Source organism: Enhydra lutris, unplaced genomic scaffold (genome assembly GCF_002288905.1).
Source record: "Enhydra lutris kenyoni isolate GAN:26980312 unplaced genomic scaffold, ASM228890v2 scaffoldscaffold13, whole genome shotgun sequence".
In the NCBI taxonomy this organism is placed as follows: domain Eukaryota; kingdom Metazoa; phylum Chordata; class Mammalia; order Carnivora; family Mustelidae; genus Enhydra; species Enhydra lutris.
Genome location: NW_019154097.1, coordinates 53,802,569 through 54,014,416, shown reverse-complemented (window position 1 = coordinate 54,014,416; position 211,848 = coordinate 53,802,569). Strand labels below are relative to the sequence as shown.

Here is a 211,848-nt window from a genome sequence, read left to right as displayed (position 1 = left end):
ATCAACGAAGACAAAAGAATGTGAGGAACGAAGGAGAGAGAAACACAGAAATAAAGGCAGGACAAATGGGGCAGAATGAGGTGTAAATATATGGTTCATCAAAATAAGTGTGAGCAGACTAAAATAGTTCAAAGACAAAATCTGTCAGACTGGATGAAATAAAAACAAGGTCCAGCTGCTTGCTCCTAAAGGACATACCTGATGACCCTGAAAAGATCAAAGTAAAAGAGTAAAGGAAGATTTGCCAGGCAAATACCCAACCAAAGAAGTCTGGCCTATCTATAGTAATAGGAGACCAAGTAGATTTTAAGTCTGGAAGCACGGCTGGAGACGAAGAGTCATTTTATATGATAAAAGTTTTATGGCACTGGTAAGACAGAACAATTCTAAATTTGTATGCGCCTAATAACATCCTCAAACACTGAAAGGAAAGAATGGACACAGCCTCACAGAGGAATCCACCAGCACCGCTGGGGTGAGGGTGTGGGTTAAACATACCTCTGCCAGTAATTAATAGTTGAAGAAATCAAAAGGTGCCGTTATGGGAGTCTGTTACTATAGCCCCCAGAAGAGTCACTTCCAGTATGAATCTGGATTGGATATGGAGCGTGCATTGACAAATAGAGTGTGGCTTTCTTTCTTTTTTCTTTCTTTATTTTTTTTTTAAAGATTTTATTTATTCATTTGACAGAGATCACATGTAGGCAGAGAGGCAGGCAGAGAGAGAGGGAGAAGCAAGCTCCCCGCTGAGCAGAGATCCCAACATGGGGCTCGATCCCAGGACCCTGAGATCACGACCCGAGCTGAAGGCAGAGGCTTAACGCACTGAGCCACCCAGGTGCCCCTAGAGTGTGGCTTTCTTAAGGAAGCCTGCTAGCTTCTGTTTTTGTGCACTCAGAGCCCTGTGCTGCCTTGACAAGTCCAGGTGCTGAGCTGGAGACACTGGGAAAAGGTGAAGACCCAGGACTACCTGCAAAGAGAGACTGCTCCAGCCACCCCAGTGTCCCAGCTGAGCTGTGCCCTCAGGCTCAGCCAAACCACACCGAGGGAAGGACCAGCACAGCTGCCTGGCTTGAGTCCAGGTTGCAGAGTTATGACCACATGAAATGCTAAGTCACTAAGATTTGGACCGACTTGTTATGCACCAATAAAGAAGTGACAATGAACAAGTCTGACCTACTACAGATAGGTTGAATCATGATCCCAACAATTACAGAATATATATTCTGTCCAAATGCAAGGAACATTTTCAAAATTGACCACCAAGGGGGTTCGAAGGCAAGTTTCAACACATTTTCAGGGACTGGTGTCATCCAGACCTCGTTCTCTGACCATGTTGCAGTTAAATTTGATATTGCTACCTAAAAAAAAAAAAAGGTGTCAAGTTAAATTTGATGTCATTAACGTTAGTAGTTCTTCTGAAAGCCGCAAAGTTTTATAAGTTAGAAATAGACTTTCTAAGCAAATAGCCCAGCTTGTTAAACTTGTTTGTTACAGTATCAAGTAAAAAAGGTCATGGGCTTGTTTGTTTTTGCCTCCTAACCTAGTGCATCCTTACTGCTGCAACAGCAATGTGGCGGTATAGTCCACAGCTTGGCTCTCTATTCTGATCTTGGCTCCGTCCTCTACTCACTGTGTGGCCTTGAGCAAATTACTTAATCTCGCCGTGCCCTGCTTCTCTTCATCCATAAAGTGCGAACAATAATGGCATGAGTTGAAATTATTGAAGATTAGATGAGATCTGTAAAGTCCTAAGAAGAAAGATGTGCGAAAAGTAAGACCTCTGTAAATGTTGATTATTATTATGATTATTACCTTCATATTCTATACACTGACACTGATACTTGGCAGTGAAAAGTCTCTCACCCAAAATCACACACCAAGGAGGTGGCAAAGCCAGAATTTCACCCCTGTCTTTCTACTTTCCTTGGCAACTTTTGCTCCCTTTACAGCATCATGTGTCTCCCCCTTTGTGGGATGAGGAAGGGAGTCACCATTCCTTCCTTCCCCTGCTCCCCTCATGCCCGTCCACTCTGAAGAATTTAGTGATTCTGGCTCATATTCTGAGGAAAGATTGTTCCTGCCTTAGGACCTTCCTCTCGTTAGTCCGTCAGCTCCCAAAACTGTCCTGCCCTCAATTGTCTCCCAGGCATTCACCCTTTTGGGCTAAGCGCAAACCATACTTTCTCAGGAAGCCTTTCCTGACCCCAAACATTCCCGCCTGCCCACCAAACTAGGACCAGTTTCCACTGTCTGCTCTCCTAGTACCCCATGCTTTCCACTTCCAGCATTTATCACACTTAAAATTATTTGTGTCCTTGTATGTCGAATGTCTCACCAATGGCATCGATGAGGCAGTCCGTCTATGTAAGGGTGGAGCCCTGCACCTGCACATAGTAGGAACTCAATCACTACTTGTTGGGTAGGTGGGTAGGAAGAAAGAAGAAGGGGATAAAAGATGGATGGATGGATGGATGGTTAGATGATGAATGGATGGATGGATGGATGAATAGATGGATAGATAGATGGGTGGATGGCTGGCTGGCTGGGTGGGTAGACAGATGGATGGGTATGGGTGGTTAGATAGATGGATGAGTGGATGGATATATGAGTGGGTGGATGGGTGGGTGGGTGGGTGGATGAGTAGATGGCTGGTTGAATGGCAGGCATAGTCTCCAGGGGCCTTGAAGGCATCACAAAGGAACCTCTCTTTAGGATAGGCCTTGTCATTTCTCTTGGAAGGGGAGAAGGGAATTCTTCAGGGTGGTGCCTGCCATGGTTTAGAATAGAGTTGTCTTGCTGGTTGACTATTTCAACCAGAGTCAGCATGTTTTTAAGGAACATTAGTCATGGGACCCGGGACTCATGTGCTCTGGCATGTCTCTATTTGAACCTAGGTTCTACTTAACCTAACCCCATGTGCCAGAAGGAGAACATTTATGGGATCTAAGAGTCAGCAGTTTTGAGAACCAAGTAGCCATCTGGACAGTGGGGTGAGTTTCTGTTTCAGGTGCTGGTCCGGGTTCAAACATCACAGGTTGGTGTCTGTTATCATTTCGTCCTTGGTAGCAACACACGTGATACTTCCCTATCACCTCTGAGGAGCAGGTTAGGATCTGGGGATGCCTTTGGGGGATGCTCAAGAAACAGCCAGTTCACAAGGGCTGCACAAATGCAAGGTGAAGGAGAAGGTCACACGTTCTTTGGACTTAGTTTAGCCTCACGAAATTTTCCTAAACCCAAGATTTATTCATTTCTGGCTCCCACCTCAAGTCCATTGAAGGTTCTGGGGGCGGGGATTGCCTTTTGAGATTTTATTTATCTGAGAGAGAGAGAGAGAGAGAAGGGGCAGAGGGAGAGAGAGAATCCCCAAGCAGACTTCCCACTGAGTGTGGAGCCCAGTACGGGGCTTGATCCCAGGACCCTGAGATCAAGAGTAGGATGCTCAACCCACCGGGCCACCCAGGCAACCCTGAGATCTCCTTTATTTCAACTCATCCCAGGACCCAGGCTGACTCAGCAGCCACCACCTTGAAGACTGCTGATCCCAGGAGAGGGAAAGAAGGAGCTCTGGAGGGTTTTGGACCCGCAGTGAAATGAACGACTGGGAAATGACAATTTCTTCCCACTCAGCTTGTTGGCCAGAACTTGGGATGGTTAGCTGGAGGCATCTGTTTGGGGAGGCCATTGTACTCAGTGATTTAATCAAACACTAACCCGGAGGTTGCTGGGACAGCACTCTGTAGACGTGGGGGACACCTACAATCAGTGGGTTCGAAGTAAAGGAGATTACTCCGTGAATGCAGGCACGCCTCATCCAATCAGTTGAAAGGCACAAAGAATAAAAACTGAGGTTTCTCTGAGCAGAGGAATCCTGCATGGGTCTCCGGCCTGCTGACCTATCCTACAGTGTTTACACCTGTCAGCCTTACAATCCTGTGAGCCAGTTTTAAAAAATAAGTCTCTTGCTGTACATAAATATAAGCCTCCTGATAAATAAATATATATATATACCACATTATATCCACAATTATTATATATATGTACTATATATATAGTATTATGTGTATATAATGGCTTGTTGGTTCCAGTCCTCTGGGGAAGCCCCACACTGGTCCACAGCTGCTTGTGTCTGTTTCAACAAAGGGACCAGGAAGTACTGTCTTAACCACATATCATGAAGACACCCCAAATCTTTGGTTACTAGTAATAACTACTGTGGCGTTCCTGCAAAGGTTGAGATAATCCACGGAAAATACTTAGGGTGCAGAATATATCCTGGGTATACTAGGCTCTGTCTGCCGCTTGCTGGCTGTGCCAACTCCTGGACCAGTTATTTATCTCTCTGTGCCTCAGTTTCTGCTTCTGTAGAACGGAGATGAACTAAGCAAGCCTGAACAGGTTGTAAAGATGAAACGGATTAACAGCCAGGAGGAATTCAGTCGGGCATGTGGGCGGTTACCTTATTCCTGTTACAGCCTGGCTCCCTCCTTGCCCTTGGCCTTCTCATCCCATGGCACCTGTCTGGAACTGCTGTCTACCTTACTGTGGGTTTCTAAGTCCTCCAGGACCTGGAGAAGGAGGTGTCCTAGGACTGGCTACAAAATTTGCAGGCCCCGGTACAAAATGAAAATATGGGTCCTGGTTAAAAAGGTGTTAGGAATTTCAAGGCAGAAGAACAACAGAGTAGGTGTGGGGCTCTGTGTGTGCTGAGAGCATGGGCACTAGGGTGGGGGGAATGGGGACAGGGGTGTAGGAGTGTGTGGGGGCATCCAGGGCCAAGACTCTCATGGGAGCATGTCTGGGGCACGGAATTCCTGGGTGGAGAGATTACCCCGTCCTCCTGCAAAGTTGGGTTTGGACACCCGCTCGCACCAGGCACTGGGGACATGCGTAGCTGTTTATGGTCGCTCTGGCCTACCTCGGGAATGCACAGGAAATGGTTTGGTTTTCCCCGCCGCTAGTGATTCACTCCCCTCAGCCTTGCTCTTTCCACTCTCTGCTTCCTGTCCCTTCGCTAGAGCTTGGACAGATTCTGTCATTTCCTGGGCACTTTGGGGGCAATAAAAAGGCCTGTTGGTTGAATCTAAAACTTCCATCTCAAATCCAATTTCACGGTCATCTTGTCCCTCCTGCAGAACAGCCAGGCCTTGCCCTGAGGGCCCCGGGAGGGAGGCAGGGAGGAGGAACCAGCTGCCCCCTCCCTCCTATTCCTCCCTCTCTGCTTAGCCTGAGTGGTGTAGAGGAGGGAGAGGAGGTGGAGGGGCAAAAGGGGAGGTGTCTCTTTCTTAACCTGACTGTGACACACCCCCTGCCTCAGGACTCCCGATTTGTCCCCCTGCCTCCTTGCTGTCTCCTGCTTCTATGGCTGGCAGTGGAGAGATGGGGAGACGATGGGCTGGCATTTTGGTCACTTCTTCAGCCCTGAGAAGACATCTTACCCCTTTCACTGCCAGCTGGGGGGACCTGATACTCCTCTACCTCTAGCTTGGGGGCCTGGATCACAGTTCTGGGACAGCGGGAAATGGCCCTCTTCCTAAGATAAGACCTAGAGACACTCAGAGCTCTGCGGGGAAAGCCAGAAAGCAAACAGCTGCTCGTCTGGCTTTGATACAATAATAATATTGAATGATTGCGGCTTGTTTTTACCTGACACGTCTTCTATGTGCCCCGAGATGCGCGGAGCTCTTCAATGACATTAAAGCCTTACGTTTTCTCAACCAGGAGGTAGGTGCTATTTTAAGTCCCGTTTTTCACTGATGAGAAAATTGAGGCTAAGAACGGTTAGGAACCATGCCCACGGCCACAAACCCCTGCAGTGGCCAAGTCAGGGCAGGACACAAGGTCCTCCCAGCTCCATACCCTGCGCTCATACTCCACTCTCTGACCTTGTGGAAGCGTCCATACAAGGTGCACAAGTACTACGACAATGGTGGTAGGGGCTGATTCTGCCTGTGGAGTATCAGGGAAGGCTTCATGTAAGAGGAAATCTTTGAGTTTTGTTGTAAAAGGCAAGCAGCTGGAGGGAATGGCCTGTGCAGATGTGGCTCTCCGGCCTGGACAGCATAGCAGATAAGGACTTGTGGGGAGCTCCGGGAGGATGGGGCTCAGGGTCTGTGTCAAGGTGAGTGCTGGAGGATGAAGCTAAAGCGAGGTCCACTGAAGACCCTGAGAAGCATTTTGGACTCTGTTCCTGAGCTCGAGAATTCTCACAGCACCGAACACATTATGAAATTATCTCACTATTTACACGCTCATTCTCTGCCTCCCCCATTAAGGTGGACATTCTGTGAAGCCAGGCATGCGACCGTTTCGTTCATCTCTAGATCCCCGAGAGCTGGCAGGCAGTGGGCACTCAATGCATGCTTGGGGGAAAGAATGCATGAAGTCCTCCTGACTGGGAGGTGTGGCCCCTGTAGCTAGACCTTGCTGCCACCGTGTCCAAGTCCTCAGGCTCCCGCTGAGCGGCTGCTGGCTGGGTGGGTGGTCTCACCTTGGCCCTGATCTGGTCTGGCCTCTTGGAGAACATGGCTCGAAATACTCACTGACACCCACCAGGTGGCGCTCACGCCACACAAGGAAACCCAGAGCGGGTTTTGTTGAACTGCGGGTGAGGAGGGGTAGGTGGGGGTGAAAATCTCATCTGGGAGCCACAAATGAGTTCTCCAGGTTGCCATTTGTTCTCATTAGTGCCTGGATTCCCTTCTCCAGAACCAGATGGGGTGACCAGTGTCTTGGGACCCCGGGCCTTGTCCCCCTCCCTGGCCAGGGGCAGCTGTAGGTGAGAAAGCAGGATGGCACGGGGAGGGGGTTGCTGGGGTCGGGACCAGGGGTGCCTGTGGCTGTCACTCCCATCCAGCCAGCAGCTCTACCGCTGCCCGCTACGCCTGTCCACCAGGCTTGGTCTTGACTGCTTGGGAGAGCAAGGCCATTCATCAGCCCACTGCATGCCACCACCCCTACCCCCCGCACAGACCGCCCCAGCCTCCAGAGGCTCAGCAAGCCCAGGGCTGCAAGGTCAGCCTCCTGACACAGCTCCAAGGGAATTCTCCCTGCTTGTAGCTCGAGGTGGGTGCTTCCAGCCCCAGGAGTCTGGCCACGCCTGCCTTCTCCCACACAGCTGAGTTCTGGAAGCTTCTGAGGCCACCCTGGGAAGGAACCTGTCTCATGACCTGGGTGGTGGGGATGCATTTCTTCCATCAGGGACTCAGGCGAAGCAAAACCAGGGCTGTGTTTCTCGGTAACTCAGCCTGAGGGCTACTTTGAGCCCGTATTCGAACCCATGGCAGAAAACGCTATCTTGGCCAGTTCTGGGTAAACTGGGTCATTTAAACTCAAGAGTTTAGAGGGTCCCTTTGCCCTTCTTTTGGCCCTGAGGTGGCAGTTATGTTCTAGGGGGTTATATAGAATTATGGTGCTGAGCAGGTGCCTGGTCATTGGTTGCTCCTGATGCCAGTGTCCCCTAAAAGGACAGGGGCATGTCTCATCCCCCTGCTCTACTTGTCCCGAGGTGTCCAGGCCTCAGAAAGTTTCCTCCTCGGTAGCCTGTTCGCTGTCCCTTACTTACTTCCGTGCCCTTTGTCCCCTCTGCCCTCCCACCCCCACCAGCTCCTCCCGTATCGGCACCCCCCAGCTTACCAGATTTCCCTGGGTTCCGTCTGTCCCCAGCTGGCCAAGTCCTGGGGACTTCTCATTCCTCTCCCACCGGAGGGGGCAGGCTGCAGAACCCTTTGTCCGACCCCCAGTGACATCCAAACCCCGTGCTTTCCCCTCTGTCTCTCCACTTTCCTTCCCCAGCTAGAAGGGGCTCCGGCTAGTTTAGGAGCAGGGAGAATGCGTTCTCCGGATCTTAGTTTCTTTCCAGGGATTTTGGAGCCACATGTTTTGTTCTGCCACAATGGTCAAGATTTGGCTTTCTAAGCTCTCTCCCCCGAGGGGATGGCTGCTTGCCCTGCCAGGGAGGGACGTGGGGTCGAAAGGGGGTGTGCGCATGCGCGCACCCTGCGTGTTTCCGGTGGGTTGACGCTCCCAGGACCACGTGGTCTCGGTAAAACAAACACACCTGTTCCACGTGGCAGGGGCGTGGCCTCGTTCCTCGGATCTAGACGTGAGAACGCTTAGCCCTGCCGTGGCTGCCTGCGTGTGCTGGGGCAGGTGCGTGCCAGGCAGTGCGCGGGCGGTAATGGCGTCCTGGGCTTCTGCTCCCGCGGTTAGAGCAGAGCTGCTCACCTTGCAAACAGCATGCATGCGGCACACACAAGCCGCGGAGGTATCCTGAAATTTTCTGGTAGCCTCATTCAAAAAGGAGGAAGGAACCGCGAGAATAAATTTTAAGAACATATTTTACTTAATGTGTGAGCAGTAGCAACATATAATCAATATACAAGTTATTGATGATGCAGGTTTAAGTCTCCAAAGTCTGGTGTGTATTTTCCGCGTGTAAGGCATCTCAGCTCTGGTGCTACATTTTAATGAGAAAGAGTTGACCTGCCTTTAGATGTCACAAAACCTACAGCCGGAAGAGAGATTCGCATACCCCAGGTGCACCGAACGTACTTAAAAGTTTCCCAATAACTGAACAGTGTCAGTTTTCAAATTAAAAGAAAATAAAAAACTTGGTTGCTCAGTTTCACGACCCACGTGTCCAATGCTCAATAGCCACGTGTGGCCAGGGGCTACCCTGTTGGACAGAGCGGTCTAGAATGTTCTCTCCTTCTCTTCCTCTCAACACACGTTCTCTTCTTCCTTTACCTGGCTAACCCCTCCCGGCTGGTGAGCGCTTGCTCCCCCCAGCTTCCCAGGATGCCCTGGCCCCTCGCCGCTGGGTGGGCGCTGCTGCAGGTTTGTTTTCCAAATTAATGGCTGACTTTGAGGAGCACAGAGATCCACCCTTGAGGCCGGGCCTCGGTGTTAAAATGAGGCTGCCGTAAAACCCACATCTGACAAAGACATGTATCCAGCATATATAAAGAACTCTCTAAACTCAAGGGCAAAGAAACAAACAACCTAATAAAAAATGCACAAATGATTTGAATGGACACTTCGCCAAAAATAGTGTTTGGGTAGCAGACCAGCCCATGAGGAGACACTCCGCTTGAGAGCATGATGTGATGCCTGGAAAGGAGGAGGGTGGGTAGAGAGAGCCTCGGCTGAGGGGGCAGCTCCTGACAATCTTGGCCAGGCCAGCTGGGGGGGTTACAAGGAGTCGTGGGAAGGGCAGAAATGGCAGCCTCTCCACGCCCAGGGCTGCCTCCAGCTGGGCCCAGCAGCTCAGGGCACTCCCTTGGCAGTTGCCTCCTGAAGAGAGAGCGAGGGCCGTCCCTCTGCTAGCAGACGGACAGGCGATGCAGCAGGGTCCTGAGGTCAAGGAGGCTTCTCCAGGGGGGACCCCCAGCTGAGATGTTAGCCAGGAGAAAAGGGTGTCAGAGAGCAGGGGATCGGAACATCATGGAGGGACTTCACCAAGGACAGCTTTGTGGGAGCCCAAGGTGGGGGGCGGGTGGCAGGAATCCTATTTGAGGCGAGGCTGTGAAGGTGGCAAGGGCTGGTCTTGCAGGGCCTAAGGGCCACATACAGGATTTTGATCCTGACTACTGACTCCCTTTGAGTCCAATGGCCAGTGCAGCTCAGACCAAACCTCCCCACTGGTCTGGCCCAGGGCCCACCAACCAGCGTCAGACTACTGTCAAGCTCGTGCTGGCATTCTGGGCTCTTCCGCTGATATATGGCCTGATCCCCTCAGACAAGGTTTGAGAACTCTCTCTTGGGCACAGGGAGCTCACTCCTGGGAGCTCATGAGAAATGTTGAGTCTCAGGCCCCGCCCAGAGCAATAGGACTGGAGTCCTGGGGGGTGCCGTCAAGGCATTGGCCTTTCCCAAGCTCAGCTGATGATCTTGTGCCCATTCCAGTTTGGGAAAGCCACCGTCTAGGGCCAGCTCTGTGTTACACAGGTGTGTGGACTCCTGCCCCCAGGCTTGCTCTGGGTCCTGCACGGAGACGGGGGCCGCGTGGGGCCAGACAGCACGCCCGCCCTTTAGTGTCCGAAGAACCTACCTGACATTGTCGGTAAAAAATGCATCAAGACCCACCTTGTGCTTTGTGGGAAAATGCCTGGGTGGTTGGCATGAAATAGAATTCTTGAAAAAGAATTCATGAAAAAGAATAGGCTCATTCTTCTGGAAAAGAAATCCATCCATTTGCAGGCAGTGAAGGGTATATGTGCAATGCCGGGGACGGTTTTGGGAGCCACGGTATGGCTTTGGCCAAGACCCACCTGCTCTGCATACGGTTTCTCAAGCAGCCAAACAGGCAGCCTCGAAAGTTGCCCATGGTTCTGTCCACGTTCCTTGCTCTGCTGAGAGCTTGGGTGCCTCTGTCCCCCTCCTCTCCAGCCGGGGAGCGGGGTGCCCACTCACCCTTGGGCACCTAGCCTCAGTGTCCCCTCCTTCCTGCTTGAGCTTGTGTGGGACTTGCCTAGGAACTACCCCCTGAGGGTAAGCAGCTGGGGTTGAAACCAGCCCCTCCCCTCCAGGGTGTGCGGAGCGGGCTCAGACCAGTGTAGAAGACCCAGGATCCCCATCTTGCCTGAACTTTGCATTTAGCAGCTGCGACAGCAGCAGCACCTGGCTGGCTTGACATGGGCCGTGGAGGAGTACTGACACCACAGACCCGGTGAACAAAACCCATCGGGGCTTGCTTTCCTTTCTAGTTACCAGCTCTCCATACCGCTCCTGCCCCTCCATGGATGGGGATGGCTCTTGGCGTGCTAACTCCTGGCACCCCAGTCTGCCCTGCAGTGGGCAGAGCAAGCTCCCCTGACCGGGCATCCCCCAGAGAGGCGCATGTGGGAACTGCCCAACGGCGACCTCTGGGCTTTGGTGGAGCTCGGAGAGAACCGGCCACAGGGGGCCGGGCTGGGGAATACCGGGATCCAGCTTCCGGCTTGCTGGGTTTGCCAATGGGACTGAGCCACTGACTGTCTCTTGGCAGAGTCCAAGCCGTGCAGGGGAGGCCAAAGGGCAGAGGGTGTTATTATAGAGGAGAGACCATGATTTACAGCAGCAGTGGTCCGGGACGGCCGGGCTTGCGGACAGCAGGGAGATGGAAGAGAGCTGGCAGGCTCCTAACAGGATGAGGGATGTACATTTCATTGAGACGGTGTGCCCGAGTCCACGCGGCAGAGATTAAATAGCCCGTCCCCTGCATGCAGAGAGGCAGAGATAAATCAGGCTTTACTGCAAGGAGGGTGGCAGGGAGTTAATTAGGAACGGGGGGAAAAAATACATTTCAACTCACAAGAAAGCCGAGGGAGCAGCGATGCCCAGCGTGGCCCCACCCGGGGATGTTTCTCTTGGGGAGAAGCCGCGGTCCACCCTCTCACCAAAGGACGCACGGAGGGGCTCTGGGAGTGTCACCTGGGGAGAGTCGGCACCCGGGTGGGAGAGGGTGAGACTGCTGGTGGTCCTCGGAGCTGAGCCCACTTGCATCAGTGGGCCTTGGCCGGTGCCCTGCCTGTGGGATTCGTGGGGTCTGGAACTTCCAGGCTGAGGTCAAGCCCCCACACCGGCCCACTGTCTTTCAGAGCCCCGTTCGCTGGGCTGTTTTGGCTTCTGCACCACGGTTGTGCCGTACCCCCACCTGGGACGCGCACCGTTCAGAGCCCAGCTCATTTCCAATTGGTCATCAGCTCATTAATCATGTACTGAGCCCCTCCTCTGTGCTGGGCTCTTGTGGCAGGATCTAGAGTCTTTTCAGCCGTGTAGCCGTCAGGCGCAGAGCCCTGAGCAGGCAGGGCTAACCCAGCGTATGGAGGTGTACTGGGGGCACTCAGGGGCTGTGGGCACCAGAGTCAGGGCTGCTGGCCTCACTCTGTGGTGGGAACAGAGGGATTGGTGATCAGGAAATTCTAGAGGGAAGCTTGGCTTGATGTATATGACAGTCTATTGGGGCTATGGTTATAGCCCAAACGTCATCACTTAGAATGACAAAGCTTTGTGTGCTGGTAACGCACCTGGCTGTGAGTCCCTGCGTCTCTCAGGTAGTTGTCCTTTGGGTAGTGATCAGGCGACTTTGGTCTTTGACATCCCCATTCCCCGCACTCCCAACATGTGCTGGTCTGTGAAGGGAAAGGATCACGAGAGTCTCTCCCTTGGTTAATTCAATGCTTCATCTAGGAAACAGCACAGCCCACTGGCCACGACTGGTCACGTGGTGCAGCCTGACCCGAGGGGGCGGGAAGCGGAAACTAGTGGTAGATCCAGAAGGAGAGGGAACCCACTGACAGTGTAGATGTCTGGGAGCCTGCACCCTGAGCTGAGTCCCAAGAGTAGAAACTAGCCAGACAGGAGAGGGCCAGCAAGGGGAAGGAAGGGGCAGAGCACAGCTGGAGTGTGCATGCGTGTGTTTGTGTGTGTGTGTGTGTACAGGGTAAGATGCTAGAGTCGGCACAGGGTGCAGAGACCAGACCCTGCAGACTGGGCAGGGTTTTGGAAACCAATCAGCAGAGATGCTGTCCTGAGAGCAGTTGGTTGGGGTAGCTGGGGGGTCCCTGGAGGGCTCTGAGCTGTGGCGGGACCAGACCATATTTGCATCTAGAAAGATTCCTCTGGCTGCAGAGAGGTGAACAGGCAGAGGGAGCCTGAGCAGAATGGCGGGAGACCCTTTCTCTGTCCAACGGAGGGAAGGGGTCTTGCCCTTGGGGTGGAGCTGATGATGGAGAGAGAGACCCCGTTCTGAGTGTGTCTGTCTTGCGGGCTCTAGTGCAGGACCACCGCACAGGCTGACACTTTGGACACGTTGTTCTGCTTGGCTTCTAAGCCTGTGAGTCCATGGGGGGCACAGATCTGGAAGTTGTAGCCTTGGGATGTGAAAGAAGCTTTAACGACTATTGGTTCTCCAAAAAGAACAATATGAAATGGGGAGGGGACCACCGTTTCTGGCACCCCACAGCGGGGCAAGCACTGCTCCATGAGCTGGGAGCTCCCTAACACGGTAGGAATGATCCCTGTTTTTTTCTGGGCCTCACCCTCTTTCCTCCCTGTCTTCTGCTTCCAGCTCAGGCCAGTCCCCATGTCCTGCAGCTCTGCAGCCCTGAGCCATCATCCCCCCTTCCCCGGGGCCACCCCCCAAAGGTCAGAGGTGCCCCAGTCCTTGTAGGAGGTGCCCAGGGTTCCAGCAAGGTGTGCATGGGGCGGGGTAAGGGTGGGGGAGGGCACAGAGGGCTGAACTCTCCTCTATGCACTGGTGTGAACATCTGACGCCCAGACGGCATTATGGAAACTTCTAGAAGCAGCCAGATGCTCTGCGGGGAAGCATATGGGTCTTGAAAAAAGCTTTATGGTTTTTATCATTACAGAAGTATTATGGGCTGGCTGCAACGTTCAGATCTTTGCAGGGCGGGAAGCGGACCCCCTCCTCCCTCCAGTTCTGCAACCCAGAGGTGAGCCTCGCTGACACTGTGGTATCTACAGGCACATTTTCTGTGCATGCACAGGCCTGCATACATGCGTACACACATTGGTACGTGTGCATACGCTCACATATAGTATGTGCTTTATGCATCATACATGTATTACACAGAAGGGTAATTTTCTCCTTTTCTCCCTCCACGGGCTGGGACACCTTTGGATGTCAGGACACACGAAGCAGCCTCCCTCTTTTTCACAAGCCCAGAATCCCATGGGTCCGTGATGGCCGTGCTCTGTGGACTGCTGAATATGTTCTTTTGCTCTGATTTTCGGCTATGACAAGCAGCAGGCACGCATGAACATAGCTGGTGTGCCCTTGGAAGTGAATTTCACTGGTACAGAGGCTCAGTGGTGGGCTCTGCTGTTAGCTGGCCTGGGGCTGAGGCTTGGCTCTCCCCCAGCGGGTCACAGAACTCTGTACCTCAGTTTGCCTATCTGTGAAATGGGATTCCAGCAACCCCCTCCCCCTTTACAGAATTGCATGGGTCCGTGTTCAGTGGGGCATCAATGCCACTGTGGGTCGAGCTCTCTGATGATGGGTCTCCGCCTGGGGTTGGGTGGTTTGGGGCCCAGGACCCAGGATCCCAGGCTCCAAGTGGGGCCCGGCCAGCAGGGGAACAATGCCCAGCTCTGGGAGAACAACGGGCCCTTCCCCGCCTGTCAGGGCATGAGGATTACATGCAGAATAATGCAGTCCCCGATCAAACCTGCAGCTGTAACTCAGGCCCCAGACGCTGCCAGCGCCATAAATTTGGGTGGGAAGTGCTGCTCTAGCAGTTTGCGAACAAGAGCGGGGGAGGTTGGGTGAATTACAGCCACGGAGGAAGCCGAGGCCCCCTGCCCGGCATTGTTAGCCAGAGCCTGGGATTGATTGCTCACTGGCTTAATGAAATTGAATTTTAATTTATATCTCAGCCCACGACGGGGGGTGGGGGCCTGGGGCGTGCCTGGGCAGAGGTGGGCTCAGCCCCAGGATGGGGGCTTCTCCGGCAGGGTTGGGGACCCAGCAGTGCCACAGCCAATTCCTGGAGGAGGGACGCATGGGCTGGCCAGGGTGGCAGGTGCTCCCCAAAGTTTCAAGGGCATTATCCCCATGGGCACGTTTGGCTTTTCCCTTCCCGCCAGCGTGCACAGGTCACCATGTGCTCTGGCGGGTAGGGTGGGGAGGGCACATCACAGAGTCAGCATTTATGGGTGACACTGACCTGGCCATCATTCCCATGTCTCCAGGCCTCGGAAAGCCACTTGCCCTCCTCCGGGCCGGTTTCCTCCTCCAAAGCTGGAGATTGTGGGAGCACCTATCTTCTAGGAGGTTTCGAGGTTTCAAGAGGTTTCAGGAGCTGGTGTTTCTGTGTCCTGCCCATGGAGGAGACGAGACTTGCAGGAACCACAGTCCCCAGTGGAGCTTCCCCAGGCGTGGCCCAGATCTCATGGGCAGCGTGGGACCCGCCCCTGTGGCCAAGGGAGAATGAGGGTCTCCTTCGGGTCCAGTGAGGAGGGGGCTTCACAGAGGCTCCGGGTGGGGAGATGCGGGGGTCCCGGGAGCAGGCGTCCTGCCTGGATGGGAAGCAGGGACAGGCTGAGGGGCCAGGAGGGCTGAGCCTGACCTGAACTGCCTGGGAGGCTGGGAGCAACACCAGAATTTTTCTCTGCCTTTTCCCGCTCAGTGACCTCCATCATCTGGGCCCTACCTGGGGCTTCCTGTGTGATGCCCGGCAGGTGGCTTCAGTTGCAGTCCCCCCATGAGTGAGGCAGGGGGAATGGCCCAGTTCCTGAGGGTCTGGACCCCTCCCCACGTCAGGCCCTGTCCATATCCCACCGTGGCACCTGTAGGGTCTCCGGGCTCAGACAAGCTGTGATGAGGCCCACGGGCCCCCCTGGAATGAGGGATGCAGAGACATGGGTCGTTCCTGGGTCCTCAGATAGAAAGGAGGCCACGTGTGGTACCAAGCCTTTGTGTATAAACGTAGCTGCCCATCGCCTGATGAGCAGGCAGAGGCAGGACCCCTGGCTGGCCCAGAGGGTCCTGACCGGCACCGATGTGCCCACCCTGTTCTTCAATGTAAACACACTGATTACAGAAGAAAAGTCTAGGGGAAGCCAGCGTTGCTCGCCAAAACCAGAGAGATCAAAAATAAGTATCTCCATTGTCTCCTGTCTCCTCCTCATACTATAGTGTATATTATCTGTATATGCATGTATATGTATTTTAATATATCACGTATATATTATTTGTATATATCACATACATATCATTATACATGATATTATTTTTCAAAAGTCTGCGGAGTTCCTAACGTCACTTGCGTGTCACATACCGGGAAACGCTTCCTCACTCTGAGCCTGTGACTTCGTTCTCTTGGGTTGAGGTCTGTTGCTAATCCGTGCACCCCGCAAGCAAAAGCAAATTCAGGCCCAAGGAGGAGCTGATCAGCTGGAGGTCCCAGGGCTGGGGAGGGGCAGAGGACAGCAGAGGGGGACAGTGAGGCCCCGGGTCAGGACTGGTGGGGCTGGGCAGCAGGTGGTGGGCGCGGTGGGATGGACGGTGGGGGGAGCCCAGGGTTCTGGCCCGGGTGCTTTGCACACACCCTCCTAGCTGTCCTCTGAGGAATGTTAACATTCTTGCTTCATTTACTATTTTTTCATGAAATAATTCAAACACAGAGAAAACTAGAGAGTAGAATAGACCTGTCCCATACCTGTCTTCCTGCTCCCCTGAATTCTATGACTTGTCCTACAGGTGTTTTTTCGGATCTGATGGAAGAAAGAGACCATGACAGGTGTACCCTACCCCAGGCCTTTTCCCTTCTCTCTCCTACCCGGGAAGGAGCCACGTTTGCAATGACTATTCGTCATCCCATCTCATGAATTCGTGGCACGTACGTCAGCATAAACAGTCCGCGTGACCGTCTTCTGATTTTATATAGACCCACGCCCATTTTACAGCTGGAAACACCCATGCAAGTTCCCACAGTTGTGAGCGGCACAGCCAGACTCACACCCTGCTGATGGGGGCTCCAGTAAAACCACAGAGGGAAGTTTCTCCCCTGAACGGGCCACCCGGGGCCTGCGGGAGAATGCTGGATTTATCGATGTGACTTTGGGGTCTGGAACCTCCAAGGAAGTGCCAGGCCTCGGAAGGCCCCGGGTGACTTGGGGGGATGGCAGGAGCCAAGAGGAACCTGCCCTTTTGGCCCCGTGTTATTTTACAGAGGGAAATCAATAGCTCTTTGCTCCAGCAGCTGGTGCGGGGAAAGTCTGTGGCTCTGGAGGGGACAGGGGAGGCCGAGTCTCTGCAGAACCAGGGTGGGCGTAATCCTGGGAGACTAATGTCAGCAAGCCTTGCGGAACTCTGGGCTGGGGGAACAGGGTCCCGGTCCCCCACCCCCATCTCTGACTAGAAAGTGGGTCAGTGGGCCTGAGGGTGAGGATCTGCGGGGCACCGGATGTGACAAGCTGGCCGCAGCCTGCCTGGGGGGATTTGAAGAGTGAGGGTGCACTGAGGGCAGATGGTAGTCAGCCTGCAGGGAACAAGGCCAGCAGTGGGGCTGGGGGTGGTGGAGGAAATTGGGGCAGCGAGATGGGGAGGGGGTTGCCCCATGAATATGCATGTGGATGAGGGCCCTGGACTCCTGCGTGCCCTACCATGGACCTGACACCCTCCACACACATGCACACCTACCCAAAACACACACCCATGTGTGCACACACCCAAATACACAGACGGGCACGGAAACTGTGAAACCTTTCCCACCACTAGAGGGTGCTAGAAGTCTTCCCAGCCTCTGCATCCACTGGCTGAAGCTGGTGTGCATGGACACACACACACACACACACACACACACACACACACACACGCACACACAGCCTGTGTGGAAAAGAAAAGGAAAGCAAGAGCGAAGAAAATCCCTAGAAAAACCAGCGGCTGATGGTAATTCGAATGGACGAGGGCCGCAGATCCCAGAGGAGGCTCTCAGTAATCAAGTATGAAAGGAATGGGGCCAGATGAACCCATGTTTCTTGCCTTCCCTCCCATATCGAGAGGCTGCACAGACACTGCTGCGCCAGCCCCAAACTCGGGGTGTCGGGCATCCGGCGGGCCTCCTTCCTGGTGCTCCCATATAACTCCTCTCCACACCATCCCTAAGAGCTGAATGGGGGTGCAGGGTAAGAAATCACATTTCCCGGGCTGAGCTGGCCACCCTGCTCCCCAGCCGTGACCTGGAATGCAGCAGGAATGGGGCGTTGCAAATGTTGCCGGGCGCCCGGCCACCACCCTTCCTGCCGGGCCTGGAGCCCTCCTGGATGGCAGCAGCCCTTGGCCGCCTGGGCTTCCTACCCAGCCCCAGCAGGGGTGTGTAGCACAGGGCATCCCTCCCAGGCCCCTTGCCCTTGGGTGCAGAGAGCCAGGATGAGCCCAGCGGCTCTCCCTTGAGGCAACACAGCCTTCCTCCCTCTCGTCTGGTGCATGGGGAGGGTAGCTGAGAGTGTCTGGGGTTCCTTTCTAGGTGAGTTTCTGGCCAGGCCTCCCCAGCTCAAGCTTTAGTTGAAGGTCTGCATTCCTTCCTGCTTAGGGTGTCCCTGACAGCGCACCCCCAGCCATGATCAAGGTCAGACCTACCCTTAGCCCTCGCCAGGAAATTGTAGGGGGGTGGTGCCTGGTTCCACTCTCAGTATTCGGGACACCAGACCTCCTGGTCTGTCCATACTGTACCGTGGAGGTGGGGCTGGGCTCCCTTGCCCTGTGTCGGGAACACCTGCTGCCCGCTCCAGGCTTTGCTAAGTTTGGAAACAGAAGGATGAACTAGACCCAATTTGTGTTCTAGACAGGCTCCTTCCCTTGGGCCTGTGAACAGAATCCAGGGGCATCTGTGTGCTTCAACTGGATGGAATGACCACCTCACTTTCTCTAACTCTGAATCAAGATTGGTGTTTCCTTCCATTACACGCGGGGGCAACGAGCGAGCCCCCCGAGGGGTGCACACGTCCCTGGGGCTTGCTCGCCGACAGATATGCAGGCACCTCATGGCAGCTCCACTGGTGACTGGAGACACCATCACACCTGTCCCAACGTCCCCGCCCTAGGTCTTGCCGTTGAATCTTGTTACTTGAAACATTTGCAAGAAGGCACATAGGTGACCAGATTACAGATTTGCTCTTAAATACTTTGAGAACTGTATTTCAACAAAGACAGTTTCCCTTACAATCCTGTGAGCCTTATTTGATGCATGGGCAAATGCTGCTTTGAGAGGAGGGGGTGTCTGAGGGGTTTCAGATGCTGGAGGGATCATGGGGCACATGCTGGTGAAAACCACTCCCGGCCAGAGACACACCGGTGGCATGGGGGCCGGTTGGGGTGAGGTCTGGCCAGCACGCTCCCTGGGCGGTGGTTGGGGGGCTGGGAGTGGGGGAGAGGATTTGAAGGGCACAGCAGGTTAGACTGGGCATAAGGCTGAGTGTTGGCGGCTGGTGGGGGATGAGGAATCTGTTTTTAGGCCACCCCTGTTTGGTTTTGAACATTTGGGGCAAACCCAACCTGAGAAGCCTAGGGATCCTGGCCTCGCCAGACAGTCCCGTTTGGGGGCTCCCTTGTGTGAGGTCACTTGGCCCTCACAGCCACCCCCCGCTGGGCATATCAGGTTTTATGGCCTCACTCTACAGAAAGATGACCTTCAAGGAATTACAGAAAGTTCCCTTAGAACTCAGATGTCCCTCCTTCTATCCCTGGGTTCCTGCATCTGCCAGCCCACAGACGCCTGGGGACCCCTCCCTGTGCAGGCACGCTGTCACCAAAGAGTCTGGTGTCCACCCCGTGCTGGGCTTTGGGCTGGGGACACGAAGGGTAAGGACCAGTCTTTTCTGGAAGAACTAAAGGTCTCTGAGCCTTGGTCTGTGTCTCCGTCTCTCGCACACACATCCCACAGCCTTGTACCCACATTTGTGCCCAGTCAGCCCAGCTGAGGAGCCTTGCAGCCTCGGTCAAAACAAGGTCAGAGCCAAACACGACATGTGATAGAAAAGGAGGAAATTCCAGTTATTAGACATTCATTTCCAGTCAGCCATACCGGCTCGGAAACTTTCGAGACAATTTTTAGATGAGCACCTGGGGTTTCGACTCAGCCAGTGCTGAGAGCAGAGCGTGAGCCCGTGGCCCCCTCACTCACAAGCTGCTAAATTTAGCACCCAAACAAACCAGCAAGCCAAGCGTCTCCTCTTCTGGTACACGCCCCCCCCCCCCCCCCCCCCCCCTTGTGCCCCCCCCCCCCCCCCCCCCCCCCCCGGCCCCCCCCCCCCCAAAGACCTGGGTGCTCTGGTGTGACCCTGACCCCCGCCCCGACAGTGGAGCCTACCCCAGGGATGCCCCAGCTGGCTGTGAGGGGTACCCTGAGGCCCTCCCTTCAAATCTCAGCTCTGCCCCTTCCCAGCAACTGTACCTCAGTTCCCCCATCTGTTAACTGGGGGTGATGTTCGCCACTGGGACGTGTTGGTGCCAGGACTGGTTTGAGGGTCTTGTTCAAGGCCAGAGGTCCAGGAGCCTCAAAGCCAAGGGAGCAGGCAATCCTGGCCAGCTCGCCTGAGGTGGTGGTCAGAGCCCCAGGTGAGCAGATGACCAAGAGAATGAGGGGGAAAATCAATGTGGGTGAGGACAGGCTGACAGCGCCTGGTGGTCCCCCAGCCCCATGGAGGCAGCTCGATTCATCCACAGAGTTTGGATGACAAGAGGGCAGGGCGAGAGGCGGGAAGGGAAGCCGCCAGGTGAGGGCAGGCTGCCCGGATGGGCCACCGTGTCCTTGACCCAGGTCTGTGTGGAGGGGGTGCTTGGCCCCTGTAGGAGGAGCCTGGCTGGCCCAGACCCCGGGGACCCCATGAACCCTGCAAGTGAAAGTGACAGCTACCTTTGATTTGTGACTGTTTCTCTAACGAATAGAAATTCAGTGAAACAACAGGATGGGGAGAAATTAGGTGCGAGCCGGGTAAAGGTCACGGGGAAAGGAGTGACCGTGGGCTGCCCTTTCTGCTCAGAGCGACACCTCCAGCTGCCAACATGCAGTGTCCCTCTGGTGTCCCTCTTGGATTTCTCTTCTTTGAAGGCGAGGGCCTGGGGACAGCCAGGCTTGTGGGAGCGCAGGTACCCGGGCTGCTTCCCCCGTACCCCTTTCTCTGCCAATGGCTGGTCCCCTAACCCTGACCTGCCTGTGCTCACAGCTGGGCATGCCAGGGGAGCCCCCTGCCTGCTGTCAGGGGAGAGTGAGTCCTGACCTGGAGTTTTCGCTGATCAACACTGGCCCCACGCCGAGGCTCTCCCTGGTACCGCCTGGCTCAGCCACCCCCAGGGATGCCTTGTTTGTTGGCCCCTTCCCACCCCCATGGGGCCTGACTGCTCTGGAACTTTCTGGCTGCAGATATTCTCAGCTCCTCTGGTGATGTGACCTGAGAGTGGCCTCTTGAAAGTGGCCGAAGCCAAGAAACACAGTCCGGCAACCAAAAAAGGCATCCCAAGACTTGAGTTCCTTAAATGTCGTGAAGCAAACACATTGTGTGCACTATAACCCTGGAAAACATGCTCTCTCTTTCTCCCATCGACTTCTCTCACTGCGGCTGCTTCCTCCTCTCAGAGGATTTCCCCCAAGCCCCTATTCTCATTCTTGGCCTCCTCCTGACATAAAAGGTCCAAGGGTGGGAGTGGTAGAGCCCTCCCTAGGGGAACAGCGTATCCCATCACACAACAACCTGTCCTTCTTTTCCACTTGAGCTAGCTGGGGCAGGCTTCTGTATCTGCCCCAGGACTTTTGCACCTGCTGTGCTCACTGCTTGAACACTCTTGCTCCACATTGTTTTTCCATGGCTTGTTGCCATTCCCTTTGGGTCCTTGCTCAAAATTTCAGCTCCTCCAAGAGACTTTACCATCTAAATAAGCTCTCCTGTGGCAAATGTTGTTTCTTCCCATAAGGACCAGTCCTGTTTCCTATGTTTGAGTGACAATGTGCATAGCGCCAGAGTGGGTATAGGATTCAATACTCGCCAAATGCGAGTAATATTCCTCCACAATAAAGGAGAGATCTTCCCTTTCTTGTTTTGGGCACCAGAAGTGAGGATGTCATGTCTGGAGCTGTGGCAATCATCTTGTAACAATGAGGTAATTGGCCTGAAGAGGAAAGCCAACTGTTCTCTGGAACAATGAGAAGGTCTGGTAAGATAGGGTTTGCTTCCTACATGACGTTAAGTGATTGGGGCTGAGTTCCAACTACCTCCTTTAGATGAACTACATGCTGGCCAATATGCCACAGTCCCCACCTATCCCTATGGCCTTACCATGGCCCACTTCACTCACTCACATCCTTGCTGGACTCTGGGCAGCTCCGATGGTGATGCAATGACTTGCACTTAATTTTATGTCCAACCCAGCAGCTGCCTGTGCCCAGCTACTGGGCATGAGGGGTAAATCAGACAGACCTGCTCTCCACCCTTGTGAAGCTCACAGTGAAGACAGTCACCCCAACACGGTCTGACAAGAATTGTGGCGGGTGTGCCCCTCAGGTCAGGTCAGGTCAGGCCGTCCTCCCTCAGAGGACACCTGATGCATGAGTAGGAGGGAGGCAGAGTGAAGGGAACAGCATATCAGAAGAGGAAGAGCCTGTGCGGAGCCCTAGAAGCCAGAGAAAAACCAAGAGGGCTGATGTGGTTGGGGGTGCTATGTGTGGTTTGGGGGTGTCCTAGCTGACAGCGAGAGGCAAGGGGAGGCCCAGCCCAGAGGCCTGGGCCAGTGGGCAGTGGTGGGATGGGGAGAGGTGAATGACTTCAGGAGGGAGTTAAGAGTTCCAGGATGAGTGAGAGTATAAGAGAGACAGAGACACAGTGAGAGAAAGCGGGTGTCACCCAGCATTTTTGGCTGCAGGATCGAGCAGGGGTGGGTGGGGAGAGGCAGGTTTGGGGTCTGAGGGCGTGAATTTGGCTTTAGGCCTGTGTGGACTGGTATTCCTTAGTGGAGGGCAGGAGGTGGTGTGGGGCCCTGTACAAAGCTCCCCCCACCAAACCCTGCTTACACTTTTCAGCAGAGAGCAGCCCCAGGGGCGGGGGTCTTAGAACTTCCAAGTTTCCCCAAGGCCAGAGAGGATTGGCTGGCCACACGCTGACAGCCCCTGTGGGTCTCTGCGACAGGCTCATGGAGAAAGCCCCAGACCAGAGTGCCAGGCCTGTTCTGGTCCTCACCCACAGAAGTGGGTACCACTGCGATGGAGGGCACTGGGGGCCGTGCAGTGGGGTGACCCGGGCAGAGCCCCTCTCAGAGACGCAGGGCCACAGCTAGTCCCTGCCAATGACCTACATATCTGATGAGGAAATGATGGGGTGGCCCGCCGGGGACACTGGACAGCTGTGGGAACGGATAGGGAGAGAGCCCCTAGGTATAAAGTATGGGACAGCGTGAGTAGTGTCCTCTGTCATGCACCAAAGCGAGCAGTGGGCACACCATAGCTTGTCTGTGCAGGAAGAGCCTGGACGGGTGCAGGCGGCTCTGGGGGATGGGGAAGGGGATGTGGACAGGGCAGGGGATGGGATCTACGTGGATGGCGTCTTCTAACACATGCTTCTGAAGCCTGTGAATGTTTTATCTGTTAGAAATGGGTACAGAATTCCAGATTAAAAACCAAGGAGCCTCTGCCCCCACTGAGGTTCCTGGGTCCTTTCTGCTGGCTTCAAGGGCGATGGTCTGAATTATTCTCAGGGTCTGTTTTTTTTTTTTTCCCCCAGAGCCCCACAGCCTGGGTGGGGGAGGGGGCCAGGACAGTGGGGGTAGGACACTTCCTGTTGCTTTTAGTTTGGGTTCCTGGGGTTTGAAATGGAAACAAAAAAACCAAGGTTCAGCCTCAGTTGGAACCCTCCACCCCGGCCCCTGGAGATTTCTCTGGCCCCAGGTCATCAGAGCACAGGCCGAGGCTTCCTGGAAGTTGCTGGAACACCTGCAGAACATTCTGGATAACACAGGGGCTGGAGTAGGCGCTAGGAGGTGCATCTCCCCATCCAGCAGCCAGAACATCCTGGTTGACCTTGGCAGGACTGCCAAAGACAAATCCAGGACAGGGAGCAAAGCAGGGCTGGAGGGAGAGGCCAACCTAGATAGATGCACTCGCAGGGAACGTGACCCTAGATGCCGTGGGTTTTGAGGCCATTGTGATGGCACGACGCCAGGGCTCAGAGATGAGCTCCTCCCCCACTCCCCTCCTCACCCCCAAAATGTGGCCTGGTTAGGTAGAAACCCAAGCAGGCTGCTTCGGGGGAAGAGAGGAAACCCACATCCTCTCCCATCTGATCCTGAGACTTGGCCCCAAGCCAGCCACTGCCTGGGACCCCGGAGCCTGTCCCCAATCACTGTGAGAGCAGAGAGACCCGGCAGTTGCCACCAGGGCCCTGCCTTCTGAACTGGAAGATCCAGCAGAGCCTGCAGTTGGCAAGTCAGCTGGGGCTGGCTGGAGTTGCAGCTTTCCAGCTGTGTGACCTTCGTCTAGCTACTTGGCCTCTCTGGGCTTTTCTTCTCCTGTATAAAATGGAGGAGAGTTGTGGGGTCAGTAAGTCAAAGAACACTTACAAAGTGCTTGGCACAGAGTAGGAGCTCAAAAAATAGCTGCTAATATTTTCCCAACGCCAGAGCACAGGTCATTAATCTGGGGATGCAGGGACCCCAGGAATCTGAGAAAGCCTGCCGTTTCTCCCCCGGGAAAGTGTAGATCTACAAATGTGACACCATTTCTGGGGCTCCGAGCTGTGTGGTTGGTGTCCTTAGAGGAAGACCACGCATCTGTCCCTGGTGTTACCCCCTGGCACAGGCTCCCTTCTCGAGCCTGGGGCCCTGGTTTCTCCATGTGGGCAGCAAGCTCTATCGTGCATCTCGGGCGCCTCCCTGAGCCCCGGGCTGGCTCCCAGGGGAAAACATGGCTTGCAGACTCTGGTGCAGTAATTTGAGCTGCAGTCTCCCCATCGCCCAGCCTCACGCATGCCCCACTTTCCTTCCCAGGCAGCCTGGAGCTAGAGCAGATGATGTCAGAGGTCTTCTTTGAAACCCCCCCGGGGTGCCAAACCCCAGCCTCCTGCTGACTTCCCTGTTCCATCGGGGACTGACCCAGAACACAGCAACTCATTCCTGACCTTCTCTCCTCCTGCCCCATCTTATTAGCACACACACAGGCCCGCAGCCCTGCCTTCTGGAACCTGATGAAAATGGCTCAGGGGTGCAGGGGAGAGGAGGAAGAACCCACCACCAATATTTTCCAGGCGTTTTTCCCCACGTGTGTCGTCTCTTCAACCCTCGTCGTCTCCTCCCACCTCCCAAATTACATGCAAGCCACGAGTTTGGTTATTCTGTACACGCCGGAGCATCTGAAGTTAAATAAATAAATGGAAATAAATCAGCAGACCTTTTATTCCGGGTCCCTCTTCTGGTCACGTCTGTCCCCTTGGCTCTAAGTACTTTATGAGGAAGCACCGGGTATGAGTGGAAACACGACTGCCTCGGCTTGGGTAGAATTTACTGTTCAACGTACAGCTCTAGCAAGACGGAAGCCGACACCTTCCAGCTCCTGCGGCTCCTCGAGAGGTGGACGGCTTATCTGGGGACAATTAACACAGTTGGGCCTCCAGAAGCATGGCCTCTCCGGGCCCAGTGCATCCAGCTTGATTCTGGGGGCTGTTTAAAGGAAGAAAAAAAAAAGCCTCACTAACTGGCTCTTGGGGGAATATATTTTTGTTTGTAAAGGCGTTGCTCTGTCTGGCAAACTTGGGTCTCAGGGGTGTGGGGACGAATCATCATCACAGAGGGACAAGGGGACCAGACCCCCTGCCTTGGACACCCCTCACCCCCACCCCCACTTGTACCTCCCCAGGCTTTGTGGTGCTCATTTGACTTCTAAGGGTCAAAATGCTAAAAAATAAAAATTAAAAAAATCCTGCAGGATGCACAGTGTTGTTTTTTTAGACCAAGATATTCATCAAAAGCTCTTTTATTTGTAATTCATATCTTGACTATGTGGCAAAAACCTAAACCACTCGTGCCCATGGTATTTAAGACCAAGAGATGCTCCTGTATCTGTTAGGAATCGCTTTAAGCTGTTAAGTAACCAAGGACTGAAATAACAGTCATTGAACACAAGATAAAAATTTATTTCTGTCCCACGTAAACAAAACCCAAGCAATAGTCCTGGGCTCCAAAGTGCCATCAGTGACTCAGACTCCTTTTCTCTTTCTTCTCCACCACCCTCTTGCACAGAGTTTCCATTCTCAAGGTCACCTCAAGGTCCAAGATGACTGCTGGAGCTCCAGCCATCACATCTGTAGTCCAGGCAGGAAACTAGAGGAAGGGCTGTTTGTCTGCTTTGTCTTTCCTCCTTGTTGCCTTACATTTTCTTGATTCCTCCCTAGCTGCAAGGGAGGCTGTGGTATATGGTCTCTTAGCTGTACACCATTTCCCAGAATAAAAACAGGATCTTGTTAGTAAGTGGGCTGTCAACCAGCAGTTTCTCCCCCGGTTCCCATGAACACGCAGACCTGGGATGGAAGCCCATCCTGCCACCTACCCGTTTGATAAATACTCAGCGAGGTGGCAAGCTGGACTGGCCTGGTTTTGGCCACGCCCAGTCAGGTCCATACTTGGAAAGTCTGCATGAAGGGGTCCAGGAGGAGAATGGCTCTAGAACCCACAGGGCCTCTGCTATCTGCTGTGGGGGAAAGCACGGCTGTCCTGCACACACACCCGCCAGCCTAGCCCTCAGCCAGTGGGAGCAAACCCAATCCAGACCCTCACCCCGCATGCTGAATGGAAAGCAGCAGCAAGGCTGCGTGTATGAACGTGACATGTAGAGAAGCAGAGAGCACGTGTGGGGAGAGCAGAGTAAGGGGCCCTGGCCTCTGGGCCTGGAGTCTGGGACGGGGGTGGGGGAGACCTCCCAAGCAGCCTATGGAAGGACAGTCCCGTTCCAGAGTGATTTGATAGCTTGTCACCACAATCAGGATGTAGCTTAGTCAAAGACCAGGGGTGACTCAGATGTGTCCTGGGTGAACTGGGATGAACTGGGATGTCCAGTCTCCCTGCCTGCTCCGGACATGGGGCTTGACCTAAGTGATCCCAGAGTGCTCTGCAGGTGACTGAGGGGTCAAAAGTTGAACACCTCTGCCAACGATGAAATAATTGTAATTTTATAAATGCTGAAATCAAGGAAATGGAGAGATTTTAATGCAAGAAAAATAATAGCATGGCATGTTTCCCCCTCCGCCCCAACTGTCCTGCCCGGGAAGGCGTATCTGGCATGTTCCGAGGGCTGGCGGGTGCCCTGGTGCTCAGGGTCCCTGCCTACAAGGAGGACACCTGTTCCATGCGTTACATTCATCTCCTGTTCCGGCTTCCATGGGGCTGCTGGCCTCCGGCCTGGCATCAGGTCCTTTGGGGGACCCTGCTTCCCTGCTGGTGCCATGGGGACAGGTCAGCCCCGGGAGGCATAAACCTGTCCCGTCCCCACTGGAGAGTGTCTGTCCCCTCAGCTGCTTCTGTCCCGGGGCTCCCTGGTGGGAGGTGGCCCATGACCAGGAGGACGGAACCCCCTCACCCCCCGGCACTGCCTGCTGGGGTCCGGACACCCTGGGAGCTGCGCTCGGACTCTGGGGACCCCCTCATAACTGGTCCTCATCCACCCAGACGGTCTTGCGCTGCTCCTCGCTGATCTTGTCTTTGAGGACCCGGAGCAGCTCCTCCACGCTGCCCCACATGTCGGCCTCCACCGTGGCGTACAGGCAGGGCAGGGCCTCCAGCTCCTTCTCCTTCAGCCGGCACAGCCGCAGGAACTCCTCCTCTGTCTCGGGCCGCGGCAGCATCTTTCTGTGGGCAGAGAGCAGGGGCGGGGGGGGGACACACACACAGGGCGCTGTGGGAGCTGTGCGGGAGCCCAGGCCAGGGGACCATCTGTGCCACTTGACCTCCCCTGCCACCCCCTGCCACCTTCCAGCACTCCACCGTGCCACGGGCCCTGTTATTCTGGTCCCTGCGGAAATCCCAAGAGGTGGGGCTTAAAAAAATCTTTTAATTTTTTTCCTTTAGTTTACTTAAAAAAAAAAAATTCTTCCATTTTTCAGAGCTAGTTGATGGACCGCGCAGGGGAGCTACGCTGCTTAGTCTTATATAATCATGGTTGCACAGATGTGAAAGTTCCCGTCCTGACCGCTGTTACAGAGCACAGTCCGGTAGTGTTACGTCTCTTCACATCATCATGCCACCGAGCTCCAGAACTTTCTCATCCTGCGAAACTGAGCCGCACATCCGCGAACACGCTAACCCCCCGTCACCCTCCCCGGCCCCTGAGGCCACCATCGACTCGTCTGTGACTCGTCCAGGGGCCTAGAGTAAGTGGAATCGTGCAGTATTTGCCCCTTGTGCCAGGCTTGTTTCACGGAGCCTCATGTCGTCGAGGTTCATCCCTGTTGTCGCTGGTGCCAGCGCGTTCTTCCTTCCTAAGGCTGCATCACAGCTGTGAGCTGTTCTGGAGATGATGCTTTGGGTTCCTCCGGGCAGGGTGCCCTGGTGTGGAACCACTGGGTCATGCAGCCATCCTTCGAGGACCCTCCGGGCCGCCGTCTTCGGCAGTGGCCGCGCGCTCCCACGTCCCCGCCTGCAGGTCAGGCTTCCCCCCAGCCTTGCCATCACATGGCCACCTCGGGTTTCCAGACAGCACCCGTCACAATGTGTGTGCGGTGGCGAGGTGGGGATTTTTGTCTTGTGTGCTCATTCGTGGGTTCCCTGGGGCCAGGCACTTAGCAGGTGCACTGGAAGGATCCGGTAGAAGAGACTAGTGGCCTCACCACCTCCTCTCACTTGCAGCCGTGTATGTGTGGGAGAATTGGGGTCAGGGATAGCGCCGCCTAATGGCCAGGCCCCAAACCCCATAGCCAACCCTGCCACAAATACCACTGGCGTGACCTTGAACATGGATTCAGACCTTTCCTCACCGCCCGCGAAAGAGGATCGGGTCCCAGTTCTCGCCCGGGTGGTCCTAACCCCTGTCTCTACACAGCACGGGAGGGAGCCTTTTACTTCCTGTTAGATCATGTCACATGGCGTGGTCTGGACCCCTCGGCTGCGAGGTGGCTCTCCCTGTCACAGTCCAGCACATGGTCTCTTGCTGCTGTCCCCGCCTCGAGGTCTGGGCTCTTCTCCCTCAGCACCTGCCCTGCCTGCCCTCGCAGCCCTCGGGCTGCTCCAATGTCAGCTTCCCTTCCCCAGCCACCTGGGGCCTGCATCCATTCCCCCTAGTCCTCGTCCCTCTGGATGTGCTCTGGGTGTTATTGTCTCCGCTGCTAGAGGCTGGGGGTCGCATCTGCCCTGGATGGCAGCCGGGCACAGCCAGGCACCCTAAACAGAGAACAGGGGGACCAAGTGCCCAGTGGTTCTCAGTGGCAACCCCAGAGGTGTGGCAAGGAGGGAGGGGCTGCAGGAAGCCCGGCAGGAGGGGTCTCCGAGCCCTACCTGAACCTCTTGATGTTCTTCTCCGACACCCGAATGAAGAGCACGATGGGGTAGATCCTGGACTTGATCAAGTCCCTGGTACAGCTGATCCCGGCCTCCAGCAGACAGTGTTTGTCCTGCAAGCACAGCGGCCAGTGGGCAGTAGCTTCTCCAGCCCCTCTGGGTAGCTGGGGCGGGGCCCATGGTGTAGGGTCAGGCTCCGCGGGACAGGGACAGGGGCGAGAGAGCCCTGAGCGCCCCCAGCGGCACCAGGGAACCAGGTGAAGCCTGACCCCTGCTTGTTGGCACACTTGGTCCCACAAGGCTAAGCACAGCAGTGAGGGCTGCCAGAACCCAGGCATCGAGCCCAAGGGGAAGCAGGCGGCATGAGTAAGTTTTAATGAAAAGCAAAATCAGCTTCAGGAACACCTGCTATCCTTTTCTGCTTACGAAGGCGTTCGTGGTTCTATCAAGGGTAGAAAACCCCCGAAAAGTGAGGTGGGGTTGGCAGTCCCGGGAGCATCTGCAAGGCGTGATTCCCTGGCACCCAGGAGCTCACTGCTTCTGAAGAAGGACAATCTCTGTGTGACCCCACAGTCACCACCCACTGCAGAGCTGACACCCTACATGCTAGGGCAGCACTCAACAGTTAGCTTTGCTTTGGAAAGGTCCCGGAAGGAGAAAGAACTCAATGCTTGGGGCCAATAAGGACCATGTTGTCTGGCTGCAGAAGATTCTAGAATGTATGCAGATACCTCTCCTGCATTGCTACCAACTTCCCTCTAGGGGAATAGGACTCCTCGTGCCCACATGTTCTGTCTCTCTGACCCACGCCCCCTCTGTCTCTGGCCCTTGTTCTCACAAACAGGCACGCGACCCTGGGCGAAGTGAATTGGGAAGACCAGTGCCAGGGAGCCACCAGAAATAGAAGGTGGCTTCAAACTGTCAACGTGCATGTCAGACCCCAGAGAATGAGGGTGTGTGGAGAGGGAACACGGAGCAGGAAAGAAAAGGAAAAGGAGGAGGTTCGCCCACAGGGAGATCAGAGCAACTCTGTACCCCACCCTTGTCCACGGCTGAGGCCGCCTCACAAATATCACTGGTGTTCTCACCCCATCCAACCCCCAACCCCACCTCACCTTGGCGGCCACAGCTTCGATGTTGGCGGGAACAATACATTCAAAAGTGTTGGGGTTCTTCTCCCGGGAGTAGATGATGGTCTCCGTCTTCTGCTTCCTGAGGAACTCATCTCTGGTGACAACGTCTGAGGACAGAGGGCCAGTCCTGAGGGCAGCACAAACCTCCCCTTTCTGGGCTCAACAGAACTCTACCTTGATCCCCTTCGGGCCACGTTTAAATGAACCCTAGCTCCTGTCCTAGACTGTGAGGCTTCTCAAGGGCAAGGTCAAGGGCTTCTTTACACTTCCCACAGCAGCCCACAGAAGAGCTGGCTGGTAAATTCTCAGCATTAAGCTTCATTGGACAAAGTAGCTCAGACACTGAAGTGCAATACTGGTGAGTTGTCTATCGTGAAGGATGGACAACTACCCACCCACCCACCCAACCACCCAACCATTCATCCAGCCATCCATCAAACCAACCATCCATCCAAGCGTCCTTCCATCCATCCAACCATCCACCCATCCATCCACCCATCCAACCATCCATCCACCCACCCATTCAACCAACCATCCATCCATCCACTCACCCATCCATCTATTCATCTACTCGTCTACCCATCCACCAACCATCCATTCACCCATGCAACCAGTCATCCATCCATCCATCCATCCATCCATCCATCCATCCATCCATCCACACATCCATCCATCCATCCACACATCCATCCATCCATCCACCCATCCATTCATCCACTCACCCATCCATGCATTCATCTACACATCCACACATGCAACCATCTATCCATCCACTTACTATCTATCCATTCATCCATCCATCTACTCATCCACCCACCTGTTCAACCATTCATCCAACCACCTACTCACTCACCCATCCAACCGGCCATCTGTCCATCTAACCATCCCTCCATGAATCTATCCATCCATCTATCCATCCATCCATTTATCCATCCACCCAGCTACCCATCCACCTACCTATCTAACCATCCATCCCCCCTCCAGCTATCCATCTATCTATCTCTCTACCCATCCACCAATACACCCGTTCATCTATGTACTCATCCAACTACCCACCCACTCATCTATCCTCCCACCTTCCCTCCGTCCATCCGCCCATCCCTTAAGATAATTTTTGTTGAAATGTATCATTTACTGAAAATCTAAGAATCAGTCATTAGAATAAAAATATGCTAAAAACATAGTTGTTATCGTACTTGAGAACCTATGACACAGGCTGGGGAGAAGAATGCGGGATACAGAAAACTACGAAACAATTTAGTAGGCGCAGTGATGGGCTATTTACTGTGGCAGCAGTGAGGAGGTCTGGAGGGAATAGAGGAAGAGGCAGGCTTCCTGGAAGAGGAGGTATATACTGGAGGCCCAACTCACTTGCTGGGTGACAATGAACACATCTTTAATCTCTCAACCTCAGGTTCTCCATTTATGAAAGGAGGAGGGTAGAGTCAGTCCAGGACTGGAATTCCCTGCTCAGACCCAGGCTGGCCAGGGCAGCCCACACTAGCCCGCAGATTTGGCGTGTACGCTACATTGTGCACTGGAAGTGAGTGGGAAGGGATATGGGGGAGAGCCAGCATGGGAGAAGCCAAAGGTGATTTTGGGGGAGGGAGGCAGCCTAGAATGCCCACCCTATAGTGCCCACAGTTCCCTGGCTGTGAATGCACCAAAGGGAAGACAGAGCACATTTGTAGGATTCAGAGCGCTAAGTGGGATTTTTAAATTGGCTTTCTACCTAATCTCGTATTGCCAGAGAAGAAGCCTCAGGCAGGAGTGAGGGAGGTCCTCTTCCCAGAGCCTCCCTGCAGAGTGTGTGAGGTTCCCAGATAGGCAGGCAGAGCCTGGGGTTGCACTCCCTTGAAAGGTTCCTACACCTGAAGCTGGGCTTGGGAGGGCCTTGGAGACAAGCAGACCCTGTCGAGAAAGGCGGGGGTTGTCGAGGCAGATGCAGGACTCAATGAGCTGTTTGCACCCGCCTGCTCCATGTGGGGGGGCTAAGAACCTGGAACCCATGCTGTCCTTGGTCCCAGGGTAGCCTCTGGCCATCCATGAGCTTCTAACTTCTAGGAGAAGTGGCCACTATTATCCCAGTTCTGCAGCAGAAGGAACAGAGAGCTTGATACCCTGCCCCAAATAAACAGCTGGGGAGAGATGGGAAGGGCAGAACCTAACCCAGAGACCACTCGCCTCAAGGAACATGCTCATTCCCACCAACCACACTGTCTGCCGAAGCCCTCCCGGCTGTGGACCATAGAAGGTCTAAACCATGGGGAGGGCAATGGGGGTGCAGCCTCTCACTTCCCACTGAGCCGGGCATCCAGGGAGATCTCAGGTCGTCAGTGCCAGCATGCAGGAGAAGGCTGCGTGTGGCATTGTGTCCCGGGAATCGGCAGGGGGGTCTGCCCCCACTCAGGCCATCCCCCCAGTGTTAGGGCTTACTGATGAATGCAGGTGGCAATATCTGCACCCCACCCTGTGATGGTTCTGAACATTCCCGGACCCAGACCCCCACGAGAAACCCACACGAGGTTTGCAGAAAGGACCCCTGATGGATGGATACGGCCGCCTGGGTCTCAGGGATGGGACTCTACAAGCAGCAGGAGCACGGATGGGTCTCAAAAACATTATGTGGGGTGAAGGGAGCCAGTTACAAGGGATTCTACACTGCATGGTCCTGTTTGTAGAAGAGTCTAGAAAACGCAAACCAATGTGTGATGGCAAACAGATCAGCAGCACCTGGGGCAGGGGGTGGAGGGGAACCTGAGGGGATGCAATGTCCTGTCTGCTGCTCATGGTTGGGTTGTGGGGTGCAGACACCCGCCCAGACTCATTCAAGGGCACGCTGAAAATGGGGGCGTGTTGCTGTCTGTAAACTGCACCTCTGAGGGCGAACCCAAAACCTTGAGGTCTGCACGTCACATCTACTAGCACGACTGCTGTTAAGGCACAGGACCAGTGTTGGTGAGGTAGACGCAGAGGGGACTGTCCCTCGGCCTTAACGAGGAAGGACATGCTGCCACCGGCTACCAAGGGGTTGGACCTTGAGGACACAATGCTGAATGACAAAAGCCAGAGGCCAAGGGACAGACACCGGATGACTTCCCTCACACTGGCCTGCAGAGAAGTCAGATCTACACAGACAGAGAGTAACATGGGCACCTGGGGCTCAGGGTGGGCACTGAGGGTTTAGTGGGGACAGAGTTTCATTTTGGAAAGATGAAAAAGTTCTGCAAATACAGGTATACTTAACAGCCCTGCACTGAACACTCTGAAGCGGCTGAAGTGGTAAATTTTATGTTACGTGTATTTTATTATAACAAACGCCCTGCTGGGCACCTAACTTTCAGTTGATACGGGCGGTCCCGGATGGCCATGAATTAAATACAGATGATGCTAAGGACGACTGTAGTTCGTGGTCAGGATTGGGGCTCAGCCCTCTGTTATCGGGTGTCTGACCATGGTCCCCTAGCCACATCAAGGACACGGGCACCCTAGTGATGAGAGATGGCTCGGCTCTTACCTAAGGGCCTGGAGTGGACACCCCAAGTCCCGTCTCCTAACTGACCCTGTGCCCTTCATCCCGGACACTTGGTGTGAATGGTGAAGGGGAGGTTCCCCACTCTGGGGCCATGGGGAGCTCCAAGGGGGCTGCCACAGCGATGGGGACCGTGACTCTACCTCCCCGTGCACACCAGGCCAGGAGGGAGCGTGGCCCTTCCATCCGCTCTCCTGCCCATCCCTGCACCTGACCTGGTGGAGGAGGCAGCCCTGGGATGTGCTCCTGGCCAGTGGGGTGCACTCACCTGGCTTGCACATGGTGAACTCCATCGCACCCCCTGAGTTGAGCAGCTTCTGCACCAGAGCCTTGGCCAGCATGGTGGGCGTGAAGAGGACGGGCCGGCGGCGCTCACAGTAGAAGGCACGCACCAGGCTATAGGGGATCAGGCTGAGGTTCTTGCTGAGCTCACTCTCGGGGTCCATCTCTGGGAGGGGACAGGGGAAGGGCCAGCGGTGAGACCCCAGTCTGCCCGCTGGGGTGCAGGGCACAGAGGGCCTGGGAGCCTCCTTGACCCCATGGGGTCTGCAGGAACCAAGATGTCCCTTGGCCATCCAGGAGTGTTTACGAAGTACCCCAGGGCCCGGGCCCTGCTCTGGACATCTGGGGCCATGGCGCCGCCTCCTGGTGCCTGCTTTCAGGGAGGTGGTGGTGGCTGGAGGCAGGTCAGAGGCCTGTAATGAGCCCCACCACTCTGGGCGGCAGTGCCGAGCTCTCAAGGAGGGAGTGGGAGCAGGATGGGCAAGGCTGGCTTTTCTGAGGACAGTCAGCGACTGGGGCCAGTGCTTAGCGAAGGAGCCAGGTGTGAAGAGCTGGAGCAAGAGCTGTCCCTGGAGGGGAGAGCGGGTTGGGGTGCAGAAGGAGAGTGAGGGGCTGGCAGGAGCGGACGAGGGGGCTTGGGTGGGAAGGGCCAGGCTTATTTCAGAAGCTCTGGGAAGCCACCAGGGCCAAAGGCAGGGAACGATGTGGCCTCCCTTCTGCCTTTTCCAGCCTCTCTGGCTGGCGTGTGGGGAGTGGCACAGAGATGGCCCTGGGCAGCTCCAGGAACCACAGCCCCAGAAACCGGCGGCTTGTCCTTTCCTTGGTCCCCTGACCTGGCTGTCAGAGGGCCAGTCTGGAGGGGAGCCCAGGCCCTCCTGCCGTCTGTGCCTGGGCCACCTGGCCCCATGAGGGCAGCTGGGAAGGCTGGCTCGCCATCAGTCCCCTCCCACAGGGGCCCGTGCAGCCGGTGACCCCGGGCCGGCTTGATAAATGGCAAGAAGCACGCAGTGGGGAGAGAAATCAATAAGTGAACACTTCACGGCAAACAGCTCCAATTAACATGGGCATCTGGGCTCCAACCAACGCTAGTGAGTGTTTGGGAGGGGTAAGCCTGGCGGGATGCCCTCCTCCCCTACCCCTGCTGGCAGGCTGTGTGCGCCACGCGGCCGAAGCCAGGCAGGTCCTCTGGCAGCTCCTCCCAGGGTGGAACCCCTTTTGAGGGAGTGTGTGTCCCAGCCCCCCTGGTGAGGAGCCACAGGACCCACCCGGACCCCCAGAAGCCCCCATGCCAGCAAGAAGTGGGGAGGGGCCAGGCTCCCTCCTGCTTCTTGGTCAAGAGCTAGGTGGCATCCAGGAACATCATACCTTCCTGCTTCTCGGTCAAGAGCTTGGTGGCATCCAGGGACGTCCGGGTCAGGCTCCCCAGGGGGCTCCCCGAGACGATACGGACTCGCTCATTGCTGTTCATTCTCTTGTACTTGTTCTCGGACCTGCTGACGAACTGGAGGACAGGGGCGGGGCTGGTGGGCCTTGCTTCTAACCAGACTGAGCTGCCGCCACCAGGCTTGGGGAGACCTCTGGTAGGACCCCAGCTCTTCCCAGGGACCGGGGTCAGTCACATTCTCCCATGAAGATAGGAGACACTTAGCAGGCTGGAAGGGTCCTTGAGCGATTTTGGACATCACTGCTAAGTAAGTAAGCAAACAAAGGCTGACTCTCCTCCCTAACCTGGCTTGAAGCCTGCCGAGGGGTGTGGTGCAGGTGGGTGCATGGGGAGTCCCTCTGGCAATCCCATGTGCCTTCCTGGGGAGCCATGGGTGGAAGGTCCCTGGCTGGGACCCCCCATTTGGTGGGCGTGGGCAGGACAGCTCCATCTCCCATGACACTGTTCTCCACAGCCCCTGCCTCAGTTTCCCTAAGTGCTCTGGGCATACCTGCCTTGTACAATTCAGAGTTGAGCCCTGGAGGGTAGAGAGGGATTCCTCCATGGTGGACACAGACTCTAAATTCCCACCGACTCTCTGAGATGTTTTGATCTCTCCATACCCTCCTGAGGCAGGAAGAAAAATCTGGGGAGCTGAGAGCTCAGTCAGGCTCTGTTGTTCACTGGCCCTTGGGTGAGGCACCCAGGGGTGCCCAAAGTTTATGACTTTTGCATGACATGTGGGCAGTGACATGGGCAGGACTGTGTGGTCTCACGTGGTCCTGCCTTTAGGAGTAGCTCAGACTCACCAGGGCTCCTTCTACCTCCCTAAGTATCTCTCTGGTACCTGTCTGCATCTACCTGGTTTCGGGGTCATAACGCTCACCATTTCCCTGGGCTTCCTATGTTCTCGCATTAGGATGGAGCAAGTGGAGTGATATACTAGCTCCGCTGGGGTCTGACTAGCATGGTACCAACACAGGGACATCCTTGTGGGACCACACCTTAACCTTCCTCCCTTAACTCTTGTCAGCAGGCAACAGAATAAATGGCTGCAGAGGATGCTTCTGCATTTATGTGAAATCCCTTCTGAAGCCATCACCTACGGTGCTAGTCAATGTCCTTGTAAAAGGATTCATGCAAAATAAAATCCATTTTAGAATCAAACATAGGGGCGCCTGGATGGCTCAGTGGGTTGAGCCTCTGCCTTCGGCTCAGGTCATGATCTCAGGCTCCTGGGATCAAGCCCCGCATCGGGCTCTCTGCTCAGCGGGGAGCCTGCTTCCCTCTCTCTCTGCCTGCCTCTCTGCCTACTTGTGATCTCTCTCTCTGTCAAATAAATAAATAAAAATCTTTAAAAAAAAAAAAGAAAATAGAATTAAAACATAAGGGAAACATTTTTCTTGTCCCAGAGAACTAAAATGTTTCTATGATCAGATAAGATTTAAAGAATCTGCAGCCTTTCCCTTTTTCCCTTGGCTGCCAGGATGCTCAGAGATAAATTTCATGCATGATCAGAGGGATGAAACTGACCTAGACACCTGCGATGTCTATTTTTTTTTCCTGATACACTGTTTCTGATCTATTAATACTTGAATAGCTAAGTTATTTAAAATCTTCTAGCCTTAACTTCCTCCCATCTTTTATGCAAGTGACATTGTTTCCAACAGGTGCAGAGACTGTCTACTGACCTGTCACTGTGAGGGTATGATGGGATGGGAAACGTGAGGCACTGGGGAAAGTTTCGAGTGGTGTACAAACGCAAAGTGCAGTTATTTTGATCAGGTCTTCTCTTCTCGGGAGCAAGAGGGCACAGACACAGCCAAACACGATTGCAAAGTCAGTAGGCGCTCTGGGGCATTTTACCTGAAGGAGCTGGCCGAAAAGGAAACTTGCTCGAGAGAGGCGGGGACTGACCCGGGGGTCACTGGTGGAAAGTGGCTCTTCGGGCTGAAGGGTGTTCTGAAATCAGTTATCAGTCGGTCAGACTTGCTGGGCTCGGCAGGATGCAAGAGCCCATGGAGGCCACTGAGAACCAGGGACGTGTCCTCAAGCCCCCTTGGTGTGAAGGGGAGAAGTATTAGTAGTGGAATCAAGGCATTTCAGATGGGGAGCAAGCTTGGAGGGTAAGGGGAGCCTTGTTCTAGCAGAGACTAGAAATGCAGGGGAAAGGCTGCGTCCCTGCTGGGGAAGGTCCCCGAGGGCAGGGCTCCTCCTGGAGGGGCTGTCCCATTCCCAAGGAACCAAAGTCCCTAGAGCCCATCACCCTTGAGATCAGTGGCTCCCGTGTCAGCCCTCTCCAAACTGCCCCTGAGTGGGAGGTGTCCGCTGGCGGGGCACAGGGGTACCTACCCGGAGAGCCCTCAGGGTGTGGTGGGTGTTGTCTGTCTCTTCTCGGCTTCCCCTGTGCATCAGACGCTGTAGCTTGACCAGGAGGAGTTGCTGGGCTCTGGGGGAGAGGGGAGAGGAGGGCAGAACCTCAGAGCCAGGCCTGCCCCTAGGCAGGGGGAGCTCTCCACCCCAGGGAGGACATGACGCCAGGCAGCTCGGTTTGAGCCCCGCAGCCAGGGCTGACCACGGCAAATCTCTTCCTCCGAGCCCTGGGAGCGGGTGTCTGCAGATGCTGACCTTACAGGGCTGGCCTGAGTGACCGCTGGAGTCCGCAGGTGCTTAACAGACACCTGCAGTATCTAACTGATGCGCTATGGCTGTCTAATTATGCGAGGATGTCAGGGAGGTGGCCTGCGGCAACGCTCGCCATGAGTAGCCAAAGAGCATAAAACCAAGAGCCCACAGCATTCCCTGGCATGGCTGAAGGACGGTTTCCCGGGCGTGAATGAAGCAACAGGACTCAACAGGACTCCCCTGGGTGGCAGGGGAGCTTCAGGAGGAGGAGGGAATGGGGGGGGCCTCACTGGTCAGCAGGCGCCAGTCCCCCGGTGAACCCCTCTGCTGGGTGGCAGCCCCTCCTTCCCCTCCCCCTGCCCCAGCACCAGCTCTGTCCTCACCGGCTATAGCTGGGTATGGTGCCCACGTCCAGGTCGTGGTCCGTGAAAGGGTCGACCCGCGCGCACAGCCACTCGTGCCTGTCCTGGTACATGGTGTCACGGACATGCACGACGTCATCGCACTTCAGGGACAGGGAGCAGGCGTCCAGCTGGCTGGAGATGTTCAGGTTCAGCCGGATGTAGAAGGAGTCCCCCGAGGTGATGAGGCCCTCCTCCATGTCTTTCAGCAGCTTCCGGTACCCTGTGCAAGGAGAGAAGGTCAAGGACGCATGGGCTGTCCGCCGGCGAAGGGCTTCCCGCTGCCAAGATTCTCCAGGTACAAATTCCCTCCTCGCTGCCCCTGGGGACGCACCCAAGTGGCGTGTGCCTCTTAGAGCTTGCAGGGACTCCCCCGTGTCCTTTGCGGGTTTCCCTCTTTGTCTTGGCTGCCAAGGAACTCACAGCTAAGTTGTGTGCCAAGTTGCAACAAGTCTGGGACCTCCGCTGTGACGCCCTCCACGCTCATTTAGCCCTTCTGCTGTGTGCACAGCGGCACTGTTCCCGGGATTTGGCTGTGACAGGTCTCTCTGCTGGGAGCAGTTTCATATGTGTCTTTTGTGGACATGCGCTCTCGTTTCTCCCGGCTGTACTCATGGAAGTGCAATCACTAGGTCCTTGATTATCTACACATGTAGCTGTCCAGACACCACCCAAAGGTCTTCCCAAGTGGTAGGACCACACTGTGTGCTGTTTTAACCTTATTTAATGCCACTGTCCTCTACAGTATGAGTTTATACAAATCCCTCTGGACAAAAGCAGGGCATAAACCTCGAATACAATAAATCCAGCAACCTGAATGTCTATAACATAAATCCATAATGCAAATCCCCAAATCAGCTCCCCCCCCCCCCCACAGAGCTGCCTAACCCAGTAGAAGCTATAACCGTTCTAAGAGTCAGGCTCAGTTGTGTCATCACCACACACACTGGGGGAGGCCTGAACCCGCCAGGGGTTCAAGGGCTGGTCAATGTTTCTGGAGAAGCCGGGGATGGCTGGTTGGGTCCTTCCCACTCCCCAGGTCGCTCCCCTGGGCGGGGTTAACGCCCGTCACTATCTGAGCTCTCTGCTGACTCAGAGAAAGGCCCTATAGACATGACCCTGCTAGGCGGGACCATTCTGACCCTGAATTCTGGACCACAGAGCTTCAACTCAGGGGACTGCTGGCCAGTGGGCAGGGCGCTGCCCAGAGACTTTCTGCTGGGCTGGAAAGCCGGGCTGGGAAGAGGGGAGGAGCCTGCCCCCGTGAGGAGGAGGAGGCTTGAGCGGCTGGTCCCTGTGTGTGGGGACAGAGCCGTCAGTCATCTTCCCCAGCAACCAGCCACTGCCGGGAAGGAGTGCACGTTAGCAGGGGGCAGTGGGGAGCGGCTAGAGAGAAAGTGGCTATTTATTCTCTGTTGAAAGATTCATGAGCCCTAGTGGTTAAAAATAAGATCCAGCTGCAGAGACAATCACGCAGGAAAAATAACCCAGAGGTGAGAATGGGCGCTTAGTCTTTGGGAACTGCAAGGCGGAGCCTGGCGCTCACTGCCCCGGACTCGTGGCCCAGGAAGAGGAGCTGCGATCGCAGCCTTGCTGGGGCTGGATGGACAAGGGCAGAGGCCTTCTGGAGATGGTCCTGGAGCCCCGACCACGGAGCAGAAGGCGTGGCTCAGGCTGTGGCTTGGTGGCCCTGCTGGTGCCCGGGCGGCCAGCCTGGAGTCCCCGCCTCCGTTGGGGCTAGGAAGTAAGCTTCCACCGGGCAGGCAGGGGTGAGGCAGGCCAGGCAGGGAGGGGTGAGGCAGGCCGGGCAGGGAGCAGGCCGTCAGCCAGGGGCCCCTGCCTCCTCCTGCCTGGTCCAGCCGTCTGCGTGCGGCCAAGCAGGCTGTCTACACCGAGACATCCCAGGGCCAGGGTGTGCTCCCCGGGGCTCCCATTCGCCCGCCCTCCCCTGCCTGCCAGGCCCGTCAGACCCTCCCGATGGGGCTGTGACCAGCTTGTTCCTCCCACTGAACGTGGAGGCCGCTTATCCAGGGCCCCACCCACACGGGCTGTCCTGCTGGCGGTGGCCGTGCACAGGCGGGTGTGGTGGCCTTACCCTCCTGGTTGAGCTTGTAGTGCAGGGTGACGGGGCCGCTGCATCTCTGGATGGTCCAGTGTACCTCCTCCTTCGTGCATGTGTCCAGGGGGACACTCTGCCGCTCGCCTTTGATGCAGCCTTCCAGCTGGGTATCAGAGACACACTGTTCTTCTGGGCTCCGAGGGCGGGAGGGGCTGCAGGGGTGAGGCCGCCCAGCCGGGGAAACCAAAGCCCCTCCCCCCAAACTGTGACCAGCTCAAGGTCGCTGAGAGCCAAGGAAGCGGCCCACTTAAACTCATCTGCCTCCCCGTGGGCTGATGTGTGTGCACAGGTGTGCATGCATACGAGCTCCAGACACACGCACATGCATGGGGGCCTTTGGAGAGAATTGGGCTGACGGGGTGCAGGCCTGCCCCCCTCCTGCTCCCTCCTGCGGGTGCATGTGCCCTCTGTGAGCACAGGTGTGGAAGGAGTGAGGAAAGCCCTGGGCCCAACTCTGGCTGTGCTGCCACCTCCCCCGGTCCCCGGCCCCTCACCAGCAGCAGCTGGTGGCCCTCACGGAGGCCCGCCTTCTCGGCCAGGGAGCCTGGCTTGACCGCGTGGACAAAACTCCCTCTTGCGTTGCCCCCGAGCAGGGTGAGCTGAGAGGTGAGACTGTCGCCGTTCAGCGTGGTGTGCTGCACCGACGGCCCGGGACCCCGCACGTGACCCACGGACGTGACAGATGGCCGGAAGGGTCTGGGTCAGGGAAGGGAGCGGCGGTTAGGACACGCCCCACAGCAGGCCTCCAGGGCCAGGGCCGCCTGGGCTGGGAGAAGTAACTGGCTCCCGTGGGATGGGGGGAACCCAGAGGTGAGAATGGGAGCTTAGATTTCGGGAACTGGAAGACAGAGCTTGGTGCTCACTGCCCAGGAGTCACAGCCAAGGAGGAGGAGGAGCAGGGTCCCATCGCTGTCCCCCCAGCCCATGGCAGTGGCCACACTGAGCTCTCCCACTGGACATCTGTGCCAATGGGCTGCTCAGCTCCTCCTCGAACACCGGGGAGTGGGTGGCTGCCGTCGGCACCGGCCACCAGGCTTCCCGCCTCTCAGGTGGGGCAGGGGCCCGTTGGACATCAAGGGCTGCCCCCTTGCCTCTCTGGGTGGCCCTGGACAGGCCCCTTTCTCTCTGGGCCTGATTGGGGGTCCGGGGAAATGCTTTCCGGCTCTGAGACCCTCTGAGCCTAGAATCCGGGGGAGCTGGATGGTCCCTTTTTGGGAGATCTAGGGGTTGGTGGGCCTTTACCCCGCCGTCCCCTCCGCCATCCCCTCCCCCAGCTCTGGCTCCCCTTCCCCGCCACCAGGTACCTTTCTAGAGAGAACTTCCTAAACATGAGGTTGACTTGCTCCAGGTCGTAGGCATCCAGGCCCTCGGACTGGTGGGAGGAGGAGGAGGAGTGGATGGACGGGGGTCCAAAGGAGCAGCGCTCGTGACTGTCATCTGCAAAGGGGCCAGTGTGCTCGCGAGAACCCGCAGAACAGGGAGGGCGGCTCCTGCTGCTGCCCGCCTGCCTCCCAGGAAATTCTCCCACTGGGCCCTGGGCCAGGAGGCTGGCCGTAGATGCTGCCCTGAAACTTCTTCCAGAAAACCATGCCCCTGCCTCTGAGGCCCTCCTAACGGGGAGCCCTGCCAGCTACCTGCTTTTTAGGACTCCTGTGTCTGTGCGTGGGAAAGGAGTCTGCCCTAGCAGAATTGAATTGGGGTCCATATTTTCATCTCGGGACCACCTTGGGTCTTACATCTGCTGCTTCTAGGCCCGCGGGCTGGGGTGGGACCTGCAGGGCAGACTCTAGATGGAGAACTGACCCCTCTTCCCAACTCAGTGGGACCCCAAGGCCTCAGGGGTCAGACACCCGTTCCCTGCAGCCCAGGCGCCAGAATAGAGGACGTGCAAACCAGCTCTGAGCTGGTAACAAAGGCCTCCGAGCATCGGGAATTTGTCCTGACGCTGCAGAATGCCTTGGATGGCTGCCCAGAATTCTCTTTGGAGCTCTCCCCTTTCCAAAACTCCTTCAATTCTTCTCATTACCCAGCCTCTATTAGGTGCTAACCTCTCTTTAACACTTGATAGCTTCTGATGGTCCCCAATTAGGGAGAGCTGCTAATCCTTCATCGTATCTGCTGGCAGCCTGAGCCACTGAGGGTGCGGGCAGGGTTGGGGGAAGCCCGGGAACGAGAGAGCGTGGCAGGCCCACCTGGGGCCGTGGGGGCCAGCCCCTGTGCTTCCCAGCCAAGGAGGGGCCGTTGGAGACACGGGGGCATGTCCAGGAGGCTTCTGGACCCTTCCCACCCCTCTGTCTTCTGCCCGCCCAGGCAGGTGCTCGGGGTGGGTACATCACAGCCCTACCCCCAGGGGTCAGCCAACACAAGGACTCGGGGATGAGTCTTTGCGTCCTGTCCCCCAAGTGTAGTGGGCTGTGGGGGCTCCACGTGTGCTGGGCTGAACCCCCCCCACCCCAACTGTAAGGGGCCGTGGCTCCCTGGAAACTGAGCTCTCGTTCCCTGCTCTCGCAGGGCTTCTTGTAGGCCCAGGGAACATCCCCTCTGTCACAATGGCTTTGCTGTGGGGCCGGTTTAGGACTGCAGCCCACCCTCGGTCTCCTCAGGGCTTGTGTGCCCCACATCTCTAGTCTCAGGCAGGAAGGGTAGGAAAACACTGTCCTCTTGACGTCCACACCACATGTGTTTCCTGAGGACCTAGGAGGCACAGGGCTCTGCCCTGAGCTGGAGGGCCCTGAGTGTGGGTGACACGGTCGTGCTCCCACCAGACGGCAGGCAGCCGCCACACAGGTGTGCCTCTGAGATCCGCCCAGTGCCTACCGTCAAAGTCCAAGACGTCGAACCCACCACTGTCATTGTCTTCTTCGACTGCGCTGCAAGACACAAGGGGGGGCACAGGGAAGGGCGGATGACCAAGGGAGCTTCCCAGGCTGTGTGCCGTGGCTGAGGGCGGGGGAAGATTCTGGAATGTTCTGGCTCTCCGAGAGGCCTTGGCTTGGAGAGGGCAGCACGGGCAGGAGGAGAAGGTGGCCAGAGAGCTGGACAGGGCTGGACGGACCACTGGAAGCAGGGTGTCCCAGGTGGCCGGTGTGAGGAGGTTCACGAAGGGCCGGTCAGCAGCGTCCCGACAGCCCCACTGGCTGGTTCCCACTCACTCCCTTCCCGACACGGAGCCCTGAGCACCCACTCGAGCTCAGGCCACTGTGTGGGATGGGCCTACATGGCTGAGGGTGCCCTTTACACAAGACAGGACAGATGCTCTGAGTTCTAAGCTCCCCACGGCCACGAGGCCCACACCAGGCCGTGGACAGTTCAGGGACGTGGATTCCACCCTGCAGGGTGCTGGGTGCTGCCAGACCTTCTAGAAACCACCCAGGGATCTCTAATGCCGAGCCGAGCACGAGATGCCTAACGTCCCGCTGACCCGCAGCATCTGAGTGCCCGGGAAACACCCCCACTGCGGTCTCCCCAGCTGGGGATGGATGGTTTCCCAGAGGTGAGGAAGGGAGAGGGGAAGCAGGAGTGGGGAGACTCTTGCTGGGGTCTATGGCTCTTGGCAGGAGAAGCCTGATTTCTGCGCGAGCGGGGCAAACCGACGTAGGCTGCAGTGTTTGGCCGTTCGCGGAGCGACCCTGGGAAAACCAAGCGCCTTCTCTGAGCCTTGCTTCACCGCTGAAGTGGGCAGCACGAGGCTGGCTCAAGGGCTGAGTGAGTGGGTGTGGAGACTGTGGGGCGCCCTCTGGCCGCCCCTGCCACCCACCTGCGGTGAGGTGCGTCTTCCTTGTAGCGCCGGAGGATGGAGTCGTTTCCGGGGGGCTCGGCGGTGATGGACATGATGCTGGAGCGGCTCCGGTGGGGCTGCTTTGAAACACAGATGCGCGATGGGGAGCCCGGTGCCTCCGCGGGCACAAATATTACAGATACAGGGACTCAAATGCACGCGGATGCGTCCCCGCCCCCGACAGGGGCAAGCGAATTGGTTCTCAGCAGCGACCTTGGCCAGAGAAGGCTTGCGCTCAGCTGGGGGCCTCTTAGGGCAGCTGTAGCCAGAGTGGGGTGCACAACTGCTCGCACATCTGCTAGCCCTGGGCGGGGGCAGGGAGGGCGCAGGCAGGAGGCCCCTGGGGCTGGGGCTGGGGCTGGGGCTTGCAGGGTGTGGGTGCAGGGCTGTGCCTTGAACCCTGTTCAGCTGGGTTCCACGGGCCGCGCGGCGCCGGGCTTGTACCCCGACTCTGGAGAAGAAGACCCTGGGGCCTGGTGGTGGCGGCAGCGACAGACGCCCCAAATGGCACGGCTGCTAGAGGACAGCCCTTTGAAGGAAGGCCTGCTGGTTCCTGGCAAGGTCTGCCTTAAATAAGAGCCGAGGCTTTTGACCCCAGAGCCGCACACAGAAGCCATTTCTTATCAAACCTCTGCATCCCCCAGGGCCTGGTTTTGGAAGCTGAGCTGACAAGCTTCCCAGGGCTTCGCCTCTGGGGTTAGAATTTCTAATCCCATGCCTTCTGCTGCCTGCCTGGTGGGGGTAGGCTGGGACCCCCAGATTGGGGGGGTAAGGGGGTGAGGAGGGTGGGCTGGGACTGGGGGAGGTGCAGGGAGCCTGGGCTGTGTGGTCTGTGGCTCCAGCTGCTCCAGCATCCCCCTCTCCGGGGCTAGCCCCCACCGCCAGGGGCTGCCAGAGGGGCCTCGGACCTGAAGTCCTGGCAGAATTTTTAATGCCTGCCTGTGCGGTTCCCTACGGCTCCTCGGAGGCCCCTCTCTTCCTCCCACCAAGTGTTAAATTGGGAAAGAAGGCAGCGAGAAGGTGTAAATACATCCTGAGCCGGTGGAAACATCTTTAAATAAACATAAGGAGGGTCTGGGCTGCAGCCCCGGAGTGAGGCTGTTCGCAGGCCCAGGGCAGAGCACAGAGCGCAAAGCAAGGGGGTGGGCCTGCTGCGGCCCACGGAGAGGTGGGGCTGGGGACGGGCTCTGAGCCAGAAGGGGGTGTGCTGGGGACCCGGCTGGCTTACCATCTTGGAGAAGGAGTTGGTGATGGGCAGGGATCTGGAGGAGCTGGGGCTGGCGTCTGTGCCTTCTTCTTCATGCCCTCGCCCTGTCCTCGCGGAGGCAGGAGGCAAAGGGGAAAGGCAGGGGGGAGGGGATTGAGAGCCCCCCGTGAGCACCGAGAACCTGGGGGCTGTCCTGTCTGGGTGGCCTGTTCTCCTAGGGAGGGTGGGGGGTGGCCTCCTCCCTCCTCTCGTTTCCCCAGCTGTTGGCTCCCGGGAGGGAGTCTCTGGTCTTGCCCACTAGTATGTCTTGCCGCCGCCAGGTCCTGGGCAGCCTGGGACGATGTCCCTTGTCTCAGGACTCAGGTGGGGGCCCCACCTGGCGCTCTGTGAAACAGCATGAATGGAAGCATGGGTCTGGTAGACTGGAAACCTCCCTGCCCAGGGACCCTATCCTCAAGACGGATTCCACCGTCTCTACCAAACAGGCCGACGGGCGACAGGAGCCAGAGTCCACGGCCTCCTCCGTAAAGCCCTGGGCGCCCCTCCTGCTCCTCTGGGGGCTGTCTGGGGTTTTGTGCACACTTCTCTCAGCCCTTGCCTTGCTGCACGGGAAAGCCGGCTTTCCCACCCGCCCCCCCAAAGCTTGTGCGTGAATGGTCGGACACATTGCCCTAGACAGCGGCAAAGGCTCGGGGAGGATCCAGAAGTTCCGTCATCCTGCTGCCTCTTTTCCCTCTTTGTGGGGCAAACACTCCTTCCACAGGCCTTAGGCCATTTACACCCCCTTCTGATGAAGATGATTCTAGAGATACCTGATCTGGCAAAGAAAGGGGTGGAGGGACCCCTACCTCTGGGCTCCATCAGGTCCAAGGAGAACAGCCTGTGGCCCACTCTGGGCTCTTCCTTCCCCGGCCCCCCAGACCCGTGAGGGGTGCACATCCTCAGTGTGGGGCTCTTACCCTCTGACCTTCTGTAGCCCCACTCCCAGAATTCCCTGCTCTGAGCACTGGAAGGGCAGTGCACCAGACTCCTCCAGTTTGCCCCTGCTCCCCGCTGTGTCCTGAGTGGCCTTCGTGACGGCTCTTTCTCCAGCCCTTCTCTGTCCCCTCTTTCTTGGGCGTCCAGAGCCACGTTCTCCCTCCTCACTGATGGCCCCGTCTCAGAACACAGGCTCCCACCTATGGGCACCTGGCACACAGCAGATGTCTGACTTCCCCGGGCACACTCTCACTAGCTACCTGTCCCCCAAGAGTCACAGTGAGAATGAGGGACAGGGATCCCGAAGATGCTGTGTCTTGGAGAACCAGGGGCTCACAGCTGGACCCAGACTGCCTGGCCAAAAGCCAGGAAGGACAGTCGAGCCCGTGTCCTGCTGACAAGCCGTGAGCAGAAGCGCCAACCCTGGCTAAGGGATCACGGGCTCCGGGCTGACCTCAGTGTGTGTGTGAGCATACGTGTGTGTGTGAGCACGTGTGTGCATGTGTGCGCGTGTGTGCCAGGCGGGACATTTCTACATCGCAGCTCTATCCCTGTCCCATGACGATGAACATTAATTACTATCGATGCCCCACCACCCTGGGCTGCCAGGCCTGTCTGTGCGGGACAGATCGCCACAATGGGCAAAAAGGAGCGGGAGAGGCAGACGGACAGACAGAGAGGAGAGGAGTCTGGGTGCATACCAACCTTGGAAATCTGTGGCTCGTTTCATGCTGATGGGGGACCTGGCTCTCTGTAGCTGTGAGAGGGAGGGGAAGACAACAGACGGAGGGAACAAATCAGACAAGGCCTGAGACACCTGTCAGCGGAGTGAGGGAACAGACAGAGGAAGCTTGTGTAGCCTCAGGACGCCTGATGGCATGTGATGCCCGCACCCCAGGCTGTGTGGCAGAGGCTTGCACAGAGGGCACCCCCGATCCTAGGAGGTGACAACACAAGGCTCAGTGGGTATCAGCTGACAGTGGAGGCCAGGGAAGGAGTGCATGCGGGTGTGAGGCCCAGCAGAACCAGGTACATGACGCAGACATGGGGAATTTTCCAGAAAGCACGAAGCTTTTGGCTATCCTCGCCCGGCACAAGGTGCTGGTGCTTCCCGGGGGGTGGGAGGTGTTCCACCCTGCACTGCCCGGCCCCTCTCATGTGAGATGATCTCATGCGCTCATTCCTCCTGTAGAGGGAGCCTCGGACACTGGACACTGAGCGGAGCGGACAGGAACCCCGGCGGGCCTCTCACAAGCCATTAACGTCAATAAACACAGCATAGACACTCAATACCTATTTGCTGAATAAACGAATGAATTTCGAAATAATGCTTACTTCATTCCATCTCTAACTTCAGTTACACGGACAAGAAATGGGAGGTGTGTGAAAGCAAATGGGGGAGAAGCTGGGGCTGGCAGGATTCCCACTGATGGGGCTGGAACAGGGGGAATCGCATCCAGCCACGACCCCAGGGGCTCCGTGGCCGCCCCTCCCCCCCGTACCTGGATGCCCTTCAGATTCATCCTGCGTTTGGGGGGGTGGTAGGGCAGAAAGTATCTGCTATCTTCCGGAGACTCCTCTGAGGTAGACGAGTCGTCAGCTTCCTGCCCGTTGGTCCTGGGGCTGGCGTCCCCAAAGTTCTGAGAGATGATGGCCACTGGCAGGTTCCTGGGCAGACTCTGGGGCGGAGAGAGGTCAACACCAGCAATGCGGCAGGATGAGTGGCCACCGTCGGCGTCTGACCTTCCCAGGGGCCCCAGCTTGAAATTCAGGACGGCCTGTGCATCGCCCTGACCCCTGTGTCCCCTCTCCCCCTCTCTGATGCCCAGGCTTGTGGTTCTGGCTCTATCCACTCGTCAGCAGCCTCCTGCCCTTGTCTCCCCCTGCTTTATGGTGTTTGCAGCATCAACAGAATGGCCCCTGGGGCCTGACAAGCCACCTTCACACCCCAAGGGGCAACCCTGGGCCTGAGCTCCAAACACAGAACCTGGCAGCTCGGGCCTTGTCCGTCCGGGTGCTTTCTAGCTACTGCCTCGGGCCCAGCTGCACTGGCAGTCGGTAACTTCCAGCTGCCCTCCCCAAACCACACAACCTTCCTGCTGCTTCCTCCAAACCCAAAGCTCTCTGCCTTACTTCCTGGCACAAAACGCGTCAAGGTCCCCAAAGAACAATGAAGGGCCCCAGTCCTCAAGCTGACTTGGCCACCTCCTACCACCCGTCTTGGCATGTCTCCTGCCTGTCCCTGCCCACCACCGTACAGGTGGCAGAACCACCCAGAGGGACAGTTGTGATTTACAATATGGTGTTGAAATGCCAAGTTCCTAGACCGGTGTCCTCTGAGGGTCTCGCCCCAGGTTCCCCAGGCCACGGACCAGGGGTGCCCCAGCTGCTAGGGTCCGGGCTCCTTCCCTAGTACATGAGAACCGTCATGGTACCTTCCTGGCAGGAGGGCTTGGTGGGCTGGAGCTCACACACAGAAGGCACTCAGCCCTGGACCTGTGTGCGACCACACTCGATCGCACAGCTATGACGATGGTAATGTCGTCTGCTCCGATGGCAGCGTCCAGCGCCATACGTCCATAAAGGACGGTACCCTCATAGGTACCAGGGGCTGCAGTGGGCAGCAGGCACCTGACGCCCAGTGACCCTCCACGTGGTGGTGGCGACTTCGACGGGCGGCTGGCAGCCAGCCGTGGTCCATGGAGAAGAAGCTGAGGCCACCTGGTGAAGTCACTTGCCTAAGCAAGTGGCCAAGATAGGATTTCACCCTGCATTTTCCAAGTTCAAAATTCACCGTCTGTGCAGAGTGTGTGCATGTGCAGGAGGGTCAAGGACATGGTGGGGTGGAGGTGTGGGGAGGCACCCCCGGGGGCTGCAGGTGTGCAAGGCCACGCCCAGCCCGGCCCCACCTGCTCCAAGCTGCTGCTGTCCTTGGAGAGCCGCCGGAGCTTGCTCTCCAGGTTGACAATGCAAGCTTCCCGCCGGACCATCTCAATCCTCATCTCGTCGTTCTTCTCCTCCAGCTCCCGGATCTGCTTCCTGTACTTGTCCTTCTCGATTAAGCACTGGGAGTACTGGGTCTGGGCTTCATCCCGAGAATGGAAGGCCTGCGGGGTGGGGGTGGGGGGTGGGGGGTGGGAAGGACAAGGCCACTTTGGTTCTTCACCCCAACCGATCCAAATCAGACCCGGGACGTGCTCTGTCTGGACGCCTGCTTCCCAGCCCGGGGGGTCAGGCTGCTCTTCTCCTGACCCCAACTCTTCCCCAACAGTCCACATCACAGCTGCCAAGTGTCCGGCTCTCGCCAGGCCCTTGCCAGGAGGCAGCACCATGTTGAGAGCCCTGGGGCAGTATCTCTCGCTCGCACCCTTCCCCTAGCGCGTGGGGCTGTCTTACTCCTCCCATTTTCCAGATGTGGACACTGAGGCCTCCGTGGGGCGTAGCTAGCCTGCACATCTGATGAGTGACGGAGGCTGAACGTGGCTGTCTGACTCTGGGGATCGCGCGCGAGCGCGCGCGCGCTGGCGTAGGATCCCCTGGAGCCCGGCGTAGGCCCCCGCCGTCTGGACGCCAGCCCGCACCTGGTCCCGCTCGCGCTCCACCTCCTCCAACTGTAGCATGACCGTGTTCATTCGGTGCTTGTACATCTCACAGTCCTTGCCCAGCGTCGAGCACTTCAACTCCAGGTCCTCCTTCTCCTCCAGGTACTGTGAGCGACGGGGAGAGCTCAGTGCCGGCACCCAGCGGGCAGCAGGCGGGGCGGGGGGTCTCCCAGCCCAGCCTCCCCGCTGGGCTGTCCCTCCCGGAGAGCCAGCTCTCTGAAGAGCAGGGGCCACATCGGGGGGCATTTAGCTGGGATGTGTTTCCTACCTACTGCGCGCAAGGGAATGCGGAGGGGGGACAGGGAAGACACTGCGTGCCCTCACAGGGCCTGCGTCCAGGAGGGGGAAGGCGGGGTCTAGGGTGTGCAGCAGTTCACCAATCACAGCGAGGGCTCAGGCCAGCACGCCTGGGAAATCTGGACCGGGCTGAAACCTTAGTCCCCAGAAGAGAGTGGGGGTCGGTGTACTGGCCGGGCCGGGGCCGGGGATGGGGGTGGGGTGCTGTCCCTCCGCCTGGGGGCTCCCACCTTGTCCCGCAGCTCCTCTGCCTGGCGGACCTCCTCCTGCAGGTTGTAGATCTTGTTGACCAGGTCCTGCCGGTCCTCCAGAGCCTCCTTACGGTCGTGCTCCAGGATGTCCAAGATGGCCTTGTCGGAGTCCGGCAGGCTGCGCTTCCCTGCCTGGGCGGGCAGGCAGGAAGGTGTGACCATGCTGGGAGTGGGGCAGGGCCAGGAACCAGGTGGACCCAGAGGGAGGGGCGAGGGAAGGGAAGGGGGGAACCATAGAGCCAGCGACAGACGCTGGGAGAGCAGAAGTTTTTGTGCCAGGGAAGCAGAGAAGGAGTTGGTGCCTCCTGGGGTCCTTAAGCAGCTTATTATTTAAGAGTTTTATCTCCTGGAAAGAAGCATAAAACCCACTTCTGCTCAGGAACATCCCAATGCCTATTGTTCTGCCCTAGCTCTTATCAGAGCCAAGAAGAGCAGTCGGCGCTCCCCCAAACACTTCACAGGTGACAGCAAAGAGGGGGCAGCTCTCCTGTCCAGATGCATCCCCCCCAAATATCAATTAATCTGCTTTGGTTAACCCGGGATTCATTCTTGGCTCCAGATCCACGCTTTAAACCCTGGGCGGCCAGGGAGCCATTCTGGAGGAAGGGGGAGGGGAAGCCTTTTTCTTTCCCTGTCCATGTATTTCTCGGCTGTCTCCTCCTCCACACCCGAAAACAAGTCTGTGATGAGAAACATGGGGAGCCACTGGACATTTTAACAAATCACGCGGAGCTGAGAGGTGGATTTCTTGGGATCTTTAAGGGGGAAATCGGTTTCCTGGTTGTCCCTGCCTCACAGAGCCTGGGACAAGTGTCATCTCACATAATGTCATGTCTTTGACAAGTGGGGAGGGCGGTGACCCCACCTGGCAGGGCGGGGACATAAAGGACCCCAGGGACACCGGGGACTGCCTGCGGTCCTGCGGTCAGCAAGGGGGATGCACACCCAGGCCGGGGTCTGCCCCTCTTGTCCCCTGCCCTGCCCCAGCCCACACCTGGATGATAGACTGCAGCTCCTGGATTTTGGTCTTCAGCATCTCATTCTCCCGCTCCAGTTCCAGAACCTGCTCCCTCTTGGGCCGGTTCTCAATGTCGTTCTTCAGTTTCAGAGACTGGTTTCTCTCGAGCTTGCATTCTTCCTCCATCTTATTCAACCGGTGCTTGAGCTGGTCAATCTGAAACATTCAACAGTGCGGTTGGCAGGCAATACAGCGGAAAGGCAACTGTCCCCCAGATGCCCAGCGGACTTCCCGCATAAGCTGTGTGATGCCCACCCCCCTTGTTCCGGTTAGTGATAAAGAAGGGCTCAAAGAAACCCGCTGCGGTAAAACAAAGTGCCATCTTCTTGATGAAGAGCTCTTGATTTGTTAATTTAGGATAATTATGAAAGGGGCTACATGTCCCTTAGAGAACCTGGGGGGGCTCCATTCAAAAACCCATGTCATCGCAGGAAGTGAGATGACCATGAGCTCAGGGTTCTGGGCCCCACACCCTGACTTTGCCCCCAGGGTGACTGGTATAGGCTTGTCCTTGTGGGTTTCCCACAAACTTCTATTCGGACAAACAGCACTGCTGTGAAAAGGACAGTGTGAGACCCTCTGGGTTCACAGCATCTCTGGCCTAGAGGACCCACACTCAGGGCCAGGAGAGAGGCATCCGGAAATGCAACAAGACAAGCAAAGATGTGCTGAGCTCTGCCCTGGAGAGGCGACTGACAGGAAGGTGGCCCAGGAGAAGACTTCTTAGACCTTTGTGACTAAGTGTGTCTGTCTCCCCAAACTGATCGACCTTACAGAACACCCACAGCAGGCCTGTCTTCAAGGGCCACAGGAAAGGGAGGCGCCAAAGGGGCGAGCTCCCTCTTACAAATCTAGGCTTACGGGGGGAACCCTGCAAGGCTCCTGGCAGGCAGAGGGTGGTAACTTTAGCAAGGAAAACAGTGCTTGGGCCCCCATGGAAGGGAAAGAAGGAAGAGGCACACAGGGAAGCAGCCTGGGGCTGGGAAATGACCTAGGGACTCAGCTGGCCAGATGTTCTTTCAAGTTCTGGACACGCTTCCATCTGTTCCTATATCACCAGGGAAATATAATATAGGACAAAGTTCTAGGAGAGAAACTTTTAAGTCGCTGTCATGGGCTAATGTCTCCAAATCCTAGCTACAACAAAACTCCTTCCTGGCATCTTGGAAGGTCAGCCCGAGTGCCCAGTGCTAGGTCCAGATCCCGTGTCCCATCCAAGTGGGCATGGAGTGCCAGCACTGTGGGGTGCTTACTGGGTCAGCCATTTTGCCGAAGACAAGGGGCTGTGTCTCTGCAACCCTAGGACACAGGAATTATTTTCCATGATTGCCATTTACAAACGAGGAAACGGGCTAGAAGCCAAGTAAAGCGGTAAAGCCAGAAACCGAAGGCAGATTCGAACTCAAATGTATAGGCTTTCGAAGTCCCGTGTTCTTGGCAGAAATGCTCTACTGCCCGCCATGCCACTGACTCCAGTCACCTGAATTCCAGCGAATTGTTTACTGATCTGTCTGCTTCAACTAAATTGTAAGTGACCCGAGCAGAAATCAGGTTATTTATCCCCGCGTCCCCCACCGTGCTTAGCACTGCGCCTTACACATGGCAAGCGCTTAATAAATATTCCGAGTCTATTTTCCACCCAGCAGCCAGAGTAATCCTTCTAGATATAAATCAGTTGTCACTCTCCAGCTCTCAATCCTTCAGTGGCTTCCCATCGCAACCAGAATAAATTCCAGAGTTCTTACCCTGCCCTGATGATCTGGACCGTGGCCACCTCTCTGGGCCACTTCCTAAGTTGGCTCCTGGCCACTGGCTCTCTTGATGGTCAAAAACACCAAGCATGTTCCCTACTTAGGACCTTTCATGTGCTCTTTGCTCCTCCCCATGAGCCCTGCATGGCTGGCTCCCTCCCTGTCCTCAGACCTCTGCTCCCATGTCCCCTGCTCAGAGACCCTGACCATCCTCTTCAAAGTCATATCTCTCACTCACTATCCTCATCCTCCTTCCTTCCCTCTTCTTAGTAGCACTTATGATTAGCAGGTGCTTGTGTATTTGTTTGCTGATTAGCATGTGAGCTCTGTGACAGCAGAGCCTGGGTCTTGAGTTATGTATCCCTGGAAAAGAGCCTGGTGCACGGTGGCCCTCAATAAATAAAAAGGATAAATGAGTTAAGCAAATTCCCTTCCCCGTCACCATTTTGGAGGTAAACTCATTCATGACATTAATCACTTGGGTGGCAGATTGTTCATTGATAAGTACATTGACCGTCCCCAGTGCCATGCGGAGATTTGTGGATCCAGCTGTGAACGGCGGGGTCCCGGCCTCAGACACCTCAAGTCTCCAAGTATCCGCCTCCTTGCTGATTTTCCTGAGGGTCACTCACGGTCAGGGCCCCTGGGTTCTCCATCGACCCCCTCTCCTGGCTTTGTAGAGGGGCCGTGTGGGCATGTGTGCACACGCACGTGGTACCTGGGGTGGGATGGGGGGGGCGGGCGGAGCAGGTTGCGGGAAGCCCCACCGCGTCCGTGTGCGCATGTCCGGACATGCGCATGGAGGATCTGAGGCCGGAACCAGGGGTGGGAATCCCCACCCGGTCTTGATGCGCACGTCTGCACACGTGCACGGTGGCCCCGGCCCTCGGCTGTCACCCCTCACTGGGTTGGTGTGTTCACGCGCATGGTGGATCCAGGCGCCCCCAAGAACACAGTGTCCCCCGCTGCCCCTCTCCTAGCTGAGTGAGAAGCTCTGGCGGCCCGTGCGCGCCTGTGTGCACCTGCCCGCGCGGGGGTCCCGAGCCCCAGCAGCCCCCGCCCCCGCACATGCCGCTCACCTCGAGTTGCAGGTCCCGGCTTCTCATGACCGCCATGTTCTTCTCCTCGCTGAGCTGGGCATAGCGCATGGCCAGGTTGTAGTTGTCGTCCTTCACCTTGACCAGCTCGTCGTTGTAGCTGTCGCGCTCCTCCTTCATCTTGTAGTACCGCTCCTGGAACGTCAGCAGCTCCACCCGAGTCAGCGTCAGCTGCTTCTTCTCGTCCTCCAGCTGCCGCGACTTGGCCAGCAGCTCGCACCGCTGCAGGTCCTTGGCCTTCATCTGCTGCTGTAGCTTGATGACCTCGTTCATGAGGAAGTGCGTGAGACCCTCGTGGCCCTCCTCCACTGCGGAAAGGGGGCGCCCGTCAGGTCCGAGGATGCGGAGAGTGCACGGGGCCCAGGGGTGGGGTCCGGGTCCGTCCTTCACTCGCTCACTCACTCACTCACTCACTCATTCACACCAACACTGCTCTGAGGCTTCAGGTCCTGGACGCTCAGAGTGAGCAAGAAAGCATCGAGGAGGGAAAACATCCTAGGAAGGTGGAAAAACATTGCCAAAGCCCTCCAGGGAGCCCTGCGAGGAGGATCTTGGCACATTTCAGAAACTGAAGGAAGACCGAAGTGGCTGGAGTCCAGAGAGGTGGAGAGGCAGAAGCGGGAGCATCAGCGGGGAGGGGCTGACCGCGTAGGGTTCTTGTGGGCTCCACTAAAGCCATGGGTGTTAGCTGGTTGCCGTGGAGGACCACCAAAGGTTTTCAGTGAGGAGGGTGACTTGAAGGCTGGAGATAGCACTGGAGAGAGCAGGAATGGCTGTAGAGTGGATGGGATTGGAGGAGCCTGGAACTGGGGTAGCGGTGGAGGCGGAGAGAAGGCTGATTGAGGACTATTTATGGAGGAAAGTTGAGATGAGGTTACCGAGGGCTCTGGCTCACGGTTGCTGCTGATGCAGTAGGCAAGGCAAGGACAGGATCCAGAGGGCAGTAGGGATTTCTGCCCTACCTGCACCAACACTCATGGAGGTTGCTCCACGAACACCCACTTCTCTTGGCTCCTCCTTTGGTCTGTCTCCATCACCTGCCTTTGATCATCAGGCAGAAATGAGGGGTTGACAGCGCACAAGGGCCACATGAACACTGTCCTAATGTCATGGCACTGTTCCCTCACTGGACTCATACATACACACAGATGCACACACACAGTCCTACCAGAGTTCCAAGGCTCCTGATGGCAAAGCCACGTACCCACAATCGTGGAGAATCTCCGGGTGGGCTCCTTTCCGGTCACCAGTTTGTACAGTTCTGGGTAGTAAAATTCCAGACTCTCCAAGAAGACCACGTAGCCCCTTTGGCCCTTGGTATGTAGGATGTCCAACAGTCGGCCTGGCGGAATGGAAATCACCCAGTGAGAAGAGTGCACTTCTGATTGGATGCCGGTCTCAGCGTCCAGCCTCACCCTGGACTCCTAACCCTCAATAAACTTTAAGAAGACAGTCTCACCACATCCTGTCACTTGACAGTGGTCTCTGGGAGTCCAGATACTATAAATCAAAGTGCCAGATCCTCAACAGGGATTTAGTTACTGTTAGTTTTCCTTTCTCTGAGAAATTGGTAGAACCAGGATAAATGGAATTGCAGCTATGGGAAACCAACAGTTTCAAAGAGCTTCCCAATTGACCCGGCGCTGAAATTAACCACACAGGCACCAGCTCTTCTGTGATTGAAGGGGGCTGGAAGTACAAAGCAATTACAGAGTCATGCATGGTTTTCTGATACTCAGAGCAGGAAGACAAATCTTCAGGGGCAGAGCTAGGAAAAGTCACGGGAAGCAAGAACAGCTCCACGATCTTTGGGATTATTTCCTAGTCTGGAAACATCTTTAACCTAAATGTAACCTACCAGGCACTTTCAGTTTCTTTGCTACTGGGTCCATGTAATATTTACACTTCTTGACCCATCCTTAAATATTTTATTTTCAGATATTTCTTCCCTTGAGGTCCCAGGACAGATATAATAAATACGTTTCATCATACGGTGGGGAAGTGATTTCCAAACCCTTTCAATGGTGAGCCACTGAAAGAAAGATATTTTACATTGTGACCATACGCACCTGCACAAACACAGGTGTATATATACGCTTATGTATGTAAAACCAAGTTTTACAAACCAGACTTAGTACCTTTGAAGAATGGGATAAAGGGTCGTGGACCCCTTCTCAGAATAATATTTTTATTTTTTAATTTTTATTTATTTTTTTTAAAGATTTTGTTTATTTATTTATTTGACAGACAGAGATCACAAGTAGGCAGAGAGGCAGGCAGAGAGAGAGAGGAGGAAGCAGGCTCCCTGCTGAGCAGAGAGCCTGATGCGGGGCTTGATCCCAGGACCCTGGGATCACGACCTGAGCCGAAGGCAGAGGCTTTAACCCACTGAGCCACCCAGGCGCCCCCAGAATAATATTTTTAAACAGATAAAAAGGAATTGGACTATAAAGGGAATCAATTCTAATAAGATATGTTATCAAATACTAAATTTGAGATTCAGTAATAAAAGTGCTTCTTCACTAATGCAGTAATAACACGATCTGTTGGCAGCTCTAATAACTACTCTAATTTTGAGGGGGAGATGAGTGTAAATGCTATTTTGGAAGATCTGTAACAGCTGTAACGTGGTATGAAGATATCTGTAATTTTATTGTTGACAAAGTCACAGGTATTGCTAAGCCCCACTGCGATTCGTCGCCTACATACATTTGCAATTGATGGAAACGCTAAATCTCGGTTAAAGTTAGTAAAATAAAGATGTAATTTCCCCCCCATCCAAGTTCACAGACGCTTGCAGTTCTAGAGGTAGAGAGCTCGGTGGGGGAACAGGGGTGGGCAGAAGTCTGCGCACCCCAGTTTGAAAATTCCTGACTGGGAGAAACATCGTTCGGGTAGTCATCTACAGGGTAATTCCTGGAGCTGCCACAAGAGGGCGCCCACCCTTTCCTCCTGGGCGGCTCTTTGGGTTACCTGCCCGGTTGATCTTGGATGGCAGCATGGGCGCGTTGAGGACCTCGTCTTCATCCTGCTCATCAATGACCTTACACTGGCGCAGGTAGGGGGTGAGCTTGGCCGGGTTGATGTAGCGACTGAGCATGTGCCGGTTGCACTCCACATTCTCCCACAAGGCATCCTCCTCATCCTTCAGTGTCTCCATGTAGTCGTCCATCTCTGGCCCTCCTCCTTTTGGACAAAAGCCCCAACAAGGTTAATAAAGGAGCCTCACCGGAATGGCTCCTTAAACTCTTTTAGGGTGATCTCTAGAATATACTGTTGAGTGTTAAAAAAAAAAACAGGTAATAAAGTACATAAGGTATTTTACCTCTTATTTAAGAAAGGAAAAGGATACGGACATAGAGATATATATTTCTTTATATACTACACATAAACAGTGGACAAGTAAGCCATAAAATTTGAAAAAAAATTATTTATAGAGAGGGAAAATTTTGCAGTTGGAGTATATCCTTTCCATCCAAGTTTTTATCTTACTAAGAATTTATCTTCCCCCAAACAATACATACTATTGCTTTCTGTTTTAAATTTTCACGTAAAAGACATCATATTGTATGCTTGTTTCCTTTTTCAACTTGTTTTTTCTCTCTACCTTTTCTGAGTTTTATCCGCATTGATACACACACGCACGCGCACACATGCACGCGTTCATTTTTTCAAAAACGGCCTTATTGGGATATAATTCATGTACCATACAATTCACCTTTTAAAATTCAATGTGTACATTTCAGTGGTTTTTAGCATATTCACAGAGTTGTATGACCATCACAATGGATTTTAGAACATTTCCATCATCAACCCCAAAAGAAACTCTATCCCTCTTAACTAGCATCTCCCCATTCCCCCCATTCCTGCTCCTCCAGCAGTAGGTGCCCCCAATCTACTTTCTGTTTCTGTAGACTTAATATTCTGGACCTTTCATGTAAGTAGAATCTTGCAACATGTGGTCTTTTGTGACGGGCTTCTTTCATGGAGCGTAATGTTTTTACTTTTCATCCATATTGCTTCAGTACTTCATTTCTTTTTACTGATGAATAATTTTTCATTATATGCCTATATCCTATCTTATTTACCTATCCATTGGTGAACATTTGGGTGGGTGGCTTCTATTTCTTGGTGATTATAAGTTATGTTGCTATGAATGTATGTGTATATGTATGGGTTTTTGTGTAGACATATGGGTTTTTTTTTTTTTTAAAGATTTGTTTTTATTTGAGAGAGCATGAGAGAGAGCAGAGAGCACATGCAGGGAGGGGAGAGAGCCAGAGGACGAGGGAGAAGCAGGCTCCCTCTGAGCAGGGAGCCCAATGTGGGGCTCAATCCAAGGACCCCAAGATTATGACCTGAACTGAAGGCAGATGCTTAACCGACAGAGCCACCAGGGAGCCCCTAGGCCTATGTTCTTATATCCCTTGGACAGACACAGAAGGTGGAATTGCTGAGCCCCATGGAAAGCCCATCTTTAACATTTTGAGGAACTGCCAAACGGCTTCCCAAAGTGCCTGACACAATTTACATTCCTGCTAGTGATGTATGAGAAGTCTAACATATCCATATCCTTGCCAACACTTGTGGTTGTCTCTCTGTTTTCTTAGTCATCCGAGTGGGTAGGAAGTGGTATCTCAGTGTGGTTTTGATTTGTATTTCTCTAATGGCTAACAATGTTAGCATCCTTTCATGTGCGTATCAGCCATTGTATATGGAGAGATGTCTATTCAAAACCCCCCGCCCAATTTTAAACTGGGTTGTCTTTACTATGGAGTAGTAGGAATTCTTTATGTGACCTGCATATAATTCCCTTATCAGATATATGATGTGTAAGTATATCCTCCCATTCTCCCAGTTACATTTTCACGTTCCTAAGGGTATTATTTGTAGCACAAAAGTTTTTAGCTTTGATGGGAGTCCCATTGATTTATTTTTTTCTTTTTTCACTTGGGCTTTTGGTGTGTACCTAAAAACCATTGCCTAGTTCAAGGCCGTGAAGATTTGCTTCTATTTTTCCCAAGAGTTTTATCCTTTTAGCATTTACATTTAAGGCCCATGATGCATTTTGAATTCGTATTTGCATATGGTGTGAGGTAGAGGTTCAACTGGTTCTTTCACATGCGGGTATTTAGTTGTCCCAGCAAAATTTGTTGAAAAGATTATTCTTTCTCCATGGATTGGCCTTGGCATCTTCGTCAAAAATCAACTTACTGTGTTTGCTTCTGGACTCTCGATTCTATTGGTCTATAAGTCTATATTTACGCCAGCACTGTACTGTCTTCATTACCATAGATGTGTAGTAAGTTTTGAAATTGGGAAGCATGCATGAGTCCTCTGAACTTTTTCCTTCTTTTTAACATTGTTTTGGTTAGTTACAGCAATTCCATAGGTTTTAAGGATCAGTCTGTCAATATCTGAAGAAAGAGGAAGTGGGGATTTCAATACTGAATCCACTGGCTGTGTAGACCGATTTGGAGGCTGTAAAACAATGACCCATGAATACGGGGTATCTTTTCATTCGTTTGGGTCTTTACTTTCTTTCAGCAATGTTTTATAGTTTTCAGTGTATGTCTTTTTTTTTTTTAATTTTATTTATTTATTTGACAGAGGGAGAGAGAGATCACAAGTAGGCAGAGAGACAGGTGGAGAGGTGGGGGGAAGCAGGCTCCCTGCTAAGCAGAGAGCCCGATGCGGAACTTGATCCCAGGACCCTGGGATCATGACCTGAGCTGAAGGCAGAGGCTTAACCCACTGAGCCACCCAGGTGCCCCTTCAGTGTACAAGTCTTGCACCTCTTTTGCTTAATGTGTTCCTAGGTATTTTATTCTTTTTGATGACATCGTAAATATGTACCATTTTCTTAATTTCATTTGTGGAATGTTCACTGCTACTGTATAGATATACAACTGATTTTTCTCTGTTGATCTCCCATTCTGCATCCTTACCAAAATAATTTCTTAGTTCTAATTGTTTGTTGGCGGGTTTCTTGTGATCCTCTCTATGCAAGATAGTGTCACCAGCAGTTAGATAGTTTAATTCTGGCTTTTCAATCTGGACGGCTTTTATTTCTTTTTCTTGCCTAACTGCCCTGGCTAGAACCTCCAGCACAACATTGAATAGGATTGGCAAGAACGTCTTTTCTTGTTCTTGATCATAGGGGTAAAGTGTCCTTTTTTTTTTTTTCTTCATTAAGTGTGATGTTAGCTGGTTATTTGTGTGTGTGTGTGTGTGTGTGTGTGTGTGTGTGTGTGTTTAGATATCTTTTATCAGGTTGGGGGAGATCCCTTACATTCCTGGTCTGTTGAGTAATTTTGTCATGAAATTAATCAATGTAGATGACCATGTGATTTTTAATTTTGATTCTGTTAAAGTGGTGTATTATATACTTGATTTTCAGGTATTAGAAAAACCATGCATTCTTGATATAAATCCCACTTCATCGTGGTATGTAATTATTCTTATATACTACTGGATTCAATTTGGTGGCGTACTTTTGAGGACTTGTACATCTATATTCATAAGAGATATTGGTCAGTAGTTTTCTCACTTGTGAATGTCTTGGAGTGGTTTTGTTACTGGAGTAATATTGGCCTCACAGAATTAGTTGGGAAATATTCCTTTCTTTTCTATCCTTTGGAAGAGTCTGTGAAGAATTTTTTCTTTTGTTTGGCAGAAGCTAACAGGGAAAACATCTGGGCCTGGGCATTTCTTTGTGAGTATATTTTTGGTTACTCATTCTTTACTTGTTATATGTTTGCTCAGATTTCCTGTTTTTCTTGAGTCAGTTTCAGTAGTTTGTATCTTTCTAAGAATTGTCCATTTCATCTAAGTCATATAATTTATTGGAGACAATTATTCATATTATTCCTTTATAACACTTTTATTTACGGAAGGTTTCTAGTAATGTCCTCTCTTTTATTTATGATTATACTAATCAGAATCACGTTCTTCTGGATCTAGGGTGCCCTCAAAACTCTACCAAGGGATACCTTGCCTTAATTAGGGGGAACAAAATGAATACCTATTTTAACTTCTTACTGCCCCAGCCATCATACTTTCAAACCATGGTTTCTCTCTTCTTAGTTTCCTGTAAGGGGAAGAGAGGAGTGGAGAGAGAGAAGGGGAAGTAGAAAGGGGAGAAGGGGAGAGTGAGAGAGAAAGGAGGGGGAGGGGAAGGGAGAGGAGGAGGAAGGAGGTAGGCAGGGAGAGAGAATAGGGAAGGGGAAGGGGGAGGAAGAAGGGGAGAGAAGGGTGGGTAGACTTCTCTCTTTTTTCCTTAGTCACTCTAGCTAAAGGTTTATCAATTTTGCTGTTATTTCAAAGAACCAACTTTATCTGAAACTAATGTAGCATTACATGTCAAATATTCTTAAAAAAATTAAAAACAACAAAGAACTTTTGGTTTCACTGATTTCCATTGCCTTTCTATTGTCTAACTCACTGAATTCTGTACTAATCTCTATTATCTCCTTCTGTCTGCTTCCTTTGGGTTTAATTTGCTCTTCTTTTTCTAGTTGCATAAGATGAAACGCTAGGTTATTAAGATCTTTCTAAGTGAAAACATTAGAGCTATAAATTTCCCTCCAAGCGCTGCTTCAGCTGCACCCATTTCAGTAGTCTGCAATCTTCACCTTCACTCATCTCGAAGTAAGTTTCCTAATTTCTTTCTGATGCCTTCTTTGACCCACTGGTGATGTAGAAGTGTGGTCTTCAGCTTCCCCCATATTTGTGAATTCCCCAAATTTCAGTATTATTTATTTCCAATTTAATGCCATTGTGGCTGGAAAACATGCTCCCTATTATTTCAATCCTTCTAAGCTGCTGAAGCTAGCTATACGGACCCGCGTACCACCAAGCTTGGAGAATGTTCCAGATGTGTGCTTAAGAAGAGTGTGTCTTGCTGCCGTTGGGAGGAGTGTGCTAAGGACATCTGCTAGATTTAGCTCATTTATAGGGTCGTTCAAGTCCTCTGTCTCCTTGTTGATCTTCCGGCTAGTGGTTCCATCCATTATTAAAAGTAGGCATTAAAGTCTGCGACTATTCAGTTAATTGTTCAATTTGACTGTTTTATGTATTATTCCACTGCAAGAATATACCGTAATTTATTTACCCATGTCTCTCCTGATGAATATTTAATTTCCCCCAGTGTTTTGCATGGATCCTGTTTGCAGCAGGAATCCACGGAAGCAAGCGAGATGCCGGTCAGCTGGTCAGTCCCTACTCCACAATCCTTTTGTACTAGGGAGTAACCTTTGAAAGGAATGTGGTAGCGTAAACACATCCCAAGACACATTGTTTTAAAAAAAGTCAAATTTCAGAATACATATATGAAATATACCATCAAAAAAAAAATTTTGGTCTTGGTCCTGGTTCCTGACACAGAGCTCTTAGGACTCTTGGAATCCTGAATGATGAATGTCTTTTGTATGATAATGAGATGACACTCGGCTTAAGGGCTTGGAGATAGCTTGGGGTGGGGGTGGGGTGGATGCCGGAAAGACCAAGTGGTTAGAGGGTTATGACATTCAGCTCCACACCCCTACCTCTGGGGAGGAGAGAGAGGCTGGAAATTGAGTTCAGCCATCAAGAATGAATGATCTAATCAATCATGGCTATGTAATGAAACCTTGATAAAAATCCTTCAACAGTGGGCTTCAAGGAGCTTCTGGGCAGGGGAATACATGTCCCCGCTGGACGGGTGGCTTACGTCAACTCCACGGAGACAGAGGCTCCCTCACTCCAGACCCCTCTAGATTCCACCCTCCAGCTGCCCATTTGCATCCCTTAAGCTGTAATTAGTATCGTGTCTTCTTGGGGTGTATGAGTCATTTTGGCAAATTACTGAACCTGACAAGGGGTTGTGGGAACCCCGGATTTGTGGCTGCTCGGGGAGAGTATGGGTGGCCCCTGGGACTTGAAGCTGGTATCGGAAGTGGGGACAGGCCTGTGGGGGGTCTTTGGTGACTCTGGAGAGTTAGTGTTGGGATTGAGTCGAGTTGTGGCACTCCTAGCCGGTGTTGGAGAATTGGCTGGTGTGTGGAAAATGACACGTTATTTGGGGTTCGGGAAGAAGATGTCACAGCGCAGCGTGAAACCACAAATGTAACATACCGCTAAGCAAGACTGGTCAGGTGTGTGTGCAGAGAGAGAGGAAGGAAGGGAGAGAGAAAGGTCAGGGAAAGGTTCCAGAAAACTGGACTCAATGGTCACATCTGGGAAAAGGAATAAGTTCAGAGGCTAGTGACCAAGGCGGACATGGACACGACACTGTTTTAGTATTTACAACAAGCATAAGGCAGTGCACAACTTGTACGGTTTGGAAGGGAAAAAAAAAGACGAATGAAGGGAGAAGCCAAGTACGGCACACTAGACAAGCCAATATCCAATCTTTTCCCCCCGACACACATCTTCCGGGAAGACCACAGCCCCAGTGGCATGTTTGCACCAAGGAAACCCTCTGGCTGGTCCCCTGACCTGCCTCACGGAGGTCTGGTCCACAGGCTGGGGGTTTCAGGTGGGGCTGAAGAGACGGCGGGACAGTGAGTGTGCTGTGGGGAATCGAGCCAGAGGCGGCATCGGGGTCATCAGAGCTGAGTCACAGAGAAGCTGCAGCACAGGCAGGGGAGACTGGAACCAGAGAAGGTGGAGGAAGGCAGAAGCCGGTCTGCTGAGCAAAGCCTCAATGAGAAGCCAGGTGGGTCCTGAAGAAGAGGCAGGAGGCGTCTCTCTCTAGTCCTGGCCCCATAAGCCTTGGCAACTTGTGCTGCCTGGTGCTTGCTGTGGGATCTCCGAGTCTCCACACCGATCTGAGCTACGTAGGTGAGTGTTTGCTTCATACAACTTGAAGGATAGTGTGACCACACCTGTTTGCTGTCACGAGCAACAACTGATTTGGGCGGGGAATGGTATGCAGACAGCCCTGCCTCCCAGACACAAGTCCTGACCCCCACCAGCCCTCTGGCTGACACAGAGGATGGCTACCGGGGCCCCGCGGTGAGCCTGTGGTTTGGGGCGACACGAACATGCCCACGGCAGCCACTCCTCCCTGACGTTGGGTTAGTATGGCCATTTCTACCCAAGAAGCAAAATGTACTTTCCTAGACTATTCTCAAAGACTCTAACTAAATCCTAAGCACTTGATTCAACCCATTTGTGGAGCATGTGGCAGCCACTGCTGTGTCTGTCCTTGTCACCCCCCAACTCCTCCTGCATACAGAATCCTCCGGGTTCTCAGGAACTGAGTAGCCCGGGGCTTCAGGGAGGCTGGGCATCTTCTGAGCTGGGAGGAACAAGGTCTATTGCGGTCTCTACCAGTGGCTTCAAAAAAGGCACGTAGAGTGCTTCATGACACACACAACCTGTGGGAAAGCCTGCTGTGGGGGCACTTGGGTGCTTTTCCTTGATCTTTGACAGGGACACAGGAAGGAACACTGTCCTCCAGTTTTGGGATGTTAGCAGGTGGAGGTGTGTGTGTGATGCTGGGAGTTGTGCAGCCATTCTGTGACCTGAGGACTCACCTGAGGACAAAAGCTAACACCCTCAAGATGGCAGAGCAGAAAGATGGAGAGAACCTGGGTCCCTGATGTCCCCTCCTGGGCACTGAATTTACTAATACCAGACGTTCCCACCCCCCGCCCCCCCACCACTGGACTCCTTCATAGGCAAGATAATAAATGCCCTTTGCCCTGAGCCATTTTAAATTGGATCAACAATTACATCCACCCCAAACCCTCCTGCCTAGTGAACATATCTACCTGATATAAAGACTAGCTAAGGACAGTGAGCTGAGAACCAGGTGCTCACACAGGCTGATGCTGGTTACTGGGGGTCAAGGCCTGTGCCCAGAAATTAGTTAAATTTCAAGCCAGGGAGACATGCAGGGTGGAGCAGAGAAACATTTCTGACTGCCCTTCACGGGCTGAGGAGGCAGTGCCAGGCATACCCAGTGCAACAGAAATGCCTCCTCCAGGGACTGGGGTGCCCTTTCCGTGGCCTCTGCTGGGAAAAAGGAAAATAAAAATGAAGCAGGACATGATTAGAGCCAAGCCTTCCCCCGCAAATGAAATGAAGGGGACCCTCCTACCTTACATGCAAGGGAATGACTGAGCCTCGATCTTGTGTCCACCACTGCCACCCCGGTGCCCTGCAGCCACTTTGCGAACACGGGTCAAGTCAAACTCGTGAGAACTGCCTAGTTTTATGAGTGTCCTGAGCCACGGGGCCGCTCAGAGGATGCCATGGCCTCCCCCACTGGTTGACAGTGGCGAGCACCTGTGAGTGCTGGCCCTAAGAGCAGGGACGCAAAGGTGGTTCCCACGCGGTCCCCGCCCTTGGAAGGCAGCCACAGTTTGCTGGTGAGAGCCAGCTGCTGGCACAGATAGCTTCAGGGGTGTGTGAGGAGGGCTGCAGAAGAGAAGGGACAGAAGTGCCCCCCAGGCTGGGCTCCTACCCTGTACCCGGTGTGCACCTGTTCCCTACTGTCATGGTCCTGCATCCTAGAGCCGGAGGCAAGATCATTCATGTTCTATAGACACATCATCTGGGCTGAATGGTGTTCCCTTGGATTAGGAACCATGACCCAGCCCACCTGTTCCCACTGGAGGGCCAAAGACCAAGGTGAGCAGGGACTCACCTCCGGGCATTCCGGAGTGGCTAGAATAAACTTCGGGATTGGAAAACAGGCTGACTTGACCTGGTAGGCTTGGATGTGCAGGGCACATTCCCTGGCTTCCTCCTCGGTGTGATCCCTCAAGAAAACACCCTGTAGGGCAGGGAGCTTGTGCAAGGATAGCCCGGCAGGGACGGCGTGCATCCAAGCCCGAGGAAGCATGCCAATGTCCTGAGGCAGGAGCGGGGATAAGCACCGTGTGTCTTCAGTGATGTCGCGTGCTGGAGTAGCCAAGCAAGAAGCAGCAGCCTACCCCCGTCCTCACTGATGAACCTCGGGGTGTGACGTGGGGACAGCAGCGGGTCACGGGAGCCCCCACAATATGACACTGTTCATGTCTCTAAAGAGGGCCACTGAGCTACAGTGTTAAGGATATACAGCGAAACCATACTGAGGAGCAAGAAACGGATAAAAACCAGAACGATGGCTCCCATGCGGGGGGCAGCACCATCTCATTGTCCCTGGGAGACACCAGTGATACTGGGGCTTGGGGTGACGCTCAGCTGGGGCCATGGTATCCCCTCTATTATCATCTCACACACACACACAGACACACACAGACACATAGACACAGACACACACACACACACACACATAACTGCATGAAGTATTTCATGGGTAAAACTACAGATAGTGTAGCTAACCTTGAAGAAAAAAACATTTTGGACACAATTTCAGATCATTTCCTTCCCGTACACTTGGCCGTGACCCAGCCTGACTCTGTCTGGTCTTCAGAGATGGATCCACCGGCAGCTGGTATCTAGTTCTGGGCAGTTTCCTTGGAAAGAGTTTGCCCAGAATCGTGCCCTCAGACGCTGAGGCCCTGATAGCCTATGGTGCTGGGTGGTCCTCCCTGCTCTATGTCACGGTCCTCATTGGGGGTCGTGGGGGCTGGTGTTCAATCCCGAGTCAGAGCCTAGATCCCATGGGCCTTTTTACAAACAGCAGGAAAAGCAAGTTCAAGGGTCCTGGGGCAGGTTCTATGGAAAGGATCATTTGCTCAGCTTTGCTCCTACTGGCTCCTGGACTCTCCTCTTGACTGTGTCCCAGGCTCTTCACTAAACCTGCTCACACACCTCTCTCTGCGTAGGACCTCCCCCACTGCTCCCCTGTCAAGTCTTAGGTAAGCCTCACTCAGAGGTTTTGTTTTGTTTTGTTTTGTCTTCCAATAGAGGAGGTAATACAAGCCAAGTACCTGGCATACAGTCGGTGCTCAGTAGACAGCAGCCGCCGTCCCGATACGGAGGTCCGACTTCTGAGCCTCCAGGCTGGCGCCTGGCCCTCCCCGAGCCAGTCTTCCTCGGGATCTAGAGCTGCGACGGCCAGAATCTATAAAAGGAAAGATAATCTGACTTGGCACAAGGGTGGAGGCTGGAAAGAGAGAGAGAGAGAACCACTCAAGCATCAGAGCGATGCCCTGCTTTGGAAGAAAAGGCCAGAAAATCCCGGGGTGCCCATCTCTTCCAGTAGCAGCGACGCAGCAGACCATGGCCAGGAGCTGCTGGGGAGATGGGTTTTTGTCGCAGCCCAGGGCCAGCCTGGAAGGCCAGGGGCCACAGGTCCTGAGCCCTCTGAGACTGGGGAGGAGGGCAGATGGTAGCTCTGAGGTTAGTCCTGGCCAGGGTGGAAGGTCTTTACAAAGTCCTTGGCAGGAGTGTTTGCAGAGTGGAGACGTTCTGATCAGCCACAAATTCATTAGGTCAAAAGTGGCAAACCACAGTCCTGAGCCCAGAAGACTTCCCTTCCCTGTGAATGATGTCTTCAGCCCCCAGCACGCCATGGCTTTGGGCAGGAACACACCATGGCATGCACCTTAATTTCCCCAAGGTGGTGTTCCTTACGGTGACTGACGACGCCATCGTCAATGCCCAGCTCGGCTGCTCCGGGAGCCCAGGAAAGGAAAGCCAGGAGGTGGAAAGGTGAGGCACAACCCCTGAGAAGGTGAGGTGGGACCTGACACCTGTCCCGACAGCAGCTGGGATGCCGGTGGTGGGGGCTTTAAGCAGCTGCTCATGACCAACCGCTCTTATTCGGCAGTGACAGGGACCCTGGGACATCGCTGTTTAATCAGGAACTTGTTTGGTTTCAGCTTTGACGATTAATCACAGGTGACACCAGATCTCCCAGGGCTGATGGAAGCTTCTCTTGTCGGGCGTCCACTTGGATCAGAGTGAGCTGTCACAGGCCCTCTGCCCTGGGGAGGTGGCAGTGACATGCTTCTCTGGAGGACACCATCTCCTTCGTTTCCTCGTGGCCTCCCTGCTCTGTGGCTGGTAACAGGGGCACCACTGCCTGGCTCTGCAGGCGACGGCCCAGGGGAGCAGGGGATCTGCAGTGCGAGAGGCCCCAGCAGAGACCAGCAGGCCGATAAGCAAAGGCAAAGGGAAATTGTACTTTCCTTGCATTTGCATTTACAAGCAGGAGGACATGCATTTTTTTTTCATAATCAGAAGAAAAGGCTTGTACAAAATTAATTGTAAGAAAGATTTTAGTTACAAGAAAGGAAAACCGGACTTCCATAGGGTTGTACAGCTACCCAACATGTCAACGCAGGTTGGAAAAACTGAGACACAAGACAACCAGTAATGAGGCGGAACTTTCTATTTCTGCTGTTAGAGTTTGGACGACACCCTCAAGAACTTGGTCACAAGGTCGGGAAAACATACAGGACGTGTTTCTTGAGAGATTAGCTTATTGGTATAAGATTCAAATGGTTGAAACACCATCCCTGAGGCTTATAGATTATTTACTATGTGCCAAGCCCTTGCTAAAAACAACTAAGCAACCTTAAAAACTCTCCAAGTTAGGCAGTATTATCCATATTATTATTGCTATCATCATCCCCATTTTATAACCAAGCAAACCAAAACTGGGAGAGGTTCAAGGTCATATAATTAGCATGGAGGTCAAGATTTGGACCCAAGTTTCTCTGACTTACCACACACAGCCCCTAGAATCACCTTTTAAAAGAGACAAGTTTGCTTTCAGAAGGACTGGGATCCAGAAAGGGTATGTACGTAGATTCCCCAAAATAGCACTTTTACATGCAAACTTAAGAGAGAACTCCAAACATGTTCTAAGGGGAGCTATAGGCTCAGGGTTAAAAAGAACAATGATTGCTTCTGGAAGTCGACTGCTTAGTGAGTTATTAGTGTGTTACTCAAACACAGTCTGTGCCCATTCACCCTACGGTGAAGCTGTTTCATCAACAAGCAGAACTTGTACACACTGCTTCTGTCAACTCCTACTTAAGGATAAACAGAGAGCCAAGGATCACTTGATGTTGGAGGAGAGTCTTCATGTGAAAGGAAGAGATCAAAAGCGACAAGTTGCTACCAAGAACTTACACAAAGCAGACGATGCAGATTAAGAGAACATTAAAAACAAAACCCAAAAAACGAGAACCCTACATCCTGATAATTAATATCCACTGAAATTAAATAAGATATTGCATCTATAAAATAATAGTAGGATGCTATGAAAAAGGAACAAATAACGAAAGGGAGTTCTTGACAATTAAAATAAAATACCAGAAATTTGTCAATAGAGCGTTTGGAAGACAAATTTGAGGAAATCTTCTGGAAAAGTTAATAAAAAGTTAAATAGAAGAAAGATAAGAAATTGTGGGGGAAATGAGGTTAATTTAGGTCTAATATCCAATTAATAGAAATCCTACAAAGAGAGTGCAGAGGTTATGTTTCCTTTCTTGTCTAGCTTTTGGGGCTAGAATGTAAAGTTAGGGATGAAATTATCAGAGAAATAATATTAGAGGAGTTTCCCGATGCAAGACCACAAGTCTTCAGATTTAAATGGCCCTTTGGGTGCTCATTGCCATCAGTGGAAAAAGAACCTTCTCAGAACCTCTTTGTGAAATCTCAGGTCATCAGGAAATAAGAGAAGACCCTAAAAGCTTCCAGAGAGGACACATCAGATCATAGGCAAAGGACTAGGAGTAAGTTTAGCATCAGACATTTTGATAGCAATACTGGAAGCTAGGAGACAATGAAGTGACGCCTTCACATTTTCAATGGAAAATATTTTTTAACCTAGAATTCTATCAAACTCCCCCCCGCCAAACTATAGGCAGGAAAATAGAATGATACTATTTTCCAAAAGGCAAAGACTCTAAATACTTATTTATTTATTTAAAAAGATTTGGTTTACTTATTTGTCAGAGAGAGAAAAAGAGAGAAAGAGAGAGAGAGAGAGAGAGAAAATGAACAGGCAGGGGGAGTGGCAGGCAGAGGGAGAAGCCATAGAGCCTGATACAGGACTCCATCCCAGGACCCTCGGATCATGACCTGAGTCTAAGACAGAAGCTTAACCAACTGAGCCAACAAGGCTTCCCGACTCTAAACATTTATTTCCCGTGTACCGTTCCTTAGGAAGCTACTAGAGGATATGTTCCAGTAAAACGAGGGGGAGAAAAGCAGTAAAGAGGAAGGTATGGAGCTCAGAAAACAGAAAAATTGGACAAAGCAGCAAGGAAAGTTCCAGGATGAGAGAGAGGTGACAAGAAGGAGCTAGCCAAAATTATGGCAGGATCACAGAGGGCCCACTAGCAGGAGGTGGCCAGGGGGAAAACGGATATATTTCACAATTTAGGAAATAATATTGTCAGGTAAATGACAGGCCTGTGAGTCAGATGGAAAAATAGTGAAGGATAGGCACATTAAAAAAACAAAAACAAAAACAAAAAAAAACAAACTCTCATCAAATGAAAAAAAAAAAGGCAGTATTAACTCCAGGAGAAAACAAAAAGGTGAGAAAGGACATCATCACAGCATACAACTTGCCCCCAACATAAACAATGTTTACCTAAGTGATAATAATGTAACACATAAAACTGTGATCTAAATGCATGGAGAGAATGGAGGAAGGGGAGAGGCGTGGAGTGGGGTACTCAGAAAAGAGGGCTAAATGCTCCTCTACCTAAGAGTATGTCAATAAAGAACTCCTTGAAGAGGCTATATCTGTAAATAGCCATGCAAACCTGTTACTTAGAAATGAGGTAAGTAACAGAAGAAAACAACGATGAAGAGACAGAAGTGCTTGCCTCTGGGGGTCAGGACTGAGAACAGATGTTTTTGTTACAAGCCTACTTCACATTGCGACTCTGCATGACATGTCTTATCCTGGCAAATAAATGAGCAAAAATTAACATATGTCAGTAGCTGGAAATACGGATGATACATTTAAGTATAAGGAATCAAAGAGTTATCTCCATTCTCTGTGCACTTAACACAGTCTACCTTTCGCAGCGTTTGTCGGACAGCTCCCCTGTCCATATACCAGAAGTGCCGCCTGTGTGTTTCATAGACATCGCCTCGCTTCCCAGGAGCTCCGTTAGGTAGGTTTTATTATTCTAGGTTTTATTATTCCCACTCTGTGAGGACAAGGTAGGATCAGAGAGTTAAATAATGGGGTGAGATCCCACCCGCCACTAAGCAGCCAAACAAAGATTCCAACTCAGCCCTCATTGATTCGACTCATCTGATGTTAATTAAACTAGCGATGGTCGCAACTAACATTTATTAAGCATAACATCTATGCTTCATATGCATCTATGCTAATCCAGCAATTGATTCCTGGCTCCCTGGGCTCTCTATCTTTCTCTTTATGGCTTTATTCCCTCATTCTCTGGGAGCACATCCTCTAACAGCTGTCTATGAAAATGTCCATGGTGTAGCTCTAGGCAGACACTGTGCTAAATGCTCCATGTGGATTATCTCTTTTCCTACAACACACTAGAAGGCACGTACCACTGTCACCATTTTATAGAAGAGAGGCTCAGGGAGGCTCAGCGACCTGCCACACGTCTGTCTCACTTCCCGTAGAACTTAGCATGACGACTTACTCTTAGGAGCTGTTCAATATATACTGGCTAATAAATAAAAATCACATCCTGGGGGTGCCTGGGTGGCTCAGTGGGTTAAGCCTCTGCCTTCAGCTCAGGTCATGATCTCAGGGTCCTGGGATCGAGCCCCACATCGGGCTCTCTGCTCAGCGGGGAGCCTGCTTCCTCCTCGCTCTCAGCCTGCCTCTCTGCCTACTTGTAATCTCTGCCTGTCAAATAAGTAAATAAAAATCTTAAAAAAAAATCAATCCTGAATAAGATAAACAAGAGGCTATTACTATTTTAAATCCAGGGAGTGCCCAGCCCTTTGGAAAAGAGCCGTTTGTGGGACAGACACCTCCTCTCTCTAAGAGCTGCCCCGGGGCAAAAGCTCTGGAACCAGAAGGGGGTCATCAGTCAGTCAAATAGATGTATCTCGGCTTAATTGATTTGCAGGGATGATAGGAGTGAGAGGCTTGAGATGGAGGGTTTCATTTTTCCAAAGAAACCTCCATTTAATTGAAAGGATTTCTGGCAAAAAAAAAAAAAAAAAGAAAAGAAAAAGATTATTTAAAAGGATAGTCTACAGCTTGTTAGAAAGGACCAGGGAGCTGGTCCAGCTGTCTATGTGTTAACAGCCCTGGAAATGAAGCTTTATAGAAAAGGACCAGAACGACCCCCCTCCTGTGGCCCTTACCCCCTGCAGCCCCCACTCCTATAAAAAGGACATGTAGAGAAACAGGAAGAAAAATCCCCCCCTACAGGATTCTTCCCTGGGATCCCAGGTAACTTTCTAACCTATCTCCTTCAGCTCATTCAACAGAAATATTGAGAAGATAGTATTCCCCATCAATTAACGTGTGTACAGCAATCAACAGAGCTTCCCTGATACGTATTTTGAAAGCAGCAATTATCATTTTAAATTTGCAGTGGAGTGGCAGACCCCACCGGCTGCCTACCTAACATCCATTCTCTCTCAACACAGTCCCGATTTCGTGGGAAGCCTCGAACAACTATGTTTACAGCCTCTCTGGCAGCTAGGTGGGACACAGTTCTGGCCAATGAGATGGAAACAGAAGTTTCTGGAGATGTTTAAAGGGCTCTGTAGAGGGGTGGGGCAGAATTGGGGCAGAATCAGGGCAGAAGAGCCTTTGATTTGTTCCCGTCTTCCTACCTGGAATGTGGATGCAATGTTCAGCTGCACAACAGCTATATTGTGAGCATGAAGACAAAGGTCACACTCTAAGTATGGCTGTGGAGGATTTCACAGTAGGATGCCACAAGCACTTTGGGTCCAAGTTTAACCTCCGAATTCTTGGTTCATGAGAAGAATAAAATCCCTACTATGCACAAAACTGATTTTGTTTCAAACAAAGGCGATCCAAGCCTCCTAAGAAAGTCCTATGAGCCCTAGCCACAGACTTCTGAGGCCCACAATCTGAGTGACCGCTTCTTCCGTTTGTGCTGATTCCTTTTTTTCTAGATCCAAAACCAGAGTAAGCAAGAAATCAGTAAGGATCAAGGACGGCCCACGAGCACAGTGCCCTCCAAGGGGTCGGCAGCCCGTGAGGAGATAAGGCACAGTCCAGGACATGTGACGAACAGATCCTGCCTCAGACCCTGAGCCACACTTTTCAGCCTTTTCAGCCTCGAGTCATGTCTCCAGCCTCCACCACATCCACTGGAATCTCTCTGTTCTCTCATTCAGCCCTCGTTCTTCCACAGAAGCCCACCGTCCCCCAGGTTCCCACCAGCCCCAGCTCACATGACAGCCAAGCTCCTCGCCGTCATCCCAGAGCACCGCCAACCTCCCCTGACCATCTCCTGGGGGACCAGGCCACCCGTAATCACACCTGGAGCTCCTCTAGGGGCTTCATTCATCTACTTTCAGGTAACCTGGGCAAAGGGCCCATGGTTTCTGTGAATAAAATTATGTCGACCTGGTATCTTTTAGGAAGGAAGAAGGGAGGCATCAGTAGATATCAGGGTTCGGGGTTGGTGGGGAGCACAAGGCATTGACTGAAGCCAGAGACCGAAGGCGCGGCGAACACCACCCCTTCCCCGTCCCCAGGCCTGCCACACCCTCCACCTTCTCCTGCAGCTTCTGGCATGCACCGCGGCAAAGAACTTGGGAAGGGCACACACCTCTTGCATTAGCAAAGGATACTGCCCCCACCCCCAGCTCCCATTTTCCCACCAGCGCTGCACAGCAGCTTTTGAAAAAAAGCACTTCCAGGAAAAACAGGTTTAAATTGTTCTGAAATGAGTATCAGTTCATTGCATTGGCTTTTCAGAAGTACCTGGATTCCGGAGCCCGGCACACAGCGCTCCCGTGGCGCTGACGGTCTCCAGGAGCCGGGGCTCGGCCACTTGGCCAAACCTGGGAAGCGTGGTCTTGCTCCGGGGCTGGCCAAGGAGAGCCCTGGCCTCAGCGATCCTGCAATGCCGTTCTCTCAGAAGCCTGGTTAGCAGATGGCCTTTGCCACGGGCACGGTGACGTCATGGCACCCACCAGCCAAGTCCATCCCCGGATCCCTCTGTGCTTTCAAAGACAGACCTTCTGCTTTATCCGGGTGCCCAGTCTTCACTGTTCAGCTGCCGTTTTGTTCTCTGGGTTGGGAGAAACTTGGGAGCATCCATGGGCCCCCTCTGAAGGCTTCAGGCTGAGACCTGGTTTGCAGTCATGCTAACATGGGGCGGATTTTCAAAGAACATTTGCTAAAGTAACAGCTCTAATGGCCCAAGGTATTATGATAAGAACATTCCGTTGTCGCAGAACTGTGTTCAGTCGTCAGTTAGCCAAGACGCCCTGGATGACAGCTGGGGATATGGTCAGCCCAGGGGGCTGCCCTGCCCTGACCTCTCCCAGTGGAACCCAAGTCCCTGCTGTGGAATGGACCCACATTCCTGTGCTCTCCACCCAGGTTCGCCATCACCCATTTGCACACCCTCTATGATTCCTTGAGAGGGCTTGTGTGATGCTCATGGGGAGTGTCAGGCACACGCCGCCGGCCTGTGGTGAGCTCTCCACACATCTGCCTGATGAGCGAACAAACGGGGCTCCTTCCAGAGTCCGGCCTGCATGCCTGGGGTTTCTACCGTGCAGAAATGGGACACAGAGTGCATTTTGGTGCATGAATCATAAGGAGATGTGATTCCAGCCCGGGAGAAGCGGAAGGAAACCCCGAGTTCCTTTTTGATTTGGGGAATGGGGAGGCGGGTGGGAAGGGAAGGAATCAGACATGGGGCAGGCACAGCCCTAGACCGGATCCTGCATGAATGGAGTCCTGCCCCTCGGGCTGGCGGGTGAGTGTGTGCGGTGAGAGTCTTCTGAGTGAAAAGGCTGGGCCCTTGCATTTCACAGAAAAGGTCACCAGCATCATCAAGTAAGAGCCCCACTCGGACAGCGGCCAGGAACGAGGCTGGAGGGTTCTGTGCAAGCCACATCTGGACCTTAAATCTGCCCCCGTTTACCTCCTCCTGATGTCGACTGGTTGGTTCTGCGAGCCCAGGTCAGAATGGCAGAGCCCGCCGGTCCTAGGGGGTGATGGTAAGGAAGCCTGCAGGTTCGCGGGAAGAGGTAGGAAGGGAGCAGGGCTGGGGAGAAAGAGGAAGAAGGAAGCCCTGGGTGGCAGGTGAGCCTCTGCTTGGAGAAGGCAGTTCTGAGGTACAGTGCGGTGATTGGCCAGGGGAACGAGGAGCGGGCCACGCGGGCCACACTGCCGCTCAGATGGACTTATCTCCGGGGCACAGGGCTGGTCTGCAGCCTCACCAGCATGCTTTGAGGCCCCAGCAACAAGGTGGTCCGGGCTCTCTCTCTTTTGCCTTTCGAAGGGGCACAGAACACAGACTCCGAAGCCATGCGGTAAATAGCCAAAAATGCATTTGTATTTTCGTGGGGCTGTGCCTTCCGTGAAATATCACGAGGACGGGCAACTCAGTGACACTTCTGAGCACGTTTCCACACGTTTGACTGGGACTCTGCCGACGACTTCAATCAGGGAGCGGGCTGGTGTCTAGAAGCATGCAGATTCCAGGTTTCCTCCTGCGGGAACAGAGAGGTGGCTTTGGGGGCAGGGTGTCCCTGCCTCCGGCTTTTTCCGATGCTTCTGCCACAGTCTGAGTGGACCGCCAACAAGTGAAACCAGGGGGCCGCCTCTGCTGCGGGAGGGCAGCCCCTCAGAGGCCTGAGGCTCCTGCTTTCCCATTGCTGCAGGGGCTCCCACAGACGTCTTCTTGAAAGGCCTCTGGGGCTGGTGGGAACACTGAGGCAGGAAGCAGCGTGGTATGTGGACCTCAGACTTTCTTATTTTTACCTCGCGGTGTTCGAGGCTTGAGGTCAGAGCTGTACTTTCTCCGACGTCAGTCCCCTGGACAGGTCTGCGGGCAACGGCAGCAGAAGAGCCAGAGAGAGGAGGGCCTTTGCTAGATGCGTGGTCTCTGCAGATGTCGTTGGGGTACACCTACAGAGCTGGGGCGCTGAGGTTCCATTTGCAAGGAGGGTGTAGAGCCTGTCCTTGAGAGGTCAAAGTTCACTGTGCTTGTCGATGTCAAGTGACATCCCCCCTTCCTGGAGAAGATGGGATCTGCACATAAAGGATCAAGGAATTCTACTCTGAATAAACTGAAAGTCTAGGCAAAAAAAAAAAATTTGCATAAGGAACTAACACTGTGTGTCCTAGTGGAAAGCATCTAATCTTTTTTCTTTTTTTAAAAGATTTTATTTATTTATTTGATAGACAGAGATCACAAGCAGGCAGAGAGGCAGGCTCCCCGCTGAGCAGAGAGCCAGATGCAGGGATTGATCCCAGGACCCTGAGCCACCCAGGCACCCCAGAAAGCATCTAATCTTGAAGTGGGGATCCTGGGTGTGAATTCCAGCTCTGCCGTTTGCTGCTGTACGGCCTTAGGCATGTTGCTTAACCTCTCTGAGCCCCTCCCCCAACCACCACCACCATTTCTCGGTCTGTAGAATTGGACAAGCAGCGCTAACATCTTAGGATTGCCGCTGTGCACACGGTAGGCACTTAATCAATATCACTTAATCTGGCCCTTTGGAAGCCAACGGCAAACTCTGGCTAGAAACAGGGTCTCTGCCGGATGTCCCATGTAATCACCTCCATGCCAAACAGAACTTAGACAAAAACGCCAAAGATCTGTCTTCAACCGTTTTGTCGGGGCCGCCGGTTTGCCTCTCACCCGCTCAGTGTTGTTGGCATCTCCTTATGTCCACTGTGCTGCTTATGGCCTCCGGGAAGGGATCCCTCTCTTTTCTTCCCTGGTCCACCCTGCGGTCCAGACAGGAGCTTGCACAGATGGGCGTTTAATATTTATAAAGGGATTGATTTCCAATGCATAAGCACACTCTCTCTTTTCCTCGTTTTAGCTTCCTCCCTTCGGCGGGGGAAGACTTTTGTGTCTGCAGACGTGGTGCGGGTCTTCACGACAGCCTGTGGACTGGCTCATACGCCCTTCTTTGGCACTGGCTTGCTTTGCTGTGTCTGCAATTTGGATCTCAGCGTCGATCTCTCTTGGCCTCTCAATCAGTCATGGATCAGAAGTCTAGAATCCACACTCTGTCCAATTTCTGACCCGCAGGGACAGAGCTATCTTGTCACAACCCACCCCGACTGGGTGAGCTGCGGCAAAGCCAACTGGCCCCACGTTCTGTCGGGAAGAACACGACCTTAGTCACTTTCTGCAGGCTTCTCCTTCCCCGGGGCACCGCCCGAGTCTGCAGGCCGTCTGCATCACCGCGGACAGCCCGTGCTAGCTACTGGCATGCTGCAAATCCATTCAGTGTGGAATCCTCCTTCTTGGAAAATTGCTAACCCCGTACCAGCCAGCACTCTCTGGAGCACACTGAGGGCCTCTCTCGGTCCCGTGGGAGGTCACTAGCTGACCTTCAGGGGACACGTTCCTGGACGAAACTGTGGGTGTCTGACATGCAGTGGGCACTCATGCAGTATCAGAGGAGGGGAAAGAATGGAGCAGTGACAAAACCCACAACAGACGGCGGGAGTGGAGGTGGGCAGAGTGTCAGAAAAGATGGCTACGGTGCAGAAGGGCTGGAAAAACCATCCTCTGCAAATTCAGCGTGTCCCGCGGAGGGCGTCAGTCACCTAATCTAGGATCACGCTAGATCGGGCTCGCGCTTCCCAGGAGAAAAGGGACAATCAAGACTCCGGTGATGGAAAGCTGCGGGACGCGTCCGTGGTTGTTAGTTTCAACTGGGTGGCAAAATGAGAGTGGTGTCTCGCCGCTCAGCACAGTTGTTCGCTCACAAAGGACTCCGGGACAAACCGCGGCCTCCGGAGACTTCTGGGACCAATGACCCAGTTTGTGGGGGTTCCAGATGCCTGATTTGTTCCATTTCCCTCCTTCTGAGCGTCTCGAAATGTCACCACGTATTGCAGACATGTTGGGGATAATACGTTCGGCGCCTACCTCCGGCACTCTTGTTCCCTTCCCCAGATTATTGTAACAGATTATTGTAACGACAAGCGTGTCCATGCGAGATTCCAGCGGCACAGAGGTGAAATTCAAACCAGTCAGATTTCCTGTGCTGGGGGGTCTGCCCAGAGATGGCAAGTTTGGGGCGGTTGGTAAGTCAGCTACAATGTATTAATTGAGGAACCACTATGTTGGGAGCAAAATAAGTTTGTGCCTCCAATGAAACATCAGGCTTCTGGGAGGGAGAGAGAAGCAGGAAAGGACCCAGAAAGGGTCCCTTTACTTACAATTAACTGCAAAATAAACAGCTCCCCCATGCATCAGGGCCCCTCCTTTCCACAGCCCCTGCAGCCCCACATTTCAATTAGCCCTGTTTTCTGGCACCCTATCACCTCGGATAATCAAGGGCTGGCAGTAATTAATTGTGATAATGTGCTCTGGGGCAGAGCCAACCGTAGCTCAGGAAGGAAGGCCAGAGACGTTCCTGTCCCCAACATGCCCGCGGACGGGGGCTGCTCAGGGTTCCAGCTGCACAGGTCTTGGGGGGCAAGGGTGGTGGGTAGAGAGCCTCGCAGGCCGGCAGGTGGCTTTTGGTATCTGCGACATCGTGGCGCCGGGCAGGGATCCCCCCGCTTCCACCTCCCTTCCTGGTCCTCACCGCCCCGAGCCTTCCAAGCCACTGACTCCAGAAATGAAGACATTTATACGTACAGGGGGATATGATTCAGCCACGAAACGGAACAGGGTGCTGATCCGTGCTATACCACGGGCAAACCTTGAAAAACTCACACAGAGGGAAAGAACCACACCTGAAAGAACCACGTGTTGTGTGATCCCGTTTATGTGCCATGTCCAGGAGAGGGAAATCCACAGACACAGAAACGAGGTGGATGACAGGCTACCAGGAGATGGGGGCTGGCGGAGATGGAGGGATGACTGCTAGCAGAGAAGGGGTTTTATTCTGCGGGTGCTGGAAAATGCTTCGAAGCTAGGTGGAGGGTGTGATTGTGCAACACGGGGAGAGTGCGGAATGCCACCGAATAGTTCACCTTCAAACAGGGGTGCGCCTAGTGGCTCAGTCAGTTAAGTGTCTGCCTTCTGCTCAGATCATGATCTTGGGGTCCTGGGATTGAGCCCTGCATGGGATTCGCCGCTTAGCAGAAAGCCTGCTTCTCCTTCTCCCTCTGGGCTTTCTCTCTCTCTCAAGTCAATAAGGTCTTTAAAAACAAAATAAAAAGGGGTGTGGAGGTTATGTGAACTTCACCTCAATCCATCAAATCAGATCAAATAAATGAAAACAGCTACAGTTCCTGGAGGAAGGTACTATCGACTCTGATGAAGAAGTAAGAGACCTGGGCCTGGTGGCGGGGTGGGGGGGACCTGAGGGTGGGTGAGGGACGGGGTCAACCTTGCGAGGCCCGCACACATCCCTCTCCCTGCGGCGCCCAGGGAAGCCGTGGGAATCAGGAGTGACGTCTGCTGGAGGGACGCTGCCTGCAGGAAATGCAGGACAAGGCCCAAGGGAGGCAGAGGCAGCAGAAGCAGCTGGGGTGCGTGCGGGTTTGTAGAGAGGACGAGGGTGGAGGAAAGGGAAGAGGAACTCAGGGTTTTTAGCCCCCACAGGGGGTTAAATAACCCACAGGTGCACGGCCCAGGGATAAGACAGACGTGGGTGGGGGCGGGCTCCGGCCGGGGCGGGGGGGGGGGGGGGCGGGAATGGGAAAGTGGGGTCCGGCCAGGAAGGGCTGCTTCCGTGGAAGCGTCCGTGGGACCATCATGTCCCTCCTCCTGGGATCGACCGCCGGCGACCGGCATATGAACTTGAGCGATTTCCCATAGGCCAGCTCACCTGTGTTAAAGCCACCAGGCAGCTTGAAACTTAAAAGACACGGAGGGAAACTCACATTTTCCACTCTTCTGTGAGGGATAAAGGGGTAGATGGGACGAGAATGTTGCAAAGCATCTTAACACACCCGGCTTTTCCTTGTAAGGAGAGTTCTGTCTTGTGTGCGTCTCTCCTTTTTAACGATCTATTATGTAAGAGTGTCTTTAAATGAATCTGTCGGGGCTGGAGGCTGGTGGGTGTCTCTTTTCACTTTCTCCCCTCCTGGGCCGCTGGCAAACACCACCCGTGTTTTTCTGATGTTCTCTATGCTTCCTACACAGTGGGATGGAAACATTTCCCCAGCCTCTGAGAGCAAAGGGGCAGGAATGTGGGGATCTCCACACTCTGAGATCATCACTAGCTTCTGTCCATGAAAGCGAAAGCTAGTAAATCAGATGCAACCAGAAAGCCCCCCCCCTTTTTTTTTGGGCTTGTGTCAAATGACTTGATCACCTATAATTAAATAAGGCGCCTGTCAAAACTGCACCCAGACGCGGGAAATCAGGACGGACTGGAGGGCTGTTAGGAGCAAGTGTGGATTGCTGGGGACAGGGGAACCAGCTGATTTTATGACCCTCTCTGGGCCTGTGCGGGGAGCTGGGAACAAGTCCATCTGCAAAGCCAGGCTTGAAGGCCAGCAGCCTGGCACTCTCTGCGATTGTCACTGGCCAGGCGGGTCTTTGTCCCCAGGCCAGGAGACTTCTCCATGGAGGAATGGCACCCGCTGCGAGACTTTGAGACACCCCTGCGCTTACACCGTCTCTCGTTTTCTAGGATGCCTCCTAGACCTCCCTGCCTTCTTTCTAACCTGTGATGTCAGTTTGACCCCCTCAAGGAACGACTGTCTGATAAGCACAAGAGCCCAAGGGCTGCAGAAGTTTCAGCCCTGCAGGACCTAAGGGATTCTTGAAGCCTTTTAGTAGGAAATGAGGAACCTTCTCTGAGGCCCTGGGGAGATGCTGGGGCGGGGGCAAGGGGTGGGGGGACTTCCCCTTGGGCCCTGGTCCTTCTGCCTCCTAGAAAAGTCATTCATTCCCCACTGTGCTTTTCCGCCCTGGGTTCTGGATCAAAGTTGTCTCGCTTGGCTTAGGCTCCAGCTTCTCTCTCTCTCTCCCTCTGTGTTGGCTACGGGCAGGGGTCCGTGCGCTGATGGACCCTCAGCAACAGGTTCTTTCTTTGCACATGTTATCTTACTAAAGCTCGGAAGAGGCTGCGAGGAGCTCCTTCGGAGGGGAAGGATCCGGGAGGGCAAGACTGTGGGGCTTCTCTGGCTGCCGACCCCTCCAGCGGGGAGCCTGGGCACCAATCTGTGCACTCACGCCCACTCCTCTGCCCTCAGCCCCCGCCCCGTCAGAAGAAAGTTAAACAACAACAACAACAACAACAAAACCCAGCACACAATAACGGGAGTGTTCTGGTCCAAATGGACCAGGCATTTATCGAGGGCCCTTCTCCGAGCTCCGTTCCACGCTCTGTGCAGTCAACATGACAGCATCAAAGAGTCGTCCCCAGCACCAGGGGCCGGGAACCACACCGTGTTGTTTAAGAAGTTCAGAAATGGAAAGGAATATGCGTGAAGCCGTGAGACACACGCTGTGGATGAGAGCAAGAGGGAGGAGGTGCGGGACGCGGGGGCTGCCCAGCAGCCCCCAGTCTGCTGCAGAAGCCCTCCCTGACAAGGACGCGGCTTCCAGCTCCACACCCACATGGCTCCGAGCAAAAGGTCCGGCCAGTCGGAAAATATACTCACGTGCTTACAAACTAGCTCGGTCCTGGGTCTGCCTAGCGGGGGACTCTGTATGGTCCCCTCCAACTCCCTCTCCTCCGGTGCGTGGCCTACAGGGCCCCCAGAAAGTGCTGATGCTGCAGGGAGCCAGCGTCCTCCCCGGAAGCCCACACAACACCCCCTCAGAGGCCGCCTCTAATTTTAGCAAGGGCAGAGGTGGGGGCTGGGGGGCTGCCATACTTCCCTTTTTATTTTTGTTCTGAGCAGAGTCTGTGGGTGACTTTCCACCGAGGGGGAGGCTGGGAGACGCGGAGGGGACGCTGCTCTCTCTGGCAGGTGGGGCTGCGTCTGCCACTGGGGCAGAGAGGATGGGGGTGCCGGAGTGGAGGGAGGAGGGGCCAGGAGTCTGGTATCACTTGTGCTCTCCCCTCCTGCTGGCCCCTGCCACTGTCCCAGACCTCACCAGGGACACTGCAGTCTCCTGCCTGTGACCTGCACCAAGGAGGAAGCCTGGCTGGCCTAGAACATTCCAGGGAAGATGCTTCTGCAAGTCTCATATCAAACTGCCCAGAGCCAAACAGCCCATCCTACTCTTTTCTTCTCCAGACATCCCGGTGTCCACGGCAGGCGACTGACCTGGCTCCCCTCTGCCTCTCTGACCACCCGTGTCTCTACCTTCTTACCCTGCGGGCTGCCTGGCGCGGTGTGGGGGGAGGGCTCTGATCGCCCCGTTCCCCTGGGGGAACACAGGGCCATGTCCTCTCAGGGAAATTGGGGCAACGGAAGCTGTGGGTGGACGGGTCCAGGTGACGCTCGCACACGCCGGTGACCCAGCAAGGCCGGCCTGCCCCCTTCCTAGAAGCTCCCCTCCCCGCCTCCACACCTGGATGAGCATCCCCGCCCAGGCGCACCGGCCCCACACGGCAGAGCCCCACACCGCTTCAGCTTCCCTCCTGTGTCCCAGCCTATGTGGATCGCCACAGAACTTTCTGGACCCTCTCCGCTTTCCTAAAATACTGCGGTGAGATCAGGAAGCCCCACGCATTCTAAGTACCCAGTGCAGTGAGTTCTGAAAAGAAGACCCCCTTGTGACCAGTTAAGAAGTGGAACGTGGCCAACACCCTAGAAAGTTCCTTCACAGACCTTTCCATCCTGTGTTCCCACCCTCAGGGGTCACCAGTCCTGGGATTTCTGTCACCAAAAGATGGAAAAGCATGCAACGCACTGTTTAGGACCTGGCTTTCTGTGCTTAGCATGTCGAGGGGCATGCGTTTGTGGCACGGGTCACGGGCTTGTGCACCCCACAGCTTATCTGTTCGCCTTTCAGTGGACATTTGGGTGGTGTCCCAAGCTCTCTTGTTGGGGACATTTTCGCACAAATCTTCATATGGACATGTGTTGTCATTTCTTTGGAACAAATACCTGGGATTAGAAATGCTGGGTCATGGCGTCGGTGTACCATCAGCTCCGTAAGAAACGCCCATTTTCCAAGGTGGCCGCGGGGTCCTGCCCTCCAGCCTGAGCGGGTGAGCGGTCACACACAGAAGCCACCGGTCAGGGAGCTCGTGCACAGAGCTCACTCAGGTCAGCCTCTGGGCACGGCGGGTGGGCTGGGTCTGCAGGGCACCCTCTGAGCCCTCGGTGTCTCCACTGTCACATGGGGACAATGACCATGCAGTGTCACGGGCGGTGTGAGGATGAAAAGATGGAGTTTGGAGAACACGAGCTCCGTGCCTACATGTGGTCAGCACTCAGGGCTGGACACAGCTGATCTCCTGTCAGGGATGGCCCAGCCTCCCTCCTGAGGACAGAAAAGGGTTTCCAGCATCTCCTGGTCATGCTCCCATGTTCAAGGTGCTGACGGCATCACTGCAAGGTGAGCGGGAAGGAGGAGGAAGGAGGTGAGCACGTCCCCCTCTCTGGGCAGGGGAGGACCTTCAGAAGAACCTCCTAGGGACAGCTGGGTCCATCTTCTTCCCGGTTCTCGTCCTCCAATTCTGAAAGCCGAGCCCTACTCCAACGCCACAGGAGGGAAGTCCTGCTTAACTGCAAATCCTTCCACTGGCCAGCAGTCCCGTGTGGCAGCTGACATTACCGCCCGAAGCCAAGCCTCGGGGGAGTCATAGGATTGGCCCGAGGCCACACGGTGTCTTCGTCAGCTTCTGCTGCTATGGCAACACCCCTCAGACTTGGGGGGCTTAAATAAGAGGGACTCAGCTCTCACAGTTCTTCAGCCTGGGCAGTGCAAGGTCAAGGTGCTGGTGGGTTCCGTGTCTGGTGAGAGACCTCTTCCTGGTTCACGGATGGCCACCCTCCCATGCTGTCCTCACCTGGCCTTTCCTTGGTGTGAGCTCATGAAGAGAGAGCTCCCCTACCTCTTCCACTTCCTGTAAGACCCTCAACCCCATCACAAGGGCCCCACCCTCATGACTGCATCTAAACCTAATTACCTCCCAAAGGCCCCACCTCCAAATACCACCCCGTAGGGGCTTAGGGCTTCCCCACATGAATTCTGAGGAGGGTTTAGGGCTGGCTCTGCATGGGATAGAAGGCTCCTGTGTGTTTCCCACAGGAGCAGGGCCTCCCTCTACCTGCTGTGCTGTGAACATCACCAGGACACTGTCAACTGAGTGACGACTCCCGGACTCGCCAGCAAATCGATGGAAAGAGCCATGGCGAAGCCTCCGTCCTAGATGGTCAGAGCGCAAGATAATGGGATTTCAGACCCAGGAGCGGTCTTTGGTGCCATTTCAGACCCCTGCACCGTGAATTCCCAGTTAGCGAACGTGAGTACCGACAGGTGGAAGGGAGCACTTGCTGAATGAACACTACCCACGAACGGCGGGCCCAGTGCCTGCTGGGCCCTTCGTGGGCATTCCCGCAGGTGGCTTTCTCCATGCCTGCCCTGTGGGATAGGTCGCTTTACCCTCCACGCTGCAGAAGAGGGTCCGGACACCAGGGCCCGGACCCCATGAGGTGGTGGGGGAGGCAAAGGGACCGATTCCGGTCTTCTCTACCTCTGCACCCTGGACTTTCCATCATGCCCCATTTTTCTTTGTCCTGCACAGAAAGCGGATCTTTCTAAGGAGAGATAAACCCGCCAAGACCAGGATGAGGATAGGGGAAAGGGGGTCCAACTGTGTTGCAGGGTAGGGCCAGGTGCCTTCATGTCCTTCTGTCCCTGGGAGTCTAAGACACTCCCCACCAGAGAGACCAGCACGTGGTTGGTAGAATTCTTTCTTGGACTCAATGGGGAGATGCCCACTGGGCTCATCAGGGGTGCAGCACAGGGGGTGGAGGGTGCCCGCGTGGAAGGGCGGAGGGAGCTGTATTGTCACGGGCAGCCACTGAGAAGAGGTGCCCAGAGCCGCTCCAGGGGAGGTGGCAGGAGCTAAGTGACACGTGAGAGGAAGTGGCTTCCGGCAGCTTCCCACACGCACACCCAAGGAGGTTCAAGTCTGAGCTGTAGGTGAAGAATGATTTCTCTACTATGGCAAGAAGGGAAAAAAAAAAAACAAACCAACAACAACAACGCAAAACATCCGGCTCTGTAATAACAGCCTTGCGTGGTGTGGGGGGCGGGGGACCCGGACACAAAACATGCCCAACGTGGAGTGGCACTTTGGGGCGTCAGCCGCACCCCGGAGGCCCCGGTCTGTCCTGCTATGGCCCCAAAATGCGTTCGTTTGGGCCCGCCCAAGGACGCAGGATTCAACCTCTCCCCTCTGTGTTATTTGTTTTATTTATCTCCGCCTTGAAACCATAGTTCGAAACACTGTAGGCCCTTGACTGCTGACTCAGCTGCCAGAGCCAAAACTCATAAAATCCTGTTTCAAAAAGGTCCAATGATTTTATTTTCTGACCATAAATATGAAATTTATTTAGCAGCTTGCTGCTAATGAAGTCGCCATGGAAGCCAGCCTGGAGACCGCAGAGCAGGAGTAGAGCAGGAAAAGACCGACCCACATTAAACAGAACCTGTGGACCTGTTAACCCTTGCTTCTCCCTCTACCCTTCACCACGACCCCTGAAGCCTGGAGAGCAGGGAGTAGCCTCCGAGCTGGAAGGACAAGGCTGGGCGGGGGGTGCTCACTTAGAGAACGCAATGCGGGTCAGATGTCTGCTCTGGTTGGCGGGAAGTTCCTAGGCACTCTGGCCTGGCGGTGTCTCCACGGCAGGGTGGGGGTGACTGGAAAGAGGCTGAACGAAAAAAGTACTAAAGCTAAGGAAGAGCCCCATTACTCTGTTTCGTTGGACACTTGGGGCTATTCACACTTGACCAAACACATGAATTCCAACACCCACCCTGCTCCTCCAACTACCCCTGATCTTGGTTTAACTTTTATAAAATGGGAATCTGTAAATAATCTATAAATAGTTTATCTATAAAATAGGCATAATGCTCACAGCTGGTGGAATTTTAGTGATGATGGAACATATTTCTAAAGCCCGTGCCTGGAATATAGAAGGTGCTCAATAAATGGGAGCCATCATTATTACCCTTGTATGGATTCATTCATTAAATCCAAAGTCCAGAACTCAATAAGATCTGAAGTCATATTGAGAAGAAACAGACTATTTCAAGCATCATTCAAGAAGCTGAAGGTGAAACATGGAAACCCAATCCACACAGTTGGTGCTAAAATAATGCTGTCATCAACCAAATGTGTCCTGCGCCAGTGTCTAAGACCCAGGTGTGTGTGGATGGTGTGAGCGTATGTCCATCAAGCGTGCAGAGGTCATGGTGCACACACAGATTCCCCAAACACAAACATCTGTTAGATGTGAGGGTCTCCTTCCCTCCTGATGGGATCTCCAGCACAAAACTTCAGACTGAGTTTGCAGTCAAGGCACACTTGCGTGACAGTACAATACTCTAGAAAAAAGTTTATGGCAGAAGGTAATAGAGTTTTGAGGGTTGTTTTCATGCTTGCCTTTCTTTTATTTTTTTAATTGAAGGATGCTGCCGTTCTGCTGGCATATGAGAACTTGAACCAGTAGGAATAGCACATGTTTCAGCTCCTGTGGCCCTGGGGCGAATTCTCCTAGGGTCACCGCTGAGATTTCTGGGATGCTAGAGGCTGAACCCCCTCAGGTATAACTGTCAGCCCCAGCAGGTGCAGCTGGCTTTAAGGATTAAATGTCATGGGTAAACGATGCTGTGTAAATCCAACCCTATTGTCTCCATTTACTGGGTTTAGCACCATGGTCTCCTCTACACCACAAGCATCAGTTGATTGCCCATGTGAGGAACTGAAATCCCTCCCTAATCAGTGCTGTCCCACGGCCTCGGCGCCATCTGGAGCCTGTGGGACCTGCAGCTCTTTAGGCCTCATCTCAGACCTTCTGAGTCAGAGCTTGCATTTTAACAAGCTCTCTGGGTGACTCACACAGACACGGATAAGTGCTGTCCTAGCTCAGTCCTCACTGTTGGCAGAGATGTGGGTTGCTGACTTGCCTGTTCACTCCCCATCCAAGTCTTCTAGAACGTTTCTTTGACACCTGTGCTGGTCTCTCACGGCTCACACCTTGCCTGGCCTTTGATGGAGCTTCTGACTTCCCATTTTGGCTTAATACATTCATTCAAGATCTTAGAGGTGACTGAGCCCCATGTGGGACCAGGTCTTTATACTTCATCCCTCAGTGGCCCTCACTTTGTCCTGGCCTTGCTGTGGGCCCTAGATGCTTATGTATGCAATGCAACAGCTCAGTGGTTCACTGACTTCATTTCTAATCAACAACCTGGAAACAACTTCTAAAACTTAGGGACCTGGGCTCTGCTGTCCATTACCTATCTCTTCCAACAATCACCTTCCAATGGGTCACGGAAGAACACTGTTTACTTGTAGCTAGTTCTTCTGTAAAGTGAAGTAAGGATTTTTCTGCAAAGTAGGATTAAGCTCCTCAGGTATTTCTTATAAAATTCCAGTTTTTAAAAATTTTATTTTATTTTTTATGATTTTATTCTTTGATTTGTCAGAGAGAGGGAGGGTACAAGCAGGGGGAGCGGCAGGCAGAGGGAGAAGGAGGCTCCCCATCGAGCAGGGAGCCCAATGCGGGGCTTGATCCCAGGACCCTGGGATCATGACCTGAGCTGAAGGCAGACTCTTTACCAAGTGAGCCACCCAGGCATCCCTAAAATTCCAATATTTTATACAACAAGATTTTTGGGTATACTTGAAGTCTTTTTTGTGGACAGGGTGCCCCATGATTTCTACTTACAATAAATCCTAAATCATTGCTCATCTTTTACAATACCTTCTTATCTGGCTTGCTGAATTCAGATTAGTCATGAAGTATGCAGAAAGTAACACACTATGAATAACAGCAAACATATTAAACAATTATAAAGTGACAAGATATCTGAAATAACTATTTGTAGACACTAGAACAGGTGGCTCAGGATGACCATAACAGAAGAGAAATTCAGGAGGTAGGCCTCATGACTGCTCTGGCTTTTTGCCTGGATGCATTTTACATAGTATGGGCAAAAAGGTGGAGCCCAGAGGATGGCAGGTTCACCAAACCGTGGAGACAGAGATCAGCATTCAGGACTGTTGATGTCTAAAGTTTGGGAGGAGAGATACCAAGAGCGACTATACAGACACAGACACAGACACAGACACAAGCTAAATACTAAACTATACTTACACATGGAAAACTCCATGAGCGCAGCAGACAGCAACTATCACAGGGCTGTGAACTGATAAATTTCAGATGACACACAGGACTGAGAGATGTCAGACTTCCAACTAGCCAGACCGGAGAAACTTCACTGAGTTCAGAGATCCAGAAAATCTATACCTTAGCAGTAGATCTGCTCTAACTCCAGAATAAAGACTGCTCTATACCTAACAAAGCTTAACAATAAGTTTCAAAAGGATTAGGCCCATTCATAGATAAAGTAATAAAAACTAATCATGATTCATAATCAAATCCAGAAACTTGGTATCCACAATGACCAGAATTCAAGAAAAAAATTTATTAGACATGTGTATAAGCTGGCAAATTTGACTCATAACCAGAAGGGGGAAAAAGTCAATAGAAACAGATCCGGAAAATACAGAAATGTAATTTTTTATTTCTGGATCTGGAATGTGCATGCTAAGACTTTGAAACAGCTATTATAAATATGTCAAAATTTAAAGAAAACATGAGCACAAGAGTAAAACAGGTATGAAACAAGAAATAGCTACATGGAAATTCTAGATGTAAAAATTAGAATATATGAGTTATAAATTCAAATAGATGGGTTTAACAACCACTTGGACATTTAGAATCATCAGTGAACTTGAAAACAGAGCAAGAAAAAATATCCACCTGAGGCAGAGAGGAAAAGAAAAGGCTGAAAAGACTGAACAGAGAATTAGTGAATTGTGGGATAATATCACATAGTCTAACACTCATGTAATTAGAGTCCCAGAAGGAGAAGAGAAAGAGAAGTTGGGGGAGAGAAATTATTTTTAAAATGTTTCCATTTTTGACAAAAAATATCAACTCACAGATTCAAGAAACTCAGTGAGCTTGAAGCAAAATAAATAAAAAACTATAATAGGAATATCTCAAATTGCTAGAAATTGAGTATAAAGAGAAAAAAGTTAAAAGCCAACTGAAAAAAGATATATTCTATACAATGGAATAGTGATACAAATTACCGTTCATTCCTCATGGGAAACAATGTGAGGGGGAAGAAAATAGAACTACATCTTTAAAGTGCTAAAACAAAAAGTCAACTTGGAATTCTTTATCTGGGGAGACATCTTTCAAAAGTAGGATGAAATAAAAGCTCTTTCTTTGATATAAACCTGGAAAGATATATTACAGCAGACCTGTAGTATGAGGAATGTAAAGGATAGTCTTCAGAATGAAAACAAATGATACCAGACAGAAACTTGAAGTTGCATGAGGAACTGAAGAGTGTCAAAAATGGTAAATATGTAAGTAAATACATTTTTCATTTTTAATTTCTTTAAAAGATAACTGATGATTTAAAGCAAAAATAACAACTTATTCTGTACTTTATAACATATGTAGAAAACACATGTCAACAATAACACAAGAATGAGGGGGGTTAAATGAAAGCATACTATCGTAAGTCTTTACGCTAGATGCATAAAGCGATATAAGTGCAGGGTAGATAGTGGTAAGTTAAAAGATGTGTTATATGAACCATAGAGCAACTGTGCATACCCACAAATAAAGCAAAGAGGTTGTCTAACAAGTCGACAGAAGAGATAAAAATGGAACATCAAAAAAGACCTTGATTAATCCAAAGAAAGGCAGGAAAGAAGGAAAAATGAAACCAAGAATGGATACATCATAAAGAGAAGACTCAGACAGTAAATGTAAATGGACTAAACAAGTCAATTAAAAGACAGAGACTGTCAGGGTGAATTAAAAAAAAAAAAACCACTCAACTATATGCTGTGTGTAATAGACACACATTAAATATAAAGACATAAGTAAGATAAAAGTAAAAACATGGAAACATTATTCATAAAACCTGGAATGGCTATACCAGTATCCCAAAAATAGGCTTCAGAAAAGGAGTATTACCAGAGATAAAGAGGAACATTTTGTAAAGATAATGGAGTCCATTCAACCAGAAGCTTTAACAGTTCTAAATATGTATGCATCTAACTATAGAGCTTCAAAACATGTGAAGCAAAAAATGGACAAAACTGAAAGGAAGATTGGACAAACTGACAATTATAGTTGTAGATTTCAACATCCCACTCAGTTATTGTTAGGACAAGTAGATAAAAATCAAGGACACAGAAGATTTGAACACCACTACCAAACAACCTGACCCAACTGACATTTACAAAACACAATAGCTAACAACAGTGGGATCCCTGCAGAATACAGGTGCTTCTTAGGTGTGTGTGAAACATTCACTAAGATTTTATGTTGGATCATAAAACAAATCTCAATAACTTTATAGAAATTAGAATTATATAAAATATAATAAAGGGAATAAATTAGAATAAATTTATAAATTTAAGGCAAAAAGGAAGGGAAAAATTAGAAAAAGGGAAATAAATTAGGGAAAAAGGGAATAAATTAGAAATTGATAATTAAAAATCCCTAGATATTTGAAAATTAAATGATACAGTCCTAAATGATACAGTCCTGAGTAAAGAAGAAGCAAAAGGGAAATTTTGAAAATATTTTGAACTGAATAGAAATAAAAACGCAATGTCAAAAATTTGGGACACACAGCTAAAGCAATGGTTAGAGGGAAATTTATTATTATTTTTTAAAAGATTTTATTTATTTATTTGACAGAAAGAGAGAGAGAAGCACAAATAGGCAGAGCAGCTGGCAGAAGAAGAGTGAGAAGTAGGTTCCCCGTTGAGCAGTGAGGCCGATGTGAGGCTCGATCCCAGGACCCTGAGATCATGACCTGAGCTGAAGGCAGATGCCCAACCAACTGAGCCACCCAGATGCCCCAGAAATTTATAATTTTAAAAGTATATATCAGGAATGAAGAATGATGTGAAATTAATGATCTAAATTTCTACATTAAGAAGCCAGAAAAGTCAAAGTAAGTAGAGGAAAGGAGACAATAAAGCTAAGAGTGGGAAACAATAAGATAGAAACTGTAAGAGCAATATGGAAAAAATCAACAAAATAGCTTCTTTGAAAAGATTAACAAAACTGATAAACCTCTAGCTAGACTGATTAAGAAAAAAAAGAAAAAACAAAATAATTCAAGTAACAGAGATGAGATATTAACTATAGATTCACCAGGTGCTGAGAATATATTATGGGAATATTTTGAAAAACTTTATGCCCACAAATTCTATGCATAAAAGGACAAAAATTATTCAAAAGATGCAATTTCCAAAGTTGGCCTAGGAAGAAATAGACAATTTGAGTCAGCCTATCTAATAAAGAATCTGAAGTCATTATCAGAAACTCTTTCACAAGGAAAGCTCTAGACTCATTTGGCTTCACTGGTGAATTCTACCAAACACTTCAGATAGAAATAATACCTACAAATTCTTTTTATAAATATAACATCTATAAATTCTTTCATAAAAGAGAGAAGAAGTACTCCTCATGTCATTTTAATGTGCCCAAAATATGCTGATGCCAAAACCAAAAAAAGTACAGGAAAAAAAAAAACCAGGACCCTCCATGAATATAGATGCAAAAATCCTTAATGTAAATTTAGCACAAAATTTCAGAAATATATAGAAAGGATATTACATCATGACCAAGTGGGATTGCTTCCAGGAATGCAAGGTTAGTTCAACATTCAAAAATCAACCACTAGTTCATCATATTAAGAGACTAGAGGAAAAAACCATATGATTACCTCAATAGAAGAAGAAATCAGTTGGCAAAATTCAACTCATTCATATTAATGACCTTCAGCAAACTAGAATAGAAGGAATTTCCCTCAAGCTGATAACAGCTATCACCATACTTCATGATAAAAGGCTAAATGCTTTCCTTCTAACATTGGGACCAAAGCAAGGATAGTCACACTAATCACTTCTATTCAACATTGTACTGGTGTTTCTAGATGTGGATTAGGGCCAGTAAAAGAAATAAAGGAAAGGAAGGTTGGAAAGGAAGACGTAAAACTGCCATTATTTATAGACATCATAACTTTGTACAGAAAAAATACAAAGGAATTTGTAAAAAAATATGAGAGTATCAGTAATACTACTTTCAATTAATCATAAATTAGCAAGGACACAGGATGCAAGGTCAATATACAAAAATAAAAAAACTAGTATCAAAAAACATAAAATACTGTAGATTTAAATACAATGAAGGATGTATGAAATGTCCACACTAAAAACTACAAAGTATTGCTAAAAAAAAAAAAAAAAAGAAAGAAGACCTAAACCAATTGGAGAGCCCTAACCCAATGTTCATAGATAGGAAGATGCTTCAGTATCATTAAGTTGTTAAGGTGTCTGTTAGGGTCCAAATTTACCTACGACAGCAAACATTTCAATCAAATATCAAAGAGCTTTTTTGGTATAGCATGAATAAACTAACTAATATTTATATAGGACAGCAAGGAAAATTTGTGGGGAGAAAAGGACAAAATTGGAGGAATAGGATATAAATTAATATATATTAATTATAAATTTATGTATTACATATTCATTTATATGTTATATACTACATTCTTAAATAACATGTAATTATTATATTATAACATATATTATATACAGATATCATGTCCAGGCTTACTGTGAAACTACAACCAGCAAGACAGTGTGTTTTGCTGTGTAAAGATAGGCAACGTTGTCAGTTAACAGAGGAGTGAGTCCAAAAATAGATCTATAGCTACATAGTCGGTTAATTTTTGCCAGAGACACTAAAGCAATTAGAAGGTGGCAGGAGAGTCTTTTCAGTGATTGATGCTAGAACAACTAGACAGCCACACATAAAAATATAATCCTCAACTCCTACCTCACGCTGGACACTAACATTAACTCAAGATAGAGCTTTAAACCTAAAATAAAAAAAAAAAAAAAAACCACCTAAAATCCCAAACTATAATGTTTGGAGAAGAAAACATAAGATCATCTTTACAACCTTAACGTGGGCAAAGATTTCCTAGACAAGATCCAGAAAGCAATTATGGCAAAACTGAAGATAGGGAAAAAAAAATCAATAAACATCATCAAAATAAAAAACTCGAAAAACCATCCACTAAAAACACTTGTAGGAAAATGAACAGGGATGCTCCAGACGTGGCAGAAATTGTTGCCATATATATACCCCTGATAAAGGACTAGTACGTAGAACAAATAAAGAACTCCTACCCCTGATAAAAACCAAACAGTAATAAGTCAAAGAGCAGATGGAAGGCTTGCAGAAGCACTTCTACACTTAAGGGCTGTGTTTTCCAGTGTACAATCGGGTTTCCATGGGAAAAAGAAATTAGAATTAGAGAATTTGAGATGACCATTCCACTGCAAAGCTGTGCTTTCACTCCCTTGCCATCTGAGATGACCTTGCAGTGGGGGCGGGAGAGAGAGGTAGAACTTTGGCCAACACCCCGGAGATGAGGTCAACCTCACCGGAGCCCTTGGCATTGTGGGAGCCTCAACCACCACGTGTGGGGGAGTACGGAAAGGCTGAGTGCCCTGCAAGTTAGTCTATCTGTGTTGGTTTCCCGGGGATGTGGCAGTAAGACAGGGGTGGGTTGAAACAACAGAAATTTATTCGGGCCTTGGTTTGGGGGGCGGGAAGCCTGATCTCAAGGTGTGGGCTGGATGGGTTCCTTCTGGAGGCTTGGAGAGAGAAACTATTATTCGAGGTCCCTCTCTTTCCGCTTTTGGCCATTTCTGGAGATCCTTGGCATTCCTGGACCTGGAGACACATCACTCCAATCTTTGCCTTGCTGGGCCACACGTTCTTCTCTGTGCGTCTCCGTATCCTCTTTTTTTTTTTTTTTTTTTAAAGACTTTATTTACTTATTTGACAGACAGAGCTCACAAGTAGGCAGAGAGGCAGGCAGAGAGAGGAGGAAGCAGGCTCCGTGCTGAGCAGAGAACCCAATGCGGGGCTCGATCCCAGGACCCTGGGATCATGACCCAAGCTGAAGGCAGAGGCTTAACCCACTGAGTCACCCAGGCACCCCATATCCTCTTCTTTTCACAGGGGCGCCAGTCAGCGGATGCAGGGGCTACCCTTTACCAGTACGAACTCCAACACCTGGTGAGTCTTTAACTGTCTCCAGAAGGCCGCTGTTAACACACACACATCTCCTGGAAGGAGAGGCTGGTCCTGGCAACTCTCTTGTCCTGTTAGAAAGCTGTAATTCACCTTGATGGGCTCAGGGATCCTGGTCCCCGGCAGAGGACAGCAGTCAAGCAAGCTTCAGCGCAGGGGAAATGGGCAAGGCTTCTTCAGGGAACAGCACGGGGTCTGGGTCTCCAAGGGGGCTCTGAACAGCCCACGTCTAGGTTCGGGATCTGCACGCCCAGGCCAGAGAGGTGCAGCAATGGCCTGTTTTTCTGCATTAAAATTCAAAAGAGCAATATGGGCTCTCATTCGGGCCACTCTCCCATGGGACACAGGGCTGCAGGAAGCACCTCTCGGGGTTCTTGGGAGAAAGTTTCTGGTGGCCACCCTGGATTGGTCCCTCATCCATCTGGAAGCACGACTCAAATCTGGAGGGCCCTGAGAAATTGGGAACATGCTGCCACACTTGCTCACAGTGCAGGAAAGGGGGTGAGTGTCAGGGAGAAGGTTGAATCCACAGAGAAAGGAAACCCCGGCAGGATAGACGATTGAGCCTCAGTGGCGGCGACCTCCTGCGGGTTTAGGAGCTGGTTCTCAGGAAACCTGTCCCCACCCCTCCAACGAGCCCTCCCCTTTCTCCAGGCTACATCACCAAACACTCAGAGTCCTTATGCCTCCTTAGTCTTGTCCCATCAAACTCTGCTCCCAGGAAAGACATGTAGAGCAGAAACAGAGCAACCAGCTGTCTTCTCACAAGTCGCCGGGTTGCAGATGCTCCTGGCCACACTGGACTCAGAGGCATGAAGCCCCAGTCCAGGGTGATACTGTAGGGGTGGGGTGGGGTGGTGGCTTAGCCCTGTTCACACACAGGCGCGGGGCTCCGTGACCTCCAGACCCTCCACGCCTGGGCCCTGGCAGCCGGCTCTTCAGTGCGTCCACCCTTCTGCACAAACCTGCTTGGCAACAGTGGAAACATCGATTCCTAACTGAGGACTTGCAAACATCAGGGGTCTGACAGCGTGCGTGGGGGCGCGGGGACAGAGCTGTTCTGGGAAAGGGCACCTCGAAAACACAGCACTGTTTGTCCACGAGAAAAAAACACGTGTAGAGGGTTGAACAGCGGAGGGGTCTGCCCGTGAACACCTTTGCTGGCCGGAAGCTCGGAAGTCTGCAGGAACGTCTGAAGAAGGCGGGTCAGAAACGCTCAGTCTCTGCCGGTGACCGTATTGGCTCCGGCTGTGCAAACAGAGCCCCACAGATGGGGGCCTTAACCAATAAATATTGATTTCTCAAAGTTCTGGAGGTTCCAAGGTCAAGATCAAGGTGCCAGCAGGGCTGGTTTCTGGAGAGAGCCTCTTCCTGGCTTGTAGCCGGCGGCCTCCCCTGTGTGCCCACATGTGGTGTTTCTGTTTCTTTCTCCTCTTATAAAGGGACTCATCCCACTGGGTCAGGGGCCCCTCTTTTATGACAATTTTAGCCTTAATTAGCTTCTTAGAGGACCGTCTCCCAGGACAGTCCCACGGGGGCTCGGGCTGTCGACATGTGAATTCAGAGGGGACACAATTCGGTCCGTGAAAGTGATTCAGCTCACCACTTGCTCTCTGTCCTGAGGGATGTGGGACCCCCATGGACTTCTTTAAACAAAGGGGACTTGGCGGATAACACGGTTATTTAAGACTCTTTACCGCAATGCTGCAATTGGTCCAAATACAGACCTCCCTCTGAATTGCTCCCCCTGGCGACGGTCCGGAAGCTCGGAAAACAATCCCAAGGGGGAAGGACTGCAGTCCTTTTGTGTGTGGTGACAATGACCCTGGGAAAGCTGGGACCCGCACAGCAGCCCCGCCCAAGAGCTTGGGTTCCTCGTGTCCCTGCACCTGGCCCATGCTGTTCCCTGCACCTGGGACACAGATTCCTGATACAGGAGATCGGAGATACAGCTGGCCCACAGGCGGCATTTTGAGTGGCAAGGACTTTTTCCCCTTTGTTGGTCACCAACAGCTGCCATCAGCCATGGGACTAAACTGGTAAAGGCAGTCTCTCGTGTAATCCTTATGACAGCCGTGTGAGCACGGTTTGGGGATCATGGGCCCTTTAACTGAGACCCAGAATCTGGAGACAGCTGGTGACCGGTCCAAGGTCACTGGGCAGTGAGTGGTACAGTCAGGATTCGAATCCAGGTCAGCCAACAGATGCTCATTCCCCTGCTACCTTTTTTTTTTTAAACGCCGGGTGACCTGAGATTAACTCTGTTTTTGGTTTAATCTCTACCCCTTCCTGCCTTCTGCTGGCCAGCTGGGATGTAAATCTATCACAGAAAGATGGAAATGGGGACTCGGGAACACATCAAGAATAACAAAACCAAGTTAACAAAGACAGAGGTGACTCTTTCAGGTCTCCTATAGTGGGCCGTGATTAATTTACAGCTTTTTACATGCTAATGTTTTCCTGCCTTCTGCTGGTAATAAATAACCAATATGCTTTAATACCTAGTTATTATTCATCCCTTTCAGAAATTTGGATTTTGATTCTTCACTGCAGTTCAATCGCATTGCATTTCTTTAACCAGGACAGCTCCATTAAGAGTCCTCTCCAAGGACATCCTGGCGGGGTGGTGACAGTAATGGATAATGGGTGACAAGAGAGAGTGGGGAGCTGCGGCACGAAATATTAGTAGCCATGGGGAAAGAGGGGGAAACCACGATAAAAAACACCACCAAGCCACACTGAAGTAATGCTCAGGTTAGGACACACACCAGTAAAACCAGGAAACTTAACCACTGCGGCTGACAAGCAATTCGTTAACGTGCCTTCCTCTCCCTGTTTCTGGAGCAGAGACGTGGGTCACCCCATCACCTCCCTGCCACGGAGGGCTCCCCTCTTGCTCTGCCTTGAGCGGAGAGGGCTCACCAAGCCTAGCTGTGTATTTCAGGAAGCTACTTGGAGCTCTTTCCATCTTTACTTCCTCAAGGGGTCTTTCAAGCAACAAAGGCCAAGCCTACAAGCCAAAGCTGGGTGGGTTGAGAAGTGGACACTACGAGCTCCATTCTGCCCTGCGGCCACTCCGAGGGCACGAGCATCACTCCTGTGGTCTCTGATGGGCCATCTGCCTTCACGGTCACCTGAGCCGTCCACTCTGCCTGCTCAGGCCGGCCCACTCCCTCTCTCTTGTCACCCATTATCTATTACTGTCACTGTCCACTCCCTCCAGTGCAGGAATGCCCAGGACGTGTCCAGCACAAGGAACTCCTCCCTGGGGGATGGCGCTTCCGAACTTTCTCGAACCCATTCGGTACCTGGAACCACATCCCTAATGAAGTTTATTTTTTTTTTCTTTTTTTAAAGATGTATGTATTTATTTATTTGACAGAGAGAGATCACAAGTAGGCAGAGAGACAGGCGGAGAGGCGGGGGGAAGCAGGCTCCCGGCCAAGCAGAGAGCCCGATGTGGGGCTCGATCCCAGGACCCTGCGATCGTGACCTGAGCCCAAGGCAGAAGCTTTAATCCACTGAGCCACCCAGGCGCCCCGAATGAAGTTTTTAAATATGTGATGCACCCAGAGGAGCACACAGGGAAACCACTTTGTTGAGACGCCAAATATTTTAAAAATTATCATCTTCTAACCCATATGCTTCCTTATTAACGCATCCAGTAATATCCAAGCCTGGGGTCCAGCGACTCCCCCGATTCTGGGGACATGCAAATAATACATTGAGGTATCCACAATAACCGCAACGGGATAGGAAAATATCTGTGATTTCTGTTGAAAGTGCACTGATGCTGTCGGGGTTTGCCACTGAATTCATCATCGAAGGAAATGCTGAACTTTCATTAGAACTGATGGAAAAAAAGATGTAATTCCCTTCCAGGCAAGTTCATGGGCTCCGGAATTCTCTCCACGGATCCTGGGGGTGGGGGGTGGGGGCGCCCAGGCTCCAGGCTAAGCCGTCTGTGAGCAGGTGCAGGAGCCCCAGGTAAGGGACCCCATTTGTCCGGTTTGCTCTGGCCACATACGCCTGGCAAAGGGCCCGGCGTGTCTGCAGCTGCAGAGAAGTACCGGGGAGTGAATGGCATGGGTACACCCTTACTTTGCATCTGTGCACGGCATTTCTGGGGGGGCTCCCTGAGAAAAGTGGGGAGCCCTGGTCTGTTCAGGCTTGCTTCTGCGCGGACTCGTTCAGTAAGCACCACACATAGTTATTTATGTTAACTGAGCTCTAATTTACGTCTCATGAAATCTACCATTTCAAGTGTATGATTCAGTGCATTTCGTATTTTCCCAAGGTTGTATAACCCTATCACCTAATTCCAGAACACCACCGTCACCCCCAAGAGAAGCCCGTATGCCTTAGCAGTCACTCCCCAGCCTCCCCTCCCTGCAGCTCCTGGCAACCAACCGCCAGTCTGCTTTGTCTCTATGGAGTCCCTCTTGGGACATTTCACATCAAGGGAATCCTACAATCTGTGGGTTAGGATCCCTCAGTTTGCCCATCTGTAAAATGGGGACAGGTCTCCCTCGGAGGGCCGCAGGGAGGGTTTAGAACGTGAATACACTTAAAAGTGTAGACTTAGAATATGCAAGACTTAGAATGTGCTTGGCCCATGGCGAGTGGTGGAGGACAGAATCAATAAATTATGTCAATCCCACTGTGTCATTAATGCCAGGAAAGAAGCAAACAGGTGTTGACGGTATGGTGGGTCTCTAAGAGAGGGCCCTTGGATGAGGCAGTCAGGGAAAGCCTGTGTCGGTCTTTTTTTTTTTTTTTTAAGATTATTTATTTATTTATTTGACAGAGATCACAAGTAGGCAGAGAGAGAGGAAGGGAAGCAGGCTCCCTGCTGAGCAGAAAGCCCAATGAGGGCCTTGATCCTAGGACCCTAGGATCAGGACCTGAGCTGAAGGCAGAGGCTTTAACCCACTGAGCCACCCAGGCGCCCCGCCTGTGTCAGTCTTAATTCAAGGCCCAAAGGATGAAAAGGAACCAAGTAAATGAAGCCTCGAGGGACCCGGGATCCTGGCAGAGAGATAAGCAAGCACAAACCTAGGGAAGAAAAAGGCCCGCAGTGGTCTAAGAGGAAGATCACATCGGCCAGGAATAGGGGCATCATCGTAAATCCTCCAGCTGTGACATTACAGAAACTCAGAAGAAAACAGGGAAAAGTAATTTCAATAATACGTCGCATTTCACCAAATATAACGAAGTATGAACATCTCGACATGTGATCAACATAAAAACTGTTGATGAGACATTCTGCATTTTTAAAAATTCTAAGACCTTGAAACCCAAAGTGTGTTTATTTTCACGTACAGCACATCCCAGTTGAGGCATGGAGTTCAAGTGCCCGATGGCCACACTGGGGAGTGGCACAGAGAGGGCCTGCCAGAGGGCGAATGCGGCGCGAGTGCTAATCTTCGGGGACAGGAGGCGTGGTGTGATGTGGTCTGCATCTTAAGCAGACTGAAGAGGCTGTTTCGGGAGAACAGACTCAGGAGGAAAGAGTGAAGGGAGGGGACCACTCAGGGGGCGTGGGGTCATGGTGACCTTGGACACCAGATGCTAACAGTGGACAGAGGGGCTGACTGTCCCATCTCACCACCTAAGTCCTGGTGTAACTAAAAGACCCTTCTTTTTTTTAAAGATTTATTTATTTATTTATTTGACAGACGGAGATCACAAGTAGGCAGAGAGGCAGGCAGAGAGAGGGGGGGAAGCAGGTTCCCCGCTGAGCAGAGAGCCCAATGTGGGGCTCGATCCCAGGACCCTGGGATCATGACCTGAGCTGAAGGCAGGGGCTTTAACCCAGTGAGCTACCCAGGTGCCCCTAAAAGACCCTTCTTAAGGTACTAGATGGTGGTGCAAGATCTCACTACTGATGCCACCTCAAGTGCTTCCTGTATTAAGGCCCATGTCTGTTTCACTCATCCTGCTGTCCCTGCGCGGGGCCCAGAACTCAGCAGGCAGTCGCACCGCTGGGGAAACCCTTGCTGGTCCCGGGCACCTCAGACACTAGAAAGCCACACACCTGCAGCAGATCGCACACATCCCTCATGCGGTCTAGTCTCCTGCCCAACTACTCATCACAGCCTGGCCTATTAATAATGCATCTTTGCCGGGAGGGCCTCTTAGAACCTTACCCTACTGTCACATCGGCTCAGTGATGTGTTTTGGCAAGAACTCAAAGTCAAGAAGGGCATGGGAGCGGATGCCTCCGCCAACAAGCGGCCCAGAAAGCGCGGGGACCAGCTTTTCACACTGCCCGCTCCGAGTCACCTCTTCCCCACCTCGGGTCACCGTGGGAGGAGGCCACATCTGCTGCATGTGGACCGCAACGCAGTCTACTCCTACTCCGGGCCAGAGCATCACGAGCCTCCTGCGGGTTACTATGGAGATGGGATGTCAAGTCCCCACGGGGAAAGGGTGAATGAGCGTCATGGGCTGAGGGGCCAAAAGGCCCAGAACCAGGCAGAATGGGGATTTCCGGGCTCCCAAAGGGCTCTGAGAGTGGCGGAGAGAGGAGAAGCAGCTGGGTCAGCAGCCGGGGGTGCAGCGACTGAGGGCAGCACCCTATGTCGCATAACCCACAGCCACATGCCAGGGAGTTCCAGAGAGCAGACCCTGACTTAAAGCACCACTTGGGGCTGGGAGAGAGGCCAGCAGCTCCCCCCCACCTCCCTGGGCTCACAGCCATGTCTTCCCAGGGAAGCACTCGCACCGGCGCACACTTCTGCAGTTAAAGCATGCCTAAACGTGCCTGGCACCACGCCTGATCTCTTTCAGCAGGAAAGTTTGGCCACAGAGAGGTTAAGTGAAATCTCTAGAAAGAGACCAAGACTCCGGCTGCACCGTAGTTGGGGTCCCCTGGGCCACCCTCCGCTTGGGACGAGAGACTCAATTCTGTAAGCTTGAGGAATTGAATATTTTCCCCTTCGTTCCAGGTCATCTGGAGCACCGGGCTCTTACAAGGCTGACTCATGAGGCAGAATGCTAATTCATTTTTGTCCCATTATAAATGGTCACCTTCCCCCAGAAGAGCATAGCAGTGTAAACTCCGGAGTAAGGCAGGCCTGGGATTGAATCTGGTTCTGCGGTTTATTGGCTGAGGGAGCTGGGGAAGTGACTTGAACTCTCCAAGCCTCAAATGCTTTACCTGTAAGAGGGGAATGATGACTCTAGAAACTTTACAGGGTTGCCACAGGGAGTAAATGAAGTGATGTGCAGAAGCTTAGCCCAGGGCCTGACACATGGAAAGTCAATTAGAATAACCTGTTAACTGCACAGACTTCTGCCCCAGGAGACCAAAATAATGACTGGAGACACATTTAGTCTATGTGTACACACTTCTGAGTACTACTACATGCCCGTTCTTCTCTGGACACTAAGTTTGCAGGGGTGAATAAAACCAGCGTGATCTCTGCCTTCATGGAGCTTACAGTCCAATGGGTAATATTAGCATGAAACAAATAAGCATACTAATAAACCCAGAGTAAGACACTGTGATATGAGATTTGAAAGCAGTGAAGTGAGGTTATAAGAGAGTAAAGGACTGAGGTATGTGCCCAGTGAACAAGTTCAAAAACAGAGCAAAAAATGCAAGGTCTCCAGAGTCAGGATTTCCCTCAAAGTATGTTTAACAACAACAACAACAACAAAGTGAGTAGTGGGGGCTGTGATGTGCTCAAATTGATTGGAAGCTTGGCATACTGCAGGACTTCTCAGAGCCTTAGCTCGTACATCTCCCCAAGGCAAAAGCAGCAGGCAGCCTTTCCCAACATGTTTGATCCAGAATCCTTGCTTTATGGAGCAACTCACAGGTGTTCTTTGTCACATACTTTGAGAAGCGTCATCTCAGCTCATCAATGTTGATGTTCATCAATGTTGAACTCATGATGCATGATGAACTCATGTTCACTCCAGGGATGTGTCTGTTCTGAAAACAGGGACTTGTCAGTAGCACCAGGCTATGCCTTCCCCAGGACAGTGCAGGTAAAGAACACAAGGTCAATTCTCGCTCTCTGCCAAGAACTCCTCTGCTCTGTCATGGCACCAATATTCACGATGGACAAGCCCAGTGAATGAGATCCTATGCATTCGGTTATATTTGGCTTGGTGTCTACTGATGAGGTGTGGGAAGGACCCATTCACTCCAGTTCATCTTTTAGGGTGGGTGACCCCCTGCGAGAGATCACCTCACTCATTTTACCTCAATTCCTGTCTGGTGGAATTAAAAAATTTTTTTAAAAATTTATTTATTTGACAGACAGAGATCACAAGTAGGTAGAGAGGCAGACAGAGAAAGAGGAGGAGGCAGGATCCCAGCTGAGCAGAGAGCCTGATGTGGGGCTCGATCCCACGACCCTGGGATCACGACCTGAGCCAGAGGCAGAGGCTTTAACCCACTGAGTCACCCAGGCGCCCCTGTCTGGTGGAATTTTAGAGGATGGAGTTTTCTGAGCCTATTCCCAAATTGCAGACCGGGTGGTGCCACACCTGGGGAGGGACCAAGTGCGCCACAGAGGGATTGGGCTTGGAGTCAGTTACAAATAAACTCCACTGTAACCAGCTGGGCAAGGCAAGGCATATCTTCATCCATAAAGGCAAGGCCAGCAAGGCATTTCCTCATCTATAAAGTCAGAATCACAACATCTCTTCAACTGTGGTATGGCGCACTCTGTCTTGAACACAATGGCTTCCATGTCAGAACGAGCACACGCGTAAGCATAAGGCCCCTCAGGAAATGACACTAATACTCTCCCCCAAGAAGCTCCTACTCCAGCTCAGCAGACAAACCAGTATATCAGAGCAATCGGGAAACAATGAGACAATTACACGCTGATCTGCTAGGATTAACAAATGGTACGTCCTGATTTCAGCTCCTGACTAATTTTCTGTGATAACCTTGAGAATAAGATAATAGAATTTGGACTGACTATTCTTCCTGACAGGTGAACTCGGGAGCTGTTGAACAACATCACCTAAAGACTACTGACATGTCTGCTGAATAAGTGAATAAACTTTGGGCAGGGCGTCAAATGGTAAAACCAAAGAGCTCGTTTCTGGGCCTGTCGTGGTCAACATTTTTTGGCAATGACGGTGAAGGAAGGTGTAAAGGAGAATCTTATCAGATCTGCAGGTCACACAACGTTGGGAGAGACCGTTAATATGGTAAATGTGCTCATCTACATTTTGACAGGCAAGGATATAGGGCCCAAACCACAAGACGGGATTCAACAGAAATAAATGTAAAATGCTGAAATTTGCCTTTAAAAAGTGTAGACGGGCAGGATACGGGGAACTCAGCATGGCAGAGACCCGTGCAAATAAAAAGGCACTACGCGCATGTGCTTTCGACTAACTAAATGTTGAAAAGGACCCAATAATGTAACACAAGTACTTAAAATACAATGTAGGGGGACGCCTGGGTGGCGCAGTGAGTTAAAGCCTCTGCCTTCAGCTCGGGTCATGATCCCAGGGTCCTAGGATCAAGCCCCGCATTGGGCTCTCTGCTCAGTGGGGGGCCCGCTTCCTCCTCTCTCTCTGCCTGTCTCTCTGCCTGCTTGTGATCTCTGTCTGTCAAATAAATAAATAAAATCTTAAAAAAAAATACAATGTAGGATCATATGAAGAAGGGAAAGTCTGTATACCATGAAGTTTCTCCCTTCCCTCCCACCCCCAGCCAGTGCATGAGAAATTGCAAGGACTCTTTTGATAAGCAGAAGATTGAAAGAGGAAACCTAGATCCAAATGACTGCAGAAAGGGCCTATTCCCAGCTTGGAAGTGTCCAGCACAAGAGTGGCCCTAGGGTGACAGGTTAGAGCTCTGCAGGGACAGGGGCAGCTCAGCAGACTCCTACCCCCTCAGCCATGGCCTGGCAGCAAATCATGTAGATGCCTACCTGCAGGTGGGAGGTTGGTGGCCAGAAAGGTGGGGCAGTACCTAGGGCGAGGGATGAGGGATGGGGTATGTAGCCAAGGTCCAGGAGCCCTGGAGGATTCAAAGCCGAGAGAAGGAATGCCTGAAGCATCTTTCCCCATGACACACCTGCGATCATCTCTCTCACAGAAAGGCTGAAGTGACAGGTGCATCCCTAACAGACAGGTGACAGAACATTCAGTGCAAATATAGTCCCTTCACAAGAAACCCTGGCTGTTTGCAGAACACCAATGCCACCGAAGAAAACCAAGTGCAACAAACAGAACCTCCTGCCCAGGGAAACCGTTCACAGAGCCAGCAGAATAAGCCATGAATGAGAACATGCATATTTAATATCTTCAGAAAGAGGCAGAATATTGGCTCTGCCAGGAGAGATTTGAAACATCACTGAGCCAAAAGTCAGCAGGTGGATCCAAGTTGCAGAATGGACAGAGCTCAGGACCGAATCAGTGAGCTGGATGATCGAACTGAGGAATTCTCCCAGAATCCAGAAAAACGGGGCAGGGTGGGGGGGTTGTTTGCTGAACAGAATGAAAGAAAAGTCAAGAGAAATGGAAGCTAGAGCCAGGTGAGCCAACATTTCTCTTACTGGTGACCCAGAAGGAGAAAATGAAAAGAATGGAGAGGAAGATAAACTCTAAGACATTGTAGGGGAAAAAAAAAAAAACAAAAAAACCCTCCAGAATTGAAAAGAGATGGGAGGCCTCAGCTAACAGGACACACAAATTGCCAGTAAGATAAAGGAAAAAAGACCACATTTACCTTGTGATGAAGCTCAGAACACCAGACTCACACAGAAAAGTCCTAAAAGCTGACAGAGATATATTGCCTACAAAGACACAGAATCAGAGGGACCAACTGCAGTACCAGATACAAGAAGACAATGGGGACAACATCTTTATAGTTCCAAGAAAAAATACTTTTAAAACTAGAATTCTATGTTCAGTTAACAATGACTCAAGTGTAAAAAAAGGAAAAGAAACACTTTGCACACATACAAGGACTCAAAACATTTACCGTGCATGGACCTACAATGAAAAAATTACCAAGCAATGGACCTCAGTGAGGAGGAAAGAATTTCAAGGGGGAAGAAACAATGGTACCTACATGCTATGATCTGAATTGTGTCTGCAAAATTCATGTTTTTTTTTTTTTTAAAGTAGTTTCCATGTCCAGTGTGGAGCCCGGAGTGATTTGAGCCCACAACCCCGAGATCAAGACTTAAGCCAAGATCAAGAGTCAGATGCTTAACCGACTGAATCACCTAGGTGCCCTGCAAAATTCATATGTTAACGTTCTCCAGCCCCTGTACCTTGGAATGTATGTGTATTTGAAGACAGCTCTTTAAAGAAGTGATTCAATTAAAATGAAACCATTAGGATGGGATTCTAATAAGAATGGAAAAAGTATTCCATACGAATAATAACCAAAGAGAACTGGAGGGGTGGGGCAGCTTTCCCAATATGAGACAAGATAGACTTAAGTAATAATTGTTATAAGAGACAAAGACATTATATATTGTAAAAGGGCTGATTAATTAGATACAACAATTATACACATATACGCACCTAATAACAGAGCCCCAAATTACATAAAGAAAAAGAATTAGAGGGAGAAATGGTTCTACAATAACAGCTGGATACTTTAATAACCCACTTCCAATAATGAACAGAATAACCAGATAGATCGATGAGAAACAATGATGAGGGGTGCCTGGGTGGCTCAGTCGGTTTAGGCGTCTGACTCTTGATTTCGGCTCAGGTCATGATTTCAGGGTTGAGATATGGAGCCCAGCTCTGGGCTCCGTGCTGGGCATGGAGTCTGCTTAAGATTCTCTCTCCCTCTGCCCCTCACCCACCTCTTAAAAAAAAAAAAAGAAAAGAAATGACAATGAGCAAACCATTATAGGAAAAAAACAGAAGAAAAATACCTGACCAATTCTACAAAAGGCAGGAGGCTAATAAGTCTTGAGAAATGGGAACCATGAGATGAAGTACTGAGAGTAAGTCCAGTGTGTCATAATTTACAGTAAATATAAAAGGGTTTAGGGGCACCTAGGCGGCTCAGTGGGTTGAAACCCCTGCCTCTGGCTCAGGTCGTGATCCCAGGGTCGTGGGATCGAGCCCCACATTGGGCTCTCTGCTCAGTGGGGAGCCTGCTTCCTCCCATCTCTCTCTGCCTGCCTCTCTTCCTACTTGTGATCTCTGTCTGTCAAACAAATAAATAAACATCTTTAAAAAAAGGGTTTATGAGAAAACAGAATTCAAGGGGAAAAACGTTAAAAGGAACAAAGAAGATTTTTACGTGATTAAGAGGAACCATCAACCACCATGAATGTTTATGCGCCTCATAACACAGCTTTGAAGCACATAAAGCAAACTAAGAAAAATAGAAGAAGTTGGCAAAGACACTGCCCCCATAAGAGATTTCATAGAGTCCTGGAGAAAAGACCAGTAAGTACAGTTGCAGAAGATCAAAAATAATGAACAGGTTTGCTGTAATGGATCTTCAGAATTCTGTATCCAACAGACAGGGAAGACAGGTTCTTCTCAAATACACATAGAAATTTTACAAAAATTTACCATGTATTAATTAGGCAACAAAGGAAATTTCAAGCCAACGAAAAGCAAAAATAACATAGGGCATATTTGCTGGTGAAAATATAAAAATTAAAAAAAATGGCCAGAGACTCCCATTTCCAACCTATATACCCCCAAAATACAAAAACATAAATTAAAAGCTATTGAAAAAGGAACAGTAATGAGAACTTTAACTGCTAGAATTGATAGAAGACTGAGCAAGGTGACCAGATACAGGATCAACTTGTATCTCTCCAGATATTAAAACGTATCATAAAATAATAGGCCACAGAGGCACAGATGCAGATAATTAGATCAATGAACAAAAGTCTAGCAAACAACTCAACTATGTGCAGAAATTAAGTGCATGAGTAGGGTGGCGCTCCAAATCCAGGCAGAGAATTAAAGGAGTGTTCAATGACTGTTGGAATAATTTGCTAACAATTTGGAGAAAACTCTACTCCTCCCTTGCCCCCACTGCCAAAATGATTTGTGGGTAGATTAATGACTTAAAAATTAAATAATGAATTCTGAAAGTATTAGAAGAACCAAAATATGCCTATGACCTTGGGATCGGGAAGGCCTCCCCAAACAAGGCATAATGTGCTAATGTCATTTGGGAAAAGATTGATGTGTCTGAGTCCATCATAATTTAAAACTTCCGTATGATGGAAAACAGTGCAACCAAGTTAAAAATGTAGGCTATGGTCTAGGAAAGCATCTGTAATGTATGAAAGAAAGATTAATGCAGAGGATCAATAAAAAACAGATGAGGAACGGAGCAGAAGGAAAGTGAACCTGCAAGTCACAAAGGTTTCCGTGATCAATAAACATGAAGCCATAATTAGGCTCTGAAAACCCGCTGAAACAATGAGATCTCCTTCCGCACCTGACTTTCTTCCGCTACAGAACAGGAACAATGAAAATGACCCTACCTCACAGGGTTGCTATGGGATTCACTGAGCTTATATAAATATATAAGTAGAGATTCTGGAGTAGTGCCCGGAACACAGTCAACCGTCCATAAGCATTAGTGACTATTATTGTCTTTTGCATGTTTTAGCAATCTGAGTGTCAAGAATGTTAGATCTTGATAATACAAAGTTTTGGTAAGGATACAGGAAGAAAAAAAAAACTCTCACACTGTCTTGGTAGAATATAAGTTGGTCCAGCCAGCTTTGGTTGGATGATTTGGGGATAACCATTCACACATACAGTGATTGTAGCCTACATCCAGGAATTCCCTGTTGTAAATTACGTTAAGTAAAACATGGGGCTTTCATACCACAGGAGACCTTGCTGGCATTCGTGAGAACAGAGTAGAGCTTAAACTATGGACAGCCCCACTTTCATCAGGGGAACGCCCCAGGACTGACCATATGCTTGTACACAGGGATGTCATAGCTTTGTCTACACTGCTTGAAAAACTTAAAAGAATGGCTTCACGTATGAATTTTTAGAAATGCAAATAAATAAAATACAAAACCAAACCAAACGCCAGTGAAATCTTTGGTTACTTTATCATGGAGTGAGTAGGGTATCCAGAGTATAAGAAGCAACAGCCTCTCCCCCTGTGTGGTGGGAGAGCCAGATGTCTGTGATTCTGAGACCAATCAGAGTACCATGCTCAAAGAGACATTCAGGACCAGAGTGCGCTATCTCTACGATACTTCCCCATTTGCCCAGTACAACCCGGTTCCTGCCAATTGCCCTAGTGTAATTATGAACAGTGTCTCTTCTTTCAATCAAGAGTTCCCTGGTTTGATGTAAAGAAGTTCTCCCAAAAACAAAAATAAAAACCGCAGGCACGATTCTCCCCAAACAGGTGTGGGATCTGAATACGGAACAAATAGTGATGAAAGGACTCAAAGAAGACCCAAATGAATGAGGAGACATCTGGTGTTCAAGGATGAAAAAACTCAACCTGGTAAAGATATGAATTCTTGCCAAACGGATCTATATATTTAATCTGATTTCAGTAAAAAAAAAAAAAAAATCACAGCAGGATATTTTGTAGATAGAGATAAGCTAGTTCTAAAATTTATATGGAAAGGCAAAGAAACGAGAATGATTGAGACAATTTGAAAACCTAATTTTGAAACTATTATAAACCTAGAGTTGTCAACAGGGGAAGGAGTGGACTTAGATCAGAGGAACAGAAGAGAGTCCAGAAATAAACCCACAGAAATAAGGCCAAGAGATTTATGACAAAGGTTCAAAGCTACTCAATAGAAGGGTGGTCTTTTCAATAAATGGTGAGGAAATAATTGGGCATCCCTACACGAAAACATGAACTTCCACATAAAATTCCACATTGTCTAAAAATTAATTCAAAATTGATCCTGTATTTAAGAATACAATGTGCAACTGTATAACCTTTAGGAAAAAACAGAAAATATCTGTGACCATGGGTCAGACAGAGTTCTTAGACAAGACACCAAAAGCAGAGTCCACGAAAAGAGAAATGGACAAGTGGGACTTTCCGAAAATCGCAAACTTGGCAAAAGACAGTATTAAAAGGATGAAAGAGAAGATACTGATTGGGAGGATATGATTGCTCATCACCTGTCCCACAGAGCACTTGTGTCCAGAATATCATAAACTACCCAGGAAGAAAAGGGACTCGTTGTTGATATCCACAATAATGTGGATGAACGTCACAGCCATTATGCCGGATGGGGTGTCTGGGGTGCTCCGTCGGTGAAGCATCAGCCTTCCGCTGGAGTCATGATCCTGGGGTCCTGGGATCAAGTCCTGCGTCGGGCTCTCTGCTCAGCAGCAAGTCTGCTTCTCCCTCTCTCTCAAATAAATAAATAAAATCTTAAAAAAAATTATGTTATGCTGGGTGGAGGAAGTTAGCCTCCAAAATTTCACGTATATGATGTTCTTCAAAAGAGAAAGTATAGTGTCAGAACACATCAATGGTTGGTTGGCAGGGCTGGGGTGAGGGGAGGATGTTACCGATTTGAGGGAATTGTTTTGGGGGCACAGAGCGGTTCTCAATGTGGATTATGGCGGTGGTCACCTGAATCCACATATACACTGAAAATCAAGGAACGACGCAGCAAAGGGCGTTGATTTTTTGTATGTTAATTGAAACAAAGAGCGTCGTGATTTGACAGGAAGGGATACAGTCATCCTAACCATCCAGGGAAAGGACGAGTTGGTGATCAGTGTGAAAATCCCAACAGGGACAGTGGAGGGGACTGGTCCATACCTACAAACCATGACTAAGCTGTCTGCCTGCCTGTGACCCTCTCCTCATCAGCTGTGGCCTCTCACACATCCCCACACAGGAGCCCTGCCTCACCTACAAGGGTGGCTCCCGCTGCCTCTAAGAGTCCACGATTTCCTCCTTCTCATGGAGATGAAATTCACACAACAGGAAATTGACCGCTTCAAGCGCACAGTTTAGCGGCGTTTTACACGTTCCCCGTGTTGTACAAGCACCTTTACCTGGTTCTAAACGCCCTCCACAGTCAGGTCCTCCCCCCTCCCAGCCTTGGGCAACTGCTGGTTTGCTTTTCTGTCCCCGTGGAATTGCCTATCCTGGACGTTTCATGTAAGTGGAAGGAGCGGGGCTCTTTCGTGCCTGGCTGTCCTCGCACCAGGCGTGTGGACACCATTCCTTTTCATGGCTGATTAACAGTCCATTGTCTGAATTTACCACATTTTGTTTATCCCTTCCTCTGCTAACGTGTACTACTTGGGTTATTTCCACCATTTGGCTCTTGCGAATAGTGTTCCCGCGAACATCTGCATACAAGTTGTGTGAACACCTGTTCCCAATTCTTGTGGGGGGCTCACCTAGGAGTGGAATTGCTGGGTCTTACGGTAACTCACTGTTTAACCTTTTGAGGAAGTGCCAAAGTGTTTTCCACACCAGCTGCACCATTTCTCACCCCCCCAGGATTTTGCTTTTAATCACAAAATGCATTAGAAGTTCAGAGGAGGGAGGCACCTGAGTGGAGGATGGCACCCAGCAGAGGTTCCACGGGGCCCGAGACAGATTGCAGGACGGGTGGCCTACATGGGCACAGAGGACAGCCAGGCAGCACAGGGAGGGAGCCCAGGCTGAGCCCCAGAGGTGGGGACAGGTCTGGCCGCCATCTACGTCATCAGCTCAGTTGAGTACCCACATTAAGTTGCAGGAAGTTTACTGGATGGGTGGGTTGAGGGCACTTTAGCGGAGACTGGGCTCTGGCTTGGGATCCAATCCCTGTCACCCATGTCCCTTGGCTTCTAAGCAGATCGTGGGAATCTGCAGTAAAAGGCGGACTAGACTGGACAGAGTGTGGGGGGCCTTGTAATGAGGTCATTCTTTTGTCCTGACCCCCAAATTACAGAGGCAGGATACCCAGACGTGTCATTCATCAGCTTCCAACTACCATAAAAGAGATGTGCCAAGTGGGGAAAATACCAAACTAGATTTAGCATGCAGTCAAACCGGGAATCAGCCGGCTCCTGCTTCTCCTCTCTCTCTCTGACTTTAAAATGAACTCCCAGGAGCTTCCACAGTGGGTCTGGAAGGCCAACTAAAAAAAAAAAAAAAAAAAAAAAATCAGCTCAGCTCCGTGTTCACCCAGCAGCTCCACGGTAATGGGGAAGGACACTGGGGAACCATGGGATGGATGCGTATTTGGGGCTGACGCCACAGTCAGGTCTAATATCTGCTACATCACTGCTTCTGGTATCCAGAGGAGAGCGTCTGGTTCCCTGTCTTGGGCTGTCACCCACGTCGGGGCAGGAAGTCACATCAGAGGAGGCAGACGTCAGCAGGGCCCCTGTATCAGTATCACAGACCAGGCGGCTGGGATGGCAGAATTTGATTCTGTTCTAGGTCTGAAGCCTGAAAGTCCAAGATCAAGGTGTTGGCAGGTTCAGTTCCTTATGAGGCCTCTCTCCTTGCCGTGCAGACGACCGTGCTCTCCCTGTGTCCTCCCCACGGTCATCCCCCTGGGTGTGTCTGTGTCCTGATCGTCTCATCTCAGGACTGCACCGGTCAGACTGGATTAGGGCTCACCCTACTGACCTCACTTTACCTTAACGACCTCTTTCAAGGCCCTGTCTCCAGACACAGTCCATTCCAAGGTCCTGCAGGTGAGGATTTCAACAGGTGAGTTTTGGCGGAGGAGCACCACTCAGCCCAGAACGCCCCATGGTGCCTTTCACCCTGGAGCCAGCCCCCTCCTCAGCTGGCTGAGTCAGGCCACTCTAGTGAGCAGCACGTCCAGACTCAGATTCCAGAACCTGCTCAGGAAGTTGGTGAGTGTGCTGAGGACCTGTTACTTCGGAGAACAACCCCAGGCACCAGTTCCCCGTGGGAGGCATGTGGGAGTCTCAACCACCAGCACAGCACCAGGAATGAAAACTCCCAGTATCTCAGGGGAAACTCAGGTGCTTCGTCCAGCAGGCAGAGGAGAGAGACTGTGCGTCCCGGAGAACCCAGCTCTAGGACGGTCTGTCCTCCACTAATGAACCCGAGTCTGCGTTAGGGCAAGGCTCGTTGAAAAATCAGAATGTAGATGCGGAGGGGAGGTTGTGGGATGTTGGGGAGCCTGTTTTGCCTCTGTGGGGCTGGGGCTACCCTGCTCACTAGCGGCGATGGACGGGCCCTTCAACCTGTTGCTCAAACAGGACGTCTGCAGGGCAGGATGAGAATGTCTGGGGAGAAACTTGCAGAGGATGCCACTCAATGGTACCCTGGTCACGGGTTTCTTCCCACATCAGTCCTGGGTCCTGCTGTGGATCCTGGATGAAGTGATCGAGTTCAATTTGTCTACTTTGTCATGGGGGCCAAGCTTGGCCAGGAAAACCCTGAGTGCTTCGACTGAATCAAAGATCCCAGGAAACAAAGCTCCAGGACTTTTACCACGAGTCCAAGCCTCTGACTCCAATAATGCTGTTGCTCATTAGCTGTGCGTAAATTACATTAATTAAATGCCCAGAAATCTACTCTCTGCCCTCAGGGCTGCTTGTGATTCTCTAGAATGTTTCTCAGTGCCAGGCTGGGAACTTCCCAAGGCCATGGCTGTTTCTCACTATCTTTGCATCTCTTGGATACCCCTGGCTCTCACCTGTGAAGCTTCTAGAACACGATGCTTGATGCTTGGGGTGCTGCCCCAAATAAGGATGTGACCAGTCGTGGTGTGGCCCAGGAAGAGTGAGTTTTGGAAGCTGGTTCTAACACGGAGGTTGAGAAGCACTACAGCAGAGCTCCTGGTCTGAACAGAGATCCAAGTGGAAAAGGAAGAAGGAGCCAGGACGCGAGAGGGAGCAGGGCCAGGAGAAGGGGCCAATGTGGGGCCCAGTGGAGTCAGAGGCTCGGACTCATGGTAGAAGTTCCAGAACTTTGTTTCCTGGGATTTGGATTCACTGAGCTGTGCCTCTTGAAATCTGTTGTGTGTAGATATCACCAGGGGCTCTTGTAGAAACAGCTTGGAGGGTCTGGGGTGGGGCCTGGGAGCCTGGATTTCTAACAAGCGCCCGAGAGATGTCAGTGCTAATGGTCTGAAGACCAACGTTTGAGAACCAGGAGAAAGGGGCACCAGGAGAGAAGTTGTCAGCAAATACAGAGAGAGAGAAGGAAAAAGAAAATACTTAAAATGCTTCACGTTGGATTTCCAGTTATATGCCTACATAATTCCCTCCTGACATGGCACCGATCTGACAGTAAAGGAACGAAACACACGGACACGCGTGTGTGTGTTCACATGGACACAGAGAATGGAAGGGACCGGGGCAGCTGAGACCCATCAACAAAGTTTTGGAGATGGAAAGCAGACAGAGACTACCACTTCTGGGAAGACTACATGGTCTAAAACATTCCCACCATAATAGATCGAAAATGCCAGAGAAAGTCTTTCAGAATGTTAATTAAAGTACATAATGGATCCCGTAAGACCATAAGTGAAGTCCTCAGGGGCTGGGAGCAAAACCAGAGCAGGAGCTACAGAAGTTAGGGAGGAAACACTGGGGTTGGGCTGTCCGGCAGCCTCTGCTGAGCCCAGGTGAGCCAACTTGGGGCCAGCTGGCGATGGGCACTTAGACCGGAGACCCTCACCTACAGTACAGGACCCCTGATGGGCTGTATTCCCAGAGATGTGATGGATTTTGAAAGCTCAGGTGGAGGGCCGCCTGGGTGGCAGAGTTGGTTAAGCATCTGACTCTTGATTTTGGCTCAGGTCCTGATCTCAGGGTGGTGAGATCGAGCCCTGAGTTGGTCTCCACGCTCAGTGAGGAGTCTGCTGGAGATTCTCTCCCTCCCCCTCTGCCCCTTCTGCTGCTTGCTTTCTCTTTCTCTAACTAAACAAATAAAATCTTTAAAAAAAGATTTAACATGGGACGCCTGGATGGCTCAGTCGGTTAAGCTGCTGCCTTCAGCTCAGGTCATGATCCCAGAGTCTGGGGATCGAGTCCCACGTCAGGCTCCTTCCTCGAAGGGAGCCTGCTTCTCTCTCTTCCTCTGCCTGCTTATGCGAGCTCTCTCTCTCTCTCTCTCTCTGATGAATAAATAAAATCTTAAAAAAAAAAAAAAAAAGATTTGACAAACTCAGAGACCGCAAGGGAATTCACCCATCTTAGCCTCCGCTGAGAGGCAGGGAATGTCCCTGCTGTGAAACTGTAGCCACCTGTTTCTGGCCAACTTGAGGATTTTCATTCACCTGACTTCCTGGACCAAAACGCACCAAGCGGAGGATTTAGTTTAAATTGTCCTGCACGCTCGTACAGCCGATGGAAATATGTGAACATGACCGTTGCAGAACACGGTTAGTAGGAAAGCGGAAACATGAGTATCTTGCACACCCCCCGCCCAATTCCTCCGTTCCTAGGTGTGAGACCTGACAGACGAGCATGGTCTGTTCACACGGGACACACACGGGAAGCTCATGGCATCAGATCCCCGAAGGGAAGCCATTCTCCTCACGCTCATCAACTACAGGAGAGAGATACGAAGTGGAGTACTATACAGCAAAGTCAGGGAGCACAGCCCCACGGACGGGTCTCCCAGGTGTGTGCTACGTTAAAAAAGGCCAGCTACAACGGAGGAGCCCAGAGCATGAGGTTTGGTCAAGAGAAAACAGAGAGAACCACCCTGTGCTGAGGATGGTTTTGAGCTCGGATGGAGGACATGATCCACAGAAGCAGAGGGGAATTCTGATGTTCGAATCACCTTCCGCTGCCTGGTCACAAACGCTGTTGGGTAATGACTTGCGTTTTGCTCGTATGTACGTCGTACTTCCAAAAAATGTTCCCATGAACCAAACAGACAGCGTGACCCTGCTCCTAGGGGACCCGGGTGTCTGGCAGAAGCAAACCCACATCGTCTTTGAAGAAAACACACACTCTATTCGGGCCTCAACATTTTCCTGCGGAGAACGTTTCAAAGAACGTGGGCTCACGTAAATACGGAGGAAAACTGGTGGTTGCCGAAGACAGAAGGTGGGCAAAGTGGGTGGAGGGGGTGAAGAGGCACAGATGTCCAGTCATAAAATAAATTAATTAATCAAATAGAAGTAAAATTAGTTAATAATTTAAATTTATTTAAATTTAAAGTTTAAATTTAAATAAATTTAAAATTTTAATTTAAAAACTTTTTTAAATTAAAAGAATTTTAATTTAAAAATAAAATAAAATAATTAAATTATTTTATAAATAAAATAAATAAATCCGTTACAGGGATGGTAAGTGCGGAATGGGGAATACAGTCAGTAATGCTGTTGTATGCTCAAAGTGGTGAGCCTTCGGGATTGTTATAACTGATGGATCATGCTGCGATCCAACAATTGAAGCTGTACTTCCATTAAACAATTAAAAATTTTTTAAAGAATTAAATTCAATAAAATTATCTGTAGAACTGCCAAGCCAAATTCTCCTCCTTCTTCTTTTTTTTTGAATTCACAACTGATAGAAATCATTTATGCAATTAAGTGAAACACTTCATGTTTTCCAAAGAAACCAAAACAGGGAACGATTTTTAAAAAGGGATAAAGCAAAGGAAAGCCCGGTCATCAACGGAACAGCAACGGTAGCATCAGACCCACAAGGAATCCAGATGTTAGAGGCTGAACAATGCAGAACGCAGACATATTATCTTTAATATGCTTAAATAATCAAAACGTCCGATATGTTTAAAGAAACTAAATATAAAAAGTAAAGAGCAACTCAAAGCAAATAGGCAGATTTCTAAGTGAACAAAGCCATCATGATTGACATTGAAAACTTCCTGAAGCAAGGGGCTCTCTTTGAAATGACGCAGAGCTGGGGATGTGCCCCAAGGCCCATGGGCGAGGGGAGAAGGGCGACAGGCCGTAAGGAGAGTGCCACGTGCAGAAAATGACATGGAAAGTGTTCACCATCTAAATCTCTATTTTTGCGTGTGTTTGAATAAGTCCTTCATACTATGGTTTTTAAAGCTCTCAAAGGATGGTTCAATGGTAGGACAGATACACCAGAGGGGAGGATTAATCAACTGAAAACAGATATGAAGAAATCACTAGGGGCCCCTGGATGGCTCTGCTGGTTGGGTGTCTGACTCTTGGTTTTGGCTTGGGTCCCGGTCTCGGGGTCCTGGGGTTGAGCCCTGCATCGAGCTCCGGGTTGAGCCCTGCATTGAGCTCCGGGCTGAGCAGGGAGTCTGCTTTTTCCTCTCTCTCTCTGTTCCTCCCCCTGCTCTCTCCTTCTCTCGAATAAACAAATAAAATCTTAAAAAAAAAAAAAAAAGAAATCACTAAGATACCAACTGGCAAGAATTTACCAAGAAGGTGGTGCCTAGAAAGGTGAAAAGACAGAAACTATCAGGGAGGTTGAGGCACGTGGAGGCGCAACAGAAAGGACACCACGTGGGTTTGGACGTCCAGGAGGAGAGACAGCCCTCGAAGGGGGCGTGGTTGAGCATTTTCCAGAACTGAGGAAAACGTGAGTCTCCATATGCAGAATGTATGAGGAATCCCGAGACACAGAAGAGATGTGTCGACCCACACCCATTGCGTTTTGTGGGATGACAGAGAGCAAACACTGTTAAGACAGAAAGCAGCTGTAAGAGAAGCCAGGGAGAAGAAGACCACCTCTGAAGGAACAACAGTCACTCGGGGAGGAGAAAACTGTCAACAAGAAGAGAAACTTCAGGCAGTCGATGGTTCATCCAAGGTACTGAGAAAACGTATCAGCTGACTCGCAACTGCATACTCAGTGCAATTTTATTTCAAGAACAACAGCAAGGGGCACCTGGGTGGCTCAGTGGGTTAAGCCTCTGCCTTCGGCTCAGGTCATGATCTCAGGGTCCTGGGATCAAGTCCCGCATCAGGCTCTCTGCTCAGTAGGGAGCCTGCTTCCCCCTCTCTCTCTCTGCCTGCCTCTCTGCCTACTTGTGATCTCTCTCTGTCAAGTAAATAAATAAAATCTTTAAAAAAAAGAACAACAGCAAAATCGAGGCCATTTTCAGACCAAGAAAAAGAGAGAGTTTATCGCCAACAGACCCTCATTAAAGGAACTTCTAAGGGACATAACTCTGGAAGGAAGAAAAATACTAGGTCTGGAAGCAGAGAGGAATAGTGACCAAAAAAAATGGCAAATATATACATAAATCTAGATAAACATAGAAAACAGAACTAATGATGCCTATTTTGTGGGTTTAAAAATAAGAGAACTAAAATACTGGGGAGCAGTCCATGAACTGGTATGCTCAACATTTAGAAATGAATCCAAAAGTCCTTGCATTTTGGGGGAGGAGAGCAAAGATGTTAGTTGACTTTATAACTTATTAAATACGAATATTTAAATGTCTCCAGTCTCGGGGCGCCTGGATGGCTCAGTGGGTTAATGCCTCTGCCTTCAACTCTAGTCATGATCTCAGGGTCCTGAGATCGAGGCCCTCATTGGGCCCTCTGCTCAGCAGGGAGCCTGCTTCCCCCTCTCTCTCTGCCTGCCTCTCTGCCTCCTTGTGATTTGTCTGTCAAATAAATAAAAAAATAAATAAAATCTTTAAAAAAAAAAAAAGGTCTCCAGTCTCCAGTAAGTGAATAAAAAATGAAGTGTATAACTTTCAAACCAGAAGCCCGTGGGTGAGGGATAGAACTGGGAGGGAAACACAACAAATATCTCAATCCTGAAGGGAAAAAAGTATATATAGATATAGATATAGATATAGATATAGATATAGATATAGGTATATCTATATATTTTTTTTAAGTTGGGGAATAGAAAAAGCACAAAATGAGTGCTTTAACTCAAAAAGATTGTCCAAGTAGGGAAAAAAAAAGTCTAACTACAATAAACAAAATCATGACCAAGTTGGGTTTATCCTAGAAATACAAAATTGCGTAAGTTTAGAAAATAGTATAAAGAGATTTAAGTAAGGGGCACCTGGGTGTTTTAGTCATTAAGCCTCTGCCTTCAGCTCAGGTCATGATCCCAGGGTCCTGGGATCAAGCCCCACATCGGGCTCCCTGCTCAGCAAGAAGCCTGCTTCTCCCTCTCCCACTCCCCCTGCTTGTGTTCCCTCTCTCACCATTTCTCTCTCTGCCAAATAAATGAATAAAATCTTAAAAAAAAGAGATTTGATTAATTAAGAGTAAGGCAGAATTGTACATACTTCAGTAACTGCAGAAACAGCAGCTGATAAGATTTGACATGCGTTCAAGATCAAATATATTTGCAGACTAGGAATGGAAAGGAAATAAATAAACTAATTAAATATATATATATATTTCTCCACAGAAATCCTCCAGCAAACAAAATAGTTAAGAGTGAAAGTCTGAAGTTTTTCCTTCAAGATTGAAATGAAAACACAGATGCTCACTATTACCGCTACTATTTGGTGTCTTGTTCAAGATGCTACACAGCATAGTAAAAATAAAATTAAAAAATACATAAAATATATAAAAATAGAAAATACTTATATAAATATACATAACACACATAAAATATTTATAAATATTTATATATTTTATATAAATATATAAAACATTAATATATACAAATATTTTATAATATATAAAATTCTATATTTCATAATATGATAGTATTATATAATATTAATACTATTAATATAATATAATATATATAATTAATATATAATATAATATAATATATAAATTATATTATTTATATATTTATATAAAATATTTATTTATATAAAAATATTATATTATTATATATTATAATATTATATAATATATATTATATATAATATATATATAACATTTATGTGAAAAACATTTATGTTTTATATATATTATATATAAAGATATTTAAAAAATAAAAAAATAAAAAAAGAATGAAAGAAAGGAAAAAATAAAAGATCTAAGAATTGAGAAAGAAGGGGAAAAATCACTATTATCCCACACAAATGATATTATTATGTGCATAGAAAAACCAAAAAACCTGGAGACTAATTATCAGAACTTAAAAAAGAATTCAGTATCATTCCAATCCCAAGATTAAATATATAGAAAACCCCATGTTCTCTACACTAGTAAAAACATAAATGCTAGGTTTTAAAAAGACACTATACTAGCAAAAACTAAGCAAGACCTTTAGAGAGATTTTTAAAGTTTATTGAAAGACGTTATAGAAGACCTAAAGAAATGGAAAGATAAACCAAATTCACAGACGGAAACAGTATCGGAAAGATGCCCGTTCTCTGCAAATGGATCTGTATATAGATTCGATACAAGTGAAGTCCCAACAGTGTATTTTAGAGAACATCGGGAGCAGGTGCGGGAGGTGCGGGAGGGGAAGCAAGTGATCAAGAAAAATCAAGACACAAGATCAAAGAATGAGGTCAAATGGATTGGTCCTATCAGGCATTAAGATCAAAAGTGAAGCAAAAAGTGATTGAGACTGGTAGCTGCTGGGGCGCCTGGGTGGCTCAGTGGGTTAAGCGTCTACCTTTGGCTCAGGTCATGGTCTCAGGGTCCTGGGATCAAGCCCCGCATCGGGCTCTGTGCTCGGCAGAGAGTCTGCTTCTCCCTCTGCCCCTCCCACCCACTTGTGTGTTCTCTCTCTCTAATAAATAAAATCTTAAAAAAAGAAAAAAAGGTTGGTAGGTATTGGGGGGTGGGTGGAGGGACAGGTGCGTGAGTGAGTACATTTCCTATCTTCTTTAGAATGAATTGTGGTCATGTGACCATGTTCTTTTCAATTCAAGGTGAACAAAAACAGTAGGTCTTCCTCCCAGGACAAGTGCATAATAAACCTCCCATGTGTGCGCTTTTCTGCTCTTTCCCTTCCACTGACCAGGTGAAAACAACACCATGGCCACTGGGTATGGTGGAAAGAGCCTGGTGCCCTGAACGGCAGGGAAGGCAGCTGCCCTCCTAACCTGAAAACCCGCCTTGCGTTTTGCGTGAGAAAAAAACATATACTTTCTGTTAAGACATTGGTATTGTGGGGTCCCCTTGCTCTGCGGTACAGCCGACCCTCAGTACTACACTACAGTAATGAAGGCAGCTTGGTATCGACCTGTGATTTAGGGTAGAAAAAGCTGGATAAATGGCAAATCAACACTTTTCTTGAGAACTAAGAGACTCAGAGAACTAACATCAGAGGAGTGAGGTCACAGGACAAATGGCCACCTTGAGAATGTGAGAGACGGGAGCATATAGCAGGAGGCAGCAACAGAAACCTATTAGAGGGAACAGAAGCTGCTGGTGCCATACATTGGTAGGAACTCTTCACGGTCGTTTTGGCAGATTGCTGGAGGCTGAGTGTAGACCAGTGAGACTGAAAAGCTAGGGGACCTCTCTGTGAAGGGGACACCACAATCTTCTTGGTTTTTCTACCAGGAACCCCACTAAATTCTCAAAGGGAGAACCCCAGGAAGATGCACCTGGTGGCTCTGGCAGAGGGAGATGAAAGGAACCACCTTGAACAGACCCAGGACCTTCTTCACAGCCATAGTCACAGGTAAGGAAGGTGTCAAGGAAACAGACCAAGACACTGTGGCTGGAGGAGGGAGTGGGGCATAGAGGGGAAATCTGTATCCCTGGGGTATCCCAGCCCCAAGGCACAGGCCCACTAAAAGACTGACACTTTATCACACATTCTAGAACATTCCACCACACCAGGAGGCTCCAGGACTACCATGGATTAGAGCTGAAAGGGCTGTAAAAACTCACGCTTTGAGGAGGAGGGAAGCTCAAAGTCAAGAATGGAGACAAAAATAGGGGTCTCCGAGGCAGCAGCAGCTTGATTTGTACCTACAGCTACCGTGGACCTTAAACAGAGCTCAGTCCTGGTCATATGAATGTATATCCTCCCGCTAAAGGCCTCTTTACCTCAGGTTCTATTACTCTCCATGAAAAAGCACAAGGAATGCAAACAGGCAAGAAAAAAAAACAAACACATTTTGAAGTGACAAGGTGGTGATCAGAAGCAGACTCAGGTACGACAAGGGTACTGGAATTATCAGATGGGGAATTTAAAATAACTGTGGTTAACAGGTGGATGGTGCTATTTTTTCCAGTAGTAAAAGTAATAGGCAGATGGGTCACGTAAGCAGAGATGGAAGCTCTCAGTGAGAACCAAGAGGGCAGGCTAGAAGCAAAAAACACAGTATCAGGAATGAAGAGCGCCTCTGAAAAGCTTGTCAAGGCAAAATCAATCAATCAATCAATCCATCAATGCATTTGAATATAGGTTAATATAACTTCCCAAACTGAAATATAGAAAGAGAAAAGATGGGGGAAAAATCAGAACAGAATAAGCAAGAATTATTGGATAATATCAGAGGTGGAGGATACATGTAATTGGATGAGTGGGGGGTGGGGCAGAGAAAAAGAGAAGCAGGAGGAATATTTGAATTAATAATAACCTAGAACTTTCCAGAGCTAATGACACTAAACTGCACAGATCCAGGAAGTTTAGAGAATACCAAGAAGGATAAATAACAAGAAAAACACATCTACAGGGGCGACTGGGCAGCTCAGTCGGTTAAGCATCTGCCTTTGACTCAAGTCGTGATCCTGGGGTCCTGGGATCAAGCCCTGCATCAGGTTCCCTGCTCAGTGGAGAGCCTACTTCTCCCTCTCCTCCCAGCTCATGCTCTCTCTCTCACTCATTCGGTTGCTCTGTACTCTTTCTCTCAAATACATAAAATCTTTTAAAAAATAAAAAGAAAAGAAAAACACACCTACACACATCAGATCCAAACTACAGCAATCCAAAGATGAACAGGAAATCTAGAAAGCATCCTTAGAGGGAGAAAACACCTACAAAGCACTAACGGTAAGAATCACAGTGGTCTCCTTATCAGCCATCATGCAGCGAGAGTGGAGGGCGGTATCCAAGTATCAAGAAAGAAAAAGTTAGCAACCTAGAATTCTATATCCAAGGAAATCGTCCTCAAAGGGAAGGAGAAATAAAGACTTGCTCAGATAAACTAAATGCAGAGAATTTATGGCCAACAAGACTTGCCTTGTAAGACATGTTAAAAGTGATCTTCAGGCAGAAGAAAGACATTATAAAGAAAGGAAGAACACTGGAGAAGGAATAAATAAATACTTGTAAAGTAAGCTCTTTCGTTTTTCTCATTATTAATTGACCTAAAATAGAACTGTTCTCTCAAGTTTGGATCTTCCTTGAGTTCTGATGGGGTTGCCTCCTGATCAGCCCATTGGAAGTTGAAAATACTGTTAAGTCAAAAATGCAACTTAATACACTTAACCTATCGAATATTACATCGTAGCTACATTTAAGCCTACCTTCAATGGGCTCAGAACACTGACATTAGCCCACAGTTGGGCAAAATCGTCTAACACAAAGCCAATTTTATAATAAAGGGCTGAATATCCCATGTCATCCATCGGATACTGTACTGAAAGTGAAAACATGGGTGTGCGGGTGCAGGATCTTGGAAGCGTACTGGCTATGCTCATCCTGGCACTGCTGAGTGGCAGCCTTGGCCCAGGGCTGCCCAGCAGCATGAGAGAAATCACAACGCAATCGCCAGGCTGGGAACATACCCAAATCCAGCTCAAAGTACAGTTTCTACTGAAGGCATGTCACTTTTGCACCACCATAAAGTCGAAAAATGAGGGGTCATAAGTGGAACCATTATAAGTGGGGGCGGGTCTACGATAGCAACAATGTTTGTGACTTTTCCCTAATAGTCACAGTGTATCAGGTGATTCTAGTTTGGGGGCTGGTGAAATGAATGACCATGTTCTCACTCAGTGCCTATGCTGCCTACGAGCCCAAGGCAGATACATAACCTGACTGAGACCCAGAACCCCAATTTATTTGAATTTTTAAGAGATACTTAGTGTATAATTTAAAAATGCTTGAAGACTTGGAGAAACATGTAATCTAGTGCTTTGTGGTCAAAGAGCTGGCAAGAAGGGACCCAGAAAGGCTCAGGAAACCTTATACCACAGACAGTGGACGTGCAGGGGAGGGCTTACACCAGGACGGATGGCCGAAGATGTGGAAAATGAGCAGTTAACCCCCATATCTCCTCCCCATCCCAGCAGGAGAAGGAAGGTTTGCTCCCTGGAGAACAGGGCACCAGGTATGAGCGGTAAGGGGCCATGGGAAGAGGCGGCGGAGTGGGGGAGGGAGAGGCCTGGGGGGACTGTTACTTTTTATGATAAGCCATGAGGAAATACTGCACATTTAAAACCAATACATGTATTTATTAGATAAATATAAAAAACAAACTTGAGGGCGGCTGGGTGGCTCAGTGGGTTAAGCCTCTACCTTCGGCTCAGGTCATGATCTCAGGGTGCTGGGATCGAGTCCCGCATCGGGCTCTCTGCTCATCAGGGAGCCTGCTTCCCTCTCTCTCTCTCTGCCTGCCTCTCTGCCTACTTGTGTTCTCTCTCTGTCAAATAAATAAATAAAATCTTAAAAAACAAACAAACAAAAAACAAACTTGAAACAAAGTCCAAAAGGTAACAATAAGAACCCCCCAATTAAATCTCTTCTGAGCTCGGTCCTTAGGATGGCTTTCTCCGTTCTGGTCCAGGGCACACAGCAGGATGCAGCTGCCCCATGAGCCTCCCCACTGTCAGATCCTATCCCTCCCGGGAGCCCCGTCCCGACGTGGCTGGGGCCAGGACTCCATCCGGGGAATACAGGGTGCTCCCGTAATGACTTCAACACTTCTTCTCTACTTAGTCTTTCTTCTCACTTTCATTTTGCCCCCAAATGGGATAATCTATCATTTACCCTGCCTTGCCTGGGGCTACGCTATTTATAACAATAGAAACAGCATTTTTGGCTTGTCATCTTTCTCCAAAGGAACTCAGATTGCCTCTAAACCTTTAGTGTGCATACAAAGTACCTTGGAATATTGTTGAAAGGCGGATTCTAATTTAGCAGGTCTGGGGCGGGACTTGAGAATCTGCATTTCTAGCTGGCTTCTAGGTAAGTGGAATATTCATAAAACGGTACTGCTTGTCCATGGCCCATACCCTGAGTGGCAAAGGGACCTGGGGCAACTTTATGGGGTCATGGAAACAGTCTATGTCTTGACTGTGGTTGTCATTACATGGGTATATACATTTTTCAAAACACACTGGACTGTATAATTAAAATGGGTACATTTTATCCTATGTAAATTATCCTTCAGTAAAATTTATATTAAAGGAAAATCACTCTAGAGGGATTATAGATCTAAACGTGGAAGAAGAGGGATGCCTGCCTGTGTGGTTCAGTCAGTTAAGGGACTGCCTTTGGCTCTGGTCATGATCCCAGGGTCCTGGGATAGAGCCCCATATCAAGCTTACTGCTCCGTGGGGAGCCTACTTCTCCCTCTCCTTCTATCCCTCTCCCTGCTTGTTCTCCCTCTCTCTCCCTCTCAAATAAATAAATGAAATCATCAAAAAAATGTGAAAGACGAAACAATGAAGCTTTAAGAAGAAGCCGTAAACCTTGGGGTAGACAAGTCTTTCTGCAAAGGATTCAAAAAATAATTGGCCGTAAGGAAAAAATCCACATCAACTGGACTACGTTAAAATGAAAAACTTCCATTCATCAGCAGACTTTATTAAGAAGATGAAAGAGCAGCCATAAACTGAAGAAATATAGCAGTAACACACATGTCTGACAATGGACTCCTACCTACCATATATAAAGAACTACTATAATTCAATAAGAAACTGCCAACCTAAGAGATTAACAGGCAAAACACGTGAGGGGGTGTTTTGCCAAGGACGATATCCAAAACGGCCAACACGCACATAAAAAGTGACTAGACTTAGTCACAGGTGAAATGCAAATTGAAACCACAACATTATTTGTTTTGGCTGTAGCCCCACTGGAATGGATAATACGCACAGACAGACACCAGCATGTGTGAGCAAAGATGCTGGGCAGCTGGACCTCACATGTGACACTGACGGGGGTGTAGTCTCAAACATTCTTGGAGAATGACTTGACAGAATTTAGCAGAGCTGACTAGCAGCAAACTCAGTGATTCAGCAGATCCCCCTCTGGAGTGGAAATACAGGCATGCATCTCCAAAAGACGGGGATAAGAATGTTCACAGCAGCCTTATTCCCAATGGCAAGAAATCAGAAACAACCCAAGGAGCCTTCACCAGTAAGTACAGATAAAATGTATAAAATGTGCAATATTCATGAAACGGGCTGTCTCTGGCAAGGGGCTAAGTGCAAAGTACAGCCACACGTGCAAAACATAGATGTCACTCGGCGGGTCTGGATAGAAGATACAGCACCCAATTCGACTTGTAGTTTCAAGAAACAGACTATTTTTAGCACCTCAATGTCCCACACAATATTGGGGACACACCCATACTAGTCATTATGACTATATGGAGAATCACTATGATCACTAATGACAGTCGTTAATTTTCAGCCCGTCACGTTCTGTTTCCTGATCTGGGCGCTCGTGACACGGGCACGTGTGCTTTGCGTAACCTCCCCGGGGTCGCGTGCTTGGGGTCTGCACACGTCTCTCGTGTGAAAGTTACCCTTCAATGGGAAGTTTATCTGAAATCACAATAAAACGAATCCTGGCCCGTGTCCCATCCCAGGGAGGGGCCTGCCTCTCGCCTCGAGTCTCCCATCTGTTCTCCTTGCTGCCACTCGTGATCTTTCGAACCTGCACATCCATCCTGGCTCGTGGCTCCTGCTCAGAACCCCCCAGCAGCCGGCTCTTGCCCACAGGACAGCATCTGCCTCCTTGGCACGGCAGCCCACGGCTCTCAGTGGCCTCTCCTCCCTCTGCCCCGATTCCTCCCCATCTTTTTGTCTGAGCCTGACGCTCACCGCCCCTCCATGGCTTTAGCATAGGCTGGTTCTCCGCGGGCAAAAGCCTTGTTATGCTCCCAGACTCTGTTCAGCTTCGATCGGCCCTGGGAAGTCTTTCTAAATTCCTCGGGCAGCCCCGGGTGCTCCCTCACCTGACTCCTCACCATACTACAGGCCAGTTGGGGCCGGGATGCCAGCTTGCCCTCCTTTTATCCTTAGCACCTAGCAGGGGGCCCGAGGCTGGTGCACACTGGGCATGTGTGAGGGATGGGTAAATGGATAACGGCAGTAATGGGGGGTTCAGGTACGGGGGGGGGTTGGGTAGAGGAGTAAATTGTTCTCGATATATTCTAGATTGGGCAGGAGCACTTCTGGAGCTCGCTCTAGGTTCCCGTGCTAACAAGCAGCATACCCCTGTGCCATGAGTGTGCATGTGTCCCTTCCCGTGTGTCTCCCCGAGTGATGAGCTCGCTGCAGGTGCTGGGCACCCAGGGGAGGGCATCTTGCCTAATACTGCTGTGACCCCCACATTACAGAAGATGAGAAGTGCAGAGATGTTCAGGGATCCATTCAAGGTCTCGTGTCTGGTGGGAGGCAGAGCCCACACCTTCCACGTATACTCTTTCTTCTGTGAATAACAACCAGGTGTTGAATCACAAAAATGTCCCTCGGGACAGGAAAGGCGAGGGAGGAAGTGTTAGGACCCACTCTGCCCCAGCCGTGGTTTGACTCAGGCTACCCTTCTGGTCCTGCTCAAATCAGTCTCTGTGGGTAGCCACCCCCTGTCCTGTGGAACGGCCCGTCGGGAAGGGGCACCACCCCAAGCCCTTAAACACGACATTCAGTTCTGTCCAGAGACTTTCAACGCCTGCTTGAGATTTTCAGGTTTGAAACAAAACAAAAATCTGATTCACTGTTTCCAGGCCTACAGGAAACACAAGTCCTTTATTTTTCTGCCACTAACCAAAAAAAAAAAAAAAAAAAGAAGAAGAAGAAGAAGAAGAAGAAGAAGAAGAAAGAAAAGAAAAATCAACCCAGAAAAAAAAAGACCCTTTATGTCTTCGAAAAGGTGTGAATGCTTCTCATTTCACACCACACCAAACATTGTTCATGACAAAGGCCGGAGAATGAAGCCAGAAGGAAATGAATTACAATAAAACACACTCGCTAATAAATAAGAGCCCGACCAATGAATCCAAGTCAGAATACACCACTGGCAAGAAGAAATGCCCCAAAGCTTCGCTTAAACCAAATAATGTAAGAACAGATGGCTCCCCTGGGTCTGAGGGAAAAGTTCATGCATACAGGAGGCTACAAATGGGGACTCTTGTTTGGGATTTTCACAGAAAACACAGGGCATTAACAACGTTCAAGGTAAAAGCAGGGAGACGTGTGGATTTGGGGACAGGGAAGTTTTTATCAGGTGACAGGATGGATGGGCAAGGACTCCTCCACGGAGGTCCACTCTGGAAATAAGCCAGAGCTGGGCTCGGCCACAGGACCAACCTCTCCCGACTGCCCAAAGGGAGAATTAACTTAACTCCAGAATTTAGGTCCTAAAGATGAACCTGAAGGGAGACAACAATTTACTTCGGGAAGATTTTTGTTCTCCACCTGTTGTGCAGAAGCATCACAAAGTGGGGGGGAGGGGGGACCAGACCATGGTTGGAGTCGCAATGGCTCACCCCCGACCACCTGCAGGGCCCCAGAGAATGGGGTGTCTCGATCTTCCAAGCTCAGAAGATCATGCCCCACGCCCAATATTATGGTCACCCCCCTTCCTCATCATCATTAGGGAAATCCAAATGGTATGGTCTTGCCAGAGCAGGAGAAAAGGAAAGCAAAGCCCAAGGAGATGGTCCAGAGGAAGGCATGGCTACCAAGAATTACGGACTAGAGAGGTCAATTAATAACCATAAAACCTCACATTTATATAACATTTTGTAATTTCCAAAGTGATTTTTCACCGGCTATCTTATATGCTCCCCAGAGCAATTTTTGGGTGGTAGGGAGGCAGAGGTTGTTTATCTCCCTCTTGCTCGTGGAGAAGCAAAAATCTTGGGACAGTGAGGTGATTTGCTCAAGGTCACGGAGCGATCACAGATTTTGAAGGCTCTGAGCATTCCTGGTTCTGACAAGCAAGTGCGCAGATGACTCATTGGGGGCACCCGGCTTCAGTTTTCAGTTTTACACCCACAGCAGACGTGGGCAATCGAGCACAGAACTCCTCCACCGCGCTCAGTCCTTCTCACGCAAGCCATCACTAGCTGCAAGGACTGGCCCTCGAGAAGGACCTCGTGTGCCGCTCCAAGTCCTGTGTCCTTGCGTCGTGTCGGAGGAGACTGAGCTCATCGGGCAGAAGGGACTTGGCCAAGATTGCGCAATGGGTTCGTGGCCCAGACTCCGAGTCTCCCCGCTCTTGCTGAGTCGGGCGGTGTCTCCAACACCCCACGCCATTCTCCACCTGCTGGGGGAGCGAGGCCCCAAAGAGATGCACCAACAAGGCGTAAGAAGGGCGTTCTCCACGACCTCGCCAGAGCAGGTGGACTTCCGCGCTGAGCAGGGCACGCATTGCTGTTTTTGAGAGAGGAATCAGGAGCCTCTCGGAGGTGGTTAAGCCTGGGCACCTGGCAGGGTCGTGAAATTCTGGATCTGCTCTGTGTCCAGGTCAAGTTGAGACTGTTGGCTGTTAGCCTCTAGAGCTCAGGAGGGGCCTGAGCAGCAGACAGAGACCTGGCTGTCGTGAGATTGGGGGCACCCGGGGAAGGTGAGCACGGGGAGAAGAGGCCCCAGGCATTCTGACCCTGAGGTCAGGGGTTACGGAGGAACCAGAAAAGAGAAGTAGGAAGGAGTGGTCAGTGCAGCGGGACCCACGCCATGTTCTGAAGAGGACGGAGAGGACGGTCACATGAGGCCGGGTTCAGGTCGTGGGAGGACTAAGAACGGACCCCTGGACGAAGCAGCCTGGGAGCCATCAGTGACCTTGATGAGAGCTATTAAAACTGAGTGCTGGGGCCCAGCCGGAGGGCAGCAGAGGAGCGGGGTACAGACAGTGTAGACAGCCTTTCCAGAGAGACCTGCTCAGAAGCTGATGGCCTAAGTCGCATCCCCTGTGTTCATAAACTGAAGCCCCAGCCCCAGGACCTGTAGTCGGGGATAAGGCCTGAGAAGAGGTGGTTAAGTTAAAAGAAGCTGATTTAAGTTAAATTAAAGCAATCTGGCACAACTGGTATCTCCGTCAGAGGAGGAAATGGGACACACACAGAGTCTTAGCAGCAAACGCACCAAGAGGGAAAGGTGGCCGTCCACCCGCCCCAGATATGGACCTTCGGAGACCCCAGCCCTGGCCGCACGTTCCTCGGGGACGTCCAGCCTCCCGGACTGAGACAGTAAGTCCCCACTGTGGGATTCTGCTCTAGTGGCGGCGGGGGACTGGTGTGAAGCCAGCCAGAGCCAGGCCTGCCGGGAGCCGCGAGGGGCCAGGAAAGTAGCGGGGTGGCAGGCTGCTCTTTTCTTTAAAATCTGGTAGAGCCACAGCCTATCTGTAGGCAGATGGCCATGATCCTTGGAGAGAGGGGAGATGTGGATGACACAGGAGAGCAAGGGTGCTGGGGGGCAGGGAGTCTCTGGACAGATATGACTAGCCCCGGGACCCATGGAGGGGGAAGGGGGTGGGGAGAGGCAGCGTGCCCAGACCCAGGAGGGAGGGTGGCCGCCGGCTCAGAGCAGGAGGGCCTGTTCGTTTGACTCTGCCACAAGACAGAGAAGGTTGGGCTTAAAAAGTGTATTTTAAAGTTAGTTAAGAAAGACGCAATCCAGTGTCAAAGTTCTATATGACACTGAGGGAGAAAGTTGGGTCCGTTCTCTGCGGATGCCCCTGTAGTCGGGGGGCGGTCCCCTACTTGGAATCACTTCCTCTGAGACCTAAAACCTCCCCGAATATAGAAGCCATGAGACAGAAACTTTCCAAGAGGCCCCGGGAAAACATCCCCGGGGAATAGGGGAATCTCTGTGCACCCGTCTCTTCGTCCACAAACAGGGATGACCGTGGGCTACGGCACCCCAGGAGTGATGGTTAACATTCGGGGCTTTGAACAGCACCTGAGAATCGGGGCCTGGAGCCTGGGACGGCCAAGTGAGGTATCCCTACTACTCAACTGAACACGTCGCCCTGAACCAACTATACTTGAATCTCTTAAAAAAAAAAAAAAAGAAAAGAAAAGAAAAGAAAAGAAAAGGCCATTTCTTCTTAGGAACCTTCAGTGAATCCCATAATCCTTACTCAGAGGCCAGGAAGGAAGTACTAAATGTCAGTAAGTCACGGTTATATTTCATTCCAATGTTCATCCACTAAAATAATAATTAACTGACGTTCAGTAATGCTGGCGTGGGGCTTCTGTGAGCCTTTAGATTTTTTAAAAAAGAATAGGTCATTGTTACTCAGACTTCCGCAAGAATGTCCACTGCACCTTTATCATAAGAGCCCCTAAATGCAAACACGCAGATGTTTCCCAGCGGGAGATGGTAAAGAAAGCGTGGTATGTTCATACAGCGCAGGTCCCACAACCCCAGTGCAGCATCACACAGCGCCAACGAGCAGGTCTCAGGCGGGAGGCAGAAGGGAACGTGCCCTGTGGTTCCATTTATGTGACATCCAAGGGCAGGCAAAGCAGGTGGGGGGTGAGCGGCAGGGCAGGGGCTCCAGACACTCCCCGACCCCAGGGGCCTGGAAGGGACCTGTGTCACCACCTGGGTGCTTGGCTACACGGGTGGATGGACACACTCAGCGGCTGTGCAGGTCAGATGCATGTCTTGTCTTTCAATGGGAGTGCTGAAGTCCTGGGATTTCTCTTAATGCGATGCCACTGAGATCAGAAGTCAGGTTCTCTGGGGAGGGGGGCGAGCTGGAAGGTGGGACCCAGGGCAGCAACAGTGGATGGGAATGACTCTAGACATGCTTCCTAACCTTACTTTATATTGTTTACTTTTTAAATTTAATTTGAGAAAGAGAGCACGTGCATGCATGCCTGAGCAAGGGGGGAGGGGCAAAGGGAGAGAGAGAGACTCCCTGCTGTGCAGGGAAGCCCCACATGGGGCTCGATCCCAGAACCCTGAGATCGGGGCTCGAGCTGAAGGCAGATGCCAACCAAGCCACCCGAGCAACCCTATGTTGTTGTTTTCTTGATCATAAAGATAACAGATGCTCTTGGGAAAAAAAGAAACATAAAGAGGGACAAGAACACAAAATAAATCCTACAAAACACAAAATAAATACCAAGCCGCTCTCCCCAAGGTCCAGACCAGAGCAGTTTCTTATACGTGTTAGTTTTTTCCAGAAACTCCTCGGATGTCCCCTAGAGCCCTGCCTGGCCCATTAATGGCCTCACAGACTTCCATGGTATTGGACGGACCTCACTCTGGGGCACACTGGTGTGGCTTTGAACTTTTTCTTGTGAGGATGCTACAGTGGACATCAGTGCGCAGAAACGCTCCATCTGTGAGACAAATTCTTCAAAGCGGGATTCCTGGGTCAGAGGGTTTATGCACTTATCCTGTTGGTAAATATTATCAAAGCCACGACGTGGAAGCTGGTACGCCCCTGCCATATGACTTCGCATGCATTTCATTAGAAAGGAAACGCGTTGACTGGCATGTTCATACTGTTTGCTCAGGTCCTTTAAGACTTTTCCTCTTGGGGGCGCATGGGTGGCTCAGTCGGTTAAGCATCTGAATTTGGCTAAGGTCGTGATATCAGCGTTCCTGGGATGGAGCCCCGTGTGGGTCTCCCCGCTCAGCACGGAGCCTGCTTCTCCCTCTCCCTCTGTTGCTCCCTGCCACTGGTGCTCTCGCTCTCTCAAATAAATAAATAAAATCTTAAAAAAAAAAAAAAAGAATTTTCCTCATGGGCTAGGTTCCCCCCTTCTGGATTTGGCAAATTATGGTCAGGGGTGAATCCTGTGTGCCCTGTTTTGTGTCCTTGGCCCGATCTGGCCACACTTGCTCGTGCCCGCTGCTCTCATGCTCCAAGACCAGAGCTGAGCAGTTTCCACAGCGACCGTCTGGCTCAAAAAGCCTAAAATATTTACTCTCTGGACCGTCACAGAGAAAGTGTGCCAATTCCTACATCTCGTTGATTTGTGTGTGTGTGTGTGAATTAGAAGAGAGCACTGTGGTACACATGGTTTCGTGTTTAATTCCTCACTCTGTCCTACCTCCCCTCCCCACCTCCACCCCAAGAAACCAAGTCAGAAGTACGATTTTAAAAGGAGAAGTCCCCGGACACCTTCATTTGGAGACACTGAGGTCTACATTCATTTAGGGTTGGTATTTTTTTTTTTTTAAGATTTTTATTTATTTATTTGACAGGCAGAGATCACAAGTAGGCAGAGGCAGGCAGAGAGAGAGGGGGAAGCAGGCTCCCCGCTGAGCAGAGAGCCCGATGCAGGGCTCAATCCCAGGACTCTGGGATCATGACCCGAGCCAAAGGCAGAGGCTTTAACCCACTGAGCCACGCCGGGGCCCCCAGGGTTGGTATTTTTATATGCATTTTACGCATGGGCAATTGAGGCTTGGAACCATGGTGACTCTCCTGAGTGTGCTGAGGGCACCCAGCTAGCGCTCTGCAGAGCCAGGGTGCACGCCCCTTCTGCCTGGCTCCAAGACCACAGACCTTCCCACTCAAGGATCTTGCCTCCTTGTGGACAGGGCCAGCACCAGGGGTGGGTGGTGGTGACTGGAGAAAGCCAAGGGTGATGAGTGTTGCCTGTGGCACCACCAGGATTTGGGGGGGGGTACGTGGGACAGAAGTGTGGCAGGCCCCACCTTGTCACTGCCGCATGTATGTCTGAGGACTGCTCATTCCTGAGTGGGAGTGGGGCAGGAAGGAAGTCTGTACCCTCAAAAGAGAAACCAATGGGGAGGAGGGAGCCCTCTTTTGGGGTGTGGAGTCTGTGCACCCCTCCCGTGGGCTCAGCCACAAGTGAAGATCATCATACAGTGGGAAATGACCCACCCCCCCAGCTGTGTGGGGAGCTGTGACACAGTACTTGTGTCTGGGGGAGCCTGACCATGGGGCTGGACCACGGAGAGAGCACACAAGCCTGGGGAAGTGGGAACACAACCCTTATGACTCCTTGGCACTGGGCCATGGACACCCGAACACAAGCATGACAGCGACCATCATAATCTCGAAGCCCTGAACAGATCGTGACCAAAAAAGGTTACCCTCCTGAGAACATTAAAACCACTGATCCACGGAGCAGGAGGAGCTCGCCAAGAGCTCAGGGGATGATGCCCAGAGTGTTTTTCCTGCGAGGGCTGGCCCAGGTCGGGACTGGCATCTGGGAAAACTGATCTTAGAAGAAAAGCATTTTTAAAAAAGATTTTGTTTATTTATTTGACAGAGAGAGACACAGCAAGAGAAGGAACACAAGCAGGGGCAGAGGGAGAGGGAGAAGCAGGCTTCCCGCCGAGCAGGGAGCCCGAAGTGGGGCTCCATCCCAGGACCCCGGGATCATGACCCGAGCTGAAGGCAGACGCTTAATGACTGAGCCACCCAGGCGCCCTGGAGAAAAGCAGTTTTAAGGGGCATCCTGGAAAGTTGTCTTTCCCTTTTCTCTCTGTTCCTGTATTTAAATTAATGCAAATATTTTCTAGGCCGATGGGATACTGAAGAACGTCCAGTCCGCACAATTGCCTAGAGGACAGCGCTTGTGGACAAGGAAACCGAGTGTTGGAGTCCACCCAGCTGGGCTGAGTGGGAAAGTCTGGACCTCACTGTCCCACCTCTCCTCCTCCCCAGATCTCGGTGATACTCGCAAAGGTGATCATTTGTCACAATTCGTGTTTTCTCATTTTATGCTTGGTGTAACCGACAATCCTGAGAATAATCAGTATGAATATTTGGGTTTCGCTGGGGAGAAAGGACTCCCAGAAGCTGACGTGAAGGCCCATCCAAGGTCACAGGCAGAGCGCAGATGAGATGTCACGCCCTGTCCCCATCACCAGGGTGCACTGGCTCCAAGGCTGAGCGGAGAATGGAAGGCGGCCTTAAAACGGACTCGAGGAGCTCCACGGATCTTCCAACGTTCCTCTTCATTGCCATCATCTGAACATCAGGACCTGAGCTCGTCTTCCACGTGAGGTGCCGAGACGGGCGGCCTTCCTCCTTCACCGCCTCTCCCCCCACCCCGCCCCTCCCTTCTGCCCCCGGCGCACCAGACACACAGCCCTTCAGTCCTGGGAAGCAAGTCATCTCTCCAAAGGATGGAGAAACACTAGTAGGAAAGTGAAGAAGAGGCCAGGATGTTGTCCTGGCAGTGCTGTCTCAGCCTGGAAACTTCTACCCAACCCCATGCCCTCTGAGCGTGCTCACCTACCATGTCGCAGCCTTACTGCCCACCGTACTCCCTCCCCTCAATTCTGTTCCATCTTGTTTTGAGTCTCAGTACGCTCAGCACGAACTACTTAGGGCAAGGACATCTGGGTCTCACTTCCCTTCAGTGTGTCCCCCCATGACACCCAGGACAGCACCCCCCAGACAGTATCCACTGCCTGATTCAAACAAGGGCCGTGATATTTCGATGAACAGTTAGGTCCACAAGTCATTTTAAGAGATCTCACCAAGAATGAATGGATAAAACAAAGCCAAGAGCGTTGGCACCATGGAATACAACTCAGCCTTAGAGAGGAAGGCAATTCAGATGCCCGCTACAGTGTGGGTAAGCCTGGAGGACATCACATTCACTGCAACAAGCCAGCCACAGAAAGACAAATGCCGCAGGAACCCCCTTACGGGGGGGTCCCTGGAGGAATCAGGCTTACAGAGACAGAAAGCAGAAGGATGGATGCCAGGAACCGGGGGGAGGGAGTGGGGGTTAGTGTTGAATGGGGATTTTGAGCCTCAGAGTGGGAAAATGAGAAAGTTCTGGACACAGCAACAGCGGTGGAGAAGGTAAATTTCACATTACGTGTATTTTACCACCATTAAGAAAAACATCCCATCAAGGATCATTCGTGCGCTGACTCAAGACTGGACTGGCGGGGCCAGAAGCGTTCCTTTTTGATGCCAGTGCTGAAATAATCTTTGTTGCTGGAGTGTGGCGAGGCTCGGTGCCAGGCTCCCTCTGGCCTCAGAGCACCCCTGGCCCACGGTGGGACCAGCATTTCTTTATGGCTTCCTCGGGCGTGGACAGAAGTGGATACACAGGGAAAGGACAGAAGAGGAGAATTTTCACTAAATTCCTGTCGCTGCATGAATCCATGGCCCCCAGGACTGCCAGGGAACATTACACACACGGTAGGCACTCAGTAATTGTCAAGGGACTGACCAACATGTTTTCCCTTTCTAGAAGGTTGATAACCTTGTAGCTTCGAGAGAGTTGTAAATGTCAGGGCAAATTTTTGGAATTGCAAATCAAAGGCTCTCAGGGCGGTCCAGGCACAGAGGTCAGTTTGGTCCAAGTCCAGGTGTAAGCAAATGGCCCTCTGCTGACCCACTCCTGGGCTGGTGCTGGGAGGCTCCCAGCTTAGACAAACCTCTCCGTTCTTGCAGGGCAAGTGCAACTGGGAAGGCTGTTTCCCTACAGCCTACTAGTCTCCCTCTGTCCCCTCCAACTTTGTTCTGAGCTATGAAGCCACAGAGAACTCACCTTCCCTCCCCATGCCCCAGGGTGCAGGAGAGCTTGGGGGAGGGGGGGCCTTCCTGCCTAACCCTGTGCTGGGGTGGTCCTCCATCCAGGGCAGGGAACTGCAGGCTGGGGTCACCAGGACCTCCTCCTGGCTTTGCTGGGAACTGGAGGCCCTCCTGTCCCCTTCTCATACACTCCCCATGGGAGAGGCCGTCCTTCCCCCTCCGCACCAAGGGGCCCCACCTTCTTGGGAGCCTCTGAGTCAGGCCTCGCTGTGGTATGGAAACTTCCTGTCCTTTCAGGTGTTAGAAAAGGTTCTTTTCCTCTCTGTGGGGCAGGTGCACCGAGGGGCGCCCTGCCAGGCCACTGCCAGGGACCACTCCGGGGACCTGCTCCCCGAACCCACTCCCAGGTTCATCCCTTTCTTCTGAGAGGGGTGTGGGGACTCTGCCAGGTGGAGACACAGGGAGACAGACCATCCCAGAGAGCCACGGAGGGGATACAGGGAGGTGGAAAGTGGGACTAATCAGGACTGGAAGGAGAGGGTTGGGGTAGCGGTGTGTGGGGGGGATACCACATGGAAAGTGAGGTAGAGAAAGCGACGGGGAGAGAGATAGATGGGGGTCCAGCTCCGCAGGCTGAGGAGGGCAAGTCATCCCAGACCTCTCATGTCGCTCCCACCCCGGGTGTGCTCTCCCCAGGTGCGCCCCAACAGCGACCACACTCCACCCCCAGCACTCCACCCCCAGCACCTTCCCCCTTGGCCCACCCCCCATCTTCCCGCCGCACCCCTCCTGGGCCCGGATGCAGTGGCTCCCCCCCCAACGCCGTCCCACCCCCGAGTGTCCTCTCCCCAGCAGCAACCCACCGCAACGGTGCCCCCCGCGGCGGAGGCATTCCCCACTCTGCGCCCCCTAGTCGCGCCCCATGCCCCCCACCCCCGCGTCCGCCCTGCCTACCTGGGGCGCTCATGCTCCACCAGCCGCATTGGCCGCCTCCTCCGAGCAGGCCGCTGTCTTCCCCCTGGGCCCCCGGCCCTCCGGCCCTCCGCGCCACCGCCCTGCGGTAGTTTAAAGGGTGCCGCCGGCCCAGGGGCTGCAGGGCAGGGAGGGGGCTACGCACAGCCCAGGCCGGAGTCCTGAGGCCAGAGGAGGCGAAAGAGAGAAAAAAAGGAGAGAAAGTGTGTCATAGGCTGGCAGGGGGAGGGAAATGCAAAACCCGACAGGAAATGAGACTAAAAAATGCAAAAGGTTAGAAAGAGATAAGGAAGAGGGGGTGGGGCGGGGTTTGGGTCCCTGGTCCCTTGTCCCTGGGGAGCAGAGGGGAGGAGAGTGGAGGGGAGAGCCGGTGGGTCCTGGGGCTGCAGTTCAGACCCCCCAGTTCCACTGCCTTGGCTCAGGGAACCTGGGGAGGACCTAGGAGGTGCCAGCTCCTGGTCGCGATGTAGGCAGCTGTCCTTTTGCAGGAATTGGGCACATTCTGAAGAACTTCCAGGCCTCCTCCTTGTGATTTGGTGGGAGGCTTTCCCCCCAAGGGAGCGGGAAGCTAGGAATCCTATAGCCTTGTCATCCCCTTCCCCACCAAGCCCCAACGTCTCCTCACCCTCAGCCTCTGTTCTGGAAACTGACCTGGGCTTGCCTGGCCTGTGCCGCTCCTGGACAGTTCATGGCCACAGACCCTACCTCTGCCTTCCTCCCCCGACCCACTGTCCTGGGCCCAGGACAACCACCCCCACTAGTGCTCTCAAAAGTTCTGCTGAATGACCCCATAAGAGAAATTGTGCTTTCCAGATGTCCACGTTTATAATAATTTACTCTTGGCAGCTATGGCCATAGACCCTGGGGCGGGGGTGGGGGTGGGGGTGGGGAGTGGTCCTTGATCTTCACTGTATGGGTGGGAAGATCCTGCCTGAGGCTTTATCTGAATTATGAACCCAAAAATCTGGCTGAATTGGACACAGCCTGATATTCTCGGGCCCTTCTCTCCTGGCTGAGGCACCCCTGTTCCCCCATAACCCCCCACCCCTCCTATTCTGCCTCAGTTTGCCATTCTTCTCCCCCTTCTCTTTTCATTTACCCCTGTAATAGCTAGAGGACATGCCTTCCCATTTCATGTTGTAAGTTCTCTGAGAAAAGTCCCTTGAGCTACCAGAGCGAAAGGCATTTGATATATTAACACATTAAGCGAGAGAAAAATCAATCATGGCGTGTGGTCGGAGCGCGGGAGAATCTGACATCCAGGCCGTCTTGGGGGGCACGGTGGTGGGGATGTGTGTGCACTGGGAACTAAGGAACACAGGCTTGCTTTCTGTGGAGCTTGTTTGATACTGTGACTGAGACCCCCACGGAGAGAAAGTTCCTCCAAATAAATAGCAGCGAGGCCCAGAGGACTCGCCGGGGATCGGGGAGGGATCTCCCTTGTACTCGGAGACCTTCACATCAGGCAGCGTGGTTTTCAAGAAGTCTGGCTTCCTTTATGCACGGTGTGAAGGGTCAGCCTGCCTTAAAACAACGAAACCGATTAGGGAGCTAATGCACACAGCCAAGTGCAAATTTCTGCAAAAGCTTGGTGAGTTGGCAAGGCAAACACACACCCCTGTAGCCCACACACATGATCAGAAATAGGACTTCATCTGTGCCTCAGAATGTTGTGCCGCCTTTTAGGTACCCTCCCCACCACGGCTAACCACCTTCCGACCCTTGACAGCATAGATAACTGTGCCTGACCTCTGACCTACGCAGCCCCAAAACTGTGCGAATGGAACCACACCTAGATCCCCTCTGGAGTCTGGTTTCTTTCACTCAACACTGTAATTTTGAGATTTAGCAGTGAGATTACATGTAAGTACAGCTCATTGAAGACACGCATGTCTCTTTTCCTCCCCAACACCTTCTTAGAATTTTTAAGCATTCAGACAAATTAGAAAAATTGTAGAGCGAGCACCCATATATCCCACCCACCTGATTCTACAATGAGCATTCTGCTTAATTTGATTTATTACATATATATCCATCTAGGTATCCCTTAGCCATCAAGCCTTATTTCCGATGACACATTTCCAAGTAAGTTGAAAACATCAGCAGACTTTACCTTTCAATACTGCGTTAGGCATCTCATTAACTAGTGGTGGGTTTTGGGATAAAATTTACATACATGCATATCATTATATGGAAGTTGGCTTGGCCTTTTTTTTTTTTTTTTTTTAGGTAAAATTTATAGATCTTAACTATGCCATGAGATAAGCTTTGACAAATGCACACACTGTGGAACTTGAGCCTCTATGAAGACAGAACTGTGTCTTAATCTACTTTTCAACCATAAATTTTACAAAATCTAAGAAGAGGTCAAGTATTTTCAAGAAAAATTTAGCGTCTGAGTTCAGGTGCTATATGTGTAAGAGACACCCGTATTTGTCTATAAAAAAAGAATACAAAATATCTCATTCATATTTTTGGTATTGCTCACATGTTGAAATAACAGTATTCTAGATAAGTTCAATTAAATAAAAGATATATTAAAATGAATCTCACCTGCTTTTTTAACGTTGCTACTAGAAAATTTAAAATTTAAGGCCAAAGAAGTATTTTTTTTTAAGATTTTATTTATTTATTTGACAGAGAGAAATCACAAGTAGACAGAGGCAGGCAGAGAGAGAAAGGAGGAAGCAGACTCCCTGCTGAGCAGAGAGCCCGATGTGGGGCTCAATCCCAGGACCCTGGGATCATGACCTGAGCCGAAGGCGGAGGCCTTAACCCACTGAGCCACCCAGGAGCCCCCAAAGAAGTATTTCTAAGGAAACCTGCTCTGAGTGTCCAGGGCTCTTGGAATGGGGCACTGGCCCAAGGGCCCCTCCCCATGTGACATTTACTGGAGGGACAGCCTGCCTAGACCTCCCCTGACCTGAGGCCCCCAGAGCAGTGTCTCCTGAACTATTAATAGGAGAAGACATTCCCCGGCCCGCCACCTTTTCAAAAAAAGCTTCTAATCTCTTTTGGACTGGTACTTTTATAAAATATAATAAAAGGAATTGGGGCGCCTGGGTGGCTCAGTGGGTTAAAGCCTCTGCCTTCGGCTCAGGCCATGGTCCCAGGGTCCTGGGATCGAGCCCCGCATCGGGCTCTCTGCTCAGCGGGGAGCCTGCTTCCCTTCCTCTCTCTGCCTGCCTCTCTGCCTGCTTGTGATCTCTCTCTGTCAAATAAATAAATAAAATCTTTTAAAAAAAAAAAAGGAATTACTAGCAAATGACAGCAAATAAAAAAGACACTCAAGATACAAACTTGCCGTTCATGCTCGGTTATCGCGGCAAGGTCGAAATAGTGTAAAAGAGTTTCTAAGCGCTCAGTTTCGATTTCTGTTGCACAGAAGGACTGGGGTTCACGAGCCAGATTTTGTACAGCACTGCCCTAGAGAAAAGTCAACGTGGCACGCCACATCTGCCCCACAGAGCCCTGCCAGCCTTTCCTAAGGAGGTCGGAAAACATTTGTCAACCCCTGGTCTTTGGAAATGTGGGCATAAAGCAGCAGCTTGAAAGAGGGGACTTTCTGAGCAAATAGGACAAGCATCTCCCATGGGTGGAGAGGGTAACACAGGGAAGGGAAGGAAGCATAATGATCCAAAAAAACCTCTAATGAGTATCCTCCAAGAGATTCCAGCAGAAATCACACCCGCAAAATAAGAGCAGACTGCTATGGAATGGGCTGCCTGAACAGAGGGACGGTTTATGTAAGTACGAAGAGAGACTGTCAAAATACAAGATGAGGGAAATACGGTACAATAGCGGGGCGGGGAGATTCCCACCAGTGGGATCTCCTAGGTTGGAGAGTAAACCAAATGAAACCCACAGAGAGATGAAGAGTGTTGGGCCCCCGGGGTGGCTCAGTCATTAAGCGTCTGCCTTCGGCTCAGGTCATGATCCCAGGGTCCTGGGATCGAGTCCCGCATGGGGGTGGGTGTCTCTGTTCCGTGGGGAGTCTGCTTCTCCCTCTGTCTCTGCCCCACCCCCGCATGTCCTCTCGCGTTCACGCTTTCTCAAATGAATAAATAAGATCTTTTAAAAAATAAAATTAAAATGAAACCAAACTAAAAAAGAAATGAAAAGTGTGAGAGACGAGTTGAGACGTTAGGTGATCAACTTAAAAAGACCGAGGCCCTGGGAAGGAGTGTTCCAGGCAGGGAAAGAGAGAACGGAGAGAGGAGCTAATCACAAAACGGTATCAGGTGTGTGTGTCAGCTTTGAGGAGGGGAGATCTCCACAGTGAGGGGGTCCGGCGAGAGCCCCCGTGGAAGGTGAAGAAATATCGGCACCTGGATTCCTTCTCATGACATTTCAGGGAAGAAAAGAAAAAGGCCGATAATGAGAAGATTCTAAAATCTTCTAGAAAGGGGGTGGGGGATGCATGGCCATGCCAAGGATCAGGTGGGACTCTGGGTTCTCATCAGCAGCACTGGATTATCTTCTAGCAACGAGATAATGAAGTAATGCTCCAGCGTTCTCGGGGAGATTTACTTTAAACGTGGAGTTCTGTATTCAACCAAATAATCAATCAAATGTGCGAACAAAATAAACACATTCTTAGACATGCAGGGATTTTCGAAATTTACTTCGCAAGCACTCCTCAGGAAAAAAAAAAAAAATGACTCGAGAATGAGCCACAGCAAAATGAAAAGGCAGTTCCCGAGACAGGAAGCCACGCGCTCTGCGAGCGAGTGAAGCAAGTCTGTGAGAACAGTAAGACAGTCACCGAGCGGCCAACCTCGGAAAAAAGTCAGTGTGCATCTGACCTCTCCATACAGACCCCAGCTACCAAAACATGAAAAATCGTGCGGTTTCTGGATGGGACTCGGTTTTATGGCACATTGAGCTGAAAGCCTGATTTGGTCCAAAACGATCGTCCCTAAGGCGTCGAGCTAGGAAAAGAGTGAACAGGGCCAAATGGGGAGGTTTTGCTTTTCCCCGGTTGTCCTTCTCCCCTGGAAAATGCGCATTTCCATATTCACATCATACTTTCATCATAAAATACATCCGCAAGGAGCTGGAGAGGGGAGCCCCTGAAGAGAAAAACCCAGGGAGAAGACTGGTTGGGGAGTCACCGCACCCCTGCACTCAAGTTGGTGTGACCTGCGCATGTGGGGTCGCGGGATCACTGGTGTCACCCACCGTGTGTTCAGAGAGAACCGCTCTCTTAGTTGGAAGTCATCTTGTCTTCCTCCTGGGCGCCCCCTCCAGGTTAGCAGGTCCAATCCCAGTTTTAGCTCTCTCTGCCTTAAAATGCCCGAGACTCAGGTCTGTCCCCTCCGTCCAGGTGTTGAGAGAACTTCAGGGGACCTTGTCTTCCTAAAGCTGGGGCGACAGAGAAAGGGAACGGGCATCTCACCTTGGGGTGCACAGTTGCCCTTGCTCCTTCCCCATCTGAGCAGAGGTGGGATTCCTGGGGGTGATTCTGGGAAGGGGTGCTTTCAGAGAGCAGGGGGTAAATGCTGGATGGGAGGGGTGGGGGGGACTCCAGCTGGAGCCACAGGCACCCCCAGAGTGCGCTCCCCTGGAGGCTGGAGGCTCCCTGGGGGGGGTGTGCACCACAGACTTTCCCTTGATGGGGTCACCCCAAACTGACATCCTAGGAACAGGCCAAAAACAACGGGGTCCCCTGCCATTGCTATACTGTGGATGTGGTTCGTTAAATTCATCCCATTCCCCTAATTGTCTGCTCTGTCTGCTACACCCCCCTTTCCCAGCATCCTTCCCCAGTAGGTCTCAATCTGTCCACCAACACTCCTACCTTCAATCCTCCTCCCTTCTGAACAATTTTAGCCATCTACAGCAGGTTAAGAGCTGCGGGGAGATCAGGAGGGAAGACGGGAGGCTGGTGTTACCTAGAGCCTCGGACCTGGTCACAATGCTGTGTTCTGAGACATTTCTGTATTGCACCGAACACAAAATGGAATGACAATAGGAACCCAGGGGATGGTGAGGGCCTCGCTCTTAAACGACCCCTCCCTGGCTGGCGCCCCCCTGCTTCCCTCCACCTCTCCCCCACCCCAGAGAGCAATCTCATCCAGCAGTGGCTGTCTTCAACTCCAAGAAAATCACGCCTTATCGCTGAAACAGTCGCACGCTTGGGACAGCAAAAAGGCATTTCACAAACTATTGATCTGAGAATTAATATATTGCTTTTCTGCCAGATGCCACACCTCACTGCCGTTGTATATATTAACAACCCCCCAGAACAGCATCGAGAGCAAACCACCTTCCAGGCCTTTAATTACGTTTTACGTACTTTGTACTTTTATGCTGTACTTGCTCTCTGCTCCTCTGAGCTCATTCCTCTTCATTTCAGACTGCTCCCGTGCCATCTCCCTGCGCAGAGACGAATCAGATCCGTGGGTCCACACTGCCCCACACCGATGGAAAAACAACCCACTGAGAGGTCCATTTACTTTCCTGTATGCCGCACCCCTTCAATGACCCTTGACTTGTTTTTGTTGTTGTTGTTTTAATTCCTGCTGAAAGCATGGGTTAAATCCAGGAGGAAAATGTCCCGTCTGGAGGCCGGTAATATACATGCAACAGTTTCCAATTGTTGGAGCTGTGATAGCTGTCTGTGTATCTCATGGGGGAAAAGAAATTCGCTCTGCCACAGTATTGATGGGGAGGCATGACTGCAAAAAAAAGGGGGTGGGGGAGGCAGCAAAATGACAGTGGGCTCGTGATTGCACCAGATCTGCGGCGAACGTAGGGATCTGTAAGCCCAGAAGGGCGGCCTCGTGATGGGCCACGAAGTGCCATGTCGTGCAGTAGGCAAATGTCGGGAAAACGAAGACTCAGCCCCGTCACCACAGACCACTGGGTTTTGTCCATTTTTTCCCCTTTCCGGTGGGGGGGACAGATGACACTCTCAGAAATTTGACCATTTTTTTCTCAGTTAACCAACATTAGGGTAATTGGCACATCACATCCTTTCTACAGTGTGGCATGTGTGCTTGTGGCCCTGCATAAATAATGAGTAATCGTGGTAATGACCAGAAACGCATGTGAGCTATCACAGCGCCCGGGTAATGGATGCTTTGTTTGTCTTCGGGGACTGAATTACCAGCATGTAACTGATTAGGCTCTAAAATGCTCTGGGTTACCTGAGGCTTGAAAAGTGCTTCATCAAGTGGAGTCCGTTCCCCTCTGCGCAGACCGTAAGAGGGGCCCGGTGTTTGCTTTTGGTCCCCCCTGTTTAAAAATGGAAAATATGTAGCCCTGCTCATCCATCACCCTGCCTGCCAATGGCTTTTCCCCCTCCCTCTGCTTTCAGAGAAAGCAACTGGAAACACCCAAGTAATACAAAGGGCTGAGTTATGCCCGTTTTTAGCACACTGTGTTTGAGCACCGAAGTCAGGGCTCATTAAAAATACGAATGCAGTGGCTTATAGAATTGCCCACTTTAAACACAGTCGTCTACACACCAGTGGTTCTCAAACTGCTTTATAGTAGGTCTGGGTTTTTATGAGGCATCTCGCAGTATCTGTGTGCATAACACACTTCAGTATATCTCCCCAAGGTTCGGCTGAGCACGGCATTAGCCAGGTCGCTCCAGCCGATGAAGAGGTAAGCAGCCCTCCATGACTGATGTGAAAAGCACCTGTCACTCTGTCAATGTCAATGCCCGCGTGTGACTGTTACGGGGCGACTAGTTGGAAGAATCAGGTGCCTTTCTAGGCAGGTGCTTCTTTAATCCTTTTAAGCTTAAGCCTGCGAGTATTGTACGTTCTTGAAAATTAAGTGCATTGTTATCTACCTTGAACTCAACCGTGAGCAGAGCGGAAGATTTGGGTGTCTGACCTTTCATTTTCTTAATCAAAGACTTGTGTCCATTGGAAACGTTTGCATTGAATGGGTGAGTTCAGGGTGTTAGAACACAGAGAAACTTGGCGACTTCAAATCCAGGATTGGTGCGGGAAACAAGTCGGAGAGAAGAGAACTTTCCAGGGAGCAAGGAAGGGAGCGGGGGAATGAACAACATGGTTCAAAACGCTGAACCGAGAGATAAACACACCAGACTATGACACGAGACACCGTCGAGGTAGAAAGGTTTCACTGGGCATATTGTTTGAGACACCCACGTGGGTGTTGCCAAGAGGGATCTCACACACACCGCAAAATCAAACCAAGCCAAACAAGAACCACCAAACAACTAAACGCACCCTTGTGCGTGTACATGTGTGCGCGCGCCCACACACACACACACACACGTGCCTGTTATGTATTCCATATTTACGCTACTCTTTTCCAGCACTGACTTTCATTTTAGGGGATGCCAAGATTAAACTATAACGTGCTACTGGTCCACCCAGTGGTAATGGACTTGACCAATGCATGAAATGTATCAATATCCTACTAGTAACTATGGAGATTGATTAGGCCTGCCTAGATTACTGAGGGTCTAGCTGGTTCATTTAGAGTGTGCTATTCCAGCCCTTCAGGACACGTCCCTCCCACCCCAGCAGCAGCACCGGCATATGTGATGATCAGAGGAGATTATCTGTAAACACTATCCTCTAGACTACAAAACTAGTTTCAGCTACAATTATATCACGATCAGTAACAATCATTATTTGCTCGGTGTTTGGTTTTAAAACTGTGACCTGTTATAGAAAGAATGAATTTCAATTTTAAAGGTATTATTCAATTTCGGGAAAATATTTCACACGTGAATGAAAATGTGTAGATAATGAGATGATTATCACGGCTTGTGACTTGTCCCATTTCCTTATTTTAAATTTTAACCATAAATGACAACTCAGAGCGGCTGCAGAATGGCAGAAACGAAGTAATTCAAGTTGTTTGGTTCTTTATAATCACTGTACTGTTGTTATTCATTAGAAATCTGCTGTTTCAAGATGGGAGTGTGTAGCGCCTGGGGTGTTGGAGACAGGAACCAGTCTCAAATGAACTTCTAACAATTCTGAACCCTCGGGAACTTCTAAATTTTAAATAGCTTTATTAAGATATAGTTTGTGAACCATAAAGTTCACCTATTTAAAGGGTACAATTCCATGGTTTTTGGTATTGGTCTCTAAAGAGTTGTGTGGTCATTCTGTAACCTAATTTGACAACTTTCTTAACCACCCCAAACCCTGTACCCACTGGCAGTCATTCTCACCACTCTCTTCCCACTCCCACTAATCTATTTCTGTAGATTTGCCTATTCTGAACATTTTCTACAAAAGGAATCATGCACTAGGTGGACTTTCGTATCTGGCTTTTTTCATTTAGCAAAAGGTTTCCAAAGTTCCTTCATGACATGGCAGGAATCAGTATTTTATTCTTTGTGCTACCAAGTAACACTCACTTCTCTAAATGCACCCCATTTCATTGGTATCTTTATCAGCTGATGGACATAGAGGTGGTTTCCACTTTAGGGCAACTACAAGGAAGGCTATGAACATTTATGTACAAATTTTTGCGTTGACATCCACTTCCCCTCCCTTGAGTAGGTGCCCAAGAGTAGGACTTCAGGGTCACATTGAACTAGAACATGCTGAGGAAATGCCAAAGTGTTTCCCAAAGCAGCTGCACCATTTACATCCCGGCAAACAGTGTATACGCATTCTGATTTTTCCTTTTCTTGCCAACACTTGTCTGTCTCTTCTATTACAACCATTCTAATGGGTGTGAAGCGGCATCTCATTGTGGGTCTTATCTCATTGTGTGTTTCCCTAATGACTAAGGATAATTTTTATTTTGATTTAATTTATGACTTTTAGGTGTTTATTGGCCATTTTGCATATCTTCTTTTGAGATGCGTCTGTTCAAATTCTTCAACCATTGAAAACATGGGGTTGACTTTTTTATTATTGAGTTTAAGTGTTCTTTATGTATTGTGGATTCAAATCCCTTATCAGATTTGTGACTTTTTAAATACTCTCCCTCATCCTGTGGGTTCTTTTCACTTTCCTGATGGTATTGTTTGCAGGAATAATTTTAATTTGGATGTGGTCCACTTGCCACTTCGTGCGTTAATGAAATATGAAGAAATAAGTGACTAACCCAATTTACTCCCATGTTTTCTTCTAAGACGGTCATAATTTCAGTCCTTGCATTTAGGTCTGTGATCCACTTTGATGTAGTATTTGTGGATGGAGTGAGGTAGGGGATCTAAATTCATTTTTATGCAGGTGAACTTCTATTTGTCCCAGCACCCTCACTGAAAACACAGTCCTTTCCTCACTGACTTGTCTTGACCCCTTTATTGAGAATCAATTGTAAGTGAAAATTTATCCTTGAAGTCTCGATTTTATTCCATTAGGTATATGTCCATCCTTAAGCTAGTACCACCTTATCTTGATTACTGTAGCTTTGTAGTAAGCTTTGAAATCAGGTGGTGTGAGTACTTCAGCTTTGTTCTTCATTTTCGAGATTGTCTTGGCTATTCTCAGCCCCTTAAATTTCCACATGCATTTTAGAGTCGGCTTGTCAATTTTTGCACAACAACCAGAGGAGTTTTTGATAGAATTGTGTTAGATCTATAGATCAATTTGAGGTGGATGAACATGGGATGGCTTCCCACTTATTTAGATCTTTCTTTCACTGATATTTTCCAAACATACCCCCAACCAAGTGTGGAGCCCAATTTGGGGCTCGATCCCAGGACCCTGAGATCACGACCTGAGCTGAAGTCAAGCATTGGCCGCTTTACTAACTGAGCTGTCCAGGCGTCCCTGTTAAATTTATTCTTAAGTATTTTATTGCTTTTGATGCTATTGTAAGCGAATGGTTTTCTTAATTTTTTTCCTTAATATTGTACATGGTCTTCTTAATTTAGCTTTCATATTATTTCAAGTGGATAGAAATACGATCGATCTCTGTATATTGATCTTGTATCTCTCCAACTTGCTGCAATTGTTTATTAGAATGAATAGTGCTTTAGTGAATTCCTTGGGATTTTCCCTATACAGGATCACGTCACCTGCAAACAGAGATTGTTTTACTACTGCTACTACTACTACTATTACTTCTTCTTCCTTCTTCTTCTTCCTTCTCCGAATCCGAATGCCTTTTCTTTCTTTTTCTTGTCTAACTGCCTTGGCCAGGTGCTCCAGCAGAAGTGCTGAGACAAGAATCTTTGTCTTGTTCCCATGCCAACATACTCGCAAATGGAACACGCTGTGTAGCTGAGTTGGCGTGGGTTGGGGGTGGACTGTAGAACTGAATTAACTCCCCTGTAGAATGTTTATTAAATTTCAAGCACCAAGAATGTGCTGATCTGAGGCTCACCTATACACATGGTTATGAAAACCCAACAGAACCATATCAACTGTTCAGCACTTAGAACCATCGAAGATGGTTTTCAAGGAGTAATTTATCACTGGCATCATTGTGTAAAGTTGCTGGTGCAATTAGCGGGTCTTATTATTATTTTAAAATTCTCTGCAGAGAATATGTTTTTTTGCTACTTGCACCCAAGGCATAGGACTCCCACTACCTCCGCCCCCTGGTGCACTGACGCCTACCCTTCTTTCCTGGCAGTCTCTGAACCCTCCATTGACACAGCCTCTTAGGCTCACACCAGATCACCCAGGGGCATGGACCACAGAGCTCACAGCACTGCACTCACTGCTGCCTCCCTCCCCACCTTGTGCGGAGAAGACCCTTTGCACACACCTGCAGATGGGACCCAGAGGGTCTGGGGACACACTGAGTGGCACTCTCTGCTCTCTCAATGCTGCTGTTGGGGCCACAGTCAGGGAGGAGAGGTCAGGGTGACAATGCCATGATGCTGTGGGGTTGAGTGCCGTACACCCTGGGGTGGAGCAAGGGCATGTGACCCTGACAGGGCTCTGCTGTGACGCATCACGTGACCCTGGGCCCGTGCCTGCCTCTCTTTCAGTTTCTGTTCCGTTAAAAGGAATAGTGGTGCAGGTTTGACCTGCCACCACCTTGGCCTGCTCAGAGTGGAAAGTTTTGTTAATGTGGCTTTGTTGCGGAGCCTTTGGGAGGAATGGTGTGCTATGAATGAGAAAGGGGGAGAACTGGCTTGCTGATTTCATTCCTGCCTTCTAGGGGCTTCCTTTCTGGGGCTTGTCAAAAAAATGTATGTAAACTCTGTCTTTTTTTTTACATGGACGGGAGAAATATGGAGAGAGCATGGTTTCCCTACATGCACTCACTAATTGAGATTAGGTATTTCTAGTAGACGTGCATGCTCCCTAAAGACCCTATGAAGGGGGAGGAGGCTGCCAGTGCCCCACTCCAGTCCCCTGGTGCTCACCACTTCTGGTGACAAAGGCCCCACCCTCACCAGCAGCAGCCACCTGAGAGCCCCACCTGGAGGCCTTCTGTGGCTCACGCGAGCAGCTCTCAGCACATGGCAGGTGTGGTCTGGGGATGATCACCCCAAGTCAAACACCTGTGTAGCAGTGTAACTCTGAGGTATGCTGCACCTGTCTCCCAGGGGTCCCCCGAAAGGACCAGCTCCAGCCGGGGTCCAGCTGCCCACCACGGTAACCAGATCAATGGAAAATCTTTGCTCAATGCCTTCATTCCCATCCCACCACCTTATTCTCTCACCTGGGTGTTCTGGGACCACCGCTCACATAAGCCGCTCACCCTCCAATCTTGTTTCAGGGTCTGCTTCTGCGGTCTCCCACCCAAGACAGAATAAAAGGCACAGGAGAGAGCTGAGAGACGGTCTCTGGGGCCGTCTCTTTTTCTTAAAGGGCCACCTCCCTTTTTTATCTTTCTTGACCCCGAATCATCTAGCCTAGTTAAGGGACAGCAGACCATAGCCTGGGGGGCCAAATCCAACCCACAGTCTGTTTTCATGCAGCCAGGAGCTACGAATGTTGTTACTTTGTTTTGTTTTGTTACATCTCATGACAGAGGGATGTTTACTCTAGGAGAATCTCACTTACCTTCCTTTTCCCCTCCAGGGTTGAGACAGAATTGCCCTGTAACACTGTGTTACTTGTAGGTACATAACACCGTGATTTGGTGTACATACATATTGTGAAATGCTCCCCATGTAAGTTTGGTTAACATCCATCACTACCCATGACTAACAAGTCTTTGTTCCTGATGAGGCCTCCTAAGATTGATTTTCTTAGCAGTGTTCGAATATACAACACAGTATTTTTAGATCTCCGTTGTCAGGGTTCCCACCATTCTTAACATGTGAAAACCTGCCAAAAATTTCCACGAAATTGTGTATTTTAAAATATTTTCCTGAAAGAAATGAACTCTTTTAACGCACGGTGTAATACAATCGTGCCTTTCCCACATTTGATTAGAGGGCTTACTTAAAAAAGATGTTGATTCGTTACACAGGAAGGCGGTGTGGGTCAATGGGCAGTGGTAGGCAGAAATCGTCATCCTTTTAACAGATCGTGGGCTTCATCTGGAGGTGTCCCAAGTCCGCATGGGAAGCCTTTTGGGAATGTGCAGTCTGGGTCACGGGACCTTGAACTGAGGAACTGGTAGGTTTGTTTCTGGGAAGCTCCTTTTGGTATCTGCAAACTGGGGCTAATAATTCCTACCTCGCTGGTTTGTTGTGAGAAGCCTGGGAGGTTGGTGAGTAAATATGTGATCGGATCTGCTTCCTCTCCTGCCCCCCACGCTTGCCTTTAAGAGGAGGGTGGAGCCAAGTAGAGCTTTGTGTGGCTTCTTTAAAGTTTCCAGTGTCTTTGGTGAGTGTCAGACAAATGTCAGATGAAAGGCAGTCTCGAGATATAAAGTGTTGCTCTGATTACAATAATGCTTTGTGCTTGAAGTTATATCAGTAACAGGAATAACAATGACGAGAGGGAGAAAAGTATTGTAGCCCAGGTGAAGGAGTCTACCTGTGCTACCAGAATTGTGGGCTCAAGGACCAGAAAAACAGAGCTGCACAAGGCTGGGGGACCATGGGCATCGACTCTGAGAAATTAAGTCTACCCCCTGCCTTAGGAATGGGAGGTTTAGAAGGGTAATGATCTCTGTTCTCCTTGGGTGGGTGACTTTGCCCAACCCTTCACCCACCCACTCTTCTGCCTCCCCTTCCTCCCACCAGAGAGGTGGCAGTCTTTCCTCCTACCTGGGCACCATCCTACGGTCAGCTCCCTTCCACCTGGACCCCTCCCAACCTCTCCAAGGCCCACCTCCCCTACACATCCGACCCATCCAAGGGTCAGGATTGCTTCTGACAGGGAATGCACTTTGCCGTGTGCCCTCCCCATGCCGAGCCCTTTGACATAGGACCTCGACCTCACGATAACTTCATATCGTGGTTTGGGTTTCCCTGGCAGCCAGCATCGAGACAAGGATCTTTGTGCAAGAGGTTTATGTGGGAGGTAATCCCAGGGAACATGGCAGGGCAAGGGGAAACAAGGCTGGGGAGGCTGAGAGCACGGGCAGCTTGGTGAACAAGTCGCCACGGGGGACAGAGGAGCACTGCCCCCCTGGGGGGTCCTGGGTACAACTTGGAATAGCACCGGAGTGATCACACCCAGGAGCACAGGAGCCATTCTTTATCTACCAGCTCTTTTGAGTATCTGGAAAACATCTCCTGGCACAAAAATGCAGATACAGCGAAGGAGAACCAGTGGATGCTCGCTAAAATAGGTTCCAAAAGAGGGTGTTGGCTGTGCCAACATGCTTGGAGTATGCCAGTGCCCATTTTGAAGATGAGGATTATGATGCTTACTGAAGAGTTTCCGGCGTTAGCCCCTGGCCTGACTCTGGGTGAAACTGGAGATTCCCACTGTCCCGTTGAGGTGTCTCCCCTCCTCGCCCCATGCCCAGCACCAAGAGGAATCCAGTTGTGCTGAAAAGAGCATGGATTACACTCACGACCCAATTACCCACCCGTGGTCCCCAGGGCCTTTGCACTTCCATCCTTGGACTCCCGCCAGACACAGCACATGCCTTCCCTATCTTCAGCTGATCTGGAAGCACATTCACGTGAATTGGTTCCCACTTGTGATGTGAGGGTGGCGAGTAAAGAGGGAAAGGAAGGTCCAGATATGGATGAAGTCATGATACCTCCCAGCGGAAGGGCCCCTGAGCCTCCGTATCTGAGGGAGAAGGTATTTCAAAGGTCAAAAGTGGACATGAATTTCATTCCTAAGTCCTGTCACATTTCTCCACACATATCATGGGGTGTCTAACTTAACCCCCTCACGTACTCTTCTTAAAGCCCCCTCCCTCCTGTCGCGGGGGCCCAGCTGCTCCTGAGGCCCTAAAGGGCCAAACTTGCCCTGGGCCCCAACTCCTTCTCAAGCCCTGGCTCTCAGGCCCCCTTCCCATCCTTCCAGCCTGTCCTGTATGTCAGAGCCCAGCAAGCAAGAATCCCTTCTCTTTAGGACCTGGAAAACAGACACAGTGACAAAAGATTCTTATCAGCGGGAGAGGAGAGAAAACACTTCTTAAAGTCTGGGTCCCCTCAATTGTATATGTTGATATCAACGCATCTGGCTGACCTTCGTCTCTGGTTCCTGGGAGGGGGTGGCGGAACCCTCACAATTTCCCAATCAGACAGAGAAGTGTCTGTCATTCATGGTGGGGCTCTCAGACCACACCTGAGTTTATGCTAATAAGCTGGTGTAGACGGGGGCCCAGGCACACAAGAAAGACCAACTGACATGGGCGCCCTGACTTGGAGCCCCAACCCTGGTGGCATCAGCCCCAACCTCTGGGCCGGGTTGAGTTCAGTCACGTGACCAGTGATGTAATCAACCGTGCCTACATAATGAGACCCCAGTAAAAACTCCAAAACTCAGCAGGCTTCGGGTTGATAATCAGACATCTGTGTGTGGGGAACGGGAAGCATCTGAGGACACAGACGCTTGCCTTTTGGGCTCTTCTTCCCTGTCCTTGCCCGATGGGTCTGTTTAGCCAGCCCTAATTTGTAATCTTCACAAAGAACAGTAGAAGTCAGCACAGTGCTTTCTTGAGTCCTATGAGCTGTTCTTATGAATTATGGAACCTGAGGGAGCAGCCGGGGGCTGTGAATCCGTAGCCAGATGGTCAGAAGTGCAGGTGGCCTGGGGACTTCTGAGCTTTGCAGCGAGCGTCTGAAGTGAGGACCGTCTTAGCTGTGGAATCTGACCTAACTCCTCCCCGTTGGCGTCAGCATCTCATGGTAGCGAAGATAATATAGATGAAAATTTGTCATTCTGTTTGGAGGACATTTTTCAGGTTTGACTAATTCGTTGCGCTGGGACCTAGATGTCCCCCCCACTTAGAGCTTAGAATTCTGTCCTTGTGTTTTGCGTTCCATGTTTTTGACCGAAGATGAGGATAAGGGTGAAAAATTGTCATCTGGGCGTTGAAAAACCAGGGCACGATGAACTGGCAGGTCTGGAACGTAAAGTCCTGTCTAGGTTTCCCTTTGAAGAGGAGATGGGCAGTCAGGGTCAGAGGCCACGTTCACGAAGAATCCCAGCCTCCCTCCATAGTTCGTGCTACTTCGAAGCTCTGCATAGGCATTTCCCCAAGAGCCAACAAATTAATGACTCATAAGACCCTTTTATGGCCTTGGAAGTGGCAAAGAGAAGACCCAGTTTGTTGGATTCAGAGTTACTGGGATCAAGCTGGATTTGGTGTCTGTTGTTTACTCATTTGTTTCCAAAAACAAATTTCGGGAGGACAGACAATTAACAATAAAAGATACTCCAGTGTACTTGAAACTGTTGGAGAACCAGGTAAAAAGGCCATAAAATATAAAATTGATTGTGGCGGAGGGTTTTTCTAATGCCAAGGACAACAGCAGTAGAGAGAAGCACCAACTGTGCACCATTGATCTTGGCTGGCTCATGCCTCCCCTCCAGTTTTCCAGGGCAAAAGTCCCCCAACAGATAGTTGTGAAAGAGAAATGCTCAATTTGCATCTACAGCCTGGAATTCGAGGTCTTTGGGGGAACAGTCCCTCGAGTCACGCAATCCAAATATATATCAGGCATGAGTTGTGTCTGGCCCACCTTGAGCCCCTTTTGCTGCGAGCCTTTTCTCAGAGGCTTCAAGCGCTTCACAGCCCCTCCAGCAGGTCTGCGGAGAGTCTGACACACCGTGATGTCCTATAAACCTGGGGTGAAGTCGTCCGTCTTCCACCCACCACCCCCGTGATCATGGGCAGCTCAGTTCTCTCATTTCTAAAAATGCTGATACGAATAACTACTTATGGTAGGTCAAATAGTATCCCCACCCCCACCCCCCAATTCATGTCCACTGGAACCTCAGAATGTGGCCGTAATTGGAAGCAGGGTCTTTGCAGATGTTGTCAGTTAAGGGTGTTGAGATGAGATCATCCTGGATTTGGGGTGGGCCCTACATGATGGGCATCCTTCTAAGAAGAGGAGAGCACACCAAGAGGTCACACGAAGATAGAAACAGAAAGTGCAGGGATGTGTCTAGAAGCCAGGGAGCGTCAAGAATTTCTGGCACCCACCAGGAGCGAAGGGAGAAGGGCATGGAGTAGATGGAACAGAACCTGTGGAAGAAACCAAGCCCACCAACACCTTGATCTCTGGCTCATGGCCACCAGAGCTGTGAGAGAATCTGTTCTGTTGTCTTCAGCCCCGTCCGCACATACAGTGTCATCTCTTACAGCAACCAGATGTTGTTGGTTGTTGCTGGCTGGCACTCAGCAACATATCAGCCTCTGATTTACCCACGGAGAGCCAACGTCTTCGTGTAGGCACTCCCTTGGTGCCCTAGCTTGGGTCTCCACTTTTGAATTTCTCATTTATTTTGTATGTACTGCAGACATTGTTGGTTTCCTGCCCGTGTGCCCTTGGCAGAGACCTTATAAGCGCAGCAACCATAACTCTTTCGGAGAGCTCTCTCTGGCTTTGGGGACCTGCTTGGTTTGCATGTGGGACAGAGAGCAAGCTCCCCGGGGATGCCCTTCAACCCGAGATGGATGAGAGTCAGTGAACAAATCCCCAGCTCCTCATGCCCGAGCTGGGGTGGCTGTGAGGTGTGAGCCACAGTCTTCTACCACCCCTAGCAGGACGGAGCCTGCTGGGGTGGCCACGTCAGTGAGCTGCTCGGTGACACACACAGCACTGGCCTTCTTCCTGGATTGGTTTCTTGTGGCTTCTAGAACAAATGACCACAAGCTGGATGGCTTAAAACAACAGATGCCATTCCCTCGCAGTTCTGGAGGCCAGGCGTCGGAAACCAGTAACCTGCGCTGAAATCAAGAGTCAGTGGGGCCATGTTCCCTCCAGAGGCTCTAGGGGAGAAATCTGTTCCTGGCCTTTACCGGAGCCTGGCGGTTGTAAGCAATCCTTGGCATTCCTTGGCTTATGGGCACATCACTCTGAATTTTGTGTCTCTACACGGTCTTCTGCTGTGTAGTCAAATCTCCCTTGGCCTCCTTCATATACATGGGACTGAAATGAGGGCCCAGCCAATCCAGAACAGTCTCCCTACCTCAAGATCCTTAGCTGAACCACGTCTGCAGAAAGTCCCTTTTTGCCATCAAGGTAACAGCCACAGGTTTCAGGGATTAGAATTTGGAGATCTTTTGTGGGGGGGGAGCATTACTGAGCTCACAACACCTCCCTTCCCAGAATCAATCTCCTCATAAACTTCTCACACTCACCTCCTAGTCTTAGGGTCTAACACTATTATTTCATAAGGAATGAGACTCACTCTTTCAAGGGATGATTTACATATGTGATGGACTCACATTTCACTAACGGTTACACTGGCAGGAATCTAAACAATGTTCTTAAGTTCTTTGAAGGTTGTTTATTCACTCAGAACCATAATCCCAAGGTGGAGGGAATGCTTGGCTCAAACAGGCTTTTGGGGAACTATAATCCCAGAAAAGGAAATCAGGGAGAAGTCTCATGGAGAGACTCTCACTGCCACTTAAAACATTCCTTAGCTTCGGTCTCTGTGGTTTGTAATGTGATGTATGTCGTGGGAGAGAAGTTTGGGTGGGAAGGTCACAGGCCAAAGAGAGCCCAAACCCTCATTTGTACATCATCCCCTGCAGTGCACTGTGGAGAGTAAGAAGGAGGAATGGTGACCTCCTCCTGCCGGGCCCTTGCTTGAGGGGGCAAGGTTGGGAACACCCCCACTTCCCCATGGCTCTTTCCTCTACGCCGACATTGAGATCAAGGCTCTGTGGTTGACGTTGTCAACTTTCATTGGCGGGACTGAAAGTCACTGTACCGTTTCTGGAGATACCTGATTTTTGGTTCACTCAACTGTTTGTTCGTTCATCCATTCATTCATTTTCTCTTCTGTTGGGCAAATATCCAGCGGCTGCCTGTTATGTACCAGGCAGTAGAAGGGCTCCTTCCGGTCAGCGGGAGGGAGATTTAGGGATGACTTTCCCGAGGAAGTGATATGTCAATGGAAACTCCAAGGACGAGGAGGAATGAGCTGGCTTGTCAAAGCAGAGACGAGAGTCTCCTGGTGGAAAGAAAAGGGAGCAGAGAAAACCCAGCACCTCAAGAGGGAGACACAGGGTACAGGAGTCTGGAGGGGAATGACCAGAGATCGGACATGGAGAGAGGCAGGGGTCTGTCCTGGGGCCCCGCTGAAGAGCTTGTATTCACTCAAACACCGAAGGCCTGGGGGCAATGTTGGGAACTGAGAGGTGTTTTTAAGGACATCGCTCACTCTGGCTACTGTGTCCAGAAAGCAGGGAGGGTGGAAGCAAGGAGGCAGGTTAGGCTGCTCCAGACACCGGGACGGGCTGGGGCGGCGCCTGGATGGAGGGCACTCTGCCTCCACGCTCTTCTGCAGGCGGAACCGGGTCACTCGCAAATTCAGGTGGTCGAAGTCCTGGCCCCAGCACCTCTGCGGGTGACTGCATTTGGAGATGGGGTCTGTGGAGAGGTGGTTAAGGTAAAATGAGGTCACAAGCATGGGCCCCAATCCGCTCTGATTGGAGGAGGAGGTCAGGACGCTGACAGGCATGGGGGACCACCAGGCGGGGCCACAGGAGAAGACGGCCGTCTGCACACCAAGGAGAGAGGCCTCAGAAAGAAACCAACCTGCCAACAATACGTGGATCTCAGGCCTCAGCCTCCAGAACTGTGAGAAAATAAATTTCTGTTGTTTAAGCTGCTGGTCTGTGTTGCTTTGTTAAGGTGACTCCCCAAACCAACACATGCCATAAGCTAAAATCCAACGGCCAAGGGGTCTAGGCTGTCTTCCCCTTCCACTTTCTCTAAATGCCTTTGCCTCCCCTCTGCGCACAGCTGTCTCCCGGGTGTGAGGCTGTAGTTCCCATGGGCTGCCCGCTCATCCGCATACAAATGTCATCTTCTGGGGGCCCCGCCTGTTGGCCTTCTGTCCTTTGCAGAATGGATCCCAGAGTTCTTATGCATCAACTAGGTAACTCACTCCAAAATTCTGAACTGTTCCTTTGGCTGCCCCAAGTCTCTTACACATTTATAGCAATGCTCCAACCAAATGAATGTCACTTCTACATTACAGAGACAGACCAAATTAGCATTTAGTAGAGAAAGGGGCTTCTTTTTCTTCTTCTACTTCTTCTTCTTCTTCTTCTTCTTCTTCTTCTTCTTCTTCTTCTTCTTTTTTTCCGCTAATCATATAACTCTAAATTACCTTCAATTTCCTAAATGGAATCTGGCTCGTGATTCACTCTGGTATGGAGGAGTCTGTAATGAGATTATATTATGTTTGGGGGAAAACATTCAAATGACCAAGATAATTAATTTTGCATAACAACCAACATATAGCAAGATCCAAAGCCGTAACTCAAAGCCTGCAACCTGGTAGGGCCCCTCGGGGTGAAAAATGTTTCTTTCAAAATACAGCAACAAAGACACTTCCAGGGACCCGTGAAATGCAGAGCGTTTAAAGCTGGAAATGTTGGGTTCTTTCTGTTCCGGCCACAATGCTCGTATTTTCTCAGTAGCTGTTATTTACCGTGGATCTCTCCTGGGCTTGGGAAGATGAAAGAAATCCTCGTGCCCAAGAGTATCTTGGAGGCATTTTGCTGGGAAGGATCTTTTGAGAACCGATTCCAAGCATTCAAAATGTTTGGTGGTGTTTCAGGGCCCAGCTTATGGTAGGCAGGAGTGTGTGTGTGTGTGTGTATGTGTGTGTACACATGCACGTGTGTGGACACACACAGCTCGCTCATCTTGTAAATAAAAGAATAAGATCAAACCCTCTTCAGTTCTTTGAATCCTCATTGCCAGGTGGCATTATCTGTATGATATTAGGCTTATCTGAACATCTGGGAAGGCTTTGACTCTGAAGCAGTTTTCTGATCCTGATTCATTGTTAAAATCACCTTAGAAAGAGCCAGGACCTGGCAGGCTGGCCCCCTCCGTCCTCATATCTCTTGGCTGCATCTGATTCTTTTTTTTTTTTTTTAAAGATTTTATTTATTTATTTGACAGACAGAGATCACAAGTAGGCAGAGAGGCAGGCAGAGAGAGGAAGGGAAGCAGGCTCCCTGCTGAGCAGAGAGCCCGTGTTTGGCCTGTGCTCCGGGCATCAGCTAGTTACTCAGAGTCCGCACCATGGTCCCTGTGCTCCAGCCTGCACCTCCGCCCCGACGAATCATGAGATGTGGTCCAAAAGTACGGAAACTCAGGAGTTCCCGCCCCACACTCGAGGGCCCCGTGTCCTCCTGTGTGGCTCTGTGTTCTACTCCATGTCACTTTGCTCTGTGACCCTCCTAGCAATCCAGTCCCGTTGCAGTTGTATTCCTTTCAAGTTGTTTTATTCTCCCTTTCCTGAGACTTTTGTGCACATTGTGTTCCTGATTAATGGCATCTTTTAAGCTGTTGTAATTAGGGCTACTGAAAGGTACCCGTTTTCAATAAATTGTGGGTTGGTTTGTTTTTAATCAAAAAAAAAAAAAAAAAAAAAACACTAACCCAGGACCCTGGGATCATGACCTGAGCCGAAGGCAGAGGCTTTAACGCACTGAGCCACCCAGGCGCCCCTGCACCTGATTATGACATAGTCTAGGAATATGTGTGAGATTGGGAGACGGAGAAACTACATTCTTGCTCAAGATCTGCTTCTGACAGCCTGCATGGTCTCAATAATAAATTCCTGCCCTCAAATGCTTGTGTATAAACGTGCACAGTGACACCATCCGTGGCAGCCAAGAGAGGGGAACACCACCAATGTCCATCAGTGTGTGAGCGGACAAAGTGGCATATGTCCACGCAGCGGAACACTACTTAGCCATTAAAAGAGAAGGAAGCCCTGAAAACAGGAAGCTAACTGACAGGAGCTGGACACAAAAAGTCACAGGCTGTAGGATTCCTTTTACATGAAATATTCAGCCTAGGTAAATCCAAAGGGTCAGAATGCAGATGGGTGGACACCCAGGATGGCAGGAGGAGGGAATGGGGAGTGACTGCTTAACGGGACGGGATTTCCTTTCAGGGTAAGGAAAAGGTTTAGGTACCAGGTAGACGTGGTGGTTTCACGCCATCATGAATGCACTAACTTGTGAACTGTACTCTTTAAAATGTTAGCTTCGCATTCCATGAATTTCACCTCAGTTTTAAAAAAAGAGATGTGCCTGCTATCACTATCCTCCCTCCCCAGTTCCATATCTTGGGGTCTTCATCTGCGAAAATTAGGACGTTGGACCCCAAACAGAGACTACCTGGGCTGGCCCTGGGTTTGGCTCTGACCAAGATGCAACAGAGGGGATACTATGTAACTTCTGTCACTGCTGGATCTGAGGACATCTGCAGCTTCCACGGAACCCTCCCGCTCAGAATACAGACACCACGCGATGAGGAAGCCCAGGCTACGTGAGGGGCCGTGGCAGAGCTTGGCGGCCCTGACTGCTGGGCCATGAGAGGGAGCAATCTTGCTGTTCCAACCCAGTCGTGCCTTCGGATGAGGCAGCCCTGGCTAACCTCACATGGAGGTTTTGTTTGGATACAGGGACAGCTACAGCTGTGGATACAGGTACACACAGAAACATCTGCAGCCACCTGTATCTACAGCTTTCTCTGCACCTAGCTAGGTAGTTCTATGTACATCTATTTCTATTATCTGTAGATTTATGAATGGACTCACACAATCGTGGAGGCAGGCCAGTAGACTTCCATCCCAGGGAAGATATTATAGCTCCAGTCCTAAGACAATTGACTGGCAGAGCTCCCTGATCTTCAGTCTTTTGTCCGGGTGGCCTTCAGCTGATTAGGTGAGGCCCACCCACACCACGGAGGGTCATCTGTTTTACTCAAAGGCAACTGATTTAAATGTGAATCTCATCTAAAAGAGTACCTTCACAGCAACATTTGGACCGGCGTTTGACCACTTATCTAGATATCGGGACCCAGCTGGGTTGACACATAAAGGTAACCCACCCAGGGAGTCCAGTGAACTGACAGTGTGAGACTCCCTTCTGGCACTCAGTCTCAAATTTCCCTTCCATCCAGGCTCTGCCCTTCGGTCCCCTTCTATTTCCGGAGCTGCCTGCCTGAGGCACAGGTAACTGGAGTGTGTAGCATCTAGTGGTGCCGGGTCCCCAGAACGGCCCTCGCCTCTCTACTGAAGAGGACAGGAGCGGGAAGCCCAGCCCCTGTCCTCGGGCTGAGATAACCCAGAGGCCTGATTGAGACTCTGGTACTCCCCATGGGGTCGGCAGAAAAGCCCTGTGTGGCACTTCTTCCAACATCTCATCTTGCTGGGTTCTACCTGCTCTCTAGCCATCCCTCCTCCTCCCTGAGCTGAGGGCTCGAATACCCATCTTAGGATCTGCTTCTCGGAAACCCAACTTAAGACAGACTGCCGTGTGAGGGGGCAGCCAGGCAGGACCCAGTTGCATGCATTTGTTGAAGCAAATGTTTACTGAGCACCTGCTTTGTGCGAGCATTATTTTTAGACACCAGAGACAGAATAATAAAGCAGATGGATAGAAATTCCTCTACTGGGTGGTCGGGGGCGGGGAGGTGACCGTGGGGCTGACATCCTTCTACCTGACCAGAACAAGGAGGTTTTCTAGGTGAGGGGACAGAATTTATGGGTCTGCTTCTACTTTGTCATTGCCAGTCCCATCTTCTCCCCACAAGACCTTGGTTGATGCTGGAGACCCTCAGCTTCATTCTGATTTGTGCAGAGTATCTCCCCGTTGCCACTGGTCTTTTGTCCTTATAAGCAGAATAATGTACTTGTCTCCTGCAACCACCAGCATGCTGCAAGCCTCATCCTTTACGGAGTAGGACAGAGCCACAAACCCCCCAGCTCCTCACACCTCTCCAGAGGGTGGAGCTGTGGCCTCCTTGCAGGCCCATGACTGTCTTCCCCCATCACGCCTTCTTCCTGCCGCCCCCGCCCCTGCCCCAGCCAAGCCACAGCAGGATCAAACCACAGACGGCTTCCCCGACGTGAGCCATGCCACCGCCCCCACCCCCCCCCCCCCGACCCCACTGCCCCAGTTGGCGACTGCCGGCTTCATAGACTCCCCGTAAAGGTGCGCTGGTGTTTGGTGACGGATATGGAAATTCAATAAAAGGCAAGTTAATTAAAACAGAACAAGCTGTTGCCTGGGGCAGCAAAATGTAACTGCTTATTATGTGAATGAATGTTAAGATACAGGGGAGTATAATTTTCTGTCTCCCCCTGTGTTTCTTGGAGCCTGTTTGGCAAAGACAGAGCATGAGTTTGCCAGCTGGGGACAGACGGTTCCAGCCTCAGATGTGTGTCAGATGTGTGTGTGTGTGTGTGTGTGTGTGTGCGCGCGCGTGCACACATGCATGTGGTTGGCCCTGGGTACGGGGTTGCATAGGAGGGAAACTCACAGACTGTGAGCTCCTGGGCAAGGCATCAATCGCGTCTGGAGCTTGGTGGTAACCCCAAGGCACAAGCAGCACCCCTTGCCCCCTAAGGGCACCTGTTGCTCATTGTTGCAACAGTTCTCAGAAACAGGTGTCTGTAATGGCCTGATTGTGTCTCCCTCCCAGGGGCCTGCCCCCCACCCCCATGCAGACCCCAATTCATATGCTGGAGTCCCAACCCCCAGGACCTCAGCCTGGGCCATATTTGGAGACCAGGTCTTTAAAGAGGTAATCAAGTTAAAATGAGGTCCTGTGTGTGGGGCCCTCGTCCAATCTCACGAGCGTCCTTGGGCGTGGACTCACATGGAGGAAAGAACAGGTAAGGACAGAGGGGGGTGGAGGCCATCTACAATCTGGCCAGAGGGACCTGGGAAGATACCAACCCCACGGACACCCGAATCTCGGACTTCCAGCCCTCAGAACTTGGAGAAAATAAATTTCCATTGTCTACGCCACCAAGTCTGCAGTGTCTGGCTACGACACGTCTAGCAAAATTAGGTACACCTGACCACCTGTTATCGCTTGGGGGTCTTCCAGTGGGCTGAGCTCACCTGTGTCAGGGGCTGGCTGGCAGCAGGTCCCCGGTGGCTTTGGCTGGGGCGGCAGCCATGTCACTGTGCTCCTCCTCATCCCGTAAGGTCCTGCAGGGGGCCTAGGCTTGCTGTCGTGGTGTTGGCCGGGGGGGGGGGGGGGGGGGGGTTGGGAGGTGCTGGAGAGAGAGACAGGGAGAGACGGAGAGAAGGAACAGGTCTCTCTAGGGCCCGGCTCCCTACCTGCCTCTCATCTCTTCTGCTGCATGCTATTGGCCAAAGAAAACGATGTGATCAGAGTTGCACCAAGGCTGGGGGGAGGTGAGGGGGTGGGGAAACTGCCCATACCTCTCCGAAGGGCAGGGCATGCATTCTGGGAGGGGTGGAGGAATGGGGTCTTCTGGGAGGGGTGGAGGAATGGGGTCATCTGTGCCGCCAGCCCAGGGAATTCCGAAATGTTTTATTTTGAATATCAAAATCTGCACTTCAAGCCTGAGGAATTGGGAGGCGGTTAAGAGGGACAGAAAAACACTCAGAAATACATAGGGGGCGCCTGGGTGGCTCAGTGGGTTAAACCTCTGCCTTCTGCTCAGGTCATGGTCTCAGCGTTCTGGGATGGAGCCTGTTGTGGGGCTCTCTGCTCAGCAGGGAGCCTGCTTCCCTCTCTCTCTCTGCCTGCCTCTTTCCCCACTTGTGATCTCTCTCTCTGTCAGATAAATAAATAAATAAAATCTTAAAAAAAAAAAAGAAAAAAGAAAGACGTAGGAATCCCTGCCCACAGCTATCAATCAGAGAAGAAGATAAGGCTCTCTGACATTATTAAGTCCAGTGGAAAAATCAGAAGCAATCCACAAAACTGGAGTGACACGATGTTTAAGGTTTAGGCTATACCTTTTACACACACGGTAACTGACAAAGCTGGTGGGCATCCCTGATCTGAGTCCCACAGATGAACCCCGCGATCTCGACTGCGGGAGTCAAGAGATCAGGTCCCTGTTCAGAGAGCCCTCTTCTGGGTACCCTGTCTGCTACTGTTTCTGAAAGACTCCTGACGTCCCAGCCTCCACTGCCCTTCCCACTCTGGCCACTGTGTTTGGCTCTGGGGACTTCATTGTTTGCTAGAATCCACACCGCCTGAGGGCAGGGGGCTTGTTCCCCAGCTGTTGCCAAGCCTCCTCCCACCCCAACACACACTCCAGGGGCCTCTCCTAGGAAAAGGGGGAGAATAAGAAATATTTGGGGCAGCCTCAGAAATAAATGGGAGATTTATTTACAAGGAAATAAAAAGGTTTGCATTTCTAATAGGCTAGGAACCATTAAGCTGCTGCCATCGCCAGCTTGCTTGCCAGTGATGTGAGAGAGACAGATGGTAAAACTGTGACCAGCTTTTGCAACTAAAACAAACACCCTCCCCACCTCCCCCATCCCCAAGCCCATTGTGACACCAAGGGACTTGGTCTCTCTAGGGGGTCCTAAAGCTAACAATGGTTTGGTTTATGGCTTTGTTTGAACCCGGCTTTGTCCAGCAGGATGTTTCGCAACAGCTCAGAAATATGTGAGTACATTCCTTGAACACGTATAATTTAGTTCCAATTGCTGCTTGCTGGTGCAAACTGCAAATGAGGATAAACAAGATTCATACTTAGTTTCAAGCACGTTGCAATATGAGCAAAATTAACATTAGTAAATAAGACCCTTCTGAAAAAGAACAGGCTTGGTAGGAACTGCTCTGTACCCTGAAAAAACTAATTCTGAGGCTGAAAAGACCCAGTCATCAAGACGAGAAGAGCAATTTTCGGGACGGGGATGTGGCAGGGAGTCGGGGCTGGGGGCCGGGGCCGTGCTCACTCACGAGTCAGATATGATGCAATGCAATTTATTTTTCTCCAGCATCTTCACACGCAAGTTTAGCAAAATGCTCTACAGCTAATTACTGACTTTCTATGCAAATACGAGCAGAGTATGTGGCACACAATTCATCAAATGGAGGCTCTCAGAAGGCATCAGAGGACGCGCGAGGATGGGGAGCTGCACGCAGGCCGGGGGAGGTGGGCGGTGACACTAACTCGGAGTGGAGAGGCCCCCCCCCCCTCCCCCCCGGGAATGAGGGCGTTGTGCCTGGAGCATTCCTGGGGTCTGGCGACAGGCAGGCCTGAGTGTCCTGGTGGGGGGGTGGGCAGGAATCAGGCCTTGGAGGAGCATAGGGGATTGGTAGGGAGGTAGAAAGGGATGCTGGTCCAGCTTGGGGATGGGTGGGAGGTTCGGGCAGCTCTGGGGCAGGAGGGTAGGTGTTTCACTTGAGATTCCGAGGTAGACAAGAAGCCATAAAGGTTTGTGGTGGCAGTCAGCGGTACATGCGTGTGTCATGCTGAAGACGGGAGGTGAGTGGGTGCAGGCATCCTGCGGGGCGACCAGCAGTGAGGGTGTTACAGGGAAAGAGGATGACGGCATGCCGCAGAGGCCTCCTGGAGGGGTCAGATAGTCGGGGGGTTCCGGGACGAGCTTCAAGGGAGGCCCAAGAGTCAAATCCACACCTCCTCTTTATGCTCCAGAGATCAGAGGAGGAGGAGGAAGGTTGAGATGTGGACTTTCAGCCGACAATGTTCAAAGGATCCATCAAGGGTGACACGGTGGGATCCTGAAGTCACCCCGTGCTGGGTGAGGACAGCAGATGGAGCTTGGCCCTTTAGGAAGGGTCATGCACCCTGGAGAGATAGGCCAGTGGGGTCCCTGCATGGATGACCACAGAGCCACGCAGGGAAGCAGGGTTCCTGCTCCCCACCCCAGGCTTCTCACGATGAAAGCAGTGTCCAGCGTCCAGCGTAAGTCTGACCCATGGCCCCTGAAGTGAACTCGTTGAAAACAAAAGTAGAAGTTAAAGTGTAAAATCCCAATGTGCCCAGAGCAATCTGGAAATAACAAATCAGTCAGATCAGCTGTTGGCATCTGATAGATCAAAAATTTGAAAAAAAAAAAAAAGAAAAAAGAAAAGAAAAAGAAAACAAATCAAAACAGAAACCCAATGAACTGACATATTTTCCCTAAGCATCTTCCGTTTTTTGTTTTTGTTTTTTTTTTTTTTTTTTTTTTTTGTTGTTATTTTTAAGATTCCATGGTCAGGCCCATACAGTTCCGACTTCTGTGATCTTAGCCCATTTTCATTCTGGAAAATGTGAAGAGGCTTGGAGATTCATGATGCAAGCCCAGGGAGTGTCGTTTGCTGCCCCTTGTGACAGGCAGGCCCCTCACCTCCCCTCCCCCGCCCACCGGGACAGCCATATCAAAGGCCCTGGATTCTGAGAGTCAAGGCCAGACTTAGATAATCTCCTGGGGTAATGCTTTTCACCTTCATAAGGAGAAGAATTACGATGCTCTTTCCCCTGTGTCCTCAGCTGATGGCCGAAGAAGAGAGATAATATTTACTATTTTGTCCTTAGAAAATGCAGACAGTGGTGCCGACCATATATTTGAAAAGCAGAGACTTGATATCTTGAGCCGGGGAGGGGGAGGTGGGGTGGCTGTTGGGGATGGTGTCGTCGGGCCAGGAAAAGTAGGAGATAGCGCTTTATTTATTTACCTCCAACACTGGAAACTTCTCCTGGAAGAACTCAGTGTCAGGGACACACGATGACGGGCAGGGACCACGCCGTTGCTTGCTCTGCGGAGAAGCACTCCGATGTATTAAGGAGGCGTAAATCCGGAGAGCTGGAAGCTGAGGACAGGACGAGCCCTCAGCCCCCATTGTTTCTCTGCTGAGTTGAGTCCGAAATGACAGCTTTGCCTGCAGGCTACAAAGCGGCGTTCAGAAAGACTCAGAAGTGGTCTTTCTTTCCTATGTCGCTGAGCGGAAGACTGTCACTTCTCATTTGGTGTTCCAAGAGCTTGCCTCCCCTCCTCCTCGTTAGCCGAGGCTGCCCCTCTCCCCGAGGGAAGGAGGTGCCCAGACTGCAAGGCGGAGGGGTTCTTCCTAACTGGGGGAGGTGGCCGTTGGGCGATGGGACCATCACCCCTGTCGGTGTGGCTGGAGACAAGGTGACCGGAGCACGCCTGAGTGGGCAGCCTTTCCTTCTCCGGAAACACCCCTTGACCTTTTATCCTAATGCAACGGCATGAACATCCCTGAAGCCACAAAGAAGAAACAACCAGGAGGCCTGTCTGCTCTCATTGCTTCAGGTCATCCCTGGGATAATAAAGATGCTCCCGTTTCCAAGAAGAGTGGCTCAGACCCAGCCCTTCTGTCCTCCAAGGAATTCTCGGGGCTGATCCCTGGCAGGGCCCCGCTTTCACCAGCCGCGTTTTGCTGGGAGCTCAGGAAACCTGCTTCCCATTTACTGGCATTGATGGATAACCCTATCGGTTGGGGGAAAGTGCTCTGGTCATGCTCTGCTGATGTGTTAGGAAAGAATTGACTGCATAACATTTACTTTCCAGAGCAGGGCTGGGACCAGAAGGCCATAGGGTTTTGGTGGGCGGGGGGGAGGCGCACCAAGGGGCGTTTCTTCTCCCGGTCTGGTGGTTCACAGCTTGACCTGCCATTTAGGGCCTGGACATCAGGAAAACACTCAGGGTGTCCAGAGGGATTTCTCCGTGTGGGTAGCTATGCTGGGACCAGGAACCGGGGCGAGGTCGTCAGGCTGGGGTGGTCTTAGTAGTTTCCCGCAGAGGCAGCGGTTCTCAGGGCGGATCCACTAGGGTCTCTCGGAATCTCATCTCCTAGGCTTTCCGGTCCTCCTGCTCTGCACAGAGATGGGCTACCATGCACCACTTTGAGGCCTGGGGAAGGCAGTGACCATCAGTGGCTGCAGACCGCACACTTTAAACACAAAAGGCCCACCTGTCTGATGCCATGAGACCCCTCCCCGAGCTTTCTGGTCTCCACCTGCTCTGAGCCTCAGCAGCGTCCATCCCAGGCAGGCAAGTCCCCAGGGGAGACGTGGGAGCCCACAGGCTGGTGGGGTTCAAGCTCCGGCAAGCCGCTTCGCCCCGGTCTCTGCCTCTGTGCAGTGGGAGTGCCCTCAGGAGCTTAGTGTTGGTGTCTGGGAGACCTTGCAGAAGCGGGGAGTCCGGGGGAAAGTTTTGGGACCGGGAGGAAGAAGGAGTGATGGGAGCTGATGATGCCTGTCCTCTCCCCTTCTAGCTCTTGAGCTAGGAGCCCAGGATGTCCATGGCGGGAACGGAAGGATGTTGGAAGAGTTCCAGGAGGCCTCCAGGTGCATGGCCAGGGTCCGGGCTCCCCACCTGCAACACGAGACCCCTCGGAGGTGGCCGGGTCAGGCCCAATTAGAGAAAACCCATTCTTTCTCAGTCCACCAGAGGGCCATTTACTAAATCCCTATGACCGGCAAATTGTGTCCTTGCTTGGAAAAATGGCTCCCTGGTGTCTTTGGGGGCTCACCGCTGTTTATTAACCTGTTGGAGGGCCAATCAGTCATGGATTTCAGGGACAGAAATACAGCCCGTTTTGGCTTTTCTTGTCTATTGTCTTAGACAAGAACATGGGAATGAGTCGCAGATCACCTGTGAGCTCCCCCATTGTGGGAGTTATTGATTGATGAGTGGATGTTTATAGTCACTCATTTATTCATGTGATTATAATATGAATATTTCCACATAGTTACAATGCCTGTTATTAATATGTATAAATGAATTGCTTCATTCTTTCAAGAAGTTTTTATTGAGTACCTACTATGTGCCTTGCCTGTGTGAGGCTCTGGGAAAATGGTGGTGAAGGAAAACCTGACATGGCCCCAAGTTCACAACACTTACAATCCAGTGGGACTCTAGACAAGAGTCAAATAATTATCAGAAATGAATGTAGAATTGCAAATTGTGTTCTAAGGAAGTCACATGCCACTCTCACAGCCTGGTGTCAGAGGATTTGACTTACTTGGTCAAGGAGCTGGGGTGGCTTTTTGAGGAATTGACCCTTGAAGGATGAGATGGGGTCAGTTAGGTAGGTGAAAAGGGGGGAAGAGTGATTCAGGCAGAGGAGACAGCACTTGCAAAGGCCCTGTGGCAGGAGGACATGGGGGCAAGCATGAGGTCAGAGTGGTGAGGGATGGGGCTACACAGGTGGGCAAGGGCCAAGTGGAGAAGTTTATCTTTATCCCAAGAGCACTGGGGACCAGTGGGATATAAAGAAGGATATAAAGGGGTAATGCAGTCAGATTTGCCTTTTAGAACAATCCCTCTGGCTAGCCGTGGTGGGCTCTGCAATGTGCCGTCCCTTTCAATCTGCAGAAATAAAGGCCTGCTCCACCGTGTGCCAGGAGGGCCACTGGCAGGACACCCTCAACATGTGGTCCCTTCATGGATGATGTCTACAGGAGAGGGCACTGGCCCCAGTCACACCTCTTCCCAGGAGGGCCAGTGTCTGGTGCCATGTCAACCCCAGGACAGCTCCAAGAGGTTGTCTCATCTCCAGAGTTCCCACTGGGGCTGTCAGAGGCCCTCCTTGAGGCTGGATTAGAGCTCAATAGCACCCCCTCCCTAATCCTGCAGCCCCCTCCCCTGCCACGGGTGATGTCTCTAACCCCACACCCAGCTGGTGCTCCAGCAGGTGCGTGCCCCTCTCTGAGCCTGCGTCCTGGGGCACCCAGGATCATCGGTGACAGATTGGGTAAGCTGGGTGCATCTCATCATCGCTCAGTGCCAACGATACACTCAAATGTTCCAAAAGAAGCCCAGACTTAAAATATTGGTAAGGATATTTTAGAAAGTGAAGCTTTAAAAAAAGTCTGTTGCTGCAAAAGGAAGAAGGGAGGGCTCCCCACCTCCCTGGGGCTGAGGAAGGGAGGCCTGTCACGTGGCTGCTGGGCCTCACTTCCTGTCCCCTGCTGGGCTTCTGTGCACCACGGCTCAGGAGTTTGCTCGCCCCTGGAGTGCCAGGCTTCCTGCAGGAAGCCCGCTGGGGTGCACTGCCTGCTGCCCGCCATGCCCACTGTGCCGCTGTTCCCCGACTCCGGCTGTCCACCCGCAGCCCAGCAGCCCTGCCTCCCAGAGCCCCCAGAATGGGAAGCAAGGGGGCCACCGGAACATGCTTCTGTTAATCTCCTATTTCCATAACCTTCACACTGTGTGCAAGACGGGGATCGTTGCAAATAAAACACGAGAGAAGGAACACTGTTCCAAGCTGGGTATCCACATATATTTTTCGGTCCCAAAAGCCCAAGGACAGACTCGTGTGCGTGTGTGTGTAACTGTCACTAAACGTACATTATCTCCCTGTTGGAAGAATTCAGAATTCTACTAGAACATTTGGAAGATAAAGGCCAAAAAAAAAAAAAAAAAGAGAGAGAAAAATCCAAAAAAAAACCACCAAAGAAACCAGACATCCAACCACAACCAATTCTTATCTTTGGAACAGAATAAGGTTAAAAAAAGATTAAAATAATCACAAAGGTATGATTTAATCTTTACAGTCTTATAAATATTAATATGAAAAAGACTTTATATTGGGAAATGTTATTATACAGCATAATGTTAATTTTATGAAAATCAATGCATTCAGCACTCATACATTTTTTACTTCTCTCCTTGGCTTTGCTGACGATTTGAGTATTACCGTCCTGCTGAATGTTTCCGACTTCGACAATGAGCGCCTGGCAATGGGGCGTAGCACGGGATTTTGACACCACAATTATCTCTCCGATAATGCCCTGTGATTCCGCACAGGTAGGAATCGGATGGAACCGAGTCGGGACGAGCACCGTTGAGTAGCAAGCTGGATGTTTTTAATTAGAACCGCGATCTTATTTCTATCACAGCCTTCGGAAACGCAAAGGCCTCAGACACTGAGCCGGGGGGGGGGGAGAACGCCCCCAGCGTGAAGGCCCTGGAGGGCCGCAGAGATGGTGGTCGGCAGGGGTCCGCCCCGGGCAGGTACAGTGTCCGCCCCGGTGTTTCTCATCCCCTCAATTCCCCCCAGCAACCCTGGACAGCAGGCTTGCCATGGCCCCCATTGCACAGATCAGAGAGACTGAGGCCCTCGAGGGTAAATAAGGCACCTCACCAGGGAGTGGCTGGCAAGAACTGCAGACCCAGGTCCCCTTCGCTGCACGCTGGCTCCCCGCGGACTAGGACCTCCGTTACGATTCTTGATGCACCAGACAATGTGACATTCCGTTCCGATTTCCACGAGATGGATGACCCAGTGAAGTTCTTTGGAAAAAAAAAAAAAAAAAAAGTAGCCCCATGACAGCGTTGAGGGGACGGGGGTGAAATCAGACCTGAAGTCACATTTGGAACCAATCTCAGCTCGTGGGGACGTAGCCGGACGCCGGGCGGCAGAGCCGACTCGGCAATCCTGCGGGAGCAGGCCAGGAGGTAGCTGCCGGGGCCATCCTGCCTTTTTCTCATTTGTGAGCCGAGAGCTGGCAGCGCAGCCTTGTTAGAGAGCTCACACGGGATGGAAATGGGACAAGTCGGTGTCAGAGTCGACGCCAGCTCTTCTGTAAAGGTCTCAAGAACAATCAAGCCGAATTAATTTCCAAGATACCCCGTGACAGATTCTTGATTATGAGCCCCAATTAAGGAAACCTTGGTTTCCTCTTTGTTTAATGTCAGGGAGTGAGGAGACCGCCGGGCAGATGGCTCCCAGGTGCCGAGGGGAAGCATTGCAGCCTCGTTTGAACGGCGCACCCGTGCCGCGGCAGACCCCTTCATGCTCTCCAAAGAGGAAGCCGAGAAATCCGTGCCTCTCCGTCGATGCCCAAGGAGGGAAACGCGGTAATGACCAGATGAAGGGCTTCTGCTCTTCCTCGGAGCCCACAGAGGCGGAAAGCAGGGAATTGAAAGATTCTGTCTTGGGCTACATAAATGTGCCGCAGGGGGAAACGGGCCAGCAGAACCAGAAAATCCAGAGAAAGGGCTTCCGTTGAGCTCTTCCTGAATCCACAGGTGTTTTTGGGGTGATGGGGCCGGGACGACACTTGAATTGCAGGAAGGGGAGGCCATGTTCACGGGGCCTGTAAGATTGGAGGAAAGGGAATGAGACAGGTGGAATGGCGGGGCTGGGCCTGGATGGGGCACCCGTGTGCGTGGGAACCAGAGAGGAATCCAGCTGCAGGTGTAGGTGCTGGGGCGACAGTCCAGGCACAGAACCCAGATTCCCAAGGGTAGACGCCCTTCTGCAAGACTGGGCTGGAGACACCGACGTGGGGCAGGGAGGGCTGGAAACCTGACCAGGGGTGCAGCCTGTCTGCACAGGGCACGCCGTCTAACGGGAGGGGGCGGCGTCCCAGCCAGCAGCTGAGGCCTGGGGCCCTAAGGCCTGGGGAGGGACAGGTGGCGTTCCGAACCCAGGACACCTGGGGGTCTTTGCAGTGAGGGCATTCCTGTGACAGCCCATCTCGGGTACAGATGTTCTTCTGGGATGAGGAGAATGTTCGGAAGCTGGAGAGAGGTGGTGATCGCCCACCATCGTGGCGGCATGGAATGCTGCCAAACTGTACACTTAAAATGGTTAATCCTATGTCATGTGGATTTCACCTCAATGGAAATAATAATAAAGCTGGAATGCAGAATTCTCCCAGGTATAGAGCTACCTTTCCAGACAAAGATTCAGGATCTTTCGGGTGTATCGTGTCCAGATACCCTAGCTTCTCTGCCTCCCCAAACCGTAACGTCTGACCTTTGTAGGACTCACCTGGTCCCTCCTCCCTTTGGGAATAAAGGATATTTATAGATTTGTGATATTGCTCCTAGATAAGTCTTGCCAAAGTTCACCCCGTTCTCTTCTATACCCTTTGCAAAGTAGGCAGAGAGCAGGCCTTTGTATAGTAGGGGTCTTGGAGCCCCTCACCCAACCCCAACAGTCTGCGTTTCGAGGACCTGGTTGGGATCCATCAAGGCTGCCGTAGCGCACTCCAGAAAGTCAATGAGGAAATGTCATCGGGAAGACAGAAGCTCTGTCCACCCAAGTTTTAAAACGGGGGCAGGATGCCCACTGTGGTTACCGGATCAGAAAGGCCCCAGTGGTCCCTGCAGAGGCCAGCGCGCAGGTGCAGTGACCACGGGCTGGGGCCTGGGACTCAGGACCTGGAATCACAAGCAGCTCCAACGTTCGCTTCCAAGCAGAGGACACAACCACAACAGAGCCCAGAACCTCCCCTTACTCCGGACACTGCATCATTCAGTGGGGATCAAATAAGAAGGAAGAGATTTTTTTAACCACTTTCCAGCTCTTGGGGTCTCATTGCAGTGAAATCATCAAAGCCTGATTTAGATGGAGGGTCACCTCCATGTGAGACAGATCACAAAATAAAGTCCGAAACGTGGGTGTCCCTGAAAGACCTTACTAGGTCCACAGATCACCATGTCTGAGGACCAACCTCGGGAATAGAAAGGCCCCCATTTCACTGCAAAAGGCCAATCCCTCAAAAGATCTGTCCTTTCACCTGGGTGGCTCAGTGGGTTAAGCCTCTGCCTTCAGCTCAGGTCATGATCCCAGGGTCCTGGGATCAAGCCCCGCATCAGGCTCTCTGCTCCACAAAGAGCCTGCTTCCCCTCTCTCTCTGCCCTGCCTCTCTGCCTACTTGTGATCTCTCTCTTTCTGGCAAATAAATAAATAAATAAATAAAATCTTAAAAAAAAAAAAATCTGCCCCCCCCCACCTCCAAGGAGAAAATAATCAGCACATAGTCTTTCTAACTGTGTGGTGAAAAAGAGAGAAAAAGAATTCCTAGCCAAGGTGGGAAAGTCTTACAAAAGAGAAAAGTGAATTGCTCTCCACGCAAAGTTCTCACTGCAGGACAGACATTAATTAGGTGTCTGAATGGGACAAGGTCAGTCTTTGGTTTCCCAAGTCCAAGATGCTCTCTTTGCCAGAAGCAGTTTTTCCGGACTGTTTTCAGTACTCTGGCCTGAAGCCCCCGCACTGCTCCTGCAGGTTCCAGGTGCACGCCAGGTTGGGGGCCCAGGCTGGAAACCCGCCTGAGCACCCCATAGGAGTGGAGGGACCCGTGGAGACAGTAGGCCAATGACCCGGGGGTCTCAGTTCCTGAGAGCATCACACTGAGGCTTCCTTTGGCCTCAAGATCTCAGCAAGGAAGTAGGAGGAACATCATTGTGCCCCTTCAGCAGAGGGAAGCACAAGCTGCTCTGCAAAGCTCTGCGGTGGTTGAAACCCTGCATTCTGGGGCCAGAGTTCTGGCCAAAAGCACCTTCGGACTCTATAATCCACAAACACCTTCCAGCAGGCTTTGTAACTATTGTAACGTGAAAATGCTACATTGGTTTCTGAGGCAAAATGATTTGCTCAGAGAGTTCATACACACCTGAACTTTGCCTTCCTGTGTCATTAAACCCAAAACGCTCTTCTGGGAGGATGTGGAAATGGGGGAGGCGAAGTGGGGAGCTGTCAGGTCCTTCGGTCATGAAAGGTTGGAGGCCAGCCTGTGGGCGGTCCAGGGTCGGTTGGCCATGCTCGTGACTCCAGAATTTTCTGTGAGAGCCTGGATCACAGCTGTAATTGAATGCACAGACTGTAAACACACCTCTGCTGTCTGCCTTCCCTGAAGAAGGCACAATCTCTGAAGGTAAGGTTTGTGTACCCTTGGATCTTCCTAGTACTGGTTGTTGGTGCTGGGCACAGGTTTGGTATAAGGCACGTATTTATGGATTGAAAGACAGAGGTCAGTTTGAGGCTAGATAATAAGCTTTCCTTTTTGAGAGTCACAAAACAGCACAGGATAAGACACAGAGATAAGGTACAGTATTTGTTTCTGCTTTTTGCTCTTTGTATTGCAGGACTTCTCAGAACCTTTGATAGGCAGATGTGCTTTCTGACTCTCCAAGTATTGGCTGTATTGTGCTGTGCTCCCCAAGAGGCAGCAGCAGCATTCCCTCAAAGTCCCTGGCTTGTGGAATCACTTTCTGCGATGTTCATTAACATCCTGATGGACCAGCATTCCAGGGGACGCACTTTGCATTGGACGGTGGTCAGCAATCAGGAGGGAGACACCCCAGTTGTACTAAGAGGACATGGAGGAGGTGGGAGGGGTACTTGGAGGGTGCTGCCCACGGGACCCTGAATTCCAGGTGATATCTGAGTCAGCCCCAGACAGGGTGCGCTGCCGGGAGGGGAAACCCGTCCTGGGAAACCCGTCCCTCCTCCATTTCACCACAGACGTCATTGTTTTGAACGCAGAATCAATTCATTTCCAATCACAAAAATAACAAGTGGAAGCTCTGTGAGAGGAGGGCCCGTCCCTGTGTCTGTCATCAGACGTCCTCTCCTGAGTTCAACAAGTATTTGTCGAGTGAATATGCGGCAAATTACGGGATAAAGTGTTATTGCAAAGACAGTACGTGTCACTGTTACACCACTTCTGGGCGTTCTCTTCTGGGACTGTTCAGTGTGAATAAAAATGTCTTGCGGGAACTCTTGAAAAAGAAGATCTGGTTTCCAGGTTCCCAGGCCTCACTGCACCACAGCCTCCCAGGTGGGGACGCTGGAGGAGCCCTGGGTCCAAGAGCCTGAGAGCTCTGAGTTCAAGACCAAGCTCCAGTGTTTATCAGGACGGGGGCTGGGAGGGGAGACCTTGGATGGGCTCTCGGTGGAGAGAGGGGGAGCTGAGACGCACAGACCGGGAGGAGCCAACCAAGGGAAGGTTGGGGGTAACTTAGTTTGGCTTCCCCTACCAGCAGAACGTGAGACAGAGATTAAGGGACCAGAAGTTTATTTGGGAGGGGGTCCTGGGGAAGCGAGATAGGGAAGGGGAGCCAAGGAAATGAGAGTCGCATCCAGATTTAGCCCCGACCCGGAGGATCGTGGAGCTGGGTTGTTTGACCGCCAACCCCTCCTCGTCTGCATTTAGGATATGGTGGGGGTGATCTTAGTGGCCGGCCCTCAGGCCTTCCGCACTGGCAGCACATGGTGACCAGAGCAGAACCTTGGGATAGATCAGTCCTGGCAGCTGGAGGTGGGGAGCCCGTTGAACCAGTGAGAAAAGGATCTAAGGGGATCTAAGTAGGGGAGTGATAGCATTTGCCATGGGAGGCAAGAATGCTCCATGCCACAGTGCCTGTGGCTATAGTGCCCTATAGGAAAGCGCTCCCCGTGTTCCAGGTGAGTGTGGCCAGAACACCATGACGGGAGGGGAGGTGGGGAGGAGGTAAGGCAGTGTAAATGTTTTCCATCTGGCTCTAAGAACCAACAGTCCAACCAACAAAACCCCCTGAAGTCCTGACCTGTGGTGTTTGCCAATTCCCATGGTGCGAACAGTCACATCATGGCTGTGACTGCACCTCCCAAGGTGAACCCCACATGCAGAGTTGGAAACAGAGGCGCGTGTTTGGCTCTCACAAGCCCACCAAAGCCAGCTCAAGTGCACATAGTACGGAGGAGAGGTAAGGAGGTTGGACAGGACGATGGAAAGTCATCTGAAGGGCTTTAGGCAGAGGACAGGAAAGATGATCTAATTTATGTCTGTCAATGAGCCGTGAGGCTGGGAAGGTGACCTGAACTGCAGCATGAAGACCAGTCCGCTTAGGACCTTGGCGGTGGGTGTCCGTGCACACCCTGGTTCCGAGAATCTCGGTTGCCGAGAGAAGATACGGAAAAATCCATCGTCAGACCTTCTCATGCTGGGCTGAGACCTGTTCTTGTATTTAGATAACATTAAAGGTCTTCCATAAATTAGCAAAACACGAGGGACTGCGGAAAAGCTGGTACGCCCTATCCCCAAGGGCAGCGTGCTCCTTTCCCAAAGGGTCCCCCTCACCCCTGTAAGTAGAAGCCTTAACACAAGCTTTGCTGACTTTTGTCAGTTTCAGTTAGACCTTTAATACTCCTTGAATATATTTTTCTGTAAGTAAGAGAATCATGGCAGAGAAATGAAGCTATCTGTCACATAAACGCCCGCCTAGAGGGAGTGGGAGTGTAATAATGGGGGGGGGGTTGTCGGGCTACAAGAATACCTGTACTGTAATGAAAATTGATTTTCTTGAGAATTCTTCGCCTGGTGAAATAAATTAAATCTGCATTTACTTCTATTTGTTTAAAAACCTCTTTGTTAAAATAAGTGCAGCAGTATAGAGACATAATCTAATAAATTAAAGGAGGATAAATTTTACCTAATAACGTTCTGCCCAGAGAATATGTACAGAGGGAACCCACCAGAGGAAGGCTCACGGAAGCCACTTAAATGTCTGGGCTAATTCTATTTGTAATGGTAAAACTGACAAACAGATATGTTCGGGCCTCTTCAAGCTTGTTTTATTTTACTTTTTTCCAAATCAGGTTTATTATTATTTTAATTGGGGAAAAATAATCTACTGTGTTTCCACTTAGCCTGGAGAAATACAGATTTAACTAGGTCTTAAAATTTAATGCAGCTTGAATGGCGCACCACGAGGAACAATCTTTAATGAGAGGAAAGTGCATTATCAGCCTCACATGAAAACACATGGGATGAAGCCCCATCCTCCACCCCAAGCACATCATCCTGCCTCTTGGATTTTCTGTCTCTCCCAGTACAAGGGAAATTTAAAAAGCAGTGAGCGTTTCTGGAATGTCAGCAAGGACTTAGTGCTTGCTGTTGAGTACACCCTGGGGTGGGGTTGAGGGGACGATCAGGCAGCGTCGCTAACAGGCAGCACTTACGAATACTCTAGTGTCCTTGTAGGGAACACTCTAGGGACTTGTTGGGAAGAAGAAGTTGCTGTCCCTGTAGCTGCTTGAAGCCAGTTGGGAATAAAGGACAACACATGAAGGGCAGCCAATTCTCCGTTCAGAATTCTTTTCTTAATGTCGATGTTTGTCGCTATGAACTTCCCTCTTAGAACAGCTTTTCCTGCATCCCCTACATTTTGATGTGTTATATTTCTATTTTCATTTGTCTCAAGAGGCTTTTAAAATTTGACCCATCGGTTGTTCGGGGGCATGTCATTTGATTTCCACATACTGGTGAGTTTTCTGATTTTCTTCTTGTAATTGATTACTAGTTTCATTATCATTGTGGTTAGAAAACATGTTTGATATGACTTCAGTCTTCTTTTTTTTTTTTAAGATTTTATTTATTTATTTGAGAGTGTGAGTGAGCAAGAGAGCATAAGCAGGGGGAGAAGAAGAGGGAGAGGGAGAAGCAGACTCCCTACTGAGCAGGGAGCCCGATGTGGGGCTGGATCCCCAGACTCTGGTATCATGACCTGAGCTGAAGGCAGATGCTTAACTGACTGAGCCACCCAGGTGCCCCATGACTTCAGTCTTCTTCATTGTGTTAAGATTTGTTTTGTGGCCTGATGTGATCTATCCTGGAGACTGCTCCATGTACACTTGAGAAGAATGTTGTTACTCTGCTCAGCTGGATGGAATGTTCTATCCATGTCTGTTAGGTCCATCTGGCCTGATATATCACAGAAGTCCGATGTTTCCTTACTGATTTTCTGTCTGGGTGATCTATTCATTGTTAAATGTGGAGTATTGAAGGCCCCTAACTGTTACTATCTTGCTGAATATTTCTTCCTTCGGGTCTGTTAATATTTGCTTAATATATTTAGGTGTTCCAATGCTCAGTGCATATGTGTTCAAACTTTTGACTAAGTGCACCAAAGAGGGGGAGTTATACTCGGATGCTCCTGTAATGCCAGGCACTGGGCATACACTTCATCAAATCCTAAAACAAAGATGCTTCCATTTTCCAAAGAGAAAACTGAGGCTTAGAACAGAAAATCATGACCAGCAAACGTGACTCCAAAGATCATGTTCCCAGGTGACGTTTTCATCTCATTGTTGGAAGAGTCTGCTGAAGAAAGCCATGTGTCTCTTTTTCCACGCATAGGGTTTTTGGTTGTTGTTTTAAAAGATGATGAAACTGAGCAGTTCTGTTTCCCCCAACCAGGGGTGGTCACTTCCCAATACCGATTTTTTTTTTTTTTAAGATTTTTTTTTTTTTTTTTACAAAGGAGAGATCACAAGAAGACGGAGAGGCAGGCAGAGAGAGAGAGAGAGAGGGAAGCAGTCTCCCTGCTGAGCAGAGACCCCGATGCGGGACTCGATCCCAGGACCCTGAGATCATGACCTGAGCCGAAGGCAGCGGCTTAACCCATTGAGCCACCCAGGTGCCCCTCAATCCCGATTTTTAACTTCCACTTTTCTGGATTCCCTTTGAACCGTGGATAGATATGGGAAGTCTATGTGCTCTTGACTTTCAAATCAAGCCACAGTCAGACTGTTGAACTAGAAACTTACCTCTGCCTAGTAGCTTCAGAGGGACTTGAAGTTCTTGACTTTTTGAAACTGAGAGCTGACGATGAGCCATGTGGAGCTGATGGCCTCCTGCAGAGGAAACCAAGTGGCTTAGACCCAACAGGGGTCCTCCTCCCTCTGGCTCTGCTTCCTGCACGTCTCCTGTGGCCCCCTGTGTCTTCCCTGCTCCCAGGACTGACCACATTAATTTGACTTTCCAAACCCTTGCTGAGTACCTACCCCAGTCCGGGGCTCAGCCATACAGCAGTGAGGGCGAGACCAGAAGCCCACTACTGAGAGCTGCAGTTCAGAGGGGCTGGTCGAGAAAAACCACTGCATGTGGTGACATGAGATGGATACCCCAGGACCAGAGGAAGTGGCTTCAGAAAGGGGTGAGGAGGTGATCGGGAGGAACTCGGGACAGCTAGGCGAGCAGATGGGCAAAGGCACAGATTTGAGAAGCTGTGCGGTCTCGTTCTGTTGTTCTGTGGGGCTGGAGGCATGGGAGGGAAGGCATCAGAGGAACCGCAGACACGTTTTCTAGGCCAGTCTCAGGAGATTGGTTAATCTTCAGCCAGAGGCTGAAGTAGACCAGCTAAGAATGTCAAGCTTTGGAGAGCCTTGCTTGGATTTGCATTTTATTTTATTTTATTTTTTACAGATTTTATTTGCTTGTCAGAGAGAGCACAAGCAGGGCGAGCAGCAGGCAGAGGGAGAAGCAGACTCCCTGCGGAGCAGAGAGCCCGATGCGGGACTCTGATCCCAGGACACCAGGATCATGACCTGAGCCGAAGGCGGACGCTTCACCGACTGAGCCACCCGGGCATCTCTGGGTTTGCGTTTTGGAGAGACTTTACCAAAGTGCCTGTTCCCAAACAGGGGTCACTTATTAAGAAGCAAGGCTGTGGGGCACCTGGCAGGGGCCCCAGGTGCGCAAGCTCAGAACACATTCCTTCCTCTCTGTCCCTTACCTCTGCAACCGCCAGTCAGTGAATGAGGAATCCTGCAACTTCCATCGGAAACACATCCCAGTCCACACCTGCTTCTCTCTGTCCCAACCTCCACCCCTGCGAAGTCTGAACCTCTAGTCATCTCTGGCAGCGTCCTCCTCCTCCTGGTCTACCGGGCTTCAGGTGCCCCCATCCATTTCCTCCAGTGCAGCCTATGAACCTCCTAATAGGCAACCCTGTCACTTTGCTCCGTGTGGACAATCCCACGTGACCTCCTGCTGCTCAGAGGACACAGCCCAAGCCCCTTCCCTGGCGTACAGGGTCCACCTTGCCACCTGTGTTTGCCCTGTCCCACCCCCAAGCCCTCCCATCTGGCCATTCTGGAGGCCTTCACTCCCCCAGGGGCTGTGGTCCTGGCTGCCTTGCCTGTGCTGCCTTCTGCCTGGGGGGCGCTCCGTCCCCAGCCACCCTCCACACCGCCCTCTTTCACCTGGCCGCCTTCTCTCTGTCCTCCGATTTTCAGTGTGGATTCGGCTCCCTCTCGCTAGGCCAGACTGTCTCGTAATCAGCTAGAATGCGGTAAAGGGGTGCTGCACGACACCAAGGCGCAGTCGGACGAGGCCATGCAGGCCTCCGTCCTGGAACACTCACTCTTTGGATGCTCCTCCCAGATGCTCCCTAGGGGGGACTCAAGGGCTGTGTTGTCAGGAAGCCCGAGCTGCAAGGAGAGCCCAGCCTTCAAGACATTCTAGCCCATGGGCCAGACATAATGAAAGAAGCCTCCAGATGTTCAGGCCTGCAGCCATCTGAGTCGCCTGTCACCTTCCCAGAGATGGGACATCCCTGCTGTACCCTGTCCAGCTTCCATGACCCACAGAGCATGCAAAATGATGGTTGTGCTCTGTCCTTATGTTTGGGGTGGTTTTTTAACACAGCAATAAATAAACAGCTCGAACAATTGGCTACCACATACCCGTTCACCATCTCCTCTTCCTTGCTGGAAGAATCCTGCTTTTGTTTGGAGTGGCTGCGTGCCCACCTAAGTACTGGCTCTTGCAGCCTGTCTTGCAGCTGGGATGGCCATGTGATACAGCCGAGTGTTCTGAGAAAGCTTTTCCTTTTCTGCTCAGAGGGAACAACGTGGCCTGTGCTCGCATTCTTTCCCTTTCCTGCCTAGGAGCTGGAGCTACAGCACAGTCACAGGACTGGAGCTACAGCAGTCATTTTGTGATCCTGAGGGAAAAGGCCAAGAGATTTGCCAAGATGTAGGTTTTGACATTGGTAAGCGACCGAACCAACACTGACAGCCAACCTCCCTGGGCCTTCTCGTTAGATGGGAAAAAGGACTTCACTTTGGTTTGAGTCTCTCTAGCCAGGATTTCCCTCCTTGCGGTGGAGGCTTTCCTGACTGGTTCCGTGCTCCTCATCTGTGCTAAGACTCTTCTACCTTCAGAGCTCATCTCCCCAGTGGATGTAAGCTCTGAGCAGGCAGGGATCACCTCTGTCCCCTTCACCATCGTGTCCACCAAGCCCCACCTCTGGCACGTTGGAGGAGGTGCTTACATGTGTGTTGAATGACGTTGACTCGACGCAGGACTGATGATTCCGAGAGGGTTAGAAGCAGAGCCTCAGAGACGTTTCCAGACTGACAATTTCATGGGTGAGGAAGGGCTGGGGCAGGGTCTCTGACCCTCTCTCTGGGACCTCCTGTTCCAAGGTGGCAGGAAGCCTCACTCAGGTCAGTTGGAGGAAAGGCTCCTTGCTGCAGACCTGTGCTGGAAGCTTCCTCTCTGCACTTCTTCCCTCTGGTATTAACAAATGTTAATTTGCTGCAATGATCATTGGCCTTTCCAGTGCCCTTTACACTGTTATAATTTTGTGACTTCACTGAAAACACCAACCTTGTAATTTTACTTGACCTTATAGAAAAATCCTTGGAGGGTATGTTCTAAGTCAGGGGAATGTCCAGATATATCTACATCTATCTATACATATTTTTTTGCTTGTGGGGTTTATTCCACTTTACATAAAGATTTAGGTCATGTGTATGAAAACTCATACTTATTTTAAAGTGGGATAAACGTGCCATTGGTTTTCGTATCTGTCTCGCCCCACTGCCCCTCTTTCCGATGCTCTCTGCTCACAAAAGGCCAGCTATGCCATTGGCCATGCATTTAGGCTAAGTGACCTTTTGTATAGTTTTGATTCCAAAACATCCAGCAAAAATCTGCTCTTTGAGTTCTCTTGAACATGTGGGGAATCCTTTAAAATGTGCCCAAGCTCACTTACAGGCTTTCTCCAGCCCTGGACTGTGACGCAGGCTGTGCCCACGTTCCTCCTGCCGGTTTTCCAGAAGGACACATCGTTTCCACTTGGGACTAACAGTTGCCTGAGACGCAATAGAACTCGGTCTTTGGGGCTCGCTTGCCCGACTGTGGAGTACAGCTCTGCCCCTCATGAGCCTCGAGACCCAGGGCAGTTTTCAGAGACTTTCTGTGCCTCATTAGCTCCATCGGAACCTGGGGGTCTGGACCGTCTGGAGGATTAGCTTCGCTGGGACGGGAGGGCTACAGCGAGAGGCACCTGTCGCACCCTAGGTGTGGGGCACAGGGGGTGAGGGCCATCTCTTCCTGCTCCCGCGTGGCCGACGGCTATGTCTGGAGCAAACCCAGAGTGGGGAGTACAGGTAGTCAGGCTCATGGACTGTCACAGGTGTCTTGGGGTGGGGGCAGCCACGGCAGGAGCCGCAGGTGTGGGTGTGGGTGCCGGGCTTCTGTCCAAGACTGGATTCAAGGAGGCAGCAGAACCACCCATCCTGGCCTCCCATAAAAGATAATAAGGAGACAGAGCACGGGATGCAGGAGAAGCAACACAAACAAAGCCAGTTAATAAATCCTGGCTTAAAGCCCTTCCCTGAACACTGGAGTTGAATTTCATCTCACCATGCCACACCTAACAAGCATTTTGAGGTCAAGCAGCCCTGAGAGCTGCAGAAGTTTTCAGACACAGGCGGCTCTGTCTGCCTGGTTGTGAGGAGGGATGAGCCTTTGAATTCCACTCTCCGAGCCAGACGACGTTGCCCAGCTGTTAACAGGTGTGTGCCAATCAGCGGCTTTTCCAAGACTTCCACTTCTCTTCTCTGTGGCCTTGTGATCCAGGGCCACGTGGTGGGCCCCACGGCCAAGGGGTCGAGCGGACTGCTGAGTGCCCAGGGCCCGGGCTGCCGTGGAGCCGGGCGCCCCCGACAGGTGACAGGAGTGTGGGCCAGGATCCCTCTCCGGGGAAGAATGTTGGCCTTCGGGGAGGAAGAGTGGGCAAATGTGCATAGAGGCCTGCAATTTTAATAGAAAAATCCAAGACTTGACTTTGTTTGTGTAATCTGGGAAAAGCCACAAGAATTGAAAAACAGGCCAATTCTGAAGTCAGCACCTTTGGCCCTGAAGAGGCTGGGATGAGACCCTCCACTCTTGCCCTCAGCCCAAATCAGACGCAGGTCCTGGGAGGGGCTGCAGTGTCTCTTTCCAGTGGGGGTTGGCGGGGAGGCTTTTTGCCACACTCCAGAAACATGGGCAGCATCCTCCTGTCTCACTATCAGCCACACGACTCAAATCCTCATTTAAAGAAACCTGTTTGAATGAAACTTAACCGCTATTTCACTCTAATCACAAAACCAAGAGCCACAGAAGTTTCTAGAACAGATATTTTTAAAAAATATATACATATGTTTTATTTATTTATTTGAAAGAGAGAGAGAGAGAGAGACAGCACAAGCAGGGGAGGGGGGCAGAAGGAGAAGCAGGCTCCTTGTTGAGCAGAAAGCCCGATGTGGGACTCAATCCCAGGACCCGAGATCATGACCTGAGCCGAAAGCGGACACTTAACCGAGTGAGCCACCTAGGCCTCCCAACGTGGTTGCGTTCTGATAAAGCTTTACTTACGGATATTGGAGTCTGGATTTCATATATTTTTCACATGTAACATATCAGTCTGCTTCTGATTTTCCCTCCAGCCATTTAAAAATGCAAAACTGGGTCACCTGGGTGGCTCAGTGGGTTAAGCCTCTGCCTTTGGCTCAGGTCATGATCTCAGGGTCCTGGGATCGAGCCCCGCATCAGGCTTTCTGCCGAGTGGGGAGCCTGCTTCCCTTCCCCACCCCTGCTTGCCTCTCTGCTTACTTGTGTTTTTTCTCTCTCTGTCAAATAAATAATATCTTTAAAATAAATACATAATTTAAAAAGTTTTTTTAAATGCAAAACCATGCTCAGCTCATCAGCTATAGAAACACAGGTGGCGGGCTGGATCTGTCCTGAGAGCTATAGTTTTGCCAGCCTCCATTGTAATAGCTAACATGGGTGAAAATCTTAGGATCTTGACAAAGATTTTCTCGTTAGGACATGAAATGCACTCACCACAGAAGTAAGAACTGTATAAATTGGACTTCACCAAAATTAAAAGTTTCTGCTCGTTACAAGACAGCGTGAAGATCGTGCATCATCAAAAGACATCATTTAGATCAGACACAGACTGGAAAAAATATTGCCAGTGCATCTATCTGGCAAAAGATTTGTACCTGGAACGTGTAGAGGAATGCTACAAGTTAACAAAAAAGAGCCCGATTTTAAAAATGAACAAAAGACTTCATTGGTGCCCCCACAAAAAAAGATCGAGGAATGGGGGGTAAATATATCAGAGCTTCTCAGTATTTTCGGTCATCGGGGAAATGCACATCACGGTCACAGTGGGCAGGACGGCACAGACGCAAGACGGGACCCGTCCCGAATGTTGGCAGAGAAGAGAAGATGGGGGTCCCCGGTGTCGCTGGTTGAAAGTGAAATGCCACAACCCTTTTGCAGAACCGTTTATCAGAAATTCGATCACCTACCTACCATGGGACTCGGCACTTCCTCTGCGGTGTTTACCCACGAGAAATGAAGATGTCTGTCTCTCAAATGACGTGACCAAGAATGTGTAGAGCAGCCTTGTTCGTAATAGCCCAGAGCTGAAAACAACCAGAATGGACATCAGTAGGAGAATGGATACACGGTGGGATAGTTATGCCACAGAACACTAGGCAGAAGCAAAGAAACACGTACCACTAAAGCATGCCACATCGTGGCTGATTTTGTTTTGTTAAAGACTTCATTTTTGAGAGCAATTTGAGGTTTGTTGAGAAAACTGAGAGGAAGATGCAGAGGTTTTCCCTGTTTTGTTAAAGACTTCATTTTTGAGAGCAATTTGAGGTTTGTTGAGAAAACTGAGAGGAAGATGCAGAGGTTTTCCCTGGAATAAAGGACAACACATGAAGGGCAGCCAATTCTCCGTTCAGAATTCTTTTCTTAATGTCGATGTTTGTCGCTATGAACTTCCCTCTTAGAACAGCTTTTCCTGCATCCCCTACATTTTGATGTGTTATATTTCTATTTTCATTTGTCTCAAGAGGCTTTTAAAATTTGACCCATCGGTTGTTCGGGGGCATGTCATTTGATTTCCACATACTGGTGAGTTTTCTGATTTTCTTCTTGTAATTGATTACTAGTTTCATTATCATTGTGGTTAGAAAACATGTTTGATATGACTTCAGTCTTCTTTTTTTTTTTTAAGATTTTATTTATTTATTTGAGAGTGTGAGTGAGCAAGAGAGCATAAGCAGGGGGAGAAGAAGAGGGAGAGGGAGAAGCAGACTCCCTACTGAGCAGGGAGCCCGATGTGGGGCTGGATCCCCAGACTCTGGTATCATGACCTGAGCTGAAGGCAGATGCTTAACTGACTGAGCCACCCAGGTGCCCCATGACTTCAGTCTTCTTCATTGTGTTAAGATTTGTTTTGTGGCCTGATGTGATCTATCCTGGAGACTGCTCCATGTACACTTGAGAAGAATGTTGTTACTCTGCTCAGCTGGATGGAATGTTCTATCCATGTCTGTTAGGTCCATCTGGCCTGATATATCACAGAAGTCCGATGTTTCCTTACTGATTTTCTGTCTGGGTGATCTATTCATTGTTAAATGTGGAGTATTGAAGGCCCCTAACTGTTACTATCTTGCTGAATATTTCTTCCTTCGGGTCTGTTAATATTTGCTTAATATATTTAGGTGTTCCAATGCTCAGTGCATATGTGTTCAAACTTTTGACTAAGTGCACCAAAGAGGGGGAGTTATACTCGGATGCTCCTGTAATGCCAGGCACTGGGCATACACTTCATCAAATCCTAAAACAAAGATGCTTCCATTTTCCAAAGAGAAAACTGAGGCTTAGAACAGAAAATCATGACCAGCAAACGTGACTCCAAAGATCATGTTCCCAGGTGACGTTTTCATCTCATTGTTGGAAGAGTCTGCTGAAGAAAGCCATGTGTCTCTTTTTCCACGCATAGGGTTTTTGGTTGTTGTTTTAAAAGATGATGAAACTGAGCAGTTCTGTTTCCCCCAACCAGGGGTGGTCACTTCCCAATACCGATTTTTTTTTTTTTTAAGATTTTATTTATTTATTTGACAGAGAGAGATCACAAGTAGACGGAGAGGCAGGCAGAGAGAGAGAGAGAGAGGGAAGCAGTCTCCCTGCTGAGCAGAGACCCCGATGCGGGACTCGATCCCAGGACCCTGAGATCATGACCTGAGCCGAAGGCAGCGGCTTAACCCATTGAGCCACCCAGGTGCCCCTCAATCCCGATTTTTAACTTCCACTTTTCTGGATTCCCTTTGAACCGTGGATAGATATGGGAAGTCTATGTGCTCTTGACTTTCAAATCAAGCCACAGTCAGACTGTTGAACTAGAAACTTACCTCTGCCTAGTAGCTTCAGAGGGACTTGAAGTTCTTGACTTTTTGAAACTGAGAGCTGACGATGAGCCATGTGGAGCTGATGGCCTCCTGCAGAGGAAACCAAGTGGCTTAGACCCAACAGGGGTCCTCCTCCCTCTGGCTCTGCTTCCTGCACGTCTCCTGTGGCCCCCTGTGTCTTCCCTGCTCCCAGGACTGACCACATTAATTTGACTTTCCAAACCCTTGCTGAGTACCTACCCCAGTCCGGGGCTCAGCCATACAGCAGTGAGGGCGAGACCAGAAGCCCACTACTGAGAGCTGCAGTTCAGAGGGGCTGGTCGAGAAAAACCACTGCATGTGGTGACATGAGATGGATACCCCAGGACCAGAGGAAGTGGCTTCAGAAAGGGGTGAGGAGGTGATCGGGAGGAACTCGGGACAGCTAGGCGAGCAGATGGGCAAAGGCACAGATTTGAGAAGCTGTGCGGTCTCGTTCTGTTGTTCTGTGGGGCTGGAGGCATGGGAGGGAAGGCATCAGAGGAACCGCAGACACGTTTTCTAGGCCAGTCTCAGGAGATTGGTTAATCTTCAGCCAGAGGCTGAAGTAGACCAGCTAAGAATGTCAAGCTTTGGAGAGCCTTGCTTGGATTTGCATTTTATTTTATTTTATTTTTTACAGATTTTATTTGCTTGTCAGAGAGAGCACAAGCAGGGCGAGCAGCAGGCAGAGGGAGAAGCAGACTCCCTGCGGAGCAGAGAGCCCGATGCGGGACTCTGATCCCAGGACACCAGGATCATGACCTGAGCCGAAGGCGGACGCTTCACCGACTGAGCCACCCGGGCATCTCTGGGTTTGCGTTTTGGAGAGACTTTACCAAAGTGCCTGTTCCCAAACAGGGGTCACTTATTAAGAAGCAAGGCTGTGGGGCACCTGGCAGGGGCCCCAGGTGCGCAAGCTCAGAACACATTCCTTCCTCTCTGTCCCTTACCTCTGCAACCGCCAGTCAGTGAATGAGGAATCCTGCAACTTCCATCGGAAACACATCCCAGTCCACACCTGCTTCTCTCTGTCCCAACCTCCACCCCTGCGAAGTCTGAACCTCTAGTCATCTCTGGCAGCGTCCTCCTCCTCCTGGTCTACCGGGCTTCAGGTGCCCCCATCCATTTCCTCCAGTGCAGCCTATGAACCTCCTAATAGGCAACCCTGTCACTTTGCTCCGTGTGGACAATCCCACGTGACCTCCTGCTGCTCAGAGGACACAGCCCAAGCCCCTTCCCTGGCGTACAGGGTCCACCTTGCCACCTGTGTTTGCCCTGTCCCACCCCCAAGCCCTCCCATCTGGCCATTCTGGAGGCCTTCACTCCCCCAGGGGCTGTGGTCCTGGCTGCCTTGCCTGTGCTGCCTTCTGCCTGGGGGGCGCTCCGTCCCCAGCCACCCTCCACACCGCCCTCTTTCACCTGGCCGCCTTCTCTCTGTCCTCCGATTTTCAGTGTGGATTCGGCTCCCTCTCGCTAGGCCAGACTGTCTCGTAATCAGCTAGAATGCGGTAAAGGGGTGCTGCACGACACCAAGGCGCAGTCGGACGAGGCCATGCAGGCCTCCGTCCTGGAACACTCACTCTTTGGATGCTCCTCCCAGATGCTCCCTAGGGGGGACTCAAGGGCTGTGTTGTCAGGAAGCCCGAGCTGCAAGGAGAGCCCAGCCTTCAAGACATTCTAGCCCATGGGCCAGACATAATGAAAGAAGCCTCCAGATGTTCAGGCCTGCAGCCATCTGAGTCGCCTGTCACCTTCCCAGAGATGGGACATCCCTGCTGTACCCTGTCCAGCTTCCATGACCCACAGAGCATGCAAAATGATGGTTGTGCTCTGTCCTTATGTTTGGGGTGGTTTTTTAACACAGCAATAAATAAACAGCTCGAACAATTGGCTACCACATACCCGTTCACCATCTCCTCTTCCTTGCTGGAAGAATCCTGCTTTTGTTTGGAGTGGCTGCGTGCCCACCTAAGTACTGGCTCTTGCAGCCTGTCTTGCAGCTGGGATGGCCATGTGATACAGCCGAGTGTTCTGAGAAAGCTTTTCCTTTTCTGCTCAGAGGGAACAACGTGGCCTGTGCTCGCATTCTTTCCCTTTCCTGCCTAGGAGCTGGAGCTACAGCACAGTCACAGGACTGGAGCTACAGCAGTCATTTTGTGATCCTGAGGGAAAAGGCCAAGAGATTTGCCAAGATGTAGGTTTTGACATTGGTAAGCGACCGAACCAACACTGACAGCCAACCTCCCTGGGCCTTCTCGTTAGATGGGAAAAAGGACTTCACTTTGGTTTGAGTCTCTCTAGCCAGGATTTCCCTCCTTGCGGTGGAGGCTTTCCTGACTGGTTCCGTGCTCCTCATCTGTGCTAAGACTCTTCTACCTTCAGAGCTCATCTCCCCAGTGGATGTAAGCTCTGAGCAGGCAGGGATCACCTCTGTCCCCTTCACCATCGTGTCCACCAAGCCCCACCTCTGGCACGTTGGAGGAGGTGCTTACATGTGTGTTGAATGACGTTGACTCGACGCAGGACTGATGATTCCGAGAGGGTTAGAAGCAGAGCCTCAGAGACGTTTCCAGACTGACAATTTCATGGGTGAGGAAGGGCTGGGGCAGGGTCTCTGACCCTCTCTCTGGGACCTCCTGTTCCAAGGTGGCAGGAAGCCTCACTCAGGTCAGTTGGAGGAAAGGCTCCTTGCTGCAGACCTGTGCTGGAAGCTTCCTCTCTGCACTTCTTCCCTCTGGTATTAACAAATGTTAATTTGCTGCAATGATCATTGGCCTTTCCAGTGCCCTTTACACTGTTATAATTTTGTGACTTCACTGAAAACACCAACCTTGTAATTTTACTTGACCTTATAGAAAAATCCTTGGAGGGTATGTTCTAAGTCAGGGGAATGTCCAGATATATCTACATCTATCTATACATATTTTTTTGCTTGTGGGGTTTATTCCACTTTACATAAAGATTTAGGTCATGTGTATGAAAACTCATACTTATTTTAAAGTGGGATAAACGTGCCATTGGTTTTCGTATCTGTCTCGCCCCACTGCCCCTCTTTCCGATGCTCTCTGCTCACAAAAGGCCAGCTATGCCATTGGCCATGCATTTAGGCTAAGTGACCTTTTGTATAGTTTTGATTCCAAAACATCCAGCAAAAATCTGCTCTTTGAGTTCTCTTGAACATGTGGGGAATCCTTTAAAATGTGCCCAAGCTCACTTACAGGCTTTCTCCAGCCCTGGACTGTGACGCAGGCTGTGCCCACGTTCCTCCTGCCGGTTTTCCAGAAGGACACATCGTTTCCACTTGGGACTAACAGTTGCCTGAGACGCAATAGAACTCGGTCTTTGGGGCTCGCTTGCCCGACTGTGGAGTACAGCTCTGCCCCTCATGAGCCTCGAGACCCAGGGCAGTTTTCAGAGACTTTCTGTGCCTCATTAGCTCCATCGGAACCTGGGGGTCTGGACCGTCTGGAGGATTAGCTTCGCTGGGACGGGAGGGCTACAGCGAGAGGCACCTGTCGCACCCTAGGTGTGGGGCACAGGGGGTGAGGGCCATCTCTTCCTGCTCCCGCGTGGCCGACGGCTATGTCTGGAGCAAACCCAGAGTGGGGAGTACAGGTAGTCAGGCTCATGGACTGTCACAGGTGTCTTGGGGTGGGGGCAGCCACGGCAGGAGCCGCAGGTGTGGGTGTGGGTGCCGGGCTTCTGTCCAAGACTGGATTCAAGGAGGCAGCAGAACCACCCATCCTGGCCTCCCATAAAAGATAATAAGGAGACAGAGCACGGGATGCAGGAGAAGCAACACAAACAAAGCCAGTTAATAAATCCTGGCTTAAAGCCCTTCCCTGAACACTGGAGTTGAATTTCATCTCACCATGCCACACCTAACAAGCATTTTGAGGTCAAGCAGCCCTGAGAGCTGCAGAAGTTTTCAGACACAGGCGGCTCTGTCTGCCTGGTTGTGAGGAGGGATGAGCCTTTGAATTCCACTCTCCGAGCCAGACGACGTTGCCCAGCTGTTAACAGGTGTGTGCCAATCAGCGGCTTTTCCAAGACTTCCACTTCTCTTCTCTGTGGCCTTGTGATCCAGGGCCACGTGGTGGGCCCCACGGCCAAGGGGTCGAGCGGACTGCTGAGTGCCCAGGGCCCGGGCTGCCGTGGAGCCGGGCGCCCCCGACAGGTGACAGGAGTGTGGGCCAGGATCCCTCTCCGGGGAAGAATGTTGGCCTTCGGGGAGGAAGAGTGGGCAAATGTGCATAGAGGCCTGCAATTTTAATAGAAAAATCCAAGACTTGACTTTGTTTGTGTAATCTGGGAAAAGCCACAAGAATTGAAAAACAGGCCAATTCTGAAGTCAGCACCTTTGGCCCTGAAGAGGCTGGGATGAGACCCTCCACTCTTGCCCTCAGCCCAAATCAGACGCAGGTCCTGGGAGGGGCTGCAGTGTCTCTTTCCAGTGGGGGTTGGCGGGGAGGCTTTTTGCCACACTCCAGAAACATGGGCAGCATCCTCCTGTCTCACTATCAGCCACACGACTCAAATCCTCATTTAAAGAAACCTGTTTGAATGAAACTTAACCGCTATTTCACTCTAATCACAAAACCAAGAGCCACAGAAGTTTCTAGAACAGATATTTTTAAAAAATATATACATATGTTTTATTTATTTATTTGAAAGAGAGAGAGAGAGAGAGACAGCACAAGCAGGGGAGGGGGGCAGAAGGAGAAGCAGGCTCCTTGTTGAGCAGAAAGCCCGATGTGGGACTCAATCCCAGGACCCGAGATCATGACCTGAGCCGAAAGCGGACACTTAACCGAGTGAGCCACCTAGGCCTCCCAACGTGGTTGCGTTCTGATAAAGCTTTACTTACGGATATTGGAGTCTGGATTTCATATATTTTTCACATGTAACATATCAGTCTGCTTCTGATTTTCCCTCCAGCCATTTAAAAATGCAAAACTGGGTCACCTGGGTGGCTCAGTGGGTTAAGCCTCTGCCTTTGGCTCAGGTCATGATCTCAGGGTCCTGGGATCGAGCCCCGCATCAGGCTTTCTGCCGAGTGGGGAGCCTGCTTCCCTTCCCCACCCCTGCTTGCCTCTCTGCTTACTTGTGTTTTTTCTCTCTCTGTCAAATAAATAATATCTTTAAAATAAATACATAATTTAAAAAGTTTTTTTAAATGCAAAACCATGCTCAGCTCATCAGCTATAGAAACACAGGTGGCGGGCTGGATCTGTCCTGAGAGCTATAGTTTTGCCAGCCTCCATTGTAATAGCTAACATGGGTGAAAATCTTAGGATCTTGACAAAGATTTTCTCGTTAGGACATGAAATGCACTCACCACAGAAGTAAGAACTGTATAAATTGGACTTCACCAAAATTAAAAGTTTCTGCTCGTTACAAGACAGCGTGAAGATCGTGCATCATCAAAAGACATCATTTAGATCAGACACAGACTGGAAAAAATATTGCCAGTGCATCTATCTGGCAAAAGATTTGTACCTGGAACGTGTAGAGGAATGCTACAAGTTAACAAAAAAGAGCCCGATTTTAAAAATGAACAAAAGACTTCATTGGTGCCCCCACAAAAAAAGATCGAGGAATGGGGGGTAAATATATCAGAGCTTCTCAGTATTTTCGGTCATCGGGGAAATGCACATCACGGTCACAGTGGGCAGGACGGCACAGACGCAAGACGGGACCCGTCCCGAATGTTGGCAGAGAAGAGAAGATGGGGGTCCCCGGTGTCGCTGGTTGAAAGTGAAATGCCACAACCCTTTTGCAGAACCGTTTATCAGAAATTCGATCACCTACCTACCATGGGACTCGGCACTTCCTCTGCGGTGTTTACCCACGAGAAATGAAGATGTCTGTCTCTCAAATGACGTGACCAAGAATGTGTAGAGCAGCCTTGTTCGTAATAGCCCAGAGCTGAAAACAACCAGAATGGACATCAGTAGGAGAATGGATACACGGTGGGATAGTTATGCCACAGAACACTAGGCAGAAGCAAAGAAACACGTACCACTAAAGCATGCCACATCGTGGCTGATTTTGTTTTGTTAAAGACTTCATTTTTGAGAGCAATTTGAGGTTTGTTGAGAAAACTGAGAGGAAGATGCAGAGGTTTTCCCTGTTTTGTTAAAGACTTCATTTTTGAGAGCAATTTGAGGTTTGTTGAGAAAACTGAGAGGAAGATGCAGAGGTTTTCCCTAATACCTTGCTTTCTCCGCTATTGATATCACTCGCCAGGATGGCGCTTTTTTTTTTTTTAATTTTAAGATTTTATTTATTTATTAGGGAGGGAGAGAGAGCATACGCAATCAGGGGGAGTGGCAGAGGGAGAGGGAGAAGCAGACCCCCCGCTGAGCTGGGAGCTTGATGCGGAGCTTGATCCTGAGACCCCGAGATCATGACCTGAGCCGAAAGCAGACATTTAACCGACTGAGCCACCCAGGTGCCCCAGATTGGCACATTTTTTTTTTTTTTAAAGCAAGGATGCACCAGCACTGACATCTAATCACCTTGGGGTTCACTTTCCATGTTGTACATTCTATGGGCTTGGACAAATGTATAAGGACAAGCATCCACCATGATAATATCGTATACAGTAGGTTCACTGCCCTCAATAAAGATCCTTCATGCTTCTTCTATTCATTCATTCCTTCCCCCAACCCTTGGCAACCCCCGACCTTTCTACCACCTCCATAGTTTTGTCTTTTCCAGAAGGTCATAGAATTGGAATCCTGAGTATGGAGGCTTGCATGTAAGTTTCCTCCATGTCTTCCCATGGCTTCATAGCTCATTTCTTCTTGGAGATGAGTAATACTCCACGGTCTGGACGGATCACTGTTTGTTTACCCAGTCACCAATGAAGGGATCTTGATTCCTTCCATGTTTTGGCGATGTGAATAAAGCTGCTATAAACTCCCTGTGCACCTTTCGTGAGGACATAAGTTTTCAGCTCCTTTGGGTAAATACCAAGGAGTGTCATTCCTGGATGGTACGTTAAGAGCATGTTTAGCTTTGTAAACAACCGCCAAACTGTCTTCCAAAGTGACTGCTCTATTTTACATTTATCCCAGTTGAGAATGGCAGTTCCTGGACAGTTCCAACCACATCCTTGTCAGATGTCGGCCATGGATCATGGTTTTGGATGATTCTTGAAAACAATGACACTGAGCAGAATAAGCAGGACACAAAACGGTATATGCTATGTAACCCTTTGTCGATGGGAAACCCAAGGACAAAGGATATCATTTATGATGACAGAAACCAGAGAGGGCTTGCCTGGGTGCTGAGGGAGGAGAGTGACAGGAAAGGGGATAGCAGGGAACACGCCAAGCTGATGCAAATACCTTCAACTTCGTTGTCATTGAGGCGGCTGCTAGCCACAGGACACTGACTTGAGCTGTGGCTAGTGCCACTGAGGACCGAATTTCTTGTTTTATTTCATTTTAAATTAATTTGAGTTTAAAAACGGAAGCAGTACAAGACATTCTTCTCTTAAATACAGCTCTATTGCTTCATAGATCATCATTTCACACTCCCTGCTAAAAAGTTAGCATTCAAATTGAGATGGGCTGAAAGCATAAAATACACAAGTTTTGAAGATTTGTTACCCCCCAAATTATAATTTTAATCTTAATTGTCATTCTTTTGGCTTAGACCAACAAAACCATTTATTGATAATAAATGACAATTTTTAAAAAGCACTGGGCTGAAATTACAGTATTGAAATTATTTTCACTTGTTTCTTTGTACTTTTCCTAATGTGATGACTAGAAAATTTGAAATTGCACGTGTAATTGCTACTGGAGGAAGCTGGTCTCTTTCTCGTTTTGGGTGGTGGTTCGCTGAGTGTAAGTAATTGTCAAAACTCGTTGAACTGAACACCTAAGTTCTGTATATTTAATTGTGTGTTAATTACAGTTCAATTAAAAAATGACACCACATGACTCGTACTCTACTGATTTATGGCATTAGAAATCAGGTGAGTGGAAGGCTGGTAATGGGAGGGAAATGAGGAGATTTCTAAGGGGCGGGAATGTTCTTTTTCTTAGTGAGGACACTGATTATACAGGTAAGCCTGGTTTGTGAAAATTCACTGAACTTCATGTCTGAAGACAGAAAATCTATCTTTAATACACAGTTCTTAAACCCTGTTTGATACTTTCTCAAGTCTTTAAAATTGAGCTCAGCTCTATGGTATGCCCAAGGAGTTTGGTCTTTGGATTTTAAAAGGCAAACTCATGCAGGACAAGTGGCTAATTAGTTCCCGGCGGTCCTGGGAGACATGGTGTTTTACAACCAGGAAGGTTTCCTGGTCCCAGGACTGGTGTCCCTAAGCCCTAATCTCTCCCGGTGGAAGACTTGCCCTATTTGAAAGAGAGAAGACTACGACCACGCTATTTGCTGAGCAGACATTGCCTGAGAACAGCTCCCTGCATTGCATGCACCCAACCTTCCACCAGACTTCGCCTTCAAAGAAAACTCCAGCATCAGAAGAACCCATTCTATCTGCTGCAGGCAGGCCTGGAGCCTGGTGACCCGAAGGACATGGACCCCCCAAAGGTGATGGGGTGGAGATGGCATGTGGCCGCGGGTAGGAGTTAATCACTCGTACTGTGTGTCCTCTCCGGGGTGACCATAGTGCTGGGCTGCCTCAGGCAGGAAGGCCAGACACCCGCTGGGGATCTCGGCATAGGGGTGGACACACAGCTCGCCCAGAGTGGCAGCAGGGGAGTGGACTCAGATCTCAGGGTGTGGGAGTGGCCAACTCCAGCCCCGTCCCTGTCTTTGGGAGGACCAGACCTGCAGACACAGTGGTAGCAGGTGGAGGGAATGGACGTGACTTTGGACCTGTGGCCATGGGTACCACGACTGGCTTTGCCGCTACCCATGCAAATTTGTGCAGGCTACTCAATTTCTCTCAATCTCCACTTTCTCTCCTGATGAAGGAAATCATAATGGCCACTTGCAGGATTATTCAAGAGTAAAGTTAAATGGGTAAGGTATGCCAAGTGCTTGATGAAGGGTATAGTTGGTTTTGGGGTGCAGTTGTCTTCAGCAGGACCCCAGCCAGTGAGTGGACAAAGAACAGAACTGAGCCTCCAACCAGCTGGTCAAGGCCACAGCCAAGGAGGACACAACCCACAGAATCACAGCCAGGCTTTAACACCAGCAGAAAGCCAGGGGGCTCATTAGAAAATGGGCAGAGCCAACTGTTGATGGGGCCTGGATTAGGTTGTGTTCTCCAGAAGCTGATCCTTGGGGGAGGATTGACGAGAAAGTGGGGATCCTCTGATGGAAAGTGTTTCCAGAAAAAAATGATAGGAGAGTAGGATGTGGGACTAGCAAGGCAAGGAGGCCAATGAGGGTAACAGGACAAACACCATCTCACAGAGAAACACTGTGGCAGCCAAGACCGTGTCCAAGGATCCTCCCTCCTTGTGTACATGGCCCCTTGGTAATCCCCGCAACCTGCACTAGGACAGATCTGTTTGACAGTAGGATATTGTGGAGAAGACCCAGTGTGACTCCTGAAGCTAGGTCATAGGAGACACTGTGTTTCTCTCTTGCTCTCTGGCATCACTGCTCTGGAGGAGGCCAGCTGCCATGCTGTGAGGACACCCAAGCCGTCTGTGGAGAGGCCCACATGGAGGAACTGAGGCCACCAGCCAACAGCCAGCACCAACTTGCCGGCCATGTGAGGGCGCCATCTTAGAAGCAGAGTCTCCGGCCCCACTTGAGCCCCCAGATGAACGTCTGGACAATGTCTCCACTGTGACTTCCCAAGAGACTGAAGAGGAGCTCCCAGCGAAGCCACATCCCACCCACTGACTCACAAGACGCCGAGATAATAATTGTTAGTTGTTATTTTAAGTCACAAAACTCATGGGTAAATCTGTTTACACGGCAATAAAGACCTGATAAATTCATTTTGCCTCGGCGGCACAGGGGATCTCTGGAGACAGACATATCCCCCAACCTATCAGTCGCTGGAGAAGAGCTTCTGGGGGTGGGTTGAAGACAAAAGACCCCGAGGCACAGCTGGCTCCCCATGCAGGCAGGGGAGTGGGCTCCAGCAGCCAGAAGATGGTCTCCCACATACATATCCATTTTCTGGCTGTTGGGGTTGAAAGCAGGCTAGAGGGTTGTGTGCGTATCAGGGCAAAGGGATCTGAGGGAACATGAGTGGAGCCCTGACAGCGTTGGCCCCAGGGACAAATCTAGCAGGTTTGTGGGTGTGGGTGTGGGGAGGGTCCCCACGGTGAGGACCCGGATCTCGCTGACTGGGGGGTAGGTGGCACCAAGCCCAGTGGTTAAGAACGTGGGTTTGAACCTGGGCACCTCGATCTCTCCGAGCCTCCAACAGCTCATCCATAACGTGGGGGCAATAACACATCCTCATTCACAGGGTTGTGTGATGATTTAGTGGGGTCCCTCAGGCTTCTTGTTAGCCCACAGTAAGCACTTGGGATGTTAGCGATTACTGGGTGTGATGACAATTACCAAGAAGGCAACGAATGAGTAAGCAAGAGGCACGGGTACCATTGTGGAGTCAACAACCTGGAGCAGAGCCGGGGACACCTGTTCCCCCAGAAAACAATACCATAATCCAATTATCAGGGAGTTTGCAGAAGAGCAGGGCCAAGATGCAGCTTTACCTGCCTCTCTTGCTCCTGGGTCCCATTGAAAGTCTCCCACCCAACTCTCATGGGGACGAGGCAGGGCTGGGACCAGCAAAGGAGGAATGGGAAAACGGGAGAAAGTCTCCCCAGCTGGTGTTTCATTATTGCCCGGGTACCTTGGAAGCCTGTTCCCAAGCCTCTGCACTTGCCGCTTCTTACACTTGACCCAGTGGTTTCCCTCCAGCTTGCTGCTACAGACTGGGCATGCAGGACTGTCTGCCAGGCATTACTGTCACCAGTAAATACCCTGGAGGTGCTGGTTCTTGCCGAAATCTGCCCGACTAGGGAGACTAGAACCAGAGACTAGAACCTTCCATTTGCTCAATGCCAGGACACCCCTGATTTCACATCCTCCCTGGTTGCCCTCTTGGTGGCATTGATTTCCAAAGTATGTGCATACGTTTCTAGAACCATGGTACTTGGGAGCTGGAACGGACTCGGGATCCCAGACGTAACACATCACCTTCTATCAGAGACCCATGACTGCCTCCATGGAACATACTCTATGGATCTCCATCTAATAGTGACTGATGCAGATTCTGGGTCTTTCTCTGATGAGTCCAAGCTGTCTGTCAAGGAGGAGAGACAGGACAGGAGGGAAGCATTATTATTCCAAAGCACAGTCATTAGATTAATAACAAGCTCAAAGCAACACCGTCGGCGTGGGGAGAATCAATAAAGGAACAGGGGTAAGTCTGTCTCCAGATAAGAGAGCTGCTTCTCAGGCAGGTGTCCTATTTACAGATCACGTGGGTTCAGTCCATCCCTCGTCCCTTCTCCCCTCGAGCTCTCCCTGGTGAGCCGATCATCATCTTTAAGACTATGTGTTGGCAACGTAAACCACCACCACCATCATTCTTTATCTCTGCCCCATCTTCCTCAACGTGTCCACCAGGAAAATTAGACCAAAAACCCCTGTTGCTTTGTGCAGGAGCAAAGACATTTTTTTCATGACTTTTCTGAAAGAAATTTGTATCTCGCCACCGTTGATCTTTCCCTGTAATTTGAGAAAGTAGAACCTTGAAGGCCATGAGTAGACAGCAAACTTTAGAAATAATTTCCCCAGATGGATTTCCCCTGTGCCCTTCTACCCACAAACATTTAGTTTTCCCAAGTCATAGCTTCTCAGCAAGTGACTTTAGTTTGATGGCTTTAATTTTTATGTTCCAGATTTATTATTCAGAATGGAAGGAGGGGGAGAGGAGAGGACGGGCGATTTTCTCTGGAGGGTATCTCTTTTGAAATGGAAGGAAATGCTTGCCTGGTTCTGGATCAGCCAGAGCTCAGGGTGGGGGTGACAGGGATGTGGGCAGGGTGGTGGCTGACAGCTGGAGGAACGGACCGTGGTATGACATTGGGGCCGGACAGGGAAGAAGATTGATGGCTTCAGTGTCCAGAGTCTAAGTGTCACACGACAGGTGGACAGCCTTGCAAGACACTTTCAGCCTTCACACCCACCCCTGCATTCTGGACCACACCATCTCCGTTTAGAAGGAACTCCAGAATTCTCCCCCTGCTCCCGAACCACTGGTTCTGAACCACATACTTCACCCTGCCTGCCATCTTGTTTTGAATTCTCCCAGCGTCTGAGCTCATTGATCATCAATGGCTTATTTTTCTGTTTCTGACCTCACCTCTCCCTTTGGACTTGACGCTTTGATAGAGCGGCACTTTTTGTCTTAAGCCATTATTGACTGAGATCAACTTCCCTCCTGGTTCACTTGAGCCACTGCTCTCCCTCTCCTCCGCCATGGGATTCTCCTGCCTTTCCTTGTACCAAGAATGGGACTTGGATGGAGAAGCCCCAGCGGGATTTCGGAATAGACTACTGCCACTCTAGAATGTTGTGTCTCCTCTCCTGTCTCTTGATAATTTCACGTTTGCAAATGTAGCACTTGGGAAACCATTTTTCCTCACGCTCCCTTGGTGTATTGGGAGCAGTTCTGTTTAGACAGTTTATGATCTGCCCTCCCTCCCTATTTTTTTGGAAAGTTCCAGAGCAGAACTCTGCGCTTTCCATGAAAAGCCTATTAAAATGTATCTATTGATGAAAACTGTACGGCTCATCACCAAACATGCCGAGTCAAGATCATACGTAAAACTTAGGCTCATAACTCATCAATTTGTAACTATTTCTCTTCCCTTTAAAACATTAAGATCAAATACCTTGTAATATTGGGTATCATCTAAATGCTCAACCGTAGGGGACTGGGAAGATATGCCCCAGTCCTACTAACCAACTCTGTTTGCAATGACTATTTAGTGACTCAAAGAAAGGATGCTGAGGGAAAAAGGTGGGGTGAAGACATGTCTTCCCTGTAAAGCCCCTTCCACTGTGTCCTGCAGCCTCAGGGCTGGGGACATCGATATGGTCCTGCTGGGCAGTGTCCAACAGTGCAGCAGGAAATCAGCTGAGGGGCAGGGACACGAGGAAAGGCTGCTGCTTTGAGTCAAGGGCTTAGGTGGGAAAAATCCTGCGTGTGCATGGGTGGGGATGAGAGGAGGATGGGGGAGGACAGAGGGGTGGGGGAGGATGGCAGGCTTACCATCTGCACTGAGATGCAACCACGGTAAATCTCTTCAGGAAATGGTGTTCAAGGCTTATCTCTATTCTTTCATACCTATCTTGATTTTTTAAAAAATGTGATTTATACTGAGGGACAGAATAAATAGAATCACGGCATGCTTACAATTTACAAGGCTAATTTTGCGAACAGCTCAGTCGCACATTCTCCCATGTTTGAAGCACGTGCATGCATACATACACACACACACACACACACACACACACATATGCTTACCTCCGTAGACATTCGGGGAGCTGTCCTGGACTGACGGTTGCTAGATTAAATTGAGGGGTTCAGATAAACAACAATTTTTTCTGGGTATAAATATTCTTATTTGTTCTATCTGGCAACTCTGCCTTGACCCCTGATTTATGAGAAGAAAGGCTTACATTAGGATTTACTACTTCCCGGGAGAGAGGGAGAGGGAGAGATGGAGAAAGACGGAGGGAGAGAGAGTGAGTGAGTGGGAGAGATTATCACTTCCTCTCTCCCCTGAGCACAAAGCCCTGCAGGGACTGCCTTTCTCCAACCATAAAGTTTCTCAGCTGATTTGCTTTCCCACCTCTCCCGAATTTTTCCCTTTTTGAGGGAACTCACTCTCACTGTCTCCTATTTGCCTGCATTTACATATAATGAACCTCCTCGCTGTCTCCCTAGCAACGGGGCCTCTCACCAGCAACTTCCCCCAAACAGTCTCAGACAGAAACCCCACAGAACACTGTTCTAGAAGCGGCTGGCACCGCTTCCCGCCCAACACCTTTTAAACAACATTTAAACAAGGTTTAAAAACTTGTGTTTTTCCATCGCGTATGAACTCCCATTTCATTTTCGTCGGGGTGGAAAGGCCCACGGACATTTTTCTTGTACTGAGTAGGAGGCTGCTTTTCATTCACCTCTGGGTCTCAGTGACCTGGGATGGAGAGAAGTTTCCAGACTGTGCTGAACAGTCACACGAGCCTGGAGCTAAGGAGGACTGAGGGATTCTGGGAGTGATGACGTCCACATGTAGGAACAGGGAAGACAAAGACCCCTTTGTTGAGTTCCTCATACATCTTGTACTTTGAAAGATTTTTGTTTACTAAGTTGCATGTATTAAGAAATAATGAAGTCATTGAATATATTATTATTGTTAATTGAAGACATGCAACATGTGATGGACACTTCCACTCTTCCAAGCCAATCAGTGTTTCCCAGGGAGTGGAGAGGACTCTGTTCGAGGGCAAAGACGCTCTGTATTTTCTTTACGCTCAGTGGTCCGTGCTCAGTAAATGTGCGGGTTTCGGCCATGGAAATACAGAAGCAAAACTAAACACTCCCTTACTGCCTGCGTGAATGGAAGGCAGAGCTGAAGGTGGGGCGGAAGACGTCAGCGATTCAACAAGAGAGGCTCCGGAAGAGGGACGGGGTCATCTGGGGGGACCTGAAACAATTCCACTGACCAGCACACAATTTTGGGACAATGGAGCCATTATGTTCTCATTCCTGACGTCCAACAGCCTGCGGGCAAATATCAGCTCTGCTGCTGCTTAAGTGCATAGTCCTGACCTCGACAAGCCTCAGTTTTCCCACCTGTAAAATGGGGCCGACGACAGTAACAACTTGCACCATTTGGGATGTGTGTGGAAGGGAAGAATGCAAAGTTCAACTCCCACTGAGACAGAATCTTGTTCATCTCCATTCCTGGGCAGTGTGGGCTTCAGCATAACCCAACAACAACATGGTGGCCAAGCAGCCCTGGAGCTAGAAACATCCGCAGGGAGAGGCCAGGGTCCCCTCCAGATACCCTCACGGAAGAGTGAGTGGGCTTTTTTCATGGAGCCCCTCAGGGTTCATGGACAGATTTGGATGATGTGACCACAGGTGAGCCCCTCCGGGGCCAGGATGTGAATCCATTGGTCAGACAGGGCTGGAGGCACCCACCCCCTTCCCCAGAGCAGAAGTGGGGTTAGCCCCAAGGAACACGCTGACACGGAGATCAGGATCCTCGTGGGAGAGCCGTGAGGATTCAAGCAGGTAGTACCCGCACAGTGGCAGGTACACAGTGGGTGCTCAGTAACTGTTAGCTAGTTGTGGGCTGCTATTCTTTTCCTGATGGAATCAGCATAACCAGCAGCCATGAAAAAAAAAAAAAAAAAAATATATATATATATATATATATATGTATATATACATACTCCACTGGAAATGTTTACGTGCATATTCCTTTACCATCAGCATCGCCATCAACACCCTCATCTGCAGAGTGCCTACTGTGTGCGGACACTGTTGCAGATGCTTTCGGTACCGGGATCTAAGCCCCGCAACAACCCGAGACCGTGACCTACTTCAAGGGCATCCTCCCCCTCGTGCCTTCCTGTGCGGAACCCTGATTTTGCTCCGCGTGGCAAGGCACTGCATTTCTAAAACAATTAATAACCTTCATGAAAACAGAACAAACCCACTTCTCGTTTGAGGTGTGATCATCTAAAACTGCGAGGCAATTGAAAATGGAAGAACTACATCCTGCGGACTGAGATGACAAATACAGGCAACGTCCCTAAGGTTGCTCCTTCCCTGCCGCCAGGAGGGGTCACGTGACACACACTGGCCAATGAGGCGGGAGGAGACACCTGCCGAGACTTCCATGGGTGTGGGGAGAGGTGGAGGGGGGAGATTGCCTTCTTGGCACAGGTGCCACCTGTTCTTCCTGGTGCTTCCTTCTCCTTCGTCCTGCTGCCCCCGGAACAGAAGGCTGTGGGGGAGCAGCCACCTCGTGGTCGTGGGGGTGGAAATCCCCCACTAAGAATGATAGAGCAGCCGCAAGGTCTGACTAGTCCTGGCCCACCTCCTGCTCCAAGACGTCTTGTCCTCTGTTGAGGGGGAGGGAAAGGCACTCTCTTTGCTGACCTTGGGTTTCTGTTGCAAGCGAACACAGCTGCTCGCAACTAATCGCTAGATATTATGACTCACTTTACAGATGAAGAAACTTAGGGAGGTGAGCCCTTTAAATCAAGTCTGGAATTCAAACAGGCTCCCAAACCAGTGCTCCCACCTTAAAAAGGGAGGAAATTCTGGCACATGCAACATTATGGATGAATGTTGCAGACGTGACGCTCAGTGACATAAGGCAGACACAGAAGGACAGATACAGTAGGACCCCACATCTATGGAGTCCCTGGAGTTGTCCCATTCCTAGAGACAGTGCATGGTGGGAGCCAGGGGTGGGGGAGGGTGTGTGGGGAGTGGGGGTTTGGGGACAGAGTTTCAGTTTGGAGAAGCTGAGAAACTTCCAGAGATGGATGGTGGGGATGGCTGCCTAGCAGTGTGAATACACTTTATGCCCCTGAACAGGACATTTTAAAATGGCAACATGGTAAAATGTATGCCATGTATATTTCACCACAACAGAAAAAAATTCCACGTAGGAAAATCTCACTAAAACAAAACAAACAGAAAAACAAAACAAAACAACCAATGCTCCCTCCGACACCTGCCTTATAAAAACTATTAGCATTTTGGGTCACTTGGGTGGCTCAGTTAATTGTCTCCCATCAGCTCAGGTCATGATCTCAGGGTCCTGGGATTGAGTCCTGCATCAGGCTCCCTGCTCAGCGGGGAGACTGCTTCTCCCTCTGTCTGCTGTTCCCCTGCTTGTATGCTGTATTTCTCTCTGACAAATAAATAAATAAAATCTTCAAATAAATAAATAAGATCTTTTAAGAAAAGTATGAGCATTTTGTGCTTCTTTCCAGAGATTCTGAGCTCCTGTACCCCCTACACCTCTGCCCCAGGTCCTTTGGGTTCTGGTGGGCATCCAGGATGATGAAATGGCTTCTGCTGTTGGGACTGACACCACTCTGCCTACAGCAAGGATGAGGGACAGGCAAGACCCGTGCTCACAGCCCTGGAGACAGAGGCTGAATCTCCAGTGTCTCTGGAGGTGGGACAAATCTCAGCGAAGGAGACATGTGGCCACGCCAGACCGAGAGGACCAGGGATAACATTTCTCTAGGAAGGAAACATTTCCAGAGTGCATACATTAACATTCAAGACTCCCTGAGAATATTCAAAGTGTCATGGAGGTCCTGATTTGGGGAGAGGCTCTCCCTTTCCCTAAGTGAAAATGTCACCGCTCTGCTTCTGGAACGAGGCTCGCAGCTCTCAGCTCCTCTACCCCAGAATCACTGAGGCATCCTAATTAGGTTAAAGGGTTTATACATCTTTCCTTCCCGATACTCATTCACCGTCTCTCTGGATATTTCAGCGTGTGAGGGTTTAAGCTGTGAGTCACTGATTTCCTTCCTGGGGGGCACGTACAGAAGAGTAAAAAAATGTCCATCCTGCCTTCTGGTGCTTAAGGCAAATCTCTCGAGCCTGAGGACGTGTAGGGAAAGAGATCAGGGTGCATTCAGGCCAGCAGTTCCCAGTCCTGGCAGCCCCTTAAGATATCTTGGGGACCTCTGACACATGAAGCTGCCCAGCCACACCCCAGATCGATGAAATGAGCAGCTGTCGGGTGGGAGCTGAGCCACAGCGTTTTTTTCAGTTGCCCTGCTGATTCCAATGCGCAGCCGACTATGAAAAACCGTGCTTTGGGATCCTTGCTGCCCCATGTAGGGTCGGTGGACTGGCAACGTCAGCATCCCCTGGGAGCTCACTGGAAGAACGATCTCGGGGACCCCCTCCAGACATCCTGAATCACCCACCGGGATCACCCGAATCAGAATCTACAAGTTAATCAAGTCCTCAGTTGACCCACGTGCCCACTCCTTTGGGAAGATTCAGGAGGAAATGTCCTTGGGGGGGAACTTGATTATGGCTGATGACGTCAAGCCTCGTTGCCCTCAACTCTACTTAACTGCTCCCCAACGTCTCCCACCTTTGGGGAGACATGGGCTGTGATACCGGCCATCCCAGGGGTGGGGTGGTGCCTGAGCATCCACTCTGACTTCCTCACCATGGCATGACCCAGAAGGGTCCGTCGCATACAGAGCTGTGTGACCCTTCTAGTACCAAGGGCTGCCTCTAGGGCAAGCTAATGCCAAGATAATAATGATTAGGAATAACAGTTCCCTTTATTGGGGACCTACTCCGTGGTGTTTCATTCGATCCTGCTGGCAATCCTTACTCGATATGGAAGTCGATATTATTGTTCTGATTTATGGATGGGGTAACAGAAGCTCAGGGAAGAAAGATGCCTGTGCAACATGTTTGTGCCACTGGGATTGCCATGGGAGGTAACTGGCAAGTTCCTGTCTCCCCACCGTCCTTAGGAGCCTAATGGTAGGATGTGGGAATGAATGAGGGTAGGCAATGGACGCGAGGGGAGGAAGGAGGAGCAGGGACGGCGCAGAGCAGCAAACCCAGATGAAGCAGAAAAAGCTGTGTTTGTCGGCACTCCCGGTTACAAGGGACTAGAAACCTAATACCACCGATGGAATTGCAAAGAAGAATTTGTTGACTCACCTGAAATGTCTAGGAGCAGCGGGGGTGGGGGTGTACTCAAGACATGGCATCTTTCGGGGCTCCTGGGTGGCTCAGTGGGTTAAAGCCTCTGCCTTCGACTCTGGTCATGATCCTGGGGTCCTGGGATCGAGCCCCGCATCAAGGTCTCTGCTTAGCGGGGAGCCTGCTTCCCTTCCTCTCTCTCTGCCTGCCTCTCTGCCTACTTGTGATCTCTGTCTGTGAAATAAATAAATAAAATCTTTAAAAAAAAAAAAAGACATGGCATCTTTCTCTCTTTCTCTCCCTCTCTCAGATCTGCTTTCCTCTGCACACACATCGCTCCCAGGTAGGCTCTGCCTTGTGGAAAAAGTGTTGTCTAGCACTGTCCGTCCTACACTTACTGCTTTGCCACTTGCCACTTAACTTCCTAATCACTTCCTAGACCCTTAGGATTCACACTGGTTGGCTGGACCCTGGTGATCTGCCCCTTCCCGCAGACAGCCGGAGAGAGCTGCGGGATGGTTCTCCCAAGGAGATCAGGGCGCTGTTGCCGGAAGTGGGGAGAGAGCAGGGACCGAGGGAATGACTAGCTCCTTCTGATATCCATATCTGCCCCTCTAGCTCTGCCCTCCACCTTCCTTTCTGCTCCGAGGCTGATTTCTATGGGCTATATTGCCAGGTCTCCCTTCTCCTCTGTCTTTTCTCTCTCTCTCTTTAATGGCTTTCTTAATGTATAATTTGCATGCCCCAAATTCTATCCGTTGCAGGTGTACAAATTCAATGATTCTTAGTAAATTTATAGCATCGTGAAACCGTCACCACCCAATTCTGTTTCAGAACATTTCCACTATACCCTCAAATTTACTCCAGCCTGTTTTCTGTAGCTCCAGGCAAAACCCAGAATTTGCCTTTTCCGGAGATTTCATATAATGGAATCATACAATATATAGCCTACTAGGTCTGGTGTCTTTTGTGTGATATTTTTGAGGTTTATCGCTGTTGCAGCATATGTCTGTATCTTGTTCCTTTTCATGCTGTGTGGTAGTCCGTTGGGTAGATACGCTGCATTTGGTCAGTCTGTCCACCAGTTGGTGGACAATTTGGGCTATGAGCTGTTTGGGCTATTTATGAATAAAGCTGTCGTGAACATTCGTGTACAAGTCTTTGTGTGGACGTGTGTTCTCAGTTCTCTTGGGCAGATTCTGAGGAGTGGGATTGCCGCCTCCTACTGTAAGTTTATGTTAAAATTTTTAATTAAGTGTCAAACAGTTTTCCAAAGCTACTGTATCACTTTACATTTTCACTGGTGGCGAACGAATGGAAGTTTCAATTTTTCTACACCTTTGCCTCTACTTGGGATTGTCTGATTTAAAACAAAAAAATTATAGCTACTTATTAGGTATAAATAGTGGTATCTCATTATGGTTTTAATTTGGGTTTCCCTAGCGACTAATAATGTCGAGTGCCTTTTCATGCACTTATTAGTCATTTGTATGTCACCTTTGGTGAAATGTCATTTAAGTCTCCTGCTCATTTTTAATTGGTTAAATTGTCTTATTATTGAGTTGCAAGTGTTCTTTGTATTTTCTGAATATAGTTCTTCTTCATCAGATATATGATTGGCAAATATTTTCTCCCAGACAGTGGATTGTCTTTCATTTTCTTAATGGTGTCCTTTGAAGTGCAAGGGTTTTTAATTTTAATGATGTCCCATTTATCAATTGGCTCATGCTTTTGGTGTCTTGTCTCAGAACTCTCTGTCTGACACAAAGTCTTAAAGATTCTCTCCTAGGAGTTCTAGAAGTTTTTTAATTGTAATTCTCACATTTAGGTCTATGGTCCATTTTGAGTTCATTTTTAGATACAATGTAAGGGCCTAAGCTCTTTTATTTTTATTTTATTTATTTATTTATTGTTGGATATGAATGTCTAATCACTACAACACCATTTTTAAAAAGACTATCCTTTTCCCTACTAAATTGTCTTGGCATCTTTGTCAAAATAATCAGTTGACCATAAATGGAAGGGTTTATTTCTGAAGTATCATTTCTGTTCCATTGGTCAATATCCCAACAATTCTTCCAATACCACGTTGTCTTGATGACTGTAGCTTTGAAATTGGGTTAGGTAAGTTCCCCAGCTTGGTTTTTCTTTTTGCAAAATTGTTTTGGCAATTGTAGGTCTTTTGGGTTTCCATGTACATTTTAGGATCAGCTTGTCAGCCTCTGCTGGGATTTTAACTGGCACTGCTCTGAATCCACAGATCAGCTTGGGAAGATTGACATCCTAACTGTGATAAATCTTCCAGTCCACGGCCAGCAAACAGGTCTCCATTTATTCACATCTTCTCGGTAAGGCTTTATAGTTTTTAGTGTACAGATCTTACTTTTTTTTTTTTTTGTTAGATTCATGACAAGCTATTTTATTCCTTTTGATGCTATTGCAAATGAACTTCAGAAAAATTTCGTTCTGGAATTATTCATTGCTGGTATAGAAAGATACAATCTATTTTCATAAGTGGATCTTTTATCCTGGAAAATGTTACATTTACTCTTCTTAGGAGGATTTGTGTGTGTGTATATGTGTGGATTCCTTAGGATTTTCTCCATATAGAATGATGCCATCTATGAATGGAAAGTTTTCCTTCTTCTTCTTCTTCTTTTTCTTTTGTAATCTGAGTGTTTTCAATGTTTCTTTCTTTTGACTTCTTTCACTGGCTAGAATCTTTGGCTTTATGCTGGTTTTATGCCGAACACAAGTGGGGAGAATGGACATCTTTGCCTCATTTCTGGTCAGTGCAGAAAGCATTCCAGTCTTTCACCAGACGGTGTAATGGTAATGGTGATATTTTTTAATGCTTCAACAGGTTGAGGGGATTCCCTAACATTCGTATTTTGTTGATGGTTTTCTCGTGAATGGGCGTTGGATTTCGTCAACTGCTTTCTCTGTGTCTATTGGGATGATACGCCATCTGAGTGTGCCATCTGTTTCCTGCTAGGACCTTGCCTGATAAAAATGCTTACGGCAAGATGAAATGTGAATGATGAAGTTCCCTCTTCCTCCATCAACGGATCATCAAGCTGAATTGGGGCCTCTTCTCCCAGCCTTTGGGCTTCAACAAGTCTGAGTTTAAAATGTGTCCACAAATTATCTGATATTCCCGGTGTCGAAGATGAAGCCTAATCACCCTCCTTGGGCGTGGACCGGACTTAGTGACTCCCTTCTGATTAATAGAATATGGGAGAAGTGCTGGTGCATTGTTTCTGATTCTACTTCATAAAGGGCATTGTGACCTCTGCCTTGTTCCCTCTCCTGGATCAGTCCCTCCAGAGGACGCCGGATGCTGTGTTTTCAGAGCACTCAAGCAGCCCTAAGGAGCTGAGGGGTGGGGCCTTTGGGAAGGGGAGCCTCAAACCTTCAGATGACCGAAGCCCCAGCCAACACCTGACCGCAAACTCATGAGACACCCAGAACCCGAACCACCTAGCTAAGTCACTCGCAAATTCCTGAGCCACCAGAACTGAAAGGCAATAAATGATTATTATTTTTACCCACAGGGTGCTGGGGTGATTTGCTCCGTAGCAATTGAAAGTATAAGAGACATTTCCACCTTCTCTCGGTTACGTTAAACTCTATAATGATGAATAATGGGCTGAAGGAACAAAGGTTTCTAGACCTGAGGTCTGTGTAGATGTTAGGTCCCATTAGGGTTAGGAATCCCTCTGAGAAGGGCTTGGGTGAGCAAAAAATTGGGTGAAAATGTCTTAAAGGTGGTATTAGGGTCCGTGATCAAAGGAGCGAGACTGATACACAGCGAAGGTCAAGCAAATCTTTATTTTGTGCCAAGCATCGAGAATCAAACCGATTGGTCGGGGCCGCCTCTTACAGACAGAGCGACCCCTCCCAGCCTTACAGACTAACTTTTATAGGGCAAAGGCCATGTGGTTGAGCCTGGCCACACACAGGTGGCCAAACAGATTGTAGCACACAGAGAAAGTTGCATAGTCATGCTAGGTCACACACGGGTGGCCAATTGAATTACAATTTACCATATAGTAGTTATTTGAACTAGCCTATCACCTTGGTCAGAATTAGTACCTAAAAGGCAGGGCCCACATTCTTTAGGGAGATAGTGATTGGATTGGATGTCTCCACCTGGCCTGACCCGCCCTTATATTTGGGCTCTGTTATCTGGGACTGGTCAACCATATTTTACTAGTTTCCCAGACTTGCTTTTAAGTAAGTCCCCTGGCAGTGGGGGGGAGGGGCAGGGTCAGTTGAAGTTTTACTGCATAAACAACAAAATCACTGTTTAACCAAGATGAAATCGCTCTGGCTAAACAGGCCCTTACAGTGGCAAATACGGAGTAGAGTGTTAGTCCTAGGAATCTCATGGTGATTTCCGAAATTCCACTCAGTGTCCTCTAGCAACCTGTCCATCCCGCATGTCAGGTCTTTGATCATTTGTGTTCTTCTAGGAAAGGGACACAAGGTCATGGCCTCTCGGGGCTGCCATGCTGACCAGGGACCTGAGGCTGACACATGAGCCCTCCCACATTCAGCTCCCACCCATTGCTCTTTCCAGAGAGCCAGATAGGAGGGACCCACACACTCTGAATTTTGATCATCTGTGGGTGGGTGATCCGTTTTCTAATTACATTCTCCACCAGGCCCCTTCTGCTGAAAGTTTCACCCAGGAGGGAAGATCTGAAGCACTGTGTCAGAGGTTATAAAAGCATTTACACAGTAAGTGAGGTCTTGCTTAATAATCGGCAATTTAAAAAGAAGAAGAATAAGAAGAAAAAGGAGACAAAGAAGGAGACAAGGAATTATCTGCCTCAGGCTGTGATCCTGCACTGTAGCCATTTGTGTAAAGAAACGTGAGCCCTTGTTTTCTGATGAGCAGAAGGTCACTATTCATCTCCATTTGCACAACTGAAGACTTTCTCGGCTTCTTTCCAAGTGGGAAGAAAAGTTGGTTTTCTGTCCTGAGAGACAAGACACTCTTCTCAAGTAGCGTTGTGCCTTTGTCAGAATGTTCTGGATGTAAGCGACAGAACCCAGAACCCAACCCTAAGTAGCTTGAGCAAAACGGGTAACTTTCTTATCTAATTGAGCCAGAAAAGCAGGCAAGAATGTAGCTGAGAACGCGGATTCGAATGCCATCTTTTATCGTTTCCTTTTTTCTTAAATTAATTGCCTTCACTCTCTCTTGACAAACCTATGGCCAGCAGCTGTCCCCAAACCTGACATCCTGTCTCGTACATCCAGCTCTGTGCCTCATGTCACCATTAAGAATTGTGTCAGGGCTCACACACTAAGTGTGGAACCACTTTCCTGTTCGCTCTCCAGTCATTCTGTTCCTTCCCACCCCATGGCCTTTGCCCTCATTGTGTCTTCTGGGTAGACGTTCCTTCCTCTTTCTTCACTTACTTGGCTCTCATCCACGCTTAAGAGCTGGTGTACAGGTTTTAAAATAAGCTCACAGATTCTTTAACGTTCCTCCTTCCCAAATGGAGCCCAATTTTCCCTCATTTTAATGAATATGTGAGAAGGGGCATTGTTGTCTCTTGGGTCGCCTGCTCTGGGAGAAGCCAGACGCCATGTTGTGAGGACACCCACACGCAGCTTCTGCTTGAGTCTACACGGTGAGGAATGGAGGCTGCTTGGTTAACAGCCAACAAGTGAGTTTGGAAGTGGATCCCATGCCCCGGCTGAGCCCTCAGGTGATGTCACCCCAACCAACTGCTTGTCTACAACCTCATGAGAGACTCAGCTGGAGTCACTCAGCGAAGTCATGCATGAATCCCTGACCCAACAGAAATGGAGAAGATTAAACATTTATTGTTTTGAAGCACAAGGTTCCATGCTAATTTGTTTCATAGCAACTGCCAACTAATATGGTCATTCCTACATTATTCTCTTTCATAATGCCTCTGACATTTACATTTAGATAATTAGCTGGGGAACTCACTATTTAGAAATGTCTATTGTGGTCCTTGCCATGACCTTGGGGCCTTGACCTGGGTAAGTGCCGATCAGGGTCACAACTCGCATCCACCTGGTGGTAGTTCAAGTCTGCTGGGGGGGCATCAGCAGGCCAAGCAAAAGAGACAGCCAAGGTCCATCGTTTTCAATAACCCCTCCTTTATGAGACAAAATCATTCCCTGTAATGATCACACAACAACTATTATTTTCTGGAATCCTTCTTTAGTTTTCAAACAGTAACAACCGAAAACAAATTTTTATTTTAAAGATATTATTGGAATTCAATGAAATGAATGTGCTGTTGAAACACAGGAATGCCCAATGCCTTGGGGTTGGAGACTTGAATCATTTCTTGAGCAAGTCCCAACCATCTCAGGCCTTGGCAAATTTCCTCCTTAAATGAGTCTGTATTGCTGTGTTCCCGAGTGTCGGGACCAACCGTGTAACTGGGAACTTTCCGTATCACCCTCCACGTGCACTGTGATGCTGATTCTAGGACAAGTAAGTCACAAATGTGCCCATCTGAAGCTAGACTGTTCCGCAGGAACAGCAGTATGTCTAGAACGAGGCCAATGGGAGGATTTGGGGAGGGCACAGGCAGAACTGTTAACACAGGGTGATAATAAAAAATCACATGGACTTTTAGTTGGTTTTAGTATAGTTTTAAATTCTCTACAGACAATGTGCTTTTGTTGAAGACTCCTGGGATGGGTGGCTCCCACCCTTGGTAGGCCGCTCCTGGAATGACCAAGGAAAGACTTATCCAGCGATGAGCTCTGAGCAAGATGCCATGTGGGGCAAGTTTTTCCCAAACATATAGGGGACCGGC

General features: G+C 50.4%; 1 protein-coding gene and 1 long non-coding RNA gene across 6 annotated transcripts; both read right to left on the bottom strand.

The window, feature by feature from the left end:
* Window positions 1-11,136: 11,136 nt before the first annotated feature.
* On the bottom strand, window positions 11,137-14,785 carry LOC111145551. The gene is made up of 4 exons (XR_002640477.1): window positions 14,673-14,785; window positions 12,012-12,116; window positions 11,297-11,415; window positions 11,137-11,200 (listed from the first exon to the last, which is right to left on the bottom strand). It is a non-coding gene; the product is annotated as an uncharacterized LOC111145551 (long non-coding RNA).
* A 10,083-nt stretch (window positions 14,786-24,868) lies between these two features.
* LOC111145457 (caspase recruitment domain family member 11) lies at window positions 24,869-137,244 on the bottom strand. 5 transcript variants are annotated; one of them, XR_002640475.1, is made up of 26 exons: window positions 137,073-137,244; window positions 67,333-67,466; window positions 57,440-57,652; window positions 55,671-55,808; window positions 54,449-54,774; window positions 51,595-51,774; window positions 50,580-50,732; window positions 50,032-50,157; window positions 49,360-49,557; window positions 47,953-48,129; window positions 47,156-47,207; window positions 45,494-45,576; window positions 44,245-44,345; window positions 43,305-43,357; window positions 41,792-41,924; window positions 40,982-41,183; window positions 40,464-40,590; window positions 38,351-38,591; window positions 37,695-37,791; window positions 37,209-37,304; window positions 35,285-35,420; window positions 33,906-34,085; window positions 30,088-30,212; window positions 28,970-29,085; window positions 25,748-27,328; window positions 24,869-25,147 (listed from the first exon to the last, which is right to left on the bottom strand). XR_002640475.1 is itself a non-coding variant. In XM_022500353.1 (25 exons), exons 2-25 carry the CDS (start codon window positions 67,337-67,339, stop codon window positions 27,124-27,126), a joined length of 3,465 nt encoding a protein of 1,154 aa, XP_022356061.1. In that variant the 5' UTR covers window positions 67,340-67,466; window positions 137,073-137,244; the 3' UTR covers window positions 25,596-27,123. The 5 variants fall into 5 exon arrangements, 3 of the variants coding, with proteins under 3 accessions (XP_022356061.1, XP_022356063.1, XP_022356062.1); XR_002640476.1 differs by lacking the exon at window positions 24,869-25,147 and having other exon boundaries at window positions 25,596-25,911; window positions 26,034-27,328; XM_022500353.1 differs by lacking the exon at window positions 24,869-25,147 and having other exon boundaries at window positions 25,596-27,328.
* Window positions 137,245-211,848: the final 74,604 nt, after the last annotated feature.

What these genes read in the sequence shown, in the direction of transcription:
- LOC111145457 (XM_022500353.1), bottom strand. An exon ending in AGGGCCACCAGCTGCTGCTG is followed by an intron (nt 40,591 to 40,981) that starts GTGAGGGGCCGG and finishes TCTGATACCCAG; the next exon opens with CTGGAAGGCTGCATCAAAGG. An exon ending in GTTCACCATGTGCAAGCCAG is followed by an intron (nt 30,213 to 33,905) that starts GTGAGTGCACCC and finishes CTCTGTCCTCAG; the next exon opens with ACGTTGTCACCAGAGATGAG.